Source organism: Homo sapiens, chromosome 1 (assembly GCF_000001405.40).
Source record: "Homo sapiens chromosome 1, GRCh38.p14 Primary Assembly".
Taxonomy (NCBI): Eukaryota; Metazoa; Chordata; class Mammalia; order Primates; family Hominidae; genus Homo; species Homo sapiens.
This window is the reverse complement of record NC_000001.11, coordinates 22,698,750-22,978,545: the sequence shown is the minus strand read 5'-3', so window position 1 is coordinate 22,978,545 and position 279,796 is coordinate 22,698,750. Positions and strand designations below refer to the sequence as shown.

General features: G+C 50.9%; 2 protein-coding genes, 1 long non-coding RNA gene and 2 other non-coding genes across 12 annotated transcripts, besides 31 other annotated features; 3 read left to right on the top strand and 2 right to left on the bottom strand.

The window, feature by feature from the left end:
- The first annotated feature begins 5,679 nt into the window (after window positions 1-5,679).
- On the top strand, window positions 5,680-25,503 carry LACTBL1 (lactamase beta like 1). Its single transcript, NM_001289974.2, has 8 exons — window positions 5,680-5,774; window positions 6,115-6,241; window positions 13,121-13,256; window positions 15,330-15,439; window positions 18,447-18,604; window positions 19,626-19,861; window positions 23,120-23,225; window positions 24,522-25,503. Exons 2-8 carry the CDS (start codon window positions 6,230-6,232, stop codon window positions 25,501-25,503), a joined length of 1,740 nt encoding a protein of 579 aa, NP_001276903.1. The 5' UTR covers window positions 5,680-5,774; window positions 6,115-6,229.
- Window positions 13,614-14,114: an enhancer, noted in NCBI's record as "H3K4me1 hESC enhancer chr1:23290925-23291425 (GRCh37/hg19 assembly coordinates)". NCBI's record gives its function as "activates a minimal SCP1, AML or CMV promoter by ChIP-STARR-seq in naive H9 embryonic stem cells {active_cell/tissue: H9 hESC(naive)}" and the evidence as "EXISTENCE:reporter gene assay evidence [ECO:0000049][PMID:30033119]".
- Window positions 17,054-17,229: a silencer, noted in NCBI's record as "fragment chr1:23287810-23287985 (GRCh37/hg19 assembly coordinates)". NCBI's record gives its function as "represses an EF-1alpha promoter that drives an FKBP-Casp9 reporter gene in an ReSE screen in K562 erythroleukemia cells {active_cell/tissue: K562}" and the evidence as "EXISTENCE:reporter gene assay evidence [ECO:0000049][PMID:32094911]".
- Window positions 47,984-48,168: a silencer, noted in NCBI's record as "fragment chr1:23256871-23257055 (GRCh37/hg19 assembly coordinates)". NCBI's record gives its function as "represses an EF-1alpha promoter that drives an FKBP-Casp9 reporter gene in an ReSE screen in K562 erythroleukemia cells {active_cell/tissue: K562}" and the evidence as "EXISTENCE:reporter gene assay evidence [ECO:0000049][PMID:32094911]".
- Window positions 53,306-53,806: an enhancer, noted in NCBI's record as "H3K4me1 hESC enhancer chr1:23251233-23251733 (GRCh37/hg19 assembly coordinates)". NCBI's record gives its function as "activates a minimal SCP1, AML or CMV promoter by ChIP-STARR-seq in naive H9 embryonic stem cells {active_cell/tissue: H9 hESC(naive)}" and the evidence as "EXISTENCE:reporter gene assay evidence [ECO:0000049][PMID:30033119]".
- EPHB2 (EPH receptor B2) lies at window positions 57,046-267,708 on the bottom strand. 7 transcript variants are annotated; one of them, NM_001309193.2, is made up of 17 exons: window positions 267,503-267,707; window positions 197,061-197,125; window positions 193,470-194,154; window positions 115,354-115,509; window positions 113,334-113,669; window positions 96,063-96,187; window positions 85,500-85,662; window positions 82,966-83,074; window positions 82,068-82,132; window positions 72,437-72,559; window positions 71,589-71,836; window positions 70,378-70,593; window positions 69,375-69,524; window positions 67,971-68,164; window positions 65,947-66,102; window positions 64,982-65,084; window positions 57,046-64,888 (listed from the first exon to the last, which is right to left on the bottom strand). In NM_001309193.2, exons 1-17 carry the CDS (start codon window positions 267,561-267,563, stop codon window positions 64,676-64,678), a joined length of 3,168 nt encoding a protein of 1,055 aa, NP_001296122.1. In that variant the 5' UTR covers window positions 267,564-267,707; the 3' UTR covers window positions 57,046-64,675.
- Window positions 88,829-89,034: a silencer, noted in NCBI's record as "fragment chr1:23216005-23216210 (GRCh37/hg19 assembly coordinates)". NCBI's record gives its function as "represses an EF-1alpha promoter that drives an FKBP-Casp9 reporter gene in an ReSE screen in HepG2 liver carcinoma cells {active_cell/tissue: HepG2}" and the evidence as "EXISTENCE:reporter gene assay evidence [ECO:0000049][PMID:32094911]".
- LOC124903874 (uncharacterized) lies at window positions 88,986-95,033 on the top strand. 2 transcript variants are annotated; one of them, XR_007065534.1, is made up of 3 exons: window positions 88,986-89,039; window positions 94,685-94,782; window positions 94,941-95,033. It is a non-coding gene; the product is annotated as an uncharacterized LOC124903874 (long non-coding RNA). The 2 variants fall into 2 exon arrangements; XR_007065533.1 differs by having other exon boundaries at window positions 94,685-94,805; window positions 94,941-95,007.
- Window positions 98,092-98,996: an enhancer, noted in NCBI's record as "H3K4me1 hESC enhancer chr1:23206043-23206947 (GRCh37/hg19 assembly coordinates)". NCBI's record gives its function as "activates a minimal SCP1, AML or CMV promoter by ChIP-STARR-seq in primed H9 embryonic stem cells {active_cell/tissue: H9 hESC(primed)}" and the evidence as "EXISTENCE:reporter gene assay evidence [ECO:0000049][PMID:30033119]".
- Window positions 101,245-101,844: an enhancer, noted in NCBI's record as "H3K27ac-H3K4me1 hESC enhancer chr1:23203195-23203794 (GRCh37/hg19 assembly coordinates)". NCBI's record gives its function as "activates a minimal SCP1, AML or CMV promoter by ChIP-STARR-seq in naive H9 embryonic stem cells {active_cell/tissue: H9 hESC(naive)}" and the evidence as "EXISTENCE:reporter gene assay evidence [ECO:0000049][PMID:30033119]".
- Window positions 113,176-113,521: a silencer, noted in NCBI's record as "fragment chr1:23191518-23191863 (GRCh37/hg19 assembly coordinates)". NCBI's record gives its function as "represses an EF-1alpha promoter that drives an FKBP-Casp9 reporter gene in an ReSE screen in phorbol 12-myristate 13-acetate-treated (for megakaryocytic differentiation) K562 erythroleukemia cells {active_cell/tissue: K562(+PMA)}" and the evidence as "EXISTENCE:reporter gene assay evidence [ECO:0000049][PMID:32094911]".
- Window positions 115,320-115,387, top strand: MIR4253 (microRNA 4253). Its single transcript, NR_036214.1, has one exon. It is a non-coding gene; the product is annotated as a microRNA 4253 (primary transcript).
- Window positions 123,594-123,653: a silencer, noted in NCBI's record as "silent region_403". NCBI's record gives its function as "represses an Ori minimal core promoter by ATAC-STARR-seq in GM12878 lymphoblastoid cells {active_cell/tissue: GM12878}" and the evidence as "EXISTENCE:reporter gene assay evidence [ECO:0000049][PMID:35858748]".
- Window positions 124,143-124,704: an enhancer, noted in NCBI's record as "H3K4me1 hESC enhancer chr1:23180335-23180896 (GRCh37/hg19 assembly coordinates)". NCBI's record gives its function as "activates a minimal SCP1, AML or CMV promoter by ChIP-STARR-seq in naive H9 embryonic stem cells {active_cell/tissue: H9 hESC(naive)}" and the evidence as "EXISTENCE:reporter gene assay evidence [ECO:0000049][PMID:30033119]".
- Window positions 124,705-125,268: an enhancer, noted in NCBI's record as "H3K4me1 hESC enhancer chr1:23179771-23180334 (GRCh37/hg19 assembly coordinates)". NCBI's record gives its function as "activates a minimal SCP1, AML or CMV promoter by ChIP-STARR-seq in naive H9 embryonic stem cells {active_cell/tissue: H9 hESC(naive)}" and the evidence as "EXISTENCE:reporter gene assay evidence [ECO:0000049][PMID:30033119]".
- Window positions 127,651-128,150: an enhancer, noted in NCBI's record as "H3K4me1 hESC enhancer chr1:23176889-23177388 (GRCh37/hg19 assembly coordinates)". NCBI's record gives its function as "activates a minimal SCP1, AML or CMV promoter by ChIP-STARR-seq in primed H9 embryonic stem cells {active_cell/tissue: H9 hESC(primed)}" and the evidence as "EXISTENCE:reporter gene assay evidence [ECO:0000049][PMID:30033119]".
- Window positions 128,151-128,652: an enhancer, noted in NCBI's record as "H3K4me1 hESC enhancer chr1:23176387-23176888 (GRCh37/hg19 assembly coordinates)". NCBI's record gives its function as "activates a minimal SCP1, AML or CMV promoter by ChIP-STARR-seq in primed H9 embryonic stem cells {active_cell/tissue: H9 hESC(primed)}" and the evidence as "EXISTENCE:reporter gene assay evidence [ECO:0000049][PMID:30033119]".
- Window positions 141,005-141,952: an enhancer, noted in NCBI's record as "H3K27ac-H3K4me1 hESC enhancer chr1:23163087-23164034 (GRCh37/hg19 assembly coordinates)". NCBI's record gives its function as "activates a minimal SCP1, AML or CMV promoter by ChIP-STARR-seq in primed H9 embryonic stem cells {active_cell/tissue: H9 hESC(primed)}" and the evidence as "EXISTENCE:reporter gene assay evidence [ECO:0000049][PMID:30033119]".
- Window positions 150,260-150,781: an enhancer, noted in NCBI's record as "H3K4me1 hESC enhancer chr1:23154258-23154779 (GRCh37/hg19 assembly coordinates)". NCBI's record gives its function as "activates a minimal SCP1, AML or CMV promoter by ChIP-STARR-seq in naive H9 embryonic stem cells {active_cell/tissue: H9 hESC(naive)}" and the evidence as "EXISTENCE:reporter gene assay evidence [ECO:0000049][PMID:30033119]".
- Window positions 150,964-151,503: an enhancer, noted in NCBI's record as "H3K4me1 hESC enhancer chr1:23153536-23154075 (GRCh37/hg19 assembly coordinates)". NCBI's record gives its function as "activates a minimal SCP1, AML or CMV promoter by ChIP-STARR-seq in primed H9 embryonic stem cells {active_cell/tissue: H9 hESC(primed)}" and the evidence as "EXISTENCE:reporter gene assay evidence [ECO:0000049][PMID:30033119]".
- Window positions 150,964-151,510: a biological region, named in NCBI's record as "Sharpr-MPRA regulatory region 697".
- Window positions 151,216-151,510: a silencer, noted in NCBI's record as "tiled region #697; HepG2 Repressive non-DNase unmatched - State 23:Low, and K562 Repressive non-DNase unmatched - State 20:ReprD". NCBI's record gives its function as "represses a minimal TATA promoter and a strong SV40 promoter by Sharpr-MPRA in HepG2 and K562 cells {active_cell/tissue: HepG2 | K562}" and the evidence as "EXISTENCE:reporter gene assay evidence [ECO:0000049][PMID:27701403]".
- Window positions 167,764-168,264: an enhancer, noted in NCBI's record as "H3K4me1 hESC enhancer chr1:23136775-23137275 (GRCh37/hg19 assembly coordinates)". NCBI's record gives its function as "activates a minimal SCP1, AML or CMV promoter by ChIP-STARR-seq in primed H9 embryonic stem cells {active_cell/tissue: H9 hESC(primed)}" and the evidence as "EXISTENCE:reporter gene assay evidence [ECO:0000049][PMID:30033119]".
- Window positions 168,265-168,765: an enhancer, noted in NCBI's record as "H3K4me1 hESC enhancer chr1:23136274-23136774 (GRCh37/hg19 assembly coordinates)". NCBI's record gives its function as "activates a minimal SCP1, AML or CMV promoter by ChIP-STARR-seq in primed H9 embryonic stem cells {active_cell/tissue: H9 hESC(primed)}" and the evidence as "EXISTENCE:reporter gene assay evidence [ECO:0000049][PMID:30033119]".
- Window positions 185,551-186,080: an enhancer, noted in NCBI's record as "H3K4me1 hESC enhancer chr1:23118959-23119488 (GRCh37/hg19 assembly coordinates)". NCBI's record gives its function as "activates a minimal SCP1, AML or CMV promoter by ChIP-STARR-seq in naive H9 embryonic stem cells {active_cell/tissue: H9 hESC(naive)}" and the evidence as "EXISTENCE:reporter gene assay evidence [ECO:0000049][PMID:30033119]".
- Window positions 187,266-187,766: an enhancer, noted in NCBI's record as "H3K4me1 hESC enhancer chr1:23117273-23117773 (GRCh37/hg19 assembly coordinates)". NCBI's record gives its function as "activates a minimal SCP1, AML or CMV promoter by ChIP-STARR-seq in primed H9 embryonic stem cells {active_cell/tissue: H9 hESC(primed)}" and the evidence as "EXISTENCE:reporter gene assay evidence [ECO:0000049][PMID:30033119]".
- Window positions 222,017-222,178: a silencer, noted in NCBI's record as "fragment chr1:23082861-23083022 (GRCh37/hg19 assembly coordinates)". NCBI's record gives its function as "represses an EF-1alpha promoter that drives an FKBP-Casp9 reporter gene in an ReSE screen in HepG2 liver carcinoma cells {active_cell/tissue: HepG2}" and the evidence as "EXISTENCE:reporter gene assay evidence [ECO:0000049][PMID:32094911]".
- Window positions 224,083-224,282: an enhancer, noted in NCBI's record as "active region_355". NCBI's record gives its function as "activates an Ori minimal core promoter by ATAC-STARR-seq in GM12878 lymphoblastoid cells {active_cell/tissue: GM12878}" and the evidence as "EXISTENCE:reporter gene assay evidence [ECO:0000049][PMID:35858748]".
- Window positions 227,983-228,032: an enhancer, noted in NCBI's record as "active region_354". NCBI's record gives its function as "activates an Ori minimal core promoter by ATAC-STARR-seq in GM12878 lymphoblastoid cells {active_cell/tissue: GM12878}" and the evidence as "EXISTENCE:reporter gene assay evidence [ECO:0000049][PMID:35858748]".
- Window positions 238,605-238,775: a silencer, noted in NCBI's record as "fragment chr1:23066264-23066434 (GRCh37/hg19 assembly coordinates)". NCBI's record gives its function as "represses an EF-1alpha promoter that drives an FKBP-Casp9 reporter gene in an ReSE screen in K562 erythroleukemia cells {active_cell/tissue: K562}" and the evidence as "EXISTENCE:reporter gene assay evidence [ECO:0000049][PMID:32094911]".
- Window positions 241,256-241,817: an enhancer, noted in NCBI's record as "H3K4me1 hESC enhancer chr1:23063222-23063783 (GRCh37/hg19 assembly coordinates)". NCBI's record gives its function as "activates a minimal SCP1, AML or CMV promoter by ChIP-STARR-seq in naive H9 embryonic stem cells {active_cell/tissue: H9 hESC(naive)}" and the evidence as "EXISTENCE:reporter gene assay evidence [ECO:0000049][PMID:30033119]".
- Window positions 254,742-255,256: an enhancer, noted in NCBI's record as "H3K4me1 hESC enhancer chr1:23049783-23050297 (GRCh37/hg19 assembly coordinates)". NCBI's record gives its function as "activates a minimal SCP1, AML or CMV promoter by ChIP-STARR-seq in naive H9 embryonic stem cells {active_cell/tissue: H9 hESC(naive)}" and the evidence as "EXISTENCE:reporter gene assay evidence [ECO:0000049][PMID:30033119]".
- MIR4684 (microRNA 4684) lies at window positions 258,948-259,029 on the bottom strand. Its single transcript, NR_039832.1, has one exon. It is a non-coding gene; the product is annotated as a microRNA 4684 (primary transcript).
- Window positions 260,693-261,382: an enhancer, noted in NCBI's record as "H3K4me1 hESC enhancer chr1:23043657-23044346 (GRCh37/hg19 assembly coordinates)". NCBI's record gives its function as "activates a minimal SCP1, AML or CMV promoter by ChIP-STARR-seq in naive and primed H9 embryonic stem cells {active_cell/tissue: H9 hESC(naive and primed)}" and the evidence as "EXISTENCE:reporter gene assay evidence [ECO:0000049][PMID:30033119]".
- Window positions 266,414-266,513: an enhancer, noted in NCBI's record as "active region_353". NCBI's record gives its function as "activates an Ori minimal core promoter by ATAC-STARR-seq in GM12878 lymphoblastoid cells {active_cell/tissue: GM12878}" and the evidence as "EXISTENCE:reporter gene assay evidence [ECO:0000049][PMID:35858748]".
- Window positions 268,735-269,020: a silencer, noted in NCBI's record as "fragment chr1:23036019-23036304 (GRCh37/hg19 assembly coordinates)". NCBI's record gives its function as "represses an EF-1alpha promoter that drives an FKBP-Casp9 reporter gene in an ReSE screen in phorbol 12-myristate 13-acetate-treated (for megakaryocytic differentiation) K562 erythroleukemia cells {active_cell/tissue: K562(+PMA)}" and the evidence as "EXISTENCE:reporter gene assay evidence [ECO:0000049][PMID:32094911]".

The following is a 279,796-nucleotide window of genomic DNA, read 5'->3' as shown; positions in this document are numbered from 1 at the left end:
AAGACCCAGGGAATGGCAGATGTTCAGTAAATGTCTGTTGCATGACTCAGTGGGTAAGTGAGTGAATGGATGAATCAATGAATCAATCAAAGCCTGACTGCTGAAAATGCTAAGTATCTTCATATATCCTTTAGGAGGAACATTTTCCTTTGTAAAGTTTTTTTTTTTTTTTTGAGATGGAGTATGTCTCTGTTGCCCAGGCTGGAGTGCAGTGGCGCAATCTTGGCTCGCTGCAACCTCTGCCTCCTGGGTTCAAGAGATTCTCCTGCCTCAGCCTCCTGAGTAGCTGGGACTACAGGCGCATGCCACTACACCTGGCTAATTTTTTATATTTTTAGTAGAGATGAGGTTTCACTGTGTTAGCCAGGATGGTCTCCATCTCCTGACCTCATGATCCCACCCACCTCGGCCTCCCAAAGTGCTGGGATTACAGGCATGAGCTACCACATCTGGCCCTTTTTAAAGTTTAATTTGCCTTTGATTTGATATCTTTTCAACCTCTTTCTTCCTTCCTTTCTCTTTCTTTTTCTTTCTTCCTTCCTTTCTTTCTTTCTTTCTTTCTTTCTTTCTTTCTTTCTTTCTTTCTTTCTTTCATCTTTCTTTCTCTTTTTCTTTCCTTCCTTCCTTCCTTCTTTCCTTCTTTCTTTCTTTTCTTTCTCTCCTTCCCTCTTTCTCTCTTTATTTCTCTTGCTCTGTCACCCAGGATGGAGTGAAGTGGTGTGATCTCGGCTTGCTGCAACTTCTGCCTCTCGAGTTCAAGGGATTCTTGTGCCTCAGCCTCCCAAGTAGCTGGGACTACAGGCACCCGCCACCATGCCAGGCTAATTTTTGTATTTTTAGTAGAGATGGGGTTTTGCCATGTTGGCCAGGCTGGTCTCGAACTCCTGACCTCAAGAGATCTGCCCACCTCTGGCTCCCAAAGTGCTGGGATTACAGGCTTGAGCCACTGTGCCTGGCCCACATTCTTCTTCCTTCCTTCCTTCCTTCCTTGCTTCCTTCCTTCTTTCCTTCCTTCCTTCCTTCCTTTTTTTTTTTTTCTCTCTCTTTCTCTCTTTCTTTCTTTCAACAGAGTCTTGCTGTCACCCAGCCTGGAGGGCAATGACGTGATCTCGGTTCACTGCAACCTCTGCCTTCTGGGTTCGCGATTTTCCAGCCTTAGCCTCCCAAGTAGCTGGGACTACAGGTGCCCACCACCACGCCTGGCTAATTTTTGTATTTTTAGTAGAGATGGGGTTTCGCCATATTGGCCAGGCTGGTCTCAAACTCCTGACCTCCAGTGATCCGCCTGCCTTGGCCTCCCAAAGTGCTGGGATTATAGGCATGAGCCATCATGCCCGGCCCACATTCTTCTTTCTTAAAGGTCCTGATGCAGAGGGTGAGGACAATTAGTTTCTCCCAGGAGGAGAGGCCAATGAGACTCATGGTAATAAGAGTGACTAACATTTGCTGAGCACTTGCTGCGTGCCAGCTACTGGATTGTACATTTTAGGTGTATTATTTCATGCAATCCTCACTCCTCCCTGCAAGGAGGTGGGTTCTACTTCATTACCCCATTTTATGGATGAGCACATTGAGGTCCAAGAGAAGCCAAGAAATCCAACCAAAGTCACACCGGTAATAAGTGGGGAAGCTGGAATTTGAACTCTTGCAGCCTGACCCATAGGGACATCTACTGGATAGGTTTAAACTACGCATGTAAGGTTTTTGGTTTTTCCCCAAAGAGTAGGAAGCGGCCATGAAGGGCAAAGGATGAACATGATCTTTCGTGTGTAAATGATGGTGAATAATTCCTCCCTATGGGGATATTGTGGGGAATATCTTGGTTCATGGATGGAAAGCCCCTGGACAAGGGCCTGGAGGAAGAGACACATGCAAGTAAATTACCCTTTAAAGGAGGCTCAGGCTGGGCCAGAGATCTTACACATGGGCATCTACTGCCATCCTGGGGCCACTGTGCTGTATGACACGCTGTGGGTTCCCGTCTAGTTAAATTCGGGAGGGGCAGGGCTGGTCTCTGCAGTGAAAAATGGCTGCCTTCAGAACTGGGCTAGGAGCAAGGGAGTGGTTCTCAGGGAGGGGGTGGTGTCCTGGGGGCAAGGACTGCAGAACCCAGGAGTGCTAGGTCTGGGGACATAGACCTGAATAAGACACAGTCTTTGCCCATAGACTGATTAGTGTTAGGTAGTGTTAGTGAGACCTTGTCTCAAAAACAAACAAACAAACAAACAAACAAAAAAACCCGAGTCATTGTAGGAAGCCGAACTTCATGGAGCCCTTAGTAGGTGCCAGGCTCTCTCTGGGCTGCTTGCTTCATGAGCACATTCCATTTAATCCTCACAGCAACCGAGGAGTCTTGTCAGTGTCTGGGGAACGACAGGACTCCTGGGTCCAAACCCAGTTCTGCCATTTCTTGGGGACCTCCCTTTCCGGAGCATCAGTTTCCTCGGATGTAAAATGGAGACAGAATAGAAGCTGCCTCCTGGGATTGTGGAGACCAGAGGACATAGCACAGGGGGCTCTAAAGACCGTATGTGGTACATTGTCAACAGGCAGTCTGTGTCCAAGAAGCGGGCTGCCAGTTCTGAGCCACAGAGAAGATTAACCAAACAGCCAAGTGCAATGAAAAAGACCTGGGTCCCAGATCAATTGTTGTCAGTAAACTTGCTATGTGACCTTGGTGAGTCATTTCCCCTCTGTGAGCCTCTTTTGCCAGCCATACAATGTGAAGTTTGGACAAAATCACTCAGATTTTTGGCTATGGGGGCTACAGAAGAAGATCTAGAAGGCTTGCCTCCATCCATCCCCAATCCTGAGCATTAGTAGAAGGAGATAGCAATTCAAGGCTCCGTTGAAATAATGAGGTGGAGGCTGGTGTGATCCGTGAGTTGCAGAGGAGCCTCGCTCCTCAAAGTGTGGTCTTTACACCAGCCTCAGCATCACCTAGGAGCTTGTTAGAAATGTAGGCTCTCAGATACCACCCCGACTCACTGGCTCAGAACCTACCATGTAACACAATCGCTAGGATGCTCCTACCCACAAGTAAGTGGGACACACACTGATCTGGGGCACTGATTCTCAACCTTGGCCACACAGTCGAATCACCAAGGAGTCTTCAAAGGCTGCGGCATCCAAGCTGCGCCTCTGGGGATCTCTGCAGTGGGACCCAGACACCAGTGGTTTTTAAGAGCTCTCCAAGTAACCCCAATGTGCAACCTCATCTAATGTTGAGAAGGAATATATGTTTTATCTTTTGTATCAACTAAAATCAATAGAAAATCTTCTAGAATGTTCACAGAGAGAGATCTGATATCTGCCATAGGGGCCAGGTAGAAGTTTGACATAAAAGCCAGGTCATGGCTGGGAGTGGTGGCTCACACCTATGTCGACAAAAAGAGTCAAACTCTATAAAATACTTGAAGAGAAATATTAGGTAAATATGAGTGACCATGGCCCATGACACAGCCCTCAGGAGGTCCTGAGATTATGTGCCCAAGGTGGTTGGGGTGCAGCTTTTTTTTTGTTTTGTCTTGTTTTTGAGACAGTCTTGCTCTGTTGCCCAGGCTGGACAGCACTGGCATGATCTCAGCTCGCTGCAACCTCCGCTTCCCAGGTTCAAGTGATTCTCCTGCCTTAGCCTCCCAAGTAGCTGGGATTACAGGTGCACACTACCACGCCTGGGTAATGTTTTGTATTTTCAGTAGAGACAGGGTTTTGTTATGTTGCTCTGGCTGATCTTGAACTCCTGAGCTCAGGCAATCTGCCCGCCTCGGCCTCCCAAAGTGCTAGGATTACAGACGTGAGCCACCGCGCCTGGCTGATTTTATACATTTTAGGGAGGCATGAGACATCAGTCAAATACATTTAAGATGTACATTGGTTTGGTTTAGAAAGGTGGGACAACTCGATATGGGGGCTTCCAGGCTATAGGTAAATTTTAAAATGTTCTAGTTGACAATTGGTTGAGTTTGAGGACCTGAGATCAATAGAAAGGAAATGTTTGGGTTAAGATAAAAGACTGGGGAGGCCAAAGTTTTATTGTGCAGAAGAAGTTTATAGCTAGCAGGCTTCAGAGAGAATAGGTTATAAAATGTTTTCTTATGGGACTTAAAAGGGTTCCTGACTGTTGATTATCTCCTGGGTCTGCAAATGGAAGAGGAAAAGGAGGATTCTCTACAGAATGTAGATTTTTCCCACAAGAGTCAAACTTTGCAGGGCAATTTCAAGATATAACAAGGAAATATATTTGGGGTTAAACTATTTTGATTTCTTTCCTTATTTGTTATGTGATGTTATGCTGGAGAAGTATGATGAGGCACGTTTGACCCCTACTCCCCGTCAAGGCCTAAACCAGTCTTTCGGTCTTTCAGGTTAAATTTTAAGAATGTGCTGGCTGAGGAGGAAGTCCATTCAGACGGTTGGGGGCCTTAGAATTTTATTTTTGGTTTACACTTATAATCCCAGCACTTTGGGAGGCAGAGATGGGAGGATCACTTGAGGCCAAGAGTTTAAGACTAGCCTGGGCAAAAAAGGGAGACCCCCATCTGTACCAAAAGCAATTAAAAAATAATAATTAGCTGGGCATAGTAGTGCATGCTTGTAGTCTCAGATACTCAGGAGGCTGAGGCAGGAGGGTCGCTTGAGCCCAGGAGTTGGAGGCTGCAGTGAGTTTTGATTGCACCGCTGCACTCCAGCCTAGGTGACAGAGCACAACTTTGTCTTTTTTTTTTTTTTTTTTTTTTAGACAGAGTCTCACTCTGTCATCCAGGATGGAGCACACTGGCATAATCTTATCTCGGCTCACTGCAGCCTTCACCTCCCAGGCTCAAACAATGCTTCAGCTTCAACCTCCAGAGTAGCTGGGACTACAGGGCAACACCACCACACTTGGCCATTTTTAAATTTTTTGTAGAGACGAGGTCTCAGCCCAGGCTGATGTCGAACGCCTAGGTTCAAGCCATCCTCCTGCCTTGGCCTCCCAAAGTGCTGGGATTACAGGCATAAGCCACCATGCTCAGCTGTTCTTGTCTTTAAAAAAAAAAAAGCCAAGTCCATGACAAGAAGCCAAAATTTATGGAGCACTTACTAGGTGCCGGGTTCTGGGCTGCCTGCTTCAAGAGCGCATTCCATTTAACTTGCACGCTAACCAAGCTAGTATTATTGTCCCCATTTTATAGATGTGAGGCAAAGAGGTTATGATCCCTGGTCACACAGGCTCACACTGGCAGTGACAGACTAAGATTTGGACCCAGGTTACCTGAATATTTCACAACTAGGCTGACCCCAGTGGTCCTTAAACTGGGTTCCTTTGTGCTCCAGTTTCCTCAGAGGTGCCTGAGGAGCTTGTGTGGGGTCAGACCAAGCCTGGAAATCTCTCTCCTTTCCCTTCCCAGCTGGAAATGACCCTGGTGGCCTCCTGACATCCCTTTTCCACACTGGGTTTGGCAGACACTCCTTTTGGAGAGAGTGTTCCTTTCTTCACCAGCCTGGAGCACTCGGGTCACATGATGTTACCCAATGCTCCCTGACAGATCTCCCCCGCTTCCCCGCTGCTTGGGGACCCCAGAAGCTAATCCCCATGGCAGCAGGCACTCTGAGGGATTAGCACCGGGGAAATTAGGCGCCACATCTGCCAGCCCCTGGAGAGCTTGGTAAAGCCTGTGCCTCAGAGCCCAGGAAGCCATTCCTGTCCTCTGGAACACAGGGGACTCCCAGAGGCACTGTCAGCCAAACTGGGGCCCTAACTGCCCTGTTCTTGCTGGTACCTTCTGGAGAGGGTAAGTTGTGGCCAAGAGCCTGAGGGCCTGACCAGATTGTTCTCTGCAGGCTGGGGGTGGGGAAGAGGAGCTGGAATTCAATGCGGGGCACACAGGGTAACCAATGGTCCCATTTGCCTAGGACTGAGGGGTTTCTGGGAATGCAGGACTTTCAGTGCTAAAATCAAGACAGTCCTGGACAAACTGGGATGCCGGGTCACCTGGCAGGGGTTTCTGAGCTTGCTGTTTCTCTCACCTGGGAGGGGGAGCCATGGGAAGAGGAGGGCTGCTTTGATCCCCCGCATCCTCGTCTACCCTCCTTGTTTTCTAGCTTTTCTCTGTCCCCCTCCTCTTTTTCCAGCCCCTCAGGACCTCTTTTTGCCTTCACTCCTCTGACTCAGTTTCCTGCTTACGGGATCTCCTGTGGTGTAGACCTGAATCCTCAAAGAGCCAGAATCTTCCATGCCTTGGAGAGAATGAAGACCCAGGTGAGGCACAGCCTCAAGAAGCTGTCACCATGTGTCAGCTTCTGACACATGTCTGACCATGCCACCGTCCTTCTGGCTTCAAATATTGGGCTAAATCCCCCCCACGTTACCTTCATCATCATCATCATCATCATCATCATCATCATCATCATCATCATCATCATCTCTAGAGCTTGCACCTGCAGGCCAGGAACAGTTTCAAATGTTTTACATAAACTCACTGAATTATCAAAACAAACCAGAAACTAACTCCTCTTCCTTTTTACATCCCCAGAGGCCTCTGCCTGGAGTGACCCAAGCTCATTCCTAACTACCTGTTCAATGACTCTCTCCTCCTCCTCCCTCCCCCTAGGCTGAGCTCATCTGTATCTGTGAGCCCTGAAGCCCTTTATTACACCTCTAGCTACCAACTGGTGAACAGCTCTCTATGGGCTTTGCATGCACTATCTTATTTATTCTCAACTAAACCCTATAAGATGTAGGAACAATTGTTATCTGCATTATGCAGATGAGAAATCTGAGACTCAAAAGGGTGAGGTCATTTGTCCAGAACTAGTAACGGCAGAGCCAGAGTCAAGTCCTACTTCCCTGGCCCCAGGCCCTTGTGTCTGATTATGCCACTGTCCTTCTGGCTCCTTGGGGGCAGATGTGGCCCAGAGCACAGCAAGCCCTCGGGGATTGTTTTCTGAATGAATAACTGGACAAAGAGTAGTTGTCCCAGAGTGGGCCGTGAGCATGAGGAAGGAGGTGAGGGTGATTGGGGCACAGAACACCTGAGAAGGAGCAGGGGTTGGGGGGTGGTGGAGCCGTGTTATAGGTGGGGTTTGGGAGAGCCTGGTTCTTCCTGGGCCCTCCCCTACTGCCAGCAATTTCCAGCTGGGAAGGGAAAGGAAAGAGATTTCTAGTGGCTACTGCAAGTCAAACTGTGAGCAGCTGGCAAGCAGCTTAGAGATTAAATACTGACCCATCTTCGGGTCTGCTGGAATAAATCCTGAGATTGGAGACAGACGAGATGAGGCTAGGCCCCAGAGGAGGGCTACAAATTGGGGGTGTAGAGATCCCAGCTGCATTTTGAGGAGGAGGGGGGTGGTGCATCTTACAGAGCTTGAATCTCAGCTCTGCCATTCACTGCCCATGGACTCAGCAAGTCAATTAATGCCTCTGAATTTTATTCTTCACCTAAAAATAAGCTAAGGATCTGCTGGTTACACCTTAGGTGCCAGTTAGGGGATAGCAGGCTGCCTTCCCACCAAGGGGTCCTCACTGCCCCTGCAGCTCTGTGTTCATGCCAGGAGGGGAGTATCTTCCATATGATCCAGTGGCAATATCTGAGAGCCTTCCATTCACTCCTTTGTATCTGGGGTTACTCCTCCAACAGGTAGAGAATCCCAATGCTTTTGGGATCTTTAATTGCTTTATTTTATAACAATTGAGGTATCATTTACATGAAATAAAATCTGTGCAGTTCTAAGAGTTGTTTTTTTTTTTTTTTTTTGAGACAGGGTCTTGCGCTGTTGCCCAGGCTGGAGTGCAGTGGCATGATCATAGCTCACTACGGCCTCTAATTCCTGGGCTCAAGCAATCCTCACACCTCAGCCTTCCAAGTAGCTGGGACTACAGGTGCATGCCAGCATGCCTGGCAATTTTTTTCTATTTTTTTGTACAGGCAGAGTCTTGCTATGTTGCCCAGCCTGGTCTTGAACTCCTGGACTCAAGTGATCCTCCTGCCTCGGCCTCCCAGAGTTCTATGACTTTCAACAAATGTATAAAATCCCATAACCACCACCACGATAAACATATAGCACAGTTCCATGACCTCCCCAAAGTCCCTTCTGCTCTTTTGTAGTCTACCTCATCCCTACCTCCAGACAACCATTGAGTTGTTTTCTGTTCCTATCATTTTGCTTTTTCCAGAATGTTCTATGAGTTGTATTCTATAGTCTGTAACCATTTAGTCTGGCTTATTTCACTTAGCATCATGCTTTGAGGTTCATCCACATTATTGCATGTATCAGTAGCTCGTTCCTTTACATTGCTGAGTAGTATTCCCTTGTACAGACGTACTATAGTTTGTCTATTTACTCACCAATTGAGGAGCATTTGGGTTGTTTCCAGTCTTTGAATATTATGACCAAAGATGATTTCAGTGAGAACCCTAGATTCTACAGCTGAAAGACACTTTTGAAATCACACAAGATTTCCAGATGTAAAAGTAAACTCTTTACAAGTAGCCAACCCTCTTCAACACCTGGAGAAGTAGAGGCTCAGAGAGGGGAAGAGACTTGTCCAGAGTTACAACTGACTCAGGAGTGGAGTTAAGATTTGAACCCAAGTCTTTCAACTTGCAGAACCATGTAAAGTTCAAAAGAATTTCCTGAGAACCTGCTAGTGCCAGGTGGGGTACTAGGTGTCCAAGGCATAAGAGCCAGGAGGGAATTCTCTGCTGGTGCTGGAGAGAATCCTTACCTTGTAGGGACCCAGACAAAGAAGCCAGTAGTAGCCAGTTACCATGAGCGGCTCTGCCTGGGGAAGAATGAGAAGGCTTCACAGATGCCTATGGGTGTTAAGGGAAGAACACAGTTTTTCTGATGGAAAAGGATAAAAGGAAACCACAGCCCCAAGGAATGGCAGGTGCAAAAGTACAGAGAGGGGCAATGATGCGGGAGGTGGGGGCATAAAGACACAGGGGGCAGGGGAGGGGCAGGGAATGGGCTGGCGGAGTTCGCTGGAGTCGGATCATAGAAAGTCTCTCTTGCCAGATTGTTTCCTGTAGAACAGCGTCTGGCACACTGTGCTCAACATGTGAGAGATCTTTGTTGTGGAAGAGAGTGCAGGGTTGGACAGGGAGGGATGGAACATAAACTCAGCAAGACTCTCCTGGAACAGAGCCCAGAAGGCAGATGTCAGTATGTACAGACTGTTGATATACTTCAGAGTTGGCATATGAGTCAGTGGGGGACAGGTTGGTGTATTTAATAAATAGTGCTGGACTATTGATTATCCAAATGGAAAAATAAAATTGGATCCCTACTTTATTCTATAACCAAAAATTCTTTTGTGTGTAAAAGTACAAAAACCTCTATTTCTGACCTCTGTGAAAAGAAAGATTTCTTAAGCACACACACGCACCATATACACAATGCAAACCAAAAAGACAATACTGATAAATTTGGCAACAACCAAAATCAAAACCAAAAGCCCTCCTATTCAAAAATACTGTAATAGTTGGCCAGGCACAGTGATTCATGCCTGTAATCCCAGCACTTTCAGAAGTCAAGGTGGGAGGATTGCTTGAGCCCAGGAGTTTGAGACCAGCCTGAGCAACATAGTGAGACCCTGTCTCTACAAAAAATGCAAAAACTGATCACATCACTGCGCTCCAGCCTGGGTGACAGAGTGAGACTGTCTCAAAACAATCCCCAAATACCGTAATAGCTAACAGGGCTTACAATGTGTCAGACAATGTTATTTTTATACATCAACTCATCTAATCCTTACAAATTTATGAGTTAGGCACTATTATCGTCCCCATTTTACAGGTGAGGAAACAGAAGCACAGGGAGGTTAAGTGATTTTCTTAAGGTCACGCAGTGGTAAGTGGCTGAGCTAAGATTGCAAATCAGGCAATCTGGCCATGGATTCACCACTACACTATTCTGTCTCTCCACAAAAGTTATCAACACAGAGTGAAAATCAAGCCACAAACAAGAGTATATGAAGAACTCTAATAAGTAAAGAAAAGAGAATAGAAAAAGACCAGGCAAGGGAGAACAGTCCAACTGCAGAAAATCAAACCCAAATACATACAATAAATACATGAAAAGGTATTCAACATTATTAGTCACCAAGAAGATGCAGATTAGAAATATTAATAGCAATGAGAATCAAAGGTGGGACGAGCATAAATTGGAATGACAACTTTAGAGAGGAACAGAATAGTATGTGGCTAAGTTGAAGATGGCTGTACCTTGCTACCCAGAAATTTCACTTCTAGCACAGGATTCCCAACTGGACTGTGAAATAGTCACGTTTTTAAGGTAGTCTGGCCCCGGGCTCTAACTACTACACTACCCAGTATGTTTATACAACAACACACTCCACAGAAGTCAAAATGAATAACCCAGAATTGTAGTTAGCTAACTGAATAAAAAGCAAGTTGCAGGAGGATTATACAGTATGAAATCATTTATTTACGTTCAAAAAAAACAATACTACATGCTGTTTATGGAAACATAAACACATAGTAAAAGAATAAACACGTGCATAATTATGATAAACACCAAGATCAAGCATGGGTGTTACATTTGGGGAGAGCAGGAAGGGACTGAGATCCATGAAAGGTACACAGAGGACTTCAACTCCACCTAGGATGTTTTATTTTCATCCAGTCAGGCATTTAACAAATATTTATTAGGGTCTGCTATGTTCCAGGAACTGCTTTGGGTACTGGGAATACCTCAGTAAACAAAACAAACAACAATCCTTATGGGATGGGGAAACTGAACAGACAAAGTAAATAAGCAAGGACATAGCATATTTGAAAAATGTAAATATATGAGAAAATATGATAAAATGTTGAGATTCAACAAAGTCGAGTGTTGAGTGCCCAAGGATTCATTACATTATAAGTCTGTCTGTCTGTCTCTCTCTCTCTCTCTCTATATATATATGTATGGAACCATTATATATATGTGTATATGTGTGTGTATATCTATGTATGTGTGTGTGTGTGTGTGTATATATATGGAGAGAGAGAGAGAAACAGGGTCTTGCTCTGTCATCCAGGCTGGCATGTAGTGGTGCAATCATGGCTCACTGCAGCCTCGACGACCTCCCAGGTTCAAGCAATCCTCCCACCTCAGACTCCCGAGTAGCTGGGACCACAGGTATATACCACCACACCTGGCTAATTTTTATTTTTATATTTATTTATTTTGAGACAGGGTCTCACTCTGTCATCTAGGCTGGAGTGCAGTGGTGTGATCTTGGCTCACAGCAACCTCCACCTCCCAGGCTCAAGTGATTTTCCCACCTCAGCCTCTTGAGTAGCTGGGATTACAGGCACACACCACTATACCTGGCTAATTTTTGTATTTTTTGTAGAGGCGAAGATTTGCCATGTTGCCCAGGCTGGTTTTGAACTCCTGGGCTCAAGTGATCCACCCGCCTTGGCCTCTCAAAGTGCTAGGATTACAGGTGTGAGCCACTTCACCCAGCCAATGTTTAATTTTTTTGTAGAGAAAGGGTCTTACTATGTTGCCCAGGCTGGCCTCAAACTCCTGGGCTCAAGTGATCCTCCCATCTTGGCCTCCCAAAGTGCTAGGATAATAGGAGTGAGCCACTGGGCCCAGTGTATTTTTTTCAGTAAGCTTGAAATATTTTCTAATTGTAACAGGCCAGGAGGGCTTGATGACTGGCTGGAGGTAGGGATTGAAGGAGATAGAGGGGCCCAGGCAGACCCTGAAGCATGACTAAGTGGAGGCAGGTGCCATGAGGTGATGTTGAAAATAAGAGAGAAGGAGGAGGGGGTGAAACAAGTGAGTTTTCTGTTTTGGATGTTGAGTTCCAGGTGCTTGAGGACTTCCAGGTGGAAATGCTCGGAAGGCAGTTGAAATGGGAGTCTGAAGTAGAGGGGAGAGAGCTGGGCAGAAGAGAATCGGAAACCATGAGCATGTGGCTGGTGTCCTTGTGCATGAGATCACCTGGGGATTGTGTCTTTCAGGGAATTTGTCCACATTTAAACTGTCAAATGGATTGGTACAAAGTTGTTCATAATATTTCTCTGTAAGATCTGTAGTGATGTCTCCTTTCATTTCTCATTTGGTAACTCACCACTGAGGGATTGCGTGTGTACTGAGGACAGAGGAGGGAAGGGGGAGAAATACCACGTTTGTAGGACAGAAGTGGAAGATGTGCCTTTGAGAAAGGGAGGTAGGCAAGGAGGAGTTAATGCAATGTATTTGGTTAACACCCATCTCCTCGTAAAACTGTAAACCTCCAAAAGGCAGGAAAGAGTCCCTTTCTGTTCATCAGTATATCCTCAATATCTGGCTCAGTGCCTAGCACATAGGAGGCAATCAATAATAGCTAACACATATGTAGTGTTACCGTGTGCCAGCTACTGTTCTAATTTATTAACTCATTTAATCCTTGCAACTGAATACAAGTAGGTACTATTATTTTCAAGGAATTGTATTGAGATATAATTCATATGACATAAAATTCACCATTGTTAAGTGTACAATTCAGTGGTTATAGCATATTTACAAGATTGTGCCATTAGCACCATAATCAATTTTAGAACATTTTCATCACCCCCACAAAAACTCATAGCCATTAGCAGTGACTCTTCATTCCTTGCTACCCCCATCCCCTGGCAACCTGTAATGTACTTTCTGTCTCTATGGGTTGTCTATCTAGACATTTTATATAAGTAGAAGAATGAAATATGTGCCATACTTGCAAGTTTTCTGAGGCCTCCCCAACCATGTTGAACTGTGAGTCAACTAAACCTCTTTCCTTTATAAATTACTCAGTCTTGGGTATGCCTTTATTAGCAGCGTGAGAACAGACTAATACAGGAGAGTTGAGGAAAGCTTCCTGGAGGAGGTGGCATTTCAGCTGGTCTTACGATATTTCACTAAGTCCATAGGGGAACAAGGTACAGCAAGCAAAGGGGTGGGTGCTCTTGGAGGGCAGAACTATTGAAAGAGTCACACTGGGAAGGGCATTGGTTTCACAACTGTGAAATTTATCCAAAGCTGTGGGCTCTTGTGATGTCTGGCTAACTTGAGGCCTAGGAGGGGCCAGGGTTAGGGTCCCTCTCTTCCCTCTGACTGACCCCCAAGGGGACTGTACCTTATGTCCTTGCTCTCCCAGGATGGCTGGTGGCCCAACTTGCTGAAAGTGAAGAAGAAGTGGCTCCTCCCGGCCATCTGCAGCTTCTTCTGCCTGCTCTCAGTGGTCATGACTGGCTGCTTCCTGTGGCAGTATCACCTCCCCAAGCTGAAGACCGGTGAGTGCAGAGACAGCCTTGAGTTCCTCCCCATAGCCCCCTGGGTCCTCCTGGGCTTTGAGCTGCCACCCCTGATTCTAGTGTGTAGGGGAGGACCATAAGATTTAGACTCAGAAGCTCTGGACTCCATTCTGAGTCCAGCTCTCACTAGCTGTGCATCTTTGGGACAGTCTTGTTGCCTCTCTGTGCCTCGATGTCCTCGTGTATAAAATGAGGATCCTGATGCCACTGGGGTTTCTTCAAGACACCCAGTTTGGGGGTAAAATTCAAGGACACCAAAGGAAGAGCAAACGGTGTTTCCCTTCCTCTGCCTTTGGCCACCATGATGGAATCTCCAGGCTCCAGCCCCCTTTCAAGACCTTCCTGCAGCTGTATCTAAGACCTCAATAGGAACAACTCACAGGTGTTCAGGGGCAGCAGCTGCCAAGCCTTGGAGCCTCTCCTTCCTGAACGGGTCAAGGCCCAATAAAGGAGCCACCACTGACAGTGATAACTACCAGGCCCTTTGTTTGCCAATTAAAGCAGGAGGAGCACCACTGTGGACACTAGCCCCTACCTGGGTCCCAGGCTGAGCAAAGCCTAGGCTCTAGCTGGGACCACCCTATTCTGTGAAACCCATGTCATGGGGTTGTTGAGAAATCCTCCCTAAGGTTTGTAATTTTCCTGTTTGGGTCTGCGTCAGTTATCTATTGTTAAGTAACAAACCACCCCAAAGCCTACTGGCTTCAGACAAAGCAAGTGATTATTTCCCATGATTCTGTGGGCTGGCTGGCAGCTCTGCTGCTGGTCTAGCTTGGGCTCTCTCTGGTGCACTGGGCAAGTCGGCTTGGGGGTCGGGTTGAGGGGGGCGGTGTCTCCCTCAGCGTGGACTCCTGCTCTCAAGACCGCTATCCCAGACCTGTCCACAAGGTGGCAGTGTTCGCAGGGAGTAAGCCCCTTAAGGTTTAGCCTAGAAAGGTCGCAATTTGTTCCGCCTCATTCTTTTGGCCAAAGCAAGTCACAAAGCCAGCCAGCTTCGAAGGTGGAAGGAGCTGACAGAATTTATGGTCTTATGGCTGAGCACGGTGGCTCATGCCTGTAATCTCAGCACTTTGGGAGGCCGAGGCAGGTGGATCACCTGAGGTCAGGAGTTCAAGACTAGCCTGACCAACATAGTGAAACCTTGGCTTTACTAAAAATACAAAAATGAGCCGGGCGTGGTGGTGGACGCCTGTAGTCCCAGCTACTCGGGAGGCTGAGGCAGGAGAATCGCTTGAACCCGGGAGGCAGAGGTTGAAGTGAGCTGAGATCGCAGTGAGCTGAGATCGCACCATTGTACTCCAGCCTGGGCAACAGGGTGAGACTCTGTCTCAAGAATTTATGGTCATATGAAACCTACCGCAGGGACCTTGTCTCAGTTTTGGGGTGGAGTCTCAGGGCACAGTGGAAGACGAGGAGGATGTATTAATAGTCCTGGAGGATGCTCATCCCCCTTCACACCCCACTCCAGCCTTAGAGGAAGAGGCTTGGGTGCTGCTGTGATGATATCACAGCCTGAATCCTGTCCTGCCAGCACTTCACCTTCTCGCCTGAGGTGCCGAGGAAGCCACACACCCGGACAAAGGCAGAACAGACTCAGGCCCCCAAAGCCCTGATGCTCAGCTCTGGTGAGAGAATGAGTTGTCGCTGTGGTTTAGGCCTGGGTCCTAAGTGGGGCTCGAAGTCCACCCAAACACATAATCAGGACGACAGCAGGTCAGACAGACAGATGTGGCTGAGCCTGCCCCACGCAGCCAGAATGGTCTAAGTCCACTGACCACAGGAGATGGGAAGCTGGTTAAGCAAGAGAGAGGGGAGTACAGTGACCACCAACCAGGAGCTGTGGCCTGCAGGGCTGTGCCTCCTCCCCAAGGGCACACTTTGCTCCCTAGGCCCCTCAGGGGCTAGGGCTGGTCTCTGGACCCTGATATCCCCCGGCTCGGCTCGGCTGGGGAGGGCTGTCCTTGAGGCACTGCTCTGGCCTTTGCTGCCACTTTCCCCCTAGATTCCTATCCTGATCTCTGTCCCCTCCTCACCATGTGATGTTCCCTCCAGGTTCCCTGGGACCAGAGGAGACCTCTGCCCCTGTGAGGATGTGTCCCCGGCACCCTGAGCCCGTGCCCCTGGCTCACCCACTCCCCGTGTTGAAGGAGGCCCTGGAAAAGGTCAGTGATGACCCAGGAGGAAACTGGGCATATGGGCTGGGCCTGGGTGATGAAGGGGAGGGCAGTCCCTCTGTGCTGGCAGTGGCATTCATTCATTCATCCGTCCAACATGTATTTCTTGAGCATCTACTCTGTGCGAGGCACTATGGATATGGCAGGAAGAAGACACTGACCTGCTCTCAAGAAATTACTAATCTGGAAGCGAGAGGAACGGTGAAGATACCAAACATTTATAATCCTGGGGCAAGAGTGAGGGTAAGAAAAGTTTAGGGGACTTTGGGGGCACAAAGGAACAGGCCTTAGGGTCAGTTCCTCCTTCTGGAGGAAGTGGTGTCTAGGCTGAGATGTGAATAAGTAGCAGACACCCAGATGACATGTGTGTGGTGAGGGACCCTGGGGATGGAGAGGTGTGCTCCAGACAGATGGAACAGCACGTGGAAGGGCCTGGAGGCTGCAGAAAGTATATGACACATACAGAGAACTGAGAGGCCATAGGTGGGAAGTAGGGAAGCTGAGACAGGAGAGGATGACAGAGCCCACATTGCAGAGGCCACCGCGATATGATTAAACACTCCATGCTCCCCAACACAAAATTTACCATTGCAGGATGGCCAAACCCTAGAGGCAGGTGTCAGTCAGCTCTAGTCTGTGCCAGTCAGAGCCCAGCCACTTGGGTCACCCACCATGGGAGACATGGAGATGAGTGAAACATGATCAGAAGAATATGAGCCGCAGCATGGTGGGGGAGACTCAAAACTATCATCCGAGGAATAGTTAAAGGGAAAGGGCTGTTGAGTGCTGAGAAGGGAACGTGTGGGCCAATGCAGAGACAAAAATCACTGCTTGCAAATACCTGAAAGGTTTTTGTGAAGGGGAGAGAGCAGAAGGGTGCTATGTGGCTTTCAGGAGTTATAGCAAATTTTCATAAAAGCAACAATAATAACCATGCTGCCTTCTGTTGAGCACCTGGAATGCGCCATTGCCATGTAACCACTTACATGCATTCCTCATGAGTCCCTATCTATAGAGAAGGAGACAGAGGCTCAGAAAGGCAAAGTTAGAGCCAGGCGCGGTGGCTCACACCTGTAACCCCAGCACTTTGGGAGGCCGAGATGGGTGGATCATGAGGTCAGGAGTTCAAGAGCAGCCTGACCAACATGGTGAAAGCCTGTCTCTACTAAAAATATAAAACATCAGCCGGGCATGGTGGCATATGCCTGTAATCCCAGCTCCTCAGGAGGCTGAGGCAGAAGAATCGCTTGAACCCAGGAGGCGGAGGTTGCAGTGAGCCGAGATCGTGCCACTGCACTCCAGCCAGGGTGACAAAGCGAGGAAAAGAAAGGCAAAGTTAGTGCAGGGATGGGAAGTGGAGGTGGACCGAGCTCAGCCAAGGATATGTAAAATCACGTGGCAAGGTGGTCCAGCAGTTAATTAAGACGTAGGGGCCAGGTGCGGTGGCTCGTGCCTATAATCCCAGCACTTTGGGAGGCTGAGGCAGCCGGATCACCTGAGGTCAGGAGTTCAAGACCAGCCTGGTCAATATGGTGAAACCCTGTCTCTACTAAAAATACAAAAATTAGCCACACGTGGTGGCATATGACTGTAATCCCAGCTACTCGGGGGGCTGAGGCAGGAGAATCGCTTGAACCCGGGAGGTGGAGTTTACGGTGAGTGGAAATGATGTCACTAAACTCCAGCCTGGGTGACAGAGCGAGACTCTGGTCTCAAAAAACAAAAAACCAAAACAACAAAAAAAGAAGTGGGGCTGGACTTAGCACAGGGTTCCAATCTTGATTCCATCAGCCAGTAGCCACTTGGGCAAGTCACCTCATATCTCATAGGCTCTCATTTCTCATCTGTAAAATGGGCAGAAATTAGCACTGACTCACGAGGATGAAAGGAGACAATGTATGAAAATCACTTTATGCCATGCCTGGCACATTCTAAATGTCCAATAAATGTCAGCTGTTATCGTCATCATTGCACTTCATCATTGAAAATGATGAGGTATTTTCAATAAATGTTCAGGCTAGGTGAGGCGGCTCACACCTGTAATCACAGCATGTTGGGAGGCTGAGGTGGGAAGACTGCTTGAGGTCAGGAGTTGGAGACCACCCTGGTCTACACGGTGAGACGCCGTCTCTACAAAAAATTAAAAAATTAACTGGGTGTGGTAGCATGTGCCTGTACTTCTAGCTACTCCACAGGTTGAGGCGGGAGGATCACTTGAGCCTGGAAGGTTGAGGCTGCAGTGAGCTGTGCTTGAGCCACTGCACTCTAGCCTGGGTGACATGGTGAGACTTCATCTAAAAACAAATAAAATAAATAAATAACCAAACAAACGTGCAAAGAGGGCCTACAGGCACTGTATTAATAGTGAATTCCCCAACACTAGGGGTTCAGGCTAGGCCTATTGGAGGTTTTTTAGGGCGTCAGACATGGGTTTGACTAAAGCAGTAGCTGGTTTTTTTTTTTTTTTTTTTTTTTTTGAGACGGAGTTTCGCTCTTGCTGCCTGGGCTGGAGTACAGTGGCGAGATCTTGGCTCACTGCAACCTCCGCCTCCTGGGTTCAAGTGATTCTCCTGCCTCAGCCTCCCAAGTAGCTGGGATTACAGGCGCCCGCCACCATGCCCAGCTAATTTTTTGTATTTTTAGTAGAGACAGGGTTTCACCATGTTGGCCAGGCTGGCCTTGAACTCCTGACCTCAGGTGATCTGCCCGCCTTGGCTTCCCAAAGTGCTAAGATTACAGGCATGAGCCACCATGCCCAGCCTTAAAGCAGTCGTTTTAACCCCCTCTCCTTTTTTATTTTGCTAAGAAACTGTTTCTTTGAGAAAACATCTTATGAAGAAGCCCAACAGTGGGGGCCCCAGCCCATGGGGCATAGCTGGGAGGCTCACTGGGGTGCTGCATGCAGGGTGTGACTATGGACGAGGGTGGCTTTGCAGATGATTACTGAGGGTGAGGGCAGGGGGGCCTGTCACTGCACCCGTTCTTTTCCCTCAAGGTGGACCAGATCCTGCGCCAGGCAATGTCTGCCCCAGGCGTGGCTGCCATGTCTGCAGTTGTCATCCACAATGATACTGTGCTCTGGACAGGGAACTTTGGGAAGAAGAATGGCTCAGACCCGGCTTCTGGGGCCCCCAATGAGTACACCATGTACAGGTCAGCTGGGTGATCTCTAGGGTCCTGTGGAGGGGTAAGGGATGGGAGGGCAAGGGAGACCTAGGAGGTAAGGATACTGAAGAGAATCATGGCTGGGGTCTAATCTGCCAGGGCCTATTATGAAGTCTTGACAGTTTTATAGAAGAGGAGACCGAAGTCCAGAGAGGACTGAAGTCCAGTGAGTTCCCAATGTTACATCACAGGGGTAAAAGGTCAGGAAGGAATCCCTTCTGGAAAGAACCTTAGCCCTAAACCTCCCAAACTAGAAAAGGCTACCTTGTGCCCATCCCCCCAACCCTGACCATGTGCCACAAAGGAACCATAACCAGTTCCTAGGTCCTTGCCCCAGGTCCCTGTCAAGTGGCAGCAGTGGCCCAGATGCAAACAGATGGGGACATTCTGTTGCATATCTGGAGTCTCCCCTTCTGCATGCTGCCTGCAGGATCCTCAAAGTTCATGATGCAGAGTGAACACATTTGTTCCTGGGGACACTGTGGGTTTTACAGGAGTCCTGAGGGAATTGCATTTAAATTGCACCTGCTTTGTGCCAGGCATGGGGCCAACAGTTATATGTGCTAACATGTACTGAGCACTTACCACCTCCTAGGAACGTAGACAGGCACTTTGCATGCACAACCTCGTTCCATTCTTTTATTAATACAACCGGTGAAGCAGACAATGAAACTGAATCTTAGATGGGTCTAGAAACTTGCCTAAGGCCACATGGCCAGTGAGAGGCAGAGACACCATCCAAACTCAGGTCTGTCCCTGAATGGGAAATGGCTGGAAAAGAGCCTGGCCCAGGATATCCATCCCACCTCAGCCCCTCGGCTTCTGGTTACGTTCTCAAGCATCCCAAAGGCAGCTCCACAGAGGCTGGTTAATTTCTGTTGGAGATGTTGACTTAAGCAGGGATGCAGTGCTTTTCTAGAACACTAAAAAGTTGCAGGATGGGGGCAGGAGGTGGGTTGTGGGGCCAACAGGATGCCCTTTGACTGCTTGTATTCCCAACATTATCTAGGATCTCCAGCATCTCCAAGATCTTTCCTGTCCTCATGCTGTACCGTCTGTGGGAGGAGGGCATCGTGGCCTCCCTAGATGACCCTCTGGAGCGGTATGCCAGCACCTTCACCATTAACAACCCGCTGGGCCTGGCATCAGCCGAACAGCAGGGCCTGATGGACGGGCTGGAGCAGGTGGGCCCCGCCCCAAGGCCTTCACCTGTCACCCTTCGAAGGATGGCCAGCCAGCTCTCAGGTGAGTCTCAGAACTGACTCAGGCTGACCCAAACCATTTCAGGTGGGGAAGCTGAGGAACAGGTTCTCATCCAGCCAGGCTGGGCTCACTCTTGGCTCTGCTTCCTGAACTGGCCCTACGTCCCTCTCATGGGATGTGGGTGGTGGGCCAGGGAAAGAAACATCTCTCGAGGTAAAAGCTGAACTGAAGCCTGGAAATTTAGACCAAGTAGAAACATCAAGATGAGTTGGCAGGTCTTACCCATCAGTGCAGGTCAAAATGAAGTTGATAAGGCAAGAGCAAGTCAACGAGTCAATATGTGGCCAGGCTCAGTGGCTCATGCCTGTCACCCCAGTGCTTTGGGAGGCCGAGGTGGGAGGATCACTCGAGCCCAGTAATTCTAAGCCAGTCTGGGCAACATAGTAAGACCCCGTCTCTAAAAATTTTAAAAAATAGCCCAGGCATGGTGGTACACACTTGTAGTCTTAGCTACTCGGGAGGCTGAGGTGGGAGGATCACTTGAGCCCAGGAGTTGAAGGCTGCACCGAGCTATGATTAATGACATAGTAAGATCCAGTCTCTAAAAAGAAAAAAAGTTTATATTTGTAAACAATTCTACACAGAAGACCTAATTTCCCTTAATATATAAAAGTCACCTACAAATTATTACAAAGACCAACAGCCCAGCAGAAAAATGGGTAAAGGAGAGGAACAGAATTGAGAGCTCACAGAAAATACTCTTAAGAATATTAAGGGCTGGGCGTGGTGGCTCACGCCTTTAATCCCAGCACTTTGGAAGGTTGAGGCGGGCGGACCACCTGAGCTCAGGAATTCCAGACCAGCCTGGCCAACATGGTGAAACGCTGTCTCTACTAAAAATACAAAAAATTATCTGGGTGTGGTGGCTTGCGCCTGTAATCCCAGCTACTCCAGAGGCTGAGGCAGGAGAATCTCTTGAACCTGGAAGGCGGAGGTTGCAGTGAGCTGAGATCGCGTCATTGCACTCCAGCCTGGGTGACTAGAGAGAAACTCTGTCTCAAAAAAAAAAAAAAAAAAAAAAAAAAAGAATATTAAGAAATATTAAAAGGTGCTCAACTTCATTCATAACAACATAAATGTAAATTAAAACTACACTGAGACATGTTTTCCCCCATCAGATTGGCAAAGATGAACATGATGACGCCCTGAGTTGCTGAGGTTGTGGTAAAACAGACCTTCTTACCCATCAATGCTGGGAATTTAAATTGGTGCAGCCGTATGGAGGGCAATTGGTAATATCACAATTTAAAACGTATGTCCCCCTTGACTCAGCAATTTCATTTCTAGGAAATTCTCTTACAGATGTACTCACCTATGTCTGGCATGGGGGATGTATAATACACAGTTGATCACTACAGCACTGTTTGTAATAGCAAAAGGCTGAAACAACCTAAATGTCCATCAATAGGGGAGTGGCTAAATGAACTATGACACAGCTGTACAATCAAACACTGTATAGACCTAAAAAAAGGATAATCATGTTCTGCGTGTACTGAGATGGAATAAGATAGAATACTAAGTAGGAAAAAAGCATGTAACAGCATATTTTGTATGCTACCATATAAATAATTAAAATAATATATACATATATAATGGATATGTGTATATGAATATGTGTAATGTACATATTATATAACACAAGTATGTAGTATATATTAGCTTATATATGCATCAAATATCTTTGGAAGGGAGCTAAAGAGATTGAAACATTAGGTTGCCTCTAGGGAGGGGAAATGGGTAGCTAGGGAGAAGGGTAAGACGAAAATTTTCCATTGTATACTCTTTGATTTCCTTTGAATCTTAAATCATGTAAATTAATTACTTATTATAATAAATTATTTTATAATCATAAAGCTATGATAACAAGTCAAGATGAAGTCGACAAGGTTGGGGGCAGGAGCAGGCTGGCACTGGAAGATGAAGCTGGGGCACGGGAATTGGGCAGGGCGGGATCAGGAACAGAGCAAGGCAGGTGCGGAGGGATTGCTCTGAAAGCTTCTGAAGGACCCTCTGTTGGTCTTTAGAGGGAGGGGTGCTGGGTTTTGCTGTGATTGACACAGGTAAGGGGGTGAAGACAGGTACTATCTGCCCTGCCCCAGACGCCTTTGGTCATATCTGCAGTCATAAACCCATCAACTCCAAAAGGTAGGAATCCCTCAAGTGCCCACCATGTCATCATTTTACAAAGTGTGTTCAGGCCTGAGTCTCAGTCAATGGATGTGGTTGGTGTCACTCCCACACACAGAACTGGGGCTCCTTCCTCCTCCTCCTCTTTCTCCTTCTCCTTCTCCTTTTTTTGGCAGGGTCTCACTCTGTTTCCCATGCTGGAGTGCAGTGGCATGAATATGGCCCACTGCAACCTGGCTTCCTGGGCTCAAGCAATCCTCCTGCCTCAGCCTCCCAAGAAGCTAGGACTATAGGCACGTGCCACTGAGTCCAGCTAATTATTTATTTTTTGTAGACATAGGGTCTTGCTATGGTGCCAAGGCTGGTCTCAAACTCCAGGCCTCAAGTGATCCTCCCGCCTCAGCCTCCCAGAGTGCTGGGATTACAGGTGTGAGCCACCACACCTGGACCAAACTCTTTTTTTTTTTTTTTTTTTTGAGATGGAGTTTCACTCTGTCACCCAGGCTGGAGTGCAGTGGTGCGATCTCAGCTCACTGCAACCTCCACCTCTCAGGTTCAAGCAATTCCCCTGCCTCAACCTCCTGAGTAGCTGGGATTACAGGCGCATGCCAAGACGTCCAGCTAATTTTTTTGTATTTTTAGAAGAGATGGGGTTTCACCATGTTGGCCAGCGTGGTCTTGAACTCCGACCTCAGGCAATCCGCCCACCTTGGCCTCCCAAAGTGCTGGGATTACAGGTGTGAGCCACCGCGCCCGGCCCCAAACTTTCTATAGTTGATGATAGCAATTATTTTTTGAGCAGTTAGTATGTGCCAGGCACCATACTAAACATTTTATCCAATCTAATCTAATCAGCCCTTGGGTACAAGGATTATTTCCCTTATATTACAGATGAAGGACTGGGACTCAGAGAGGCCCAGTGACCTGCCCAGTGACACACAGGCAGGAAGAGAAGGCAGGACTGGAGTCCACGCTAGGCTGATTTTCTTTTTTAAAAAACTGATTTGTTGTTGTTATCTCTCAACTCACGGAAGGTGGGGAGGGAGTGCACCCAGGGGCCCACCATCCCACCCTCAGCCGGGCCCGGTAAGTCTGACCACTGCTCCTCCCTAGGGCTGCCCAGAAGGCTGCGCTCCACTTCACTGCTGTGGAAGGGCAGCACCCAGGAGGCCCTGAACCTGCTCAAGGACGATGTGCTGGTAGTGGACCCGGGAACCAGGTGAGGAGCATACCCTGATGCCCAGCCTCATGTTAGGAGCCTCCTGGGGAGACACACCTGCCTGGCAAAGAGCCCACATCACCTCATCCTAGGTTGGCAGAGCCGGGAGAGACCTGCTCCCCAGCTGCAAAGGGCAAGACCTAGAGAGGGGAGGCCAGCAAGACAGGGGAGAGCTGGGCCCAGAATCCTGTTCTGTTTGAATGGAATGTTTTTTCCATTTACCCACTTAACATTTATTGAGCACCTACTTTGCCCAGAAGGTGATAAACACCCGGTTTGCTCCTCGTGGAGTTTGCACTCTTGTGAGGGAGACACCGTGAGCAAATAAGCAAGGTGAATACAGATTTTGCCAGGTTGGAAATAAACGGGTTGCTGACCAGATGGGGAGTGGATAGCTGGGTGGCCACTGAACAGAGAAGCCCCACTCTGGGAGCAGTGGGGCTGTGGGGCTGGACAGAGGACAGCTGGCACTCCCCAGCTTCAGGGGCCCCCTTCTGAGCCGCTGGTCAGTGACCCTTTTCCAAATTTGTCCCTCTGCTTCTCCAAATGCTGAACCTCAGGCCCCACTTCCCTTAAGGAAGAAATGATCCAGGAGATGCAGAGAGAGGAGATGCTTGGACATCTTCAGGCTGGAGTCCTCCTCTCAGCTCTGCAAATAACTATGGCAATGTGACCTTGGGTGGTGCACTTTATCTCTGTGAAACTCATCTAACTAATCTTCCTCATCTGCAAAAATAAGGAAGTTGGCCCAGAGTTCAGGAATGCCTAGGAGAATTTGTGAATTTTCACACATCCTTGCACCTTTCTGTTTTAGAGATTCTGAAACTGTATTTGCTCTGGGAAAGAAAAGAGGCCTCTTGCTGGTTACTGGTGTCTGCTACAGCCTGGAAGAAGGGAGGGGTGAGACCTTGCCTCATACATGGTCACTATCATTTTTGTTTCCCCAGAGCAGTGTAAGCCTTTAATTTTCCATTAGATAAGGTAAATCATACTAAAGTGTGAAGGACCAATAAGATTTGTGTGACAGCTTTCCCAGGTGCACCGCTGAGCTCAGCTCTCCTCCATCCTGCTGTATGACCCTGGGCAATTCCCCGCCCCTCTCTGGGCCTTGGTCTTCCCAGATGTAGAAGAGAGTCAGAGTCAGTGCTCCAAAGTCTCTTCCAGGTCTGACCACCTGGGATGCAGGGGAGCAGGTTCCTTCCCAGCCCCGCCCAGTCCCATGAAACTGGTGGCATTTCAGACAGCGCGGGCGGGTGAGGAAGGGCCCCGTCCCACTTGCCACTGCTCTCCTTCCAGATGCCATTACAGCACGCTGGCCTTCTCGCTCCTGGCCCACGTCCTGGCAGCTCACACCGCCCAGGGCGACTACCAGCGCTGGGTCTCGGAGAACGTGCTGGAGCCGCTGGGGATGGCAGACACGGGCTTTGACCTCACGCCCGACGTGCGCGCGCGCCTGGCCGCGGGCTTCTACGGCAGCGGGCGGCCGGCGCCACTCTATGACCTGGGCTGGTACCGGCCGTCGGGCCAGATGTACTCTACCGCCGCCGACCTGGCCAAGCTGGCCGTGGCGCTCCTGGGCGGCGGGCCCCGGCGGCTCCTGCGGCCCGACGCGGCCAAGACGCTGCTGGCGCCGCTGCTGGCCTGCCCGGGCGCCTACTTCGCCAACGAGACGGGCACGCCGTGGGAGTTCCACGCGCAGCGGGGCTACCGCGTGGTGCGCAAGGACGGCGATCTGGACGGCTACGCCGCCACCTTCTCGCTGGTGCCCCCGCTGCGTCTGGGCCTGGTGCTGCTGCTGGCAGGGCCACGGCCGCCCGGGCCCGACCTGGTGGCGCGGGCCTACGATGAGCTCCTGCCCGCCCTGGAGCGCGCCCTCCGGGAGGCCGAGCCCGGCCCGGCTCCGCCGCCCACCGCGCACCCCTTCGCCGGCTACTTCACCTTCGCCAACCTGACCTTCTACGAGGTGCGCGCCGGGCCGGCGGGCGAGCTGCGCCTGCGCCAGTTCGGGCCGCGCGTGGAGGCGCTGGTGCCTCCAGCGTTCCGCACCCTGGCGCTGCGCCACCTGCACGGCCGCGTCTTCCAGCTGCACGTGGCCCACGAGTTCCCCTGCGCACTGCCACTCGGCGACGCGTGGCTCTCGCTCGAGGCCCAGCACGGGCAGCTGGTCAACTTCTACCCCTTGGATCACCACGGGCTGTCACCCGGCTTCGACGTGCCCGGCCTCAACACGTACAGAGTGCTGCGGCTGCGGGGCAAGCCGGTGTTCAAGACCCAGTGACCCCGGGCTCTGCCTGGACCCCCCTGTCCCTGGCCTCCCAGCTTTCTAGAGTAAGGTTTGGAAGGGGAGCCTGTGGGAATGCCTGTTGGAGAACCCGGGTAGTTGGCAAAGTGGAGTAGGGTGATGCTACTCAAAGTGTGGTCTTGGACCACAGCCAGAAATTCAAATTTCTCCACATCTATAGGGGAGGAAGGATTAAGTACAGGCATTAAGAGTAAGCATTTAGAAACTAACAGGCAACCAAAAATTTAAGCATCGAAACAGTAGTTTTGTGCCTGTTGAATCTAAAACAAAATATGGGCTTGTATTTTGTCTTTTAAAAATAAACCTAAGCAACTGGGCGCGGTGGCTCACGCCTGTAATCCCAGCACTTTGGGAGGCCTTGGCGGGCGGATCACTTGAGGTCAGGAGTTCGAGACCAGCCAGGCCAACATGGTGAAACCCCGGCTGTACTAAAAATACAAAAATTAGCCAGGCATGGTGGAGGGTGCCTGTAATCCCAGCTAATGGGGAGGCTGAGACAGGAGAAACGCTTGAACCTGGAAGGCGGAGGTTGCAGTGAGCCAAGATTGCGCCATTGCCTCCAGCCTGGGCAACAGAGTGGGACTCCATCTCAAAAAAAAAAAAAATCAACCTAAGCCTGGGCAACATGGTGAGACCCCCATCTCTACAGAAATAAAATAAAAATTAGCTGGGTGTGGTGTCCTGTAGTCCCAGCTACTCAGGAGGCTGAGGCAGGAGGATCACTTGAGTCTAGGAGTTGGAAGCTGCAGTGACTCGTGTTCGTGCCACTGCACTCCAGCATGAGTGACAGAGCAATACCCTGTCAAAAAAATAAAAATGAAAATCAACCTTATTGAATTATAACTTACATAAAATGAAATACACATGTCTGGAGTACCATTGGGTGATTTTGACAAATATTTATACCCACCACCACAATCAAGATATAGAAAATTTCATCACCCCCAAGATTTCCCCCTACTCCTTTGGAGTCAGTTCTCTTTCTCCCCTAGCCTCAGGCAACTACCGATCTGCTTCCTGTCACTATAGATTAGCTTTGCCTGTTCTAGAATTTCATACAAATGGAACCATATGGTGGAGTCTTTTGTGTCTGTCTTCTTTTGCTCACCACGCTGGTTTTGAGGTTCATTCATGTCTGTGTGTGTATCAATAGTTTATTGCTTTTGTTTTTGTTTTTGTTTTTTTTTTGAGGGAGTCTCACTCTGTCGCCCAGGCTGGAGTGCAGTGGCGCGATCTCGGCTCACTGCAACCTCCGCCACCCTGGTTCAAGCAATTCCCCTGCCTCAGCCCCGAGAGTAGCTGGGACTACAGGCGCGCACCACCACGCCCAGCTAGTTTTTGTATTTTTAGTAGAGACGGGGTTTCACCATGTTAGCCAGGCTGGTCTCGATCTCTTGGCCTTGTGATCTGCCTGCCTTGGCCTCCCACACTGCTGGGATTACAGGTGTGAGCCACCACGCCCAGCCAATAGTTTATTGTTTTTATTCTATTGCTCATATATGCCACAATTTGTTTATCCATTTCTCTGTTGGTGAACATTTGGGTTGTCTCCAGATTAGGGCCATTATGAAAAAGCATTCCTATACAAGTCTGTGTGTCAATACATGCTTTCATTTCTCTCGGGTAGCTATCTAGGTGTGACTGCTACACAGTTTTCCAAAATATGTGTATCATTTTATATTCTTTTTTTGTTTTTTTTTTAGACGGAGTCTCACTCTGTTACCCAGGCTGGATTGCAGTGGTGTGATCTCAGCTCACTGCAAGCTCCGCCTCCCAGGTTCATGCCATTGTCCTGCCTCAGCTTCCCAAGTAGCTGGGACTACAGGTGCCCACCACCATGCCTGGCTAATTTTTTTTGGATTTTTTTTAGTAGAGACGGGGTTTCAACGTGTTAGCCAGGATGGTTTCGATCTCCTGACCTTGTGATCCACCTGCCTCGGCCTCCCAAAGTGCTGGGATTTACAGGCATGAGCCACTGCACCCAGCCACCATTTTATATTCTTAACAGTCATATGTGGCAGTTCGCTTGCCCTACATTTTTGCTAACACTTGTTATTGTCAGACTTTTGCATTTTAGCCATTTTCATGGTTGTGAAGTCATATCTCACTGTGGTTTTAATTGCATTTATTGAATTGTGAAAGCTCTTTATATAGTACGGATACTAGTCCTTTGTTAGATATATGCATTGCAAGTATTTTCCCCCAGTGTCTGGCTTAATTTTTCATTTTCTTAACGGTGTCTTTTGAAGAAGAGAATTTTAAAGTTTTGATGAATTTCATGCCTATGAAATCTAGTATAAAATTTGGGCATGCATTTTGTATATCTTTTTAAACAATTAAACTTTTGACTTTGAGATAATTGTAAATTTGACATAATTGTAGATAGTTTCCTCCAATGGGAACATCTTGCAAAACTCTAATACAATAGCACCAGCAAAATATTGATATTAATACAGTCAAGGCTGGGCAAGGTGGCTCATGCCTGTGATCCCAGCACTTTGAGAGGCCAAGGCAGGTGGGTCATCTGAGCCCAGGAGTTCAAGTGCAGTGGTGCAATCACAGCTCACTGCACTCTACTCTACTCTGGATGGCAGAGTGAGACCCTGTCTCAAAATAATAATAATAATAATAATAATAATAATAATAAAATACAGCCAAGGTCCAGAACATTTTCACCAGCACAGGAATCCCTCTTTCTCCTTTCCTAACCACACCCATTTGCTCCCCAACCACGCCCTCCCCTTAACCTCTGGCAACCACCAATCTGTTCTCCATTTCTGTAATTTTGTCATTCAAGAACGTTATGTAAATAGAGTCATATAATATGTAAGCTTTAAGGATTCTTTTTACCACTTGGTGTAATTCTCTGCAGAGTCATCCAAATATCAATAGTTTGTTTCTTTTTGTTACAGAATAGTGGTTCCGTGTATGGATATAGCACAATTTGTTTAACCATCCACTTGTTGAAGGACATCTGGGTTGTTTACGATTTGGGGCTATTATGAATAAAGCTGCTATGAACATTTGTTTATAGGTGTTTGTATGAACATAAGTTTTTATTTCTCTGGGATAAATGCCCAGAAGTGCAACTGATGGTTCCAATGGTAGTTGCGTGTTTAGTTTTTACAGAAACTGCCAAACTGTTCCCCAGTGGCTATGCCCTTTTACATTCTAGCCAGCAGTGTATGCATGATTGAGTTTCCCTGTATTTTCTGGCTAACATTTGGTATTGTCACTATTTTTTTTTATTTTAGTAATTCTAATAGGTGTGTACTGATGTATCATTATGGTTTTAATTTGCACTTTCCTCATAGCTAATGATGTTGAACATTTTTATATGCTTTTTTGCCATCTGTATATCCTCTTCAGTGAAATATCTCTTTATGTCTTTTGCCCATTTTCTAATTGGATTTTTTAAAAACTTGTTGAGTTTTGAGGGTTCTTTATACATTCCAGAAACCAGTCCTTTGTCAGGTACCTAAGTTTGAAAATCTTTTCTATTCTGTAGCTTGTCTTTTCATCCTCTTGGGTCTTCTGCAGAGCAAAAATTTAAAATTTTGATCAAGTCCAATTGTGGTAGGCTGAATAGTGGCCCCTCAAAATATGTATACATCCTAATCCCTGGAACATGTAAAGGCTACATTTTATGGCAGATAAAGGAACTTTGCAGATGTGATCGCAGATGTGATTACGTTAAAGTTTTTTTTTTTTTTTTTGATAGGGTTTTACTCTGTCACTCGGGCTGGAGTGCAATGGTGCAGCTGCAGCTCACTGCAGCCTCAACCTCAGGCTTATGCGTTCCTCTCACGCCAGCCTCCTGAGTAGTTGGGACTACAGGTGGGCACCACCATGCCTGGCTAAAATTTTAAAATTTTTTTGTAGAGACTGGGTCTTGCTATGTTGCCCAGGCTGGTCTCGAACTCCTGGGCTCAAGTGATCCTCCTGCCTCAGCCTCCCAAAGTACTGCGATTACAGGCATGAACCACCATGCCCAGCAGGTTAAAGATCTTGAATTGAAAAGGTTATCTTGGATTATTGGGATGGGCCCTAAGTGCAATCACAAGTATCCTTATAAGAGAGAGGTAGAGGATGATTCAGTCCCGATGGAAGAGGGAAAGGCAATGTGACTGTGGAGGCAGAGATTGGAATGATATAACCACAAGCTATAGAACTCTGGTAGCCACCAGAAACTGGAAGAAGCAAGGAATGCATCCTTTCTTATAACCGACAAGGGCAGTATAGACCTACTGACATTTTGATTTGGGCCCAGTAATATTGATTTCAGACTCCTGGCTTCTGGAACTGTGAGAGAATATATTTCTGTTGTTTTAAACCACTAATTTTGTAGTAATTATTATAGTTCCCACAGGAAATTAATATATCACTTTGTCAACTTTTTCTCTTATGGATCATGCTTTTGGTCTTAAGTCTGCAAACTCTTTGCCTAGCCCTAGATCCCAGAGATTTTCTTCTATGGTGTTTTTTAAAAGTCTATCATTATGTGTTTTAGATTTAAGTTTGTGATCTATTTTGAGTTAATTTTGTATTAAGGTGTGAGGTTTAAGTTGGGGTTCATGTTTTTGCCCATGGGTGTCCTGTTATTCCAGCATCATTTATTGAAATGGCTATCTTTCCTCCTGTTTTAGTCAATTTGTGATGCTATAACAAAAATACTGGAGACTAGGTAATTTATAAAGAATGGAACTTTATTTCTCATAAGCTAAATTTTATTTAGTTCTGGAGGCTGAGAAGTCCAAGATCAAGGTGTTGGCAGGTTTAGTTGTCTGGTGAGGGCTGCCATCTGCTTCCAAGATGGTGCTATGTTGCTGCATCCTCCGGAGGGGAGGAACACTGTATCCTCACATGGTGGAAGGCAGAAGGGCAAGCAAGCTGAATGCTGCATGAAGAGAAGATTCTTTTATACAGGCCTTAATCCCATTCACCAGAGGAGCCCTCATGAACTAATCACCTCTTAAAGGCCCCACCTATTAATACAACCACTTTGGCCATAAAATGTTAATACCTGGATTTTGGAAGGAACACATTCAAACCACAGCACCTCTGTTGAATTGCTTTTGCACCTTTGACAAAAATCAGTTGGGCCAGGCATGGTGGCTCACGCCTGTAATCCCAGCACTTTGGGAGGTCAAGGCAAGCAGGTCTCTTGAGCCCAGGAGTTCAAGACCAGCCTGAGCAACATGGCAAAACCCCGTCTCTACAAAAACCAAAACCAAAACCAAAACAAAAAACAAAAACAAAAAAACCATAAAAATTAGCTGGGCACAGTGGCACGTGCCTGTAGTCCCAGCTACTTGGGAGACTGAGAGATGGGAGGAACACTTGAGCCCAGGAAGAGGAGACTGCAGTGAGCCATGATTACACCACTGCAACTCCAGTCTGGGCAACAGAGCAAGACCCTGTCTCAAAAATAAAAAAGAAAATCAGTTGGGCATATTTGTGTGGGACTATTCCTGGGTTCTTTATCCTATTTTACTGAACTATGTGTCTATCCCTCAACCAGGTGCTGTGGTTTGAATGCGTTCCTTCCAATACAGCATAGTCTTGATCACTATAGCTGTATATAAATCTTGAAGTTATAAACTGGGTAGACTGATTTCTCCCACTTTATCCTTCTTTTTCAAAATTGTTTTAGCTATTATAGGTCCTTTGCTTTCCATACAAATGTTATAGAAATCTTGTCTACATCTACTACAAAATAGCATGCTGGGATTTTGATAGAAATTTTATTAAATCTGAATATCAATTTGAGAAGACTCGCATCTTTTGAGTCTTCTAATTCATGAACACAATATATCTCTCTTTTGACATCTTCTTTGGTTTCTTTTATAAGTTTATAATTTTCAGCATATTATTTCAGTATATGTTTTGTTAGATTTAAACCTAAGCATTTCATTATTTTGGAGTGTTTATAAATGGTCTTATATTTTTAATTTTACTGGTCACTTGTTTATTGCTAGTATACAGAAATATAATTGTTTTTTGTATGTTAATCCTGTATTCTGTGACCTTACTGTACCCACTTATTCATTCTAGGAGTCTTTTGGTTTTGGTTTTGTTTTTTGGTAGATTCCTTGGTATTTTCTACGTAGATAATCATGTTATCTGTAAATATGAATAGTTTTATTTCTTTCTTGCTAGTCTGTATACTTTTTACTTACTTTTCTTGCCTTATTTCATTGGCTGGAATTCCCAATATTATGTTGAATAAGAATGGTGAGAGTGGACATCTTTTCTTTTTTTTTTTTTTTTTTTTTTGAGACGGTGTCTTGCTCTGTCGCCCAGGCTGGAGTGCAGTGGCGTGATCTCGGCTTACTGCAAGCTCTGCCTCCCGGGCTCATGCCATTCTCCTGCCTCAGCCTCCCGAGTAGCTGGGACTACAGGCGCCTGCCGCCACGCCCGGCTAATTTTTTGTATTTTTAGTAGAGACGGAGTTTCACCCTGTTAGCCAGGATGGTCTCGATCTCCTGACCTCATGATCCGCCCGCCTCAGCCTCCCAGAGCGCTGGGATTATAGGCGTGAGCCACCACGCCCGACCCTGAGAGTGGACATCTTTGCCTTGTTCCTGATGTTAGAGGAAAACATTCGGTCTTTTTCCACTAAGTGTAATGTTAGCTGTAGGTTTGTTTTTTGTTTGTTTGTTTTTTGAGATGGAGTCTTGCTCTGTCACCCAGGCTATAGTGCAGTGGCACGATCTCAGCTCACTGCAACCTCTGCCTCCCGTGTTCAAGTGATTCTCCAGCCGCAGGCTCCTGAGTAGCTGGGATTACAGGTGTGTGCCACCACGCCCGGCTAATTTTTGTATTTTTAGTAGAGACGGGGTTTCACCATGTTGGTCAGGCTGGTCTCAAACTCCTGACCTCGTGATCTGCTCGCCTCGGCCTCCCAAAGTGCTGGGATTACAGGCGTGAGCCACTGTGCCCGGCCTTTAGCTGTAAGCTTTTTGCAGGTTTTAAAAAATCAAATTGAGGAAATTATTCTCTTATTCCTAGTTTTCTGAGAGTATTTTTTAAAAATCATAACTGGATTTTGAATTTTGTAAATTTTTTTCTGTATAAATTGACATAATCATGTAATTTTTCTTCTTTAGCCTATTAATCTGGTAGATTACATTGGTTGATTTAAAAATATCGAACCAGCCTTGAATCCCTAGAAAAAAATCCCACTGGTCATGGCAGGGCAAGGGGCAAGACCTTTTCCCAGGTAAGATTTGTCTCGTGGCGAACTTTAGAAAGCAACTCCTCGATGTCTTATGTATTCTTTCAGTCTTTCCAGAAGATTGGGGTCTCCAAGACAAATGCAGTTTCTAATTGACACTCAGAAGCTGCCATACTTCCTGGGTTATTTGGGCTATAAAAGCGGCTTCATGGCCGGGCGCAGTGGCTCACGCCTGTAATCCCAGCACTTTGGGAGGCCGAGGCGGGTGATCATGAGGTCAGGAGTTTGAGACAAGCCTGGCCAACCTAGTAAAACCCTGTCTCTGCTAAAAATACAAAAATTAGCCAGGTGTGGTGTCACGCACCTGTAGTCCCAGCTACTTGGGAGGCTGAGGTGGGAGAATCGCTTGAACCCAGGAGGTGGAAGTTGCAGTGAGCCAAGACTGCGCCATTGCACTCCAGCCTGGGTGACAGAGTGAGACTCCGTCTCAAAACAACAACAACAAGAAAAGTGGCTTCATGCTGGGTGTGGTGGCTCACACCTGTAATCCCAGCACTTTTGGTGGCCAAGGCGGGTGGATTGTTTGAGCTCAGGAGTTTGAGACCAGTCTGGGCAACATGGCAAGACCCTGTCTCTACAAAAAATACAAAAATTATCCAGGTGTGGTGGTGCGTGACTGTAGTTCCAGCAACTAGGGAGGTTGAGGTGGAAGGGTCCCCTGAGCCGGGGAGGTTGAGGTTGTAGTGAGCTGTGATTGCAGCACTGCAGTGCAGCCTGGATGACAGAGTGAAACTCTGTTAAAAAAAAAAAAAAGTGGCTTCATTGTCACTATGGAGAGTTTGTGGGAATCCATATGGAGGAATTATTTCCTTCATTAGAGCCTTTACAACTTCGGCAGGTTTTTCAGTTCTGCTGAGTTAAACCTCAACCCAGCTGGCCCTCCCGACTCCTTGTTCCATGAAATTGCTTCCCTCGGTGAAGAATTCTTGGTTGGGTTCTGTTAATGGCAAATCTGTGGGGCCCAGTCTGCTGGAGTAAACTTGATCAATTATTTGAATGCAATCCTCAACAGGAGGCTGGAGGTTCCTTGGTAGCCGGGTGGCAGGATTAGGAGTAGAAATAACTTTAAGAGTTATATTTGGTTTATCTAGAAGCATGGTTTGGTGCTTTTCCAGCCCTGGCAGTCCACAATAGCCCCCTTCTGCTTGGGCAGGGGAAACACATAATGCATAGTATGTACCTTCATGGGCTGCTGAAAGGTGAACTTCTCAGCTTCCTGCAATATATCACAGGTGGCAGCCACTGCCCTTAGGCAGGTAGGCCAGCCCTTAGTTACCTTGTCAAGCTGTTTTATAAAGTAGGCCATGGGACATTTTAAGGTCCCAAGGTCTTGAGTTAATTCTCCAAGTCCAATTCCCTGTTTTTCTTGAACAAATAAATCAAAAGGTTGGTGTAGGTCAGGGAGACTCAGGGCAGGGGCTGTCATCAATTTCTCTTTAATGGTTAGAAAGGCATTTTGGCATTCTCTACTCCAAGAAAGGGGTTCCCTTTCTTCTTCTTTTAAAGTCTCCTAGAGAGGTTTGGCTATTAACCTGAAGTTAGGGATCTAAATTTGACAAAATCCAGGCATCCCTAAAGGACCACGTAGTTGTTTAAGGATACTGGAGACTGCCACCTGATTTATTGCCTCTGTGATCTGGGAGAAGATTGTGAGTCCCTTGAATCCCAGGTACTGAATGGTGGGATGAGAGATCTATGCCTCTTTCTTAGAAACCTTGTACCCTTTATCTGCCAGGAAATTTAAGACTTTGATGGCATGGAGGATGGAGTTACCCTCCATTTCACTGGCTATCAAGATATCATCTGCGTATTACAAAATAGTTCACATTAATTAACATGGAATTCTTAGGACTGTCGGATCTACATCTGTATATTTGTTTTCTTTTCTTTCTTTCTTTTCTTTTTCTTTTTCTTTTTTTTTTTTTTTGAGACAGAGTCTCGTTCTGTCACCCAGGCTGGAGTGCAGTGGTGCGATCTCGGCTCACTGCAACCTCTGCCTTCTGGGTTCAAGAGATTCTCCTGCCACAGCCTCCTGAGTAGCTAGGACTGCAGGCGTGCACCACCATGCCCAGCTAATTTTTTGTATTTTTAGTAGAGACGGGGTTTCACCATGCTGGCCAGGTTTGTCTCGAACTCCTGACCTCAAGCAATCCACCTGCCTTGACCTCCCTAAGTGCTGGGATTACAGGTGTGAGCCTCTGTGCCCGGCCTACATCTGTATATTTCTGATAAGCCTCCAAAATTCTTTCCAAAATGCTAATGGGTTCTCATCCACTTCTTGTCTAGATATAGTCATGGGAAATCAAAATTTGACCTCCCCCCAAAAAATAATAATAAAACAAAATTCAACCCCAGAATGCAGCCTGCTTGAGTAAATTATTCAAAATTGATAAATTATATCTTACAACTAGTTTCATTTTGCTATCAAATGGGAAAGTAGGATGAAATCCCTGATGTCTAAGCTTTTATACTCCTTTATCAGAACAAACCAATCAAGTTAAATGTAAAATTCTGATGCAATGGATGGAGGCTTTTAAGAAGGGTGGTGAGTCTGCACTTTTCCCTATGATCCCCATGTCACCAGCAAAGAAGAATTCTCCTTAGAGCCTACTACAACTTCTATAACCCCAGCCCAGCCATCTCAGCACTCTCCACCAGCTGCCTTGGGGTCAGCTTCAGCCTCTTTGATGGCCCCAACCCCTGAGACTTCCAAACCCTGCAAAACCCTTTCCTGACTCCTGCTAGCCCTCTCACTTATGGACCCAGGACCCGTACCTGAGTTCTGCCAGGTCTTCCCCCATATTTTCCTTTGCTCTCTCCTTTCACCAAGGAGACATCTGGGAACTCCAGAGAAATGGTCTCATCCTCTTGGACCCATCAGGGGACACAATTTGGCTGGGTTCTGCTACCCTTCTCTACAGGGCAGTTCCCTCTGAGACAGGTCCCTGTTGGGGGTTTAGCTGAAGAAGGACAGCCCGCTGGAATGATGCAAACTTACATAATTGTAAGCAGACCAAACCTGCTTATAGGGATGACCTGAAATGTATAACTAACCTCTTTGAGTCTATTTTCATGACTCATGGCCCTACATGGGCTGATGTTCAGAGCCTCCTTAAAGTCTTGCTGACATCTGAAGAGTGTCATACAGTGCTAGAAAAGGCTCAGGAAAAGGCTGATCGGTTACACACAGAAGATCCTAATAATGGGGTGAGGACTGGTTACAGTCTGGCAGTGCCCCTCCATGACCCCAGCTGGAAGCTGATCAACAGGGGTTCTGGACTGTTTTCTGGTGGGGCTCAGGAAGGGAGTCCCTCAAACCAAAAGTTTAAAGAAGGTGCAGGAAATAGACACACACGTACACACATGCGCACGTGCGCGCACACACACACACACACACACACACACACAAACACTTATCAAAATACAATCTAGGCCGGGTGTGGTGGCTCATGCCTATAATCTCAGCACTTTGGGAGGCCAAGGCAGGTGGATTACTTGAGGTCAGGAGTTCGAGACCAGTCTGGCCAACATGGCGAAACCCTGTCTCTATTAAAAATACAAAAATTAGCTGGGTATGGTGGTGCATGCCTGTGGTCCAAACTACTTGAGAGGCTGAGGCAGGAGAATCACTTGAACCCAGGAGGTGGAGGTTGCAGTGAGCCAAGATCACGCCACTGCACTCAAGCCTGGGTGACAGACTGAAACTCAGTCTCAAACCAAAACAGAACAAAAATCAATCTAACTGCAGTAGTGATTAACAAGCCCCCAAAGTGTCTGAACTGAAATAGAGTGCTTTCCACTCTCACATTAGTGGGTTGGGCTTGTTTAACCTGCAACAAATGGAAATTCTTCAGAATTTCCCAATTTGACAGGAGCAGCTCCTACTGTCTAGTACCCACAAAGGACACTCACCTGTCCAGATGCAGATGTCAAATTTCAAAGAATATTCTTCCTAGGCAATCAGGACTGCAGTTGGGGCCAAAGAGAGAGAGACTGAAACCTCTGGCCAAATATGGCTGGGCATCTGCTAGAAGGGTTTTCAAAACTCTCCCAGCCTGTGGCTGCCAAGTCACAAGCAATGCAATCCAAGTCAGGACACCAGAATTTTGTTGCTGAATGCCAGGGGTTTGACCTAGGTCCAGTTCTCACCCACAGAAAGCCAATCACTGAGACAACGAGTATTGCCAAGGAAGAAAGGCTTTATTGTGGGTGATGTCAGCCAGGAGATGAGAGACAAGTCTCAAATCTCTCTCCCCAACCAACTAAAGTTAGGGGTTTATATAGGAGTTGGTCAACAGGCATCAGGGAGTCAGATAAGGGGTCTGGCACCTCACCGTCCAGATGCAGTGATGTGGAAAGTTTCAGCTCCCTGATAGCCAATTTCCTGTGAAAGGAACTCAGATAAGAAAAATGTAAGTTTCTCAAGCTTCAAGACTGGAAGGGTCAATTTCTATCTTATTAAAAACACTTGTAAACATCAGTTCTGAGAAAATTGGGTCTGTTCAATGGTATATAATTGTTTTGATATGTTGCTGACTTCTATTTGCTAATATTTTGTTAAGAATTTTTGCATCTATACTCATGAGGAATATTGGTCTGTAGTTTTCTTTCTTTTTTTGTATATTATCTTTGTTTGGTTTTGGTATCAGGATAATATTAGCTTCATAAAATGAATTGGGAAGTGTTTCTGCCTCTTCTATTTTCTGGAAGAGATTGTGTAGATGGTATTAATTCTTCTCTAAACACTTGGTAGTATTCTCCAGTGAAACTACCTGGCTCTGGAGATTTTCTTTTTTGGTAATTAAAAAACATTGTTAATTCAATTTCCTAAATGGTTATGGGGCTATTCAATATGAGCAAGTTGTGGTAGTTTTGGCTTTTCCCAGAATTGGTCTATTTCATCAAAATTGTTGAATTTATGTCTGTAGAGTTATACATAGTGTTCTCTTATTATTTTTTTGATATCTGCAGGGCCTAAAGTGACATCCCGTTTCATTCTTCATATTGATAATTTATATCTTCTCTCTTTTTTCCTGTTAGTCTTTCTAGAAGTTTGTCAATTTTGAAACAGTGAAGCAAACCAGTTTTTTGTTTCATTGGTTTTCTTTCTTGCTTTTCTGTTTTTAATGTTATGCTGTTATTTTATTATTTCAATCTTCTGCTTGCTTTGAGTTTATTGTGTTCCTTTTTTCCTAGATTTTTTTTTCTGGATTCTTGACATGGGAACTTAGATTATTGATTTGATAATGCAATTACTGTTTGTTTTAGGCCAGTAAATATTGAAGTTCTTTATTACACGACAAGAGAAAGCTGGAACAGTTATGAGGTACCCAACCGAAATTGAGTCATGAACAGCACTGATGTAAACTGCACTGAGCCTTTGCATTTATGAGTGTGGAGCAGGATAATATATCAAGAATTAGGCCAGACACAATGGCATATGTCTGTAATCCCAGCACTTTGACAGGCCAAGGCCCAGGAGTTTGAGACCAGCCTAGGCCACATAGTGAGACCCTGTGTCTAGAAAATTAAAAAAAAATTTAGCTGGGTGTGGTGATGCACACCTGTGGTCCCAGCTATTAGGAAGTCTAAGGTGGGAGGACTGCTTCCTCTTTTCTGATGTAAGCATTTATTGCTATCAATTTCCCTCTTACCACTGCTTTAGCTATGCCCCACATGTGTTAATATGGAGTATTCTTATTCTCATTAAAGTAAATATATTGTTAAATTTCTTTTGAGATCTATTCTTTGACCACATGAATTATTTATAAGTGTATAGCTTTGTTTCAAAGGGTTCAGAGATTTTCATGTTATCTCTATACTGTTGATTTCTAGTTTGATTCCACTGTGGTCAGAGAACACATTTTGTATGATTTCAGTTGTTTTTTTAGTTTGTTGAGGTTTGTTTTGTGGCTCAGGGTGTGGTCTATCTTGGTATATATTTCATTGGTGCTTGAAAACAATGTGTGTTCTGCTATTGTTGGGTGGATTGTTGGATGCCGATTAGATCCTGTTGGTTGTAGGTATTGAATTCTGTATCCTTCATGATTTTCCATCTGTTGTTCTATGAATTGTTAAGAGGGAAATGATATCGTGAAAATGGTGATACTACCCAAGGTAATTTATAGATTCAATGCCATCCCCATCAAGCTACCAATGACTTTCTTCACAGACTTGGAAAAAACTACTTTAAAGTTCATATGGAACCAAAAAAGAGCCCGCATTGCCAAGTCAATCCTAAGCCAAAAGAACAAAGCTGGAGGCATCACGCTACCTGACTTCAAACTATACTACAAGGCTACAGTAACCAAAACAGCATGGTACTGGTACCAAAACAGAGATATAGACCAATGGAACAGAACAGAGCCCTCAGAATTAATGCCGCATATCTACAACTATCTGATCTTTGACAAACCTGACAAAAACAAGCAATGGGGAAAGGATTCTCTATTTAATAAATGGTGCTGGGAAAACTGGCTAGCCATATGTAGAAAGCTGAAACTGGATCCCTTCCTTACACCTTATACAAAAATTAATTCAAGATGGATTAAAGAGTTACATGTTAGACCTAAAACCATAAAATCCCTAGAAGAAAACCTAGGCAATACCATTCAGGACATAGGCATGGGCAAGGACTTCATGTCTAAAACACCAAAAGCAATGGCAACAAAAGCCAAAATTGACAAATGGGATCTAATTAAACTAAAGAGCTTCTGCACAGCAAAAGAAACCACCATCAGAGTGAACAGGCAACCTACAGAATGGGAGAAAATTTTTGCAACCTACTCATCTGACAAAGGACTAATATCCAGAATCTACAATGAACTGAAACAAATTTACAAGAAAAAAACAAACAACCCCATCAAAAAGTGGGCGAAGGATATGAACAGACACTTCTCAAAAGAAGCCATTTATGCAGCCAAAAAACACATGAAAAAATGCTCATCATCACTGGCCATCAGAGAAATGCAAATCAAAACCACAGTGAGATACCATCTCAAACCAGTTAGAATGGCGATCATTAAAAAGTCAGGAAACAACAGGTGCTGGAGAGGATGTGGAGAAATAGGAACACTTTTACACTGTTGGTGGGACTGTAAACTAGTTCAACCATTGTGGAAGTCGGTGTGGCGATTCCTCAGGGATCTAGAACTAGAAATGCCATTTGACCCAGCAATCCCATTACTGAGTATATACCCAAAGGATTATAAATCTGGCTGCTATAAAGACACATGCACACATATGTTTATTGCGGCACTATTCACAATAGCAAAGACTTGGAACCAACCCAAATGTCCAACAATGATAGACTGGATTAAGAAAATGTGGCACATATACACCATGGAATACTATGCAGCCATAAAAAATGATGAGTTCATGTCCTTTGTAGGGACATGGATGAAGCTGGAAACTATCATTCTCAGCAAACTATCGCAAGGACAAAAAACCAAACACCGCCTTGTCTCACTCATAGGTGGGAATTGAACAATGAGAACACATGGACACAGGAAGGGGAACATCACACACTGGGGACTGTTGTGGGGTGGGGGAAGGGGGAGGGATAGCATTAGGAGATATACCTAATGCTAAATGATGAGTTAATGGGTGCAGCACACCAACATGGCACACATGTATACATATGTAACAAACCTGCACGTTGTGCACATGTACCCTAAAACTTAAAGTATAATAAGAAAAAATAAAATAATTAATATGAATAATAATGCAATGAATGAATTACAATAACAACATTCAACTAGTTGATAATTAATAATGCAATTACTGTTTGTTTTAAGTCACTAAGTATTGAAGTTCTTTATTACACGACAAGAGAAAACTGGAACAGTTATGAGGTACCCAACCAAAATTGAGTCATGAACAGCACTGATGTAAACTGCACTGAGCCTTTGCGTTTATGAGTGTGGAGCAGGATAATATATCAAGAATTAGGCCAGGCATAATGGCACATGTCTGTAATCCCAGCACTTTGAGAGGCCAAGGTCCAGGAGTTTGAGACTAGCCTAGGCCATATAGTGAGACCTTGTGTCTAGAAAATTTTTTTAAAAAATTAGCTGGGTGTGGTGATGCACACCTGTGGTCCCAGCTATTAGGGAGGCTAAGGTAGGGGGATTACTTGAGCCTGGAAGATTAAGGCTGCAGTGAGCATTGATCTCACCACGACACTCCAGCCTGGGCAACAGAAGGAGACCCTGTCTCAAAAAGAAAAAAAGTTAATTTGTGTTTGTTCTCACTATATTTTTTTCTTTTTGAAAATTATTTTATTTTGTTTTTATGTTTTTGAGACAGGATATCGCTTTGTTTTGTTTTTATTTTTTTGAGACAGGCACGATTATGGCTCACTGCAGCCTCAAGCTGCTGGGCTCAAGCAATCCTACCCTAGTCTCCCATGTAGCTGGCATCACAGGCTCATGCCATGCTTGGCTAATTTAGAAAATTTTTTTTTGTTGAGACAAAGTGTCACTTTGTTGCCTAAGCTGGTCTCGAACTCCTGGGCTTAAGCAGTCCTCCTGCCTTGGCCTCCCAGAGTGCTGGGATCACAGGTGTGAGCCACTGCGCCAGGCCATCTTTCTCTTTTTTAAAGGAAACTGCCAGGGCTTTAGTATTTTTTCTTCTCACTCTGGGAATCTTGCTGGGTGGAAGAGAAGCTACTTACAGGCAGTTGCTCTACTCTTTTGGTCAGAGCCTAAACTTGCAAAAAGAGCTCTGCAAGGTAGGCAGGGAGGGGAGCACCTTTGGAAGGCACTGAGGGAGAGAAGGAGATATCCTCAGACTGGAGTGAGGTGGAGGCAGGCAGCTTCCAGAGCAGCACCCAGGGTGCCCAGTGGGAATGCAGGGGCTGAATTCCAGCCCATATGCCACTTGGCATGTGTCCTGGTGCAAATCCAGGTCCTCCCAGAGCAGGCATCCATATGGGCCAATGGTGGCTCTGCAAAAGGCCCCTGGACCTTTGCACAAGTCTGAGGAGGAGTCCAGTAATTACAAAGGTCAAGTTTTCTACCAGCCCGGTAGGATGGGGGCTCGCTGGATTTAATTGCATCAAAGGACATACAAATGTGTCTTTTGTTTCATACCTGCACTTGTGCACTGAGACTGGTCATCTCAGCTGCATGTGGAGGGCAGATGTCTTCTTCTTCTTGGACCTTGCAAAGGTTAGGTGTGGCTCAGAAAGTGGGGCAGCTCCAGGTACCCCTTGTTGGTGGGGTGGGCCGTCCACTGCCTCATGCGTGGAGTATGTGTGTGGGAGGGAGGGGTCCAAGGCTGGGGCTGGGCCTGGGGGGCCTGAGACCCACTCTCTGGTGGTCCTGGGGTTGTGTTCTCCCTGCTGAACATTGCTCCATTATTCTTGGACCTTCAGTAAGGCCTTGTCAAAAATGCCAGTCTGGTTGGTGATCTGGGTTGTGGGGAATTAAGAATCTGTTTACAGAGGGACAAAGGTTCCTCGGGCCTGTGTTGGGCAGGACAGTGTATTGTCAGTCCTGGCTCCACCACTTAGTGGTTCTCTGGTAGACTACTTAACCTCTCTGAGCTTCAGTTTCCTCACCTATAAAATGAGAATAGCACTAATACTGCTCCCTTCGTTGGCTGTGAGGATTAAATGAGATCATGTATTTAAAACCCATAGCACAATGTCTAGCACAAGTCAGAGTTAAATAGCTACTGTGGCTACCTGAGGCAGCTGAAGGAGACCTGGACTTTGTAGGAATAATTACAGGTTGTGGTTGGAGAGGGGAGCGGGGACAGAAAGATGGGGGCATGTGCGGAATGACACTATCCCGGGCCCTTCCCTAGAGATACTGGTGTTTGCAGGGGCCTCCCCAGGGGGATCAAAGTGTTACCAGATGGAAGGTCTTGACTGTGAGTTGTCCAGGTTCTTGGCATGTTGAATGAAGAATTGAACAGGATACACAAAGCAACAAAAGAACAGAGTAACGGAAGCACAGATTTCTTGAAGCAAAAGTACATTCCGCAGAGTAAGTGCAGGCCGGAGCAAGTGGCTCAAGAGGCACTCCCCCACCATTAGGGTTTTTATTAAGCTAAAAGAATTTGGTAACACCCCTAGGTGCCATTTAGAGGCCTCCAATTGGCTACAGCCTATGAAGGATTGGCCAGAGACCAATCAGAGATTGAAGTGGAGGCTTGGCCCTCAGTCAATCAGAGGCTGACATGGAAACTTCTGTCTTGTTACCACCTGAGTGAGGATGTGGCCTGTCTGTTGGCTAATCTTGCCTAGAACTGGCTGCACCTGCTCTTCTTTTGCTTATGCCTTAACCCCTGGTTACCCTATTTCCCTATTTTCCTGACTCAAAAGGAGGCTCTGTTATTGAGCAGGTTGGAGAGTGCTCTGATATCATGGGAAAGTAACCCCGTGTGGTGGGCAGAATAATGGTGCCTCAAAGATGTCCATGTCCTTATCTCCAGATTCTGAATATGTTAGGGTTCATGCAAAGGGAAATATAGGTAGAATTCAGTTGCTAACCAGCTGACTTTTATTTTTATTTATTTATTTATTTATCTTTCAGACAGGGTCTTGCTTTGTTGTTCAGGTTAGGGTGCAGTGGTAAGATCCATGGCTCACTGCAACTTTGACCTCTTGGGCTCAAGTGATCCTCCTGCCTCAGCCTCCTGAGTAGCTGGGACCACAGGCGTGCACCACTACACTCAGCTAATTTTTTATTTTTGCAGAGATGGGGGATCTCACTTTGTTGTCCAGGCTGGTCTTGAGCTCCTGGCCTCAAGTGATCCTCCTACCTCAGCCTCTCAAAGTGCTGGGAGTACAGGAGTGCCACTGTGCCCATCCCTTAGCTGACTTTTAAAATAGGGAGATTATCCTGGATTATCGGGATGGGCTCAATGTAATCATAAAGGTCCTTAAAAGTGGAAGATGCAGGCAGAAGGAAATACGAGATACAGAACAGTTAGAGAGAAATGCAACATTGCTGGTTTTGAAGGAAGAAGGGGCCATGAGCCAAGGAATGCAGGAAGCCTCTAGATGCTGGAAAAGGCAAGGGAATAGATTCTCCCCTACAGCCCCTAGAACCTCAAGCTCCGCTGACACCTTGAGGTTAGCCTGTCGGGTCTTGCACTGGACTTCTAACCCATAGAACTATAAGATAATACATTTGTGTAGTTCGAGCCACCGTATTTGTGGTGATTTGTGATAGCAGCAGTAGGGAATATACACCCATGTGTCAAGGGAGAGGAAACTGAGATCCAGGAAGGTTCAGCAATTTGTTCGAGGTCACACAGCTGGAAGCTCTTTGATTCTTCCAGAATCTACTACTCAAGTAGCCATGGACAAGAGGTTCACCTGCCCTGCCCCATCCTTCCAAGAGCATCTGCAATATTCTCCCTCCCTTTCCTGTGACCTGACAGTCTTTCTTTTATGAATGCAGATTTTTTTTTTTTTTTTTTTTGAGATGGAGTTTTACTCTTGTTGCCCAGGCTGGAATGCAATAGCATGATCTCGGCTCACTGCAACCTCTGCCTCCCAGGTTTAAGTTCAACCTCCTGCCGCAGCCTCTCGAGTAGCTGGGATTACAGGTGCATGCCACCACGCACAGCTAATTTTTTGTATTTTTAGTAGAGACAGGGTTTCACCATGTTGGCCAGGCTTGACTTGAACTCCTGACCTCAGGTGATCCACCTGCCTCGGCCTCCCAAAGTGCTGAGATTACAGGCATGAGCCACCACTCCCAGTCTGAATGCAGAAATTCTAAGACTTAGAGCTGGAAGTGTCCTTAGCAAACATCTCATCACTAGTGAAACGGATTCTAGTGGTTTTTGAATATTTTTTTCTTTTTCCTGCCAAGACATAGATGTGGTAGGTTTTTGAATATTTTTAAGCTATGTAATTTTTGTTTCAAACAACATGTAAATCTGATTTTTTGTTTCTGCTTTTTTTTGAGACAAGGCCTTACTCTGTTGCTGAGGTTGGAGTGCACTGGTGCACAGCTCACTGCAGCCTCATGACCTCCTGGGCTCAAACAGTCCTCCCGCCTCAGCCTCCCAAGTAGCTGGGACCATAGACATGTGCCACCACACCCTGCTATTTTTTCTTTTCTTTTCTTTTCTTTTTTTTTGTAGAGACAGTCTCACTATGTTGCCCAGCTGGTCTCAGACTCCTGAGCTTAAGCGATCCTCCCACTGGGCGTATCCCAGCTACTTGAGAGGCTGAGGCAGGAGAATTGCTTGAACCTGGGAGGTGGCAGTTGTAGTGAGTCGAGATCGCGCCACTGCTTCAACCTGGGTGACAGAGTGAGACTCCGTCTCAAAAAAAAAAACAAAAAAAAAAAAAAGAAGAAAAAAAAAAGACAGAAAAGAAAAGGAGCCCTTCAGAAAACCTGGGGGCCCTGCAGGGGAAGAGGAAAAGCAAGGGGTTAGGATTCCTTTCCCCACCTGGGGAGATTAAGACTCCGTGGAGGGAAGACCCAAGCCAAGGACTCTGGCTGTGGCCTCCAGCTGGGAGGTCAGGCTTCAGCCCCTTCCCACCTGGGGGAGGAAGAGAGATGGTGAAGGGGAAGACCCCAGGGCCTCGGGCAGGGAGGAAGCCTGGATCAACTCACTCCTAAGGGTGCGCAGGATTTATCAGCTATTTCTCCAGGAGTGGTAGGATTGAAAAAGAACAGATGAAAGAAGGCAGTGCTAAAAACCCAAGATATGACCCTTTAATGGTGCAATTCCAGACATTGGGGATAAGTGAGGGGCCCCTGGCACCCAGTGAATCACACCATTTAAGGACACTGGGGAAAGAAGGAAGGCAGCTGTTAGATAATTGTCATAGCAATCCCGAGGGTGGGGATTAGAAACCCCATTTTGCTCAGAGAAGTGAGCTGACTTGCCAAGGTCACAAGTTTATCAGTGGGATCCCAACACAGGTCTCTAGGTCTCTATAACTCTCTGTACCAATCCTTGTGGGATTTAGGAGTGTGAACTGAAGATGGGTTTATTGGGTCACCTGAGTGTGTGCTGGCTGGGCTGGGCACCTGTCATTCTCCCTTGGGCCCAGGGGCTCCTTCATGGCCCCTGAGGCTCACTCCAGAGTTAGTGACCCTGTAAAGCTGCGAAGAAGGATTCAGCCTCAGGCTGCGTTTGCCAGAAATTTGGTTTCTAAGAGGGAGGAGGAGGAAGAAGAAATTCTGTGTATCGCACTGAAGAGCTCTAGGGATGCAGAGAAGACATGGGGAGAGAAGATGCTGGAATTTTCTGAGAAGGGAGTTTGAAAATCTAGGAAACAGTTGAAAGAACTCAGCGTAAGAGCAAAATGTACCTGGGTGTTGCCCCAACCAGGCCACATTCAGCTTGACCTTCAGCGCTTGAGATACCCCATCTCTGTGAGCCTCAGTTTCCACCATTGTGAAATGGGAGAACAGCCCGGTGTTGCATGAGAGATAGTTCACACTGGATATTGAGAGCCAACTGGTACATTTCCAGGAATTTTGGGAGCCAGTTGTTAATGTCATCTTTAAAAATTAAATTCTAGGCCGGGTGCGGTGGCTCATGCCTGTAATCCCAGCACTTTGGGAGGCCGAGGGGGGTGGATCACGAGGTCAGGAGTTCAAGACCAGCCTGGCCAACATGGTGAAACCCCGTCTCTACTAAAAATACAAAAATTAGCTGGGAAGGTGACACGTGCCTGTAATCCCAGCTACTAGGGAGGCTGAGGCAGGAGAATTGCTTGAACGGGGCCCCGGGAGGCGGAGGTAGCAGTGAGCGAGATTGCACCACTGTACTCCAGCCTGGGCTACAGGTGAGACTCTGTCTCAAAATAAATAAATAAGTAAATAAAAATTAAATTCTGTAATAGAAATCACTTATGTCACTGAGGAATGAATGAAGTTCCAACATAATCTTTATTGTTTCACTTTTTTTTTGAGACAGGGTCTTAGCCTGTCGCCCAGGCTGGAGTGCAGTGGCACGATCATGGCTCCTTGCAGCCTTGACCTGGGCTCACATGATCCTCCCACCTCAGTCTCCTGAGTAGCTGGGATTACAGGCACATGTCACCATGCCCAGTTAATTAAAAAAAATGTTTTTTTTTTTTTTTTTTTTTTTTTTGGTAGAGATAGGGTCCCACTATGTTTCCCAGGCTGGTCTCAAACTCCTGGGCTCAAGCTATCCTCCTGCTTTGGCCTCCCGAAATATTGAGACTACAGGCATGAGCCATTGCACCTGGCCTATTTCACTTTTTATGTTTTTTTTTTTTTTTTTTTGAGACAGAGTCTTGCTCTGTTGCCAGGCTATAGTGCAGTGACACGATCTCAGCTCACTGCAACCTCCGCTTCCTGGGTTCAAGCAATTCTTCTGCCTCAGCCTCTCGAGTAGCTGGGACTACAGGCGCGCGCCATCATGCCCGGCTAATTTTTGTATTTTCAGTAGAGACAGGGTTTCACCATGTTGGCCAGGATGGTCTCGATCTCTTGATCTCGTGATCTGTCTGCCTTGGCCTCCCAAAGTGCTGGGATTACAGGCGTGAGCCACCACACCCGGCCTCACTTTTTATCTTACCTTCTTAACTTAAACAGGAATGTCAACCAGCATCCAGTAACTACAGTCGGAAGTTGGTTATTAAACCTGAAATAGTCCACCCTGGTAGTAACCATCTAGGTGGTCATAACATTCAGTGATGAAATATGATGGAGGTGTCATGGTTGGCGGGGTCCATTGGCTGACCCTCCCCAGACTGCCTCCAACAAACTCGCCATCTGAAGACAAACAGCACCCTGGCTAGGTAACTCCAACTGCAAGACCAGTCTCCTAGTTCTTCACCCCAGTGACTGGCTGCTCCCGAGTTCTTCATGTAGAGAAATTCTGAGGCCAGTAGCCTGGAGCTGGCATACATTATTATTACTATTATTTCTCATTTTTAAAAATTTCTGTAGAGACAGGGTTTCACCACATTGCCCAGGCCGGTCTTGAACTCCTGGCCTCAAGTGATGCTCCTGCCTTGGCCTCCCGAAGTGCTGGGATTACAGGTGTAAGCCACCGGGCCCAACCAGTATTATTAATTAATAAGTCAGAAGTGGGGCCTTTGAAAGGGGTACCCAGGGCAGCTGATAGGGGAATAATCTTTGATTCGACCTTCTCTGCTTCCTGCCCCATCACTGTATCTCTAGCTCCTCACACATTGGCCTGGCTCCCAGTCAGGGTAGGGGCGGGGGCAGGGAGTCAAATACCCACCGCTCCCCACCTACCCCAGGATATTATAAAATACTTCTCTCTGGGGCTCAGCTCCGGCCATTGCCTGCCCCATCCCCCAGGGGGCAGAACGGCTCCATGGAAAAAAGGCCAAACTCAGCCTCCATCCCTGCCCCGCCTCCCATCCCCCACTGTCAGTGCAGGGCTGCTTCTAGGGGGTCACAGGGAGTAGCGCTTACAGAGCCTTTACTATGTGCCAGGCTGTCTGCTGGGCACTGTGGCCACCCATTAGCCCTATTTAGCCCTCCCTACATAGTGTGGGCCTATTTAGCCCTCACGAAGGCCTTGCAAGGTGGAGGGTTAGCACTCCCAGCTTGACTCTCAGGCCATCAGGGAGACTTTCCACCCCCCTGCCCTTCCTGCCTCCTCCTCCTACCTGAGCCTCCCGAGTAGCTGGGACTACAGGTGCACACCACCACACCTGGCTAATTTTTTGTCTTGGTGTTTTTTTTTTTTGTTTGTTTTTTTGGTAGAGATGAGGTTTTGCCATGTTGCCCAGGCTGGTCTTGAACTCCTGGGCTCAAATGATCTGCCCCCCTCGGTCTCCCAAAGTGCTGAGATTACAGGTGTGAGTCACCACGCCTGGCTGGGTCTGAATTCTTGGTGCTTTTAATAACCATCTAGGATGATGCTGCTGACACCCTGCCCCTGGGTTCCTTGAGCTCCTTGCTTGCCATCTATCCTACCTCCTGTGTCCTGTGGTCATTCCCTTGACTTAACAACAGCAGCCTCTCAATCATCTTAATTTTAAGGACCCCGATTTCCAACTACTACCTCTCATATTCCTAAGTCACTTCCTCCAGCTTCCTCTTTCCAACAATCTCCCCCTGCACCCCAATAACAAATGCACTGGTCCCACACCTTTGCCTTGTCCTCATCCGTCATGCTGCCTTGCGCTCTGTACCTACCTTTGGCCCCAAGGTGTATTGCTATTGTCACTCATTTTTTTTTTTTTTTGAGACAGAGTTTCACTCTGTAACCCAGGCTGGAGTGTAGTGGCATGATCTTGGCTCACTGCAACCTCCGCCTCCCAGGTTCAAGCGATTCTCCTGCCTCAGCCTCCCAAGTAGCTGGGATTACAGGTGCACGCCACCACGCCTGGCTAATTTTTGTATTTTTAGTAGAGATGGGGTTTCGCCGTGTTGGCCAGGCCGGTCTTGAACTCCTGACCTCAGGTGATCCGCCTGCCTCGGCCTCCTAAAGGGCAGGGATTACAGCGTGAGCCCGCGCCCGGCCGCTATTGTCACCCTCGCATTTACTCTTATCTCCTTGGTTCCGCTCTGGCTTTGCCAGACTCATCTGGCTAAATCCCAGACTCCAGATTTACTCCTCTGCCTCCAGACTCATATATTCAATTGCCTGCTTGATGTTTAAGAGGCATCTCTAACTTATGTCTAAAATGGAATTCTCCATCTTCCCCTAAACCGGCTCCTCCTGCAGTCTGCCTCATTTTAGTTAGTGGCAGCTCCATGTTTCCTGTTGCTCAGGTCAGACACTTTGGAGGACTTTTTGGTCCCGTTTCTCTCACACCCACATCCAATCCATCAGCAAATCCTGCTGGCTTGACCTTCATACTGTGCCTGGAACCCATCGCTTTTCACCACTTCTGCTCCTGCTGCCCTGTTCCAAGCCACTCTCCTCTCCCTCTAGGGTTATTACCGTTATATCCTAACTGTCTCCCTGCTTCTCCCCTGGCTCCCCGTGATGGTTGGTTTTCTGTGTCATCTTGGCTAAGCTGTAGAACCCAATAATTCAAACACTAATCCAGGTGTTGCTGTGAAGGTATTTGTAGATGTAGCTCACATCTACAGTCAGTGGACTTTAAGTAAAGGAGATTATCCTCAGTAATTTGGGTGGGCCTCATCCAATCAGCAAAAGGCGCCTTAAGAACAAAATTGAGGTTTCCCTAAGGAAGGAGAAATTCTGCCTCTGTACTGCAGCATCAGCTCCTGCCTGAGAGATTCCAGCCTGCTGGTCCACCCAACGGATTCTGGATGTGCTAGCTGATTTGGGTAAGTCAATTCCTTGAAATAAATCTTTTAATGTATATCGTACCGGTTTTGTTTCTCTGGAGAATCCTGACTGATACATCCCCCCACCATCATTCTGCAAGGCAATCAGAGCAATCCTTTTAAAAGTCAGATCACGGCACTGGTGCTCTCAGACACTCCACAAGCTTTCATCTCATGCGGAGAAAAGTGCAAGTTCCCCTCATGGTCCACAGAGGACCCCAGCTCTCCATACTCTCCCCCTTATTCTTTCTGCTCCAGGCATCCTGGCCTCTTTGCGGATCCTTGAGCACTCCAGGCATCCTCTGGCCTCAGGGCCTTTGCTCCTGCTGTCCCCTCTGTCTGGAAAGCACTTCCCCGGTGAGCCACTCGCTTGCTCCCTCACCCTTTCAGCCATTTCTTTTTTTTTTTTTTTTTTTTTGAGACAGAGTCTTGCTCTGTTGCCCAGGCTGGAGTGCAGTGGTGCTATCTCAGCTCACTGCAACCTCCACCTCCCGGGTTCAGGTGATTCTCCTGCCTCAGTCTCCTCAGTAGCTGGGATCACAGGCATGCCTACCACATCCAGCTAATTTTTCTACTTTTAATAGAGATGGGATTTCGTCAAGTTGGCTAGGCTGGTCTCAAACACTTGGCCTCAAGTGATCCACCCGCCTTGGCCGCCCAAAGTGCTAGGATTACAGGTGCAAGCCACCATACCTGGCCCCCTTCAGTCATTTCTTTGTTCATATGTCATCTTCTCAATGAGACCTTCCCTGACCATCCTGTTTTTGTAAACTGAGGGATAATGTACAAAAATGTGTCTGGTGCACTAATCTTTGTGCCTGTTTTTTTTTTCTTTTTTACGTATGCCTGTACCTGTGCAACCACCAACTAGGTCAAGAAGTAGAACATTTCCAGCCCCTCTGTAAGGTTCCACTCCACACTTCCCAGAAGTAACTATTCTTATGAATTCTATCACCATTGATGAACTCTTCTTGATCTTCATACAAACGGGATCTTAGATTATGTGCTCTTCTGTGTCCATTCTGTCTATTTTAAAATTGCAATCCCGCTCAAGAACTCCCCAAAGCCTTTCCTGCTAATTTTTTCGTGGCCTCCTCCCCACCTAATATATTGTGTTTGATTGTTTAAGTGCCTATCTGCCCCTAGTAGGACATGAGCTCTGTGTGTGCAAGCGTTTTTGTCTGTTTTGCTCACTGCTCTATTTCCAGTACCTGGTGAACTGACCATCGCTTATGGGCAGCCAATAAATATTTGCTCAGAAAATAATGAATTAGGCTGGGTGTGGTGGCTCATGCTTGTAATCCCAGCACTTTGGGGGGCCGAGGTAGGCAGATCACTTGGGGTCAGGAGTTCAAGACCAGCCTGGCCAACACGGTGAAACCCCATCTTTACTAAAAAACAAAAAAACAAAGATTAGCCGGGTGTGGTGGTGTGTGCCTGTAATCCTAGCTACTTGGGAGGTTAAGGCATGAGAATCGTTTGAACCTGAGAAGCAGAAGTTGTAGTGAGCCGAGATTGCACCACTGCACTCCAGCCTTGGCAACAGAGGAGACTCCGTCTAAAAAATTAAAAAAATGAATTAATCTCCATTTTCTAGATGATGACATTGAGGCTTAGAGAAGTGAAGTGACTTCCCTGTGTCACACAGCATTAATGATGGAGACAGGATTTGAACTGTCATATACCTGAACCCAAAGACTGCTCTTAACCCGCTGTTTAGTCCATGGAACCCTCCCTGAATGTCTCCATGCATGAGAGTCTGTGCACATGTGTTCATGTGTCATCGTGGGTAGGAAGGTGAATGAGCACAAGGGTATTGATTTATTTGGAAATATTTTCTAAGTGCCTACTGTGTGTCAGCCACTGTGCCGGCACTGGGGAACTTCTTGGTTAGCAAAACAGACACATCTGTTTACTTGTGGCTGTATGTCTTTGTGTGTACGTGTGTTTACTGCAGTGGATGGATACATGCTTGTATGTGTGTGCTTATGTTGGGAGTGCTTGCCCCTCTCTGTTTGCAGGTGTCTTCTGTTGTGTGTGTGAGTGGAACTCTGTGTCCAAGTGTGGAGGGACCTGAGATAGCGGAGTTTTAGAGCAGACCACTGGGTTCGAATCCTGGCTCCTGCCCTTGCTAGCTGTGTAACTGTGGGCAAGTTTCTTCAAAATGCTACACCTCAGCTGGGCGCAGTGGCTCATGATTGTAATCCCAGCACTTTGGGAGGCCGAGGCGGGTGGATCACGAGGTCAGGAGTTCGAGACCAGCCTGGCCAACATGGTGAAACCCCATCTCTACTAAAATTACAAAAAATTAGCCGTGCATGATGGCGCGCACCTGTAGTCCCAGCTACTCGGGAGGCTGAGGCAGGAGAATTGCTTGAATCCGGGAGGCGGAGGTTGTGGTGAGCCAAGATCGTGCCGCTGGACTCCAGCCTGGGCAACAGAGTGAGACTCCGTCTCAAAAAAAAACCCCAAAAAACAAAAAACAAAACGCTGCACCTCAGTTTTCCCATCTGTGAGATGGGGATGATAACAGTTGTTTACTTTCTTGGGTGCTTTAGGGCAGTGCCACTTAAAATATAGGCAGGAATGTTGCCTGTCCTAGAACTATTTGTTACCCGTGTACGACACAAGATAGGTACAGACATTTTAGAACCTAGTGTGACATCCTGACATTGCCAGGGCATCCAAACATGTGACTGGTGGACTCTGGCCTTGTGGAACAGGGTTTGGGTGTTGGACAAGTTTGGGTGTTGATTTCACAGTCATACCACCTAGTGGATCCTCAACAGGTTGGGGGAAAAAAAAGCTGGGCATGGTGGGGTACACCTGTAGTCCCAGCTCCTCGAGAGGCTGAGGTGGTGAGGATCACTTGAGCCTGGATCTCGAGGCTACAGTGAGCTATGATGATGCCACTGCACACCATCCTGGGCGACAGTGTGAGATGTCATCTCTAAAAATAATAAAAAATGTTAAATAAAAAAGGAAAAACAAATCTAGTCTTCCACCACAAATAATTTGAAAAGCACGAGTTTAGAGGATTAAGCAGGATGATACAGGGAAAACACTCAGAACGGTGCCTGATGTGGAGTAGTGTTGGAGAATGTTCTCTGTTGTGATGACAGAGGCTGAGTATGTGTACATGTGATGCGAGCAGAGTGCGGGGCTGAGTTTGAGCATGAGCCTGCATCTGTGTGCCTGTGTGTACACGCGGATGTGGGGCGGGAGGGATGTCACGGCTTTGTGTGTGAATGTGTGTCTGTGTGCAGCTGACAACATGACTGTGTGCACCGTAGGAGTTGCTTACAAATGAGTGTGTGTAAATGTGCAGTGCCTCTGGCTGAAAGTGGGTGTTTATGGATGTGTGTGAGTGTGTAGGGCTGGGGGGCTGAGGGAAGGAGATGGGGTCAACTCCAGCACGGTTTCTGCTGCCTGGGGACTCACCATCACCAGGGACAGTGCTGTAGCAATAGAGTCTTTTTTTTTTTTTTTTTTTTTTTTTTTTTTTTTTGAGATGGAGTGTCTCTCTGTTGCCCAGGCTGGAGTGCAGTGGTGTGATCTCGGCTCACTGCAACCTCTGCCTCCCGGGTTCAAGCGATTCTCCTGCCTCAGCCTCTCAAGTAGCTGGGATTACAGGCGCCCACCACCACACCTGGCTAATTTTTGTATTTTTAGTAGAGACAGCGTTTTACCATGTTGGCCACGCAGGTCTCAAACTCCTGACCTCAAGATATCCACCCGCCTCAACCTCCCAAAGCGCTGGGATTACAGGCGTGAGCCACCGTGCCTGGCTTGTAGCAATAGAGTCTTGGTTTTACCTTTGTGCCATCCACAGGGGCAGCAAGGAAGGAGGTGCTCGCAGCAAGTGTGATTGGTAGAGGGTAGGGGGTGCTGGTGGCTCCAGGGTCCCCTGCACTGTGTCATCAGGGTTTCTGGGGCAGGGCTGATCCAGGCAGACACTTTGATCTGATGGGTTTGGTGGAGGAGTGGAGGGGGGCGGGGCGGTGGGGAGGGGCAGAGCATTTCTATAGTCCCATGGGGGTGGGGGTGGGGTCTCCATAGCCATGACTCCAAACCCAGTGAGACACTATGGGAAACAGCCCCTCCCTTGTTTCTCTTTTTCTCCTTGATGACATTTTGTTGTGGCAGCCATGATGCCCCTGTGTCTGAGAAATGACTGAACTTGTGGATGCCCATTTGGAGCCTGGAGGGGCAAAGATTGGTCTCAGCTGTCCCAGGGGTGAGAGAGAAGGGTGAGAAGAAGGTTGAGAGGAGCCAATAAGGGTTAGATGAGAGAGCTGGGAGTTGGGGACCTGGGTCAGGGTCCCTGAGCAGGGAGTAGACCCCTGTGAGATTGTACTGGATCTCAGAATGGGAAGGAGAGTCTAAGGAAAGCCCAGTTTGGTCCAGGAACTGGGGCAGGTGGAAATAGAAAGGGGATCCAGGCTTCTCAGAGGAACCAGGCTGGGAGACAGAAGTCATCTTGGGTGATGGGTCAGAGGCCCCAGGACACCTAAGGAAGGCCTGGAATTTGCAAGCTGAGCCACCCGTGCTGTGTGCCTGTGTGTGGTGCCTGAACCAGCTGACCTCACCATGAGCTGTCACAGACTGTCCTCCTTAAGGGATCTGGTGGCATTGCCAGCCTGCTTTATGAACAGCCATAAGGGGTCATATATTACGTTTGATCTAGCAATCACTTCTGTGCCAGTGTTACTTACATAGTGTCTTAGTCTGTTTCTGCTGCTATGACAAAATACCCAAGACCGGGTAACTTGTAAACAGCAGAAATTGATTTCTCACAGTTCTGGAGGCTGGGAAGTCCAAGATCAAGGCACCAACAGGCTCAGTGTCTGATGAGGGCCTGCTCCTTATAGACGGTGCCTTCTCTGTGTCTTCACTTGGTGGAAGGGATGGAAGGGCCAAAGGGGACAAACTCTGTGTCCTCATGTGGCAGAAGAGCAGAACAAGCAAGCTGACCAAGATGTGAAGCCTCTTTTCAGAGGGCCTCAATCCCCTTCACCAGGGCTCTGCCCTCATGGTTCAATCACCTCCTAAAGGTCCCCACTAAATACTATTGCATTTGTGATTATGTCTCAACACAGGAATTTTTGCGGACATTCAGACCATAGCACGTAGAAATTCACAAAAGATATTACGTCAGTGTTTGACTTCATACCTTTGCATCTGCCATTCCCTCGACCTGGAATACTCATCTCCATCCTCTCTCAGCTTCCTGGAGAGCTCCCAGTCATGCTCTGGAACCCTGCTCAGCTCCTCAAAGGGGTGTCCTTCAGGGTTAGTTGCTCCCTTCCCGGAAGCTGTCGACACCTTGAATGCCATGCACATCACCTGCGTTGTAGTGACCCATGTACCTGCTGGTCTCTTCCACTGACTGAGCACTTCCACGAGGGCAGGCATGGGTCTCATTCACTGCAGCGCTCCCAGCACCAGCCTAGTGCTTGGCTTTCCATGGGTGCCTGATTCATGGGCAGTGAAGTGGCCCAAATGCCCTGATAAGCTCTTGGGGGCAGGAGTCATTTGTTTCCCCCACGGCATCTAATGCAGTACTTTTGTGCAGTAGGAATTCAGTAAGTACTTCTTGAATGAATGAATGAATGAATGAGTGAGTTATGATTCACTCATAGCTCACAATTCTGCAAGGCTGTACAGGAAGCATGGTTCTGGCATCTGCTTGGCCCCTGGGAAGGCCTCAGGAAACTTACAATTATGGTGAATCAGAGGACAGCCTCCTGGTTCCCATCCCTTTCTGGGCTCTATGCCATGGTGTTTTCCAGGCCTAACTTTAACCCCTAGCTCCAGATCAACCTGCAACTCCCAGAGCATTACCCAAGTGTGTTCCCAGGGACACTGGTCCCATGAGATGCTCTCCCAGAGGGAAAGCCTGCAAATGGTAACACCTTCTTAGAGATTCACATTGCACTTTTACCATATTTAAGACTCTGCAATATCCTGGGACAAAGAAATCTGATTAACTTGCCTTACCCCAGAATTTGCCAAATGTATTTGACCATGGAACCCTCACTGAATGTCTCTGATATCTACTTGACAAATATGTATTGAGTGTCTAGCATGAGGCAAGTGATATGGTTTGGATCTGTGTCCCCACCAAATCTCATGGCGAATTGTAATTCCCATTGTTGGAGGTGAGGCCTGGTAGGAGGTGATTGGGTCATGGGGGCAGAGTTCTCATGAATGGGTTAGCACCATCCCCACCATGCTGTTATCGTGATGGTGAGTGAGTTATGGTGAGATCTGGTTGTTTAAAAGAGTGTGGCACCTCCTCCCTCTCTCTCTTGCCCCTGCTTCCACCAGGTGACATGTGTGCTCCCCCTTTGCCTTCCATCATGATTGTAAGTTTCCTGAGGCCTTCCCAGGAGCCCAGCAGACGCGAGAATCATGCTTCCCGTACAGCCTTGCAGAACCGTGAGCCAATTAAGCCTCTTTTCTTTATAAATTACCTAGTTTTGGGTATTTCTTTATAGCAATGTGAGAATGAACTAGTTCAGCAGGCATCGTCTTGGTTGCAAAGAACACAGCAAAAGTGTATGATAGACATTGGCCCTGCCGTCGCGGGCCTCCTGCTCAGCACAATAATAATAGCTCATGTCTGTGAGTGCCAAGGCTTTCCATGCTCTATCTCACTGACTCCTCACCCACACTCTAGGAGTTAGAAACAATTGCCCTTGTTTTACAGACATGAAAATGAAGCTCAGCACAGTTATGTGACCTCTGCAAGGCAGCTAACAAATGGCAGAGTTGGGATATGAACTCTAAGCCCCTGACAGCAGAGCTGAAACTGTTAAAACACAACGGAGTGTTCTTAGAACACTTAAAAGCTGCTTTATGTCAACACTCCACCCTAGCCCAGGCCAAATCCGCACCCCAACTCCAGCTCCAGGCCCAGCCCTAGCCTAGCTCCATTCTTAGCCCTGGAAAACTCCTAGTCATACTTCAGAACCCTGCCCAGGGCCTCTGAGAGCTCCTACTTGTTCTCTGGGGAACCTCAGAGGAAAAATAAATACTGAGTCCAAGTGATAATTTTTACAATTCACATTTATTTTGGGAAAAAAACGGTTCTGCTAAAAATACTCCTACAAAGGCATTGGAGTAACAGGGTCAGGGTTGATCTTGGACACAGCTGGTGAGATTTCCTTGGTCACAGCAGTGGGGTCCGGAGGAGCCAGGTCTGACCCACGGCGGTTGGAACCCCAGCTGTATCAGTCCCTGACCTCCCAACATTGTCAGGAAAACCCATATTTATGACCACAGGAAACAGGGTTCTGGGAAACCCTGCCAGACAGCCCCATACCCTGGTTGAGAGCTCCGGTCTGCATAGCTCAGGCTGGGGCAGACACTTCAGGAGAAGGAGTGTGCACACTCACTCCCACAGCCCATGGCTCTGACAGCAGCTCCAGGGAGGCCACGCTCAAAGAGGGTGCCACAGTGCCCCCCCGGGGATCTGGGATTTGACTGGCAAAGGATCTGACAGTGGAGAGGGGCTGAGTGTGTACCACTGGTAGCAGCATAGCATGGTGATTAAGTGGGGGGTACTGGGGTCAGAGGCCACTTACTGGCTGTGTGACCTGGGAGAGCCACCATGTCACGTCTCTGAGTTTGCTAGTCTGTGGAATGGGAGTAATAATTGTACCTGTCTCACAGAGGTGTGAGGATTAGGCAAGACATTGTGTATAAAAAGTTGGGCACGGTGCCTGGCACATTGCTGGCACTCAAGAAATAGCAGCTATGATTATGATTTGGGGGCTGGGCATGACCAAGTGGTAATTACTCTTCTCTAGAGTCCAAAAAGGCTGGTTGTGAGTGAATGTCCCTGCCTGGCCTATGCTGGGCCAGCCTCAGAGGCTCAACTTGGTGCCCCCTGCCCATCAGAGTCCCTCTCCACAGAGGGGAAAGCGGCCAGGCTGATGACGGAGTGATTCACAGGCACCTCTGCCGTGTGGCCTCCCAGCTCTGGAAGGCAGTGACTAAGATTAGAAAGGTCAAGGGGGGTCTTGGAAGGGGGCGAAGGCTGTGTGGCCATGGAAGCTATGTCCCAAATGTCAGAGGGAAGGCACCTGGCTCTGGAGTTTGCAGCAACACCCTGTGGTTGTCCAGTGTTAAGACTCTGGCTCTGAATAGGAAGGGGTTCTGCTTCGGAAATATTCCTCAGTGGGGGTCTCCCAAGGCAAATTCCTGGCCCTGCAGCTTCCTTGCTGCAGGGAGGGAAATTCCACCCCAGATGAGTCCCTCCCCAGACTGAGCCAGTGGGGCCCTGCTTGGTTCCTAGGTCCACCAGCCAGTGGGCACTGTGGCCTGTGTGGGGCTTTACTCAGCTGTAGCCTGGAACAGCCAGCCCCTTTTACCCCCAGGAAGGCCTGATGCATGCAATTCTGCCACTCTACCAGGGAAAGACGTTCTGCACCCCACTCAAAAGGAGGGTCTTTGGCCCTTGCCAAGGTGCATCTGTAACTCAGATCCAAGGGATGGAGCTTTTCTTAGTATCTGTTTTCAGCTGTCTCCCTCCCCATCTCTTTCTCTCTTTCTTGCTCTTTTTTTTTTGTGCTTTTAAAAAAATGCTAGGGCCCACAGGTCTGGGGAACAGCAACGAACAATGAGACTCGAAATTTCAAGAATTAGCAGCATAGAATCATAGTGTGATGGAATCTTAGAAACATGGAATCATTCCATTGGAATCTTAGAATGATGGGGTTTTGCAATCCTAGAATCTTGGAATCTTTCACCTGTGGAACGTTAGAATTCATGACTCTTGCAGTCTCAGCAGGGCCCCCAAGAGTGTATGTGGTCCTGGCTGTGACCTCCTCCCTCCTCCCTCTCCTGCTCCCTCTCCTTCAACAGGGGCCGTTAGGTCTTGGGTAGAGACAGGGCCTTTGCTCTCTCTCTCCTCCAGGAAAAGCCGTGTCTTGGTCTGGGTAGCCGGGCTTGGTAGTGGTGGTGGGGCATCTGTAGCTCTAGGTCCAGCTGGAGGCCCCGCCTGGCCAGGTGTTGAGTGAACAGGTCTGGACCATAGCCTTGGGGTCTGTGGGGTCTCCCAGGGTGGCCCTGAGTGGGTTGCTGGGCCCCTCCAAAGTATTAAATTTCTGCTGCTTCTTGTTATATCAGCTTTCTCAAGGCAGCCTTCATGCTGCGAAGCTAAACTCAGACAGACTCTGGGTCTGAGGGTCTTTCTAATTTTCCTGAAAGCTTAGCTCTGTCTGGGCACATTCCTGAGGGTCAGCTCTACCCCCTACTTCATGGGTCCTAATCTGCGTCTGGGTTTGGGCATCCTATCTGAAAATGTCCTGCTTTTTCTTAATCCCTGTCTACAGCAGACCCTCTCTCTGCAGACATCAGGGCAGTTTGTTATGGGGGAAGAGTCAAGTGAGGATTTCCATGTCTGGAGGAATCTCCTGGAGGAGCTTGTCAAAAAATGGAGACTCTTGGGCCCAACCCCAGGGATTCTGATTTAGGGGGTTGGGGTGGCGCCCAGGAGTCTGCAAGTTAAACAATAAATAGCCCAGGAGATTCTGATACAGGTGGGCGATGGCAAACATTTTGAGAAATCCCAGGAGGTGGGAAGGAAGGACTACAGACAGATGGCCTGGTTGGAATCTTCTGGGAATCACCTCTGGGAATCAGTTTCCTCACTCATAAAGTGGAGAGGATAATGCTTTGGCACCTGGCATATGGTAAGTATTCAGCGATTATTGCAATCCCTGTGGTTCCAACCTCCTGAGATTAGCCTCCGAGGGGGTGTGCCCGGAGTTGACTCTCTTTCCTGTTATGTGACAAAGGCCAAGTCCTTTTCTGCAGCCAACACTCTGACCTTAGTTTCTCTGAAGGAAAAACTGGCAGCTGCAAGACCATTCTCCACCTTAAGTTTGATGGCAGAAGCCATTTTGCAGAAGGCTGGGTCAAGGCCACCCGGTGGTGTATTCGCATGCGTATGTAGCATCACACAGCACAGTGGGGCTCCCTCAACTTCCCTCTGGGTTTCCCCAGGATAACACATTATTGGAAAAGACAGGACCCCAGACTCATTCCAACATGTCTGGGTGATCTCTCCAGGACTAGGGTGACCAGGGCAGGGATGGGTTTCCTGAGCAATTTCTCATGCCCACCCGCACGCCCGCCCCCGCCAGGCTCAGCTCCTTTGGTGTCTGGCAGCTTTCTCCCCACCCCACCCCTGCCACCTCTAGAGAAGCCTGGAGGAAATGGGGTAGACATCAGCCAAATTAAGAATCAGGTAGCACAAGACCCAACCCTGCTGTTCCAAGCAGCTGAAGTGACTCTTTGGATTATCTGCGTCAGTGAGGATGGAAACTGAAGCAGCAGGGCCTGGCTTCTCCTGGAATAAATGAGGGCCGCTCCGGGGGCAATTCCTTCTCGGGGAGAGGAGTAGCTGGGAGGCATCCTGCCCCATCTGATGGCTGAACTGGTGCTTCTTCCTAGAACCTGATGCTCACTATGCTACCCTCCTGCTCAAGAACCTGCTGTGGCTGGACTGTACATCACGCCTAAACTGCCTCAACCTCCACTTATATCAACCTTCACTTCCCCCGTTCCACTGGCCCATCCAGACACAACTCCTCACTGTGTTGGACCATTCTGGCAGCTGCGTCTTGGAGTGACCTTTCTTTTGACCTCTGTCATTTTCAAGACAGCCTCTCCATGAAGCCCTCCCTGACAGCCCCAGCCCACTTGAGCTTTCTTTTCTCTTATTGGCCAGCATCAGACACCAACTGTTTCTCATCATCTAATTGAGCACGGTAGAGGAGACATTGGAAACAGAAAAATCCAAAGCTCATGGCCTTGCTCTGCTCCTTCCTGGCTGTGTTACCCTGAGCAAAGTACTTCATCCCCCTGAGCCTCAGTTTCCCCCCAAAATATGCAGGGGGAATACTCCTTCCTCATGGGACTAAGGTGTATAAGTGTTTTGCACAGCCTGCCTCACCCAGTCCAATGCTCTCATTTTACAGATGGCTCAGTGAGGGGAAGTGTCTCCCCAGATTCACATCCCTAGTGACAGGAGCAGGCTGCTACCCTGCGGTCATGACGCACTTTCCCTAGCATCATGTGGTACCCTGTCTTTTGAATGCATTTACGTTATCTTCCCTAGCAAGAGTCTTCCAGCCTTTGGTACCATCTTCAAACAACAGGGGCCCTGGAGTGAGCCAGGAGTGGCCCAGGGCCCAGCCCTGGGGTGGGTGATGGTCTGGGGCCTGGGTCCTTCCTGTGCTTCAGTGAGGCAGGAGGATTAACTGGGCAGGGCGGGAGCTCCCAGCCTTTTGGAGATGAGCCCCTGATGGGAGAGGAGTGTGAGGCTAGCAACTGCTCACAAGGTGGTGGCAGAGAAGCCCCTAGATGGTGGCAGGGTGGGGACCAACTAGAAATGATGGGGAAAGTTCAGCTGATGCCATCTGAGTAAGAGGCACTGCTGGTTAGTAAACAGCCATAGCCCTGAGTCCCTTAAGTGTCTCCTACTGCCCCGCCACCCGGGTCCCTGCTCTGAGGCCTCTGGTCCAGCACTCAGGCCATCATCTATTCTGATTGGTCTGCCCGAGTCTTCGCAGTTGATATTTTGGATATCATCCCCGAGGGAGAGGACTGCTGAGCACCAACAATGACCCATTCTGGGGGCTTCGTAGCAGTAGGGGTGCGGGTGGGTAGCATGGCTCTCTCCTACCCAGCCTGGCGCTGCACAGCTCTGCTAGCTGCACCCTCCCAGAGCAGCTGGTCCCCATTTCCACGGTGCCCTGGCCTGTGTTTACAAGGCAGCTTTCTTTCCTGCAGTACCAACTGTGTGCAGAGCAGCCGGAAACTCCCCTAACACTGCTGGGCAGGCGGGGGCTGGCACTTGGGGAGGTTGAGCCAGGAAAGGATTAGTAACCAGGCAGCGGGTGGCTCAGAGCTGTGTGCCTGGGTGAGCGGGTGGTGTAAGTGGAAGGCGCTTGGCAACATGGCCTGCCACTCCCCGCTGAGCAGCAAGCAAGAGGTTGGGGCGGGGCGACTGCCCCGGTAGCGGGTGGGGTGGGTGGGTGGGGGTGGAAGAGATGTGAGCAGCGCCTGTACCCCTGGGACAGTCACAGTGACATCTGTTTGTTACCCTGAAGTGGAGACACAGAGGTCTGGTAGCACCTGTGCTCTGGGAAGCAGGTTTGCAGGGGGCCATGGCCACTGAGGACCTCGGCCCTGGAGGGTGGAGGGGCAGACATGCTGGCTAGTGGTCACCAGCTCAGCGGCTTAGGACAGGAAGCCATCTGACGGGAAGCACCGACTGCCAGCCCCATGTGGGGCCCCAGAACAGTTGGGGGGTGGGCTGGGGAGACAGAACTAATCTAAAGAGCATCAGGGCAGCTCCCACCAGAAGGTGACCTTGTGTGCCGAGACAGCTGCCACCCGCGCAGGGCACCTTTGGGGCACAAAGTGAAGGCCAGTGGGCCACTGCCGGCCAGTTTGTGGGAAACCTGCCAATGCTTTCCCTGTGGCTTGCCCTGCTGTCCCCATGGGGGGCCCACACTTCTCTCTAATCCCTTCCTTCCCTTTGCAGCTCAGGCTCCCGGAACAGGTGAGTGACAGACGATGGGCTGTGCTGTGCTGGATGTTCACTCTGACCGTGGCGCTTCTAGCTGGCTGCCTGTGGCCCGAATCTTTCTCACTGGCCATCTCCTCGGATCTGGGAAAGGTCCCGAGAGGTAGTCTCCTTGGCTCCCCTTCCTCAGCCAGACCCGATATCCATGGCACATCCATCTCCCTGCCTCCTCCTGCCACGTGGACAATTCTGATTTTAATGTGAGCAAGAGCTCATTTGCACAGAGAAAACCAGAGTTGGCTGTGCCTGGGGGTACATGAGCACTCTAAGACCCTCACGTTCCCACTATGACAGCTCACCTGACACTCAGACCCTCTTCCGAGTGCACTCTCGTCAATTCTCTGCTACTTATGTACCTGCAGGGGCTCACCCTGATTCCCAGGGCATCGAAGGCTGAGTTCTGAGCCACTTCCAACTCACTTCCTTTGTTGCCTGTGCTTTTGACAAGCCAGGGCCAGAAAGGCCACGTGGAGCTGTCGTTCTCCATGTGTTTTCTCTGCCCTGGGCTTTCTGGAAGCCTGAGGGAGGAAGGGCTGCTTAGAAGAGCAACCCTTAGCACCTGGGTCACGTGCATCCCAAGGGTACCAAGGTCTCCCTTGGAACTTACAGAGAACAGGGGTCATATTATAACTAAAGCGTTTATTTCCATTCAATTCACTAACTGATTGCTCTGCTTGGGTGTCTGTGTTGGTTCACAGGAGGGAGTCTGTGGCCAGATCCCTAGACTGAGGGCGTCCCCATGGCCAAGACCTTTAGGCCCAGCAAAGGTCTGGTGGGGGGAAGGAGGTGGGAGAGAAATCACACACTTTCTCTCCAGGGAAGGGAAGAGGCATGCTTGCCCGTGTCTCTGAGCGCACCCTCTGGAGGGCAGGGTATCACAGTGAATGATCCGGGTCCTGGCCTCCGATGCAGCCTGGTTTAGGCTCCCAGAGGGAAAACTGGGTTTTGACCATCTGAGGGCACTCAGGAGCCTCAAAGGGGCCTATTTGCCTGGGAAGTACTAGATAGATTGGGGCAGGAGAGTGGGAAGTGGGCAAGGACTTCCAGCCCTGCAGCCTCAGAGCCCACTTCCTCCTCAATCTGTCCCTTTCATCAACAGTCCTGGAGTGGGAAGCTCCTCCACCTTGGCGCCTCCCCCTCCACACCCAAATCTCACTCCAGTCTCTGAATGGCCCAGATGGCCCCATGGCAGTGGGCTTTGGTGAGGCCTGGTGGCAGGTGGGAGGAGGGAAGAGTGTCAATGAAAACCGTATAAAAAAATCCAGAAATGTGCATATAAAATCTCGCCCTTGGTGTATTGCCTAAGTCAGTAAGCAGAAAGCACCTTCTTCCTGGAGAAGGATCAAGTCCTCAAAAGGTAGGAAATGTCAAAGTGTCACTTCATTGTCATTAAAAAAAACCAAAAAACAAAAAACAACCCAACAAACAAACCCCCTAAACCAAAACCACCCTGTGACCAAAATACCCCCGAGTCCAGGAATTGCTGTAAACAAACCCAGATGCAGGATCAACCCTTCTCAGCGGCAGTCGGAGCTGACGGCAGTCACTGCAGTATCAGTCCTCGAGGCAGGGGCTGGCGGGAGTGGGCACCAGGAGGGCCAGGCTGCCAGGCTGTGCGCGTGATATGTACCTGGAGCTGCAGACCTGGGGGTTGCCCATCCTCAGGAAGGCTGACCTTTCTGGGGTCCCCGCGTTCTCCCTGACCCAGGAGGACAAAAGCCCCTTTCAGCCCTGTGAGCCAACAGGAGAAACAGTGTCTTTCATTGGAGTTTCTAAAATACTCTCCAAAGACAGAAAAATTCTTCTGTTTGCCCAGTGGTGGCAGGAATAGATTTTCCCAGAGGGGTTCTCAGGGTGGCTGTCTGTCCATCTGTCCCGTCCTCCAGGCGCTTGGTTGTTGAGTGAGGCCTAGAGGAGCAGCAGGGACAGGAGCCAAGGGCGGCCCCTGTCTCTCCCCTTCACATTTGTTTTTCTGAAAGTGTTTCTTGGCTCTGGCCAGGTCACCTTCCCAGAGGGAGTTGGAGAGAAACTGCTTTTGTCTCCGATTGGACACATCGCATGAATCTCCCAAGCCCTTTTTTATCCCCCGCAAGAACAGTCATTGCTTTCCTTATGAGAATCCTCTTTAAAAAATATTCCTTGTATTTCCCGCCCCCTCCCAGGATCTGTTTTCTTTTTTCCCATTCCCTTTTTTTTTCCGTCGTTTGAGTTGCATGTTTTCTTGGTGACGTCTCGTGGCTGGCACCGCTTGGTTCTTCCCGTGGCCCGTGGCCTCCTGGCGAGTGGCTGGCCCTGCAGTGGATAGAGCACCAGGAGGGCCGGCACGTGGGGCAGAGGGGGCGGGGCTTGGAGGAAGAGGTGAGCCGAGGCAGGTGAATGTCAAACCTCCACAGACTGAATCTGGTTCATCTGCGCCCGCATCACCTGGATACTGTTCAGGATTTTTTTCTGGTGGCCAGCCAAAGTGACCCCAACCCGGAGAATGTCCCTTTGGGAGAGAAGCACGTGTGTTAGGGAAATATGCGGGTGAAGGGGTCCTGTGCCTGGTAGAGAGCTGCCTGGGCTTCCCCGGGAGGAAGATGGCAAAGCAAGGAGTACTGGGGAGTGGGGAGTGGGGAGTGGGCAGGCAGCCACAGCTGGAGGGAGCGACTATGGTGTGAGGTGGAAGAGCACTTGAGTCGGAATCAGGGTCCCTAGGGGGCCTTCTCTCCCCTGCTATTGGGAGGGGGAAGCCAGCTTACATTTTCTTTCTTTTTCGAGACAGAGTCTCGCTCTGTCACCCAGGCTGGTGTGCAGTGGCGTGATCTCAGCTCACTGCAACCTCTACCTCCTTGGTTCAAGCAATTCCCCTGCCTCAGCCTCCCGAGTAGCTGGCATTACAGGTGCATGCCACCTTGCGTGGCTAATTTTTTGCATTTTAGTAGAGACGGGGTTTCACCATGTTGGTCAGGCTGGTCTTGAACTCCTGACCTTGTGATCTGCCCGCCTCGGCCTCCCAATGTACTAAGATTACAGGCATGAGCCACTGTGCCCGGCTGCCAGCTTGCATTTTCTAAGCACCCGCTTCCTTTATATCTCCCTCAACCTTCCTACCAACCCCCAGTTTGTAGGTGAGAAAACGGAGGCTGAGGGAGGTGCTATGATTTGACCAAGGTCACAGAGCTTGTAGGTGGCAGGCAGACCTGGGTATCAGTCCACAGGTGACTCCAAAGTTGGCCATCTTGCCCCTTGGTCCCTGCTTCCCTATTGGGACATGATCTATTCCTCACCCTCCAGATCACCCCACTTGGCTGGTGGGGCCGGTGGAGAGGGGGTGCTAAGGTGACAAGCAGAAGTGGCTGGGCACTTACTCCATCATCATCTGAGACACGACGTCAAAGGAGGTGAAGCCGGCATTGGCGAAGCTCTCCTTGTACTGCCCCATCTTGATGGCCTCCAGCCACTCGTCCACCGTGTTAAAGCTGGTGTAGTCGGGGATCGTGCGGTCCAGCAGCGGCAGGTTGATGCTGGGGTTGGGGGTGGGCGACAGAGATGGTCAGGGCACCTGTTTGCAGGGAGCGTGCAGGGACATGCCTGTAGGCTGCGTATGCGTGAATGTGCACGTGTGCATCCATTTATGTGAACACAGGTGAAGGGGTATGTACGTGAGTATTTCTGCATGATTGCGGGCATGGGTTTGAACCTGTGGAAACATGCACGCATATATATGTGAGCATGCGAGAGTGAGTGTGTGTGCAGAACTCAAAGCTGGGGCCAACTGGGAAGTCTAGGGAAGGCACTGCAGGGATGGCCAAGAGGCTGGACCTCGGAAGTGAGGAGGGGAAGACGCAGCTCCATGCTTATTTTCAGGAGGAGGGATTTCAGCTAGACTAACTATTCTGGTTATTCACAGTTTCCTCTCCCAGTGCCATTCTCCATCCTTCTCCACCCTGGTTTGTGCTATAGGAAGCTCACCTTCTGGACTGTCCAGAGACTGTATCTCCAAAGCCCAGCTAAGGCTGGTGGCGCTAATGGGAATGACTTCTTGGCTGGCAAGGAGTGAAATGGCTCTCATGAGGTTTAAAGCTCAGAGGGATTTGATCTGGAGAGTTAGGGGTGGCTGACACAGGGTCATGGTGAGGAGAGACAGGCAGAGGGAAGCATGATGATCTCCCACTCATAAGAACATGCTGGAAGAAGGACTTTGGCCCAAGTCCTTCCTAAGGACTTGGCTACAGCCAGCCCTAGATCCTAAGTATACCTGGCCAGATGCCCCTCTGAAACCCTGTGGGGTTGTGGGTCCTGAGGAGTAAGTGTGTGCAGGGGCAGCAGTGTGACCTGTGACAGCCACCCAAGGAAGGCAGAGGAGAGCTGCTGCCTCATGGAGCCTGCCCTGGGAGGCTTGAGCCTTGAGGAGAAGGGAGGCACCAGGTCCCCAAGTGAACACCCCTCAGGCTGAGCCCGTCTCTCAGGCATGGGGATGCTGACTCAGTGTGGGGGCACAGATGGGTGTATGGTGAGTACAAACTTCTGAATGGGTGTGTGTGTGCAGGTGCCTATGGATGTGTGTAGGTGTGAGAGCCTGAGACTGTGTGTGTGAAGAGGCATGAGTGTTTGTGCCTAATTGTGTGTTCATCTGTGCATGTAGGACTGGATTTGTGTTAGCATGTGTGTGATGAAGTTATAAATGGAAGTTAGAGGGTCCAGGTTTGAGCGTGAGGGTAGCTAGGAAGGAAACTTAGTGACAGGCATATCTATTCACGAACTAAGATTCTGGATCCTTTGGTAATTATTTATTTATTTATTTATTTATTTATTTATTTATTTTTTTAGATGGAGTTTCACTCTTGCCACTCAGGTTGGAGTGCAGTGGCACGATCTCAGCTCACTGCAACCTCTGCCTCCTGGGTTCAAGCGATTCTCCTGCCTCAGCCTCCTGAGTAGCTGGGATTACAGGTGCACACCACCAGGGGCTGGCTAATTTTTATAAATTTTAGTAGAGAAGGGGTTTCACCATGTTGGCCAGGCTAGTCTTGAACTCCTGTCCTCAGGCGATCCACCCACTTCAGCCTCCCAAAGTGCTGGGATTACAGGCGTGAGCCATCTCTCCCGGCCTTCCTTTGGTAATTTTTCTTCATTGTCCTCTCTGACCATGCTTTAAAAGATGCCTCCTCTGCACCCACAGGGTATATGTCCTTTTCTTCCTCTGGGCAGTCTGCGTCCTCTGCTCTCCTGCACCCCTAAGGCAGGGCAGGTACCCAATAAACACTAGTCCTGTCCTTCCCCATCCCAAGCTGCAGTAAGGAAGAGCATTTGCCTGAAGTGGGGGCAGAAGGGATGGGAGACGGGAAGAGGGGCAGGGCCTGGCTGGGGCAGGGCCAGGGTGGGGCCTTACCCAGAGGAGAGGGGCGCCATGGCTTTGAGGCTGTTGGGATTGCGGATCATCTTGTCTAGCGTGTTGACAATTTGGCCGAACTTGGGCCGGTGGTTGCGGTCCTTCTGCCAACAGTCCAGCATGAGTTGGTGCAGGGCGCTCGGGCAGTCCATGGGCGGTGGCAGCCGATAGTCCTGCTCAATGGCATTGATTACCTGGGACAATGCAGGAGTGCAGTGGGGTTGGGTGGATGGGCTGAGGGCGTCTACCCTCTGCCAGGCCCATCTTACCCCCAGTACATTGCACGTCTGACCTATTTAGTTGCTGTGGCAACCACTTTCACCTCCTGGAGGCAGCCCCAGGGATGGGATGACCTGGGTTTCCACCATCTAGACCCTCAATCTGACATGGCAGCTGGGTTCCTGCCCCACCCTTTGCCAATCTTGGGAAATCCAGTGCCCTGAGATAGCTTCTCCCCAGGGTCCACCAAGATGATCCTCCTGTGCCTGGTTCCACCAGCTCCTCCCATCCTGTGAGCCCCCTCTTGGCTTGGATGACCCCAAGGCCTCCCCAGTCTGCCTCCTTGCTTGACCCCACATGGCCACATGCTTGATTTTAGTGCCATTTACAGCTCCAGGTGTGAGATACCTCCCTCTATCAGGCCCACACCATGGCCTCAAGCCTGGCTGGGGCTCCCTCCCACCATCTCCACCTGCTTCTCTGTCAAGGAAATGCATCCAAACACCCCTCTCAGCCTGTCCTGCCACCATGGCCAGATTCACCTTCCACAGCTCAACTGTGGGTCACCCTCCCTGTGTAAGAAGTTTCTTCGAGTCCTTCCTGTCTTCATTTTTGCTAATGGAGATCCCTTGGTTTGGCTTCAACCCCGCATTAGCCAACCCCAGCCTTTGCACACACTGTTCTTTCCCACTGGAAGCCCTCAAGTCTCCATGTCCTGCGACCTTTCGAACCCCACTTGTCCTGCGATCACTTCCTGGCTGATCTTGCCCATGCTGCCGGTGCCTCAGTGCCTCCAGGCTACTCTGATTTAGCACCTGATCGTAAAAGCTCCTGATCATAACATCTGGTTCCCTGAATAATCGTCTTGTCCCCCAGTTAGGTGGTGAACACCTGAAGGGCAGATGTGGTCTCATTTGGGGCTGGCCACAGGTGCATGCGTCCTGAAGACGTGCTGATGTGTGGATGGGTGGCCTTTCCTACTTCCTACCCCCTGGAGAGTCCAGAGTCCTGTGCAGACATTCGAATCAGCCACCATTGGGCTGGCAGCTGCCCTGGGAGCCAGGCCCATGATCTCAGAAGCCTATGTCCCACACTCTGGGAGACTGGCACAAGGCCAGGAGCCCCGATCTTCCCTCTCCCATCTGGTGGGCCAGAGAGGCCTTGCCTATCCCCTTGGAGACTTACATCCTGGTTGGTCATGTCCCAGTAGGGCCGCTCCCCATAGGACATCACCTCCCACATGACAATGCCGTAGCTCCACACATCACTGGCCGAGGTGAACTTCCGGTACTGGATGGCTTCCGGGGCTGTCCAGCGGATGGGGATCTTTCCGCCCTGGGAGACAGAAAGAGGAGGGTTTGTGGGTGGGAGGCTGGCCTGTCTGACCTCTTCTCTTAATCCTCCCACCCTGTGCCCTGTGATGCCCCAATCTCATGAGGCACCTCATTGTGCCCCAAACTTACCATGCAGCTTCAGACCACTGGGCATTTGCGCCCTCTGCATGAAGTGCCTTTTCCCACTCTGCCATCTGGAAACCTCCTTCTCATCCTCAAGTCCCTCCAAAAGCCTTTCTGAGCTCCCAAAGAATTGTCAGCTGCCCTCAATCCCACAGCTGTGCCTTATGTCTCCCCATCAAGGAGGCATGTCTCACATGGCACAGTACTCAAGTGACTTGCCTACTTGCACCCATCTCTGGGCTCTTTGTCCTTTCAGTTTAAACCTTCAACAACCCTTGCTGCTTTCAGGAGAGAGTCCTGAACCTGGGCATTCCAGGAGCTCCAAGGTCCAGCCCTGTCTACCTCTCCAGCGTGACTGCTCACTACCACTGCCCCTACAGCCTGTATTCCTGTCACAGGACTTTGCCATGAGAACATGGCATCTGACAAACGTTTCCGGGCCCTTCTGCTCTCAGCTCAGATATCAACCTCTCTAGCAAGCCTTCCTCTGCCTCCAAGGCTGGCTGTCCTGGCTTACAGCCCTGTCACTCCACATGGCTCTGCACATTTGTTCCCCACCAGTGTGGGAATTGCAAGAGGGCAGGAGCTGTGGTTCCTGTCTTCCTGTCTCCAGGGCCCAGGACAGTGCTTGGCCCAATTGGGCGTTAGTGAAAGTGTCTTGCAGGGAGAGATGGACACTCATGCCCTCTTCTCTGGCTCTGTGACTCCGGTGTTCCCTGCCTCCATCTTACCAGGGCACTGGTGTAGGTGGGGTCTGAGGTATCGTCCTCTAGAAAGCGTGAGAGCCCAAAGTCCGACACCTTGCAGACCAGGTTGCTGTTGACGAGGATGTTGCGGGCAGCCAGGTCACGGTGAACATAGTTCATGTCTGCCAGGTACTTCATGCCAGCTGCGATGCCCCGAAGCATGCCCACCAGCTGGATGACTGTGAACTGCCCATCGTTTTGCTTTGGGAGAAGTGGGGAAAACACAGAGTAAACAGAAGAGCAGGCATCAGAGCTCTGCATCATCCTCATAATGGGAAACCAGAGCAGGGCCCTGCCAGCCTGGCTCTGGGCTCCCCTGGGGAAGGACTCAGATGCTTTGGGACCCCAGAGAGGCCCGTCAGAGGCCAACTTCAGAGTGGTGGTGAGAACACAGGCTTTGAAGCAGACACGCTTGGTTTGACTCTGGCTTTGTTCCTTCTCGGCTGTGCAACCTTGGACATGTGACCTAATACCTCTGAGTCTCAGTTTCCTCATCTGTGTGTTAAATGGGCCTAAATCACACCCATCCCCCAGGGCTATTCTGGGTTATACAAGAAGGTGTATGGAAGGTGCCTGGCACATGTTAGGTGCTTCACAAATATTTACTGAATGGCAGCTGGTCCACTGGCCTGCTTCTGATGTCCAGTCTGGTGCTTTGTCTGGTTGGTTGACTTGGTCTCCTGGGAGGCCTATACACTTTCCTCTGTTGGCCTTGTGCTCTGAACTCCTCCCACCAGCCTATAGAGCTTTGGAGAACTCCAAAATCTGGTGAAAACCTGGATGAGAGGTCAAGACACTTGGTTCCAGTCCAGGCCTCATCTTGACCCTCTGGGTGACTCTGGGCAAATCCTACCTCTCTTTGAGCCCGTTTTCTCCTGTGCATAATGAGAAGGCTGGCTAAGAGCAGGAATGGAAACAGATTTCAGATGTGTGCCAACTCTGATCAACTGATTGTGGCTTCCTGGGGAACCATACTGAGAAGAATTCTGGGACTGCCTCTGGGCTTAGTGGATGAGAGTGCTGGGATTGATTAGCAGTGCCTGCCATGGATAAGGGAATGGAAAGTGACAGCCTGCAAGCCATTCCTGACCTAGAGCTTTTCCAAGACCCCTTCAGGCTCTGACAGTATGAAGCTATGTCCATCGTTCCTTTTCCTGCCCCATTCATGGGCCCCTGGCCCTCTTGGCTTCCCCTACCCGGAGAAAGGAGTCCAGGGAGCCATTCTCCATGAACTCGGTGATGATCATCACAGGTGTGCTCTTGGTCACGACACCCTCCAGGTGGATGACGTTGGGATGGTCGAACTGGCCCATGATGGAGGCTTCGCTCAGGAAGTCCCGGCGCTGCTTCTCCGTGTAGCCCGACTTGAGCGTCTTGATGGCCACAAAGATCTCTCTCTTGCCTGGCAGCTTCAGGTGGCCACTGCAGACCTCGCCAAACTCCCCTGAGAGAGAAACACCAAGACAGACAGGATGTCACTTGCCAGGTGGAAGGGCCACCTTCCTGTTCCCTGTCATGTCCACTCACGGGGCCTGCAGGTACATTTTCTTCTCAATGGCCCACTCATCCTTGCAGACACAGAACCCCTTCAAGAATGTCAGGGGTCCAGAAAAGTTCCAGTCACCTCTGGGAGAGGACAGTAAATTCCTCATGGTTGTTCTCTGGTTATCCCTGGCTGGGCATGGGGGTGAGGGTGCAGGGGAACCTGGGAGATGGGAAAAGGCACTGGGATACATGGGGGGAGGAAGGAAAAGCACTGGACCAAGAGTCCAGAGAACTGGGCTCCAGACCCAGCTCAATCTCTGACTCACTGTGCATGTCCCCTCCCAGCCCTGTGCCTCAGTTTCCTCTTTTGTCAGTGAGGTGGTTTTACTGGATGACCTTTGAGGGCCCTTCTTTCATGGTCATTCTGAACCTTCAGGCCTTGGGGGGTCCTTTGAGGCGCCTGTCCCACATCCTACCTTCTGCCCCAAGGGTATACATTGGGGTGGTCTCACCAGCCATGGCTAAGGTCATAGTACATGTGAGAGTACCAGCCACCTACCTGCTCCGATCACCTGCTCAATTTTGACACAGGAGATGTCAATTTCCTTGGCAAACTCCCGCACTGCCTCGTTGGGGTCCTCGTAGGTGAAAGGATCGATGTAGATCTTCATGCCTGGGGTCACTGGGGGACAAGACCAGGCTCTGTCATATGGACTGACTCAAGATGCACACAAAAAGGAAAAGCGGGAGCCAGTCCCTCCGTGGAGGGAAATCCACTCCCATGTGGCCCCCATAAGAACTGGGCAACTCCCTGCAGGTCACTTGACCTCTCTGGGGCTTACTGAGCAGATGGGCGTGAACTGAGTAGGAGGTGAGGGGAACAGAGACCAGCAGGGGTGGCAGATAGGTCTTAGCTCTTGTTCCAACTCTCACTGATCAACAGTGGTTTTCTGGAGCAGCTGAGACTGTCAGGACTGATAAGCAATGTCTGGTATGGGCATGGGCACAGATGGATAAACGGATCGATAGGTGATACAGAATCAAGGGGTGCAACGTAAACGAAGAAGGGGGCAAAAAGGAAGGGAGCGAATTGGAACTAAAATACAGAAACAGCAGGCAATAGACCGTGTTGTCTTTGGGGTTCTGCTAAGGAGAGCTCCTCCTTGTCTCTCCAGGCCTAATTCAAGCCTCCTCTTCCCCCAGGGTCCCTTTCTAGCTGCCCAGCCTTCCCAAATGGGCCCCCAGAGCCTTGAGGGGCCGCCCCACTCACCAGGGACTGAGTGTCCACAGCTGCTGGGCCACCTCCCAGGTCCCCCTCTAGCCAAGTCTTAACCCCTTCTGGATCCCTGATTTTCTGGTAATCAGCATGAAGCTAGACATGGGGCATTTGATTCCTGATCTGATGCATATTTTAGTTTTATTATTATTATTATTTTTTGTTCTCCCTCTCTTCTGTCCAACACTTATTTTTTTATGCACTAAGAGAAGAAGGTAACCTGGATGTCAAAGACCCAATTCTGAACAGCCAGCACTGAGTCGGCAAAATGCTTTGAAAGAAGGGAAAGATGACCCATCCATCTTCCGCCTCCCAGATAGGCAGCTGGTCTTCCAACATCCAGACCTCCCAGTCCTCCCTGAGCCCAGGCTTTCCTCTGGCTCTTCCAGCATCCTGCTCACATTCTCCTGCCACTCCGGGAGCTGCAAATTTGGAGGCAGAAGTTCTAGGAGTTGGCAGTTGAAATCCTTGGGTCACCATAAGGCTTGGCTGGTTGGTGCGTGAGGCCATCAACCCTGCTCAGCTGTGTGACCTTGGACATATGAGTTGACCACTCTTGGCCTCTATTTTAGACATTCCAGGAATCTAGGCATTAGAGCATGTAATATAGGGGTTGGCGAATTGGCTTATAGCCTATTTTGTAAATAAAGTATTATTGGAACACAACCATGCTCATTCCTTTGCCTGTGGCTGTTATTAAGCTATGACAGCAGAGTTGGGTAGTTACAAGAGAGACCCATAAGGCCTAAAATATTTACTATCTGTTCCCTTACAGAAAAATTTGTCAACCGCTGCTCTAACACGTTAGCTTTATTTGGGATTATTTGTGTGGGTATTTGTTTAACCCTTGAGGTCAGGGTTTCTTAATTTGGGTCTGTGAGCTACTTAGCAGTCCTAAGTATGAGCAGTAGGAGATCTGGTAACCTCCTGAGATGGGATGCATTTATTATGATTGTCCTTTTCTATTCAAAAAGTAATTCATGCTGCTTCTAAAGTCCAAAAGTTATGGAAATAAATATTGTCAAAAATAAAAGTTCTCAAAAAATCCAACCTTGAGTATAGACCTCTGGATTTTTTTTAATTAATTTTTTTTTTTTTTTGAGACAGGTTCTTGCTCTGTCACCCAGGCTGGAGTGCAGTGGCACAATCTCAGCTCACTGCAACCTCCGCCTCCAGGGTTCAAGTGATTCTCCCACCTTAGCCTTCCAAGTAGTTGGGATTACAGCCATGTGCCACAACACTCAGCTTATTTTTTGTATTTTTCATAGAGTTTTAATAGGTTTTGCCATGTTGGCCAGGCTGGTCTCTAACTCCTGACCTCAAATGATCCACTTGCCTCGGCCTCCCGAAGTGCTGGGATTACAGGCATGAGCCACCGCGCCTGGCCTGACCTCTGGACTTTTAATAATTTTATACATGTATATGTTTTTCTGGCCATAGGCTCCAAAACTTTCAGCAGAGTCTCCCAGGAGTCTGAGGCCCCCAAAGAGGTTAAGAACCACCATCCAAGACTGTGAGTGCCTGGGAGGAGGAAATGGACACATGTTTTTTTTCTGATTTCTCCCTCCCCTGGCACACGCATAAAGCTCTGCACACAGCAGACACTCAATGTCTATAGGGCTGAGCAGAATCCAAATGACACAGACAGAATCATAATAGCAGCTGTCACTTACTGAGCCCTTTGTGCCCAACACCATGCCAGGCTCTTTATATGCCTTAGCTTCTCCACTCAAAAACTCTTGGAGGAAAGGACCATTATTCCCATTTCACACATAAGGAAATTGTGGCTCTGAGAAGCTAAGTCATCTGGCCAAGGCCACACAGCTAGCAAATGGCACAGCCAGGATTTGAAGCCAGGTCTGTTAGACTTGAGCCTGGGGCCAGTACTCCTAATCACCATGTTCACTGCCTCCTGGATGAAATACAACCAGAATCTGGTCCATGCTGCCTGCTGGAGTATTCCGCCATGATCACCTCTTTCCCCATCAGCCTTCTCAGAGCCAGGGCATCGGCTTCCTGGGGATGCTCTCTTGCTTGCTCAGACTCAATGCATGCCCTGTGGTTCTTGACAACTGGCTTTCAGCCTCCCTCCCAACATGACTCAGGGAGGCCCTTTCTGATGGGGATAGAGGACAGGAATGGGTTGACTCAGGGAGGTAAGAGGAAGTACAGCAGCTCAAACCCTCCTTGGTCACCTCCACTGCCAAGCAACTGGATGCCATCGTCATGCTGTGGCCAGCAGCACTGGTCAAGAGGGCCTCTGTTGCTTGCAGGACAAAGCTGCATGCCCCTGCCTGGCATTCCCAGCTCTCCGTGGATTGGCCTCACTTCCAGCTCCCTGCTCCCTAGATGCCTGCTCACAGGACTTATTGACCCAGGGGTTTCAGACACACTTCATTATTTCCTGCCTCCATGCTTTTGTTCATGTTGTGCTCTCTACCTGGAACACTCTCTCTTTCTTTTTGTGACCAGATCAAATGCCATCCCCTCTGTGAAGACTGCCTGGATTGCTCCAGTGGAGACCTGTACCCTCTCCTCAGGCTCCCACAGTCCTGAGTCCACACCCACTCTTATGATCTTGATGTCTGTGTGGCTTTTCTACCTTGTACCGGGGTTCCCAGATACTCATGCCCACAGCCCCCTGACACTCCTTTCTGGAAGACTCTGCTGCCCGTGAGGGCTTAGTTTACCCTTTTCCCCAGGAAGACCGAGGCTGTGTCTGTCTTGTTCATGCTGAATCCCAGGGCCTGGCACACAGTGGGTGCCCAATAAGTAAAAAGTGCTTATTGAACACATAATAGCATTACTACGTGTCTTGAATGTCTTTGAGAATTTGATGAAAATTATGAATCTGCTCCTTGGAAAAGTATTCCTGTGTGTGTATGCTCCCATATTTCACATATAATTTTGGGGTATTGGAAGCTCTAGGGGTCTTTAGACCCAAAGCTATAAGCCCTTGCTTTAGAATGTTGGCTCTGGAGTACTTATGTGAAGGTGGTATACAGTAGATGCTTAGTAAACACTTATTGAATATACATTCAGCGTAGATTTACTGGGTGCCAGGCCTTGTTCTAGGCACTTTATAGTTTTTAATCCAATTAATCCTCCTAACAACCCTACCAGGTAAGTGCCATTATTAGGCTGATACCTTATGAAACTGTCAATATTTAACTGTTTCTGACCTACAAAAATAGCAATTTCATTTGGTACAATCACATGTGATGCCTGTTTTTCAGACGAGGAAATTGGCATAAGAAAGGTTAAATGAGTTGGACACTGTGGCTCAAGCCCATAATCCCAGCCCTTTGGGAGGCTGAGGCAGGAGGATTGCCTGAACCCAGAAGTTCAAGACCAGCCTGGGTAACATGGCAGAAACCCATCTCTACAAAAAATAAATAAGTTAGCCAGGCATGGCAGTGCAGGCTTGTGATCCCAGCTACCTGGGAGGCTGAGGCAGGAGGATTGCTTGAGTCCAGGAGGTAGAGGCTGCAGTAAGCCGTGTTTGTGCCACTGCACTCCAGTGTGGTGACAAAGTGAGACCCTGTTACACACACACACACACACACACACACTCACACACACACACACGAAGTTAAATGACATCAAAACAGCTAATAAATGGCAGAAGTGGGGTTTGAACCCAGGCCGGCTACAGAGTCTCCACTTGTAACCCTCAGGCTGCCAATTTCTCCCAGGTGCTTCCCCAGTCTGTCTCTTGGAATAGAAGGTGAGTGAGTGCCTGGTGGCCAGAGCCTCCAACAAGCCTGGCTCTCAGAAGGGGCACTTGCTGAACCGAGGTCGGGTGAGGACCTCTGCAGGCAAAGGCTACAGAAAATCCTGGGCTGTTGTTTGGATGATTTACGGGTGTCGGCCACTGGCTGTTGCTCTGCCCTCAAATGCGAAATTCACAAGGAGGGAAGAGGAACCAGTGTACAGAGTTCTGGGTCTGAATTCTGGCACCGCTGCTAATTCTGGTCACAAATCAGCTGCTTTGTGAGTTTGAAGCCAGGATCAACCACTGTGTTGATCCAGCAGTGTGCCCTTGGGCAAGTTACTTAACCTCTGTGTCTCACTTTTTTCACCTACCCGATGGGTATAATAAACAATACCTACCTCCTAAGGGGGTTGCAAGATTAAACGAGAGTATCTTTTTAAAGGGCTCAGTACAGTAGTTGGCAAAAGGAAAGTGCTGAATAATTGTAAACTGTTGCAAAGAAGAGCTGGCTATTATTAAATATTATTCCAAAGCACTTTAATGTCCCTTAATTCATTTAATCCTCACAATTCTGTGACAAAAGTATCATTCTTGCTACTTCCCATATAAAGATGTCAAGGCTCAGAGAGGTTTGATGGCTTCCCCGAGGTCACCCAGCTGGCCAGTGGCAGAATAGGGATGAAAACCAGGTCAGTCCCTCTGGCTCCATATCCAGGCATCACAGACCTTGGTACTCACTCAGCACCTGCTGAATGATGGAAACCATGGGGCCGTGTGGGTGATTACAGGCCAGTCACATGGATCTCTGGGCCTCAGCTTCCTCCTCTGTCCTGACCACGCAGGGTGGCTGGGTGGATATGGGATCACAGGGCTGGCAGTGCTTTGAACAGAACAAAGTTCTGCTTGGATCTAACGTTAGAGCTTAGGATGCAGGGAGGGGGATCTTAGGCCTTAAAATGTGCTGATCTAGGAACAAACCCTGGGGTCTCTCTTAAAAATAGACCCCACCTGTTTCCTTATTACTGACTCACAAACCACATAGCAATGCTCCCCAGTGGCTCCAGGAGACGGAGCATGGGAGCCTATCCCATTCCAGCTCAGCAGAATGGAGCCAGCACAGGATGCCAGCTCTTCAGCCAGACAGCTGGAGTTCATACCCCTGCTCCATCCCTGAGCAGCTGTGCAACCTCTGTGCCTCAGTTTCCCCCTATTCAAAGTGAGAAATTATAAGGATCAAATGAATAAATACATGTAAAGCATTGAAACAATTCTTGGCACACAGAATGCACGCAGTACGTCTAGCCACATCTATGATCACGATTTCATTACTTGGGGCAATAAGAGGGGATGACATAATTTATAATCTTTCTTTTTCTTTTTTTTGTTTGAGGAGTCTTGCTCTGTTCCCCAGGCTGGAGTGCAGTGACGTGATCTCAGCTCACTGCAACCTTCGCCTCCCAGGTTCAAGCAATTCTCCTGCCTCAGCCTCCTGAGTAGCTGGGATTACAGGCGTGCACCACCACACCCAGCTAATTTTTGTATTTTTAGTAGAGACGGGGTTTTACCATGTTGGCCAGGCTGGTCTTGAATTCCTGACCTCAGGTAATCCACCCGCCTTGGCCTCCTAAAGTGCTGGGATTACAGGCGTGAGCTACCGCACCCGGCCTTATTTTTCATTTTTCTTGGGACAGGGTCTCACTCTGTCACCCAGGCTGGAGTGCAGTGGTGAGACCATGGTTCACTGCAGCCTTGACCTCCTGGGCTTGAATGATCCTCTCACCTCAGCCTCCTGAGTAGCTTGGGACTACAGGTGTGTGCCACCATGCCTGGCTAATTTTTACATTTTTTGTAGATATGGGGTTTTGCTATGTTGCCCAGGCTGGTCTCGAACTCCTGGACTCAAGTGATCCTCCCACCTCAGCCTCCCAAAGTGCTGGGAATACAGGCATGAACCATGGCACCTGGCCTATGACCTTTATTTTTAATGTACAGGTGACTTTTATTTCTGTGTAGTTAAATGTGTCCATCTTTTTCTTAGGAGTTATCAATTGCTTTCATGTTTAGAAGGTCCTTTTCTATTTCTGTATTGGTTAATAGTTGCCTAAATTATCTTCTGGAAATTTTAATGGCTTAACTAGTTTTACATATATGCCCCAAACTATTTTTCTTTTTTTTTGAGATGGAGTTTCACTCTTGTTGCCTAGGCTGGAGTGCAATGGCATGATCTCGGCTCACTGCAACCTTCACCTCCCGGGTTCAAGGGATTCTCCTGCCTCAGCCTCTGAAGTAGCTGGGATTACAGGCACACACCACCACGCCAGGCTAATTTTCTATTTTTAGTAGAGATGGGGTTTCACCATGTTGGTAGGGCTGGTCTTGAACTCCCGACCTCAGGTGATCCGCTCATCTTGGCCTCCCAAAGTTCTAGGATTATAGGGGTGAGCCACTGCGCCTGGCCCCAAACTATTTTTTTTTTTTTTTTTTGAGATGGCGTTTTGTACTTGCTGCCCAGGCTGGAGTGCAATGGCACAATCTCGGCTCACCACAATCTCTGCCTCCCGGGTTCAAGCAATTCTCCTGCCTCAGCCTCCCGAGTGGCTGGGATTACAGGCATGCACCACCACACCCGGCTAATTTTGTATTTTCAGTAGAGACGGGGTTTCTCTGTGTTGGTCAGGCTGGTCTTGAACTCCCGACCTTGGCCTCCTAAAGTGTTGGGATTACAGGCGTGAGCCACCGTGCCTGGCCAGCCCCAAACTATTTTTAAGCCCAGGAACTTTTACTTCAAACCATGTCTTACCCAGAGGCTTCGTACCTGGAGCTCCTAGACTCTGCTCATTCTTACGTATCCACATCCAGTCCTGCAGCAAATCTAGTGGCTCTGCTTTTGAAATATGTCAGAATCCAACCACTTCCCACTACCTTCTCCCTGCCACTCGGTCTGGCCACCATCATGTCTTCCCTGGATTCTTCCAACAGCCACCCCACTGGTCTCCTTGCATCAGCCCCGTTGGTCCATTCTCCAGACAGCAGCCAGAGAAGTCCCGCCAAGGCCGTAACTTGGAGCATGTCATCCCTCTGCTCAGAACCTTCCAGCAGCTCCCCATTTCACTCAGGGAAAAGCCAAGGCTTTGCTGAGCCTGATGAGCATCTGCACGTTGGACTCCCTCAAAGCTTCCATTTCTCTCTTTGCTCTGCTCCAGTCACACTGGCCTCTGCTGTTCCCGAAACCTGCCAGGAAGCTCCAGCCTCAAGACCTTTGTATTGGCTGTTCCCTCTTCCTGGAATGCTTTTCCCTCAGATACCTCTGAGCAGCTCACTCTCTCAGCTCCTCTGTATCTTTGTGCAAGTCAAACCCTGTCAGTGAGGCCAACCCAAGCTGTCCTATTTAAAAACGCCACCCTGATCCCCACAACTCTCGGTCCGTTACTGTTCCACTTTGTCTTTTTCCTATAGCACTTTCATCTTCAAATATACCACACGCTTCTGCATTTATGACATGTATTTCTCTTTTCTTTCTTTCTTTTCTTCTTTTTTCTTTTGTTTTTTTTTTTTTTTTGAGACTGGGTCTTGCTCTGTCACCCAGGCTGGACTGCAGTGGTGCGATCTGGGCTCACTGCAACCTCGGCTCACTGCAACCTCCGCCTCCTGGGCTTAAGCTATTCTCCCACCTCAACCTCCCAAGTAGCTGGAACTACAGACGTACATGACCACACCCAGCTAATTTTTGAACTTTTTTTGGTAGAGACAGGGTTTCATCATGTTTCCCAGGCTGGTCTTGAACTTCTGTGTTCAAGTGATCCACCTGCCTTGGCATCCCAAAGTGGTGGGATTACAGGCGTGAGCCACTGTGCCTGGCCTTATATGTTTATTTATTTATTTTTTTATTTTGAGACAGAGTCTTGCTCTGTCACCCAGGCTGGAGTGCAGTGGCACGATCTCTGCTCACTGCAACCTCTGCTTCCCGGGTTCAAGCAATTTACCTGCCTCAGCCTCCTGAGTAGCTGGGATTACAGGCACACACCACCATGCCTGGCTAAATTTTGTATTTTTAGTAGAGACAGCATTTCTCCATGTTGGCAAGGCTGGTCTCAACTCCTGGCCTCAAGTGATCTGCCTGCCTCAGCCTCCCAAAGTGCTGGGATTACAGGTGTGAGCTACTGTGCCTGGCCTTATGACCAGGTGCTGGGATCCCCAGCACCTAGAACAGTGCCTGGCATATGTGGTAGGCCCACGACAGTTGTGTGACAAGGGCAGGGATATGATGATGGGCCTCTGTACCCAGAGGCAGGCACCTGAGGAACCTCAGGGCGTCACACTGAGTACAGTTTGAGAATGAATGTTGGACCCATTTAGAACTCCTTTTTGCTGAGTGAGCTGAAGTAAGGACTAAGGTTCTTGCTCTCCCCCGACTCCCTGATTACTGGTTCTGCCCAGGTCAAGTGGAGAGAGGAATCTATGATCTACTTTTCTCTCTGGCCCTTCAGGAGGGGACATCTCTGTGTGTGTGGCACATACATCCCCAGCCCTGGCCTGATATAGGATGGGACGGTGGGAGAAATGAGGGCACTGGGTAAGGGGAAGAGGCCACCAGAGGAGTCACTGGGGAAGAACAGGGGTCTGGAGCCACAGAGTGAGAGGAAGAGAAGGAAGGAGGGACTCCTGCTGCTTTTCTCACCTCCTGGGCCAGAGCCCAGAGTCCTCATCATCTTATTTATTCAGTTTGATTCATTTATTTATTCTGCAAATATGTCTAGTGCCTACTATGTGCTGGGCACCACGCTGGTGCTGGGGAGACACGGTAAATATCAGACACAATTCCAGGTCTCCAGCGGCCACCACTATCACGGTGGTGAGACAAGAAACAGCCACCTCAATGCAGCCTGCGAGCACAGATGCAGCCCCTAAACCCAGGATGGGGTGGGGTCGGGGAAGGCTGCTTGGAGGAGTGTGTGTATGGTGAGGCCTGAGGGATGAGTAAGAGCTACATGGGTAAAGGGAAAGGGGGAGAGCGCTTGAGGCAGAGGGAACCGCACTTGCAAAGGCCTAGAGGTGAGAGTGAGCTTAGTGCAACCAGGCAACCACTTGACATTGTCTGCCTGCAGCATGGCAGAAGGAGGTCAAAGATGGCTTAAGAGGTCACTGGGGAACCGACAGTGAAGGGCCCAAGGGTTCCAGCCCGCTTGGGTGTGTACATACTGTGGCCACTGGTGTAGTGTTGCAGCTTGTCCGTGTACTCCGAGTCAGCACGCTCAAACCCCCGTCTTCTGGAACAAGAGCAAAGGGCTGGAGCCACCTGAAGGCGCCCAGGGAGCTGGGAGCCACAGTAGGTGATAGGGAGAGGGTGGGCAGGCCCTAGAAGCCACACCCCTGCCAGAGGGCTCCCTGCCTGCCCCTTTTGGCCCCACTTGTCCCTTCCCACTCCTCCCACCTCAAGTCCAGGTTCTCATCTTCCCCAGTTCCTCCCCCTCCAGCCAAGCCCCCTTCAAAAAGTAAAGTCATCTTCCAGCCACGGCTTCTGGCCCCAGAAACCCCAGGGGCTTCTGTCCACCTGAACTTATGGTTCAGTCTATTCTGAAATGGGGAACTCTTTAAAGAAGAAGAGAATCTTTCTTTGCATTATACCCAGCAGAAGTCAAGGAACTGGCCCCACCCTCTTGCCTTTGCTTGTACCGTCCTAGCCACTTGGGAGGTCCCTCCCCCCTCCTCCTCCTAAGTCCTCCCTGTCTTTCCAGCACCTCAGCCAGGGGGCCTGAACTCATGCAGAAAGCAGGACAATCTGTATACCCCTTCCACCACCCACTAAACTCCTAGCATCCTGCAATCTTTCTTGCCCACTGCATTAGTGTCTCAATGTGCCACCTCTTTCAATAGTGGGCTTGTCAGGGGCGATGCCTATCCCAAAGGGATGGATTGCACATGGTGGCCGCTTAGGTAGTGGGAAGCCACTTGAAGCCTTCCACTTCCTACCCACATCTCTCCCTGCAATTGTGAGAATGCCTCCTCGGTTCACCAGCACTGTAGAGGGATGACTGAATAGAGAGAGAGAAGCCATCTGGGACAGCCAGGCCTGGCCAAGCCTGGAGACCCCACCCACCTGTTACACACGATGGCGATGACAACCACAGCAATGAGGAAGACCAGGCCAGCGGCCGAGGAGCCGATGATGAGTGGCAACTTCTCCTGGATGCTTGTCTGGTACTCGGCTGGGGAGAAAGCATGGTAGGGCATTCTCAGCCTGGCTGTGGGAGTCGTAATACCCTTGTCCCCTACCCCCTGCCATGCTGCTGGGTCTCCTGGGATCCCTAGACTCTGTTCCTGCCCCTGACAGAGCACCTGTTACATGCCCATGCAGAAAAGGGGCTGTCACTGTCTCACAAGTAACCCTGGACAAGTCCATGAACTGCTCCAATCCTCAACTTCTCATCCATAAAATGGGCATAATTCCTGCATCTCAATGTTGATGTGAAAACCAACAATAATAACAGCTGACACACACACAGGCAGTTAAAAGCGCAGACTCTGGAGACAGACTCTCCGGGTTTGACTCCCGATGGTGCCACTTACTATCTGTGTGATAGTAAGGCAAAGTGACTTAGTAAGGCAAAGTGACTGTGTGATAAGGCAAAGTGACTTACCTCTTTGTGCCTCAGTTGCCTTATCTGTAAAATGGGGAGAATAATATTTCCTATCTCAGGATTGTTGGGTAAAGCACTTAGAACAACACCTGGCACCTAAGCAAGCATTCAATCAATATTAACTATTCTTGTCCCTGAGTGTTTTATGTGTCACTCACTGTGCTAAGTATGTTACGTATCTCGGAACAGTCCTATGATTACCCCATTTTACAGATGAAGAAACTGGGCTTAGTGAGGTCATGATGTGCCTGAGGTCACAAAGAAAGTAGCACCCCAGCCAGGCATTTGAACCCAGGTCTGCTTGATCCAAGGGTGGGAGTTGAATTGGAAGAATGCAGAAGATACACTTGGCATTAGCCTGGCTCTTGGAAACCACCACTCAATGCCATTAACACTATCATTGATTTACATTTTATTATTTTTACTTCTTTTTTTTTTTTTTGGAGTGGGAGTTTCACTCTTGTCACTAGGCTGGAGTGAAATGGCACGATCTCGGCTCACTGCAACCTCTGCTTCCCGGGTTCAAGCGATTCTCCTGTCTCAGTCTCTCCAGCAGCTGTGACTACAGGTGCCTGCCATCACGCCCAGCTGATTTTGTAGTTTTAGTAGAGATGAGGTTTCACCATGTTGGCCAGGCTGGTCTCGAACTCCTGACCTCAGGTGATCCACCCGCCTTGGCTTCCCATAGTGCTGGGATTACAGGTGTGAGCCACCGCGCCTAGCTATTTTTACTTCTCAACTGTCTCACTGACCAGAACAGGAACTTGCTGAGATCAGGGACGCGCTCTGGGACCTTAGTGCCCACACTTGGCCTGGTAAGTGGCAAGGCCTCAGCCACATTTGTTGAATTAATAAAAGGATCTTGGGACAGTCTCCTAGTTCCCAGTCAATGACACTCACCCAACATGGAAAAAGGCTTAGAGAGGTGAAAAAAGCTGCCACGAGGAACAGAAAGATTACAGAGGAGGTGAGTGCTGGAAGAGATGGTAGAGCCATAGGGAGGATTTTTGTGATAAGGCAAGAATTTAGGAGTCCAGGAGCCTCTGAAATGTTCAACCAGGCAAAGGCCAAGGCACGCCTAGTGGTTAGAACAGATACTAAGAGAGGATGCTGGAATCTGGTCAGACAGAGTCACCCTGGAGTTTGACTGGCTGGTAAAAGGGATTCCAGACACACAGCAATGACAAACTATGACTTATCTACAATCTGGTGAGTGCTGAAATGCTTGGGACTTAGTGCCAACCCTGTGCTAGGTCTCTTATTCTTACACTAGTTTGATAATGATAGTGATAATGAGATCATTGTTATCACCCCCATTTATAAATGAGAAAGCTGAGGGTTGGAGAGGTAAGGTGACTTGTTCAGGCACATACAGTTAGGGCTAAATCAGAAATGGAATCCTCATTTCTTTGGCTTCAGAGCCCACATTCTTTAAACTGTGCTGCTTCTAAAGATTATTAGAGCAGGAATGGTGCTTAGAGACCATGTAGTTCCAGAGTGGGAAACGTAGCACACAGGTTACGATCTCCCATTCCCTTGCCTGGAGCAGACAGTACTAATCTATCCCAGAACTTCTTCCTGCTGAACTCGGATGCAGCTTCAGAATCCTTCTCAGTCCAGTTGTAAGTCACTGGAGTTGTGTATGGATAAAATATGCTTACTTTCTCAGATTGAATGTGATGCTTTCATTTTATAGATGAGAAAAAATTGGACCAAGGAATGCATGACTTGCTCAGAGTGGCTCTGGAAGTTAGGGCTGAGCTCCCCAGAGTCCTGGGAAAGGAAGTGGCCTGGCTGACACAACGGGAACAGAAACAGGGCTTTTATATATGGTTGTGCACAAAGGTTCGAAATTAGGAGGGAGGGAGGGCTGACATCTAGAAGGGAGTGCCTTTTCTAATCTGCACAAAGGTGCTTCATGAGAATGGTGACCCTTGAGTTTGTTCTGTTTGTGGAGTCTGTGCCCTCCTCTTGCCCGCTGGACTCTGCTCACCTTCTGTCATGGTCTGGAAGTACATCTTGCCGCTGTAGCGCCCGTAACCTGCCACGGTGCGTGCCCGCACCTGGAAGACATAGATGGCGCCGGCTTTGAGGCCCTGCACGGTGACCGTGTTGGTGGGGCTTTTTATGGCTGTGGCGTTGTACTCACTGAGCTCCTGCCGAGGAACAGAGAAGAAAATTAGTGAGGTTGTGGCTCATAGTGGGTCCAGAGCCCACTGCCTGCTCCTGCCACATTGGGGGCAGGTCTGGCCATTGGATAAACATCTATGGTTCCCAATTCTTCATCCCCTCCCTTTAATAGAATTATGCCTTTTGCCATGTTACTTTTCAACACTGCCCACAAAGGTAGGCAGAGTATATGTCTCTGTCTTATGGATGTTGAATTTGTCCACATGACTTGTGTTGGCCACTGGAACATTCTAGTGGACATGATGCAAGCAGAGGCTTTACAGATCCCTGCCAATTTGTCTTGGCCTCTTGTGCTTCTGCCATGAGAGGAACTTGCACTGGGTAACCACTGGCTCCAGCATGAGAAACAGGAGGAGACCATGACCCAACTCTTAGGATGAAACAGGGCCACCCCTATTGACCCACAGACATAAACCCATGGTCAAGAAAAATAGCCACTTGTTGGAAGGTGTTGGATTTTTGGAATTGTTTGTTTTGCAGTGTTATCTCAGGAAAAGCTGACTAATATGCATGTATTGAGTGGTTCCTATGTGCAGATCCTGAGGACTATACTGTGAGTTCTTGGAGACCGAAGGGAGAAGGCCCACCTCATTCACTTCTGTATCCCCTTCCCTGCCCTATGCCTTGATGAGTTAAGCGTAAGAGCCCTTGTTCAGCCTCAGCACACTTGGGTGAGTCAAGAACTAAGGTCCAGATGGGAAAATGATGCTCAGGGTCACTATCAGTTCAGGGTTGCTTTGAGATTCAAAACCAGGCTGGATACGGTGGCTCACACCTGTAATCCCAGAACTCTGGGAGACCAGGGTGGGAGGATCACTTGAGCCCAGTAGTTTGAGACCAGTCTGGGCAACATACCAAGACCCTTTCTCTAAAAAAAAAAAAAAAAAATTAGCTGGGCATGGAGATACATGCTTGTGGTCCCAGCTACTTGGGAGGCTGAGGTTAAAGGATCACTTGAGCTTGGGAGGTCAAGGCCACAGTAAGCCATGATTATGCCACTGCACTGTAGCCTGGGCAACAGAGCAAAACCCTATCTAAAAAAATACAACAACAACAAAAAAAAAAGAAACCAGACTCTTGCATGGAGCCACCTCTATCTAATGTCCATGCCTTTGGGTACCCCAAACCTAGTGTCTTCTCCTTTGAGAGATGAAGAACACCAATTTTGGCTTCCTGAATGTTACCCAGGGCGATCCAAGGAATCTAGGACAGGACAAAGATCCAGCTGCTGCAGTGGGAGTGGAGATGTGGTTGGATCAGATACAGATGATGCTCGTTTAGGCATCTGTCAGCCGCCCGGCAAAACTTCCCCAAATATCCTCTTTGCACTAGGCTGGGACTGGGGTTCTACAGGGAGCTAAGGCACAGGCCCTGGCCTTGGAGAGCTCAGTCCAGAAAAGTAAGCATGTGAGGATCCCAACCCTTTGAAGATCATGAAGCTCCTGAGACAATTTTTTTCTGACGAAAATCTGTGAATGCTTATCCAGAAAAACACACACCTAGTTGTACATGCCAGTCACACACACATCACAGAGTGCACGGAGCCCTTGAAAACCTTCCCAAAACAATGAAGATTCAGTGCGTGCAATGTTATTACAGGCTTTATAGCATGGAGGTTAAGATCACAAGCTGGAGCCAGACTTCTTGGGTTCAAATCCTGGCTCTAGTATATATGACCTCTGTGACCTTGGGCAAGTTCCTTAACTTCTCTGTGTCTTCATCTGTAAAAGGGGGATAGTAACAGTAGCTACCTCAGAGTTTGTTCAGATAATAAAATGAATCAATAGGTATAACAGGCTCACACTGATAGGGTAAGCACATACCGAGGGACATGTGACCTGGTCTGGGACGGGGGCTGCATTAGTCCCTTCTCATGCTGCTATACACACATACCCAAGACTAGGTAATTTATAAAGGAAAGAAGTGAAATTGACCCACAGTTCCTCATGCCTGGGGAGGCCTCAGGAAACTTACAACCATGGCAGAAGAAGAAGCAAACACATACTTCTTCACATGGTGGCAGGAGAGAGAAGTGCCGAGCAAAGGGGGAAAAGCCCCTTATAAAACCATCAGATCTTGTGCAAACTCACTCACTATCATGAGAAAAGCATGGGGGTAACCACCCCCGTGATTCAATTACCTCCTACTAGGTCCCTCTCACAACAGGTGGGGATTATGGGAACTTCAATTCAAGATGAGATTTGGGCGGGGACACAGCCAAACCATATCAGGGGCTACCAGGTGAAGTCAGGAAAGCTCCCTCGTGAGTGGGGGTCACTGGAATGGGATCTCAAAGAACAAACAGGAACCACCCAGACAAAGATGTGCATGCCTGGCAGAAGGGGCAGCAGGTTCAGAGGAAAGGAGAGGAGAAAAAGCTTGGGATGTAGGGGATATGAAGGGGGCTGACTTGAAGATGTGTCTCTACCACCCCCATAACAGGGGGAGGCAGGGATAGCTGGGTGGGGCAGCAGCAGAGAGGAAGTCTCTTTTGCCAAGCCAGATCATCTGCCTCCTCCTCCAGGAAGCCTCCTTGACATCCCAGCCAGATGCACCTCTTCCTTCTCAGTCCCAGAGCACTTGCTGTGGGTGCCACAGGAGGGGGTTTCTGCTATGCCCCCTCAACTTCCAGCTGAGGCTCCTCTCGCCCCCTTAACTCTAAGCCCATGAGGGAGGGCTTGTGTTTGTTCCCCTGTACCAAGTTTGGGGTCCCTCACACAAAGTCCTTCTCCAGTGCCCACAGGGTGAAGGCCGACTCCTTAGCCTGGCATTCCAGACCCTTCATGACCCACCATTTTGCAGTCTCTCCTGCAACATCCCTAATGTTTCCTAGGTTCCTGCCATCCCTAACTCTTTCCCCCTTCCTTGGTAGAGCTGCCAGATTTAGCAAACACAAATATAGGATGCTGCTCAGTCAAATTTAAATTTCAGATGAACAACAAATACATTTTGGTATAAGTACGCCCCGTGCAATATTTGGGACATATTTGTACTAAAACATTTATTTTTAAAAAATTCAAATGTAATCATGTGTCTTCTATTTTATCTAGCAACTCTACCTTCCATGGACACTCTTGAGTTTTTGCAAGCACTGTTGCCCCTGTCTGAAATACCCTTTCCTCACTTGTCTTGCAGTGTCCTACTCATCGTTCAAGACTCAGCGCAAGTGCCACCTCTGCTGGGGAGACTTCCCAGATGTCCCAGCCAGGGGTTGTGGGTCCAAATTGTCTCCCCTCCCACCTATTGTCCTAATATACCTGTCCATCTTCTTTAAGGATGTGGATTTCCTGAGGCCAGGGACCATGTCTTGCTCATCTCTGGATCCCCCCAGGTTTGCCACACAGTAAGTGTTCACTAATTATTGACATAATGAATGAACATTAAACTGGTATTCAAAAATCTACAAAACCTGGGATGCAGTACCAGACATGGACACTAAGTGCCACTGTACAACATGGGCTCTGCTCAGACTTGAAAACAGGTTAGATTCTGTAAACTGGGTGGGTGCCCACTTAGAGATGTTGGAGGTTTTAAGCCCCTGATTATGTGAGGGAGATGAGAGGCGGCTGCTGGTTCCATAGGTGCCTCATGAGAGTGAGGAACCAACCTGAGCAGCTCCCTTCATTAAAGCTGGGCAAGGGATTGGAAGCTGTTTCATTTTTCATTTTTGTCTCTCTCTGTCTGACTATATTTTTGAGACAGGGTGTTGCTCTGTGACCCAGGCTGGAGTGCAGTGGCGCGATTATGGCCCATTGCAGCCTCGACCTCCCAGACACAAGCGATCCTCCCACCTCAGCCTCCCTAGTAGCTAGGACTACAGGCACATACCATCACACCCGGCTAATTTTTGTATTTTTGGTAGAGACAGGGTTTCATCATGTTACCCAGGCTGGTCTGGAGCTCCTGGACTCAAATGATCCACCCGTCTCAGCTTCCCAAAGTGCTGGGATTACAGACATGAGTCACTGTACCCAGCTGGAAGCTGCTTCATATCCTTGTTTTTTCACTTGATTGCACTGTGACCTTGGGAAAGACCCTTCACTTCCCTGAGCCCCTGTTTTCTATTCCAAATAAATGGAACAATAAATGCCAAGCTCTCAGGGCTGTTGTGAAGATAAAATTTGATCAGGTAGTGCCTGGCACATTGGAGATGCCCGAGAGACGCCAATTCCCTTCGGTCTCTCCTCTCCCTGGGGTACCTTTATCTGAACAGTGATTAAGCACCAAGGGACGATGGGAAGAGATTCAGTATGAAATCCACTAGTCCTTAGTCTGAGCACTTACCTGGTAGCTTAGGGCCAGTGAGGCATTGGGTGCATGTCTTAAGCCTTCCAGGCCTCAGTTTTCTCATCTCTAAAGTGGGTTAATGCAAGTAGGTACCATAAAAGGTGGTTTTGGAGATTTAAAAGGAAAATACAGGTAAAGCTTTTTAGCACAGTCTCTAGCACATAAAAAGACTTAATAAATGTTGGCTCCCACCATCACTGTTATCATCAAAACCATTATAGAGGCCAGGCGCAGTGGCTCATGCCTGTAATCCCAGCACTTTGTGAGGCCGAGGGCTGGATCACCTGAGGTCAGGAGTTCGAGAACAGCCTGACCAACATGGTGAAACCCCATCTCTACTAAAAATACAAAAAATTAGCCGAGCGTGGTGGCACATGCCTGTAATCCCAGCTACTTGGGAGACTGAGGCTGGAGAATCACTTGAACCCGGGAGACGGAGGTTGCAGTGAGCTTGCGTCATGACACTCCAGCCTGGGCAACAAGAGCAAAACTCTGTTGTCACACACACAAAAAAAACCCCCAAAAAACAAACAAACAAAAAAACCATTATAGAGTAAGCCCTTTCCCATGTTCATTAAATGGATGGATGAATGCAAAAGTGAATGAATGAGTGGACAAACCTCTCCAGGTAGATCCTACTCCAGGTACTGGGCAACAAGCTGAATATGGCCTGAACTTTCATAGTTTCACCCCCCATCCTCCAACCTTTGCTCCTTCTGCCTGGAATGTCCTTCCTCTTCATTTTCTGTTAAATAAATTCTAAAATTGATGTGGGCTACCAGGGGCCATCGACCACAGGTGGCCTCATGAATGGCTCTTCTCCTTGAGTTCTTGGGGGACCAGTGGGATCCTGAACCTGTGTGCTTTGGGGTAGCTGCCAAAGGAGGCCACCTCCCCTGGGGCGTTGGAACTGACGGAAGCAGCCAGGCCTGGGTCTGCACAAGGCCACCGCCATTCATCAGTGGCCTCCAGAAGCCATCTAGCAACGCAGTTGTCAGCTCTGGACTCCAGGCAGGCTGGGAAATCCCAGTGGGGCTTGGGGAAGGCCAAACGGAGGGCCCGCTCCTAGAGAGCCCTTTCTGAAGAAGGAAAGGAGTGGGAAAGAGGTGGAGGTGGGGGCCACACAGGCCTGCAGGGCTCAGTATCTGACTTCCCTTCCTAGGAAGACTGGAGCATTCAGGAAAGAATCTAATAGCAGACACAAGGAGGATTCCTGTGTTAGGTAACAGCCGGCTGTGGACTTGCTGGAATAAATCCTACCACCTGCAGCCTAGCTGTCCCTTCCTGGTGGTGGTGGCTGGCATATCACAGACTTGTCTGAGAGGTCAGGGAGAGACATGACTCTTGGTTCTGCTCCTACCCCTCTGCCAGCACCTCCTCTAATATTTTCATCAACTCCGCTTTCTTCCCCTCCTTAAACCCTGGCATTCTCCAGGATCCTATCTTCTGGTTCTTCCTCTGCACACTCTCCTGGCTGCTGTTCTCTATCCTCCCTGAACCCCAACCCCTTTGCCCCAGTAAGCACCACACCTACAAATCACAAACCTGCATCTGCCCCAGGAAAAGGCACCTCCATCTCCTAGGAGTCACCCTTCACATTTCCTGGGTCCTCCGGGCTTTAAAATATAGACTTTGCTGGCCGGGCGCGGTGGCTCACCCCTGTAATCCCAGCACTTTGGGTGGCTGAGGTGGGCGGATCACCTGAGGTCAGAAGTTTGAGACCAGCCTGATCAACATGGAGAAACCCCGTCTCTACTTAAAATACAAAATTAGCCGGGCATGGTGGTGCATGCCTGTAATTCCAGCTACTTGCAAGGCTGAGGCAGGAGAATCGCTTGAATCCGGGAGGCAGAGGTTGTGGTGAGCCGAGATTGTGCCACTGCACTCCAGCCTGGGCAACAAGTGCGAAACTCTGTCTCAAAAAAAAAAAAAAAAAAAAAAAGACTCTGCTGGCATTTGCCATCTCCACTGCCAACTCCCCCAGCCCATGCTACCTACCATCATTTCTCACTTAGCGTCCCCTGGGAGCCCTGTACAGGCGCTCCCTGTGTCTCCATGTCTCCCTGGAATGCATTCTCCACACAGCAAGCTACAGGGATCTTTAAAGGAATCTGAGTCAGATTGCATAATTCCAGAGCCATCCGATCATACTTTAAATCGAATCCAGACTCCCAAGGCTGGAAGGCCCTTGACAATTAGCCCAGCCTCCCTCCCAACCTCCTCCCCTGATGCTCCCGCTTCTGCTTCTGCCACACTTGCCTTGTCTGTTTCCTGAATGCAGCCCACACATCCCTGCCCTAGGGCCTTTGCACCTGCGATTCCTGATGCCTAGAACAACTGTGTTCCCACCTGCGCGTTTGGTGAACTCCTAGCATCTTTCAAGACTCAGCTTAAGTGTCACTGAATGAAGGCTTTCCCTCACTCATGCCAGGACTGTGGGCCCCTATTGGTGCCCTCCTGGGACCTTTGCTGACCCTTCTGTGGCTAGTGTCAAACCTTGTCTCATGGCTCTCAGTGTCTGACTCTTTCTCCCTGGACTGTGAAGTCCCTGAGGCCTCCGAGCCACCTGGCACCCTCAGGATTCCTGGTACCCAGCTTAGTGCCTGACCCAAAGCTGGTGAGAGTGAAAGTTGACTGAACCAGTGTCCATCTCCCCACTGGCAGATGCCAAGCTGTCCCTCTCTGTACCCCAGGCCCTGGGGGAGGGACTGAAAGAAGTAGGGCCACGTCTCATCACAGGTGTACCTCAGGCTGTCACACCTTCAGCCTCTTACCACCTGACCCCCCTCACCATTTATGCCTAAACGTTCTCCATGGCAGGGACTGGTCCTGTCTACCTCTTAAAGGTCATCCCAGAAGCATCCCTGGGGAAAAAAATCTGGGAGGCAGGAGAGCCAAGTAAAGAGTGAGACCATAGGTACAAATCCTTGCTGGATCCTCTTGGGCAAGTTATGGAACTTCTCCGTGCCTCAGTTTCCCCTTCCATCCAATGGGGTGAAGAACCATGTGGTGAGGATAAATGAGATGCTAGAGGTGACGTGCTTAGCACATAGCAAGTGCTCATGAAATGTGAGCAGATGGTAACCTTGGCTGCTGCAGATCCTGCAGGTCCTGCCAACCCCAGCAGCGGCCTGGGGATGCTCGGGCAGCGGCGGAAAGTAGGGCAGAGCTGCCTCCCGGTTCACACCTCCAGCAGCCTCCCCAGGCCTGCCCGCTGTGGTAGGAAATGGGTCGCAGGCAGGACCTGCCCTGGGATTCCTCATTTCCGTTGCCCGTCTTTGGGGACTAACACTTTCAGTTTCATTTAATCACAAAGCTTCTTAATTAGTTTTTTTTTTGCCTTTTGGGGTTCTGAGTTGCTAAGCTATTCCTGCTGCGGGGAGCAGAGATGCTGGCTCCTGCAGAGCCTGGGAGCGGCTGGTTTGGTGACCCAGGACTCCTGCTCCTTCGAGGCCCTCCAGGGCCCACTGAGGGGTGGGGCTGCTTCCCTCACACCACCCACAGCTCAGGCCCTCGTGTGTCCACTTCCTGAGTCATCCAACAAACAGCTCTTGAGTACCTACTGTGTGCCAGGCGCTGGGGACACAGCAGAGATCATGGCAAGATCTTCACCCTCAAGGAACTTACTTTCTAGCTCAATGTAGAGGTAGTAAATACCCAATTACTCCATAACACTTAAAAAATGATAATTGTGATAAATGCTATGCAGAAGGGCAAGACACAAGGAGAAGATGAAATGGGGCGCTGGATGGCATCTGGGCAGTGATGGAGGGCTTCTCTGAGGAGGTGATGTTAGGCTGAGATCTGGAAGGTTGAGTCAGACCTGGCCAGGTGGAGAATGTAGGGATAGGAGCAGTTTAGACAGAAGGAATTCATCCATTTATCTACCCATCCATATCCAGCCACCCATTGGTTCCCTCTTTTTTTTTTTTTTTTTTTTTTTGAGACAGCATCTCACTCTGTCACCCAGGCTGGAGTGCAGTGGTGCGATCTTGGCTCACTGCAACCTCCGTCTCCTGGGTTCAAGTGATTCTCCTGCTTCAGCTTCCTGAGTAGCTGGGATTACAGGTGTGCACCACCACGCCGGGCTAATTTTTGTATTTTCAGTAGAGATGGGGTTTCACCATGTTGGTCAGGCCCGTGATCCACCCACCTTGGCCTCCCAAAGTGCTGGGATTACAGGTGTGCGCCACCATGCCCAGATAATTTTTGTATTTTTAGTAGAGATGGGGTTTTGCTATGTTGGCCAGGCTGGTCTCGAACTCCTGACCTCAGGTGATCCGCCTGTCTCAGCCTCCCAAAGTGCTGGGATTACAGGCGTGAGCCACCGCGCCCAGCCAGTTCCCTTTTTCATTCACAGGCTCCATCACTCATGTCTCTCATTCATTCACACAATTCATTCCTTCAGTGTCCATGGTCCCCTGCGGGAGACACAGGCACCCTCCGCCCGCATGCGGTGCTCTAAGAGAGGGGCAGAGTCCATGTTCACTTGTGGCGGAGGTGACATTTGGGAGGGACCCTGAAGATTCCAACAGGCAGAGATGAGGGGAGGATGAGGGAAAAGGGTGGGCAGTGAGGTGGGTGGGTGGGGGGACGGCAGGCATGAAGTCCCAGGAGGTGTTTGGGGGCCAGGGCACAAGGGAAAGGATTCATTCACTTGTTCATTCAACTGATATTGATCAAGTGTCTCCTTGGTGCCAGGCCTGGATGCCGGGGAGAAGGTGGTGAATGGAGACGTAGCCCCTGACCTCTTGGAATGCACTGCCTAGGGGACGGGATGAACACGCACGCAAGCAATGGTAAGACGGCCGGCAAAGGCTGGGTAAGTGTTTGAAAGGCCCTGGAGACCGGCCTGGTTAGCCGATCCAGCAGTTAACAGAGTGGGAAGGCCGGGCTGGGCTCTAGAAAGTTGGGCTCCAGCAGGACTGGCTGCAATTGACTGCACTCTTCCTCTCAGCCTTCAGGGAGAGCCCTTCCATCCATCTGCAGTTCCCCGTGGGCTTGCCCTCAACCAAAGGCCTCCCTGTCAGTCATTGACACCTAGTCTGAATGGAAGCCCCGCGATGCCTTTCCCAGGTGCCCTTGCAGCCTCTGTGGCTGTTTGTTGCCTCCTGGAGCAGGTAAGAGAAGTGATCATTCAAAGGAGAGGCTTCCTGGGGCCTCTGATGTCCAGCCATGTGGGTGGGCAATTGTGCTGTCTACCTCCTGGCCCCTGTACTGTGCAGACCCCACATCCACTTGGCCTCCCATCCTGTCACCATTGCCCACTGTGCAGCAGGCAGGGCAGAGGAGGAAGGCCAGGGACACACATGGCCTCTGCTGAGGGCCAGGTCCCATTCTGGGTGCTGTGCTGCCTTTTCTCCGTAACCTGCATAGCTCCCCGCGAGGGGTCTCACCCACACTCGACACAGGTGGAAACTGAGGTTCAGAGGGAGAAAGACGCCTGCCCAAGGTCACATAGCTGGTGAAGGACGGAGCTGGGATTTGAACCTACGGCTTCTCACTCTTAGTCCAGTGATCCTTCTACCATCCCAGGGGCTTCCACCCAAAGGGAGTAATTAAGGTCTGATTTAAAAGCTCAAAGTGAAATCACCTCTCCCCATGCAAAGGGCATGCAGGCGAGTGAAAGTGGGTGTTTTAGCAGGACTCAGAGCAGGGCAGGCGGAAGCTCTCTTGAGCTGTTTCAAATCTCTGTCGAAGAAGAGGTGAGTGACTAATTATCACTTCATAAGTGCAGCTTTTTGGAAACCCAGTTTTTCCCAACATCAAGCCACTGAGGTCAAGATGAAAGGGTCGTGGTAGGGAAAGGGATGTGACTGTTGCATTTCACTGAGATTGCTGGGTGTATCCTCCAGACCAGAAAAGTGAGATCCAGAGAGGTCAAGGCACCTGCCTGAGGTCTCACAGTGGGAAGGAGCGGAGCTGGATTGGGAGCCAGGCAGCCTGACTCCAAGGCCAGTGCTCTTTCTGCTGCACCAGTGCGTCTCATCTTGCGGTGGGGCAGAACTCCCAGGCCTCAGCCTGGGAGAGGGGCCCTCAGGGAGGTGGGTGATGGGGACAGCACCCAGCCAATAGGTACCTTCTCATAGTACTGCAGCTCATAGTCCAGGATCACGCCATTGGGCTGGTCCGGCTGGGACCACGACAGGGTAATGCTGTCCACGGTGCGGCTCACCTGATGCATGATGGACACTGCCGATGGAGCTGGAAGAGAGGCCAGAGGTCAGGGATCAGGGAGGCATGAGAAGGTGCAGCTTCTGGCCCACCCTCAGAGGTACTCGGACAGGTGGGGCACTGTGGGATCAGAGAGGGAAGGGCATCTGGCTGAGGCCACAGAGCCAGTCTCGGGGAGCCGACAGGGGGCAGAGGGGCTCATGCAGGGCTATGGGTGCTGCTGCTGAGCTCTCATGGGGCACCTTCAGGTCAGACACTGACGACTTCACCAGCCCTGGGGAAGCTCAGGCCACATCAAGTTGAGAGACAGTAGAGATAGAAATGGTTAATTGTATGTCATGTGAATTTCATCTCAATAAAATCAATCAGTTATTTCCGCCTCCCATTCCTCCCACCAGTGCTGTGAGTGCTCTCACAGAGGTGGTTAGATGAAGAGACAAGCAGTCAGGGGGCTGTGTGCAGTGCTAGAAGGATGCTTAGAAATACCTTAGTACATGGCTGGGTGCAGCGGCTCACATCTGTAATCCCAGCACTTTGGGAGGCTGAGGTGGGCAGATCACCTGAGGTCAGGAGTTCAAGACCAGCCTTGCCAACATGGTGAAACCCCGTGTCTACTAAAAATACAAAATTAGCCAGGCATGGTGGTGCATGCTTGTAATCCCAGCACTCAGGAGGCTGAGGCAGGAGAATCGCTTCAGTGCGGGAGGCAGAAGTTTCTGTGAGCCGAGATCATGCCATTGCACTCCAGCCTGGGCAACAAGAGTGAAACTCTGTCGCAAAGAGTGGGGAGAAGAAATACCTTAGTACAATTCCCTCATTTGATTTTATGATTGTTATTTTTTGAGACTCTGTTGCCCAGGCTGGAGTGCAGTGGCATGAACACAGCTCACTGTAGCCTCAACTTCCTGGGCTCAAGTGACCCTCCCACCTCAGCCTCCCAGGTAGCTGGGACCACAGGTGTGCGCCACCATGCCTGGCTAATTTTTTTTTTGAGATGGAGTCTCGCTCTGCCACCCTAGCTAGAGTGCAGTGGCATGATCTTGGCTCACTGCAACCTCTGCCTCCTGGGTTCAAGCGATTCTCCTACCTCAGTCTCCTGAGTAGCTGGGATTACAGGTGTGCACCACCACACCTGGTTAATTTTGTATTTTTAGTAGACAGAGTTTCACCATGTTGGCCAGGCTGGTCTCAAACTCCTGACCTCAGGTGATCTGCCTGCCTCAGTCTCCCAGAGTGCTGGGGTTATAGGCATGAGACACTGTGCCTGGTGTAATTTTTGTAGAGGCGGGGTTTCGCCATGTTGCCCAGGTTGGTCTCGAACTCCTGGGCTTAAGTGATCCCCTCCTGCATCAGCCTCTCAAAGTGCTGGGATTACAGGCGTGAGCCACCATGCCTGCCATGCCTGGCCCAGTTCCCTTATTTTGCAGTCGTGGAAACTGAGGTCAAGAGAGGGGGTGTGAGCTGCCTGAGGTGCCGAGGTAGGTCCATGGCACACAGCCTGTTCTTGAGTCCTTATTTCATAATGCATCCGGCCTGCTGTCTTTTGCCTCCTTCTCACATGGAGCAAACCTCCAGAAAGCATCACCTCTGTGTAGACATGGCCCTGGGCCCTTTACACACGCTTCCTGAGTTGACTGTTGATGAGAGGGTGTATCACCCCTGCTGACAGGTGAAGACATTGAAGTTCCGAGGTGCACACGGCTTCCTGAGATCACACAGTCAGTGGGGGAGCCGGGATTTGGACCCAGGTCTGCATCTTGCCAGAGCAGTTGTTTGCTCCAGAGTGGGACTGGCCAGAGAGGGACTCTCAATGTGGTCCCCACACCCGTGGTGTGACGCTGGCAAGCCTCCTTGCTTCTCTGGGCCCGAGATTTTTGTGGTCCCAGGAGGGGCTGAGGACTCACCAGGGTGAAGGGAGCACCTCCTGCATTCTTTCCTCATTCCTGGGCGGGTCTGTGACAAGCAGACGTCCTGTCTCAGCCAATACAAGGACACTGGAAAGTGGAGGCTGACACTTCTCCTAGCCCCAAGTCCTGCTCTGCAGGGGCTCTGACCATATGGGATGTGAGTGTGGAGCAGGCCTGGTAGGAGTTCAGGGGAACCTGAACATCAGCTGTGGGGTTTGAAGGCTGGAGCTGACTCACCCATTTCCTGCTCTGTGTCTGTCCCTAGACTGCCTCTCTGCCTTGCTGCTAACTGGCTGTGTGACCTAGGCGATCTGCCTCCCCTCTGGACCTGGCTTCCTCCTGGGCACCCCTGGCCAGGCTAGAAGATCTCTGAGGCCTCGAGGCTCCAATGTTCCCTGCCAGTCCTTCCTCTGCAGCCCTTGACACCGAGAATGAGCCTGGGGACCAGCGTGGGCCTGGGCAGGTCCAGACTCCCCTCCCGCACCCCAAGGAGCTATGGAAAATTGTCCCGAGACACTCCAGATGAGGTGGCAGCACCTGCAAGAAGGACTTAGACCCTGGTCCATGCGGCCCTGATGAGCCTCTGTTCCTTTTACACCCAGGGGAGGCTGCCTGACCCTCAGCTCGGCTCCTTGCCCTGCCAGGGGCATTGGCCTCTTGGGATCAGGGGTCTGGTTGTGTGCTCAGTGTAGCACCTGGCATGTTGTCAGTGCTGTGGGTGTTTGCAGGTGTCACCTGCCACAGTGCACTGAGCATGGACTTGCAGCATCTCATTTAACCCCCTCAACAATCATGTAGGATGAGGGTCAATATCTGCACTTTGCAGAAGAGGCTCAGAGAGGCACAGTGACTTCCCCAAGGTCACACAGCTGGCGAGGAGCTGAGGTGGGCTTGGAGCTGAGTCATCCTGCCCTAGCTATGACCCCCTCTGGGTCTCAAAGCAGTTCCTACTTCCCACCTGCCTTCAGCCCCAGCGCCATCCCTCCCCGTGGAACTGCCTTTGTGAGGAGTTGAGTGTTCTGCTCTCCTGGACTGCCGAGGATCCAGCTTCTTTATGAAGTCCAGGCTGTCTGCCCATCACGGGCTTGTCAGTGGTCGGTGTCCCAGTGAAACAACAAAATAAGGCCCTTCTGGAGTGTCACTGACCAGGGCCAATCTGGGGGCTCATCCCTTGTGCTGGCCCGGGAAGCACCCCAATCCCCATGCCTCCCCACAGCTTCTCTGCCCCTCTCATCCAACCCACAGGGGCTGACCACTGGGTCTGTGTGTGTGGTGGAGGTGGGGGTGCGACAGGGTGCTCTGAGAAGCTAAGGAGGATGCTTGAAACTCAGCTGCCAGAGATTCTGGGAGAGATGCCTCCCACCCCTGCCTCCAGGGGCCTGAGGACAGTTCTGGGGTGAGAGGCTGGGTAAGGCAGCCTCCAGGGCTCCTTGAAATACTGGGTCTGTCTCCCAGAGGGCCGGCCAAGCAGGTGGGGAGGGATGTGTGAAGGGTGGAGTCAGAGGCGTGCTGCTGTCTTACAGCACGTTGATATGTGTTACATTAATGGAGCATCAGACACACAGAGCCCGCAAGGGCAAGGACGGGTGAGGAGTATTTGGATTGCGCTGCTGCCAGGTGTGCTCGCTCACCTACTGCTTCATGCCTAGACCCGCACAGTGCCCAGGTCAAGACGCTCCCATCCAGTCCCTGGCAAGGCCGTCTAGCCTAGCGGTGGGGAGCCCTGAGGGTGGAGTCCAACAGACCCGTATGCAGCTCCCTGCTCCTCCACTCACTCACGTGTGGCCTTAAGCAGGTACTTTTAGCCTTGCTGAGCCTCAGTTTTCACACCTATCAAGTAGGAACCCTCACCTGGCCAGGACGCTGTGAGAAGGCAGTGGAAATGCATGTGAAGGTCTGAGTGGGGTGCTGGGCGCCCCTCAGGAGGGAGACATTGTGAAGAATTCTTCAGTTTGTGGAGTTGCTATGATGCCAACCACATGATACGGGGTGCTGGGGCTCCGGAGAGGAACCTCACAGCATCCCAGCCTTCCAGGGACTTGCAGCTTAATGGGAGGAAGCATACTGTTTTTCAACTAAATGAGTGCCTGTCCCAGGATGGGCACCATGCTAGGCACTGGGGAAGCTGTAAGACTCAGAAGTGGCATGGAGCTCTGGGGTCCAAGCTCCCATTTTAGGACTTGGTCAAAGTGATTCAGCCTTGAACAAGAGCAGGGGCTGCTCCATTCACACTTCTCCCTGGGAGTTCAGCAGAGGCTGCTCCGTTCACACCACCTTCAGGGATTTCAGCAGGGGCTGCTCTGTTCACACCTCTCCCTGGGAATTCATCAGGATCTGCTCCATTCACACCACCTTCAGGGAGTTCAGCAGAGCTGCTCTGTTCACATCACCCTCTGGGATTTCAGCAGAGGCTGTTCTGTTCACACCTCTCTCTGGAGTTTCACCTCCCAACAAAGGACAATTGTAGAATGTATCTCTCTAGATTGCAGCACTTTTAAAACTTGAATGGGCATAAGGATAACCAGGAGAGTTTATTAAAATTCACATTGCTGGCCTCCCCACAACACCCCCCACTGAGATTCTACTTCAGCAGGTCTGGAGTGGGGCCTGAGAATGTGCATTTCTAGCAAACTCCCAGGTGATGTTGATACTGCTGGTCTGTGGACCACATTTTGAGGACTAGTGGATTCAGGGCCAGAGAAAGAAAGTGACTTGTCCAAGGCTACACAGCTGGTAGTGGTAAAGCTGGACTAGAGCCAGGAGCAGCTGAGTCCTGGTCTAGTATATGATCCACCTGCCACGCGGCTGCTTGCAGCCTGGCTTCTGCTGAGCCTGCCCCCCTCACCTGCCTGGGCTACACTCTTTATATACGGCCCTGGAGCTCAGAGGGTCTTGGAGCAGCCATACAAAGAGTTCCATGAGAGGTGAAGAGACAAGGCTGCCGAGGAAGGTGGGGGCCAAACTTCCAGTCCTGAGGCACTGGGGAGCCACAGAAGGACTAGTAGGGGTGGCAACCTGCTCCTCAACTAAAACAAGCTTGTCATTCAGCTTGCCATTCTGATAACCCCCGTATGCCCCATGGTGCCCAGAAAAAGGGAAAGGCCGCGCAGCTAACAGCAAACCACATGCTTCACATCCGTTAACTCACTTCATGCTCCTATCAACCCTACAAGGCTGGTATTACTGTTATACCCATTTTACAGATGAGGACATGGACGCACGGAAGTGTGAAGTAACTTGCCCAAGGCCACACAGCAAGCAGTGGAGCTGGGATTCAAACCAGGCTCACCCAGGTCCAACACATCCTTTCCCCTCCACTGGCTGTGGCTGATGCCGGCTGACCAGGGAGTTCTGGAAACCAGCGGACCTCCGAGGGCCCCTGAGGACATCCTGGTCCAGCTCCCTTCCTGCTGCTGCAGAGCTAACCCCGCCTGGTTCCCGCTGACTCACCTACCACCCACCCGGCCCGCCCCAGCTCTGGGAACTCAGCTGCTGGTGGAGGCAGGTCCCACGCGGCCTTGGGGGTCTGGGCCTGGCAGGCGTAGCTGGCAGGCTTGGGTTACAGGCAGCTAACCTGGGCTCTGATCCCATAAGCCCTGTAACCCCAGGCGTGGCAAGGAGGCAGCATTTGCCAGGAAGATGATCAAGGCGGGCCAGTGGGGGCCAGCAGGGCTAGCCTTTCTCCTGGAATCCAGGGGGATTAACGGCGGAGAAAAGGGAACAGCTGGATGCTCTCCCACCCCTCCTGCTGCCCACCGCCCACCCTGGGGTGTCAGGTTTCCCTGTAAGTTGGTCATCAGGGAATTCTGGTATTTTCAATTACTAGCCGGGCACGCTGACAGGGGGATGGGGTCAGTGGTGCCCTGTGACCCCTGCAAGGAGATGGAGCCCCAGGGAGTAAGCACAAAAGAGGCTTGTGGCCGAGAGGGGCAGGGGGAGGCCGGCCAGGCGGGGCCTGCTTGTCTGGAGCAGGTGGTCAGGGGCCCTGCTGCCCTCAGTGAACCCCAGAGGGGAGTTCAGCCCCTTCCTTGGCTGAGACTTGGGGAAGGAGCCTTCCCTCTGTGTGCCTCCGTTTCCTTCTCAGGGCATGCAGGGGTTGTACGGGGTGGTCTCTCAGGGTCTTCTGGGACTAGGATCCCAGGACAGGACAGGAAGCCAGCAGCCTGTGCCCCTGGTTGCTGCAAGAGGTGGGTGGGCTTGGGGATTGGCTCAGCTTCCCCTCACAACCCGGAGCTACGACCCTTTCACTGGTCCGAAGATCCCTGAGCTCCAAGGGAGTGGGGGAGAGGTCGCTGGGCACAGGACAGCTGGAGACCCCATCCCAAGCCCCAGACTTGCAGATCCCAATGTCTCCCTGATGTCTTCACTCCCTGTTGATGACCCTCAGCGGCTTCCCACTGCACCCAGAATAAGACACAGACACACTACTGTGGCCCACAAGGCCCAGCTGCCTGGCGTCTGCCACCTCCCTCTGCCTGCCCCCTCTCTCCCAAGCTGTCCACACTGGCAGCCTTTCTGTTCTGCCTCAGGGCCTTGGCCCTATGGTGTTTCTGCTTGGAAACCTCTTCCCCCACATCTTCCATGGCCAAATCCTCCTCTTCATTGAAGTCTCAGCTCAAATGTCAACTCCTCCGAGATGCCCTCCTGAACTACCTCTCCCCTCCAGTAGCCCCTTCTCATACTCATTTTATTTTTGTCATAGCACCAACACTATCTGAGGTCAGGGACCTTGTCTCTCATTCAATCCTTTATCCCCAGAGCCTGAAACAGTGTGTGGCTTGGAGTAGGTGCATGACCAATATTTACTGGAGGAAGAAACGAAGACAGGAAGGAGGAAGGAAGGGAGAAAGTGAGGAAGGAAGGAGGAAGGAAGGGAGAAAGGGAAAAGCGGGGACCAGACAGATTCTCCCCTTTTCTGGCGCCCTCAGGAACCCGAGTCTACCGACCTTGTGGGCTGGCCACTAAAACAAAGGCCCCAGGCAGTACTTCCCAAGCAGCCAGCGGAAGGCAGTTTCCCTCTCCCCCAGGCCCTGTGCCCACCCACAGTTGGGAACTGCTGCAGTGACGTGGGGCCTCTTGCCACCAGCTAGCTAACAGTTCCATGACAATTGCTTGTCACTGCGCTAGTCCTCTCCAGGGTCTGTAGCAGGGACAGTTTACTTGGGACGGGACTCTTAGAATTCCCAGCTCATCATGGGACAGCTGCTTTTTGAGTGTTTGTCCCTTAAACCCGTAGCAACGCAGTTAACCCCCGATGATCTGGCTGCAATTCTGGATGACCTGACGATAATTCTCACAACCGAATTTCTGCAAATAAAACTTCCAGAAAGTGGGCCTTTGATTCTTTCTGATGGGCCTCTTAGAGAGTGGTATGGGACAGAAAAAAGGAAAAGCTGACAACTGGTGCTAGGGTGGCACTGCGTATTCTGTGGCTAAGAAAGTTTGAGGAACGCAGAGTTGTAGCCCGTCTGCTTGTGGAGACTCACACTGCACATGTGTTTAATTCAAGGCTCTGAGAAGTCCCGCAGGGGAGACATCCAGTTAACTCGGTTTAACCCAGTGGTCGCAGGCTCATTTGGCCTCAGAAACCTTTTCTCACATGATAGTTCTTAACGTTTTTGGGAACTACCAATCTGTGGAACATATGAAAAAAATAAAACAAAAAACTGGGTCCAGGAGACATTATTATTATTTTTTCCTTGAACTTGAGAAGAGCCCCTCTCTAGGGTGGCAATTGGCTGTTCATGTGCTCATTTGCTCTCCCCTTGATCCAGCATATGTTTAGCAGAGCCTGCCCAGTGCCAGGCCCCTTCGTCACAATCAGATGGAGTAGGGGTTAATCCCTCCCTTTTTACCAATGAGGAAAGGAAGAGACCGACAGGATGCCCCCACACCCCAGGCAGCAGGGCTGAGATGGGGACCCAGGTCTGTCTGACTGTAAGGCCCAGGTTGGTTTCTTCTACCCCTGGTTACCTGGCCCTACCCATAAGTAGCCTATGAGTGGGCTGAGGCGAGGCCCTGGGCTTTGTGCTGGGGAAACATCCAATCACCCATCTCCTAGTGGGTTGTGGAATCGTCTTGACCTCACCTTTGGCCTCCTGGTGGGACAGTCCTACCCCAGCACCTGGACTAGCAAGATGCTAAAAGCCTGGGCCTCAAAGCAGGTGGTCTGGGCAGCCTACCTCCACCTCCTGTGCGTCAGTTTCTCCTCTGTGAATGGGCAAGGAAGGTTAAATGAAGACCTGTTTGTAAAGTGATTAGCACAGGACTTGGCCCAGATTAAGGGGTCAGAGGATGATGTGAGCCAAATGCAGCTGTCTGGGCTGCTCAGATTCTCAAACAGCACCATGAGTAGCTGAGTGCTCTGGAATAGTGGTGGCGGTGAAGGTGAGAAAAGGTGGTGTTCAGGGTTCAGATGCCAGCTGTTCTACTAGGCCAATGTGTGACTGCAGGCAAGTTACCTCTCTCTGAGCCTGGGTTCCTTACCTGTAAAATGGGATGTGGCAGACGCTACAACTATCCATTCTCTCTTTTTCTCAACTTAACAAAATCCTGGTTCTTAGCTAGGTACATTGTGCCCAAATAGAAGACAACATTTTCTGAACCTCTCTGGCAGCTAGAAGTGGCCGTGAAATATAAACTGAAGCATGTGTGGGACTTCTAGGAAGTTTCCTTAAAAGGGAGGGCCCTACCCTTCTCACCCTCCTTCCACTGCAACCTGAGACATGGATGTGATAGCCAGAGACCTTGCAGCCATTTTGGTCCATGAGGACATGAAGCTGTGTGCTGAGGAGTGTGGATCTCTGATGGCTCCACGGAGTTGCTGTACTCCTATCTTCTGACACGCTTCACACATGAGAAAAAGAAACCTCCCTTTAGTCTAAGCCATGCTGTTAGACCAGTTGTATTAATCACCCCCCTGTATCTACACCCTTTGCCCTGTAACTTATGTAGTTCTCTCTCTCTCTCTGACTCTCGCTTGGCCACGTGTCTTGTGGTGGCCAATAGGATATAAGCCAACATGATATAAGCAGAGGCTTGCAAAAGCCCTTGCGAGTGTCTGCCTGCTGCCTTGGTTCCCTGTGATTGCCATGAGAAAACATGCACAGGTGGACTTGCTGGAGGCTGAGACATGTTGGAGCAGAGTTGTTGCTCCAGTTGTCCCCTCCAGGGCCACTCCAGACCAGTGGACAGCAGTCAACCCCCAAACGTGACAAAACCCAAAGAGCTGCCGAGTGACCCGGAGCAGATGAACTACAAACCTAAGAATGCACCTCGCCAAGACCAGCGTTGCTGTCCAGTCGACCCTGAGACTCCCCAGCTAGCTAAGTGCTTCTTGTTCCATGCTGTCGGCTTTGTGGTTAATGGTTGATTGTTAACCAGCACTACTGTGGCAGTGGCTATCTGTTATTTTTCTTCCTAGAATATGCAGCCAAAACCAATCTTAAATGATACTCTAGGTCAGCAATGCCTTCCCTGCAGAATGCTTGGGAGGATCAAAGAGGAAGATGCGCGGAGAGGGCTCGGCCCAGGGAGGGAAGTGCCCTCTCCCTCTATCTCCCTCTCGAACCTCGTGGTCTCAGGCATAAGCACACAGGGGGCTCTCTTGGCCCATTTCTCTCTGATCCTCTTGGTCCCCCAGGGAGAGAAGTAGGTGAGTACACGTTCATGCCAGTTCCAGAGGCTGAGCCATTGTGTGCCCGCCCCACAGCAGGGCAGGAGGATCAGAGAACACAAGTGGCAGAAAAGGCTTTGGAGAGTTGAAAGTCTTTCCACGAGAAAGCCATGTGGAGTGGTGTCACAGACACCCGGTCAGGATGCTGGGGACCTGCTGTGGGATCTTGGGTAGCCACTAAGGAACCTCTGTGGACCTCAGTTTTCTTCTAAAAGGAGGTGTTTGCCCTAGGTGAACTCCAAGGCCTCTACCAACACTGCTGAGTTGTAATTTGATGTAGGTTTAACTTCTGTGATAGGCAGAATAATGACCCCCCAAAGATGTTCACGTCTTAATTCCCGGGATCTGTGAATATGTTACCTTACATGACAAAAGGGACTTTGCAGGTGTGATGAAGGTTATGACCCTTGAGATGGAGAGATTTTCCTAGATTATCCAGGTAGCTTGAACTTCATCTCTTGAGTGCTTACATGAAGAGAACCTTTCCCAGCAGAGAGTCAAAGAACCAGTGAGTTGGAGAGTGGGAAGACTCAATGCCCTGCTGCTGCTTCTGAGATGTCAGGGTTCTGTGGAAGGACCCAAGAGAGGCCTTGAGGAGCTCAGGCAGCCCCCAGCTGATGGTCAGCAAGGGGAGAGAGGCCTCACTCCCACAGCCACGTGGAATTGAATTCTGCTAACAACCCCTCTAAGCAAGAAAACGGATTGTCCCTTAGCACCATCAGAAAGGACACATCCTGCCAACACTGCTTTTAGCTTGATGAGATCCATGCTAGATTTTTTTTTTTTTCTTTGAGATGGAGTCTCGCTCTGTTACCCAGGCTGGAGTGCAATGGCACGATCTCTGCTCACTGCAACCTCCGCCTCCTGGGTTCAAGCAATTCTCCTGCCTCAGCCTTCTGAGTAGCTGGGATGACAGGTGTGCGCCACCATGCCCAGCTAATTTTTGTAATTTTAGTAGAGATGGGGTTTCACCATGTTGGTCAGGCTGGTCTCGAACTCCTGACCTCGTGATCCACCCGCCTCAGCCTCCTAAAGTGCTGGGATTACAGGCATGAGCCACTGCACCCGGCCCACGCTAGGCTTCTGAACCTGCAGAACAATAAGATAATAAATGTGTATTGTGTTAAGTTGCTAGGTTTGAGGTATTTTGTTCTGGCAGCAATAGGGAACTAAGCCAAGCTGCCATGTACTGTCCATCTATGTTCCAGGTGCTGTTCACATTCTTGTTAATGTCCACAACCATCTAGCAAAGCTGTAATGATAGATAAATGCCCATTTTGTAGGTGATGGAACTGAGGCTCAGAGAAATGAGGTCTTCTCACATCCTGGCTACACAGCTTGGAAGGGGCCATGTGGGATGGGGGCTGAATTTGTCAGGCCCCGCTCTGATGCCCTTTCTGCAACATGAGCTCCTAGGATATGCTGATGGTAGAGCTTCCTAAGTGGCTGACCCTGTTAATTACAGGGGGCCTCAAAGGCTGGGGATACCCAGCCAGGCTGTGGTATGGATGGAGCATATGGACTGCCTGCCCCATCTCTGTAGAAGGCATGGGTCTGGTCAACATTGGGCCCTGAGGATGCAGAGATACAATTATTCAGGTTCTGTTACTTCCTGGCCTGGGATAGAGCAGAGTAAGTCACTTACCTCTCAATGCCTCGCTTTCCTTTCATCTATAAAACAGGATGACAACAGGACCTACCTCGTATCGTTGTGAGGATTCAGTGTTAAGGGCTTAGCACGGTGCCTGGCACACAGTTAGCACTTGACAAATGTGAGCCGTTTTGGGGATTAGAGTGAATAGAGAATGATCTCTGTGTTTTAGGCGCCTACCTGTGCCAGCAACCTGGGAGGCACCTTGCATAGCTTAGCTGAAATCCTCACAGCTAAATCCTCCTGTAAGGAGAGGGCGAAGCTATCCATGAGGAAGATGCAATCAGACATGAGCTGAGTGACTTGTCCAAGGTTGCATGCTGGTGAGCGGCCAGGCTTGACTCAAAGCCAGGTTCGGCTGCCTGATTCCAAAGCACAGACCCTTCCCACTACTTCCGGAAGCTGGCAGAGGTGGGGGTGTTCTGGGCTTGCTCAGGGTGAGATCCTTAAAGGGCTTAGGCTGTGTCCGGGGCAGCCCTGGAGAATGGCCAAGGGCGCTGGATAGAAGCCCGGGATCAGTGAAATGCTACACCTCCCAGCCCCCAGGTCTGCAGGGCTGTCTGCTTGTCATTCGGACCTCAGCTTAAACACCACCTCCTCAGAGAAGCTCTCCTCTGACTGCCCACCCTAAGGCTCAGCCTCTGTCCCTCCCTCCTGCCCCTCTCTGCTATGGTCTTGTCTGTGGGTGTGGAGAGGCAGGAGGGTAGCGTGGCTCACTCTGAACAGCCAGACTGACTCCTGGGTCTGCCACTGTCCAGCGGAGTACACCTGAGTATGTGGCATGACCTCTCCCAACCCGTTTCCTTATCCCTCAAGCCCAGCCCAGCCTCCTTCCTCGGGGCCATGAGCACGACTCATGAATATGAGGCAGAAAGGTGCTCTGGAAAGGCAGAGCGTGGTTCAAAGGCGGCATGATGGCTGGATGAAGTCAGAAGACAGTTCTGGCCCCGGTGAATGCCAAGGGATTGCGAGCAAGGCCCAGTCACTTGCCCAGAAGAAACACTTTTTCCTTTTAAGGCAATGAGCTAGATATTTATATATTGAATTTTAGGGTCTGTTTAAAACCGACCACTGAATGCATTTGTCTGGAAATTGAGTCCCCAGCCTTGTTTCCCAGCCCGATTGCACTTCTCCACACCCCACCTCACCCCACGCTTCTCCGAACCCTTCTGCAAATGTTCGCTGAATGTTCACTGTGGTGCAGCCCCCTCTAGGTGCCGGGAAAACCATGGTGAGGAAAAGCAGACCCATTGTGTGCTGCGAGTGCCGATGATGGGGGAGACGAACAAGAACTAAATGATCAATGACACAAGGTAAAATTTCAACCACGGGAACTAGAAGGCCATGGTGCTGGGGTTGGGGAGGGAGGTGTCCCACCAAGTCAGGAAGGTCAGTGAAATGAGCTGAGGCCTGAAGGAAGAATGGGATAAGAAAGCCTTTCCAGGCAGAGGGAACAGCATGTGCCAAGACTCTGCGTCAGGGGAACCTGATACTTAGGAGGAACAGAAAGAAGAATCCCTCCCTCCAGTTGCCTGCTGTACTTCCCTCCCCCAGGCCATCTTCCTTCCTGTATGATTCCATCTCTGCTTGCTAGAAGCCTCTCCATTCTTCAAAGTCAAGCTCAAATGCCTCCTCTTCCAGGAAGCCTTCCAGGACATACCCTTTGCTCATTCCCTAGGAGGATGATTTCTCCTGCCTGTGATCTCCCTCATCTCCCCCAGCACCTCTTGGGCCCTCATCCATGCCATCTTGTATGTAGGCTCTGTGTCTGTGTTTTATTTTTCCAACTAGGACATACATCCTCAAGGGCAGATACTGTGTCTACACTATACTGCAGAACAGTGTAGACTTGGAGTCACATGGTCCTGGGTTTAAATATTAGTAGAAGTCACTTAAGTAGTAGGACCTAGCATAAATGACTCTACCTCTCTGGGCTTCAGTTTCCTCACCTGGCAAAGGGGGATAATGGGGTGGGGGTGTGGTGAGGTTGCACAGCCCCCAGCTGGGCTCTGAGCAGCTGTAAGACAAGGGGCTTGGAATAAAGAGGAGGGGGAAAGACTTGTTATAATTTCAAAAGCCTCAGGGCTTTGAGGGCTTCAGGGGGTTTAGACTTACTCAGACCTGAGTTTCCCAAATTTGTCCGATGGTAAGAAACACCTGACTCACTTGTTAACAATGCATATTCCCAGGGTCTGCGGCTGGGGTTCTGATTCAGCAGGACTGGGGTAGAGAGAAATCTGTGTTCTGGAAGTCATGCTTACATATAGTTCTTATGTACAATTTGGTGGGGAAACTGAGGCCTCAGAGGAAGTGATTTTCACGTGCATGGTAGATTAGAACAATGACCCCAGTTCTTCCTTTTCTGTGATAGGATTAGGTACCCACATCCTTTACCAAGTAAATCTGCAGGGCCCACTCACTGTGGGCAGAGTATACTTCTCCATCCCACTGATGCTGGGCTTGGCCGTGGGACTTGTTTTGGCCAATGAGATATGGTTGGCTCCCTCCATGCTCCTACACTTCACCTTGAGAGAAACAAGCCTGGGGTGGCTGCCAGTCCAAGGAGAATGAGGAGACACATGAAATAGGCTGAACCCAAATCACATTCTGGAGACCTGCCCAGCACAGAGAGCATGGCCAAGATTAGTCAAACCCTAGCTGACCCACACACTAGTGAGTGAGAAAATAAATATTTATTGTTTAAACTACTGAGTTGTGGGGTGATTTTGTTATGCAGCATTATTGCAGGAGTAGCTGACTCATACACTGACTAAATGAATGCCGTTCATTTGCTAATGTCATGCAGCAAATGAACGGCAAAGCCAAGCCTCGGTCTCTGCTCCTAATCCAGTGCTTGTTTCTCATTGCTTCTCTGTCTTTCGATCCTGAGGGCTCTCCCTGTGTGCCTATTCCCCGGAAACCCCTCACGTCCATACTCCGCCCCATCTCTACTCCTGGGTACATCCAGCTCCAGACAGCAGGGTCCATCCCAGCAGCCCAGAACCACTCCTAGCTACAAATAAGCTGAGGCGTCTTGAGTAGGCAGTTCCACCTGCAGAGCTCCCAAATGGATGTAGGAGAGTTCCCCGCAACCAGGGAAAGGGCTCCAGGAGCTTCCTTCTGGCTTCTACCAGTTAGAAAGAGTTCCCTCTCCACCACCCCCTTTGGGGGCCTGGGTTTCTCCAGCTCAGAGCTTTGTCAAGCCAGAGAGACGCACAGCTGAGGTTTTCTAATCTGTTAGGGGTCTTTTCTATCACTTGTTGACTTTTTTTTTCTTCTTCTTCGAGATGGAATCTCGCTTTGTCATTCAGGCTGGAGTGCAGTGGCACGATCTCAGCTCATTGCAAGCTCTGCCTCCCAGGTTCAAGTGATTCTCCTGTCTCAGCCTCTCGAGTAGCTGGGATTGCAGGTGCTCACCACCACGCCTGGCTAATTTTTGTATTTTTAGTAGAGATGGGGTTTCACCATGTTTTCCAGGCTGGTCTTGAACTCCTAACCTCATGTGATCCACCCACCTTGGCCTCCCAAAGTGCTGGGATTACAGGCATGAGCCACTGTGACCGGCTGGTTTTTGAGGGTTTTCTCAGATTGCCTCCTTTGAGTCAGCTCCCTCTGGACCCCAATCTGAGCAGGGCTTAAATCCACCCAGGGCCCCAAAAGAACTATAGGCAGTCAGTCACAAACATACCCTCTCAGCCACAGCAACACCACCAACATTCCCAAACAAAACCACACTCCTCAGACACAAACACACAGACAGGCAGAGCCACATTTGGATGTACAAACTCATGCTCAAATACACAATATCCCCTACCCCTGTCCCCAAGGCCCTGCAGGTTGATACATCCATGCTCACAAATGCATGTATACAGAACCCACATGGCCACAGTCATATGCGTTGTAAACACATGTTCACCAAACACATATGACAGCACACTCACAAATACACAGACTTACATGCGCAATCAGACCCATAGTCAAGCTCAAGGTGCCGTGGACACATCAAGGACTTCGCCCAAGAACTGGAGTCTGTCAGACCTAGTCAATTCTTGCCTCTCACTCTTCCTGGTTTTGTGACTCAACTTGTCTGAGCATCATCTGTGAAATGGGGACATGGATGCTTCCTTCTCAGAGAGGCCACAAGGATGCAGTGAGGTCATGCATGGAAACACCCCTCAACCAGGTGGAGTCAGTTGCTCTCTCCTCTCTCTTGTTTTTACTTAGACAGAATTTTGCTCTTGTCACCCAGGCTGGAGTGCAATGGCATGATCTCGGCTCACTGCAACATTCACCTCCCGGGTTCAAGCGATTCTTCTGCCTCAGCCTCCTGAGTAGCTGGGATTACAGGTGCCCGCGACCATACCTGGCTAATTTTTGTATTTTTAATAGAGATGGGGCTTCACCATGTTGGCCAGGTTGGTCTTGAACTCTTGACCTCAGGTGATCCTCCCGCCTTGGCCTCCCAAAGTACTGGGATTACAGATGTGAGCCACTGTGCCCAGCCAGTTGCCCTCTCTCTTTCAATGTCCTTGGCATGCCCTTCCTCCCTTCTGAATTCCATTTTTTTCTATTGTTCCCTTCAACATTCTACTGGCTGGGTGAAGCAGCTCTTGTTTGTAATCCCAGCACTTTGGGAGGCTGAGGCAGGAGGATCACTTGAGGCCAGGAGTTCAAGATGAGCCTGGGCAACATACAAGACTCCATCTCTAAAGAAAAAATTTCGACTGGTCCTTCAAACTGCAAGTCAAATTCCACCTCCTCCAGGAAGACTTCCTGGGCCTGGACTTCCACAACTGGATCCCTGCATGCTTACCATGTGGGCCCCACCCTACATCAGAAAGATCAGCTCGGGAGCCCAGTCACTTTCCCTCTTGCAGCCTGGCCTCCCTTAGCTCTTCCATGGACATGGCCCTGACCATGCTTACTGTAGGGGTTTGGCAAAGGTTGCTGAGTGAATAACTGAGGGGCACACTCACAGTGCCAACCATGAGATCTTCTACCCACAGATAGCATAATGTCCTCGATAATCTCATGTGGCCCTCAGGTGGGGGGATGAGGCTGGGAAGCATCTCTAGGACTTAGCCTCCTATGACACTGAGGACAGTGGTCCTGGTAGAGAGGGGAGGCTAGGAGCCCAAGTGGAGTGGGGACTAGAGAGAGAACAGGGTGGAGGGGAGACTGTGGTGGCCGGCAACTTCCTTTTTTGCCGTGAAGGAAAGAAGGGTGGGGGGTGGAGGATGACGTGAGGCCACAGAAAAGGTTACTAAAGGTGAGCTTGAGGAGAGTTTTGCTGGAGTTAAGACTGGAGTGGGCTGAACTTCACAGAAAGCACTTGTGATGGAGGTACAAGTTAGGCTGCAAGAGATGACATCTCTGGGCTCTCCTGGGTCTCAGTGAGGCCACGTGACTGAGGCCCTGCCCGTGGAATGCATGCAAAAGAGAAAGATGCTGCCTCTACCTACCTTGCTTCAAACATCATTGCTGCCCTGTCTTCCCTCTCTTCGCACAGACATGCCTGAGACTCAGCTTGAATCATACAGACAAGGAGCAGGGGACGTGGGGAAATGACACGGAAATAACCTGGGTCCCTGAGTCTCTGAGTGGATCAGAGTCACCACGCTGACGTGGACTGCTCACCTCTGGATTCTCCCATGAGAGAGAAATACATTCCACTCCTTTAAGTCACCTAATGTTGGATCTTTTTGTTACAGCAGCTTAACTTTTACCTTCAATAATATGCACTCAACAAATGGGAGCAATTGTTATTAATACCACTACAATGAAGAGGTAGCACTTACTCTCCCAGGTGGACCGATCACATGAAAAGCCTTTGAAAAGAAGAAATCACTCCATAGATGTGAAGGAGTCTTTTGTGAGGACTGCAGGACCCTCCCTGGCACAGCGCGATGGGGCACTCCCCTGGCCCACGTCGGAAGCACTTACCTGCCTGGTTGGTGGTGATGTTCACAGAGGCGAACTGAGGCGAGAAGGGGCTCTGGTCAGTAACGCCGTTCACAGCCTGGATCTCGAAGGTGTACTGGGTGTGGGCCAGCAGGTCACTGATGTAAATGCGTGGCTCGGTCAGGCCTAGCTGGCGTGGTGCGTACTGTACATTGTCCCCGCAGCGGGTGCAGGCACCCCGGCCCGAGCCACAGCTCTTGCAGATGATGTTGTAGACGAGGTCCTCTCGGCCTCCGGAGTCGCGGGGAGGGGTCCACTCCAGCATGAGGGAGGTCTCATTGACACTGGAAATCACAGCCTGGGGCGCGGAGGGGATGGCTGGGGCGGGGGAGAGGTGTTGGTCAGTGGGGGGCTCAGGGGGTACTATTCCCCATGTGACCACTCTGTGCCCGCTGCTCTGGCTCAGCCCCTCTGAAAGGACTTCCTTAAATTCTTTGTCCTGTCTCCCCACCAGAGAAATGTTTCTAGAATACAAGTTAGCCTGCTGTACATCTGCCCAAACCTTTCTCTCCTCCCAGCTTACAAACTGCTCAGTGTTTGTTACTGAGGATAGTATTTTTGCGTTTGGAATTATACCTGCCCAGTATCTATTTTCTCCTTCTTCCTTAGAACAGCCCAGCTTTATTCATGGTGGCAATATGTCCAGCTAAAAGATGGCATTTCCCAGCCTCCTGTGTTTAAGTGCTTGCCACTGATATAGAGCAGAAGTTGTTGACTAGGGCTGTTTCTTTAAAAAGAGACAGACAGCTATGGCGTGTCCCTTTGTCCTTTCCCTGCTTCTGCTGCCTAAAATGTGGGTGATGGCTGGGACTTCAGCAGCTATGCTGGACTATGAAGTGACGTTAAGAACAGAAACAACAGTGGCTAACACCTGTAATCCCAGCACTTTGGGAGGCCGAGGCAGGCGGATCACCTGAGGTCAGGAGTTCAAGACCAGCCTGGCCAACATAGGAAACCCCGTCTCTACTAAAAATACAAAAAATTAGCCGGGCATGATGGCGGATGCCTGTAATCCCAGTTACTCGGGAGGCTGAGGTGGGAGAACCACTTGAACCCGGGAGGTGGAAGTTGCCATGAGCTGAGATCATGATGCCATTGCATTCCAGAGCCTGGGCGACAGAGTGAAACTCCATCTCAAAAAAAAAAAAAAAAAAAAAAAAGAACAGAAACTAGGTTGGGCGTGGTGGCTCATGCCTGTAATCCAGCACTTTGGGAGGATGCGGGAAGATTCCTTGAGCCCGGGAGTTCAAATCTAGCCTTGGCAACATAGCGAGACCCTGTCTCTACAAAAAATTAGAAAAATTAGCTGGGTGTGGTGGTGCACGCCTGTAATCCCAGGTATTCAGGAGGCTGAGGGCAGAAGGCTGAGGGCACCTGAGCCCAGGAGGTTGAGGCTGCAGTGAGCTAGGATTATGCCATTCTGAATGGCAGAAAGAGCCAGGCCCCAAAGGCCATCGTGGATTGCCCATACTGTCCCAGGACTGTCTACCTTGGGCTCCTTTTGGGTGAGAGAATAAATCCGTACAGTTTCAGCCATAGGGCTCAGCTCTGTTACTTACAGCTGAATGCCATCCCTGACAGATACAGGGGTTGTGACGCTGCGTTCTCAGGCAGTGCCTTCCTAGAGGACCTTGGGCTGTGATTCAGGCAGCTGCTGCCAGGTTAGAACACTGGGCAGCCTTTTCTGCCACATATACTACCTGTGTTGCTTCATCTCCTGCCAAGCCTCCCATCCCCTGTCCCTTTGTGAATCCAGACCTTGACTTTATCTTCCATGTGACTCAGCAGAAGGGGGTAAGGAGCCAGATGCCAGCACTGTGGTGTCTGCAAGGTGGGAGCATGGCCACCCCAGGATGCCCCTTTCTTGAGCACTTTTCCATTTCTCTTCCCACCAGGGAAAGACTGGCTGTAACCGGACGGCACCCAATCCTCACTCTGAGCTTTTCTGCAGGTAGACCTGGGACTCGGCCAGCCATCGCCCTTGAGGGGCCCTAGGACTTACTTGTGCAGGGCATGTCCAGGGGGTCCAGGTCTGCTCTGTAGTAGCCATTGCGGCAGACACAGTTGGTGGCCCCTTCAGAAGTGGTCCGGCTGTTGATGGGACAGTGGGTACAGGCCTCATCCCCTTGGTTGGCCTTGAAAGTCCCAGATGGACAACCTGAGAGAGAAGACAAGGAGAGTCACCAGGAAACTGGATGAAGACTCAGAGAGGTCACGAGCCACGCAGCCTCACGGAGGGGCCACACAGCCTCGCGGAGGGGCCATGCAGCACCACTGCTGGAAAATCTCATCTCTTGAAGGGTTTGAAGTCTCCAGGCCCCAACGTGGGAGTTCTAATTCTGTCAGGGCTCCCTAGTTTCTTGTCCGTGAGCTGTCTAGGGCTCCCAGCAATCTTCCCTCACCTATCCCAGCTTGGCTGTGTCATGGTCTCTAGAATCAATCCTGACCTAGTTAGGAGGCACATCTGAAGATGTCTGGGGCAGTGTGCATGGGTCCTGGTCTTGCTTAATAATGTCTGGCTGGGCCCTGATTCTTAGAACTAGATCCTTGGGTTACAGACAATTAAGATGATTATACGGCAGAAGAAAAGTCCTAGGGCAGTGTAGAGAGGTGATGTGGTAGAATAGAGGAGGACACTACTTTTGGAATAAGACCGACCTGGCTTTGAGTACTGGCTAGGCCTTTTACTAGCTGTGCAGCCCCAGACAAGCTGCTTAACTACTCAGACTCAGTTTTCTTATTTGTAAAATTAGGATTCTAAGGCCCATCTCTGCAGGGTCATTGTGAGTATTCTGCTTAAGCGTAAGGCCCATGGCACAAGGCCTTGCACAGTATAGGTGCCCAATGAATATGTGATCAATTTATTAAAATATTAATAAAAGGCGGGCCTGCAGTACCAGGGCCAGCCTAAGGAGGGCACTGCTTGCACTCGGCCCTCATTTGGCTTCTCCCATGGGCTGTGGCCATCATCCCTGATATGGAGTCCACCCCCACTGTAGCTCTGAGTATGAGGTTAGGGCCTATAAGAGGCAACTGCCTTGTGTGCACACATATTCAAATCCACCTTCCTCTTCTTGCTGGCCCTGGGCTGAGAATCAGGAGGCTGAGGGTCTAGGCCCTGCCCCTCTCCCAGCTTCAGCCTGCTGGGTTCATGAACCCAGCTCTGCTATGATACCTGGAAGAGATTGTGCAATGGGTAAGTGGGTGGACAGGAAACAGCTTTGCAACAAACATTTCATCTCCTTGGGATGAAATGCAGCTAAACCATCCACAGGCCCCCAGGCCCTCACCGGGAGTACATTTTATGCCTGGGTGCTGTGGGTTCTTCAGCAAGTGACTCAGCTTCTCTGGACATTAGTTTCTGTGTATGTAAACAATTAACATAAATTTCCCTAGTTCATTTTTTCCAGCTCTAGTCTTCAAGGCTTATCTTCCCAGTCCAAGTCTTAGCAAACCACCCTCCCTCAACCCTCAACCAGCTCTGGCCTCAGAGACCCTGCCTTTCTTGGGGCCCAGAACATTGCTTGGGTTCAGAGTGCTTTACTTACCCACCAAAATTATTTTTCTGGGGGTCTCCTGGCCATGCTCTCAACTCCCCCAGGATCAGAGCCATGTCTGACTCACAGCTGCTTGTCCTGTGCCTAGCTTAGAATCTGCACCCAGCAAGTGCTCTGTAAATACTTCTTTTGTTGTTGTTATTAATTTTATTTTTATTTTTGTAGAGATGGGGGGTCTCACTATGTTGCTCAGGCTGGTCTTGAACTCCTGGGCTCAAGCAGTCCTCCTGCCTCAGCCTCCCAGAGTGCTGGGATTACAAGCAAAAGCCACCACACCTGGCCCATAAATACATCTTGGAGCTGCCTCCTTAAGTGGAATGAGCATGGGCTTTGGAGGCCATGCAAGCAGGAGGGCAGTGAACATAGTGGTTAGTGTGCAGGCTGCTGGCAAACCCAGACCCACCTGTGTGAGCAGTGTGGCCTCGGGGAAGTCACTTAAACTGTTTCCTTATCTGTAAAATGGGACAACAGTATCTACCTCCTAGAGTTGTTGTCAGTTTATATTGCTTAACTTATGTAAAAACACTTGTAACAGTTCCTGGCAGTACTAAGCCATCTGGTTCAAAAGCAATTTGCTGAGAGACCTTAGACAAGTTATTTGACCTCTCTGAGCTACATTGTTCTCATTGGTAAGAGCATCTACCACATAAAGTAATCATGAGGATTACTGCACTGGGTCTGGGTCCCCTGAGTCGTCCTGCCCTCCCTCTCGCCTTCCTCTTGGGCACCGACCTTTCCCTGATGGCTGGATGAAGGGGCAGCCTCACCATCTTGGCACTGCCCAGAGCTTCTGGGCAGTCAGGACATGCAGGCTGCAGCCCCAGCTCTGGTCGAGCAGTCGGCCTCTCTGAACGGGTTTCCTCCTCTGCAGAATGGGGGCACAAGGCTTCCAGGAAGGTCTAGAACCATCCTTAGAGATGCCAAAGGGTTTTGGCCCCAAGATCAGGCTCCTCCTGCTCCCTCTCTGGAGACAGCCTGCCCAGCTCAGCATCCCTCCTCCATCTGCGGGGCATTCCCGGGGGGGCCGCCAGTGGGTGGCTGCTCTCTCTCCCCTCTGTGCGGTGCCAGCCTCTCCATCTGGACTGCCTTTCTGGCTGCCCTCTCCCCCTTGCAGTGTCCTGGCTCCCTCTCAGACTCCCCAGGCTGCCCCTGCCCTAAGCCGCCCTTCATTTGCTCTGTTGCCTGGCCAGGTTCGACCCCCACCACCGGGCACTGTATCATTTCTGTATCTATGGCACTGCTTCATGAAACTCACTCTTCTCTGCCCTGGGAAGTGGCATCACTCTCCACCCTGTCCCCCCACAGCCAATCAATTACTAGGTCTTCCCTCCTCAGCAGTCTCTGGTCTGGTCTTGGCCGCTCCCCCCGCTGCCAGCATCTAGAAAGCTCTTTCCACCCACTCCTCAGCCTCTCACGCCATCTGGCCTCCTCCCACCCACCCACTCTCCAAACTAGCTCTCTGGAGTGCAGACCTTTCCAAGTCTTAAAAATCCACAATGGCACATACGTTGGAATACTATTCGGCCATAAAAAGGAACGAAGCATTGACACATGCTACGGTACAGGTGAACCCTGGACACATCGTGCTCAGTGAAAGAAGCCAGCCATGAAAGCAGGATTCCATTTATATGAAACAGGCCCAGCACAGGCACATCGAAAGAGACAGAAAGTCGATGCGTGGTTGCCAATGGCTGGGGATAGGGGAGCAGGGGGAGGAGGTGCTAATGGGGAACAGGGCTTCTTTTTGGGGTGATGAGTATGTTCTAAAATTGATTGTGGTGATGGTTGCACAATTCTGTGAATACACTAGAAACCACTGATTTGTATAATTTGTTTTTCTTTTTTGAGATGGAGTCTCGCTCTGTCACCCAGGCTGGAGTGCAGTGGCACAATCTCGGCTCACTGCAGCCTCCATCTCCCGGGTTCAAGCGATTCTCCTGCCTCAGCCTCCCGAGTAGCTGGGACTACAGGCGCGTGCCACCATGCCTGGCTAATTTGTATTTTTAGTAGACACGGGGTTTCACCATGTTGGCCAGGCTGGTCACGAACTCCTGACCTCAAGTGATCCACCCGCCTTGGCTCCCAAAGTGCTGGGATTACAGACATGAGCCACTGAGCCCAGCCTTATTTGTACAATTTAAATAGGCAAATTGTCTGGTATGTGAATTTTATCTCAATGAAGCCACTATCTTAAAATGTCCACATCAGCTCCCCAAGCAGACATGGGAAGCCCAAACTCTGCAGGGCCCCTGGGCCCCAGGGGGCTGGTACTTGCCCACCACTCCTACCTCAGTGTCTGGTGCTCTCTCACACTCACCTAGGTACAATACCCCCCCCCCCACCAGGCCCACCCCACACCCCTGGCTTTTGTCCATCTGCCCTCATTGCTTAGAATGCCTTCCCTTCACCATCAGGCAAACTCCTAGACCCCTTTAAGACATCATCTCTTCTAGGAAGTCTTCCCTGAGCCCCCTGGCAGGGTCTATTTTATTTATTTATTGAGACGGAGTCTCGCTGTGTTGACCAGGCTGGAGTGCAGTGGCATGATCTTGGCTCATTGCAACCTCTGCCTCCCAGGTTCAAGTGATTCTCCTGCCTCCGCCTCCCAAGTAGCTGGGATTACAGGCATGCACCACCACGCCGGGCTAATTTTTTTGTATACAGTGCCTATTTTAATTACTTGCTTATGAATGTGTCTACCTGGCTGGACTGTAAACTCCCAGTATAATGCTGGGTTTCTAGTGGGTGATGGGTGGATGAATGAGGGGCTGGAAGGGGATCGAGCCCCACCCCCTTAGTTGACATTTGAGGAAACTGAGGCCCAGAGAGGAACAGACAGACATAGCTCTTCAGTAGCAGAGGCCAATTCTGATCCCAAGTCTACTGTGTGACTGTGGGGTGCACTGGGGCCTCAGCTCCCATCAGCTACCTCTGAGAGGTCTGGGTGGCCACTGCCCACAGTGCCCGGGGGGCCACACCACTCCCAACTTCTGGGTGGGAAGGGAACCTGTCCTGCTGGCACCTGCATGTCACGTGCAGAAGTGGGAAGAAGACAATGAGACCTGAAACACAGGAAGGCAGTTGTACCTCTGACGGGCGTGTGGGCTTGGGAAGGCCTCCTCCCCTTTGAAACTCAGTCTCCTCATCTGGAAAGGGGGCTGATGATCCCTGCATGGAATAATGACAGAGAGAGCCATCGAATGGGTCTCTGCTCCACTGTGGCCTCTCTGCCAATCTTCCACAGTCCCTGGAGTGATCTGTTTAAAATGAATCAGACCTGCGGCATCTTGTCTAAACTCCCTCGTGCACCATTTATCCCCACTGCACTTAGAATAGACCCACATGCCTAGCCTGGCTACAAGGCCTGTGAGGTTGGTCCTGATGGTCTCCTGGACGCTTCCCCCTCCTCCTCTCACTCACTGCGCTCCTGCCTGTGGTCATCGAATGCGCTCTCACCTCCAGGCCTTTGGCCAAGCTGTTCCCTCTGCCCGGAAGGCTTTCCCTGCTCTTCCCGTCGCTGGCTCCTTTTCCTCCTTCAGACCCCAGCTTAAATGCCACCTCCTCCGAGAGGCCCACCCTGACCACCCTGGCTAAAGCAATTGTCTCTTGCTGTGTTCTGTCTCAGTCTCAGTTTCCTTTACTGACCCTCATCACAATTTGTAATTATATTAGAAAACGGTTTGTAAACTTGTGTGTTGTGTTTTTTCATGCACTGAAAGTACCTGGAAAGGGGAGGAGGAGCCGGGTCTGTCTGGCTTTCATTGTTTCTCCAGCCCCTAGCAGAGCCGCGGGCCGGTCGTAGGCACTTGATGTGTACAGGTTGATTGAATCAATGTGCCTCTTACAAGGTACCATCACAATCAGATAAGAAGGTGGGTGAGAAAATATTTAGCTGAGTCTGTGCCTGTCTGGGTACCACCAGAGTCATCCCGATCTTGCCAGCCCATCATCAGGCTCACATTCCTCTCTGCCTCCCATTTGTTCTCCCCATGGTCTTCCCAGGGACCTGTTGAACAGGGTACTGACCAAAGCATCTCGGTTTTCAAACTGCAAGTCCTGTATCCCAGAAACTCCCTTAGTCTTGGGCAAACTGGGAGGATTGACCATCCTACTGTAAGCTCTCCAGCCCCATCTGTCACCTCTCTCATCTGCTTGCAGCTCCCTGGACATCGGGCCACATATGCTGGTCCCTTTGCCCGAATGCCCTTCTCCTTCATCTCCCTGGCCCCTTGGATTGGTGAGTCTGATGTGTGTGCCCACTTTTAGGCGGCCTGCCCTCCATTCTCCTACAGCGCCAGCTCACATCTCCGCTGTAGCACCCAAGACATGCTCCATATGCAGTGGTGTGCTATTAAACTGGCAGTTGAGGGGAAAAGAAGCCCTGATTGGTTGTGTTTGCCAATTTGTGTGGTGTAAATACTCCCACCAGAGCAAATGCCAAGGTACCAACTTGAGATCATTAAACCCTGACTTGGGAAAGAATGTGCACAGTCGGCTCTTGCAAGTCAAGCTCCAGACCACCACTGGACTTACATGGCACGTGATTTTGTTCTGCCCACTGGTTGGTGAACCTTGGTTGGGGTAGGGGCTGAGTCTTTCACTTCTGCATCCCCAGCACCTATCCCAGGACTTGGCACATGGTAGGTGTTCAGCCAATTTAGTTTTGCTGAATGAAGGCAGGTCTATCTCCCTGGTTGGACAGTGAGTGACTTGAGGGGAGGGGCTGTGGATTTGAATGGATTGATATACACAAAGCACTTAGAACACAAGGTAAGTGCCATGTAAATGGCTATTATTACTCATCCAGCATGGAATGACAAAAATAATTCCATTAGGTACTTTCCAGGTGGCAGGCCCAGTGCTGTGTCTTACATGGATTCTTTCACTTATTCCACAAAGCACCCACCCAACTAGGTACCATTATCATTCCCATTTTACAGATAAGGAAACTGAGGCTCAGGGAGAGTGAAGTGACCGCCCTAAGGTCACATAGCAAGTCAGTGGCACAGCTGGGGTTGACCTCAGATCTTCGTGATCCAGAACAGCTTGTGTCCAAATACTACTGGTCCCAGAAATTAGTGAGTGGTGAGTGTCACAGCTGGACACCATCTTGTCAGGCCTGCCGAGGGGACGGGATTTGCTGGAGCCTCTCAGAAGGGCAGAAGTAACGCCTGGTCCTCAAACTCAGGTCTCAGGGCTCGAAGCAGCCAGCCAGCGCCGGCCTTCTGCAATCGCCCAGAGCCCTTGGCCAGGCAACCCAGGGCAGGATGGCAGCAAGCCGAAGAAAGGAGGGAGGATTACAGGGAAACAGATTTTCTCCCCGCCTGCCCCTGGGCTCTGGGGATAGGTGATAATTGACCAAGTGAGCCCTGAGTCAGGCCGAGGCAGGACTCCATCTGGGCCTGGCACGGTGGGGCTGTTAATTGGCATCAGGTGATCCTCAAAACCTCAATGGCTGGCCTGCTGCCTCTGCTCCCCCCTCTCCTCCCAGGGACTCTGGCTTAATCCCAAAGACAACTGATGCCACCTCAGAGTCAATCGCTGGGTCAGGCCCAGTGTGTCAGGCTGCCGAGGCTTGGAAGGAGCATCTCTGTCTTCCTTGGGGTTCTGTAGACCAGAGGGCGCTGTCTGTGGCTCTGGGTAGAGGTGGCATCTGAAAAGGTCTGCACCCTGGGGTTGAGTTCCTACTCCCCAGACCTGAGCAGGAGGTCTGATGAAATTGAACCTGGGCATGGACTGTGGAGCTACGGCCAGGGCTTAATTCCAGTCCTGCCTCTCATTAACTGTGTGACCATGAGCAAGTTACCTAACCTCTCTGTGCCTAAGTTTCTTGTCTGTACAATGGGAATAATAATATTGATTATATTTGTTGGGAAGATTAAACAAGTTAATGAAAGTAAAGCACCCATAACAGTGTCTGTCTGGCTCATGTTAAGTGCTATGTAAGTGTTGGCTATTATTATATTCATTTATTCTTGGCCTCCATTTGCTATGTGCTAAGCACTGGAGATAATACTGAGATAAAGAAGACATAGTCCTTGTCTTCAGAAGTTCAGGTCTAGTTAGGGAGACAGTGAGTTGTAAATTTATTCTACAGGCATTTACTGAGTCCCCAGTAGGTGCCAGGTACTGGGACTTTGAAACAAAAAGCCTCAGCCCTGGAACATAAGAGACCATGACTAAGCAGGGGGCTGAGATGCCTTCCTTGAACCAGGCTTACCTGCTGGCTGCTGTGGGCAGAGGGGCCAGGGAGCGGGTTCTGGGGTCAGCAGTGGCAGGTTTGAAGTGCAGCCAGCTCGCTTTCCTGCCTTGGAATCTCTAGGAAGTCAGTTCTGGGTTTCAGTTGGGGAGAGGAGTTTGACTGGATGGAGAAAAGAGTCTTGGTCCCAGAGTAGGGGGGCTGGCGGCTTCACTGCCATTTGCTCTGTGAACCCAGGCTACTTCCTGCCCACTCTGGGCCTCAGCTCTACTGGATTTGAACGGATTGATACACACAATTCAATCCAATCATTCAATCCACAATCCAAGGAAGGCGCTGCCTGGCACCCCCTCTAGGGCTTCTTCCAGCTTGGGACTCCAGCTGTGGGTGGCTCAGACACCCAGTGCTGGGCTCTTACATTCTCTTTGAACTGTGGAAAGACTGATTTGCATATTTTCAGGGGTTTGTGCCATGTGTAGGGCAGGGCTGGGCTTGCTGGGTTGAGTGGGTGGGGTTTTGGGGTCTGCCTCATGCAAAGTGGCTTTTATATTTTGCCTGCTTCCTGCTTTTGCTGTAAGGTTAACCCAGCAGAGTCAGTCCCTCTGGGCTGGGCTGGGCTGGGCATGATGCCTGGTCCTCCTCCGTACTGTGGGCAAAGCTGCACTGAAAGTAGGCAGCTACCTCCTGAGATGGAGAGGAGGTGCTTCTAAGCACTGTGTGCCTAGGATGTGCCCAGTGCTGGGCCAGGAGCCTCCCTGGTCCATGGCCTCCTTGGACCACCCTGTGCAATGGGAGGTGTTATTCCCATTTTAGAGATGAGGAAACTGAGGCTCACAGAAAGGAAGCACTCTGTCCAAATCACATAGAGACTTAGGGTCAGAACATGTGCCTCCACAGTCCATGTTCTTAATTTTTTTTCTTTCTTTTGAGACAGGTTCTCACTCTATCACCCAGGCTGCAGTGCAGTGGTGCAATCACGGCTCACTGCAGCCTCGACTTCCTGGGCTCATGTGATCCTCCCACTTCAGCCTTCCAAGTAGCTGGGGCTACAGGTGCACACCACCATGCCTGGCTAATTTTTGGTATATTTTGTAGAGATGGGGTTTCATTATGTCGTCCAGGCTGGTCTTGAACTCTTGGGCTCAAGTGATCCTCCTACCCTGACCTCCCTAAGTGCTGGGATTACAGGTGTGAGCCACTATGCCCAGCCTTAGTCCATGTTCTTTCTAAAACCCCCATCCTTAAGGTCCCTGGAGCTCCTTCCCACTTGATGAAGGGTTTCCCTTCTTGCCCGTTTACTCCTTCCCTTCCTCCATCTTCCCCCTTCCTAGACAAGACAGCTTAAGTCCAGCAAGTGCCTCAGGGCCGGTAGCTCCCACTGGGACCACCCAGGGGCTGTCAGTCATCCTGCCCCAATGCCCAGGTTCCTCCTGTCTGCCCCTGCTGGGACCCGGCTTTGTGGAACCCAGCCAGCAGCTGACAGGACAAGGCTGAGGTGGGTAGCTGCATGAGCATGCCTCCCCTTTGCCCAAGGGGGCACCCAGGCCTCGCCAGCCAGGCCCCCACCCCTGCCATCTGTTGAGTCACTCCTCTGCTCAGGACCCTTCGGTGGCTCCCTCATGCCCAGGGAGAGTCCGGCCTGCTTCAGCCTCCCCTTCCACGGTCCACCTGGCCAGCTTCAGCTCCCTCATGCTCCCAGTCACACCTTGAGCTCCAGCCACCGCAGGCACTGCCAGTTCCTGGAACAAGCTGTGCTTGGTCTCGCCTCTGGGCCTTTGCTCAGGCAGTTCCCTCTGCCTCATATGCTGTCCCAGCTCCCACCCAGCTCCTTCTTGTCCTTCTTCAAATCTCACTCCAGCCCGAATCAACTGTTGGTCCTTTTCTAGGATGTCCCCTGCCAGGGCTGGGTCTGGGGGTGCTCTTCTGTGCTCCAGGAGTGCCTGGCACTGTACCTCTGCCACTGCATGAGTATACAGGATGGTGACTGTCTGCCTCTCCTAGGAGGCTGTGAGCACAGTGACAGTGATGGTGGGTAACCCCGAGGTCTGGCACCAGCCCCAGTGTCTGGCTGAGAGGTGATCGATAGAGGCTTCAGGAATTGTTTGTCGCCCAGGCTGGAGTGCAGCGGCGCGATCTTGGCTCACTGCAAGCTCCGCCTCCCAAGTTCACGCCATTCTCCTGGCTCAGCCTCCTGAGTAGCTGGGACTACAGGCGTCCGCCACCACACCCGGCTAATTTTTTATCATATTTTTAGTAGAGACGGGATTTCACTGTGTTAGCCAGGATGGTTTCGATCTCCTGACCTCGTGATCTGCCCGCCTTGGCCTCCCAAAGTGCTGGGATTACAGGCATGAGCCACCGTGCCCGGCCGAAAGGCGGAATCTTGTGCTTAAGCTCATTCAACTTGTGTGTGGACTGGAGATTTTGCTCGAGGCCTCTGGAATCCTCTGAGCTCCTCCTGGAGCCCCTGGTGACAGGCTCTCAAGGCATCCTACCTTTGTCCCTGGCATTTGATTAACATCTGTCTCTCCACCTCCCATCTCCCCTCCTCCTACCAGCTGTGAGCTCCATGAGGGCAGCCACTGCACCTGCCCTGCTGACTGCCTGGTACAGAGCTGGCACAGAGCAGATGCTCCATAACGGCTCTCTGAGTGACAGGCTGCAAGGTCCCCTGGCCCCAAGGCCGGAGCAACCGGGACTTTCATGACTGCTGTGTGTTCCCCAGTTGTAGGGGGAGCTCACAGTCTCCCAGGGGAGCCAGACACTGAACCCCACAGTCTGTAAAGGCTGGTGAGCTGGTGAGGGTGTTTCATGGCCTGGCTCTCCCAGCCCCTGGACCCCCGCATTGCCCCCAGCCCCAGGTCTGGCCTCCCTTCATGATATCCCAGCTTCCCCACAGTGGGGGCTGAGAGCTCCCGCCCTCCCAGCAGGCAGCCCCATTCCTCCAATTTCCTCCCAATTAATCAAGCTCTGAACTTTTTAATTATCTGCCTGCAGGGTGGCTCCCCACTCTGGTGAAGCAATTAAGGAAGGACATTTCCAAGTGTTGTGTGGCTGCCGGCAGGCAGCGTTGACCAAGCCCTGATATCAGGAGGAGCTGGTGACAGGAGGGGTGGGCAGGAACCCCCTCCCCAAAATGGGCTGCTGGGAGGTTGTCCTGGGGTCCGAGCTGGAACTCTTCTGGGAATCTGGGGCCACACTATACAGGGTAACCCTCTCCCATTCATTCAATGGCTCTTTCTCTGTAGCTAGAATCTGACTTCAAAAATCCTGGCTACCACGTGCTAGGCACTGGGGTAGGTGCTTAACAATGTTGCTGCATCTTCACCTTGACTCTGGGAGGAAGAATATGATGATCTCTGTTTCACAGACGAGGACATGGAGGCTCAAAAACATGAACAACTCCAGATAGGTAGCTGGAATTTGAGGCCAGCTCTGACTCCACAGCCTCTTCATTCTATTGTCTTCTGAAAATCAGTGTGTGGTCTGTAAAAGTGCTCAGGGCACTGAGAAAGGGGAGTGGGTCAACCTCTGGAGGAGATGCCCCCAAGCTGGAGACCTGCTGAAGAACACAGGCCATCTGTGTGCAGGGCTGCTGCTGGGACAGGGTGTTGCAGGGAGAGGGAGTGTGCAAAGGCACAGAGGCGTGAAACAGCATGGTGTGCGTGCAGAGAGCTACAAATAGTTCAGGGTTGCTAGCACGTGAGGTTCAAGGCCAGGAGAGGAAGGAGATGAGGCTGGAGAGTAAGGCAGGGTCTCAGACATTGGAAGTCAGCAGAATCTTCACGATCTTCTGGGCTAAGTTCCTTATTTTATGACTACAAAATACAAGACCCAGACAGGGACAGGGACTTGCCTAAGGTCACACAATAAATGAGTGGCCAGCAGAGCTGGGGTTGCAGCCCAGCTATGCTGATGCCCACATTGGAGGGAAGAGAAGGGGCAGAGGAGTGGGAGCATCCTCACATCACGGCAAAAGCCTAACTGGCTTCCTGGCTTTCTCCCTTGCTCTCCCATGTCCTTGCCCTCCTCCAGCTGCATTCAGCCTTCCACAGCAGCCAGGATCCTGCAGAACAGCCATCAGCTCATGTCGCCCAAAGGCCTCCAACAGTTTCCATCTCACTTGGAGTAAAAACCAATAGCCTGGGCACGGTGGCTCACACCTGTAATCCCAGCACTTTGGGAGGCCAAGGCGGGAGGATCGCTTGAGCTGAGGAGTTTGAGACCAGTCTGAGCAACATAGTGAGACCTTGACTCTACAAAAAAATTTTAAAAAATGAGCTGGGCGTGGTGGCACAAGCCTGTGGTCCCAGTTACTTGGGAGGCTGAGGTGGGAGGATCTCTTGAGCCTGGGAGGTTCAGGTTGCAGTGAGCTGAGAGCCCACCACTGCACTCCAATCTGGGCAACAGAGCAAGACCCTGTATCTAAACAAAGATGAATTTCCAAAAAGAAACAAAAACCCACAAAACAATAGCCTACAAAGCTTCCTTTTTCCTCTCTGAACTCCCCTCCACCCGCCTGGCCTCTTGCCCACTCCAGCTGAGCCACACTGACCTCTTGGCTGCCCTGAGAACACCAGCCTTCTGCTAGCCTCAGGGCCTGTGCATGCGCCGTTTCTCCTGCCTGGTTCAAGTCCTGGTTCCATCAGTTCTTCCCTGAGCCTCTCTCCGGGCCTCATCTCCTCATCTATATTTGGGGTTCATGCCACATCCCTCACCCTCCTGAGAAAATGGGGACCGATCGAGTATCCCCTTCTCCCCAGCTGGAGACTATCACTGCCAGTGGGCTCATCAGGCTGCAGCCTCCCAGCCTGTAATCCCTGGGACTCACAGATGCAGGAATAGCGAGTGTTAAACAATAATCACGATGTGCCCGAGGGGAAGTCGGATGTGTTTGCAAAGCTTGACACATCTGGCAGGGCCAGGCCCAGGCCCCTCCCGCACATCTGGCTGCTGTATTGACAGGTGGTGTAGTGGGCCACCGAGGTAAGGCCTGGCAGGCCCAGTCCTGGTACCGTGAGGGTGAGATGGACCTGGCGGAGCTGGGGAGCATCTCCCAAACCGCCCCACGTGCGGGTCCCCTGTTCAGGCCATCCACTGTACCTTGTTGGCTGTGTTCTCAGAGAAGAACTTAGGGCCCAGAACCCTGGCCCTCAGATTCCTAAATCCCTACATCATTCTGTCGGTGTCTGGTACTGGCCACCCCTGCTGGGATTTGGGGAGCCTGGGAAAGCCCCCTCCCCCTCCAGAAGGGAGGGTGCTTTTTCAGGGTCACCTCATGTAGCACTTCCCCTTCTATGGGATCCAGAAATGTGGTCATCAGCTGCACCTGAGGGAGCCCCTCCGGGCTGAGACTGGCCTCCTCCCTCCTCCCACCTGCCCCAAGAAAGCCATGGTCATTAATAAAGGACACAATTAGCTGTCAGCAGAGAACATGTCTGGAATTTTTTACCTGCTTGGTGAGCTCGGTTAAGGCAACAAACCCCCGGACCCCCCGGGGATGCAGCTGCCACACACCTTTCAGGGCCCCTTTACCCGGGCCCAGGGCAGGAGGGCACCTGTGAACTTTTTCAGTGTGGGTTCTGCAGGCCTGGGCCTGTGCAGGGCAGTTTTTTTTCCAGGCCAGTGGAGAAAGTGACAGAGCAAGAGAGATTCCTAGCAGAAGTTGTTTTTTTTCAATCCAAGAGGCAATACCATTCAATACAATTTTCTCCCACTTCCTGTGCCGACTTAGAGTCTTTTAGGGCTCGAAGGACTTTAGAGAAAAAGTTAGTCTCTTTATCATTTCATTTTACAGCTAGGGAAACTGAGGCCTTGCTCAGGGCAGAGAGGACTAAACATGCTTCTGTCTTTGGTTCTATATGGATCCCCTGGTCCGCTGGATCCCACAGTTAGAATTTGTTGCCAAAGTCTGAGAGAACATTCTGAAATCTGCAACGGTTGTTCCACATAGACTGCTCGGTTCTGGTTATGTGCTGGGGCTGGGGACCAGTGAGGACTGAGGAGACACAGGCCCTGACCTCAGGGAGCTGATAGTCTAGTGGGTGAGAGAAGGAGGGAAAGAAGCAATAGACAGATGGAAATGACACACACACCTCGCGATGGGTCACGAAGGAGACGGACAAGGGCTGAGATCGGTCCTCAGAGGGATCACTTTAGGGACTGTGGGCAGAAAAGGCCTTTCTGCAAAAGTGACCTTGAAGAGGCAACACCTGAGGAGAAGAGCATTCAGCTCAGCAGTAACAATATTTGCAAAGGTGGGAAAATCTCAGCACCACAGATCCTCATCAGTGCAGCAGCAGTGGGAGTGGGGTATTAACAGAGACTTAATACCCATTTGCTCTTAACCCCAGCTGCCCGTGATCCCAGACAGAAAGAAGTACTAAGCTCTGGGAGGGACGTCCTGCTTGGGCACCTTTGTTCTAACAGTGCTATGATGTTGGAGATTTGTCACCCCCATTGTACAGATGAGAAACGGAGGCTCCAAGCAATGAAGTGCCATCCCCAGCGCACATGGACACCAAGCTCAGAAGATTGAGCCTCCACCACCTGCCTCTCTCTCCCTGCCTTGTCTAAGTGTCTTCCAGAACCACTGTATCCCCCGGAAACCTGGAAGGTTGCTCTGCTTGTGCCCCAGTGGCCTGTGACTTGAATGCTAATGAAAATCCCACTCGAGGTCCCAGCATTTGGCATCTCTGGGAGAAGGGATTAGGAAATACAAACAACAAGGATCTTGATTGGGAGGCCTGGAATCACTCTCCCTCCTAGGGGTACAGAACCCGTCACCTTCCTCCTGTTGACTTCTGGGGAGCAGGAGAAGGCCTCAGCTAACCCAAGCCATAAATCAAATGCACAAGATGTGGCTTGGCAGCCACCCCAGTGAAAAAGACCTGGGGGTTTGAGTTGACCACAAGCCAAAAGCTGCTGAAAAAGCCAATGTGATTGTAGGCTGTAAGAGTAGAAGTAGAGTGACAGCCAGCATCCTCCTGGTAGCTCAGGCAGGGCTAGTTTTGGGCTCCACATTTTAAGGAGGTCCACCGAGCGATAGTGGACAGGCCATCTCAGGCCTCCAGCTTGTTTTCCACTATCTCTGAGTGGTGCTGGAGTGGATCGGGGTGAGGTCCCAGGTATGAATTCTCTCAGCAGCAGTCACGGGCACACAGCAGAGTTCTGGAGGCCTACTTGTCCTGGAAAATTCCCTAGTCTGGATCCCTAAGAAGTATGAGTTCTCTTCTTAATCTCACTTGGCTCCTACCTCCAAATCTAAGCCCTCCTGGACACTGAGGATTTGAGATCGTGTGTGTGGTTCCATGAGGGCCTGCCCTTGATTTGAGGATAGACTTACTCCATAAAAACTCAACAAGCTGTTTCTCAATGATCACTTTGTGCCCAGCTCTGTGTCAGGCACTAGGCACAGAGTTGAATAAGACATAGTCCCTGGCCTTGAGGCTCACCGTCTAGCAGGGGAGAGAGAGTATGATTAGCTAGGGGTACCCAGGAAGGCTCTCCAGAACAGGAGCCACTTGAATAGGGTATTAAAGGATGAGTAGGAGTCTGTCAGGGTCAGAAGAGACCAAGGACATTTCAGACAGGCAGAACAGCATGTGCTGGAGGCATGGAGGGACTGGAGCACAGGGTGTATGGGGGGAAGGGTTCAGACACGAGGTGAGACAGTTGATCTGGGATTATGTCACAAAGGGTTTTGTGTGCTTGGTGATGGAGTTTGGGGTTTTATTTTCCAAGAGCAGGGAAGCCAGGGGAGATCCTATTCCAGTGCCCAAATGGCCACATAGCCCTGGTGCCCTCAGCCCTTTCCTCCAGCAGCCTGCCTGGGCCCTGGGCCCCTCACACTCCAGCCCACCTGCCCTGGCCTCAGATGGCCCTCTCCCCCGTTTCAAAGCTTTCCTGTTTCCTTTTTGTTTCCTCCAGTTCTCTCCCTTCCCTAGGTCTTGAGCCCTTCCTCCCCTGTTGTGTCCAGCCCCACCTCTTTACCATTAAAAACGAACTGAGCACCTATTAACAACAGCAGCCACCATTTATTGAGCAGCTGCTGTGTTCCAGGCTTCATATAAGTTATCAGGGGGCTGTGCTTCCCAGTGGTTAGGGGCACAGGCTCTGCAACAGGGTCCTTCTGGCCTTGAACTCTGAGTCTGCCACTGACCTTGGGCAAGCTCCTCAAACTGTCTTTGCATCTCCGTTTCCTCATCTGAAAAATCGATTAATGAATAGGACTTACCTGCAGTGAAGACTTGGAGTTAATAAGCATAGAGTGTGTGCTTGCATCATCAATTCCTACAGCAACCCCATGAGTACTATTGATATTCCCACATCTAGAAGAGGTGATGGAGGTTCTGCGGGGCTGAGTAACCCACTCCAGCTAGTGTTGGAACTGGGAGGGGAGTGTGGGAGCATTACATCTGAGGCCAAAGGCAGGGTCTTAACTACTCTATCACATGGCCTCACCTCCTCAAGGCTGGTGCCTGGGCTGGGCTTAGGGATCCACAGCTCAAGGGGCTCCCAGCCTGGTGGGGAAGATGCCCCGGTCAGTAAGCAGTTTCCAAACAATGTCTGGGGAAGCCTGTGGGGAAGAGGCGCTGGGTCTGGAAGCCCAGAGGAGGGGTCTCTACCACTGTGGTTTCCTGGAGGTGCAAACACTTGAGCTGCGTTGGAAGACTAAGAATGACAAGACAAAAGCAAGAAAGGAGAAGCATGCGAGGCTGAGGGAGCAGCGTGGGCGGAGGGGTGGAGATGGGAAACTGCATGGCAAGGCTGAGGACCTGCTGCTCGTTTGAGGCAGCTGGAACCCAGAGTCTATGGTTGCAGAGATGCAGGACACGAGGCTGGAGAGGCAACAAGCCGCCTACCCAGCAACAGGTGCGTGCCAACCTCTCCATGCCCAAGGCCTGCAGATCGGGCAGTTCTGTCTTTGGCAGGGCGGTCTGTGAACCTCTGGAGAAATCAGGAAGAAGTCTGCCCGGTCCCTGACCTAGGACTTTCTTTTCTTTTTTTTTTTTTTTGAGACAGAGTCTCACTCTCACTCTGTGGCCCAGGCTGGAGTGCAGTGGCACAATCTCGGCTCACTGCAACCTCCACCTCCCGGGTTCAAGTGATTCTCCTGCCTCAGCCTCCCTAGTAGCTGGGATTACAGGCGCACGTCACTATGCCCGACTATTTTATATTTTTAGTCGAGATGGCGTTTCACCATGTTGGCCAGGCTGGTCTCGAACTCCTGACCCAAGAGATCCGCCTGCCACAGGCTCCCAAATTGCTAGGATTACAGGTGTGAACCACCGCACCTGGCCACGCCCTGGGACATTCTTGAATCATTAAGTCCTTTGCAGCAGAGCAGGTACCTGGGCATCCTGGGCTCCTCTGCAGGGATCCTTAGGGTCTAACTGATCCCAAACTTTCCCAGGGCCAAATGGCTTCTTAACAAGTTACTTTAAAATACTCCCATCCCCAAAACTCACCAAGATCCCACACCTTCTCAGTTTTAAAGGGTCAAAAGTTGAAAATTACAAGACAACAGCAAGATTTGCAGCAAAAGTGATCTCTGGCCAACAGCCGGGAGACTTTATGACAAATTGCCTAGACATGGCCATTTAGAGCAATCACCTTTAAATGGTGCTTCAGACTTCCCCTAAATGTCTCCTTTATTTGAACAATGTGTTTATAGGGCCTGGGGCTGCTGTGCTGTCTGTGTACGTGTGTGTGTGGGTGTGTGTGTGTAAAGAGAGAGAGAGAATCAAAGCAGAGGAAAATGACAAACCTCTAATCTTACAGACCATTCTTATCTCAGCCCTTATAAAAATGAGGAGTCCTGGTTGTTTCTAAAAATGGCTCTGAAAGTTCATAAACTTGACAAGCACTTAGCTCTAGCACCCACAGACAAGGACTAATCCTCGAGAAAACTGGAGATGAGGAGTCGGGAGGCAACTTGTGGTGAAGGGCAGCCTGCAAAGATAGCCCACACTGTCACCAAGTGAGGGCTTGAGACCACAACTTCCTAGCTTATTTTCTCTGACCTCATGGGAACTCTGCTTAGAAGGGTCTCTTTAGTTCCAAAAGCGGCCAGAACTAATGTTTTAACATTTATCTTCTATTAAATGACGGTTCACACTTAGTGCTTACCGTGGGGCAGATGCTGTTTTAAGTGCGTTATATGGATTAATCATGTAATCTCAAATTATACTATAATTATCCCCACTTACAAGGGATACAGGCACAGAGAGGTAAGTCGCTTGTCCAATGTCACTGATGCAGTGAGTGGTAGAGGAGGGATCTAAATTGAGCTGGACACCATGTGCTTTCAGCCACTGCTCGCTCACCACTCAGGAGGTGGGACTCCACGCTGGATGGAGCCTAACTCATCATCGTCACCTCCTCTGCTCTCATCGCAACATCCTGATGAACTCCTGGCCCTGTTTTATAGCTGAGGAAACTGAGGCTCTGAGCATTCAAGTGGCCTGGCCAGGAGCACACAAATCCGGGTGTGGGCAGAGCCAGGGTCTACTCCTGCTGCCTGGTTCCAGGGCCCGAGTACCTTGCAGGGTATGGAGCTGCCAAAGGCCTTCAGCTGCAGGCAGGACCTAATGCCCTCTTGATCTGACCAAGGACCCCAAAGGACTGGGATCAGTCAAGGTCCCAAGGATGCTGGCCCCAGGCTATAGGCTTCCTTCTTGGGGGCTTCCTGGGGGATCCGGTGCCTGGCCCAGCTTCGTCTCCTCAGAGAAACAGTGCTGTGCTGTGGTTAGCAGTGTGTGCTCTGGAGCCGGCATCACCACTTCCTAGCTGAGTGACCTTGGGTAAATAATATAACTTTTCTGTGCCTCAGTTTTTCCACCTGCAAAATGGGGATAATAACACTCTCCCTCCTAAGGTTGTTGAGAAGACAGCTAATACTCATGAAGCACTTAGACCCTGCTGTCAAACTGGACAGGCTCCTGCCTACCCCTAAGACCCCTCTCACTATAGACAGCTGCCTGGCTGGGCCAGCCTCTCAGCTGCCTGGGTCTCCTGCCAGCCCCTGCCCCTGCAGAGACAGCAGCAGCACTCTGGGTTCCAATCCCAGCCCTGCTCTTCCTGGCTGAGGCTTTTGGGCACATGAGCATATACCTCTCTGAGTCTCTGTCTTCTTATGTGTTAAACAAGGGCAATAAGCCTGTTTTAATAACAGTGTGGCAATGTACGTTAGCTCAGCCATTGTGGAAAGCAGTGTGGAAATTTCTCAAAGAGCTTAAAACAGATGTACCATTTGACCCAACAATCCGAATATTAGGTAGATGCTCAAAGGAATATAAATTGTTCTACCACAGAGACACATGCACATGTATGTTCACTGCAGCATTATTCACAACAGCAAAGCCATGGGATCAACCTAAATGTCCATGAACAGTAGAATGAATAAAGAAAAGGTGGTACATATACACCATGGAATACTACACAGCCATAAAAAAGCCTTTGCAACAGCGTGGATGGAGCTGGAGGCCATTATCCTAAGTGAACTAACATAGGAACACAAAACCAAATACCACATGTTCTCACTTATAAGCGGAAGCTAAACATTGAATACACATGGACACAAAGAAGGGAACAAGAGGCTGGGTACGGTGGCCCACGCCTGTAATCCCAGCACTTTGGGAAACTGAGGTGGGCAGATCACTTGAGGTCAGGAGTTCGAGAGCAGCCTGGCCAACATGGTAAAACCCTGTCTCTATTAAAAATACAAAAATTAGCCAGGCATAGCGGCAGGTGGCTGTAATCCCAGCTACTCGGGAGGCTGAGACAGAAGAATCACTTGAATCTGCGAGGTACAGGTTGCAGTGAGCTGAGATTGCACCACTGCACTCCAGCTTGGGCAACAGAGTGAGACTAAGTCTCCAGAAAAAAAGAAAAAGAAGAAGGGAACAAAAGACACTGGGGCCTACTTGAGGGTGGAGGGTGGGAGGAGAGAGAGGATCGAAAAACTACCTATTGGGTACTATGCTTATCACCGGGGTGATGAAATAATCTGTACACCAAATCCCCATGACATGCAATTTATCTATATGACAAATCTTCACATGTACTCCTAAAATAAAAGTTAGGAGAAAAAAAACACAGTGGCAAGAGCAAGGACTTAGAATTAGACAGACCTGGGTCTCTGCTTCTTGCTTTCTGCATGGTCTTGGGAAAGTTGCTTGAACCCCCAGAGCCTCAGTTTCCTCAGGTGTAAAATGGGGACACTCCCTTGCAAGGTTTTATACTGTGAGGACAAAATGAGGTTACAGTTGGATGGTGCCATGTACTTGCAGGGGCTCAGTAAGTGGCCATTAGTATTACCTATTTCTCCTTGCAGGGATCCTTCACTCAACAGATACGATACCCTACCATGTGTTCTAATTGCTCAGATTCAGCCACAAGCAAAACAGCTAGGTTCCTACTTGAGAATTTATCATCAAATGGGGAAAATGAAAAATAAACAGGTATTAGATAAATACAGGGGGATGTGCTAGAGAGTGCTGGGGGGCTGCTTTGGCTGGTGGTCAGAGGAGGCTTCTCTGAGGATGTGGCATCTGAGCTGAGACCTGAAGGACAAGAAGGTGCCAGTTAGGGGGAGTTAGAGGGGGAGTGCAGGGAAGGGTATTCCAGGCAGAGGGAACAGAATGTACAAAGGCTCTTCCTCAGAGGGAATGAATAAGCCTGGGGCTCAGTTTCAGGCTGTACAGAGGTCTGGCCGCTGAAGCAGGTGAATATGGGGGAACTGAGTGGGAAACAGGGCAGAGCAGGAGGAAGGAGCCAAAACTGTGGGCCCCATGGCCACAGAAAGGAGGCTGAGGGTGGCTCTAGGTGTGATGGCAAACCATGGGAGGGTTTTGGTGGGGCTGGGAAGTGGCTTGTGATGTGAACAGTTCCCTCTGTCTGCTGAGTGAGGAATGGGCTATGGGGGCACAGGGTGGCCAGGGAGGAGGCTGCACCATGGTTCAGGCACGGATGACTATGGATGGACAGGGTGGTGACAGTGAGGGGTGGAAAGGGGCGGTCAGATCTAACAGGGACCCATAAGTAAGTTCTTCAGCCTTCGGTAACACCCCACGCGAATGCGAGGTAGTGACGAGTGAGATGCTGTGTTATCCTTCTGCAAAGGAATAAACGTATTTCCTTTGGAATATTTCATGATTTCAGCACCGCCTCTCTGCAAGGACTCGCAATCAGTGAGCTGGCTGCCCATCGAGAGCTAGTAATTAGACTTCTGGGACAGGTGCCTGGGGGGCTGGCAGAGCCTCCTCTCTGGGCTATGCAGAGTCTGTAGCCACGCTGCTCCTTGGCAAAAAGTTGAAAGAGAAGAAAGTTACTCCCGACAGCTCTTTGCTCCATTTTTAGGGTTCTCCTGTTGCCCCTCACCCAACCCCAGGCATGTGGCTCCTCCAGCTGTCCCGAGGCCCCATGGGACCCCTGCTGGAAGTCTCAGATCTTGCCCGGCTCCTGGCATCGGCCCTCTGTCTCCAGCCCTGCCCCATTCTCTCTGATGTCAGCTCATGCTGAGAGAGGCCAGGGATGTGTCTTTGCCAGGGAATCAAAATGTTACACTGTCTGTACCCCGCATGCATTAAAACAGGATCCCTCCTGGAGACAGCAGGCCTTCATCCCAGATGTTCATCAAATGATGGACACTTCCGGCACTGTGACATATACAGCAGGAGTGACCATGGGGCCGACAGGGCATGGGGCTGCCATTCACATCTCGCCATGGCCTCCCCCTGCTCCCACCTTCAAGACTGAGTCACCCCCGAAACCAGCCTGACAATCGCCTCTTTCTAGAACAATCCTACCTTCTGCTTCTGTGTTTCCTAAATGTGGCCACGTGCATGCCTTCCACCCCCACAGCCTCGAGGGAGATGCCATCTCTATTCCCCTGTCCTGATGAGGGGAGTGAGGCTCAGAGAGGGAAGTCTCTGTCCAGGGATATATGGGGTGTTGGTGGCAGAAGTGGGCCAAGGTCCCCACTGGCTTGGAGTTGAGCATGGCCTCCTTTGCACTGAGCCCTCCCTGCAGTCCAGACTCCCTCCTGCCCTACAAGGACTTAAACGACAGCAAGAGGCCCTGGTTAAGATCACAGGAACAACAAGAGGCCATTTATGGGTAGTGACACACAGGAATGGACAGCAAAGCATGTGTCCTCCACAAGCTTTATAACTGACCATGACAACTACTTAGATAAGACACAGTAATCTTGGATCATTCAGGCACTAACCTGCTGCCATTCGTCTACTAATACCATGATTAGAGCCCGTCACACTGCTCTAGAGTTGGTGGTATGCAGATTCATTCATTTGTTTATTCATTCATTCATTCCACAGATACTGATTGAGAACCTGCTATGTGGTGGGCACCTTGCTGGGGACAGAGATGCAATCTCTGCTCCTAGTAATTGCTACTTAGTCTCCTCTGTCAGACAGTGAGCTCCTCAGGTGGCTAAAAGAGTGGCTTTGGGAGTCAGACCACTTCCTGGCTGTGAGACTTTGGGTATCTTTCTGTGCCTCAGTTTCCCTATATGATAAATGAGGGTAATAACAGTACCTAACACAGGGGGTTGTTGTGGGGATTAAATAAATTAACATGTGTAAAGTGCTAGGATAATGTGTCTGCACGGAATGGGTGGTTAGCTCCATTCTTCCATGTTCTAAAATGACTTGGGGAGCCGGGCATGGTGGCTTATGTGTGTAATCCCAGCACTTCGGGAGGCAAAGGTGGGCGGATTGCTTGAGGCCAGGAGTTCCAGACCAACCTGGGCAACATGGCAAGATCCCATCTCTGCTAAAAATACAAAAATTAGCCAGGCGTGGTTGTGTGTGCCTGTAATCACAGCTACTTGGGAGGCTGAGGCACGAGAATCGCTTGCGCCCAGGAAGTGGAGGTTACAGTGAGCCAAGGTCACATCGTTGCACTCCAGCCTGGGCGATAGAGCAAGACTCCACCAAATAAATAAAATAAAAAATAAAATGATTTGGGGCATTTTCCATCCAAGGTTTTACCACCCTGATGGTCACTACTAGGCTTGATTTCTAACAATTGTGTCCCAGACTTCCTCCTCTTTTAATCATCCTGGTAGAGTATGCAAAATTTATTCATCAGGAGCTTATCTATCAAGAGTATCTTTACACTTGTGCTTAAGTAGTCATCGTTATTCCTTCAATAAATATTATTTTTTGAATGCCACACACCACGCTAGAGGCTTTAGTGACATCATCTCATTTAATCCTTATAACATCCCTATGAGTTTGGCACTATTTCTCCCATTTTGCAAAGGAGAAAACAGGCTTAGAGAGAGGCTGCATGACATCTCTCTGTCCATCCATCCATCCATTCATCCATCCATCCATCCATCCACATATCCGTCCAAGATTTACTGAGTACTTACAATGAAGCAGCCAGGCACTGCGCCAGGGCTACGTTCAAGTCCCAGCTAGTAACAAATGAGATCCAGTCCCTGCCCTATCCGGGCTCCCAGCCTAGACCTATGTTAAATAATTAGCAGTATGATGAGGGCTACAAGTGAAGGAGTGTAGGGTACGATAGGTGAGTTCAGTAGGGGCTTGACCGTCTAGTTCACTGGGCTTCAGCTCAAAACAGCCTAGAAACTTCCCTTCCTACCTCCTGAGTTTCTCCTCCCAAGTCCCAACTTTGCCCATTCACCAGGGTTGGTGGCCCTGCTACGATGCCTTCTAATGTCAGTTCATAGATGTCCTTCATCCTCAGACACCTGAGGCATCTGGACCCTATCCAGGACCCCATGTTTGCCATGTATTTGCTGGCTGAGTGCTGATTTCAATGTCCTTTCCTTTGGGAAGCCTTCCTTAACCACCACCCTGCCCCCTAACCCTGTCCTTGAATAGCCAGGTTGTTCTCTTCTCCAAATTCCCACAGGGATTTGTGTATATCCCTGACTTTCTCCCCATATCACAATTACTTCCCCTTTGACTTTCTTCTCCCCCAGACTTTGAGCCTCTTGCTGACGGTCACCAGGCCTTACTCATCTTTGGTGGATACTCCATAAGAGTTGCTTTCAGGAGCAAATGGAGATGCAGAGTGAGTGAAAGACCCTGCGTCTGAGTGTCAGAACAGATCGTTCTGGCCAAATGGCCTTGGGCAAGTCCAGGGTTAGGATTTAGGGTTGGTATGCATAGTTTCAGATTGCCCTCCAACTCTGACCAATTGACTGGTGGTTGCCCAGAGTGTTGCGTTGAGATTCAGAAGATCCTGAAGTAGCATGTGGGTTGGCAGGAAGAGCATCGTGATTGATTGGTACTGTCTGCCTCGGATTCAGCAGAGAAGTGGCAACAGGTGTTCCTCATTTCTGATATCCTGGGAAAGCTGTTTTGCTTTTTAGGGCTTTGTTTTTCCTATCTGCAAAATGAGCAGACTAGACTCAATTATACCTGACCCTCTAGGATTCTGAACCCCACACCCTTCTCTAGTATGATTTTTCTTTTTTTCTTTTTTTCTTTTTTTGTTTTGTTTTTATTTTTGAGACAGAGTCTCACTCTGTCGCCCAGGCTGGAGAGCAGTGGTGCCATCTCGGCTCACTGCAAGCTCTGCCTCCCGGGTTCACACCATTTTCCTGCCTCAGCCTCCCAAGTAGCTGGGACTACAGGCACCTGCCACCACGCCCGGCTAATTTTTTGTATTTTTTTTAGTAGAGACGGGGTTTCACCATGTTAGCCAGGATGGGCTCGATCTCCTGACCTCGTGATCCATCCGCCTCGGCCTCCCAAAGTGCTGGGATTACAGGCGTGAGCCACGCACCTGGCCTCTAGTATCATTTTCCGAAAAATCATACTAGATTTTCGGGGACAGGAGCTACATGCTAGCTTACCCCAGGGCCTGGTGCATGGAAGGTCTTGAGTAAATGCTGGTTGGATGAATAATCTTACTTGGTCACCATAAGACTCTGTAGGGAGAACAGGGCTTATGATTCCATTTTAACGTAAGCGGAGCTAAAAGGGATAATGAAGCAAAAGCGCATGCCCAGGGCCACACAGTTAATGCCTATACTATTCCCTGGGTCTTCTGACTCCTGGCCTATGCCCCTTCCCCTGATTAGTTTAATGTGCCTTTCTGAACAGATATGTTCCCTTATGTCAATCTAATAATGACTGTAATCACCAACCTTATTGCATTTTGACTCTACAAAGCATTTTTACATTGGTTATTGCACTTGAGCTTCACTGGGATCGGGGGTGACCATTGCCCTGAGATGGCAGAGTGGAACATGGATGTCCAGAGAGGGCATGGGATCTGCTAGGGTCACACAGATCTGGGACTCAAACCCAGGTTTTTCAGTGCCAAACCCCGGGCTCTGTTTATCTGCCCCTTACTAACTAGCTCTTAAGTTTGATTCCATCTCTTTCCTCGTGGCCACCTCTGCTTTTTCAGGAAAGATGAAAGAACAGAGACATAAAGGGATGAAATAGGAGCCAAGCTCCCCTATTCCTTGAGGCCAAGCCCCACCTTGGGTCACCTCTTTGGGGGAGGCCTAGAAAGGGAGGGAAGGGGTCATTAGACCCAAGCAGTGGGGCACCAGCTGGACGACAGGCATCCTCGGTCTTCCTGGTGACCCCAGCCTGGGTTCACACCAGCTGGGTAAACAAGAGCCAGCCCTTCCAAGGAATGGGGGTGGGCTGGGGGATTCCAGCCCCTCTCAGGCTGCCGGTCTGTTGCTAAGAATTCTGGGAAGGAGTGGGGAAGGCCAAGGTGAGAAGCTGAATGGGAAGGACTGGTCTGGGACTGTCCTGAGGAAGACAGGGATGATCTGGAAACAGATGGGAAAATGGCTGAAACTTGGCGTTCACCTTCTCCCTCTCCTTGCTTCATACACGCCTAGTTTAATCTACTAAACAATGTGCAACTCTGGGTATGTTACTTGGTCTCCTGTGACTCAACTTTCTCATCTGTAAAATGGGCCCAAATTCTTCAGGACTAGAGAAACTCTTTTATCTCTCCCACCTACACTCATGTTAGAGAACCCCCATCCCTCTCATAAACTTGTGACTCTGTAAACATCACATCCTCCCCACCCCGCACAGCAGCTGGCCAGCACAAGGAAAGCAGGCATCTATGTGTGTGCAGGGAGTCATACTAGTAAGTCTCTCTCCCCGACTGTGGAAATGGCCCTAGAAAGGGGACTGGGGGTCCCAGGGGCCCCTGTGACAGTGGGAGAATGGCTTCCCCCCTTCAGGCCTGAGCTGCTTTCTTTATAACATTGGGAGCTGAAATAATTAGGACCCTCTGGTTGGGACGTCTTTTGAATGACTGACAGCTCTCCCATCCCTGACGTTGCTGATCCAGTGCCCAAGCCTGTCTGCAGACTTCTCCATCTCTGCACACTCAAATCCAGTTCAGGCCCCCCTCCCCCGCCGTGTAGGGCCTCTCCTGGTCTTGCTCCAGCCACTTGGAACCACAAAGGCCCTCTTCCCACCTCCTGTACCTCACAGGACTTTGTCTGCATCTTTGAGGAAACAAAAAGTTTTCTACCAGGGCCCTGGGCTGTCTACCTCCTGAGCCTGTGGGCTCTTTAAAGAAAGCTCTGTCTTCTCCTCCGTTTCCCCAGTGCCCAGCACAGGGCCCAGAGCACAGCAGGTGCCCACCACAGCTTTGTCCATTGGACAGAAGAAATGAACAAGAGGGCTGGCCTCATTTCTGCCCCCTTCCTGGCCCTGGTGCATGCTACAAAAGGCCAGGGGTCACTGCGGCTCTGAAATCTACTCATTTTCTTGAAACACACAGAAAAGGTGAGACAAAAGGTGGGAGAGGGCTAGGGATTTCAGCCATCTGGCGGGATCTGAGGCTGCAGGCCACGCACAGGCCCCCAGAAGGTCAAGTTCAATTACTGGCTGGCTGTTAAGACCTTACCTGGTTGATCCCTGACCTAGCAGTAGCCATTACGCACTCCCTCCTGCATGCAGGATAAAAATGTCCAACGCACAACATTCTACGGCTTCTACGGATCAATGTACCAAAATACATGCCCATTGAAGCAACTGCTCACAAAACCACAATAGCTGTCTTCCTCCAGTGTTTTCAAACAATGGGAAGATGGGGACAAGTGAAAGGGCCTCGGCGCACTCCTTGTCTGGTTCATCTTTGTGCCTCCGAGAGCCTGGTGTAGAGTTGGACTCAGCACAGTCTGAGGAATGAGCGGCTCTCCCCCACCCTGGTGCAAGCCGAGCTCTCTCTTGGACGCACATGCTCTGTGGAGTGTAGACGATCAGAAGGCTTTGGGGAAATCAAAAGCGGCTACGCTGGAAAGGCCGGGGCCCCTCTGGAGAGGCTGCTCTGTGGGGCCCCCGAGCCCCTGGGCCGGTGATTCATGTCTCGCTTGCTCCGGGTGGGAGCACAGGCCGAGTACGAGCTGAATTCATAAGACCTTTCTCTGTTTCATCTCACAGATGTTTCTGGGATGGATGTGTCAAGGAAAAAAAAAAAAGGCTGAAGTTGAGAATTCCAGCTCAGCACATGTCCTCCAGCCCTCACAGACATGACGAGGGATTAAAACGCCTTTTCTCCTCATTTGCCCAACATCTCAGGAGAAAGCCAAGTGGCGTCCCCATCAGGGCTGTCCTGGGCACCCGCTGGCTACGAAGACAACCTCCTCATTAGCCTGGCTTTCCTCTGAAAATGAGCTCACACAGACTGCATTGTGCGTGCCTGTGTGAACGTGTGTGGTGTCAGGTACCCCTTACCGTGCTCCAGACCCATTCCCATATGGAATAAAGCTGACTTCCGAGTACTTACAATGGGCTAGGCATTGCACGGAGCACCATGGACTCGTTCACTCACAACCCCATGAGGTCCATGTTCTTATCCCATTTTCTAGATGATTTGCCTACATGTATGAAAGCATGCCCACATGCATGCATGTCTACTCGTGCATAAAATGTGCTTACATGTGCAACCCAGTCTTTATATATCCATATGCAAACATATGTGCATGTCTGTGTGTCTCTGTACACATATGTGTGTATGTGTGTACACATCTTCCTGTTATGTCCTCTTTCAAAATGGGTACTCTTTTTTCTTTGAGATGGGGTCTTGCTCTGTCACCCAGGCTGGAGGGTAGTGGTGTGATCATGGCTCACTGTAGCATTGATCTCCCAGGCTCAAGCGACCCTCTGGCCTTAGCCTCCTGAGTAGCTGGGACTACAGGCACATGCCACCATGCCCAGCTAATTTTTGTATGTTTTGTAGAGATGAGGTTTCGCCATGTCACCCAGGCTGGTCTCAGAACTCCTGGACTCAAGCAATCTGCCTGCCTTGGCCTCCCAAAGTGCTGGGACTACAGGTGTGAGCCACTGTGCCCGGCCAATAGGTACCCCTTTTTTGAACTCCTGTGCTGTATACAATGCTTTCCTTTTCTTATCATTCTCTATGTCATCGCCAATCCTGGCAAGGCAAATGGTATTAGGTTGACAAACTATGCCCCCACAGGCCAATTTGGGCTTGCCTTTTTTTTATTTTTTATTTTTTTATTTTTTTGAGACAGAGTCTTGCTCTGTCGCTCAGGCTGGAGTGCAGTGGTGTGATCTCGGCTCACTGCAACCTCTGCCTCGCTGGTTCAAGTGATTCTCCCACCTCAGCCTCCCAAGTAGCTGGGTTACAGGTGCATGCCACCACACCTGGCTACTTTTTGTATTTTTTGGTAGAGACAGGCTTTCACCATGTTGGCCAGGCTGGTCTCAAACTCTTGCCCTCAAGTGATCCGCCCACCTCAGCCTCCCAAAGTGCTGGAATTACAGGCATGAGCCACCGTGCCTGGCCTTGCCATTTTTTTTTTTGAAAATAAAGTTTTATTGGCACACAGCCAGGCTCATTTGTTTACATGTTGCCTATGGCTGATTTTATGTCACAATGGCAGAGTTGAGTGGTTGCAACAGAGATTGTAAAACCCACAAAGGCTAAAATTTTAACTTTCTGGCCCTTTACAGTCTGCTGTCCCCAAATTGACATGTTTTACATAAGGAAACTAAGATTCAGACAAGGTATTTTAATCGTCCGAAGTCATGGAATTGTTTAGTTAGCTAAACACCTTGGCCACCATACAAGACCCCCTCTCATATCTGGATGTCTTTGGGAGAGTTAACTGTTCCTACACACTTGTCACTCTGTCCTCAGGTACTTACACACCTGGGGAAGGTTTGTGGTCCTGTATGAGACATTCTGTGTGGTAAATCTGAGGGGGAAAAAGTGTAATTTTTCTTTGTTGAGAGCAGGGCTCTTATTAGTTAGCTCATTTGAGTCTAATAATTTGTGTCTACTTACTCCATTGATTTTTGAGAAAGCTATGCTAAAATATCCCACCAATTGGATCTGATTTGACATTTTCTTCTTACAAGTGTATCTTTTTTTTTTAAAGTGTTTTGAGACTAAGTTCAGGATTATTATATCTTGTCATTACAAGATATAATGACCTTCTTTGTCCCTAATAATGCTGTTTTGTCTTAAAGTCTTTTTATCCTCTGAAATGTATCTTGCTACCTATTTTATTCTAGAGAATATTTGCTGATACATAATTTTCTCTCCTTTTACCCTTTGTGCCTCATTATCTCTTAGGCTTGTCTGCAGTAAACAGATAGAGCTGTACTGTTTTTCCTCATCCAAACTATGAATTTCTGTTTTTTAACAGTTTTGAACCCATTTTCATTTATTGTGAACACTAACACGTATTTGACTTTATACTCTTGTATGTTTTATTTATAATCCATTTAAAACTTTTTTCTCCTTTCTTAATTCTGTGGAATTGATTGTATTTGCTGTATGCCTTTTTATTCCCTCTGCTGCTTCAGAAGTTATATATTCTGTCTTTCATGGGTACCCTGTCATTTTTAACACTCACATTGGCCTCAACCAAGCCAAAAGTTAATTGCTATCCCTATCTACCTCCCAAACAATTTTAGTATGTTGTAATTCCAATCCTATTCCTCCCAGCTTCTATTTTATGGCTGTATTTTTGTTCCACCTACTATTTCAAAAATCTCTTAAATGAGGCCGGGCATGGTGGCTCACGCCTGTAATCCCAGCACTTTGGGAGGCCGAGGAGGCTAGATCATGGGGTCAGGAGTTCGAGACCAGCCTGGCCAATATGGTGAAACCCTGTCTCTACCAAAAAATACAAAAATTAGCCAGGCATGGTGGCGTGCACCTGTAGTCCTAGCTACTCAGGAGGCTGAAGGCAGGAGAATCGCTGGAACCTGGGAGGCAGAGGTTGCAGCGAGCCGAGACTGCGCCACTGAACTCCAGCCTGGGCAAAAGAGCGAGACTCTGTCTCAAAAAAAGAAAAAGAAAAAGAAAAAAAAATCCCTTAAATGAAAAACCAAGTCACCCAAGGATTTTCCTTTCTCTCTTACCAGGTTGTATCAATATCATCTCTAGTATTTTTATGTGTTTATATGGGGGTGGGGGGATGGGGCATCCACATGAGCACAATTCATGTTCCAGAACATTCTCCCTGTCTGTATACATGTGTATTCACTAAGCCACATGTGCATGGCTGTGCATGCATGACTGTTACTTATACATGTGAGTCTGTGGACACCTATCTGTCCCTTTGTACAGGTGCTGTAGTCATTAACAAAATATTTATTGTACCCCCTCTTCTTCTATTATAAAGTATTGGCTGAACCCTCAAAGTCTTAGGTGGGAGCACCTAACGGTTGTGATGACTGCTGATAAACACTCTGATAAATGTCTCAAAGGTTGTGGGAAAGCAGAGAGTTGTACTAACCAGGCTCTTGTGTGGTCAGGGAGGGATTCCTGGAGGAAGAGGCATCTGACGTGAATCATGGCAGAGGAATAGCAACCACCCAGACTGAAGAAGAGTGGCGTAGCCTGGCTGGGATGGCCCACTCCATGACAATCACTAGGGGTGCATCCCAGGCCAAGGGTTAGAAGCTGTGTGATTCTGAACAAGTCCCTTAACCTCTCTGGTAAGAATCCTGGACACCTTGCAGAAGTATTGTGAGGCTCCAAGGAGAAAAAGGATGAATGTGGCTTGCAAGCTGAGAAGGGATACATGGGGTCAAGATTGTAAAATTATAGCATTGGCAACAGCCACCATTTCTTGAGGCCCGGTATTGTGAATCAGCCCAGCAACACTGAGAGGTGGCATTGGTTTGCCCTTACTATTGAGGAAGAACCCACAGCTCAGAGAAGTGACATGACTCACCCAGGGCCATGCAGGGCTGGGCAGGCACAGAGTGACTCAGGACCCATTGTTCTGATGACGTGCACCCTGTTCCTGCTATTCCTGCTGTTGCACCCCAGCCTGGAGTCTCTTGTCCCTACTTTCTGGCTCTCCATCGCTCTCCCTATTCCCCGCTCAAACAGCCAGGGGCCTCGAAGGTCCTCCTGGACTGCAAGAGAGGAAACTAGCACCACTGGCTGCTCCATTTGGGGCCTGGGGAAGCCCAATTCTTCCTCTCCCCAGTACCCCTCCCTCCAGGGGCTCCCTTTGCAGGTTTATGTGGGGCAGAGAATCAGGTTAATGGAATCCTGGCTGCCTCTGGCTAGGTAGGGGGGTGGATAGCTCCCTCTGGAACCCATGATGGTCAGCCCTCTGTTTCCAGCCCAGCCTAACACAGCCCCTCTTGAGCCCTTGAAGAGCCCAAGGGGAGGGTGTCAACATTTCACACCTTTCTGAGGAAGCCCAGGTCAGCATCTCCCACCTACTGCCACGGGGATTGGATTCCCACGATCATTTTGGCCCTCCCCTTATAATCATCTCCAACAACTCTTGCTATCTCTGCCAGCACAGTGTGGCATGGTGTTAAGGCTCTGAATTTGGAAAGCCCTGGATTCCTGCCCTGCTCTGCTTGACCTTAGGCAAACCACTCAGGCTCCTTGAGCCTCAGTTTCTTCATCCATAAAATGGAAATAATAGTAGACTGACTTGTAAGGGTTCCTGGGTTGAAATGAGAGGATTCACGCAAAAGGCTTCACAGGCTGCCTGGCACACAGTAGGCACTCAATATTTTTGGATAGATCAATGCTATTACACAATGCCTACAGCTGAGTTTTTGTGCAAAATGCTTTCACTTTCTGCTAAGGGGGGAGGTAGCAAGGGGCAGCCACTCCCCATCCCAGTTCTGGGTTTGTATCTGGTGCTCACTTACCTCCCAGGACCTGAACACCTTCTATGTGCAAGACACTCTGTAAGTTGCCCTATATAAATCACCTCACTCAATGCCCATCACCATCCCTGCAGCCGCCCTTCATCCCCAGTGGACCTGCTGTTCTTCAAAGTGTACAGGCTGCCAGTGTGGACCTGCAAAGATGCAGTCAGTACTGCTGGGTTGATCTGGGGAGCCCCTGGGTTTACTGCCTGCCTGGCATCCCAGGTTCAGACTTTCAGACTCTGGTAGTCAACGTGGAGCATTACCCCTCTTCCTTCATCTAGCTTCCTCTTCCTGACACCCACACACTTGGCCATTCTACATTTGAAATGTCTGCTGTCGTTCTTGGAGCCTCTGTTTTCCTACCTGTAAAATGGGGTGATTGGACTAAATGCTTCTTGTTGATCTAAGACCGTTGGCATAAAGAAATGAATATGAGGCAGGGTGCGGTGGCTCATGCCTGTAATTCTAGGACTTTGGGAGGCCAAGGCGGGTGGATCATGAGGTCAGGAGTTCGAGATCAGCCTGGCCAAGATGGTGAAACCCCATCTCTACTAAAAATACAAAATGAGCCAGGCGTGGTGGTGGGCGCCTGTAATCCCAGCTACTCGAGAGGCTGAGGCAGGAGAATCACTTGCACCCGGGAGGTGGAGGTTGCAGTGAGCTGAGATTGCACCACTGCAATCTAGTCTGGGCAAGACTCCGTCTCAAACAAACAAACAAAAGAAATGAATATGAATTTTGAACACATTAAGGGCCAGGTATCCCTTGCCTCCTGGTGGCCCTGTGAGGGAGGTTCTGCTGTTAGTTCCTACATTACAGATTGAGAAACCAAGGCCTGGGGAGATAATATCACTTGCCCAGTGTACTCAGCAATATGAGGCCAGTCAGGGATTCAAGCACAGGCCTGTCTGGCCCTTTCCCTGGTGCGCATGGCCTCCTCCTCTGAGCAGGCTTCTACAGAGACTGCAAAGAACTTGAAGGAATCACGTGGGTCCCCTTCAGTGTCTGCGAACCGCCCCTCTCCTCAGAGCATGGCGTCTGATGCCAGCCTCTGGGGACAAAGGCTGGGCAGCCAGCACCCCTCAGTGCAGCCCTGGAATTCCCGCCAAAGCCCTTTCTCTGTATTTTTGGAGCCCAGCCCAGGGTTGGCCCACCAGTCCTGGGAAGGAATTTGCAGTTTCTTGTTTCTAAAGGAAGGAAAAGCAAATTGTCAGCCCTAGTCCCCCCTTCCCACCAGTCAAACTTGAGCATGATCATGAACTCGCACAGCCATTTATTGTTTACAAATCCTGACCTCCTTAGCCTGGCACTCAAAAGCCTCTGCTCGGTGCCTCGACTTACCTCTCCTGCCCCATTGCCATCACTTGGAGCCTTCATTGCTGCCCAAACAAAAGCTCCTAATGATTCCTGAACACATCACATGCGGCTGTCTCCTGGGCCTTTTGTCCTGTCACTTCCTCTGCCTGGAATGCCCCTGCCATCCGTCATCCCTACGGAGCCAAATTCTGCCTAGTCTGAGACCCAGCCTCACCTCCAGGAAGCCCTCCGTGATGCCCTGGCCATCCCCACCATCCCCAACCCCCACAGCACTTCCTCTGTGTCCCCAAATGGCCCTACCATTCCATTCCTTAGAGCAGGGGGCTGTCTTGATTCACGTCCACCTCCCCAGTGACCTCAGAAGGTGATCTGAAAATGACAACTGACAGAATGGATGAATGATGGATGGGGGAAGGGTGTTTGATGAAAATCAATGTGGCTATTTGTGCACTAGACAGGCAGGTGAGGGTCAAGGCCAGTTGTAGGGAGGCCTCTGGGGACCACGCACCCATGGTCTTACACCCTGGCTTGGAATCTGGGTGGGGCCTGTAGAGCCGACCCCATCAGGCTGCAGGCATCCTGCCCATAAGCTGGAAGCTGATCTGGTGGGCCCCTAAGACACACATTAACAAAAGGAGAGACGCTGACCGGGAGCCTCTCCCGGCTGGGTGTGTGCTAGGGGTGGGGAGGGGCCAACTGCAGGCCCAGGCAACTGCTCCCACCTTCCCTGCCAAGGCTCCAGGGCCTGGGGGCTGCATGTGGCTCCTACCTCCCAGCCCCATAGTGGATCCGCCCACTTCACCAGCGCTCTGAGGAGTAACGAGTCAGTCAGTGTCACGTGCTTTGCACAGGATCTGGCACAAGACACGTAAAATGTTCTTGCAGCACTCACAATCTCTAATTCTTGATGTGACACTACGGCACCTGAATATTGAATATTCCACAGTTCTTGACTATGACATTCTATTACTATAGCATTCTATAATTCCTGCCTGTAAGTCTACAAGTGAATATTCTATGCGTGTGTGTTTACTGTAACAGTCTACAGTTCTGTGACTGCACCGTTCTAAAATTCCTGCTTGTGAGGCTACAATTTTAATAGTCTATGGTGGTACAATTCTGTAATTCTATGATTTTAACCCTTTTATGCCTACAACATTCTAAAGCTCCTGCCTCTTGGCCTCTCTGTGCCTAGTCGTCTTAGTGCTTCAATGATTAAATGATTGCAACATTCTATAATTCTATGATTACAACCTTTCTAGGCCTGTAACATTCTAAAATTCTTGCTTGACTGTGATTTTAACACTGTGCATTTCTGTGGCCGTGACAGGCGGTGACTGTGATGTCACGTGAGCCTGTCATCTTGGGTTGTCTGACCTCGTCACCTTCCCCTACTGCTAGCCCCTGGCTGCTTGACCGTTCTATCAGTGTTCACAGTTCTCTCCGAAAGGTCTCCAGCTTTCTTTTACAGTCTGGACCCTCTGGCCTCTTCCTGCCAGAACAAGGATTGGGTCAACTCAATGCTCATCCGTGCAGATGTAGAAGAGGCTCCAGGAGCTGCTAGGTGGGGTGGGCACGGCTGGGCTGGGGAGCTGGAGGGGCCCGGATGCCTCGACTGCTTCCCAAGCCACAGTGTTGGGTGAGTCATGGACCAGTGTAGGCCCTGCTGCTACTTCTGCCAGGGTCCATGGAGAGGCATATGCACCCACTCATGAACCCCACACTGCAGTCCCTGAGGAGCTCAGCCCCTGGTGGTGTCCCTGCTCTAGTCACTGACACAAGATCTAAAACAGCCATGAGCCTGGGCAGCTGGCTCAACCCAGAGAGAACTGAGTGGGGGTGGCTATAGCCCATCAGTGGCCCAGGGCTGGGGAAGCAGAACAGAGATCCCCCATGGCCACCTCTGCTTTGAAATGTTTGTCTTTGCTTGGGCATCAAAAGTGGCCTCTTTCTCCTTATTCTGAGTGTGTGGCTGTGTGGACACACACATGACTGTGAGTGCTCACGTTTATAGCCCTGGCTCTGTCTCTGTATCACTGTGCATGTCCCTCACGTGCAGGTCTCTAAATGCATGTGGATGGTGAAGGCCCCTGGAGCAAGGCCAAGGGTCTGTCACCTTTTGGCTTGTTATCTCTGCAGTCGCCTGAGTCCTGGCGGAGCCATTTCCAGGCGTGAGTGAGACAGGGAACAGGAGGGTTAGCAGGTAGCACTCAGAATTAGGCTTCTTTTAACTCTTCTGACTCTGTGTAAAGCACTCTGGGCTCTAGCACTTCACCACCATCATCACTGGCATGGTTTGATTGAGGACTTACTATGACCCAGGCGCTTTACATGAGTCTCCTAAATTAAGTCTTCACAGTGACCTCACGAGGTAAGTGCCATCATTACCCATTTTCTAGATGAGAAAATTGAGATTTCAGGAGATGCATCCCAAAGTCACTGGCTGGTTAGCAGTCAGGTTGCATGCAGGCTTGACGGACAGCAAAGCCACTACTATGTATAACACTACCATGCTAAAGGCCAGGCTGGCGGCCACTGGACCCTTGCGGAGAATACACTGGGGACGAGGGGCACCTCTCTTCCACCTGCTCCTGCGGGCCCCTGCTGTGAGCCAGGTTGGGAGCAGAGCACACACAGATGGGAGCAATCCAGTTCCTGCCATGAATATATTCAATGCAAGACAAAAGAGAGGACCTGGGCCTGGGGGCGGCACATGTTCCAGGGGCTCCGAGGACAGACTGACACATTCATCTGGGGAAGCCAGGGAGGGCTCTCTGCAGGTGGCCTGGTCTGAGCTGGATCTGAAGAAATGTGAGGAGTTTCCATGAGCAAGGGAGGGGAATCGAGAAAGGTGAGGGGTTCTTCTCCTTTCATAGAAATCTTGTGCTCTGGTAGGGAGGAAGCGGGGCAGGAGCTCTGGATTCCATACTCATTTACTAAGAATTTCAGGAAAAACTGGTTTAGCTCAGACTGGACTGAAAGCAAAGATCAACTGGAGGTCAAAGGCAGGGGGAGGGGACTGTGGGACATCCAGAAAGAACCTGGCTCAATTTATAAACCCTCTCTAGGTTTGGACCTGTGTCAGGCCACGGGGACACAGTGAGCCAGACTGGCTCCAGCATTGCTGGAAGAGCTTGCTGTCCTGGGGGAGGCAGGCGTGACAGCATTTCTCAGGGCCAGACAAGGAGGGAGCTGTGGGACATCCAGAAAGAACCTGCCTCAATTCATAAACCCTCCCTGGGTCCGGACCTGTGTCAGGCTGCGGAGACACAGTGAGCCAGACCAGCTCCAGCACGGCTGGAAGAGCTCACTGTCCTGGGGGAGGCAGGCGTGACAGCATTTCTCAGGGCTGGACAAGAACAGACTCTTTAGAAACGGAAATGGTCTTTTGTGGCCCTTGGAGACTACCTCTCCAGTCCTCCGATGCCAGGAGCAAGGATGCCTTCCCCCTTGAGAGATCACTGGGAGAGAAGTGTTGCTTTAGAACTGGTCAAAACCAAATTGTCTGTTAGAATCAGCATCCAAATCTAAACATCAAAAGTTTAAATTCTCCTAGAATTCCTGGGCCCCTGAGAATATATTTGGGACCCTCTCCCCATTCTGGGGTTTGCAGACCCCAGTTGCAGAAAGTGTGAGCTATATTCTGGGAACTGGTACTACAAGGAAATGCCAAACATACTCCTTAAGCCCAAGGCCGTGGGGAGAGGCAGGTGCGCCCACCTTTTTCTAAAGAGTGCACTATCTATGCTTCTGGAGGTCACACTGAACGCACTTAGTAGACTCACTGCCTGAAGGAAGGCAGCCTCCCTGCCTCCTGCTTCCTCACTCCAATTCACTCCCGCACTGCCAGTGGCCAATCAGCTGATCTAGCTACTCTCCTGCTCAGAATCTGGCCGTGGCTCCCCAGTGCCCTCAGGGTTACAGCTTAAATCCCTGAGCTGGCATCCAGCCTCAGCAGGGGCCTCCTCACTCCTCAGGCCTCAGCCTTCAACCCACCCTGCACTCTTAGCTCCCAGCCACTCTGGGACAAGGGATCTGACTCAGATCCTGGACTCTCCCCTCCCCACCTCAGACACCAGCCAGCATCCCCCCAGACGATCCTCATTTGTCTAACTCTCTTGGCAGATGCTTCTCTGGCTCCTGCCAGGGGCAGACATGTTGATTTGGTTTCCCACCTGCAGCAGGGTCCTGGTGACCAAGGCAGCCACTGCCTCCTCAGCTAGTTCCTGCTTTGCCTTGCAAAAGGCAGAGGCCACACCTGGCCCCCAGGGTGGCCCTAGCCCCTGGCTCCCACTTAGTTCTCCTGCTCCAGATGTCAGGTTTTCTGAGCCAGCTGTACATCTATTCTCTAACTCTGGCCAACGCATGAGGGGGTTCAGAGAGCATCTTGTTCTCCCTCTTCCTGCCCCTTCCAACTTATGGATGGGAGTGAGGTGTAAGCCCAGAGAGGGTGAGAGACTTGAAGGTAGCAGCAAAGCTAGGCCTGAGACCTGGGTATCCTGAGTCCTGGACCAGTGCTCCGCTCACCCCCTGATCTAGGCTCCTTCCCAGCCCTCTCCACTCTTGACCCAAGGGTGGCTGTCATAGTGTGTGTTCCAACTGGATCATCCGAGGAGTTAGGTGTGTATGCAGATCACCCCTGAAAAACTGCATCTTTGGTGAAAGCGGGATGCCAGCATCTAGGTTATCAGCCCCATCTCATTAGCCCCATCCATGGATTAGATCTTCCTTCCTTCTGACCATCTATCCAACTGTATAACTAACGAATGGGGCTGATAACCTAGAATGGCTCAGAGAGGTCAAGTGCTTTTCCTAAGGTCACACAGGAATCCAGGTTTACCTGAATCGGAGCTTATGTCCAGAAAGTATGGTCAGTTTACGGGGTCTTCTTGAGATCAAGGTGCAGTCACAGACTATGCTCCTGACCTATGAATGTTCTAGGAGCTCCTGATGACTTGAGAATACTTCCTTGAGAAGATGAGGAAAGTGTCCCATCCCCAAGTCCCCTTCCCGCAGGGCTGCAGAGGAGCCAGGCTCTGTTACCAGCTCTGCCCATCGCTGGGCTGTCTGGCAATGCCCCTGGGAACCTGGCACTGGCCAACCCACCCTGCCCTGGCCACAGGTGCCCTGGGACGGAATGCTCACGGGGCTGCCATCCCAGGCTGGAGCTGAAAATTAAATTAAAACCACGACAGGGACAGTTAATTAAAGCAGATTAGCGCGAGACTAATTAGGGACACTGACACTGGAACCATCGCACTCCAAGATGTTAATTAGCTGTTCATTAATGTCAGCTCCCTGTTCAAGGTAGAAATATGAACAGCCCTTCTCCGGGGCTTCATTCTGGAGCTGAGTAAACAGGGGCGGCTGCCCAATGGCAGGCCCAGCCTCCACCCGTCTTCCCTCCCTCCTTCTGGCCCTGGTATCTGCCTACTCCCTTTGTCTCCATCCTATACCAGTTTCTGAATATTGGCACCGCCAGAGAGACCCTGGACCCATGGAAAGGAAGAGCGCAGCTGGGGCCCAATACACAACAGCTCTGGAAGGTGGCTTACCTGCTCTGTAAGCCAGCCTTGTTCACAGGAAACTCTCTGTCTCTGCCTTCCTACTCACTGGCCTGAGTTGGATGGAGGCCTTTCTTCTTCTTTTCTTCTTTCTTTCCTTCTTTCTTTCTTTCCTTCCTTCCTTCTTCCCTCCCTCCCTTCCTTCCCCCATCCATCAGTTAGACCTTCCTTCCTTCCATCCATCTATCCAATCATATATCTACACATGCATTCACAAATCCATCTATGATCCATGTATTCATCATTTTCTCCCATCCACTGATGATTTTATAAAAAACCTACCTACCTATCCAGCCCCTCCCAAATACTTAAGTTTCCCTTTGCTGAGCCATTCATCTAGCCATTTATTTAGCATGAATATGTCCACTCACTCTCTCCACCCATCCATCAACCTATCTTCCTAGGCACTGTTTTACCTGTCCAGCCAGTGAACCTACCAACACATCCACTGGGTCTTCTCTCCACATAGTGGATAGCAGCCACTCACTCGCTCACTGTCATTCATTCATCTAAACACTGATTCTTCCACCTGCCTACCAATCGCTCATCTTTCCATTCCTCTCATACATATCTATGAACACCTACTATGTGCCAGGCACTATGCTAGGTGCTGGGGTAGAGAAGGAAAACAGAGATGAGGAAAAGCTTAGATAGTGGAATCCTCACTTTTGTTCCCATTTTATAGATGAGAAAATCAAGATTGAAAGAGGTGAAGTTACTTGCCTAAGGTCACCCCGCAAATTATTCATCCAATGTTCATTTAATTAATATTTATTATATCACCTACTTCTATTATTATATATCACTTGAGGAGACAGTGACAGACACAGTTCCTAACTGTATGAGCATCACAGTCTAGAGTGGTAATTCTCAAAACAATCTGATGAAAGTTATTACTGCTGCCCACTCAAATGCACATATATACACACAGGAAGCATTTTGTGAACAATTTCACAAAGGAGGTTCACAAACCTCCTTAAAGGCCATCCACACATTAGTTCAAGATACAGGGCACTGGCTGAAGAGACACACAAGTAAAGAGAAAGCCAAACCCAGTGTTCTATACATTATAATACAGACTTGAAGAGGAGTCAGCGAAGGCTTCCTGGAGGAGGTGATACCCAAGTTGAGTTATGAAGGATGGGCCAGGTTAGCTACATAGGCCAGCTAACCGCCATTTGCACGTTGTGTTTCGTGTGCAAAACTTAGAGGAGCGAGGCAGTTGAGGGTGCTTTTTGGGAGCCGTGGTGGGTCCATCTGGGATGACTGGAGCCTGATGTGTGCAGGGGATGTGGCAGAGCTAACTTGGACCCAGGTCTCCTGTCTGGCTCTTCCTAAGAAACAATGAGGACCTGCCTCTGGCCCCACTGTTGCCCTTGCTCTGGGAATGGATAGGGTATATGTAGGTCTCAGTGGCTCCTAGCTTAGGGCTCAGCCGAACCACAGCCAAACTGTCTCCTGGAGGCCTCAGGCCTGCTGTTCTCTGCCACGCAGAGGGAACTACATTCCAGGCATGAACCTTAGCCATGTGGCTCTGTGGGACGGGTCCTCTATCATCTCAGCCTCTGCCTGAGACTAGGGATTGGAAGGCAGGGAGTGGAGACCCCTGTGGGCACTGGGCCTGAAACTGGACGGCAGGCCATAGCAGCACATGGCTGGCTCTCTGAGAGTTGGTCCAGGCTCTGGCCCAGATGCCAGTGCATGTCCTGACCCAGGACTGGTCCCTTTGGCCAACAGGGCCTTCCTTTCACTTTTGCCTGCTCCAGCCTGCTCTGTGATGGTGGCTCCAGACCCGTATCCCATCAGGGCAAGGTCACAATGCTGGCCAACTTCACTGGAGGCAACCAGACATTCCCAAGGAAGAAGGAATTTAAGAGACAGAAAGACCTGGCTTCAAATCACACCTCTGCCAGTTAGGGGCTAGATGACTTCAGGTGAGTTACTTTATCATTCTGAGCCTCAACTGTGAAATATGCATTATATTAACATTGCCACTTTTGTTTTCTTTTCTCATCTTCATTTTAAATTTATTTTTAGCATTGTTTGGTAGGTCTTTTCCATCACTTTCCTTTTTTTTTTAAATTAAAAAATAGAGATGGGGTTTCGCCATGTTGCCCAGGCTGGTCTCAAACTCCTGGCCTCAAGTGATCCTCCTGCCTTGGCCTCCCAAAGTGTTGGGATTACAGGTATAAGCCACTGAGCCCGGCTCATCCCTTCACCTTTGACCCTTCTCCATTTTGCTTTAGATGTGTCCTTTCAAAAGATCACATAGCTGGACTTACTCTATTTTTTAACCCTATCTAAGAGCCATTGTCTAGCAATAAGGAGATACTTACTTACATTTATTGTAGCACTGTAATTGGTACATAGTAGATGTCTAATAAAGATTATTCTTTCCTCCCAGCATCATCCAAGGACCTTAGTTTTTTTTCTCCCTTATCCATTGCCCCTTCCACAAGTACCACCACCGGAGCCTCATATGCTGAGGAATATATGGATCTATTGGTACCAGTAACCACATTCACTAAGCAAAAACCACCCCTAGCTTCAGAGTATCTCGTAAACTGACTGTCCGAGCAGGAAAGACCTTTAAGATCCTCAGACCAGAATGCTAAAGGCCAAGGTCAGACATCTTTTGTATCCATGTTGGGAACAGAATCAGATCCTCTGTTACTCAATCCAAAGGTTAACAGAAGCCCCAAAGGGCAACTACCCTAAGGCCCAGACAAGGGAGAGAGGAAAATGGGAAAGTGAGAGGAACAATCCAAGAACCAGAAGAAATGTCCCAGAATGTAGGAGGGACAGAGGGCATTTCTTGTGCCAATAACTCAGGTTTTGTGATTACTGAGACAGGCTTCCGAACATGATTCTGCCCCCATTTTTTGTTCAATTCTGGGTGAGTGCCTTCCTCTCTTTGGGCTTCAGGTTCCTTTTCTGGGATACCAGAAAGCTGGATTTGATGACTTACTAGACTGCACTGTAAATTTCCATCTAAACATCAGCATTAGAATAATGCTGATGGAAGTCACTGATGATTGTCCCAATATCTGACCTCTCCTTATTCCTTAACAATAGGCTCTACTTTTTAGCTGGGCACATGGCATTCCAGAATCAAGCTTATGCTTCCTGACTGTCTTGCATCTGGGTAGTATAGTCATGTGATTTCGTTCTGGCTGATGAGATGTTAGCAGAAATGGTAGCTGCAATTTCTGGGAATTGTCCTTAAAAGAAGCATGCGTGTCTATCTTTACCGCTTCCTCTTTCCTCCTGGCTGGAATGTGGATGCGATGGTTGGAGGGTTAGCAGCCAGCTTAGATCTTGGGACCAAGACAGGAACCTGAGTCCTTCACGATTATGGAGCTGTACCAGCTGCCTACTTCTGGATTTCATTTACTTGAGGGAAGAATAAACTCCAATCTTGTTTAAGCCACCATTATTTTTATTTTCTGTTACTCATAATCCAAACTGATGCAAATGGTTAAAAGTGCATGCCGTGGATTCAAACATACTTAGTTTGAGTCCTAGTTCTACTAGCACCAATAATCTGAGCGATCTTATGCAAGTCACTTAACCTCTAAGTCTTGGTTTCTCTATCTGTGAAATGGTTATAATAACAAATACTTCTTGGTGTAGTTCCAAGGAGAAAATAAAACATTTATGTAAACCCATTGGCATAGTCTGTGTTTCATAATTAAGGGCTCAGTAAATAATAGTTGCTAATTTTTTTTCTTTTTTTTGAGACAAGCTCTCACTCTGTCACCCCGGCTGGAGTGCATGGAGTGCAGTGGTGCAATCATGACTCACTGCAGCCTCAACCTCCTGGGCTCAAGTGATCCTCCCACCTCAGCCTCCTGAGTAGTTGGGACCATAGGCACACACCACCACACCCGGCTAATTTTTTTGTATTTTGTGTAGAGATGGGGTCTCACTATGTTGCCCAGGCTGGTCTCAAACTCCTGGGCTCAAGTGATCCTCCTGCCTCAGCCTCCCAAAGTGCTGGGATTACAGGCGTGAGCCACCGCGCTCAGCAATAGCTGCTATTGTTACAGCTATCATTATTATTATTCTCATCAGCTAATCTCTGCCCTAGGAGCCCCATGAAAGCTGTCACTCCTGTTGCTCTCTGGCTTTCAGGGGAACCATCTTCACTCTCTGTTATACGTGGGATGACACATGTAAGAATGGGAACACCGAGGCTTCAATGCCAGAAAGACCTGGGTTCAAATCTCAACTTTACCATTTATTAACCGTGTGATCTTAGCTAGGTCTCACCACCTTTCTGAGCCTGCCTCCCCTTTTCCTGGGGATGGTGAGATATATCTCAACAGGGTTGTTTTGCAGTTTCAACCTGATAACCTTGGGGAGGGTCTGGGGTGGGGTTACTGCTGGAGAAATGGGAGCTGTAGCTATGGCTTCAGGAAGTGCCTGTCTTCAGCATGGAGGATACATGAGTGGTGTGGGTATGACCAGGCTGGTCTCGGCTCTTCCAGAGAAGAAAGTCATGCCATCACTCATCTTTTGGTCTAACTGGCCCTGAGGGGGTGGTTAAGACACGGAGAGGAAAACCAAAGCTCCATTAAAAAAAAAAAAAATCATCAATTTGTAGTAATCCAAATAAAAGCCATTAGATGTGGCTTCCTCACTGGAGGTACCCAGGGGCCTCTTCCTCACCAGGCTCCCAGGAAATTGATTGGCAATTACTGACACTAATGGGGGCTGGGGAGGCCTGGTGATTTCCCCATCACTCTCCAGGGACAGTGACGACATGTCAAGATCTGTCAGGCTGAGTCTGTCCCGGGGTGGTCAGGACCCCAGATCTGGCCAGAGATAGGGCAGCCAGCTGGGGTTGAGTGCCCTTGGGGACCCTCACCCCTTTACTTATTTATAACTTGGTTTGACTCATGGTGACTTAATGGCCCTACTGGGGCTATGCAGATGGCAGGTCCCAAGACAGGAGGATGAATGGGGGTACCAGGAGGCTTCCAGGACTGCCCTTCGACCTGGATCCGGAATTCCATAAAGAAGACCTCAGTCTTCACAAGAAGTCTTGGGGCAGAAAGGGAAAGGAGGGGCTGCCAGAGAGACTGGAACAGAGGTTGTGAGAGGCGGTGGCCGGAGATGGAGTTTCAAGGCAGAATGAAAAGACACAAAGACCAGCAGAGAGAGAGAGAGAGAGAGAGAGAGAGAGAGAGAGAGAGAGAGACATCTGCTGGGCGACCAGGCTGTGGAACTGCAGAGCTGGCAAGGCCCTGAGAAGTCATCTAATTCAGGCTTGTCTTTTTATAGCTCCTCGGCAGCAAAGGCACAGAGAGGGGAAGACACTATCCTAAGGTCTCACAGCATGGCTCCGGGGGAGGTGGGACTAGGACTTCATTAGCTGCCCCCAGTGAGCCAGGAAGTAAGAATTCCCCTGGGAGGGGGGAGCCTAGGTTGGGGTTGGGGGGCATTCACTCTAACCTATGGGGGCCATCTCTGAGCCTGGGGGCGGGGACTCTGTGTAGTGGAGAGAAAGACACATAAACAGATGGTGACAATTCAGAGTGACAGGGGAGGCATGAAGCGTGGGAGCTCAGGGGATGGTCAACTACCCCAGTCTTGGGGGAGGGAGTGGTTAAGGGAAGATTCTTGGAGGTGACGTCAAAACTGAGACCTGACGGATAAACGGATGCTAAGATGAACGGTGCAGGGGAGGGAAGAGAAAGAGGGGAATTCTAGGCCTAGAGAACAGCATGTGCCAAGGCTCAGAGGTAGGACTCAGCACATCCCAGTTGCACAGCATGGCTGAAGGCAGAATGGGAAGGCTGGGCCGGAGGGTGTCAGGCTTTCCTTGTGGGATAGGAAGGAGTTTGACCTTTATCCTGTGTGTAATCAGGACATGTTTTAGGTAGATACACACCATGACCAGATTTCCATTTTAGAAAGATGGTTCTGGAGCTGCCAGAGGGGAATGGCTGGATGGGGAAGAGGGCAGGCAGGGGGCGCAGGGAGACCACTGCCCAAATCCAGAATGATGACAAGGTCTGCAGAGCCAGGGCGGTGGTTCATGGGGCCAGGAGGGAAGGTAACTACTCAGGGATATTTAGGAGAGAAAATGGGCAGGACTTGGTGTCTGTCCCCATAGCCAGCCTGAGGTGAGGGAGGGCTGGAGGATGACTCGGGGTGGGACTGGAAGAAGAGGTCGTGGGGGGCTGGCCAGGTACACTGAGCTTGAGACAGATGGATCGAGCACAAGGACCTGAAGGCAGGTGGACCACGTGGTCTGGCAGAGGGTGAAAGGGTCAGCTGTAGTAAGGGAAGCGACAGACTAAGGATCAGAGAGGTTAAGTGTCTAAGCCCAGATGACACAGAAGGCAGGGGCTTTGCTGGCTTGAATCCCAAAGCCCAGACATTTCCTATCACTCGGGCTGCCCTTCAGGGAAAAGATAAATGGGCTGGGCCCTTCCCATTCAGCAGTTCCACAGCTTATACGCTGACCTCTGTCCCACCTCCCAGTCTAACCCCAGGAAGCTCAGGGATGGAGTCCTCTTCCCGTCCCGCCCTTTAGGAAGGCCCATCTTTGGCTATGGCTATGCAGGCCCCTAGCCGATGGGCAGTGAGGCTGAGACCACTGCAGTCCAAGGGCTCGGATCCCTGAGAGTTCATGCCAAGCAGGGGGTCACTCATGCCCAGAGTGTCTATGGGGACCAGGCTCGCCTTTAGCCTGCCTGCTCTGAGCTCTAGAAGAATGAGGGAGCATGGGCATCTGCTAGGTACGTGTCTATACATGTCCAGGAGCTCTTGGCTAAAGCACAGTCCAAGCTCTGAAAACTCCAAGAAGCTCAGGCACTGAAGACCCCTGTGCCCAAAGCACACCGGGGGCTGGAGACAAGGCCCCTGATTTGCCATTTCTGAACAGGAAGGAGCCTGTGGGCATGTGTGGCCACAGGATGGTCCATATGACTAAAAAGGCAGCAGACTATCCCAGCAGCAGGCATGGGCTCTGACCCAGGCAACTGCGGGTTCTAATCTAGCTGTGTGACCTTCGGTGAGTCACAAGCCTTTCTGTGCCACATTTCATCTGTAAAATGGGAATAATATCAGGACCTGCTTCAGAGCGTGGTTATGAGGATTCAGTGAGTTTACACATGTCAGGAACAAACAAGTTTAGAAGAGTTTATGGTCTAATCATGTTGCTTGGGATGATGATGATAATGCCACAGGTGGTCCCATCAAAGCTACAGCATTTTCATCTGGCCTGGTCTGACCCTGTGGAGGGAGCAGGCCTGGTTATATTTATTCTTGGCCCATTCTCACCCTTGGGGGCTGGCTGTGGCATCCAGCGAGGCTGCCCATCCACCTTGGTATTGATCTTCCTGTCTACCAGGAAGGCACGATGCATTTAACACCTCAGCCAGCGGCCAGTGATTATCCCAGCTGGGAGCCAGCCTGCCTGCTTGCAGCTCTGCAAGTGGGTCAGGGAGTTGGAGAAAAGTAAAACTTCTCAGAGGGGCACCCATGATGGTCTGGGGCTCTAGTGGTCGACGTCCTGGCCAGGAGACCTGGACTGAGGTCCTGGCTTGGCCCCCATCTCCCCCAGGGTGACCTTAGGCAAATCACTCAGCCACCATTAGCCTCATCACTTTAGACTTTATACATCTCCTGCCTATCCATCATCTCATCTGACCTTCATGACCACCCTGGGAGTCAGGCCTATATCCTACAGTTGCTGTGAGGGGCTACCTGGTGGCAAGGAGGCAACGCAGACCTGGAGGGTAGACTGTGCCACTCTAATCAGCAACGTGAGACAGGGTGGAGGCTGGAGGAGAGGGAACCGCAAGGGGTCCAGGTGGGAGGGTGGCAGGGGGAACGGCAGAGATGGGACAGGCAGAGGGAACAGCGTGAGCCAAGGCCCAGAGGATGGCAAGGGCAAGTTTGAGACCTAAGGTACTGGTGGGTGGGGATGGGGGAGTTGGGCCAATGGGCTTGGAAGGAAGAGTGCTGGAGAAGGCAATGCGGTATGAAGAAGGCAGGAGGCAGGACTGGGATTGTGACCAGCCAGAAACTTCCACGGGGCATGGGTAGGAACAGACATCCTGGTCAACCAGGGCCTTTGGCACAGTGCATGGCTCCTCCCCAGTGACAGACACAGCAGGGCTGGGGCTCAGAGAGGTCTGGTTTTAGGAGGGCCGGCAGGGCTATTACAGAAGGCCAGGCTTCCACCCTGGATAGAGACACCAAGTCCACACCCAGGAACAGTGTTAACTAGTTCTGGATGGGGATGTTCTCTGACTAATCCGACAGATGCCTGAGATGAGATGGGTGGTGGACAGTTAGGCTTGCAGCACAGGTGGTCTAAGTCCCATTGTATAGATGGGGGAAAAGAAGGCCCAGAGAGGTTAAGTAATTGGCTCCAGGTGACACAGCACGTGAATGGTAAAGTTGGATTTTAAATCCTCTCCTGCTGCTGCCAACACCCACACACCTTCTGCCTCTCAGAACAGCAGATGCCCGATGGACATGGTGGCTTCATAGACTGAGCCCTTGGAGAGAAAACTGGGAGCTTAGACAGCCGTCAGTTCCACTTCCAGCACCGCCCCGGGCTCCCAGCCATGCTTCCAGCCCCAGACCCCCACACTGCCTCCGGACCTTCGCCCAGGGCCTGCAAACCACTCTGGAAACTATGAACAACAGCCCTTGCAAATATAACAGATTCTGGAATCTTTAAACAGTCTTTGGAGCCTCCAAGCAGCTTCCAGGACTGACAAATTGCTTCCAAAATGTTCACATGCCTTCGGAATCTTTGAACGGCCCCTGAGACTTGGACCAAAATTGAGAGCCAAGAAGGGCCTGGGGCCAATGCAGGGCTCAGGCCAGCCTCCAGCGTGGGCTGGCTGCACCCAACACGGCCTGATCCTGGGCCCAGCCCCACCTCAGGTTTCACTGAGAAGCTTCATGGTGGCCTGGAGGGAGCACTGAACTCGGAGCCAGGGTCCAGCCAGGCTTCCTCTGGCCTCTACCTTGATGGGTGGCCTTGGGCAACTCATTTCTTTTCTATGGGCCTTGGTTTCCCTATTTGGAAAATGGGATTTCGGTGTGAGGGTCTTAGGCTGTGTGGGGCTGCACTTTGGGACTCAAACCCAGCCTCCTGTACCCCCCACAACCACCCCCCACCTTCCATCTCTAGCCTGTCCTGATTCCAAGGGCGGCGGGCTAAGGGAAGGCTCACATTTACCCAGGAAGAGCAGGCACGTGGTGGGCCAGAGAGGTGGTCTTGGCCCACATGGCTCTGCCGTCAATGAAGCAGACTTGACCTTTTCACTTTTCCTGGGAACTGGATTTAAACCCTCACCCCTTGGCATCCACAAGCACCTCTCAGGAAAGGCCTCTATGGGTGCCCTGCCCAGCGTGGTGACGGCCCCAGCACCTGGCAGCCTTCACGCGTGGCCATAGAGGGCGACTGGTTCCAGCCACCCAGAGCTGTCTCCATGGTTACAGGCACAGAGCCGAGCTGGGCTTTTGAAGAACACTCATAAAGGCGCAAATGTACCCCAGATGAGCCGGCGTGCATTTGTGAAGCAAAGCAGTCAGGCCAGCCCCATGCCTTGTAAACCACGGCTGCCAGTGGCCTCGGCTGGCCTGGTGAGAACATAGCTCCTGGGCCACTGGGCTCGGAGCCCATGCTTCTTCCCCGCCTCCCTGGGCCCTACCTCAGGCCCACTCAACCAACCTCAGTGGCTTTGAGGGTAGATACACCTCAGCTGCGGTTGGCTTTGTGGCTGTGTGACCTTAAGCAGTGCATTCACCTTTCTGAGCCTCAGTGGCCTCATCTGTAAAGTGGGCATGAGGAGACTACCATGATGCAGTGCAAGGAGGCTTGACAGGGAAATGGATGGAAAGGGCAGAGCGTGGTACAGAGTAGGTGCTTAGTGGGTGTCTGTTTCCCTCCATTTGCACCCCCCCACTTTCCAGCATCACCCTGCATAGGTATATAAGCCCACCTCCTCCAGGCAGTGTTGGGGACACCGCCTCCTGCTCCCACTGCACCCTGAATGTCGACTTGCATTAGGGCAGTCATCACCCTGAGCTGCAATGGCCTCTTCGTTGTTTCTCAGATAAGCTTGAGCACCTGGACCCAGTGCCCTACTAGCCTCACTGAGCAATGTTCAAGTTCGGCACTCAATGGGTCCTCAGTAAATACATAAAGATAAGCCAACAAATCCATGTGGTGAGTATCATTTCTTTTTCCTTTATTTTTTTTTGAGATGGAGTTTCGCTCTCGTTGCCCAGGCTGGAGTGCAATGGCGCGATCTCGGCTCACTGCAACCTCTGCCTCCCAGGTTCAAGAGTCTCCTGCCTCAGCCTCCTGAGTAGCTGGGATTACAGGTGCCCGCCACCCTGTCCTACTAATTTTTGTATTTTCAGTAGAGAGGGTTTCACCATGTTGGCCGGCTGGTCTTGAACCCCTGACCTCAAGTGATCTGCTCACCTCAGCCTCCCAAAGCGATGGGATTACAGGCGTGAGTCACTGTGCCCAGCCATGTGACTATCATTTCTGAGCCTCAGATACAGGGGTGTGGTCTTTGGAGGGCCAGAGGGCATATTTCAGGGGGGATGAATAGAATACTGGCCAGCCAGGGTGCCCAGTGCTCTGGGCAAAGGGCTGTGAAGGCTCCCTAACTTCTCTCATTGTAGCCCCCATTTTGCAGAGGAAGAAACCAGCGTTCAGAGAGTGAAGTCACTTGCTGTGGTCACATGGCTGGTGGACAGTGATGCTTCATCTGGGACACTTCATTCAGGAAAATCCGGGCATGCCCACCCATCTCCCAATGCCTCGTGGTGCCTACTGCTGACCCTACCTCCCAGATGGCCCCTCCACAGCCTCTGCCAGCACCCACCTCAGCTGCTCATCTCGAGGTCAACCTCCTGTGGCACAGGCCCTTTGTGCTCCCACAAGGAGCCGGACTGCACCACAGATAAGGCCTTGAGCTTTTTTCCCCACCCTCAGCCTCTGATCTCAGATGCCCAACTTCACCCCATTCTTCTTGATCCCATGCCTAGTGGACCCCTCACCCTACTCTACACCTTCAAGTCAGGCTCCAGATCACCAGAAATATCCTAGCCCTGCCGGCAGTGCCCCAGGAAGACAAAATACCCAGAGTGTGAATTCTGGTCCTGCCACTCAGGAGCTGTGTGACCTGTGACAAGTTACTGAACCTCTCTGAGCTTGGGTTTCCTCACCTCAAAACAAGAGAACCTGCCTGACTGGCAAGTTGAAGGGTCTAGATATGCTTTGTAAACAGAAAAGTACTAGGTAGGTGCTAGACTTTATAGAATTATAACAGAGTATGATACTGAAGTATAACGCAAGTATATAATATGCCAAATTATAATAAATTACAAATCATCAATTAAAAGGGTACTAGATGTCAGCAGCCAGCTGGGGGCTTGTGGGTGACAGAAGAAAAATACAAGACACAGATTTAGGCTCCTGTGGCCAGTGAAGGTGGTTTGTAGTCATTCACTCATCCCTTTACCTGTCTGTCAGTCCATCCACCAAGTCGTCAATCTGGTCATTCTACCAACACTCATCAAACTCCTGCCAGCCTCAGATGGGTTGAAGACGGCAATGCTCGACTCCCACCCACGATGAACAGCAATGCCAGCTGCTGTTTATGGAGTCCCATCTAACCAGGCTTGCTCCAACTTCTTTCATCCCTATAGCTGTTACTATGCCCATTTTACAGATGAGGACGCCGAGGCTCAGAGAGCCTGAGGCCAGGACCCAGCTCAACATGAGTGGCCCTTCTGGCTGTGGGGCCACGTCCCTCTCCCTCTGGCTGCCCTGAAGTCCCCTCCCTCCTGCCTTCACAGGCAACGTCTCGCTCTCCACAGCCCCCGCCCCCAATTTCCTTCATTCTGAGGGTCCCCCCACTCAACCGGGTGGGTCTGGCACCTCTGAGTACCACACCCCTCCTGCTGTGGTTTCCAAGGGTTCATAATTTCCATCTTCATCCGTTTCTTATTAATTTTCTTACAAAATGTGTTCCATGATTTCACTGACATCATTGCTGCCCACTCCGAGTGGAAGCCTCATGGAAAATCCCCAGGTGGGCCCAAGGTGCGCCAGCCTCCAGCAGCTCAGGCCCCGCGGGCAGGGCCGCAGCTTCACTGCTCCCCTGGAAGCTCCCCTTCCCTCCCTGGCCAGGCAGGACAAGTGGGGTATGACTGGTGGTGCCTACATTCACTACAATTTCATCCTCCTAGTATCTGGAGAGGTAGATGTGGCGCCTCCATTTCACAACAAATATCTGGGGGCTCAGAGAAGTGAACTGACTTGCCCCGGGCCACACAGCTAAGCAGGGCTGTGGCTGGGGTTTTTATTTCGTTTTTTGAGACAAGCTCTTGCTCTGTTGCCTAGGGTAGAGTTTGGCAGTGTGATCATGGCTCACTGCAGCCTCGACCTCTTAGGCTCAAGTGATCCACCTACCTCAGCCTCCTGAGGAGCTGGGATTATAGGTGCATGCCATCATGTCTGTCTGGTTTTTAAATTTTGTGTAGAGATGGGGTCTCACTATGTTGCCCAGGCTGGTCTGGAACTCTGGGACTCACACGATCCTCCTGCCTTGGCCTCCCAAAGAGTTGGGATTCCAGGCATGAGCCACTGCCCCCGGCCAAGGGGCTGGGATTTTAAGCCCAGGCCTGACTCTGCAGGCTCCCTCCCCTCTGCCTCCTGTACATGGTCCGAAAGAACTACACTTCTTTCCCGGTCTTGGGGTGGGATGACAGGGACCAGGTGACATTTCAGGGGAAATTAGGTGACAAGGAATCATATGGGGCCTGGATGGGAGTGGGATGGGAAGGCAGAGAGACTGGAAGATAAACTTTCTGCCCTCCATCCCCAGTGCCCAGGCAATTATCTTTAGCCCCTTATCTCACCACCCATGAGGACAGACAAGCTTGGGGACAGCCATCCTGAGAGTGAAAGAGAAGGGAAAAGATGACTTTCTGCCTAAACCTGGCCTGGACATCGTAAGTATGGTGGGGACTGATGGAGTGGGCGCTGTCTTGCTCTGTGGTGCTTGCTGGTCATTAGGGTCCGAGGAATTAAACAGAGAAGCACAGAGAATCTGGACCTAATGCAGAGTTCACAAACGTTGGACCCGAACTTGGCCCTCAGGGATCTCCTACGCCAGTGGTACCCAAAGCACAGGATGGCTGGTCCCATTCTCAGACCAACAGCATCAGACATGGGATTGGGGGCCTCGGAGATTCTCATACACACATGGGCTACGGATCATTCATCTTTCCAACCCCTCTCATTTTACAAATGAAGAAAAAGAGGCTCAGGGAGGGCAAGGGACTTACCCAGGTCACGCAGCACATGGGTTGTCAAGCTGAGACAGGACCCTTTCTTCTGACTCCCTAGTTTAGGTCCTTGACACCTCACTCCAAGGGGCAGGGAACAGGGTGTTTTAATAAGAGCCTGTTTGGGAGCTGCCAGTGGGCTGGGTGGCACTGAGGAGGGGGACTTGGGGCTGCCAGGGCCTCTTGGGTGTGTTAGGGTGCCTGAAAGTCCCTCATTCGAACTATACTTCTTTCCCGGCCTTGGGGTGGGATGACAGGGACCAGGTGACATTTCAGGGGAAATTAAGTGACAAGGAATCAGATGGGGCCTGGATGGGAGTGGGATGGGAAGGCAGAGAGACTGGAAGATAAACTTCCTGCCCTGGCAGCTCTGCTGGGGTCGGTTGTGTCCCTGAATGTGCCCCTTGTCATGGGAAGTCCCTGCACCCCCTGCCCTGATCCCCACCCACTGGGAAACTCCCAAGAGGTGGGGATTTACCACTCATTCTCTCAGAGAACTCTAGGATGCAGAGGTGTAAGGACAACCTCTGGTTTAGTGCCTTCTTTGACTTTTGGGGAACCCAGGCCCAGAGAGAGGTGACTTGCCTCAGGTCACAGAGTGAGTTAGTAATGGCCCAATGTGGGGTGGTGCCAGACAGGTGGATGTGAAGCTCCTGGAGGGCAGCACGAAGGGGAGGCTCAATGGCCAAGCAATCCACCAGCTCCCTCCACCCCACCACTGTGGGGCACAGGAAACAGGAGAACAGTGGAGGGCTGGGGGACCCCTGGCCGAGCCCAGGGCCCCTGCTGCATGGTGTTGAGCAGGCCCTTCCTGCCGTAGGATCATGTTGGCAGTGGCAGGGTCCCGCTCCCATCTCCTGTGTCTCTTCTTGGCTGGTGCCCAGGTCTCCCGCACAAGAGCTGCCTAGTCCAACCCTCTAAGTCCCCCAACCCCACCGATCTTACCAAACACCCCATCAGGCTGAACTCCGGGTCACTTCCCTAGCACGCAAAGCACTATAATGTCCATGCTGAATTCTCCACCTGGAATGCCCTTTGACCCATCTCCACCAGGCAGACTCCTATTCAACCTTCAAAGCCCAGCACAAGGTTTGTTTCCTAAGTGAAGCCCTACCCTACCTTCAGAACCAGTCAAGCTGACCAGACCTTGGGCTCACATATTGGCCAACATATATCTTCAAAATGATACTTCTCAGAGCAGGGAAGGGGTCTCATGCTCTTATTCTTCTCTGTGCCTGCTGTGGAGCACCACATAAGTCCACAGCACACACTGGGTTTTCTCTTGCTCCTCGCGCAGTCTTGGTGCCTAATACAGTGCTACATACAATCAACCAGAGACCAAGAGGGAGGTCTGTTCTATGCAAGAAGCAGAAGCTTAGAGTTAGACAGTCCTGGGTTCAAATCCTGGCTCTCCTGTGTGACCTGGCAGATGCCTCCTAACCTTGCTGGGAGTCAGTTTCCTCATCTGTAAAATGGGGATAATGATGTCTACCTTGCAGAGAGATGGTGAGGATTCAACAAGGATCCTGGCACACAGTGAATGCTAAATAATTAAATGAGTATGTATATAACATATACGTTATGTATATTAATATATCAGATACTAATAAGGATGAATAAAGACTGTATTTCCCTGGAAACTTGTTCTTAGGCACTGATCTCTTGGAAAAACATCTTAGGAAGGTTTCTGTCTGATCTGTAGACATCTCTGCACCCCAACCTAAGCTCCACTTAATTGTCTTGCTCTGAGGGTGCCGAGTAAATACTCCAGGCCAGCTGGTGCCTGGAAACTGCCAATTGCCGGGGAGCAGCTCGTTAATTTTCCCTTCTCTGCACAGACCCTGCAGCTTCTGCAACTCATCTTGGGAAACTGAGCGGAGTGGGTCAGGCCAGGGCCAGGGGTCACAGGAAGTGGGGCTGAGGGTGCCAGGGGACTTAAAAGGGCCTGCAGAGGCACCGCCGGGAAGCTGTCTGGGCCCGAGGAAATGGGCCCAGAGGCTGCTGAAAGGCAGATGGATCCCAGGCCTGGCCCGGCCCCACCAGCTCTGACTCAGCTGTCTGTTCTCCACTGGAGTGGGAGAAGCCAAGGCCTTATAGCAAGGCAGGATGCCCAGCAGCCCGCAGGGTGGCCAGCTCTGGGGGCCACGAGGTCCCATGACGATGGAGGACAGGACATATGGCATAGTGGTTGAGAGCATGACTCTGGAGTGAGGTTCCTTGGGTTTGAATCTTGGCCCTGCACATCCCGTACTGATGTGTGGTGTTGGGTAAGTTACTTAACTGCTTTGTGCCTCAGCTTTTCTCGTTGTAAAATGAGAAGATGAAGATTAATACCCGTGTCATAAGGGTGTTACGGGAATTAAATATACATTAAGAGCTTAGAACTGTGCCTGGTATATAAATATCACTCAGTAAATGTTAAGCTATTAATCTTATTATCTCTTCCTCCCCATTCAGAAGCATACTATTTGGATGTTCTCATCTGCAAAATGTGAGCATTGGACTTGACTCTGCGGTGACACGTCAGTTTCACCACACTCACCAGCTCCCAGGAGTTGGCCTCGGGCCCCTTCTGGACTGGGTGGAAGAGGGCCGTGGTTAATTTGGTATGTCTGCCCTGTGCCCGGGAAGGGAGACAGGTAGCTTGTGGGCCTCTCACTTGCCATCATTGGGACATTTTATTTACTCAGCAGATATGTCCCCAACCCTTGCTCTGTGCCAGGCACTGGCTGAGGTCCTGGGATTCAAAGGAGAGTGAGCACAGTCATGGTTTCCTGCAGGAGCTGAGAAATGGGGTGGGTGCAGCACCGCATTCAGGTTTGGGGAACCTCAGTCCCCTCATCCACAATGGGCCCAGTGATACCCCTCCTGCCTGAACTGCTCACCTTTCCTGGAATTTGCTTTTCTTTTCTTTTTCTTTTTCTTTTTTTTTTGTGACAGTCTTGCTCTGCCGGCCAGGCTGGAGTGCAGTGGCACCATCTCGGCTCACTGCAACCTCCGTCTCCCAGGCTCAAGCAATTCTCCTGCCTCAGCCTCCCAAGTGGCTGGGACCACAGGCATACGCCACCATGCCCAGCTAATTTTTGCATTTTTAGTAGAGACAGGGTTTCACCATGTTGGCCAGGCTGGTATCAAACTCCTGACCTCAGCTAATCCGCCTGCCTCGGCCTCCTAAAGTGCTGGGATTACAGTCATGAGCCACTGTGCCTGGCCAGAATTTGCTTTTCTTTTATGCCCCTGGCCTTTGGCTAGAATACTTTTGCCCCACTGTCCTCTTTGAGAACCATTCACCTTTTGAGAACCAGCTCAAATGTTCCACCTCTCCCTGCAAAGTCACTCCCTCCTCTGTGCTGTCCGGGAATTCTGTAGAGCCCTCCACCATTGTAGGGCACTGCCACTGTGTAAGGGTCTGTTGGTGGCATCTTCCCTTTACTGGGAGCATCTGGAGGGCATGGATGTGGCTGTGACTTCCCTAGTACACATGGCACATGCTCAGACCATGGGGGTAGAGGCTGGGAGGGAGCTGGACCAGCTGACCTTTTGACTTCTAGGAGGCTGGGCTCCTCATATGCGTAGATCCAACCAGTATGCTCAGGCCAGAAAGCTTGACCTTAAATGCTGGTTCTGCTATGTCCTTGTCATGCCTGACCAAGTCACCAAGCCGTTCTGAGCGCCTTGGCAGCTCCATCTATAAAATGGGGATATTTCAGAATGATGGTGTGTAGAGCCAGAGTCTAGCAAGCGCCCTAACATACAGCAGGTGCTCAATAAAAGCCATTTCTCCCTTTTCCTTCCTTCCTAAGGTAGTACTCAGGGCCAGCATCTACACCCTACAGTGCCCAAGTCAGAGACAAGATTCTGGGAGAAAACATGTGGACAGCCCAAATTCCAGGAAGCAGGCCCAGAGGAGCAGAGGAGACAGAAGGGGAGAAGGGGAGGTGACAGGTCCCTCAGAGGTGCCCCAAGTGGCTGTTCCTCGAAGCGTGGGACCCATGGCCCACATGTGCCAGGCCACCCCAGGGTCCTCAACTATTCCTGCTCCCCCGCCTAGCTGGGAAGCGTTCCCATCCTTCCTTTAAGCAGAGGCGCCTGCCTCTTGGTGCTGCAGCCGGAGTGCTGATAATAAAGGCACCTCTGTGTGTCTCTGGGGAAGTAGGGCTGGGGGGTGGTGACGAGGGGGGGCCCACAAAGCTCCCGCAGCTGTGTGTTTGCAAACAGGGGAGCTGAGCTGTGCAGAGGGGCTGAAAGCACTAATTGTCTTTAATTAAAGGAGGTTGGAGGCAGTGCAGGCTTTGACAAAAGAGATTTCCAGCCTGTTAGCAGCTTCAGCCTATGCAGGCGCTGGGCCGCCCAGGCGCGCCCTCGGCTTTGTCCCTGTGGGGCCTGGCCCTGTGGAGGGCACAGCTAACACCTGCCTGGCGGGGGTGGGAATAGGGGCGGCAGGAGCCAAGCACACGCAGTAGGACCTTACTGTGCTGAGAAGCTGGGATCCTGGGGCCTGGGAAGCCATCCTCATGGTGAACTCCTTTCCCATCCATCCATCCATCCATCCATCCATCCGTCCGTCCGTCCGTCCGTCCGTCCGTCCATCCATCCATCCACTCATTGACTCAGCAAGCACTGTTGAGCATTTGCTATGTGCCTAGCCAGTGCTCAGAGCCGGGGGCACAGAAATGTGGCAATTCCTGCGGTTCAAGGACTTGGTATTCTAAGAGGTACAGTGAGCACAGACTCTGGAACCTGCTGGCTTGAATCCTGGCTCTGCCACTTATTAGCTGTATAAACTTGGGCAAGTTACATCACTTCTGTGCACCTCAGTTTTTCCACCTGTAAAAGGGGGGTGATTACTGAGTTATAAAGTGTTTGCCCTGTGCACTTTACAAACATCAATGGCTATTATTCATTCTTTCATTTATCCAACTTTGTACCTGGCTGGAGTCTCTAGCATTCCATTGATGGGAAGAACCGTGGTCTAGGAGGCTGGTTGGGTTCCAGTCCCAGCTCTGCCAGTCACTTGCTATGTGACTTCCCAGCCTCAGTTTCCCCACCTGCACAATTAGGGCTGGACAGGATGGAGTGTGAGGGAGGGCTCTGCGGGCATGGATGGTCTCAGCTCCCTCCAGAGTCCTGGGAATGGAGGCTCCCTTGCTGGGCTCCTGCCCCCTGCTGCATACAAATGGGCTCGGCCTCCCACCCCAGGCGGCTGCTTTAGCTCATTCCATTCTTTTGTCTTCTCTTTCACCAGGCTCACCCTCAGACACATCTGCAGCCCCCCTGGCAGGCACATATGCGCTAGTGAGCTCCCTCTCCCTCCCAATCTCTCTCTCTCTCTCATACACACATGTACATGCACCTGCCTGATTCTCACCCTCACCCCCATTCCCACCCAAAAGAATCACAGCCTTTGCACCCCCACCCGCTCCTTGCTGACCCTGGGTCCAGGATGGGTGGGAGGTGGCTGCTCACAGTCTCTGATCCCCTCCAGCCCAGCTGTCTGGACTGGGTGGTTGTAGAGAGGTGGGGAGAGGGGCAGAGGGTGAGAGCATCCTGTGCCAGAGTCCTCAGGCAGTGGGAGGGAGGTCAGCTCCTGAAAGGGAGGGCCTGAGTCAGGCCACAGGGGAGTGGCAGGTCTGGAATGTTCACCTTGGGGAGTACCACAGGAGGTCAGGAGACATTTATCTCAGCCCACTCTGGGCTGGCAGCCCCTCGTTTAATTTATTCAAGGGCCTGGGGGGGAAACTGAGGCTGAGAGAGACTGCGTACGGCTCAGAGACACACAAATGGGGTCACCTCGAACCAGGACACACTTCTGTCCCTTTAGAATCCATTTTCTGAAGTCCTTCAGAATCAACAGGCCAGGCCCCCTGTGGGACATGGATTTGACAGATGTCTGGTGTGGACTCCGGGTGCATGGCTCATCCCGTACCTGCAGGATGCCAGCCCTGGGAGGTGGTGGGGGCAAGGAGAGGGGGCAAGGTGTGGCCCTGGTATGTAGGTACCTGTGCCCCTTGCTAGAGGGGGAGGTTGGGGGGCATGTCCTGACCCCAATGTGTCTGGGTTGAGGAGGGAGGATTCACTCTCTAGCCCACAATTTGCCCAGGGTCCCTGGCATGTCCAGGCACAGGCAAGTGGTCCCCTTAGAGAAGGAAATGGGGAGGGAGCTAGAGAGACGGGGAGAGAGACAAGTGGGGAGGCAGGGGAGGGAGAGAGAGAAACAGAGAGGAGGGGAGATGGAGAGACTAAGACAAGGAAAAGGAAGACAAGAGGACACTGAAGGAGCAGGGGACAGAGGCGGGGGCAAAGAGACAAGGGGAGGAAGGAGAGAAGAGGCAGGTGGGAGGGAAGAGTCAAGTTCAGAGAGCTGGGAGGGGCGGGAAGGGTGTGGGATGGGAAAGAGCTGGGCCAGTGGTGGCCCAGAGAAGCCTGACCTGGAAGGGGCCCAACTGAGCAGGGCAGGGTGGGGCGGGGAGGTTCCTAGAGGGGCTAAGGAGGGTGGCTGAGGACTGTGAGTGAGTCTGCATGACTGTGAGAATGCACTTCCAAGTGTGAGTGGGTGTGAGCGTGCGCTTTCAGGCCCAGGCAGACTGGGGTGTCTCGTCTTGATCTCTTGGCTTCACACACCCTCTGCATTTTATATTCATGAGAACTGAGCTGAAAGATTAATTCATATTTAATACAGCCTTCGCTGGCAGGATGGGGGGTGGTGCAGATTTTTTCCTTAAAGGCACTAGGTAAGGAAGAATTGATTGATTGATTGATTGGTTTTCTCCATCCATGCATCCATCCCCCACCCACTAAGCACCTCCTGTGTGGCAGGCACAGTGCTGGGCAGGAGGACCAAACCAGCCAACCCAATAAGCTCATTCCTACACTGGCCGCGGCAGCCTGGGATGGTGGGAAAGGTCTAATGCGGTCCTGAGTGTAAAAGGCAGTTCCATTAATGTGCTCTGTGAGACCGCACAAGCCCTTCTGCCTCTTGGAACCTGTTTTCTCACTTGTAAGACGGGGTGGGCAACTCCTGCTCCCAGGGATTGGTGAAGATGTGTATGGAATGTGCCTAGCACCACCACAGAAATTCCAGATCTCTAAGGTTGGCTTGTGGCACTGTGGCCTCCTAACCACTATCTCTAAACACTTTTTTTTTTTCTCTTGAGACAGGGTCTCACTCTGTTGCCCAGGCTGGAGTGCACTGGTGCAATCACAGCTCACTGCAGCCTAGAACCCCTAGGCTCAAGTGATCTTCCCACCTCAGCCTCCCTAGTAGCTGGAACCACAAACATGCATCGTCACACCCCAGCTAATTTATATATATATATATATACACACACACACACATATACATATATATACACATATACATATATATACACACATATATATACATATATACACACATATATATACACATATATATATATACACATATATATACACATATATATATATATTATTTTTTTTTGAGACAGGGTCTCACTCTATTGCCCAGGTTAGAGTGCAGTGGTGAGATCATGGCTCACGGCAGCTTGGACCTCCTGGCCCAAGTGATCCTCCCACCTCAGCCTCCCTAGTAGCTGGGACTACAAGTGCGTACCACCACACCTGGCTAATTTTTAATTTTTTTGTAGAGATGGGGTTTCACCATGTTGCCCAGGCTAGTCTTGAACCCCTGGGCTCAAGTGATCCTCCAGCTTCAGCCTCCCAAAGTGCTGAGATTACAGGTGTGTGCCACTGTGCCCGGCCTAACCACGATTCTTACAGAAGATCCTGAACATCCAGTGGCTGCCAACTCCACAGCGGCTGCAGCTGTGCAGCCTCACTAGGGCAGCGGGTGGGAGGTGGGTCAGTCCTGCCCGGCCCAGGCAGCTATGGAATGAGCACAAAGATTTGAGGGACAGGAGATGCCCTTCCCCTAGAAGCCCCACAACTACCCTGCCTCTCAGGTTAGGATAGCCAGAGCCTCCTCAGGCTATTTCTTGCTTGTCCTCCAGGTCTCTGTGCTGGTGGCCCTTCCTCTAGAAAGGCCTCTGGGACTCCCAGGCTCAGGGTGGTCCCATCCCCACATCCTAGTCCTAGTCTCCCCAGTGGGTCCCCATAGTCCTTACTGCTCCATGCACACACTCCACCCTCTCTGTGCACCAGGGGCTCCTTGTCTCTGTCCACTGTGGGCTCCTGGGGGCAGAGGCCATGGCAGATCCCACTGTGTTCTGGCCCAGCACAAGGCCTGACACATTTCTAGAGGGGCAGGGGCATTTGCTGGTCCGTGAGCTGAGAGTCAGACCATATTCTACCTGATACTGCTTCCCCTGAGGGCCTGAAATCCACCTCCTCAGATGCCATATCCCTCTGTGGGGAAGGGCATCAGGGACTCTCATCACTCAGGAGGTCCAGGGAGTTGGGGGTGGGGCTGGGTGGTGCGGGTGGACAGGGGGATGAGACATCTCTGCTACGGACTACCCTTGTGTCCTCGAGCCAGACCTTTCTCCTCTCGGAGCCTCAGTTTCCACAGCTGTAAACCAGAAGGGTAACTTTCATGGTGCTGGCTGGGGAAGGGCATAGTCTTTGGCCTTAGACTGGTGGCCCTGCCAAGGGGTGGCTGGTGGTGGCAGATTCTCTAGACACATCTCTCAAAGCCTGCCACCTCCCCATTCTTAGGGTCCCCACCTCCATCATACATAAAGTGTTTTGCAAATGAAGAGTCAATACCCACCCCTGCAATCCAATCAATCCCCCAAAGCCCCTCCCAGGTGGAAATCCTTCTGGTGCCCACTCCACTGTAGACACAGCTGAGCTTGGCTGCCAGCTCTACCCTCCAACCCTCAAATGGGGAACCAAATAACCCAACTGGGCCATCATTTCCCCCATGGGCCTCCTATAGGCCAGGCTAGTCTGCCCCCTAGCCCCCTTCTCTTCTCTTCCCCAAGCTGGATTCAACACTGGGCGGGCCCCCTCCTCCACTCTCTGCCTGGACGTGACATTCACCAGCATCACTTCTGGTCCCATCTGCGAGCACCCCACCCCCCAGCAGCTAATCCCCACAAAGCCCTGCGCAGGGCCCAGCATGACAAGCAGGCCCCGCGCTGCTTGCAGCTTGGCTGAGCGTGCTCGGAGGGGCTGAGGCGGGATTCGGCGCGGCTGTCACTCTCCCTGTCCGCTCCTCTAATTGGATTCCCAACACGCAGAGGTCAGCAGAAACGCTGGGTAGAGGAGAATCAAAGGGAAGGGGCGTCTGGGAGATAAAGAGAGGCATTCTTCCTGGGCCACAAAGACTGCAGCACGAGGGGGCGGGAGGGGACCCCACGAGGGGCTGCCCATCTGGAGGGGGAAGGGGATGGGATGGGAGAGCCCAAGGCAAGTGACAGAGGCTGAGGGCCTATTTCCTCTAGGCTGGAGTTTCCCTATGCTGCACCTCTGCCCACATGGTGCCTTGGGCCTGTAGGCCATCCCCTCGTGTGGGGTCTGGGCATCCTCTAAGGCCTGGCCTCTCACTCCTGCTTGCTGGAGGAAGCGTTCTTGGAATGCGGTGGGAAGGTTCCGGAGTCCACTGGACCTGGGTCCCAATCCTGGCTTGCCACCTGCTCTCGGTGAAGTTCGACAAAGCCCTTGCAGTTCTCTGGGGCTCGGTTTCCCCTCTGTGGAAGGCGGATAACACCAGCTGCCACCCAGGGCGGTGGCTGGGATAAAAATGAAGGGATGTCAGCAAAATGCTTGGAGCAGAGGGCCCACAGGAAGGGGGGCATTCATGGGTGTCCCTTCCCAAAGCTCCTCTGCTGGCCTGGCGAGGACAGACACAAGCCTCTCTCCCCAGATGAAAGTGCTTCGTAAACGTAACAGCCGGGACAGATGAGAGAGAACCTCCAGCCTTGGCAGGGGCTTCACCACTCACATCTTCACCACCACCCTGTGCCTATCGGGCAGAGGAGGAACCCGAGGCTCAGGAAATGACGGGAAATGGCCAAGGCCATACAGCTAGAAAGCAGCAGAGTCTGGCCAGGGAGCCTGCCCCCTGTACCCCTGCAGGGCTGCTGTGCCCACCTGAGCACGACAAGCAGGTCCTGTGGGTATATGTGTGTGTGCAGGCACAACCGGTGGAGGAGATGGGCGGGCCAGGGATGGAGCGTTGCGCAAAACAGGCCTGGTTTGCTTTAAGAACACTGGAACCACTGATTTTGCTTCATGAAAGAGGCATGAATAGGACCTCAAAGGGAATTTCTAAGAGACAGAAAATCAATGGCCCTGACATATCTTGGTCCCCAGAAAGAGAGAGAGAGTGTGTGTGTGTGTGTGTGTGTGTGTCACATACACACGCACACACTCCACAAATTGATCCAGCCATGTGCGTGCACACACACACACACACACACATATACTCACACAGATAGGGCTCACATATGCTAACAAGTACCCATTTTCACGTACATCTGGCTTGATAAAATATACAGATGTACACATGAATCTGAATACTCTGGCTGATTTCCCTGTGAGTGGGTGGGCACCCATGCAAACACACACCTGCATGACCCAGTGAGCGTACTCAACAGCAGTGGCGTGTACACACAGATGGGGACCTCCCTCCACGGCTGCACCCACACATTCTTAGGTGTGTGCTTTGATCCAGCACACTCATGAGTGTGCTCCTCCCTGCACACATATGCTGGGGCAGGTCAGGCAGACACAGGAACACACCAATACAGGGAGAGGAATGGCTCCCAGCAGGCTCCAGTGTCACCCACACAGGCAAGCTCTGTGCGCAGCCCGCCCCTGAAATGTACGTACATGCCCATAGATCCGAGACGTTCCAACAGCATGTGCAGAGGCTGGCTCAGTGGGTACGCTAGTGCACGTATGGGCACACAAACAACTCCCAGCAGGCCCAGCGCACACGCATGCGTACAGGGACGCTCTGTGCTGACCCAGCACATGCGTGCACATCCCTCCCGGGTCTCCGGGGAGCTCCCACAGACAGACAGCTCTGACAGCAGGGTGTGGGGGAGGGCAGCTCAGGGCCAGGGTTGCCAGGGATACGGATGTGGGGCTCTCAAAGCTGCATGGCCTGCCCAGGCAGCACAGACACGCCAGTGACCACTCTTAGGTCTTTAAAATGTTGCTAATCAGATGGCAATGCCTTTAAGGGAGGGAACTGGGAACTTGAGGCTGGTTTCCTAGAAGGAGCCAGTATAACCCTGACAGGTCCCAGGTCAGGCCTGCAAAGACCCCAGGGCGGAATCTTTTCTCTCTAAGGCTGCCATGAGGCTCTGGGCCCAAAATTTGCTGGGGACACAGCGACAGACATAGCTCTGCATGGCCCCTAAGCCTCACCCAGGTCATACCTCCTGCTCCACCAAACGACCTGTGTTCAGTGACAACCACTTACTTGCTGTGTGGACTGGAGCAAGTCACTTGGCTTCTCTGAACCCCAGTTCCCTCATCTGCAAAAGGGGATGGTCATGACTTCGAGCATTTAGATCGCAGGGGCCAGGCTGTGTCAAACAGGGCAAACATTTACTGACCACACACCTCATGTCAGGTGCTGTGCAGACACTTTCTTTTCATTATCTCCTTGAGTCTTCACAACTTGCTCTGTCATATTCCATTTATTACTGAACCCATTTTAGAGATGAGGCGATCAAGGCTTGGGTAGGTGAGTCACCTGTCCAGGGCCACATAGGTAGCAGATGTCAGAGCCAGTATTTGAACCCAGGTGGCTGGCTCTTACCTATTTTGCTAAACCTTCCTGCTTGTGGGTGTCTGGAGTGGTGGGAGGCAACACAGGGTCCTTATCCTCATGTCACAGAAGGTCACAGCTGTCCTGATGGCTTCTCGAGGAGTGCCACAAGGACCAGGTAGAATGGAATCAGGGACTGTTAGGCACATTCTACAGACGGTGACACTGAGCTCCACAGGAGGGAGGAGCGAGGGGAAGTGCTCTGCTGGGGTCCCAGAACTCAAATTTGTACCCAGGGATTCTGACTTTGTGAGCTGCTCCTGCACTATTCAATCAATGCACCCTGGCTGGTTAAAACAGTGCCGTGACACACGCACATATTAGGTACCTGCTGTGTGCTCGGACTTGCTTAAAACTGAAGGCTCATCCATTACCATGTCCCCCCCACCTTAGACATGTAGATACTGCCTTGCTTTCTAGAAACTCTGCCAGCACTGGGCTGGTGTCCACCCTGAGAAACCATCCATCCTGCGGCCGGACAATGCCTCCCTTCTCATCCTGCTCCTGCCTTCTGAGCTCCTTTGACTCCTCGGAGCCTCTTCAAACCTTCAAACCTGTTGTTAAATGAGACTACTGGTCTCATTTAACAACAGGGAAACTGAGGCTCAGGAAAAGGACGTAACCAAGTCAGTCAGTCTCATGGGTGGCTAGTGGCAGGGCGGGGAGCTCTCTCTGTGCAAGGCTCCCCCTGGCAACTTCCAATTCCGGGTCTGCACAGACCCAGACACACGGTGGGCTCCCACCAGCTCCTTATGAGAGAATCGAGTCCCACAGCAGCCTCTGGTCTAGGACCACACTGCAGAGATTCAGAACATGGTCATGCCAGGGCAAAGAAGGGAGCAGGAGCTGAAACTATAGTGGTTTATGTTAAAAAAAAAAAAATGGGTAAGACTGAAAAATGCTCTCTAAGGCCTCTAGCTCCAAGAGGGATTTGAGATCTTAGGGAAACCCTGAGTATCAGGAATAAGGAGTCTCCATCCGTGCTTAGAAACATCTATCCCAGCCACAGACAGACCTGTGGGGCGCCCTGGCCATGTCAGTCCCTCAGGAGCCCTCCAGAGGTGGCAGGAAGAACCCCAGCCTCTCCATGGGCCTTGGTTAGTAGCGTTACTCCCAGCAGGATTGAAAGGGTCCATGTCTGAGACTGGGGTGGGTGGGACTCTGCAACAAGTATTTATTGAGAACCTTCTGTGAGCTCAGCACCATCCTAGAACCTGGAAATACAATGGTGAACAAAACAGATGAAATAGCTGCTCTGGTGGAGTCCACACTCCACCTGGGAAAGACAGGCAGTTGGGGAACACAGTGGGAAATACATAGTACGTCAGATGGTGATTAGGACGATGGTGATTAGGGAAGGGGACAGGCTGCGTGCCTGTATAAAAATTGGGTGATGCGGGATCTCAGTGAGCAGGTGACATTTGGGCAGAGACCTGAAGAAGACGATGGAGCAACCACTGTGGATATCTAGGGAAAGAACATTCCCGGCAGAAGGAGGTCAGAGTGCCTAGAGAGCGGGAGGGAAGGAGGAAACGGGAGGAGACCGGTCAGAAAGGTGAGAGAAGGGAAAGATGATGAAGGGCCTTGTGAGCCATTTTTAGGAGCTTGGCTTTTGCACTGTGCAGGATGGGGAGTCTTAAAGATTCTGGCCAGACCAAGCATCCTAGGGACCCCAGACTGGAGGAGGCAGGGTGGGAGCAGGGTGGAGGCGGCCAGGAGACAGTGGAGTGAGTCTGGACTTCAGAATAGAGGTCTGGGCTAGAGATCAGCCCAGAGAAGGCATTTGAAGCTGTGGGGCTGGGTGGAGTCATCAGGGAGAGAGAAGAGGAGGCCAAGGACACAGCACTGGGGCCCTCCAAGGTGGAGAGGTCGGGAGATGAACAGGAACTAGCCACAAAGGGCTCAGAGCGAGAGGTGGAGGGGGGTGGGACCCTGGGAGCCAGTGAGGTCCCAGAAGAGGGAGCAGTCACTTTGTCAGATGCTGCTGGCAGGTCGAAGAAGATGAGGTCTGGGACATTACGTCCATGTCTCCCACTGACTTGGCAACATGGACATCACTGGAGGCCTCGATGATGAGCTGTTTTAGTGGAATGAAGGGGACGAATGTCTGATATCAATGTGTTCATGAGCCCTAGGAACGGGAGTCAGCAGCAAGGGGGCTTCAGAATCAAACCAACCCGGTGACCCCCGTTCCAGTCCCAGCTCTGACCCTTTCTAGCAGTAAGCCTTGGGCAGGTCACTTCACCATGCTAAGATTTCCTCATCTGAAGAATGGGGACAATAGCCCTTTTACTTCCTAGAGTCCTTGAGAATCCAATGAGATAACAGTCATGAAAAAAATGTACTAATGATGAGACACTGCGAATATTCCAGCAGGACAAGTACAGGCTTTGGATTTCACTTCTGGCTCCTCTGTCCATTAGCTGTGTGACCTTGGCTTGGTTATTTAACCTCTCTGAACTTCTGCTTCCTGTTCTGCAATAGTTGTACCCAGCTTCTGGGGACTGTAAGGATTCAGCAGAGTGTTCACCAAGCTCAAGGCAGCAGCCTGGCACAGAGTGAGCACCCAATTGATAAGAGCCTGTGCCTGCCTCCTCCGGGTATTCTTATTCTGTTACTTACAAGTAGATTCCAGCAAGAGGCACAGAGTCAGGCGTCAGACCCTGAGTTTGAGTGCCGGTCCCCAGACAAGTCATTTCATCTAACTTCTTGGGCCTCAGTTTTTACAGCTGTGAAGCTGGCAAGCTGTGGCCTTGGCCCCCTTTGTTTGGGGGATGGGGGGGACAGAGAGGACAGGAGACAAAGCTCACGGATTGCAAGTGAGATGGAAATGGCCGTGCACTCACAGCCCTCTCCTTGGCCTGTTGTCTCATTGGGCAAGCAGGTTACTGTGACCAGAAAACAAAATCCTCGTTATGAAAACAGTAACTTAAACCAACCTCCACCAGGTCCCATGGGAAGAGACTGGGAAGGCCCGAGGAAGGAGCAGAAAGCCCAGGATACCAGCAAGAGCAGCAGTCCCAGGCCAGCCCACCCCGCAGGATAACCCCTGGCCCCCCAGCCATGGGGGCTACGCAGCCCATCCCCTTCCCTGATTTGTTTCTCCCCGTCGTCCTAATCACCGCCTGACATACTGTGTATTTCCCACTGTATTCCCCAACTGCCTGTCTTTCCCAGGTGGAGTGTGGGGTCCAAAAGAGCAGCTATTTTGTCTGTTTTGTTCACCACTGTATTTCCAGGTTCTAGGATGGTGCTGAGCTCACAGAAGGTGCTCAATAAATACTTGTTGCACCCACTTCCACCTTAGCAGGAGTGAGACCCCTGGGCTCCCCTGAGACCTTGGTCTCTGCCCTGGGTGGGAAGAGGCAGGCCAGCCTCAGTGTGAGCTCCTCACAGACCTGAGAACACGTGGCTCGTGTGAAGAGGAGTGTGTGGATGGGTTGGCGGGATGGTAACAGGTCCCGGAAAACCTCCCCCGGCGGGGGGAGCTGTCTGATTGGACATCTTAGAGATGACAAGGGGCTCCAGAAAGAGCCAGGTCTAGGAGCCTGCAGCACTGGGTTCTAGTCCCGGCTTCTGCCTGACAAAGTATATGGGACGCTGAGAAAGTCATGCCTCCTCGTGTCCTCAGTTTTCCTTGTCTCTAGAATGGTGCCAATAACCTTTGCCATGCTTCTCTCATGTGGGTATCATTTAGATCAAAATATCTCATGGAGTGAATCCGAATGTTACACAAAAGCAGCCTCCAATCTTTTCTGGAATAAAGCAGGGTGTAAGTAAATAAATACTGTACATATGTAAGACATTATCATTACAAATGGCATTTCTCCCACCAAGCTATGGGGGCAAAACAAAACAAAACAAAACAAAACAAAACGGAAACCAGTTCAGTATGGCGTGAAGAATTCTCATTAGGATTTCAGGAGGCCTGAGTTTTGATTTCAGCTCCGTATGTACCTGATAAGGTGAGTGAGCCTGGGCGAGCCACCTCCGACTCCCTGCCTTGGAGCCCTGGTAGGGAATCAAACAGATGTTGATTTTAGGGAGGCTCTGCAAGTTCTGCCAATAAAGAATTAACAATAGAATGTTCCCTCCTCTCCAGGGACTCAGGCAGGTCTTGGTTTAAGTCTCTCACTTGCCATGCAGCCTTGGGTAACTTTCTTCCCCTCTCTGGGCCTCGGTTCCTCTTGTGAGGTATGAGGTGTAGGGCTTAGGGTGGGGGGAGTGAGGATAACAGGCCCCAGGGACGGGGGTGCCCAAACAGGGTGGGGTGAGGCCAGAGTGGGCCAGTGGGGCCTGTGCCAGCTGCCGCAGAGCAATGAAAAGCTCTTAACCACACAGAATTGTTAACAGCTCCCAAATCCTGTTGTACCAGAGGCTTAGAAAGGCTTAAACTGTTAAATGCATAAACTTCCTCAATCAACGGGCCTCTCTTGCCAGATTCTAAAGCCCAGCCAGATGAAAAGGCAGTGGCTGGAGGGCGGGGAACTTCCCAGCTGTTTATGGTCCTGCTGGAGTGATCTGGAGGCAGCCTATGTGTTTTCAGGGTCCAGATGAGCCAGTCTGGGGCCGAGAGAGGACAGTGCAGGGCTCCAGGGTCAGATGCCCTGGGTTCTAACCCTACTTCTTCCTAGCTGGGTCATCTTGGACTTTTCCCCTCAATTTCCTCTTCTGTGAAATAGGGATGACCTTATCTAACCCTGTAGGGTGACTGAGGGCCAGTGGATACTGCTTGTATCAGAAGAAATCAGAAGTGGAAGGCACAAAGGCATAGACCTGTCCCTGCCACCTAAGAGGGGTGTGACATTGGCCAAGTCTCAGTTTCCTAGTCTGATGAGAGGATTCAAGGAGGTGACTGGGCAGGAACGGCCCATCCGGGTGAGCATTTGGTATGTGCGGTGTGGGACAGACTGGGGGCTTTTCTCTCTGGCCAGAGGTCAGCCAGGGTGGGGAAGCCTCCTTCCCTGAGGCTTCCTTATTCCCGAGCCTTCGTCCTGGGACTGTGTTCCATCCTGCCTTGCATCGCTTGATAGGAAAGCACCTCGTCATTCAAGGCCCAGACCCGGGTCTCCTCCTCTCCCAAGAAGCCCTCCTGGTTACCCCAGTAGGGTCAGCCCCCTCTTTCCTTTGAGGTCCCACAGTCCTAAACATGAGCCCCTTAGCCGGTTATCTGCCAAGCTCTTTTCACTTCCACCATCTCAGGGGATCCTCCGTCATCTGGAGGTAGGCAGGCCAGGGTGTAATGTTTCCATTTCCCAGGTAAGCAAACTGAGGTTCTTTCTATCACACCCTGCTGGTCACTCTCCATAGGGTCTACAGGATTGGGACTCAATGACCATGTGGATAAGACATGGGCCTCAGGTATAAAAGGTGAGTACATTCAGGTATAAAAGGTGAGTACATCTGGACAACTTATTAATCTCTTCAGGTTAATAAGTTGTCCCAGCAAGCTGCAGAAAGCCAGGTTCAAATTCTAGCTTGGCTACTTAGTGGCTGTGTGGCCTTGGGCAGCTTGATGACCCTCTCTGGGCCTCAGTCTCATCATTTGTAAAATAGAGCTAATAATACCAACAGAAGTTTCAATAAGATAATGGAAGCATAGCATATACCACAGTGCGGGACACACAGGTGGCACCTTTCACCTCCCTGTCTCGGGCCTCCTCCAGGCCTCTCAGGACTACCCTCAGCCTGCGAGGGCAGTAGAACTGAAACCCTGGCAGCACTTCCACCATCCTCCCTTGGCCAAGAACACCTTTCTTCTGCTCTTCCCTGGATGGCTGCACCTTGTCTGGGGATAAGCAAGAGGCTAGGGTTTAAAAAGAAAAAAACCACCACCATTTCCAACCATTTTTTTCCTGGACTAATTGCCCTTTCAGCCCTTGGTTCTTCTCATCCTCCAAAGCCCTGGGAAAATGGCTCCTCCTCCAGGAAGCCTTCTTGGCTCTCTCCCCATTCCCTCCTAAGCACCCCAAGTCTGTAGTTATGGATAGAGCTCTCTCCTGCGCCCTAGACTGGCAGCCCGAGGGACGGTACGGAGGGCCTTCAGCATCTGGGCAGCTCCCACACCTGGCCTAGGAACTGGTACACAGCAGGTGTCCTGGAAGTGGTATTTGAGTGAAAAATGAATGAGCTGTTCTGAAGCCCAAATTGTCCCATATTTCCTACCCAGATCACTAGGAATTTGAAGACCAGAGAGAAAGAATCATCTCATGTCCTGAGATCCAGAACCTTCCATTTAGCTGACTCAGAGAGGAGAGAGGACTGAGGTGACTGACCCCCACCCTTCCCAGGAGCATGCACTCTGGCTGCCTCCAGGCCTTTCCACCTCCTCCTCACCTGCCTAACTCTTGCTCCTCGCTCAGCTTCCACCGCAGTGGCCCCTCCTCCTGGAGGCCGTCCTCTGACCGCCTGTTCCTGGCTGACGCTCCCCTGGATGGGCTGGGTGCCTCCGTCAGCTTCCACAGACCCTCCCTGCCTGCTCTGCTTTCCTCAGCACAACCCCAGTCCCCCTGCACCTTCACTGTCTGTAGATGTATCTGTCACCATCTCTAGGCTGGGTGGGCCTTGGGGGCAGGGGTCATCATGGCCATTTCCAAGGCCCCCTAATGCCTGGCACATGACACTCAACAAGTGTTAGCTTCCTGGTCCTCAATGAAGACATCACTGAGCCCTCCAAGAAGAAGAAAAATCAAGAGCTGAATGATTTCAGTGGATGTCTGATGGATGGATGTATCATGGACAGATGGATGGATGGATGGATGGATGGATGGACCAATGGATGGATAGGAAAGGGGAAGTTGGGGAGGGTGTAGAATTTTTCCTATTTTTAAGAGCAAAGGCCTGAATCACTTGAGTACATTGGCCAGGGTCCCTATCTAATTCCCTTCACAAAAGGCTGGCCTGTGTGGTCTCAGCCCTGGCCTGAGCCTGGGGGTCTGCAGGAGTTGTCTGTCCCCCCTCCTTCTCCCTCAACTGGGTGTCTCCACCCTGTCCTTGAAGAGAAGCAGCAGAATTTCTATGTGGGGGTCTGGGCCTCCCCTCCCACCCAGCATTCCAACCCTCACACCCTTCCCCAGTCAGCATAGCACAGGCTGCCAGCTGGCGGCCTCCCTCCCAGAGCCCACCCCATTGACCGCACCCCACCCCCGCAGACTCCCCCAGACACTTCTGGGCCACTGGTCCAGCCTCTGTAAGAAGGGCTCGAGCTGAAAGCAGGGTGGGAAGGAGGATCCAACTCTGAAGGCCCAGAAAGGACCCCTGGCCCCTCCCTCCCTTGGCTGGGAAGCACAGGATTCTGGAGTGAAACAGAAAATAAAGCCACAGGCATAACATCCCATGCTGGAGAGCATGCCAGCAAACAGGCACTCTCAAAGGCAGCTGCTTGGAGGGTAACTTGGTCCAGCCTTTCTGGAGGGTAATTTGGCAATGTTTGTCAAAAGCTCTAAAAAAAGTACATGCCCTTTGACCCTACAATTCCACGCCTAGAAATGTATCCTACGCAAATATCAGCAGCAATGCAAAAAGACAGAGAAACAATGAGGCTCACCCCAGCATTTGTTTAAGATAGTGAAATACTGCAAGCAATCTATCTGTCAATCAACAGAGCAGTAGTAAATAAATTACGGTACATTTATTCTATGGGATCCTAAGAGCTTCTCCACAATGATGTTATAGCTCTGACATGATATGCAAAGATGTCCACAAAATATTATTATCAAAAATTCTCCTCCTGGGCATGGTGGTTCATGCCTATAATTCCAACACTTTGGGAGGCTGAGGTGGGAGGATCATTTGTGGCCACGAGTTCAAGACCAGCCTGGACAACATAGTGAGATCCTGTCTCTCTGAAAGGAAAAAAAAAAAAAAAAAAAGAAAGAAAGAAAGAAAGAAAGAAAGAAACCCATGTAATTTAAGCAGAAGTCCATTTTTTTCTTAAAACAAAAAATCAGTATGTGTAAATACACATAAATCCACCTGGAAGAACCTATACCAGTTTGTTTCACAGTGCTTATTTCTGGATGATAGGATTATGGGTGATTTTAATTTCTTCCTTTTTGCTTATCAGTAATTTCTAAAGATTCTACAAATAACCTGCATTGCTTTTGTGATAAGGAAAAGTTATTTTTTCCTCAAAATAAAAAGCTCACCAGGAAAAAAAAAAAGTTCACAGGCAAAGACAGTGTTCATAAAAGTCCTTAATCTTATTTTTATAACACTCTTCTGGGTATTTTCTCATTTACTCTGTATAACAGCCCTCTGTTTATTCTGTTTTGCAGATGAGAAAACAAAGGTTGGGAGAGGGTCAGTGGCTCACCCAAGGTCACACAGCTAGTGAGAGGTAGGGCTGGGGTTTGAAAGCAGGTCTCTGAAGCCAAGGTCAAGGAGAGGCCATGAGCTGGGGAGAGAGCAGGGGCTGCACAGCAGGGCAGGGCAGACAAGAGGGAGAGGCTGGGAGGAGAAACCCAGCAGCTGGGAACTGGGGAGTCTGAGCTGGAGCCAGCGAATCAACATGTGCGTGCAACCACCCCGAGCTGGCTAGCAGCCCCTCTCCCCATCCAAGCTAAATATTAAAAATCCCATTACGTCCGATAGCATCGCAGCAATCATGCTCACTGCGGAACTGCCTCCAGATCCCTCGCAGATGCGGGTTGGCCACTGGGAGAGAACAGAGCAAGGTCCCCAAAGAAGGCTAGGTTGGGGGTTCCTGCTGGGCAGGCAGAAGTGGGACTGAGGTGGGTAAGGAGAGACCAAGGAGAACAGGGATCTGGAGACAGGCAGGCTTGGAGAAACTGGGGCAGGGGAACATTCACAATCACACCTATCATACTCTAGAAAGAGTCAGAGAAACAGACTTGGGTGCGGGCAGCTGCTGCAAAGAAGGCATTCCAGGGACACCTTCTGCCACTCCCAGCAGACCTGCTGGCAGGAAGCCCCAGCGGGGACTGGGGTTGGGGAGGGAACAGGGCTCTTCTAAAGGAAGTCCCAGGAATCCTCACCTGGCAGCTGTATGCCCAGTGTAGACCCCGATTAGGCATGCGATAAAAAATGAACAGGTGAATAAATAGGGGAAAATTGTGTCCTAATCCCTATACACTGCAAAGCCCTTTCTACCCATCAAATATGCCTTGTACTGTCACACCTTGGGGCCTTTATTCGTATAGTTCTCTCTGCCTACAATTCCCTTCCTCCCTACCTTCACCCATCCAAATCCTACTCACTCTTCAAGGCCTAATTCAAATGCTACTCCCTCCTTGAAGCCTTCTGAGATACCCAGTCATACAAGATGGCTTTTTCCTCATATTCTCAAAGCACTTTGCCTGGATGGATCTCATTTGTGGCAGCACCATACTCTGCCTCGTTCCCTGGGTGTCTGAGTCCCCTGCTCACCCAGGAGCCACTTCAGACCAAGCCCTGAGTGTCAGGGTTTCTCAGGGACCCTCTGCCTGGAATGCTTTCCCCACAGCCTTCTCAGGCCCATCAGCTCAATGATACCTCTTCCAGGAAGCCCTTCCTGAAGCACGGCCACTTTTTGATCTCTATTGTTGCACAATTCTTTCCCCCTTCACTCATCACATTCTGCAACTAGTTTATTTATTTGCTCACTGACTTTTTCTTCTGTCTTCTCCTATCCACCCACTCAGACAAAAAACTCTGGGAGGGCACTGATGTGTCCGTCTTGTTCATTTCCGTATCTCCCTGCACCTGGAATGTGTCTGGCTCACAGCAGGTATGCAACGCATATTTGTTAGAGGGCTAAATGACCCACAGAGGTTACTCAAAACATGCATGTTGAATGGTTGGCTTCCCCAGGCCCCTCCCCTCTCCCGCTGTGCCCTGTACACAGTAGGCACCAGAGAAGTTGGTCAGATTGAATCAGTTTAGCCCACTCACTGCACTGGGAACTAGTAAGCCTTTGTTCACCATCACTGCCCACACCAGGAATGGTGGCCACTCCCTCTGAGGACTCCCCCACTCTCCATCTGCCAAGAAGACTTAATCCAGCCTTATTTTCTCTAATTTATATTAACAAAGCAATGGATGTTTTCCTATTAAATTATATCTCAATATTAAATGCATCTTTTCAAACCACATCCTCTTAGAGATTCTGCTAATGTTCCACTGCCCCAGGGAGGACAATCCCTGGGGTGGTGTTGGGGCTGGGCTAGTGTCCTTTCTTTGGCCTTAGGTCCCAGCTTGGTCCAGCCAAACATGTGTTATCACATCGTGCGTCTGAGCTCATGGTCCTGGTACAGAATCATCAGGACTGCTTGTTTAAAAATGCTGATTCCAGCTGGGCACGGTGGCTCATGCCTGTAATCCCAGCTTTAGGGAGGCTAAGGCAGGTGGATCACTTGAGTCCAGGAGTTCGAGACCAGCCTGGTCAACATGGTGAAACCCCATCTCTACTAAAAATACAAAAATTAGCTGGGCATGATGGTGCACGCCTGTAATCCCAGCTACTCAGGAGGCTGAGGCACAAGAATTGCTTGAACCCAGGAGGCAGAGCTTGCAGTGAGTTGAGACTGCACCACTACGCTCCAGCCTGAGTGATAAAGTGAGACCCTGTCACAAAAAAAAAAAAAAAAAAACAAAAACAAAAGACAAAAAAACAAAACAAAATAAACCCTGCTGATTCTTGGCCCCATCTCAGAGCCACATTCCCAGACCTGGGGGAGAGGTTTGAGTCAGACCCAGAAACCTGCACTTTAACCAACTAACCAGGTGACTCTGATCCACAATAAAGGTTGAGAAGCCCTAAGCTAGAGGACGAGAAAGCACTTGGCCAATGTTACTTGGATGTGAGCTGGAATCACCATTCCTGCACGTCCTGCTCCAGCAGGGCCAGTGCCTATGGGGCTTGGGCTGCAGCAGCCTCACATCTGGGTGACAGCAGCACAGGCCACAGCAACAGCTGGTGTCCTTCTGGGCTCCCTGAGCTCATTAATCACACCCTGACTGGACCCCACTCACACTCAGTGGATGGCTGGGCTGGGCTGAGGCCTTGGGGAGGCTTTCAGGTCCAGGGGAAGATGAGAGTGGAAGGGAGCCTGGAAGGGAGCCAGGGCTGGGCACACCTTAACCCTGCCCCACCTTGCACCCTCACCATCTGCAAGGAGTAGCTCTGACTCTGAGAACCTGCCTATGCCAGGCAGCCTCTAACATGGCCCCATGATCCCACCTCCTGGCATTCACACCCTGTGTAATTCCCTCCCCTGGGGTATGGGCTGAATTGGGTGACTTGCTTTTAATGCAGAGAATATGGCAGAAGTGGCAAGATGTCACTTCTGGATTAGGTTATAAAAGATTGTGGCTTCTGTCTTGGGTGTTTGCTGGTATTCTCTCTTGGCTCTCTCACTCTGGGGAATGTCACTGCACATGCAAGAGGCCCATGTGGTGAGGGACAGAGTCCTGCCAACAACCCCGTGAGTGACCTTAAAAGCAGACCCCTCCCTGGTCCAGCCTTCAGAAGAAACTGCAGCCCCAGGCCACACCTTGAGTGCAACCTCATGGGAAAATCTGAGCCAGAAGAACCCAGCTAAACCACACCTGGATTCCTGACCCTCAGAAACTATGAGATAATGCATGTTTGTTGTTGTTTAGAGACAGGGTCTTGCTCTGTCACCCAGGCTGGAGTGCAGTGGCATAATCATAGCCCACTACAGCCTCAAGCGATCCTCCCACCTCAGCCTCCTAAGTAGCTGGAACTACAGATGCACATCACCACACCTGGCTAATTTTTTTCTTTTTCTTTCTTTGTAGAGACAGGGTCTCACTATGTTGCCCAGGTTGGTCTGAAACTCCTGGGCTCAAGCAATCTTCCTGCCTCAGCCTCCCAAAGTGCTAGGATTACAGGCATGAGCCACCATACCTGATCTGTTGGTTGTTTTTTATGCAGCAATAGGTAATGAATATACCTTCTCATCTGAACACCCCGCCTGTCACAGTTCTTCCTACATCCCTCCTCCAGCCCTTAGCCATGGCCATACCAAAACTGCCTCCCTAATGGGCCAAGTTGATTCATGTTCCCAGGCCTTTATTCATGCAGCTCCATCCTCCAGCATTCCTGGGCCACCCACCCAAGACTCAGCTCCAATGTCACCTCCTCTGTGAAGCCTTCTGTCATTTTCTGCGCCCACTGTAGCCTGAGCAGTTCCTATTAAAACAAGTCTAACACATCACCACCTTTGTACATTTATTTGTCTGTCTCCCTTGCTAGACTCTGAGCTCCAGAAGGCAGAGCCACAGTCTGATTCTTCTCTGTACTGCCTGATGCTCAACATAAGGTCTAACACAGAGCAGGCTCAGTAAAAGTTTGATGACTGAACAAACCATCAACAGTGAGTGGCTGGTTTCCCATTCACTTGTTCTGCCACCCACACACTGTCTCACCACTGCCACCTTCCAAGGCTGTGCACTTTTATACCCAAGGACGTAAAACCAAATTTGTTATCTTCCCCAAGAAACCAGCCCTTTCTCCTAACTTGCCCATTTCTTTTCTAGAACCATCACCTTTCTGCAAGCTGGAATGCCCTGTTCCCTGTGACTCTTACCTCTCCTCCCTTTCCATCCTGTCTTCCTTCCCATCCTATCCCTTTCATTGGCAAAACATCCTTTGATCTCGCCTCTCCTCTTCCCCAGCACAGGTGGATGCCCCACTCCAGGCTGTCTCTTGAGATGAAAACAATGGTTCCCTTATAGGCCCCTTCCTCCTGTCTCTGGCACCCCCATCTGTCCTTCTAGGTATCTTGAAAAGCTGCCTTGCTTGTCTCCGAGGGAGGAAGCACAGAGCTGGTAGATTTAACAAGCATTTTATCACGTAAGGATCACTGCAACCACCCCCAGGCTAAAGTATCCCTGGCCTTCTCCAAGGCCACTGGATTAGGGTCCAAACCTTTAACCTGGCATCTGAGGCACCCCAGGATCTGGCCCCAACCTCTGAATCCAATGGGGAATGCAAGAGGACATGACACAAGTAGCTTCAAGTCCCCTATACCCCCAGCACCACCATTGCAGCTCACAGGCTGAGCATCTGGGCTTTGTACACATCATCTCATTTAGTTAACATCTATTAAGCACTTCCTGTGTACTGGAAACCATTACAAGTACTTTGCATGCCTCAAGTTCCTGACTCCTCACACCAGCCTAGGAAGGAGGGTTTTACACTTGGCCAAGGTGATACCGCTAGTGAGTGGAAGGGGTGATTTAACCCAGGTCCTTCAACCTTCACAGCCTTCTTAGCACCAGGGTGTACCTCTCACAAACTTCTCGTGTTTGCAAAGCTTGTTTGCAGACCACCTTCATGGTTCTTTACCATATTCAAACACCACTTATACTTACTTAATAGTTTTCCTTAAGCTAACAGTGTGGCATGGTGGTTAAGAGGGTGGGCTTTGGAATCCCAGATCCTCTACTTAGTCCCTGTTTAAGCTCTCTGAGCCTCAGCTTCTTCATATACAACAGTACTTTCTGTCACAGGGTCCTTGTGAGGATTAAATGAATTAAGTCATAGAAGTGCTCAGCACATAGTACAAGGGGGAGTCGTGGGCCTGGCTCACAGTAAAATTGCACTTCTCCATCTCTTTGAATAGGAAGTAACCTTGTGACTTGCTTTGGCCCGTGAAATGTGCACAGAGGTTATGGCGGGGGCGCATTCCAGGTGGAAGCTTTAAAGCCAGTATTCCAACTGCCACACTCCTTCCATCTGTCTGCCCTGCAGATGGCAACATCCCGAATGGTGGTGCTCCATCCATTTGGCTCTCAGAGGGAGGAGTCCCAAGCTGATCCACAATGGACATGGAGCATTAAGGGGAGAAATAAACTTTTATTGTTTGGTCACTTCAGCATTGTCTGGTCTATACTGACAGAGTAAAAGCTCAAAATATGTTAACTTATTAATATATAAATGTTACTTACTATAACATACGTTTTCTTAAAAGGGGAACCATATCACCTTTGTAAAGGAAGAAATTGACACCACTTGACATACTCATATGATGATGTAAACAAAAAACCTTTATCCTGTGCCAACCCAGATTATCTGGTATACCACCTGCGGCATGTGCGCGGATCGTTTTCAGAAAGTGCTATATTCAAGTGCCTCCCTCTAAGAAGCTGAACGATGGTTGCTGGTTTGGAAACCCTGGCCCTAGAGTGCCTCATGGTCAGCTCTAAGCTTCAGAGGCCAGGCCCAAGTCTGCAGCCCGAGTCTGCAGCCAAGACCAGTTCTATGCATTTGCAGGGGCACGTGCCCCACCCTGGCCCTTACCTCGGCAGACGGTGCCATTCTCAACGGCCTCGAAGCCTGCTTTGCACATGCAGCGCCCGATGGGCACCAGCCACTCGCCGTCCCCGTTACAGTAGAGCTTGATGGGTACATCCACCTCTTCCGCATTGGCGATGCAGCTGCCCCGGGCAGCCACCAGCGATGTGCTCTCAGCCCCCGACAGGGTTTCCTGGAAGATGGCGCCATTCTGGATGATGCGGGGGCACTTGCGGTAGAAGACACGCACGGCGATGAGGGACATGCAGCCGCCATAGTCCTGGAAGGCCAGGTAGAAGCCGCTGCGGGACACAGGTCCGAAGCTCCGCACCTCGGTGTTGATTTTCATGACGCGGCCACCCAGGTCCACCTGGGAGAAGCTCTCGTCGGCTGCAATGGTATCCACCTTCACCCATGGATTCTCCATCCAGTTGGGGAAGGTCTTGGTGGCCGAGTCAAAGTCAGCCTCATAGTAATAGAGGTTGAAGGTCTCCTTGCAGGAGCCAGGCACGCTGGGGATGCTGCTGCAGTCACGCACCGAAAACTTCATCTCCACGTGGATGCGGTGGGCGCCACGGCGCCGGATAAACTTGGTCCGTAGCCAGTTGTTCTGGCTTGACTCAAACACGTTGCACACCTGGTACGTGCGGATCGTGTTCATGTTCTCATCGTAGCCACTCACCTCTTCCCACTGTGGGTAAAATGCTCGTCAGGTGGGGAGGTAAGGGCTCAGCCCCAGCACACACTCAGTCTAAGGTGGAAGACACAGACTCTGCCTTAGGGAACCCTCCAGTCTAATGGTGAAGACATCAGAGAATTCCCAATCTGATGGGGGAGACATGCCAATCAGGTGGGAAAGGCACACATCCTGCTCTTGGTATTCTGCTAGCTGACAGGGGAGACATTGCCCTTACTGTCAGGGGTACACTAATCTGATAAAGGAGACAGGGACCCTGGCCAGGAAGTTCCCACCTGGAAGGGGAAAATAGGGAGAACCCTTCCCCACTTAGGGAGCTCCTTCTGATGAAAGTAGACATAGCTTTGTGGTTGTGGGGGCTACCAGTCTGATGGAGGAGACAGGACCTCTGCCCTCGGGGAGCTCCCTGTCTGACCAGGGAGAGACAGCCCTTGCCCTTGGGAACTCTCGGTCTGATGGAGGAAGACAGTCCTCATCCTCAATGAACGCCTAGGATGATGGGGAAGACAGGGTCCTTCCCCATGAGAACAGCTCTGCTCTGGGGCTTTCAGCTGCTAACATTTCCTCTTGGGTACCTGGAGGGAGGCCGCCCACCCTTCCTGCCTGGGGAGAGTACTCCTGTACCCTCACTGGGGCAGTCTGGGCTCTCACAAACCCAGCAGAGAGATGCTAAGCCTCACCGCTGCAAGGGGCTGGGCCAGGTGGTGGAAAGTTGGGGCAGGAAGGGCCTAGGGCCCGGGTTATCTCCTCACACTCACGGACCAGGCTCCTTCCCACTGCTGAGTCTTTTGCACACTTCTGTGCCCTCCTGGGGCATCGTCTCTGGTCTCCTCTGCAGCAGGCTCTCTGGCTGCCTGCTGTTTGCATTCACCAACTTTCCCGAGGGCCTTCGGGAACAATCTCCCTGCGTGAGTGCCCAGTACACTCAGCCCTCTTGGGCCAGTGTCAGTGGGACTGAGAGCTTGCTGAGGGAAACCACCCCTCCTGTCCTTCTCCCGTGCCCCCTTTGGTGTTGGCTGGCTTCACCTGGGGTAGACCCAAAGGAGCCCCAACAGCAGAGTCCCCTCTCCTATCCATGTCTGGGGATGGGCACCCTAACAGGATCTCATTTCTTTGGTGTGATTATCGCACATGGTCTGTATGGTTAGACCCCTTTTACAGAGGATGAGGGAGTAGAGACTAGAAGTGAGGTCATTTGACCCAGGTCACACAGACCCAGAGCTGTTCGTGTGGTTGCCTGTGCTGCCTGGAAACACAAGGACACCAAGTGTGCCCTAGGAGTCCTGGGTTCTAGTCCCAGCTCTACTAACTTGATGAGTGGCCTTGGGCAAGTCATTTCTCCCTCCTGGGCCTCCAGTTGCCAAATGTGACTGTGGGGGTGGCAGCTGATGGAAGAGGTGTCACCCTCAAGTGGGTGTCCTTTATCCTGTGCCACTCAGATTCCCTGGGCCAAGTCTGTGCGTGTGGAGCAGGGGCTGGCAGCCTGGGGAGGGTCAGGTGCGATGAAGGGTGAGTACACATGGGGAGGGCAGGTCTGGAGCTGACTGGCTCAGCCTCTTCTTCAATGGCGACTCTGAAGCTCCCTACATTGCATTAATTTTTTTTTTTCTTTTTGGTGGCACCATGTGACAAAGTCAGCCCCTTGTTACAACCGCTGCTCTTCTTCAGAACTTAATTAGAACACTTAATTAGAGCACTCTGCCTTTCTCCCCTCTCTCTAATTAACATGCGGAGGCCCTGCAGCCTAAACACCCCAAATAATTGCGTCCGGGGGCCCTGCAGCCCAGCCTGGCCTCATTACTGGCAAGGTGGGGCTGTGGGCCCAGCCGCCTTCGCAGATGGAAAATTGGTGACAAGAAAGAGCCACAGAAAGCGGCCTGACCCTGGGGCCCTGCCTATTGAGAGCACAGGCCTGGGGGGTGGGGGGAATGCAGTTCCCTGGGGCAGCAGCTGAGTCCCAGCGGAGGAACTGGGGTGGGGGGAAGGGAAGGGCTGGGTTATAGAGTCCAGAGACGGCGGGGATGAGGGATGAATATTCAACTTCATGACAATGACAATGATGATGATGATTATAGCTACTCTTGACTGGGAGCCCAATCTATGCCAGGCATTGTGTTAGACACTTTGCAGGAAAACCTCGCAACAGTCTTGTGAGGTCTAAAACATCATCACCATTTTATAGATGAAGAAACTGAAGCTCAGAGAGATTAAGGAAGTGCCCCAAATCACACAGCTGGTGAGTGGCAGAGCTAAGACACATTTTCAGGAGTATTTGACCCCACAGTCTGTAACTTATGCCAGATTTTGCTCTTGGAGAGCTCACAGCATAGACCCTAGGATGATAAGAACCAAAGGAGGGGGAGCTTTGTGTTATGGGGACCCAGAAAGCGGGCAGAGAGCTCAGTCATAGTCCTGAATACAAACCTTAGCCCTTTCACTTATTATCTATAGGGCCCTGGGCAGGTGGCTACACCTTTCTGAGCCTCGGTTTTCTCATCTGTAAAATGGAGATAATTCCTCTCCATGGGATCAGAGATGATGTGTATAAAGGTACTTAATACAGTATCTGACATAGAATGGGTACTCAGGAAACGACAGTTCACTTTCTTCATCTGTAAAACGGGGGTAGTGAGAGCACCTACTTCTCAGCCTTGCCCTAAGGATTCCACGGGATAAAGGCTGAAAGCATCCAGCCTGTTGTCATGGTAACTGGCTCCATCAATGGTAGGGGATCATGGCTCCATCAATGGTAGGGGATTGGGAGGGTGGGGCTGAGAGAGGCCTGGCTCTGGGTCCTGAAGAGGGGGAAAGGGGTTAGAATATGAGGGGGCATTCGGGCCCTGCAGCAGGGCTTGAGGGATCCTGGGGACCAATGCAAGGTTTGGGGACCACTGACTCACCCCTGATGGAGGATGCACCATCCAGCCCAGCTCAGCAGTCGCTGTAGTGGAGTCCATTAGCGTTTCTGTGGGGAGAGCAAAGAGTCACCACCCCGCCCCACCTACCAGGCGCTGTCAATCTTTCTGTTGGGCCCTCATCCTTCTTCTTCTTTTTTTTTTTTTTTTTTAGACGGAGTCTGGCTCTGTCGCCCAGGCTGGAGTGCAGTGGTGTGATCTCGGCTCACTGCAAGCTCCGCCTCCCACGTTCAGGCCATTCTCCTGCCTCAGCCTCCCGAGTAGCTGGGACTACAGGCGCCTCCAACCACGCCCGGCTAATTTTTTGTATTTTTAGTAGAGACAGGGTTTCACCGTGTTAGCCAGGACGGTCTCGATCTCCTGACCTCGTGATCCGCCCGCCTCGCCCTCCCAAAGTGCTGGGAGTACAGGCGTGAGCCACCGTGCCCGGCCAGACCCTCACGGCCGGGCCCTCATCCTTCTTTACTGAGAGCCCCGCCTACTTCCATTGCCCCAGTCATCTGACTCTAACTCTCCAGACTGCCCTCGGTTTAGACTCCGCCTCTCTACTCCATTATCCCGCCTACCCCCACAGCCTAGCCAATCATCTGATGCCACTCCTCTAGGCCCCGCCCCTCCAGGCCAAGTCCACCCTTACATCATGGTCAGGCTCTACCTCTAGGCCAGTCTAGTCTCACTAACCTAGGTACTGTCCTTCCCTTCCTTTTCTGGACGAGGAGGGTCTTACATCCACTAAACCTGGAGTCTACTGGATGGGTTTCCGAGGCTCTGCCACTAAACCCTTGATATTTTACATCAAACTCTGGGATCTGTTTGCTTTTCAGCTTGCATCAAACTCTCAAAAACGAACTTGGGCCTTAGAGGGGCTGTGCTTGTGTCCCAGCTGAGACCCCTCAGTTTCCCCTCGTTGCTCCTCTGGCGCACACATCTTGTCAGGACACTCTCCCTTTCTCTAGAAACCTGGAGCCTTCCATCATGTTCCTATCACTGGGGCCCCTCCCCCAGGGCTCAGGCAACTCTGCCCCCAGGACAGGGTCCCAGGAGTGGAGAAGTGTTGAGAGCAAGCACTGCACCCAGTAGGGGCCAACTGTCACATGGCCTGTGGGGGTTCAGGAGACATGTCAGCACCTGGACCATCCTGGGCCCCACTTGCCTCCCCCGATTCCAGCAGCTGCAGGGAGCCATGTGGCCTAGGGGGAAGAAGAGCCACATGGCCCTAGAGACCCCCATTCTCCCCAGGTCAGGTTCAGGACCCCTGTCCTCTACCCTTTCCTTGCCTCTCTGGCTTCCAAACACTTTCTGAATGGAATTGCAATACACCGAATGAATTTAAATGGACCCCTTTCAAGCGTTCATTCAACAAAATATCCTGATGCCCATTATGTACCAGGCGCTGCACTGGGTGCCCTGAGAGAGAAAACCGTGGCTAGCAAGACCCTACCATGGAGCAGTTCCTGGTCTGGTAGTGGAGATGAGGTGTGAATATAAATAGCTATGAGAGAGTAGGGGGAGAGACCTAGAAGGTCACAGTGACACCACCTTGCTCAGTGAGAGTGGGTGAGAGGTATGCTTGTTGCCATGCTCCAATTCTGTGCCCAGGGCAGGCATCACTCATCAGTCCCCATACTGTGGCCACATGATGCTTCTTGCCACAGTGTTCCAGGAAACAAATACGAACCATTTGAGATGCTATCCCTGGTCCAGCCCAACCGCCTCCTTTTGGAGACAGGGCAACTGAAGCACAGGGATGGGAAGGGGCTTCCAAAGATTGCATAGGAGTTGGTGACACAGTGGGAAGTGCAGGTGTCTTGCCTCCTAGCCTATAAACTTTCAGTCACTTGAAACAATTAGTTTGATGGTCTGGGCTAAATGACAAGGACCAGGAGACTGGGGCTGTGTGCCCAGTGTCTAGGCAGCTGAGAAGGTCCAAATGGCAGATAATTAGGGTTTGAACTATGGCAGGGGTGGAGGGGATAAAGGGTGGGGACAGGAGGAAGCATTTGGTCAGAGGTGACCCCAGTCAGACCCATGAGCTGACAAGAGAGGATGCAGAAGTGTCCCCACAACTGCCTGTGGCTTGTGTCCCTGTGCACTGGCATCCCCATGACTGCCTGTGGTCACTGTGTCCCTTTGCACTGGGGGCTGGCACAGGGAGGGGGTGTGGGGTAAGGGTGCCAGGGATGGTAGAGCCAGTGCCAAGGGCATCTTTTTGATGGCAAATTGGAGGGAAGTTCTATTATGCAGCTTTGGAGCTGAAAAAAGGGTTCCTTTTCACACTCCGAATGCTACAGATTTTTCTTCCTGGAGAGAACAAGGGCTGAACTTTTAACCTGTTTTCTCTCATCGGCCTCAGCCAGAGACGCGCCAAGCCGGGCTCTCTGCCTGGGCCCAGGGAACAGCTGCTGGGAGCTGTGTCGAACAAGGCAGAGGAGAGACTGTGCTTGGGACAAGAAGAGGGTCGGGCAGGGGAGGCAAGGCTGCCAAGCAGGTGGCCCCATCCCTTGGCTAGATTCCTGGGCTGACCCAGAGGCCAAACACTAGAGGATTCCATGGCCCAGAGAAGGAGGGGCCAGGAACTGACATCCTCATCGTACGGGTGGAAACTTGGGCTCAAGGAGGGCAAATGGCTTGCCAAAGTCACACACTAAAAGTTGGTGCTCATACTCTGGGCTCCCAAGAAGCTTAGGGTGGGGGGCCCCACTGTCCCCCTGTGTCTTCTACCTCTCCTGGCCCAAAGCAGTGGCCCAAAGCAGTGGGAGGATCTCAGAAGGACTGGAAGTAAATGGGCTGGCTGGTTTGCAGACACAAAGGGAACGCAAAGGACATGAAGTTTGCAGATCCCCTTGGGAGGAGGTAGAGGGCCGGCATCTCCTCTGCTCCCTTCTCCTGTGCCACTCCTGGCTTTGCCTGGAGGCCTGGCTCTGGGAAACCTGTCACCCCTCTGGGTTGTGGCAGGAGGCAGCACAAGCATGCTCTCTCCCCAACCTGGTCTTTTGCTTTTCAATTTTAACCCCTCCCTCTACCTCTGCACAAAAGGCAAATGAGCAGATGAGCAGAGCAGACAGACCTGGGCTCTGGAGGTAACAGAGATCTGGATTCTAACACCAGTTCTGTCCCTTCCTTGCTTGGTAACCAATATCACTTGCCATAAAAGGAAGGAAAATAAACACAGACTATTACAAATGGACCTTTTGAGGGGGGGAGATCACTTGAGGTCAGGAGTTCGAGACAAGCCTGGCCAACATGGTCAAACCCCGTCTCTACTAAAAATACAAAAATTAGTCAGGCATGGTGATGCACACCTGTAATCCCAGCTACCCTGGAGGCTGAGGCATGAAAATTGCTTGAACCCAGGAGGCAGAGGTTGCAGTGAGCTGAGATTGCACCATTGCACGCCAGCCTGGGCGACAGAGCAAGACTATGTCTAAGAAGACAAAACAAAACAAAACAAACAAACAAACAAACGGACCTTTATTTGTTCTACCTCTTGTTAAGCCTCAGTTTCCTCACCTGGAAAATGGCCAAAATACCTTCCGAGTCTGGAAGTATAGCAGCTTGGAGCCCAGCACAAAGTAGATCCTCACTTAGTAATAGCTGCTGTTTTTAGATGGTGTGCAGTGCTTTTTGGCCCACCCAGTGCCTGCACATACTGCTTCCTCCTTTGGGCTTACTAGGTGCCCCTGAAAGCAAAGGCAGGCCCAAGAGGCTCCAACTTAGTCTGCCTGGCCTCCCCCACCTCCCAGATATGCCTGCCAACATCTGACAAGCATCAGTCTCTTGCTCCGTGGCTACAGCCTCCATGGAGCCCGTCCCAGTCCATCTGATGCTGCTTTCCCTGGGGTGCCCTGAGTTTCCTCTTTGTTCCTCTCAAACTAAGCACAAAAGTCAAATTCTGTTCTCTGGGGAATCTGGAGTTAATAGTTATTGCCTCAAGAACTTAGTGGGTTCAGGAAACCAAGCTCTGTTTCCACCACCATCACATCCTTTTTCCACCCTGTAACACACCAGACGTCTCCCGTCCAATCCCAAAAATCTACAAAGGGAGAGAACTCACGTCTGCTGAGACCCTATTAGGAGCCAGAATCTCTCACCAACATTCTCACAACAATGCCAAGAGGTACTTGATACTGTCCCATTTCATAGATGAGAAAGTTGAGGCTTCCAAAGCCCCAGGAACTTGCCCAAGATCACACATCTATTCCACCCTCAAGCTGCACTCCAGTTAGCTATGAGTAGGTGGAGAGACTGGCCGTCTCACTCCGCACAGACAATGTGGTGTTTTCTCACCCTTGTACCTCACACATACTGTTCCTTCTGACCTTCTCACCTCTACATCTTCTTGGCCTGCCCTAATGTTCATCTGTGAAGTCTCGACTCAGGTCACCTCCTCTAGCAAGTCCTCTTAAATCCATTCTGCCCCAAAGCTCTGCAGCCACGGGTGCTTCGAGATATCCCGGCACTTGAAGATATTCTGGGTGGTAACTACCCCTATTTGCTATCATCTCCCAAAGCTCTGTGGTCCCCTGAGAGGTGGTGCTGGGTCCTGGTCCTGGGATCCCTAAGACCTAGCACAGGGCTTGGCACACGGGCCTCCTCTCCCCATCTGCCAGACTTGAGCATACGCCAGTGTTCTGCTCCACTAGGGTTGGCCAGGCTTGAGCCTTTCATACAGACAACATTAATGACTTTAGCCATTTCCAACTACAACCTGTACAATTATTTAGTTACTACTTTTTCTTCCACTTGACTCCTTTTCTTTCTTAAATGCATCTTAAAGAGGAAAAAGCGTAATCATGATTATAAATGGAAAACCAATATCTCTTGCCATGACAGGAAGGAAAATAAACACAGACTACTACAATTAAAAATGTTTGTCTGCAAAGTACGGAACATCATTTCACTTCCCATACTTTGGGAGCTGCTGGGCTCCCTCGAGCTGCCTCTGAAGCTCTGGAAATGTTTCTATCTCCATCCCCACTGTGACGGTGACAATCTCTCCTGCAGGGGAAGCTGTTGTCACTGTACACAGATAATTAATCACCACACTATGTGGCTAAGATCACAATGAGGATGTACATGGTTTATTGCAGGTTACAGGAAATGAATACGGAAGGAGGGGAAGAAAATGCCAAATTTAGGGATGGCTTCCAGGAGAACGTGACGCCTGCATGGAGGCTTAAAGACTGGGTGAGTGGGGAGTGACTGATGTGGAGTGGGAGGGGCACGCTAGGCAGAGGGGAAGCAGAGGCAAAGGCCAGGAGGTGAGCTGAGCCACAGCGGGGTTTGTGGGAATCAAGCGCTGGCTGAAGGGTGGGGCTGGAAGTGGTGGGAGCTAAGAGCTGAGCCTGGAGGGGTTAAGCAGGGGCTGCCCAGGTAGCACAGGACAGGGCCATGAACGGTTAGCAGCTCTCTGAGGCCCCTCTGCTGGATCATCCCTGTCTCCCCACATCCTTGCCAGCCTCGCTGGTACCACCCACCTCCCACTCTGCCAACTTTGCCGTTTCACCTGCCCTTAGGCCCTCCCACCCTGTTGAAATGTCCGGTTCCCAGACCTTGGCTGCTCTTAGTGCCCATTTAAAAGAATCCCAATGGATAGATGAAGAAAGAGGCTACACAGATTCTTAGCATCCAGGCAAAAGCTGGAACTAGGGCCACCAGCCCAGAGCATCTTCCTCAGTGTGAAAACAGGGGCCCAGCCATGGGAGTGACTTTGGCCCTATCCCTACCGTACCCACACCCCCTCTCCTTCCTGGAGGCTGCACAGAAGAAAGCAATCAGGAGGCCCTGACTGCCGGGCTGGGGAGGCCCGATGGCCCCTCTGGCTATGTGTGAATGAGCAGTGTACATTTCAGAAATATTTGAACTTAAAGGGGAGACACACTGAAGTCGTTAGCGTTGGGCTGAAAGGAGGTGGCTGCAGGGGGCCTGCCTGCTCTCAGGCTGGAGCGGGTGGTTGCTCCCTATTCTCCGATCCACCCCTAGCCAGCTCTGTCTGATCCCCTTGTGGGCTGTAATTCTCTAGGACCACAGATGCTGTTTGTCTGCACTAATGACAGTATGTGAGTGTTCCAAAGTCATGAAGAAGAAACTTTCATTAAGCACCTATACATGCCAAGCGCTGGCCAGGGCCCTCTAAATGCCATTTCAGGCGCAACCTCCAGAAGTATATACTATTATTAACCCCATTTCACAGACGAGGAAACTGAGGCCAGACAGGAGAACCAACCTGCATAAGTGCACACAGGCAGGGCTAGGACTGGAACCCACATCCATCTATTTTCACAACTGTGTTATTTTTAAGATGCCATGGCCATAGCCTTAAAAAACAGACAACACAAAACAACAAAGTCATCAGGGCTTGTGTGTGTGCATTTATCTTCTCTCTCTGCATGGGCCTGTGTGAGAATAGCAAGGGGCAGGAGGAGGGCAGCAGGGGAGTGGGACATAGACTGCCCAGGCCAGAATCTTGGCTCTGGCACTCTAGTGTACAATTGCAGGAATGCCAGTTCTGCTCTCTGGGCCTCAGTTTCCACATCTGTAAAATGGGTCATTGTGAGAATTAAATGACACCATGTAGGTGAATCCTGTTCTTCTGATGTCTCCCAGGGCCCACATGTAGGGGAGGTCTGCATCCACCTTGTTCACCGCTGTACCCTCAACACTGAGAACTAGGCCTGGCACTAGCACATGCATCCAACCTCCACACAGCAGCTGGGTGATGTTCCTAAAGTCCATGTGTGATCGCCCTTCAGAGCTCCTGCTGCCTGAAGGATCAAGTCCTAGCTCTTAACAAGGTACTCGAGGCCCCTGCCAAGCAGGCCAGCTAATTACCTTCCAGCCACCGTCTTCCGTGTCTCTCGTATCCAGCCATCCAAAATTTCCTCCTGCTTGCAGAAGTCACTTTACCTCCCTGAACACTGGTGACTTGACCTTTCTAGATTTTTCTGCCTGGAACGCCTGGCCCTTCTTGCTTTGTTAGCCTGGCTAACTTCTCTTCCAAAACTGAGCTCAAAGCCTCCTTCTTCCTTCTTCCTGGCAGCTGTCCTGACTCCTCCTGCTCTGGCTGGGTTAAGTAACAAAGTCATGGTCATTCAATGAACATCTCCTCCACCCGATGTGTGCCAGGCCCTGAGCCAGGCACTGGAGACACAGAGGCAGATCAGCAGGCCCTTCCCTCAAAAAGCTCCCAGACTAGTGCCCGACGTGTGAACTTACTGCAGGGAGAGGCGGAGTGAGACGGCTGGTCCCGGCCAGGAGCCAGGAAACCCAGAGGAAGAAGGGAGTAGCTTTGAGCAGGAAATTTGGAAAGGCATCTCAGAGGAGGTGGCATGTGAGCTGGGAGGAGAGGGAAGGGCACGCCACATACAGGGCCCAGCAGAATCAAAGGCACAGAAGTGTAAGACATCGGGGAAGGCTGGGCAATCGTAAAACTGATGACTGGCTCTCAGTGGTGGGCTCTAGGCCAAGCGCTTAGCACTCATTATCCCATTTCATCGTTAACTATTTGTGAAGTAAGTACTTTAGGATCTCCCTTTACAGATGGAGAAATCAAAGTTTGGAGAGGTTGTTCAAGGTTTCCATGGCCAGGAAGCGATGGAGCCGGGTCTGCCTCGCACCAAAGCCCATGTCCTTAGCCACTGCGCCATGCTGGAGTGTCCGTCCCATGTAGTGGGAGCAAAATGCTTCACAGAAGGAGATGGTAGCACAGGACAGGGCGCCAGAATGTGGAGGGCCTCTCAAATGTGGGGCTAAGGAGGTTGGGTCTTCTCCCATAAGCAGCAGGGAGCTATGGAAGATTCTTGAAGAGGGTAGTGATGTGGTCTGCTCTGAGAACCGCTGGGTCACAGAGTGGTCTTGGCAGAGGAAATTAGGCTAGAATTGGGGGCCAGCTGGGGGAAGGGTTGAAGCTGAAGATGAACAGACACCTCATAGCTACACCCACGGGTCTTCGCCTACAGACTGACCAGTGGCCTGTAGCCTAGGCAGCAAATCAGCCTGGTGTGAGACCCATGCAGCAGATGCCAGCCCAGGCTCTTCCCAGCGGTTCCTGTTGCACCCTGTCTGGGGCTGGTGGGGCTGAGGTGGCCTGAAGCTAGGCCTGGCTGGGATCTCGTGGCCTGGTAAGATGCCATTCACAGCCTGGAGGCCTGACCCGGACTGTCCATGGTCACAGCACTCTTTTCATGGTCCAAGTTAGAAATTCCAGGAGAAGACAAGGACACTGACAAGCTTGGAAGAGTCACTTCTCCTCTCTGAGCCTCTGTTTCCTCATCTGTAAAATGGAGATGACAAAATCCTTGCTCTGTATACTTCACTGCGTTGTTTTGAGGATCAAAGGAGGCATTGGGAGCCAAAGGTTTTTACAGTATGCAAAGGCTGGACCATACAGAACCATAGGGAAAGGTGGTGGAGGCCACCTAGGGGCAGGCACTTCATCGATATTGTCTCATTTACATCCCAGAGCAAACTTATGGGGAAACCAAGGCTCAGAGAGATCAAGGACTTCCAAAAGGCCACAAGGCCAGTAAGGGGCAGGGTAAAATTTGATCCCTTTGGTCTGATCCCAGAAGCCACTAGACTATGCTGCCTCAGGAAAGGGAAGGAAGAATCACTGCTTTCATCTACCAGTGCTATCGTTGCCAGGCTCTGAGCTAAACCCTCTGCACGCCCTGTAAAGCCCATACCTTTATCCCACTGTACAGATGAGGAAACTGAGACTGCAGAGGCTCAGAGATCTGCCCCAAGTCCTATAGCCAGAAAGAAGCCAAGCTGAGATTTGAACCCAGGCCAGCCTGACTGAGTTTCCTGAGCCCTCTCCTCTATAAACATCATGAGAATGGGAGCCCAGGATGGCCTTGGGTTCACTGGCCCAAAGCAAGGCAAGAGGTGGAGATGCCAGAGAAGCCCCCGACTAGCTCCTAGAAGAATGCAGATTTTCTAAAGTGAAATCTACCAACTAGCAGCACGTTGTTTTTCTACCTCGGCCCCCTGCTCAGCCCTCAGTCTCGAGGAAAGAGAACCCAGCTAATGTAAAATCCTTCTGCCCGAGGACTCTCATAGCACACACCCCTTCTCGTCCTCCCACCACTCAGAGGCCCTTCTCTGCCTCGGTTGCCTGCTTGGAGCCTGCTCTTGTTTTCTCAGGCCTAGGCGGAGGAGTCCCTGTGACGCCAGCTCCTCTGCTCTGTCCCCTGCCTGCCTGCCGCTGGCCTGGGCATCCGCCAGCACTGGCCGCCCCGGCTGAAACCCAATCCTCCGGGCCAGCCTGGCTGCTCACTAACAGCGGGCCACATTGTGCAGCCAGGGCTTTGGGAGAGTTTGGATTCGCTACTTGGGGACCCACTTAACCTCGGCAAAGGACAGGATGATGGATGGGGGTCTGGGACGGGGTTGCTGGGGGTGGGGTGGGTGGTAAATGAACACCAGGGCTTGCTGGGGAAGGGAAAGAAGGGAGGCAGGGACGGGAACAGCCCTGGACACATTAAGTGCTCCTTTAGTTCCCATGACAACCCTGAGGGACGCCTGCTACTGGTCCCATTTTAGGTGACTTGACCAAGGCCACATAGTAAATCAGAAACTGAACCCAGGCCAGTCGCCCTCAAGCCTTCCCGACATACCAGGCTGCATCTCACAGCCAGCATTTGCCCAGTGATTCTTTAATTTTTAAAGCCTTTTTACTTAAATGAACCCACAGTTTTCACATCTATTCAGCAGGTAAAGAAGTATCATCATGGCAGCTGGCATTACTGGGCAGCTACCGTGTGCATGGAACAATGCCTGCCACGTTAATACTCATCTCCTGAGATCCTAATGGGACCCACTGAGGGAGGACCAATTGTCAGGGCCATTTTACAGAAGAGGGGAGGAAAGCTCAGAGAGGCAGTCACTTGCAAGACGTGGCAGAGCTGAGATACCCTCAGGCTGGCTAATGAAGGCAGGGGGCCTGGGAACCCCAGTTGCTTATAGCTGCACCCCTTCTGAGTGGTTCTAAGTTGTGTGCATCTCCCCTCTGCCCACTGGACACAGCCTCACTCCACAGTTGGCACTCGAGGTGCTGTTCCTTCTCCCTGCCATGTCCCTCGCCCTCCTGGCCTGCCTAGGACACTCAGACATGTTCATTAAGACCCATCTCAAATGTCTTCTCCTCTGAGAAGGCTTCCCTGATGACCCTGGTGCTGGGGCTCCCAGAGTCCTATATGTGTCTCCCATCATTATACTTGTCACCTTGTCCTGCAACTTTCTTTTACTCATCTGTCCCTCAACTGGACTCTAAGTGCCTTGTAGGCAGGGCCAAGTCTGGTTCACTGTGGTAGCCACCAGCCTCTCTATTAAAACCACCTTACTCCTGATCACCCAGGCCCACCCAGACCTTAAATGCTCTTTCCTGCTGACATCATCATTCTGGGTGTCTGAGCTGTTCCTCCAGGAAATGCAGTCGCTGGTATCAAGATGGCTCCACATAGTAGATAATCCAAAGTACTTACTGCGCTGAGCTGTCACACATATTATCTGTTTTGATGCTCACAATGCCCCATGCGATAATTGATTATTGTCCCCACTTACCCACCCACCCATCTATCCATCCACCTACCCACCCTGTCACCCCATCCATCTGTCCCACTCCACTCACCCAGTATTCTACCACCTGTTCATCCACTAGTATCTCACATATGTATCCATTCATATTCCTACTGAACCAACCTCCCTTCATCCCTTCCTTCCTGCAGATGGGGGAAATAACCTTCAGAGAGGTTAAGTAACCTGCCCAACATCACACAGCGAGTACACAGCAGATCCAGGAGCTGAACCAGGTACTCTTTTAATCACTTTGCTATGTGGCCTCTTAGCTGTCTCACTTTATTTCTAACTGTCCTGTTGCATGCAGGTTTAATCTTATAAGTCACCTCAAATCCCTCTGCATGTGAATGGAGTGTAAATTACAAATCAATAAGACACAGGCCACTGTAAGTCCAAGCTGGGGTCTCTTGGGTTGGAGTCAATTAGCAAGCCTGCTGCAGGACCTGCTGGGACTTGATGTATTTGCCTAATTGGCACTGGTTTCCCCCAGTGAAGGACAATTAACTCAAATCCCAGAACCCAGACCACCCCTCTGCTTCTGGGCAGGGTGTCAGGCATTTAGCTACATGAAATTTACTGTTTATTCATTCACCCATTGACCCATACGCCCACTCATCCATCTATCTTTCCAACCATCCAATCCTTGCAATCATCCATAAACTATCTTGACATCTGCTCACTCACCCACCTACCTATTTACCCATCCGCACACATCTATACGCTTATCCATCTGCCCGCCCGTGTACCCATCCATTCACTTACCCAACATTCCACCCACCCACACACTCACCTATCCATCCATCCATCTATTCGTCAAATCACCCAATCCAAGCAGCTATTTATGAAGTCATTCTGCCATCTTGCCTTCCACTCACCCATCTATCTATTCATCTACTCATTTTCTCATTTACCACATTCATCTGTCTATCCTTACACCACCAATTTATCCACTCACCCCTATGCCCAGCATCCCACTTCGGTTTTTTCCCTTCCTCTGAAGCAACCTCCCTCCCTACCTCTCTTCTTTCCATTCATTTATCCACTCGCCCATTCATTTACCTGTCCATCCATTCACATCACTCATTTATACATCTATACATCTGCTATCCACTCCTCCCATCCAGCCAGCCTGCATGTGTTGAACACCTACTATGTGTCAGGCCCATGCTGAGTACTGGAGAATCAGGCTCTACGTGGTGGCTCACGCCTGTAATCCCAGCACTTTGGGAGGCTGAGGTGGGTGAATCGCTGGAGCTCAGGAGTTCCAGACCACCCTGAACAACATGACAAAACCCTGTCCCTACTAAAAATACAAAAATTAGCTGGGTGTGGTGGTGCATGTCTGTAATCCCAGCTACTTGGGAGATTGAGGCACGAGAATCAACTTGAACCCAGGAGGCAGAGGTTGCAGTGAGCTGAGATCTCACCACTGCATTCCAGCCTAGGTGACAGAGTGAATGAGACTCTGTCTCAAAAAAGAAAAAGAAAAAAGTATTGGAGAATCAAAAATAGATACTATCACTGACTTAAAGAAATTTACTGATTTGGAGCAAACCCTAAGCCCTGTCTGGCTCCTGCCACTAGTTCCCAAGCACTTTCCAAGCTCCACATTCTACCTGTGGATTGGGCCCTTGCTGAGTCTGGAATCCTGGGCTCTGTTCTGTGGCCCTGGAACCTGGCTTCCCTTTGCATTCAGATAGCCTGCTTCACGAGGACCCCATCTGGCCTGTGAATCTGTTGTCCATATCACATTATGGATATGGACATGGCTGGGGCCCATCCCACCCCAAAGAGGGGCCAGTGAATGGTAACTTAAACCAGGTTCAGCCTCACCCCTACCACGGTCCCCTGTCCTACAGTCTGTAAGGGGGATCCCAGACATAAGGGGTCCCAGTCTATAAGGGGGATCCCACAGCAAAGGAGGAATCCTAACCCTGCCTGGAGGTTAGAGGAGACTTCCCAAGTGAGTGGCAACTGGCTTGAACCCCAAATTGAGTAGGAGACAGCAAGGCAAAAGGAGGAGGGAAAGAGGAAGCACCAGGAGAAGGGGAAAAGGTGTCTCGGGCAGAAAGAACAGCTTGTACAAAGGCCGGGAGGAGAGAATGATCAGGGCCCCTTCAAGAACCTGCAGGAGGGAGAAGGAAGGCCTAGGGGAAAGAGAACTCCAGACACCACAAAGAGTCTTCTTTTTTTTTTTTTAATGGAGACAGGATCTCTCTCTGTTACCTAGGCCAGAGTGCAGTGGCAGCATGACTCACTGCAGCCTCAACCTCCAGGGCTCAACTGATCCTCCCACCTCAGCCTCCTGAGAAGCTGGGACTACACGTGTGATCACCATGCCCTGCTTGCTTGCTTATTTATTTATTTAGTAGAGACTGGGGTCTAGCTATGTTCCCCATGCTGGTCTTGAACTCTTGGTCTCATGTGATCCTCCCACCTCGGCCTCCCAAAGTGCTGGGATTACAGGTGTGAGCCACTGTGCCTGGCCTCACAAAGAGTCTTGAATACCAGGTTGAAGGACTAAGACTTCATCCCTAAGACAGCAGAGGACCACAGAAGAAGTGGCCTGACAGCTGTTGCTGTGTTCTCTTGTGTAAAGGATCCATGTTACAGATGAGGAAACTGTAGGATCAGAAAGGTATGGAGGGCTTCTCCAGGCCACACAGCTGGTCAGGAGCAGAGAAGAGATTCCACTTTAGGTCTGATGGCTCCAAAGCCCTCGCTCTTTCTGAGAGAGGCTGCTGCCTCGGAGGAGACGTTTCCAGAATGCCTGCATCCCTCCCACAGTAACGCTTGGCTCCAGGACCGCCTCCGCAGCCCTCAGCAGTGTGGATGCAGTGACAGAACACCCCAGGGTGCCATCTCTGCTCAGTGTGACTCCCTGGGCTCTCTTGCCAACCACACCTGGCATCTCAGGCAGTTAAGCAGTCACGGCTCTGCTGGGACATTTTCTCGCATGTCGATGTTTCTCAGGAGAGCTGCTCAGTGATTTCCCATCACCATCTTCACCAGAGACTCCATGTCTTCATCATTAGTGACCATTGCTTTCCCACCATTTCCCACTGGTACCCTGAGAGGCAATGCCAGCTAAAGAGCCAGCTTCTGGAATGGGGGCTGGTGGGGCCCTTGACATGGAGCAGGGCTCGAAATCAAGAGAGCCTTCGAGGTGGAGAAGACACAGGGGGAAGAGGGGCACCCTGGGCCAGTGGTGGGAAGGAGGACATGGACCAGGAGGTGAGGGAATGCTACTTCCACCCCTAGCATCTCTATCACCATAGCTACCATTTACTGAGCACCTACGACCTGCCAGGCACTGTCCCATGCAACGGACACCCAGCATAGCACCTGAGCTCCTCTAAGCTTTCCAAAACCCTTCAAGGGATGGATCATTGTCCCCATTTTGCAGATAAGTAAACCAAGGCACAGAGAGAACAAGTAAGCAGGCAAGATCCCTGCAAGTTGGCTGCAAGTTGGTGAGGGAGGCAGGCTTTGATTTCTGGGCTGTGTGACCCAAACTCCTTTCATGATCCCAAGGAGCCTTTTGGGAGTTGAAAGTCTCAGGTGAGAGCTGATGCAGGTAGTGGCGTCGGGAAGGGCTCAGGTGGCAGCATGGAATCAGACCACCCCCCACTTCCCCAGCTTGAGTTAGATGCCCCTTCTCTGGGCTCCAATTCACCCTCCAGAGTGTGTCTGATGCCCTTTCCTAGTCTGGTTTTGGACTGGGCCTGAGGCCCTGCAATGCTGGGCTGCTAAGTGGAGGATGAAGGCCATTGGTGCCCAGTGTGACCTGGAGACAGCTTCCCTGAGGCACAAGGAGAGGCTATGTCAGATGGCCTTGTGCTAAGCCCACAAACATGGCAGACCCGGCCTTGTTCCTGAGCCAAACAGAAGCCTCCCAAGCTGCTGGCTGTGCCACTCCGCTGGTTCACATGAGAGCCGGAGGCCACAGGACCACAGGCCACAGCTGGGCCCAGTGCCCTGCCCAGTCAGTTCATCAGCTCCCCAGCCCCACACTGGGGTTCCTTCTCACCAGGAATTCTGTATTGGTGGTGATAGCAGCAGCCTGGGGCAGCCCAGTCAGACCTACTGATGCTGGGAGCAGGCTCAGAAATTTTTTCCTATAAAGGGCAAATTGGACCCGGAACCTCAAGCATCTCACCACGCTGGCTCGCATCCCACTGGGACAGGATGCTTCTCTGATGGGGTGTGTGGTGGGTGGTCCCCTCAGGCTGATGGGCTCCCAACTCCTTCCCTGCTAGCCCTCTCCTCCCCCCAACCACCATAGGACTGCAGCCTCAGTGACCTCATCTGGGAAATGGGAATAGTAAATAACACCTACTCATAGGTATGGACACAACGCCCTTTGCACAAGGCCTGGCACAGTCAGCCTAGCTCAGGGGAGGCTAGTACCACAATCATCATTGCCCCTCATTCCCCTAGAGGCCAACACGACTGAGAACAGCTCCCAAAGAAACCTCTGGAGTGGGGTGGGATGAGCGGGACGCTGCATTTGAACAGGGATAATAATCATAATCCTCATTTCCAGCTATTGAGTACCTACTAGGTGCTCAATGTACCAGGCACTGTGCTAGCCACTTTTCCTAGGTGATGCCATGTGGTCCCCATTTCACAGATGAGGAAACTGAGGTTCAGAGAGGGGCTGTGACTTGCCTGGGGTCACCAGGGAGGCAGTGGTAGTGCTGGGACTCTGAGTGCCATTTGAGGCTTCCTCCCGGCTGCCTCCCTTCAAAGCTCAGAGAGTCCCCTGTGCTGGGCCTGGGAGGGAGTGTTCACTTGGCCTTATTTAAACTTGCAATTATCTGTCCCATTTCCCACTGGCTACAGCTGAGCTCTCCGGGGAGGCGGGAAGACCCTGATGGAGGAGGATGCCACAAACAGGGAATGTCTAAGGAATCCTCCCTGAGCCTCCAACTGAAGGAGCAGGGAAGACACATGCTCCTGCAGGAGGCCCTCTTCCTGTACCTGGCTTCTGTCCCCTCTGCCCCCACCCCAGGGAGCAGAACTGGCCAGTGGCGGGTTCCCAGGGTGGGGAGGTTCCTTGTCAGTCCCACAAAGGTTGTGAAGGGGTCACATCATGAGCTGAGGCCTTAGGGATTGCTGGCATGCAGCAATCTCTGCACCCAATGCAGAGACGGAAAGACTGAGGCAGCCTGGGGGTTGGTCCAAGATCCCATGGTGAGGTAGCAATGTGTGGGGCCTAAGACTCAGAGTGACGGAAAGCTCGTGGAGAGGTGGAAAGACAGAACTGGGGAAGGGCCCCAGGGTTCCAGCAAAGGAGAATGCCGGTGCTCACGGGATGAACTCAATGTTTTTTTTTTTTTTTTTGCGACAGGGTCTCTCTCTGTCACCCAGGCCGGAGTGCAGTGGCGCCATCTTGGCTTACTGCAACCTCCGCCTCCAGGGTTCAAGTGATTCTCCTGCCTTAGCCTCCTGAGTAGCTGGGATTACAGGTGCCCGCCACCATGCCTGGCTAATTTTTGTATTTTTGGTACAGATGGGGTTTCGCCATGTTGGCCAGGCTGGTCTCGAACTCCTGACCTCAAGTGATCCTTCCGTCTCAGCCCCCTAAAGTGTTGGGATTACAGGTGTCAACCACTGCACCCGGCTAGACTCAGGGTTTTCTACACACTGGTGCTCCCTAAAGGCTTTGCAAGGAGCAGAGTGCAGTGGGGGTCCTATGCTACAGACAGCCTCAGAGTTCTGGGCCAAGGCTCCCTGTCAAACACTCAGTGGTGTGGCCAGAATTGGTTCCCAGAATGTCCGGCTCCTCACCCTCACCCAGATACAGAATTAGACTCAGACAGACACCCACTCTGCTCTCCCACAAGCAGCCCTCAGCACCCCTGCCTGTCCTCCAGCCTCTGCCCTCCTCCCATTTTAACACTCCCTCTCTGAGCGCCTCCCGTGCATCTGCCCCAACCGCAGCCCCTGCTTGGAGGAACCCAAACTGGCGAGGGTGAAACCCCATCAAGCAGTTCTTGTATCTGCCACTGGAGCGAGTCGCAGGGGAGCGGGAACCTGGCAGCAGAACCCAGGTGTTAGGTCCAAACACCAGGGAAATGGCCTAATGGCCTATCCAGCGGCACATCCCAGGGTCTGAGAGAGTGGCCTCAGCAGTCATTTAGATTTTTTTTTTTTTTGAGAGTTGCCCAGGCTGGAGTGCGGTGGTGCAATCTCGGCTTTCTGCAAACTCCGCCTCCCTGGTTCAAGAGATTCTCCTGCCTCAGCCTCCTGAACAGCTGGGATTATAGGTGCGAGCCACCACACCCAGGTAATTTTCGTATTTTTAGTAGAGACGGGGTTTCACCATGTTGGCCAGGCTGGTTTCGAACTCCTGGCCTCAAATGATCCGCCTGGCTCGGCCTCCCAAAGTGCTGGGATTACAGGCATGAGCCACCAAGCCCGGCAGAGTCATTTACATTTGAACCCCACTTCCTAACCCACTACCCCAGGGCAAGTCTTGAGCTTCCCTTTCTGAGCTGTGGGATAGGAACAAGATTAGTACCTGCCTCGCAGGTGGCTGTGACAAGATCATGCATGTTAAGTTCTTAGCCCAGAGCCTGGCTATAGTAAGTACTCAGTAAAATATTGACCGTGGTCATTATCACTCAAATTATAACACAAAGCAATCACTCAATAAGCGGATGTTATGATATTGTTATTATCAACATCAGCCAGCACCCTCGGGCCAGGCTGAGCAGACTTGCTTTCTCATCTATGGGAGACAGAATAATGTCCCCCAAGAGATGGCCACATTCCTAATCCCCAGTATCTGGGAATGTTGCCTTACGTAGCAACAGGGACTTTGCAAATGAGATGAGATTAGGAATCGTGAGATGTGGGGATTATCCTGGATTAGCCAAGTGGGTCTAATGTAATCATGAGTGTCCTCGTAAGAGGGGGTGGGAGGGTTGGCGTTAGAGAGATGTGATGTCAGAAGCCAGGTGGGAATGACACACTTTGGGGATGAAGGAGCCACAAGCTCTGGGATGCAGGTAGCCTCTAGAAGTCTCTAGAAAGGGCAAGGACATGGATCCTCCTCCTGAGCTTCTGGAGGTAGTGTGCCCTTCACCCCCCGCTGGCCATTTCAGCCCAGTGAAACCCATTTCAGAAGTCTAACCTCCAGGGCTGTAAAACAATAAATGCGTCTTGTTTTAAACCACGAAGACTTTGGTAATTAGTCATAGCAGCAACAAGAAACTAACAGACCATCCTCAGTCGAGAAAGTGGCCATCTCTCACACCCCGTGATGGCTGGATCCATGAACCCCACACACTCACTCCTTGCCGCTGAGAAACCACCCAGACCCTCTGCTGAAGGGCATTTGAAGTGGGGGGGAGGGCCTGGCCACTTTAGTTGACATCTATGGTTGAGGGGAGCCACCCCACCTCCACCGTGTGCCTGTCCAGGAGAGGCTTGGAGCTGAGGCAGGGCAGGTGCTGGTCCTGTGTGACTGGGCCCTGGTGGGCCCAGCAAGTTTCTGTCCTGGAGGGATGGGATTGCAGGTGGGGGTGGGCTGGTGCTCTCAGGGGCACCATGGATTTAGTGTTTTCCACCTACCAAACCCTGCCCAGGACTCGTCTTCCCAAAGCCCAATGAGACAGGAACTATTATCAGCCCCATTTTATAGATGAAGAAATTGAGGCCCAGAGAAGTGAAGCAACCTGCCCAAGGCCATCCCGCAGGATGTAGCCCAGGTTCTGCTCGCACAGGCCCAGACCCAGGCAGCTCAGGTCCTCCATGGATGTCCTGTCCACTCTCAGACCACTCAGATCCTGGCAGGGAACCCCTGCGTGGGCCTAGCTGTGTGGATCCAGGGCTGCTCTCTGCCCAGCACTCTCTGGGCCTCGAGGTAGGAATCGTGCCCCCTTGTCTGCCTCACTGAGGGTCTGCGTGGTGGCTGGTCATAGGCACTAGATGCTGCTGTAGAGAGCTGGACCCACGAGGGAGGAAGAGATGCTGGGAATCACTGGGCACCAGCACTCCTGGGTGAATGCTAGCCTTCCTTATGATGAGCCACTGCAGCCAGCGCAGAGTTCACCCAGGCCTGCTACGGTGTGGGGCCATCACACTCCCATTTCACAGAAAATCATGATAATGAGATGGATTACAATAGTGGCCATTGGTCAAGTCCCTGCCCATGCCAGGCACCAAGCTAAGTGCTTGCTGATGTCTCCTTTTGTCCTCTGACACATCCCCTACAGGAAACTCCTAAATCATCCTCATTTCCAACTAGGTCACTGGGATTCAGTGAGGGGAAGGGGCTTCCCCAGGTCATGAAGCCAGGAAGGAGCCTTGCTGGAGACAGGAGTCTCAGAAGCCCACTCACACACCACCCCTTGGCCCCTACCAAGATCCTCACTGGACAGAGGAGGAAATGGGCCCAGAGGGGTTCCTGGCTTGCTCAAGGCACAGGGATTCAGTGAAAAGGTGGCCTGGGAACCTGGTTTCCAGGCCCCCAGAAGAGGCTACCTTCCTTTCTGCCACAGGGTGTCCCTGAGCCATTCTTAGTGGGTAGAGGTTCCAGCTGAGGGTCCTGCAGCCCTAAGGAGTGGAGGGTGTCTGGAGTCTGCCCAGCATATGGCCCCAATTCCATTTTCTCCTGTCTCTGGTGGGACACCAGCTGCTGGGAGCTGGGAAACTGGAATTGGGGGTCCCCAGCAGCCCCTGGTGCCATCAGGGACACTGCCTGCACCCTGGCCCCTTCCCATACGCCACCAGGAGACGTTCGCCTCAGATGACTCCGGGTGATGTCGGTGCCAGGCTGGGAGGAGGGGGAGGCAGGCTGGGCGTCTGCCACAGCAGGCCTCAGAGCCCCGCTCGGAATCCCAATTGAGCTATTTTTAATGTGCTTCAATTTTCATTTTCTTTTATTGGAAAACACAGATGGTGACTTGCTGCCCCCTCACACACACTGAGCAAGGCAACGACAGGCAGAGATGCGCAGCAGACACGTGGACGCCCCCCTCCCTCTGCTGGGGAGCCAGAGCTGGCAACCAAGTCCCTCGGCTGCCCTGGGCCTTGGTTTCCCCATCTGCAAAATGGGCTTTGCTGAGGCAGCCCTGAAAGCCCCTGGCAGACTGCACACACCATGAGGGTCTGGATGAGCCGGGGAGGAGGCTTCAACTGCTTCAACTGGGCATTGGCAGGGAAGGGCGTCCAGGGGAAGGGTTGCCAGGGAGAGAGAGGTCCAGGAGAGGGAAGGAGGAAGGAGAATTGTTAGCTCTAGGGAATTATCTTACTCAACACTCCCAGCTATACTTTGAGACTTTCCTATCCCCATTTTACAGACAAGGGAACGGAGGCTCAGTGCTCAGTGTCAAGTGCCCTGCCCAAGAGCGGGGTGGCTGACCCGGGTCTGTGTGGACATGGCTCCAATGCTTATTCTCACCCCTCTCCAAATAGTTCCCAGCCAGATGCTCTGTTATTTATTTTTTTCATTATAAAAGCAATACATGCTCATTAGAGACAATTTGGAAAACACAGAAAAGTCAGATGGAAGTATAAAGTACAAAATAATAATTATCTCCCCCCACGATCCCTCCCGCTCTCCGCGACCACTGCCAACATTTTGGTGTGTTCGTGCTACTCTTTGTTTTTTTGCTTCTCATAATCTGTCACACTTTGAACATCATTTGGTGGTGGCACAGGGTAGCAGCTGGCTGTGCATCACAATGGACTCAGGCACGTTTTAAAAACATCAGTCCTGGCATTCCCTGATCCCCATGAGATCAGAAGAGAATCATGGGGGCAGGCTCATAATTGGTGGCTGGGAATCTGTATTTTCCACAAGCCTCCCAGGTGATGCTGATGCTGCCAGCCTAGGAAGCCTACAGACCTGCACTTGGCAAGACCACTGGCTCTGGAGACAGCTGGCATCACCTGGCTCAACATTGGGATGGGCTGTGTGGCCTTGGTCACATGCATTCACCTCTCTGAGCTGCAGTTCCTTATCTGGAAAAATGGGATCTTCCTTTGCAGGCTCGTCGGGAGGATGAAAGAAAAAGGCCGAACAGGATCTTATACCTACCCGAGACACAGCCACCCTCCCAAGCCTGTCATCCTAAGTGATCTAAGGCCACTTTCCTGGGTGTACAGATGGGATGATGGGGAGGCCCCTGGAGCAGAGGAGAGAAATGGGTTACAGCAGCAGAGGAGTGACTCACACAGGCCTTGGGGTGTGCTCAGCTGGCCCAGCCTCTGCGGTCTCATCTCCCCGAGTTATATCACCCTCCCGGACAGGGGATCATGGCATGTGTCCTCCCTCCTGTGGCCAGGATGACATGAGGCAGACTCTGAGGAGCTCAGCTTTTCAGCTTTGGGAAGGTTGGAGAGCTGCTCCTTGAGGACAGAGGCAAGAACACCTGAAGCTGGGGAAGAGGGCACAGGTGGGGCAGGAGGTGCTTTTAGAAGCAAAACCAAAATAGATGTCATCAAGACTGCCTCTGCAGACAGGGGACAGAGTTGTCCCTGTCCTTAAAGAATCCAGGCCCCCACTACCATGCGTGGAATTGACCTTAGCCCACAGTCTTCCCCAGCCCACCCTATTTGCCAAAATTCTGCTCAGCTTTCAGGACCTGGCTACAAGGTCATTTTTGGGGTTCCCTCAGCCCCATTTTCTGTGAGCCTCCACCCCATCCTCCATGCGGGGAGATAATTATTTCTGAGTGCCCCACCTCCACCAAACTGTGGGGTCTTGGGGGGCAAGACTGAGTCAGGTTATGCTCTGTCTGAATAAGCCAAGCATGAACTTCTTTAAGTCTCAGTTTTCTCAGCTGTAAAATGGGTGACTTGTGTTATCCATCTGACGTGCCTCAGAGGTTTGGCCTCTATAGCAAATTAGAGGATGCAGGTGCCTCTTGAACCCATAGAGTGCACAAGCCTCAGGTTGACAGGCAGCGAGAATGTTGCATGGGTGGGATCCGGGGCAGGTTCTTGAGCCTCTCCACTCGCCTCCCCTGACACACATGCAGGCCTGCTGTTAGCCAGGCCCAAAATTTGGCTTTGAAGCAGTGGGTGTGGCTGTGGTGAGAGAATCCCTCCAGAGGGTGCTACAGTCATCAAGGAAGGTTAGCTGCTAATTGTCCCCCTTGTGAGGATGACACCTCCTCTAAAGTGTGTCACCGAACTCAAGGGGCTGGGGATGGGATGGTAGAAAGGGCTTTGAATTCCCTGGCCAAAGGCTCAGAGCCACCTGGTGAGGGAGGTGGCTGGGCAGAGGTGTTGGTATAGACCTAGGCACAGCTGAGCTTCCTGAAAGGCAACAGCGCAGTCCTAAACAGTTTGCAAGGCCCCTTCCCATCACTGTCAGGGACACTCAAGACACTCATCAGAGCCTCCCTGAGGGCCTACTGCAGGGTTGTACTGAGCTCAGCCGACTCCAAGAGGAATGAAATCCCACCATCCCTTGGGGCAAGACAGATAATGGGGGCAGGGTGGCAGGAATGGCCCGGGGCAAACAGACCACCATTAAGTGCAATAAAGAGTAACAGGTACTGTTGAGAAGTACCTGTTGAAGTACCTGAAGAATTGAGAAGTACACAGGGAGCACCTGAGCAGTATAAAGGAAACAGGTGAGCCTCAGTGTCCCCATTTTACAGATGAGATAACTAGGGTTCAGTGAGGCCAAGGGTTTTGCTCAAAGCCCTTGGTGATTAGTGGCTATGCTGGCCTCCAAGTCAAGCTTCATGGCAGGTGAGGAAGCGAGCTGGGAAAATAGCTGGGGAAAATGTTCCGAGAGGAAGGAGCAAGTGCAAAGACCTGAGGAGGGAGCAAATCATTATCTGATTCTGTCATTTTCTGGCGTGTTCATGAGTTAACTAGGTAACCAACCATCCATCCATCCACCCATCACCCATCATCCATCCATCCATCATTCATCTGTCCATCTATCCATCCATCCATCCATCCATCCATCATCCATCCATCCATTCATCCACCCACCCACCCACCCATCCGTCACCCATCATCCATCCAGCCAGCCATCCATTCATCCATCCATCATCCATCCACCAGGACCTGGCTGGGCCCCCAATAGGTACCAGGCTCTGTGCTGGGGAATGAGGATATGAACTGGTTCTGACAGCTAGCTCCAACCTCACTGACTATAAAATCTTGAGTGGCCCTCAGAGAGAGGTCCAGCTTGCCCCTCATACCACTGTGTCACCGAGAGGGAAACTGAGGCCTAGAAAGGTGACCTGATCATGCAGGGAAAGACCATGTGTGAGAGGTGGCACTGGGACTTGAGTCCCAGTCTCTGGGGGCAGCCAGAATCCCACCCTGGCTTTGGATCACAGCTCAGGCGTGGCACAAGGGCAGCATGGTGTCCTGCTTTGTGGCTGTCCTGGGAGCCCCAGGGAGGCAGTGCTCATGCAAATGAATGCCAGCTGCCACTGGATACCCAGACCAGGATGGACCTTGACTAAGGACTGCCTGGTGCCCTTACGACGGGCTGCCATATCATCCAACTGCCTAGGAAGCCCTCTCCTAGGAGAAGCTGTTCTCTCCTAGGAGGGACCCTCTGGGTCCCTCTACATGACCCTTCCTGACCCTATGCCTTTTCAGGCTGGGGTCCTGGACATCTGGCAGGGTGCTTTCAAATTCTCAGGGCCATCCCCCAGCTTTTGGGATCCCTACACCTAAAAGCATAACTTAGGCCGGGCGCGGTGGCTCACGCCTGTAATCCCAGCACTTTGGGAGGCCGAGGCGGGCGGATCACGAGGTCAGGAGATTGAGACCATCCTGGCTAACACGGTGAAACCCCGTCTCTACTAAAAATACAAAAAATTAGCCGGGTGTGGTAGCGGGCGCCTGTAGTCCCAGCTACTCGGGAGGCTGAGGCAGGAGAATGGCGTGAACCCGGGAGGCGGAGCTTGCAGTGAGCCGAGATCGCGCCACTGCACTCCAGCCTGGGCAACAGAGCGAGACTCCGTCTCAAAAAAAAAAAAAAAAAAAAAAAAAAAAGCATAGCTTACACATAGTGAGCATGGTCTGATTTTTTTTTGCTGGGGGGAAAGGGTCTCACTATGTCACTCAGGCTGGAGTGCAGTGGCACAATCATGGTTTGCTGCAGCCTCAACTCCCCAGGCATAAGCGATTCTCCCACTTCAGCTCCCAAGTAGCTGGGACTATAGGTGTGTGCCAGCATGCCTGGCTAATTTATTTTTATTTTTTGTAGAGACAGGGTCTTGCCATGTTACCCAGGCTGGTCTTGAACTCCCGGCTTCAAGCAATCCACCTGCCTCAGCCTCCCAAAGTGTTGAGATTATAGGCATGAGGCACCACGCCTGGTCGATTTTTAATATCTTTAGGGTAAACATTACACAGATGAGAAAATTGAGGCTCAGGATGACAAAATATGCTCAGAGTCCCATGACTGGTAAGTAAAAGAGCAAGGATTTGGATTCACACCTGTCTGACTCCAGAGTCTGCTCTTAGCTTCTCTTCTACAATGCCTGAGGCTGTCCTTCCCATCTAATCTAATTGTCTCACCTTTCAATGGCCGCCACCTTTGGGAAACCCTCCCTGACTGTCTCTACCCACCTCCCTGGAACCTGTCTGTGCCTGCCTTATCCTGGGAGCTCATCCATGTGGGGTCTCCCCAGTGAGGCTGGGGTCTCTCGGAGGGTAGGGCTCTCAGCAGAGAATGACTCAAGTATTCCAGAACCACCCAAACCCTGAGCACCCTCAGGACCCCACAAAAGCAACCCCCTATCACCCATAAACACAAAGGCCCTCTCCCACCCACCATCACCCCCTACCATTACTCTGTTTTTAAAAAAGTTTGTAAGTGAAAAAAGTATATGCTTACAAGATATTGAAACAATATAGACAGGTATAAAGTGAAAGTCAAAGCTCTTTCCCCAGAAGAAGTCACAAACTAAACATCATTTAGGCATTTTACTGCACATAAAATGTATTTATAGAGGCACAGATGCATATTTATTCCTTTCAAAGTTGCAAATGGAATCATACCCAGCATACTGTTAGTAAACTGCTTTCGTATCATAGACATCTTCTGACCCGGGTACAGAAGCTTCTAGCATGTTCTGTCTACAGCCTCCTCATATCTAAGGTTCTTGCCTGTAGCCTCTCTCTACTCACCCCTCAAGGTGTCTGTGAGGAGAAACTGAGGCAGCAGGTGCCGCCTTGTTCTGGGGCTGGCCCAGTGAGATGGGGTGGGGTTAGTTCGGGGTGGAAATGGGGTCAGCGCAGGTCCATGGGCTGGAGAGCATCCTCCAGCTCTCCCCTCTCCCACCAGGGCTGCCTCACACGCCCGCTGCCCCCGCCACTTCCCCCACACCTCATAAATCTGCAGGCGGCCAGGCCTGCTCAACCCAGACGGGACACCCTCCGGAGACTCCCAGATAAAGCCGCCCACGGGCGAAGGGAAGGACTGGGGCCCAGTCCACACCTCAGGCGGGACTCAGGGTCAGGGCCGGGTCAGGGCCCAGGACCATGAGGTCCTGGCGGTCAGTCTGACTGAAGGCTCCTTGTGCTTCTCCCAGGGGACCGTCCCAGGCCAGCCGCCCAGTGGAGCTTCCTGCCTCCCCTCCGGACCCTTCCGCTGCCCCCATCCATCCTGAAACCGCAGCCACACAGACCTTCCCCGAACACCCCCTTTATCATGTCACTCCCTACTCGTGGCCTGCCTGTCGCTCCCCAGGGCCTGTGGGAGAAAGTGCAAGCTTCTTCCCACGGAATTCCTGAGCTAGCCCCAGCCGCCCCTTCCAGCCTGATGGACCCCCAGCCCATCCCCGCCCCAGAAGCCCTCGGCTCAGCTATCGGCTCCTCTCCCTGCGTTTCCACCTCCCCACTTGTCCTGAGTCCATGTAGTGAACATCTGCGTGCCCAGGGTCAGAATGTGGCTGCATCCCCACAATGATGGGACCCTGGGTTCGTCAATGACAGTCTCAGACAAAGAACTATCTTTCTAGAGTGGTGAAATTACATAAGATGAGCCACACAAATTGCAGGCACAGTGCCTGGCCTTTCATAAGGACTAAATACATGTTAGTTTCCTTCCTTTCTTCCCTGTGACTAATAATAATAATAATAGTATGACTGGCAAACACAGTGTTTATGCCAGGCACAGTTGGAAGCATTTACATGTAGTAATTTATGAATATTTAATATCCTAAATGTTCCTTTGACATAGGCACCGTATTAGTCCCATTTTACAGATGAGGAAACCGAGGCACTTTGCAGTGAAGTAATTGCCCAAGGTCACGTGGCCATTTCAGGGCAGAGCGAGGATTCAAACCCAGTGCATCTAGCTCCCCCAGAAGCCCCTCCTAGTGAGATGGCTCCCCTCTCTGTCCTCACCATTTGTCTACTATCAAGAATTCCAAGCTCACCCTGGGAGCATGGGCCAGAAGGGCAGGGAGGAGGCAGGTAGGCCAGCAGGATGGATGGGACTTTCTGAGGCTTCTTTCTTCAGACCTCAGTGTGCCCATTTGATTTGGGGCATCCCCTCCCCTGCATCCATCTAAAAATGTTTTTTCGGTCTTTGTTTTTAAAAATAGTCAAAGTGAGCATAAACAGATTCAGGGACAGCAGGTCGGTGCAGTGACAGGAGAGGCCATCTTTCTGGCATGTCCACGCCCTCGCCAAGTCCCTTCCTGGCTCCGGACCTCAGTTTTCTCACCGGGGCCATCTGCAAGAGGATTTAGTGGCACCTGACACTGTATTCTAGGACGGCATAAACTGAGAACATTTTCCCTTTTTCAATTCTCTTCAATCCCCTGATCCCTCAAAGAGAAAGTCTCCACTGGGGCTGCTGAGACGTTAACACCTCTCCACCTCTCTGAAACACACTGGTCTTTTGCAACAAAGAGCAGGAGAGGGGGGCCTCGGGCTCAGGGCCTAGTATGGAGCTGTCTCTAGGGCACAGGCCCTTCGGCTCACCTCTCCTGCCCCTCGCCTCACCTCCCCTGCCCCTCACCTCACCTCCCCTGCCCCTCGCCTCACCTCCTCTGCCCCTCGCCTCACCTCACCTGCCCCTTGCCTCACCTCACCTGTCCCTCACCTCCCCTCCCCTGCCCCTCACCTCCCTTCCCCTGCCTCTCACCTCCCCTGTCGACCTCTCTTTTCTGCTCTGGGGCCACAAAGATGCCCAGTGCCTGCAAGAGCCTCTGCCTCCTGACACACGGCACACAGACACGTGTAGGGGAGGCAACTCCCCATGAACAGCCTTGACAAGAGAGGGCGGGTGGCAGTTCTGAGGTGTGCTCTCCATGGCCCCGTACCAGGCCTGGGGGATCGAGCCCCAGCTGCCCCAGCAGTGGTAAGCTCCACTGCACACCTCGCGCCACCTTTTCCTCCCTCCCTGGGCCCCTCTCTGGTCCCCTGAGCCCTGGTCTCAGGTGTCCTCCCTTCTGCAGAAGCCCAGCCAAAGAGTGAGCACCAGGCTGGAGCCGGACATGGTCACCCTGTCCTGCCTCTGTTGTATTTATAGTTACAGTTAACTTCTGTGGTGTCAAGAGATGCTGGTGTTTTATTTATGGCGGGATATGGACTTTCTGTCTTCATACATTTACCCAGGAAATAGAAAAGTGAGTCATTTGTAGAACAACAGTGAGAACATGGCTTGAGATGGTAGAAATTGAGACTGACAGCTGGGAACCACAAGACGGGAGGTTTCTGAGCACCTTTGAGCCACCATTTTGGTTTGGTTTGGGGACATTTCTGCTATCTCCATGGGCTGAAAGCTTCCTGGCTGCCTGTCTCACTCCTGGGGTGGCCACAGAGGGTCCAGTGTCTCTGGGGTGCCCCCTAAGGAGCCCACAGAACACTCAGGCCCAGGATTTGGGGTCCTTACAGCGGCCTGGAACCCCAGGGGATCACGAATCTAAGTGTCTTGGGCCTGTGTAAGGGTGAAGCTAAGGTTGAGTTGCAGGCTCTAAGGCCTTCCTGTCTTTTGGTGAACGAAGACTCATCCCTGCAATCCCAGCACCCTCCCGGCTTGAGGCAGAGGTTTGGGGAAGGCCCTTTCACCACATCTGGAGCTCATTACGCCGAGAAGCTGGAGAGGCGGAGGATATAAATGGGTCCAGCAAGGGTTTAGATAAATACTGGGATGATAGATCCACACCAGGTTATTGAGAGAAAGTGAAAGGATGTCCAAAGAAGATCCTTAACCTTGTCAAGCTCCCCGACAAACTGTCCCCAGGGGGCCCGTCCACTCAGCAGCCTCATCTCCTGCCTCTCCCCCACAGGCAGCCTGGGCACAGCCAAAGGAAAAGGCCCCTCCCACTCCGCACTCCACGCTTGTGCCTGTGCTGGTCTCTGCACCTAGCCAGCCCTTGCCTTCCCTTCCGACTCGGCTCATGGGAGCCTTCCCTGACCACCCAGACTGGGCTTGGTGCCTGCGCTTCCTCCATCAGGGCAGGGGACCGACTGACTTTGGATATCCACCAAAGCCACCTGACTGGACCATGACAGCCCAGTGCAGGACCCAGTGCCTCGTGATCATGTGACAAGAGGAGCCATCATTTAAGTGTCCAGCACGGGCCAGGATGTGTGCCGAGCATTTGATGTGCAGTGACTCATTTAATCCACATAACAATCTGGTAAGGGACCCCCATTTTACAGATGAGGCACCTGAAGGTCAGAGAGTGAAAGCAACTTGCCCAGGGTCACACAGCCAAGATTTGGGAAAACTGGCCTGTAAATCCAGGGTTGCCCAACTCTGGAGCTCACACTCTTTCTTCCATACCACAATGCCTAAACCAGTAGTGGGTGAAAAAGACTGTTGACTGGAAGAACAGATGGGAAACAAAATATCAGCCTGGGCCAGGTGTAGTGGTTCATGCCTGTAGTCCCAGCACTTTGGGAGGCCAAGACAGGAGGATCACTTGAGCCCAGGAGTTCAAGAGCAGCCTGGGCAACATAGTGAGATCCTGTCTCCAAAAAAAAAAAACATAGCCCAGCATGATGGCATGCACCTGTAGTCCTAGCTAATCAGGAGGCTGAGGCAGGAAGATTGCTTGAGCCCAGTAATCTGACGCTGCAGCAAGTCATGACTATACCACTGCACTCCAGCCGGGGCGACAGAGCAAGACTCCAATTCAAAACATATGTGTGTGTGCATGTGTGTGTGTGTACGTGTAAGTATAAATATATACTTTATAAATATTAAAATACATGAAAATAATATTAAAATATTAAAAATGTATTTACATGCACATATTTTTATATACAAATATATAGATCAGCCTGGATCCAACTCTGCTCAGGCCTTCTTCAGAGGCTCTTACTAAAAAGCAGGTTTTAATTCCCTTGTATGTCCTGACTACGTGGTAATTTTATATTTTATTTTATTATTTTATTTTATTTTTGTATTATTTTATTTTATTATTTTATTATTATATTTTATTATTATTCTTTCTTTGAGGCAGGGTCTCACTCTGTAACCCAGGCTGGAGTGCAATGGTGCAACCTCAACCTCCTGGGCTCAAGCCATCCTCCCACCTCAGCTTCCCAAGTAACTGGGATAACAGGTGCACACCACCATGCCCAGCTAATTTTTGTATTTTTGTAGAGATGGGTTTTCGCCGTGTTTCCCAGACTGGTCTTGAACTCCTGGGCTCAAGGAATCTGCTTGCCTTGGCCCCCCAAAGTGCTGGGATTATGGGCGTGAGCCCACCCCACCTAGTAATTTTAGAGTGTTGCACACTTTTCTGCCTACACAAGGAATAAAAACAATCATAAATAACACCTGTGAAGTAGGTCAGACATTTCCAAGAACACTCATCATGTTTAAGTTTCACAATAACCCTGCATGGTTTCACTGGACAGATGAAGAAACTGAGGCTGGGAGTGGAGAAATGACCAACCCAAGGCCACACGGAACTAGTGAACGCCCAAATCCAAAGCCTGTGACTGGTGTCACTGTGCACAGGGTGGAACTCCAGACCGAAGCCTGATTTTTAAAGAAGACAGCCCCCAACTTGGGGTATTCTCATCTCTATGATGGGGACAATGGCCCTAATTCATTCTCCGCTTCCCAGGACCCTCATGGAGAAAGCTGGTGGCCTTCATGACAAAGGAGGCAGCCCTGCAGCGAGGCAACTCCAGAAGGAGCTGACATCATTCCCGCCTTTCTGTGTGGCAGGTGATCCTCCCAGCCCACTGTCTTTGATCTTGTACATCCCCATTTCCTACCTGAGGATGGCACAGCTTGCAGGGGCTAAGCATCCTAAAGAAAGCCACATAGTGGGTATACGGCAGAACCAGGACTTGAACCCAGGGTCAGCTCGCATCTCTCAAGGCAGAGGCTGTGAAAGCTTCTGGAAAGGCGTAAAGGTAGGGAAGGTGAGCCCTGACCAGCAGGCTGAGGACAGAGCTCCCCACTCAGGCTCTGTTGAGACTTGGAAGACAAGGTAAAGACATACAACAGATGTCAGCTCAGCAGTGGCCAAAATGCTGACTTGGGCTTGGGCCTTGGGGCTCAGATCTGCCTGTTCCCAGAACAGCAGAGATAACAGGGATCCTGTTACAGCACCGGGACACTTCTGGGCAGGTGAGCACACCTCTGTGCTCCTGCCACCTGGCGCCCCATCAGTCCTGCGTGCAGGAAGCAGATGGGCGTGGGTGGCAGGTGAGCGCTCCCATCTGTCCTGGCAGCCTCCAGGCTCACTCGCTGTGTGACCTCTGCTAGGTCCCATCCCCTCTCTGTTCTTCAGAGCATCCCCCTCCACCAAATGAAGGGCTTGGACTGACCAGTGTTCTTCAAACTTCAGTAGCCCTTGAACTACTGTTAGGACTTTGGCTATTTCCACACAACCACTTGAACTCCACTTTACTTTTAAATTGGCTCACCTATTTTCATGGAAATAAATTCATCAGTAAAGGAAAAAATCAGGCTACTGCTGGAACTAGAAGAGAGCCAGCACCAATTCTGAGAATCAGAGGTAGTCTGGGGAGATGCTTAAGAGCATGGGCTCTGGGGCCTGCTGCCTGGATTCCTAGTCCTTGCTCTGACACTCTGGAGGTGTGACCCAGGCAGGTTACTCAACCTCTCTGTGTATCAGCTTACTCATCTGGAAGGTGGATAATAGCACCTGTCTCATAAAGTCGTAATGGGGATGAAATATTTGTAATATTTGCAAAGCACTTAGAAAGTGCCATTTGTATGTTTGTTAAATAAAAATATATAAGCTAAACTATTCATGATGAAAACAAGATGATGTCCTGGCATTCCAGCTCCCTAGCAGGTTCTGAGCTTGAAGTCTGCTTTTCCCAATTGAAAAGGGAGATTAGGGGCTGTCAGAGAGGTGTTAGAGACATGCTGGCAGGAAACAGAGACTTTCTCCATGAGTAATCAGCAGGCACGGAGGAGAAGGGAAGGGGAACTTTCTTACTGTGTGATTCAGCGTTATTTAATGCCATTTCCGTGTTCCCCTGGAGCCTGCTCCGTCTGACACTCATGTAAACACAGGACTAAAGCACATCAGAAGTCTGGCTCTGGTGACCCAGGACTCCAGAAAGAGAAGAGAGCAAAGCTCTGATGCCACAGAAGGGTCCGGGCCTCAGCACCCATCCCAGCCCATCTCTCCTGCTCCCCCTGCCCCTTGCCTGCTGAAAATCCTTCTACTGCCCCAGCCACTACCTTCCCTGGATTGTAGGGCTGCCCCAATATAAACTACCCCACTGCCTTTCTTTTCATAGAGAGGTGGCCCATGGGAGAAGTTGAGATAAGGATTCTGGACTTTAAATTCCACATCTGACACTTGCTTGCTGTGTGACCTTGGGCAAGTCACATCCCTGCTCTGGTCTGTTTCCTCATCTGCCAAGTAAGAATATAACTGCCTTCTTCAGGGGGCCTTGGGGGCTTATTAATGAGATAATGCAGGTTAAGGTCTTTGCACAGCTCTGAGTGCACAGCTGGCACTCAATGAATGACAGTTGTTACTATAAATAAATTCAAAATTTGAGAAGAAAGTCCTTTGTCAAACCACACGTCTTGATTAGGGTAACTTCATGTATCCCCTCCTCATCCCCATCCTTTTGTCCGTATGTCTTTCTAGGTGTTCCATGAGGGCAGGGACCAGCTGACTCATCTCAGTATCTTCAGCCCCCAGTATAGGGTCTGGAACCCAATGGAGGTCCAGCTGAGTGAGTGAATGAATGAACGAATGAATGAATGAATGGCTCCGGTAGACATAAGCCACCCTGTGGACGGGGAGGAGACAGCATCCTTCCCCTCTCCATCCTGGGCCCAATACCTTCACCTTCCTTTCCCCTTCCCTCAAAGAGGAGCCAGGAGGGACAGCTCCCCTGGCAATGGGAGCTGATGTCACATAGGATCTGTGACACAAGACAACCAAGAAACACCTGTTGTCACCCACAGAACCAAACACCTTGGTCTGAATCCTTCAATTCACTTCCAGGTTTCTGGTGGATCTTTATCATGTGCCCAGACCTGGGTGAGGCAGTGTTGGGGGTAGAGAGTTCTAGAAGAAATGCACATCCCAGTCCCTGCCCTGCATTCCTCTTTTTTTCCAGGGCACCAACATGCTGGCCAAAAGCAAAGCCAGAAAGTAAAAAGGAGGCTGGGTGTGGTGGCTCACACCCTAATCCCAGTACTTTGGGAAGCCAAGGTGGGCAGATCGCTTGAGGTCAGGAGTTCGAGACCAGCCTGGCCAACCTGGTGAAACCCTGCCTCTATTAAAAATACAAAAATGAGCTAGGCGTGGTGGCACCTGCCTGTAGTCCCAGCTACTAGGGAGGCTGAGGCATGAGGATCACTTGAACCCAGGAGGCGGAGGTTGCAGTGAGGCGAGATCCCACCACTGCACTCCAGCCTGGGCAACAGAGTGAAACTCCATCTCAAAAGAAAAAAAAAAAGCCACAAAGTAAAAAGGAAAGAATGGGACAGGCGCCGATGACCAGCAGCTCACAGACAAGAGGGCCCATGACGTGTAGCCTACCTTGTTGGTTTTCATAAAATGCGATACATTCTACTAGGTTGGTGCAAAAGTAATTCTGGTTTTTGCCATTACTTTCAAAGGCAAAAACCACAATTACTTTTGCACCAACCTAATATTATTTCTAGAAAGAATTGGAGGAAACTTTATAATTAAAATAAATTATATAATTTATTTTATTTTAATATCATATATGTGTGTGTTTATGTATGTACATATATCTCAGGACATTAGAATCAAATTTTTGTAAAAAGAGGACCCAGAGCTGGGCGCAGTGGCTCACGCCTGTAATCTCAGCACTTTGGGAGGCCGAGGTGGGCAGATCATGAGGTCAGGAGTTCGAGACCAGCCTGACCAACATGGTGAAACCCTGTCTCTACTAAAAATACAAAAATTAGCTGGGCATGATGGTGTGCACCTGTAATCCCAGCTACTCAGGAGGCTGAGGCAGGAGAATGGTGTGAACCTGGGAGGTGGAGCTTGCAGTGAGCTGAGATCACGCCACTGCACTCCAGCCTGGGCGACAGAGCAAGACTCCATCTCAAAAAAAAGAAAAAAAAAAAAAGGACCCAGAAAGCCCCCTTGAGGTAAGGGAAAGATCATTCTTCCATGAACCTAATTAGGAAACAACGTTTGCTCTGAGCTTCCCAGCAGCCAAAGTGAGACAGGAAGCAAGTTGGCAGGGTATGATGAAGGAATATTAAGAATAACAGCCAAACTTACTGAGTGCTTACTCTGTGGCAGGCATTAAGAGCTTCACGTGTGGAAACACATTGAATGTTCACAGTAACCCAGTGAAATTGATAAGATTACTTGCTCCATTTTACAGATGGGGAAACTAAGGCCAGAGAGGATTAAATAACTTGCACAAGTGGTAGCAGGAAGTTGAGCCAGGATGTGAACTAGGAAATTCAGTTCTAGAGTCATACTCGTTCTCAGCTACCATGCTATCCTGCCAGGCCCTTAAATGTGGTTCTTTACTGGCTTCACACAGCTCCACCACAGTGTGTTATTATCTTCAGGTGCTGAATGAAGTAACTGAGGCACAGAGAGGTGAAGTGACTTGCCCAAAGTCACACAGCTCATCAGTGGCTGAGTGGGGCCACCCAACTTCATTGTCCTTTTCCCCAGGCAGACCGGCTCCGCTCTACAGCACGATGGGTTCTAGAGCTCAAGCCACCAACAAATGGGTTCATTCCAGGTGAGGAGACAGGTCGCACCTGAGTCCCCAAACAGCAGAGGAACCCCGACGGCTCGCTTGCCTGCTCTCCTGCAGGCCGCCCCTGCTGGCAGAGGTCCCTGATGACTGGGGGTCTGGCAATGCCAGCTCACAGACCACATGCCACCCCAAGGTGTTTGCTTTGCTCAGCTGGGTGGGTGAGTCATCTCAGAGCCCCCCTCCCTTGCCTGTGGCTGTGCAAGGGCTTTGGCAGCTGGGATTTGAGGAATCTCAAGCCCCTCTCGATTTGCTCTACCAGGATGACAAAGAATCTCTGGAACAGCCTAGTTGGTCTGGCATCAACAGACCTTGATTTTGAGTCGGGCCTTGGGCAAGCCACTTCACCACCTGGGGGCAATGTCAAGGATTAAGTAATATAACTCCGTAAAAGCACTTATCAGAGTGCTTTGGCACAGAAAAAGGGCTTAATAAATTTCAGCCATTATTAATACAAGTAACCTTGCCTGGGCTATCTGTGGCCCACAGCTGCTGTGACCACAGTGAACAGAGGACGTGAGCCCGCCTTGCTTGGGCCCTCAGTCCGGTGACTGAACCCTGAGCAGAAGGCAGTTCTCCCTGTTTGCCTGGGTTTCTGGTAAGCAGCAGCTGATGCAGAACCCGAGTTTGGCTGTGTGATCTGGGGCCAGCCAATCTCCCTCTCTGGGCCTCAGTTTCCCCCTCTATAAAAGAAGAGGCTTGGACTGAGGGACTCTCCTGCTCTCACCACCTGTCACTTCTTCCTTTATTTCATCTGACTTTAAAACACTCCCTAGGAGGGAGGCAGGGCTGGTCCTAACCCCCTTCCAGGAATGGGGAAAGCAAGGCTAACCTAAGAGATTTGCACCCCCGGGGGGTCACAGGTCAGGAGGGTGCAGAGGGAAGTGTGTGGATGTGGCCTCAGAGCGGGGTCTGAATCCCAGCTCCCCTACACCCTCGTGGGAAGGTCATGAAGAAAACACACTTCACACCTTTGTGACCTGACTTCTGCATCCTGAAAGGTGGAGGTGAGGCCTCCCGTGCAGAAGGAGGTCAGGATTTAGAGATGTGTATTGGAGGGCCTAACATGGTCCATGGTCCACGGTCCACAGTAGGTGGTCGATCATGGAAGTTTTGTTATTCTTTGCAAAAGGCTAATTTCACCATCTCATCTCCCCCCTGCAGAACACACTGCAGTGACTTCCTGTTGCTCCAAGTGTGAAGACACACAGGGTGGGGCTCAAGGAGGAGCCCACAGGCCTCCCTGGCCTCACCCTGCCCCACTCTTCATGGAGCTCTCAGTTCCAGCCACTCTGGTTCCTTTTGACCACCAATAACTCACACTCCTACTGGATCTTTGCCCAAGATGTTCCCCAGCTTGGTGCACCCTCCCTTCCCTTTTAGCCAGGTCAACTCCCGCTCATCTTTCAGTCCATACTTATGTGTCACTTCCTCCAGGAAGCCTTCCCTGGCCTCCCTACCAGACCCAATCATTACAGCCTCTTTTGGCAGTTGTGAAAGATGCAGTTGCCCCATGTCTGTGGGCTCATTCTTTGATGACTGTCTGATCTGTTGCCAGAGGCTGCAAGGTCCATAGGGCAGGTGTCTGGTGCGATCTTTCCACGGCTGCACTCACCTCCTTCCCTGGCAAAATGCCTGGCCCAGGGCAGGGACTCAGTCATTACCAGATTTCGATCAGAGCAGTTGATCACTATGTATTTGGAGGTCTTTCTCACCAAACCTTGCTGGCATATAGAGAAGTTAAACATCCTGATCCTGCTGCGTCCCCACTGTGCAGGCTGACTGCTGAGGTGTAGAAATGGGTGGGGAGATAGGCTTTGAAAGATAAGCTGCAGATTGTCACAGAATCCAGAGCAGCGTCGGCTAGGCACACCAGCCACATCTGTGGGCAGACGCCAGGCCCCGCTGCGCTCACAGCTGCCGATCATCCAAGGCCCAGCCCGAGCCTTGCTGAATGACATCAACAAAGCCCCCCATTGCCAAGCGCCCACCGTGAGCTAGGCTGCTGCATGGATTATAATTATCTCAGCACATCCTCTCAACCCCTGTGACCACCCCCTTTCAGAGATAAAGGAAACTGAGGCTCAGACAGGTCACTTGCCCAAAGCCAAACCATTAGAAAGTGGGGAGGGATGTTTGAAGCTTTTTTTAATCGAGGTATAGCTCATATACAGTAAAGCATGCAGATCTTAAGTGTACAGCTTGATGAATGTCTCAAATGCATATACCCATGTAACTACCACTCAAAAAGTTCCTCGTGTCCTGTCCTCATCAATATCCTTCCTTCACCATAGGCAATCGCGATCCTGACTTAATTGCCATTGATTCGTTTTGCCTGGTTTTGAAGTTCCTATGAGTGAAACCAGTCGGGTATGTATTGTTTGGTGTCTGGCTTATTTTGCAAAGTGTAATGATCTTGAGATTTATCCATGATGCTGCGTGTTATCAGCAGCTTGTTGTTCTTTTTTATTCCTGCGTCATATTCCATCGTATGAATGAATACCCCACAATTTATTTGCTCATTCTTTGTTGATGGACATTTGGGTTGTTTCCAGTTTGGAGCTGTGACAGGCAAAGCTGCTGTGAACATTGTGCTCTAGTCCCTGTCTTTCAGTGAACATGTGCATTCATCTCATTTAGGTATATACAGCTGACCCTTGGATAACACCAGTTTGAACAGAGCAGGTCCACTTATGCTTGGACTTTCTTCTGCCTCTGCCACACTCGAGACAGCAAGACCAACCTCTCCTCCTCAGCCTGCTCAACGTGAAGACGAGGAGGATGACCTTTATGACAATCTACTTCCACTGAATGAATAGTGAATATGCTTTCTCTTCCTTGTGATTTTCTTTTTTTCTTTTTTTTTCTTTTTTTGAGACACAGTCTCACTCTGTCACCCAGTCTGTAGTGCTGTGGCATGATCATAGCTCACTGCAGCCTTGAACTGGCCTCAAGCGATCCTCCTGTCTCTGCCTCCCAAATAGCTGAGACTACAAGTGCATGCCACCATGCCTGGCCTATGCTTTCCTTTTTTTTTTTTTTTTTTTTTTTTTTTGAGACAATGTCTCACTCTGTCGCCCAGGCTCACTGGGCCATCATAACTCACTGCAGCCTCAAACTCCTGGGTTCAAGTGATCCTCCTGCCTGAGCCTCTCAAGTAGTTGGACTACAGGCACACACCACCATGCCCAGCTTAGAATTTTCATAATATTTTTTCTCTAGCTTACTTTATTGTAAGAATACAGTATATTATATATATATATATAACATACAAAATATATAACATATATATATATACAACATACAAAATATGTGTTAGTTGACTATGTTATCAGTAAGGCTTCTGGTCGACAGTAGGCTATTACTAGTTAAGTTTTTGGGGAGTCAAATGTTATATGTGGATTTTCAACAGTGTGAGGGGTCAGCACCCCTACCCCCACATTGTTCAAGGGTCAAATGTACTAAATAGGGAGTGGAATTACTGGGCTACGAGGTAGGCGTGTGCTCAATTTTATTAGAAACAGCTAAACTGTTTTCCACGGGGGTGGGGGGGTTATATGACTGATTTTATTCATACTCTTACCCCAATCTGTTTCTTAGGGAAATCATGATTTGGGGTGATTTTGTTATTTTGAGTATGGTGATTCATTGTGTTAATAATGAAATGTGATCTGATTCTTTTTAGTACTACTGGGTGAGTTCCATTAGAAACAAATTGGCACATCAATTATAAACTCTTTGTTAGAACTCCTACGTTGTAATTTGGGGGTTCAGATAAGAACAGCGTCATTACCTGCTGCCCCGGATGCCATATCAAGCTTCCTGACTTAGAGCTTGTGGGACCCAGTCCAGAAGCAGATGACATTACCATTTGTAGAGGTGGCCGAGGAGGCCTACTATGTGCCAGGCACTGTACTCAGAGCTTTGGGGCTATCATCTACTTTAATCCTCCCGGGCTGGGCACGGTGGCTCACACCTATAATCCCAGCACTTAGGGAGGCCAAGGTGAGGAGATCACTTGAGGCCAGGAGTTTGAGACCAGCCTGGCCAACGTGGTGAAACCCCATCTCTACAAAAGAACACAAAAATTAGTTGGGTGTGGTGGTGCGTGCCTATAATCCCAGCTACTTGGGGAGGCTGAGGCACGAGAATCACTTGAACTTGGGAGGTGGAGGTTGCAGTGAGCCAAGATCACCCCATTGCACTCCAGCCTGGGCAAGAGAGTGAGACCCTGTCTCAAAAACATAAAATTAAAAAATAAAATTAAATTTACAGAAATCCTCCCAAATGTATTATGAAGTAGTGATGACCATCCCATTTTAAAGAGGAGGAAACTGAAGCTCAGAGAGGTGAAGTGCCTCAGCCTGGGTCTCACAAGAAGTAAGCTGATCCTGGTAAGCTGTACTGGAGGTCAGCAGCCCTTCAGGTGTACGGGCGGCATCACCAAGCCCTGGGTTGCTGTGACCATTAATAGCCAATACATTCCGGAGAGCATGATGCCTAGTACAGAGTTGGCACTCAAAAAGGCTTGTTTAGGCCAGGTGTAGGGGCTCATGCTTGTACTCCCACTGTTTCAGGAGGCTGAGGTTGAAGGACCGTTTGAGCCCAGGAGTTCAAGACCAGCCTGGGCAACATAGTGAGACTCGATCTCTACTAAAAATTTAAAAATTAGCTGGGCGTGGTGGCACAAGCCTGTAGTCCCAGCTACTCAGGAGGCTGAAGTGGGAGGATCGCTTGAGCCAAGGAAGTTGAGGCTGCAGTGAGCCATGATAAGACCACTGCACTCCAACCTGAGTGACAGAGTATGAGACCCTGTCTCAGAAAAAAAAAAAAGTTCATAATAAATGAATGTCAAAGTAGAAACAGAACAAGGACCCTGAGCAAACCTGGGGGTTAAACTTCTCTGCTCAGAAAGACATCAAAGCACTTAGAAAAGAAAGTCAGTCAGGTGTCTGACTTTCCTTGGGAGGCTGAGGTGGGAGGATCACTTGAGGTCAGGAGTTTGAGACCAGCCTGGGCAACTTAGTGAGTCCCCTCTACAAAAAATAAAAAACTAGCTGGGCATGGTGGCATATACCTTTAGTCCTAGCTACTCAGGAGGCTGAGGTGGGGGGATCGCTTGAGCCCAGGAGGTCAAGGCTGCAGCAGTGAACTATGATTGCTTCTGCGAATAGCCATTGCACTCCACTCCAGCCTAAGCAACACAGTGAGACACTCGGAAGAAAGAGAGAAAGGAAGGAAGGAAGGAAGGAAGTCTGGCTGGAATGTCAGTTAGTCGATTCACCCCATTTTCCTTTTGATCTGAGTGAGGTCCAGGAGCTGGGAACCTGGACAGAGCTCCGGCTCTCAGCTTTGCCCCTGCCCCCACCCTTTCTACCAACTTTCCTCCATTATTCCTAACTGTTCCCAGCCCACCCTGAATGCAGAAGACAGGGCTCTCTATCTCCAACCTGTCTCACTCTGGGCATCCTTCTACATCAGCCAGGGCGGTCCTCATGTCAGGGACCCTATGGCTTGTCCATACCACGAGCCTGGAGCTTTGCAGACCAACACAGCCTCTGGGCTCATATGGGCCAGGAGGATGATGTGGATGGACCCTATGAGCAGGGGCCTGGGTCGGATGCTGGCTTGGACCCTGCCCACCCACCCACTCACCCAGGGGACCTCGGGCAAGCTGTTCTTTCCGAGCCTCAGATTTCCCATCTGTAGCAGGGTGAGTTCATGAGTAAAATAAAATGGTGCAGAAGAGGTGTGGGGTACCAATGAAGTACATGGGCACTGGAGACACAGAACTAGTTCAAGTCCCGACTCTACCACTTCCCCATTGGGGGCAGGTGTCTTAACCACACTGAGCTCCGGCCTTCTCATCTCTGAAACAGGGAGAAAAATAAAGCCCATCCCCGAGACAGGCATGTAAGACAACAGGCCCAGTGTGTGGGGATTTGCAGCTTCCACGCAGGTGAACTATTATTGCCCTTGTTTTCGTTATTGCACTGAGCCAGAGCCAACGTGAGAAACTGAGGTTTTTTGTTTTTTTGTTTTTTTTTGCTGGGAAGAAAACCAGGCTGTCAAGGCAAATATAACCCGCCTTCCCTGAGCTTTTAGACCTCATTCCAAACCTCCGAACAGGAGGAATAGATGGGCTACAGGGTCCTTTCACTCACTCGACACATATTTAAGTGCCTACTATGTGCCAGAGTTATTCTATGCATCAGGCAGTGAGCACCTAGGATGTAACTAAGGTAATCTGCAGGGAACCCTTATCTCCCAAAGAGAGACAGGAGGGCTTGGGATTTAGATAAGAGGGAGACTAGGGGGCGCAGGCTGGAGGAAGGCAGCCAGGTGTCGTCAGGGGAGGGAAAACAGACGGCTCCAGGAACGCGGTTTTAAGGAGTTTTACTTAGGGGGAGGATAAAGTAGAGGGGACAGACTTGTGAAGTGTCAGGTTGGGAAGACAGATCCCAGCAGCCCCATAGCGAGAGAGGAGATGTCTCCCAGGGCTGCCGCTGGGAAAGATTAGGCACTTAGATAGAATCAGAGGATAGGGGTCGGGGGGAGAGATTAAGCACTTAGATAGAATCAGAGAACAGGGGTCGGGGCAGGGGTGGTCTCCAAAGCCAGTGCCCCATAGGAAAACGGGACCTGCATCCCCCACCACAGGGGAGACCTGGGGACAGGGAGAAGGGGCAGGCAGAGGGGAGCAGGGCACATAAGCTGGATCGTCAATCCCCGCCGTCAGCAAGGAGAGGCTTGGCATCGCAGGGACGGCTCATGCTCACCACTGGACACCAAGAACTTCACACGGACCGCCCCCCAGCCAGGGGAGGAAGGTTCTGTTCTGCTCCCTATTTTACTGATGAGGAAAATGACACTCCGAAAGCTGAAGAAATGAGTACAAGGCCACCCACATCAGGAAGCAGGGAGGGGCCGGTATGATGGTGAGGGGTCTGGGGCTGAAGAAGGGTGGGGCTCTGGGAGGGATGAGACGGGCGGGGAAGGGCCGCCAGGCAGAGGGAAGAGTGGGAGTAAAGGCAGGGAGGTTTGAAAGGGTCAGGTGAGTTCCAGGAATGGCAAGACACTCAGGGTGGTGGGACACGAGGCCCTGGTGAGACCAGTGGGTCTTGCCTGGCATGGTGTCCCCCAGATGGCACTCAGAAATGCAGCTGTGGTTGTCGCAGTGATGATCAAGGCTTGAGGGCATGCTTACTCAATGCTGATGCCACAGAGGTACCATCCCAAGCCCGCCAGACCGCAGGACCCCAGGGCCACGGGTCTCACCTTTTAAGGATTGTGAGGGCACAATGACCATACTGGGTACCACTGGCATTTCATGGGCTGGAGCCAGGGGTGGAAAACACCCTGATTGGGTAGGACAGTCCCACAAAAGGAAGAATTGTCCCACCCAAAATGTGAATAGAAACCTTATTTAGAAAAAAACAGTAGATTAGACTGATCATGACACACTCCCCAAAAGAACAATATATCCCAGTGACCGCAGTTGAAGAGGGTTTCAGTGATGCCACGTGATGGGGACATCACCCAGGTGGAGAGGGCCTGGCTGCATTGGTGCCACTGAAAAAGATCTCAGGATCACCAGGGACCTCAGGTTGAGTACAAGGAAGCAACGAAGGGCTCAGGCAAATCGTTTGGACCCGAAGCTTCAAAACCGGTTTATTTGGATAATCCCTCACCAGGCCTCCCTGCCTCAGCGCCTGGTTTCTCTAAGGATTTATTTTGTGAAAATGTCTCTCTCAACAAGTAAGTTATCCTAGTCTGAGCCGACGAGGGAATTCTTCTCTGTGTTCAAAACCGCAAACCCCGGGCAGCCCTTCTGCAGCCCGGCACAACTTTCCGCAGCGTCAGGTTATGAATCACTCATCAAATCCGAGAACGATTCCAGGCCAGGCCGGGCATGTGGGGGAGGGCAGCTTCCTTCTACTCCCAGCTTCTGGGCTGCTGCGCAGGCTCAGACCAGCTTCTCCTCACCCTGACTCCCCAAGGGTCACCTGCCTGGGACCCCAGAAATGCTCAGACTGGGATGGGTCTGATCATCCATGACAGACCCTTTACACAGATGAATTCCTTGAGGCTGTGGACTGTCCAGGTGAGCTAGGTCTGGGTAGTTCACTTCAGAAATGTGCTCAGAGATGGGGTGATGTGGTGAAATGGAAAAGGTGGCAGAGCTAAGTCTAGAAGCCAAAACCCTAAACAGGCCAGGCACAGTGGCTCAGGTCTGTAATCCCAGCACTTTGGGAGGCCAAGGCAGGTGGATCACTTGAGGTCAGGAATTTGAGACCAGCCTGGCCAACAAGGTGAACCCCCATCTCTACTAAAAATACAAAAACTAGCCAGGCGTGCTGGCATGCGCCTGCGGTCCCTATTACTTGGGGGTCTAAGGCACGAGAATCGCTTGAACCTGGGAGGCGGAGGTTGCAGTGAGCCGAGATCATGCCACTGCACTCCAGCCTGGGTGACAGAGTGAGACTCTGTCTCAAAAAAAAGAAAAAAAACAAAAAGAATTAGTTGGACATGGTGGCAAATGCCTGTAATCCCATATACTTGGAGAGGCCAAGATAGGAGGATTGCTTAAGCCCAGGAGTTCGAGGCTGCAGTGAGCTATGATTGTGCCACTGTATTCCAGCCTGGGTGATAAAGCAAGACCCTGTTGCTAAAAAAAAGTACACAACATAATTTTTAAAAATAAAATAAAATATTAGATTTACAAAAGCAACCCTGAGCATGCTTCACTGTGCCAGGTGAGACTTGGGAGTGAGCATACTAGCTCACTGCTGGTATCCTCCCCAACCTGCTAGACTACAGGACCCAGGGCTGCAGGTCCAAACCGTTCAAGGACTGTGGGGGCACCTTGGTCTAGAGGTTCCCGCATCATGGCTTGAGAATGCCTCTCTTCCTCCTCTCTGCCAATGCCAACCTCAAGGTCTCACCTCCCCTAGAAGTTTCTGCAGCAGAGCCCAGGCACATAGTTGGTCCTCAGTAAACAATTGTTGAATGCAAGGAATGAGTAAATGGCTACAATGACTAATAACAGCACATGGGCTCCAAAAGTGGCTACTGAATGAATGGCTCGATAATGAATGATTGAATTGCAGTATGGCCCTAGAACAGGAAAGCACACGGAAGTTATCTGTAGATCTGAATCCTGGCTCTGCCATTTACTACCTGGATGACTTCTGGGAAATTACTTTGCTTCTGTGAACCTTGGTTTTCTCATCTGCAATGTGGGGTTTAATGACAGTACCTACCACAGGGGGTCATTAGGAAGCTCCTATGGGTACAGTACCAGCAGAGCTTGGCATAGGACCTGACACCCAGCCATGCTTGGAGATAGAAACTGTTATTCTCATGACTATCATCACTACATGCTTGAGGGTTTGGGGAGCTAGAACATTTGGGCACTCCTGGCTTTGGAAAGACCATCAACACAGATAAGCACAGAGCCAGGAATACAAAGGAACAAGAAAATGACAAAGGAAAAAGAGGAAGAGAAACTAAGACAAGGATCCCAAGTGAACAAAGCCATCTGTGCTTCTGTATAAATCATCCCCAAAGAGGGGGTTGGGCCAGGTAGCCTCTAAGAATCCATCCAGCCCCTAAGTGGAGAATTCTCAACTCTGCGATAAGTTAGTATTTTTTTTATCTTTAAATGGTTTGACCAGGTCTTGCCTCAAGGTAGAGCATGAACTCCAAGACCTCTGCGAGGCTAGGTTGATGTAAGAGCTGCCTTGTTCTGGCCTGAGACCCAGATCCAGTCTCATTCCAGGTTCTACCTAGTTTCAGAGGCATCTGAACAGCCTGTGCATCATGATAATTTCCTCCTACTTCCAAGGTCTTGTGGGAGTGTCATGCTGAGTTGTAAAAGCCTCTAGGATAGAGGGGGAAGTTATTTTCATGGGCAGACAATGTATTCATTCATTCTCTCATTCATAAAACATCAACCCAAGAGCCTGTTGGTAACAGACTCTGTGCTAGGCACTGGAGGCCCAACGATGAATAAGACAAGAAAGTCTCTACACTCCAGTTTAATGGGGGAGGGTGATGTAGACAAAATTAGCCATACCTTGGTGTTATAAGAATTGTTAATCAAGAGCTGAGGGTAAGTACAAAGAAGGATATACCAAGGAGGGGACATTTGAGTTGGGCCTTGAAGGATGAGTAGGAGTTCACTAGGCAGAAGCAAGAAGGGCATTCATTCTAGGCAGCAGCTGGGGCCTGAACAAAGATCTGGGGGCATGGGAGTTTATAACATGTATGTATGAAACCTATAGTTTATGGATGAGAATGACATCCACCTAGAGTTTGTGGGATGACAAGGACAGGCAGAGAAGGCCTCAGGGGCCAGGTCAACGAGCAGCTGTTTGACCTTGATTTTTTTAGATAAGGAGCCCAAGGTCTGAGCAGGAGGGTAATGTGGTCTCAGCTGCAGTTTAGAAGACTCAGTGGTGATGCTTTGTGGGGTTCAGAAGTCACTGAGATGGTCCAGGTGGGGCAGGGGGTAGACTTGAGGTCAGGTGGTAGCTGTAGGAACAGAAAGGCAGGCAGTAGCTGAATGGCCAGGGTGAGAGGGAGGCACAGCTAAAAAGGGCCGTGCTAGCTCTGGCCCTGGTGGTCTCTCCTGAGAACCACAAGGCAGCCAGATTAGAAACGGAAGCACTGGATGACTTGCCCAAGATTCCTCGTCACGCCGATGGCTGGATTCGCAGACACCTGGAGGCCTGGGGGAGTCCCAGGTTCTCCACTGTGTCTTCCCTTCTGACTCCACCCAGAGAGCCATGGCCAAGGTGGCGGCTGATCCGAGCCAATCGGTCTCCCCCAGTCTCCCCTCCTCCCCAGGTCTGACAGGGAGGGGGCCGGCTGAGTCCTGTGTCTCCATTGGCCCAAAGCTCCATTATCCTCCTAGGCAGGGTGACCCCCTGCGGCCGCCCCACAGTGCGCTGGGAAAAAAAGGCTCCTCTCTGACAAGAAAGCCCCATTGCAGGCTGGGCCCGGGGTCTGGGCAGCGCCTTTATCCACAGTGACCCTGCCAGAGTGTCAGCGGCGCAAACATGCCGCGCTGCGGAGGCTGCCCCCACCCTCAAAGGGCCTCGTGCTGAAGCTGTGAAGGGGCCCCCTCCAGGGCCTCTGGGAACCAGACCGCGGCCTGCAGGCCCCACCGAGGCTCCCAGGCTCCTTCCCACCCCCAGGGAACCATGCTTTGGCCAACACAGTGACTGAGGCGGGTCTGTGGGGTGGGGGCTGCTAAACAGAGCCTCGGCTCATGCATTGGGAAGGGGGGCCCCATGGAACTCTTTGTCCAGCCTCCAGAATTATTTGGGAGGAAAGTTGAAGGGGAGAGGCTTTTACGTCTCTGGGCCCAGCACCAGGCCTCATTCCCCACACCAACCAGGCAAGAGGGGCCGCCTTGTCCCCAAACGTTCCCCCATACCAGCCTTATCACTCCTCGCCCAATCCCCTTTCAGGTACAGTCTTGCCAAAGAGGAAAGGGAGGTCTCCTGAGCAGCCTCCTGTAGACCCCCGTGTGTACGATGAGCTCTCTTCCACAGCCCCCCGACTCTGCTTATGACAGCAACAACGATGACCACTACGATCATCTTTATTGAGCACTACCTTTGGGCCAGGGACAGGGCCACATGTCTCTTAGTGCTATTTATCATCCTCATTTTACTAATGGGGAACTGAGGCTCAGAGAGGGAAAAGAGCCTATCGAAAGTCACAGAGCGTGTAGGTGTAAGCCAGGATTTGAACCCAGGTCCCTCAGAGCCCACACTCTTATCCACTGTACAAGATACCTTAGGCTGCTCCGGTCCTGAGGGGTGCACAGGCAGGGGCTCTGCCCTAAGTCTAGTGACCCTACTGACCTCCCAGCCCTCTCCCTCAGTCCTGCTCTCTGGGCCGACTCACTGCCAAGGGCGTCCCAAGTGCCCTATAGGAATCATTAGGCTGTCCCAGGGTGGGAAGAGGATTTCAAGGAAGGCAAATTCCCATGAGTTAAGCCAAATGAGTCAAGCTTGAATTGCAGACTTTCCCATCATGTAGAGCTGAGACAGGCTCTACCCAGGGCCCTCAAATCAGACCCCTGGGAAGTGGGAGAAGGAGGCTCCCTGCTGGGAGTTCAGAGGTTGCTAGAAACCCTGTCCTCAGTAGCTGTTCCTGCTCTCAGGCCTGGGGTAAGCCAGCAGTCTTTTCCAAAGGCAGAAAGTATGGACTGTAAACTTCCTTAGAGGCCCTGGTTCTACTTCTGCTTCTTCTTCTTCTTCTTTTTTTTTTTTTGATACCGGGTCTCACTCTGTTGTTTAGGCTGCAGTGCAGTGGCATGACCATGACTCACTACAGCCTTGACCTCCTGGGCTCAAGCGATCCTCCCACCTCAGCCTCCCAAGTAGCTGGGACTATAGGCACATGCCACCATGCCTGACTAATTAAAAAAAAATTTAGTAGAGATGGGGTCACACTGTGTTGCCCAAGCTGGTCTCGAACTCCTGGCCTCAAGCAATCCTCCTGCCTCACCCTCCTGCCTCACCCTCCCAAAGTGTGCTGGGATTATAGGAGTGAGCCACCGTACCCAGCAAAGGTCCTTGTTCTTAACAGCAGCCTCAGGAAGATGCTCCCACACCATGCCCCACAGGCCACAGGAGTCGGTAGAGCAGGTTCATAGCCCTGCTGTGCAGCCTTAGTCAGTGTCACCCTCCCTTGAGCCTCAGTCTCCTACCCTGCAGGGGTGTTCTGAGATAATGTATGTAAACCATCAAACACCCTGCCCAGCACAAAGCAGAGGCTCAATAAAACAAAGTTGTATTCATTATCATCAGTACCATGGAGCAACACAACAGAGGCTTGTAATCTGTAAGTCCCCTGAATTTTTTCATAAAAGTATCTGTGTGTCTCCAACTTTCTAGGAGGGGGCAGTTCATAGCCTGTGGCAGCTTCTCAAGGATCTTCAGGACCCCAAAGAAATTAAGAACCACAGCAAAATAATACTGACATTCAGGCCGGGAGTGGTAGCTCATGCCTGTAAATCCCAGTGCTTTGGGAGGCTGAGGCAGGCAGATGCCTGAGGTCAGGAGTTAGAGACCAGCCTGGCCAACATGGTGAAACCCCATCTCTACTAAAAATACAAAAATTAGTCGGGCGCAGTGGTGCACACCTGTAATCCCAGCTATTCGGGAGGCTGAGGCACAAGAATCGCTTGAACCCAGGAGGCAGAGGTTGCAGTGAGCAGAGATTGCGCCACTGCACTTCAGCTTGGGCAATAGAGCGAAACTCAGTCTCAAAAAAAAAAAAAAAAAGAATATTGACATTCTGGTGGTACTTTATTGAGTGTATATATCTCTGGGCTTTGGTTTCTCTGCATGAAGACTGGGGAGCCCTACCCTAACTGTCTCACAAGGATGTTGTGAAGCTCAGGTGAGACTGTGGAGGGGAAAGGATGCTGTGAACCACACTGGGCTGTGCATGGGCTGTGCCGGGGGGTAAGATTTATCCTGCTCCTGCTAAAGAGGCAGCCAGGACCAGCTGCCTGCATGCAGGCTGGGCCACAGAGGCAGCTGCTCCAAAGCCCCCTCACAGTGAGGCCTGATAGAGACATGAGCCCCCTGCCCAAGCCCAGGCTGGCCCTGGGTGGGAGGCCCAGGGCAGAGCTCTGTCCTTGACTGAGAAGCTCCTGACAGGGCCACTCCTGCGGCCTCTGGGCTGGGGTTTTGTTTTTGGGGATCAGGAGGCCAAGAATCCAGTCCCAGGTTCAACTTCTAGCTCTGTCCCCACCAAATCACACCAGGCCAAGAATCCAGTCCCAGGTTCAACTTCTAGCTCCGTCCCCACCAAATCATACCAGGTCAAGAATCCAGTCCCGGGTTCAACTTCTAGCTCTGTCCCCACCAAATCATACCAGGCCAAGAATCCAGTCCCGGGTTCAACTTCTAGCTCTGTCCCCACCAAATCATACCAGCCTGATGTAGTAGCGTGTCATGAGCATGGGCTTTGGACTTAGAGAATCGCGGGTTCAAATCCCATTTCCGCCCCTTACTGGCTATGTGGCCTTGGGCAATTTACTGAACCTCTCAGAGATTCAGTTTTCCTCTAAAACAAAAATAATAATAATCCTGCCTCACAGTGGTGGATTCAGCATGGCAACATGGCACATAATAAGGCCATGGTATATGCTGATTTCCACCGTGCAAAACTACTCCGTAAAATCAATCCTTTAAAATGACTGTTAACATGAATGTTAAAATTGTATAACGCTAATATTTTCATCATTCATATCATCACTCATCACTGTGTGACTTTGCACAGGTCCTTATCCTCTTTGGGTCTTGGTTTCCCCATCTGAAAATAAAGAGGCTGGTTAGAAAGGCAGCCTGGGCCAGCCACAGTGGTTCACGCCTGCAATCCCAGCACTTTGGAAGGCTGAGGTGGGCAAATCACCTGAGGTCAGAAGTTTGAGACCAGCCTGGCCAACACGGTGAAACCCCGTCTCTACTAAAAATACAAAAATCAGCCAGGCGTGGTGGCAGGCACCTGTAATCCCAGCTACTCAGGAGGCTGAGGCAGGAGAATCGCTTGAACTGGGGAGGCAGAGGTTGCAGTGAGCCAAGACTACGCCATTGCATTCCAGTCTGGGCGACAAGAGCGAAACTCCAAAAAAAAAGAAAGAAAGAAAGAAAGAAAGGCAGCCTAGGAGGGGGAACATACAGAGAGTCTGGACAGTCCTGGATTAAAACTCAGGAAAAAATCCACTTGGGCAAATCCTTTCATCTCTTTGAGCCTCAATTTCTTCATCTGTGTTATGCGTCTCATTCTTCATCTGTATTCAACAGACACTAGCTGATTTTTTGTGTGTGATGTGCCAGGTCTGGACTAGATGCTGCTGGTAAAAAGATGGTCCTATCTCTAAGTGATGGGTCATGGTGACACCCCCGCCCAGGAACGCAGGAGGAGCAATGGAGATATCAATGTGAGCGCGCCTTGTAAGCTGCAGAGCCGCACAGTGTCAGCTGCTGTTAATGGACCTTAGAGGGCCTCCAATTGCAAATCAGAAAATAAAGCGGGGCCGGGGGGCAGTCCCTAAATATTTACCTGCTAGGCAAAAATAAGAACCCCTTCAGCAGAGGCACAAAAGGCAGCTTTAAAAATCTAGACATTCGTGTGCGTGTGTATATCTGTGTGCACACGCGCACTGAGGGTGTGGAATGAAATGAGGTCATATGGAAATGGACTATTTTTATTTCAACAAGGCATTTTAAAAATACTCTTAATTATATGAAGATGGGGTAAAGATTTTCTCAAAAATTAGAGAGAAGAGTTAGAGCCGCCCTCCGGCCCCCCACGCGCTTCCCCAAACCCTGCTGCCTCTGCCTCCAGGTTTCCACCCCCACCTTCTCTGGCCCCCTCACCTTTCCCAGGCCCCCGCAGCTCTTGGCTCCCACTCCTGGGAGCCAGTTGGCCCACACATCTGGGCAGAAGGGAGCCAGAATTCATAGAGCCCCACCCTCTAAGCCCTTTCCAAGTGGGTTCTTATGTCATCCTCACTCTGGGAGGCAGGCCCTCTAATTCCCACTGCACAGATAAGGGGAGCTCATCACCTCTGGAGCTCAGGAAGGTTGTGCTCCCAAGCTGAGGTCACACAGCCTGTAAATGGTCTGTATGGCCCAGAGCTGAATCTCCTCCGCTAGAGGGGGCTGCCTTCCAGGGCAGCTGCTGCTGAAGTTCTGCAAGTCCTGAGACCCAAGAGATCCTTCCAAAGACCAGGCAAATTCCTCTTGGGTGGGATGAAGACTGGGGCACAGGCCGCACAAAAGCATTCCGGCCCTGGCTTCTGTGCCCTGGCTTCTACACAGTGATGATTTTGTTGTTGTTGTTTTGTTTTGTTTGAGATGGAATCTTGCTCTGTTGCCCAGGCTGGGGTGCAGTGGCGTGATCTTGGCTCACTGCAACCTCCACTTCCCGGGTTCAAGCGATTCTCCTGCCTCAGCCTCCAGAGTAGCTGGGATTACAGATGCGCGCCACCACGCCTGGCTAATTTGTATAATTTTAGTAGAGATGGGGTTTGACAGGCTGTTGGCCAGGCTGGTCTTGAACTCCTGACCTCGTGATCTGCCTGCCTCGGCCTCCCAAAGTGCTGGGATTACAGGCATGAGCCACCGCGCCTAGCCGATGATGGTTATTTGTTGAGAACTTACTATGTCTCAGCCACCTACTAAGGTAAGGACTATTACCCTCTCCATTTGACAGATAAGGAAACTGAGGTTCCAAGAAGTGAAGCAACTTGTCCACAGTCACACCTAGTAAGAGCTGGTGCCAGGACATGAACCCAACTGGTGTGACTGCAGAGCCCCTCGGTGGTCCGCTAATCCCCCAGTGCAGCCCCCAGCTCAAAAGAGGGAAGGGGCCTTGTGCACAGTCGCTCAGCAAGTCCTGATGGGGGTGGATTTGGGCCCGGGCCAGGCTCTTCTCTGTCCCTCTGCCCTCCATTCCCCCCGCCAGAATGATCTAGCACATGCTAGAGTCACCAACCTGGCTGCCAGGAGATCGCATTGTCAATACATTATCAATTTACATTAGAAAGAAAGAGACATATGTTTCCATGCCAAAAATGCCAACAGAGCCTCCTGGGGTGAGTGGGGGCAGGCCAGAGGGAGAAGACATTTAAGGTCCATTTTCTCTCCGCCCCCTCTGGATCCCCCAAACTATGTGAGGCAGCCTGGGGAGCAAAACCAGGGCCACTTACTGACAACTCCCCACCACTGCCCGCTTGGTCCAGCCACCACCGTCTCGTGCCTGGACTCTGTGATGGTTCTTCCTGTCCCCTGCTCTGTCCCTCACTCTCTGGCCTCTTAAGACAGAGTGGTGCTTTCTGAACCCAGGTTAGATCCTGCCACCTCCTCAAAGCCCTGCACCGCTCCCATCTCACTCCAGGTAGAAGCCAAAGTCCTGCCATGGCTGGTCCCTCTGTGTCACCTGCTCCCATTCTCCCCTGGCCCTCCCGCTCCAGCCACGCTGGCTGCCTTGCACACCCCTGTCACAGGGCCTTTGCCCAGCTCTCCTCACTGCCTGAAACACCCTCCCCCAGATATCCCTGAACCCCCTCTCTTGCTTCCTTCTGGCCTCTGCTCAAACGTCACCTCCTCAGAAAGGCCTTCCTGATCCCTCCTCTCGCTGGCCCTCCCATCTCTGCAGCAGTTTTCTTCTTAGCACCATCCCTACTTAAGCTACTCACTAGATATCTGGCATCAGTCCTGTCCATTAGAATAAAACCTCCATAGGGCAGGACAATCCATGCTGCCCCCTGCAACTTGTCCACAGCCACATGGCTGGTAAGAGCTTGGGATGTCAAGACCCCCAAAGGCCAGGGATCCCTGACACCTCCCACCCAAGTGCCCACAAGAAGTGGGGGAAGGGCCACCTGGCTTGATATCCGTTGGATCTGAGTGCACGTCTGTCCCACTGACTAGCTGTGTGGCCTCATCAAGCCACCCCCGCCTCCGCCCCTGGCTCTGAGTATTAGAAGCCTCATCTGTCCATCCAGGAGAACAATACCAGTGGGACCTTCCTCCCAGGGGGCTGTGCACAGCCAGTGTGTGAGCTCCCCAAGGCCAGGCCCATGATGCCTAATTCACCTCGGATCCCACACCCCCACCCTGGGGCCTGGCCCTGTGCCAAGCCCCTGCAGACTTCAATCCCACTCCGTTCAATTAAAGGGAGATGATGGATGTCACAGCACTCTGCCAACTGTCACCCAAAAGAACAAACAGAAGCATATCCTCCTTTCAGTCATCTGAGAGCCGTGCATTCATTCATTCATTCTTCCAATCAATATATATCAGTTGAGCACTTACTAGGGGCTGGGCGCTATGCTAGGCCCAGGGAATCTAAGTGATGAAGCAATTGGATCATGGTCCCTGCCCTTGTAAAGTTGACGGTCTGGTAGGAGAGGTAGAGATGTTCAAAGAAACACATTAATTATTTTAAAATTATGATGTTGACAAATGCAGCAAAAGATTGGCCCATGGAGCTATGCTCTGGGAACACTTCCTTGAAAACATGGAGGATGGGTGAGAGTTATCCAAGGATAAGGGAACAGCATTCCAGCTAAAGGGACCAAGCAGTGCAAAGGCCCTGTGGTGGGAAGAGTCTAGGAATTGCAAGGAACTGAAAGGCCAGAGTGGCTAGAACCCCTAGACTGAGGTGGGTGATGGAAATTAGGCAGAGTAGGCAGGAAGCAGGCCGCACAGGGCCTATGGGCCAAGGAAGAGTGACCCAAAAGCAACAGGGAGTTGTGGAAATGCTCTGGAGCAACAACATGACTTGATTCATGATCCAATTCTGGGTCATGTTCTCCTAATATAGGTCTGTGTGTTTCTGTCTCCCAGTGTGGCTATGGGCCAGGGTGTCAGGCTTGAAATCCTAATTTGGAGATTTCAAGACAAAAGGTCATCTCCTTCCAGCATCTCATGCCCAGGTGAGAATGTCCACACCCCTCGGAATGGGGCATTCCAAAGCTGCTGGGTGCCCACTGGCTGAGGTCTACTTGCTGCCCAAGGTCTGCCCAACAGCACAGATGTCACAGAGAATTACAACCTGCCCAGAAGTTCAGGAACCTTGGTGTAGCTCCCCCTGTGATCCTAACTGGGAGGCATTACCCCGAGTGAGCAGATTATCAGGATGTGTAATTTCTGGAATAAACACAGCTGTGTTTGTTTCTCCACGCAGCGCTCCAGACAGAACGGCAGCCTGGCCCGCCGCGTGCAGCTGGAACCTCGCACCTTGGGACAGATGCCGTCAGGGAGCCGAGAAAACACTCCTCCCGCAGGCCACTGGGAGCTGTCATGCAGGCGGATTTGCAAGGAGGCCAATTCAGGGCCCCTAAGGAAGCAAGTGATGAGACCACAGAGGTGCTGAGGTCCCAGAGGGGAAGTGAGCATTGAGACACCTCCAGAGGCCTTTTCCCTTCGGGATTGGGGGTCATGATCAGGCAGGACAACGGGCCTTAGAGTTGTCGGCCATGGGAAGATCATCCCTAGTGTGATCAGTCCATGTGGGAGGACCGTGAAAAGGTCAGAGGCCAGCCCTGGAACCTTCCAGGTGGGAAAACTGAAGTCCAGAAAAGGGGAATGGGGGGATTAGGGTAAGAGACATGGTCTATCCAGCACCTACTTCATGCCAGGCCCCACAATAGTTCCCAGAAGCACTCACCTGGCTCTGCAGCAGCTGTGCAGCCCTGCAGGCTGTGGGGCCCCACAAAGCAGGGCTTCTATCCCAGTTCCATCACCCAGGAACTGTGTGACCACGAGTAAGTCATGTGTAATCTCTCTGAGGCTCAGTTTCCTCCTCTGCAAAGTGGAGATAATCATACCAATTCCACACCTCAGGATTGTTCTAAGGATTAAACAGGATTCTGCATGGAAAGCATTTTCTGCAGTGCCAGGCACATTGTGAGGAACCCGTAAATCATATGTATTCCTTATTCATTCATTCATTCATTCAGTAATTTTTTACTGAGCACCTGCTAAGTCCTAGGTGCCATGCTGAGCATTTGTAAACAAAAGAGATAAAAAAATCCCTGCCTTTGTGAAGTTTACATTCTTACAGGGAGGTGATAGGAAAAATGATGACTAAATAATGTTTTATTTATTATTATTATCCCCATTTTACAGCCGGGTAAACTGAGGTTCAGAGTGGTTAAGACATTTTTTAAAGGCTATTTATTTTTATTCCACCTTACTCTCAAGAGGGCTAGAGGCAGATGTTAAATACTATGTCTGAGTCTCAGCCAGGTACAGTGGCTCACACCTGTAATCCCAGCATTTTGGGAGGCTGGGGCAGGAGGATTGCTTGAGCCCAGGAGTTCAAGACCAGCCTGGGCAATACAGAGGAGACCCCATCTCCATTAAAAAAAAAAGTTTTTTTTTTTTTTGTTTTTTTTTTTTAAAGAAAAGAAAACATAGGCAAAGACAGGAGAGGAAAAAAGAAAAGAAAAGAAAATATGTTCAAGCCTCCACAGCTAGAAAAGGGAGACACCAACTTATCTCCCTTGGAAGGAGTTTTATGCTATAGATCTAGCCCCAAGTTCCAGCCGTGCCACTATCTCTGTGTGTCCTCAGGCAACTAGCTGTCCCCTTCTGGGCCTCAGCTTCCCCATATGTCCAGCTCTGACACTCTGCATATTCTGGGATGGTTCTCAGGGTGCTGCTTGGGTTGTCCAGGCTCGATGGAAGAGCTGAGGCCCAGCAAGGTACTGGCAACCATTCCCTGGCTCAAGGAGTGAAGTGGGCAGGGTGGGACAGGATGCGGAGGAGCCCCCTGGGAGCTGTGGGGCTTCAGTGAGGGGAGAAGGCAGGCAGGCAGCTGCTCTGCCCTAACTCGTTCACTCTGCCCTTGTCCCTGCCATTGTGGCCCATCCACCAAGGATGTGGGCTATGTCCTGGCCTCTCCCAACTGCTGGAGTAGCTGGCTGGGCAGAAATAGCCACACCCAGGGTCTGGCTTAATGGAGGCTAGGCCCATATAGCCCCTCCTGGCCTCCAGCTTGCCTCTCCCTGCTCTGGATCCTCCTCCCATGCCAGGCTTCATGGCCATCTTCCTGAACCTTTCCCTCCTTTTGATTTCTTTCAGTGGCTTCCTACTGCTTCCAATGTCAGCCATAGCTCATCACTCAAGGCTTCTCTTAACGGACTCAAACCTCTCCTGCCATTTCTTTCTCACACTTTGGTTCACCATGGCTCATACAAACCTACCCCTTTCCAGCCTCTAGGCCTTTGCCTAGGCTGTTCCCCCTGCTAAGAATGCCCTTCTTTCCATCTACTATGTATCAAAATCCTACCTACTAAATAATGCCATCCTGACGGCACAGGCTGGAGGACTTTCCCCTCCGCACTCAACACATTCCATCTCATACACAAGTATGTACTAAAAAGTGTGACCTTGGGTATATCACTAAACATCTCAGAGCCTGCTTTTTTACCTGCAAAATGAGCATTATTAACTATTACGGGCTGGGCATGGTAGCTCACACCTGTAATCCCAGCACTTTGGGAGGCTGAGGCGGGCAGATCACTTGAAGTCAGGAGTTCAAGACCAGCCTGGCCAACATGGTGAAACTCCATCTCTACTAAAAATATAAAAAATTAGCCGGGTGTGGTGGTGCACGCCTGAAATCCCAGCTACTCAGGAGACTGAGGCAGGAGAATCGCTTGAACCTGGGAGGTGGAGGTTGCAGTGAGCCAAGATCATGCCACTGCACTCCAGCCTGGGTGACAGAACGAGACTCCGTCTCATAAAAAAAAAAAAGAAAAAAAAAGAAAAAGAAACTATTATGCAGGGTTGTTGAGATAAATTAGAGTATGTCAGAATCTCACCTAGGATGGTGCCTGGCACTTAGTGGGGACTTAACGGTGGAGGCTGCTATGATCATGATATTGATGAGGGAAGAAGAAAAGAAGAAGAAAGAGCAGAAAAGAAAGAAGAGGTAGAGGAGGATGAAGAGGAAAAAGCAATGGAGTAGGAGAAGGAGAAAAAGGAGGAAGGAGGCCTTGCCTATCACCTCTACTGGGATATAATTCTTTGCCATCAGAACATTGATTCTCTTTAATTTCCCTCTATGTCCCCTAGCATCCTAGAGTCTTTCAAAAATGATTGCTGAATGGATGGACAGATGGATGGATGAAGGAGGGAGGGTGGGATTGTGAGAAGGAAGGATGTACGGACAGATGAACAGAAACAGATCAGTCTGGAGGAGACGGAGTGTGCTATCCCAGAAGCCTAGCAGCAGAGCATCCCACTGGCAGCAGAGGCTTCTGGGACCAGATGCCAAATCTCTTCCCCTGCTGTTGCATCTCCCCCTGGCTCTAAGCTCCTGTGCTCCTGGCCAGCATCAGTCTGCTCTCAAGGTGGAATGAGTAGAAGCTCGGGGCAGCTGACACCCAGGGGAGTTCCAGCTCTTCCCCCACCTGTCACCAGCCTTTGACAGCAGGAACATATCTCCAAAAGTGTGGGCCAAGTCAATGGGAAAATAGGATTTACTTTACAGAAATTCACTTTGGGGGCCAGCTTCTCCAGAACTCCCCAGTGCAAAAACCTTGGCAAATCCATAGTCAATGGCTCAGAAGGTTTCTCCAAACCTGGGGAGTGTGCTGTTTGCTAGCTCTTTCCAGGGCCAGAAACTGGAAAATGAGGAAATGTCACAGTCCAGATACAAAAGGGAGTCTCGGGGGGAGAAATGCACTCTGGTTTTTGGTGTTTGTTTATTTATCCATTGATTTCATCGATTTATCCAACCAACTATCCAAAACAGGCAATCATCCTGCCATTGTCCCTCTACTCATGAAACCAACCTGTTACCTATCTATCTACCTCTCCATCTATCCAGCCAGCCAGCCAACCATCAACCACTCAACAATCTACCTCACCATCAACCTGCCCGTCATTCACCCAACCATCCAATCCATGCACTTATCCTTTATCTATCCAGCCACTTATCCATCTAACCATCAATAACTCATCCACTCATCCAACAGCTGAGCTGCTCATCCAACCGTCTAACTGTACACTACCCAACCAGCATGGATGAGAATCTCCCAGTATGGTGGGGGAGAAACCTATACATGGTATGGCATAACCTAGGCAATATAAAAGGGCTGCGTGCAAGGTGACACCAAGGACACAGATGCCACCAAGAGCAGAAGGGGGAGGGGCCAGTGAGAGGGATCAGAGCAGGTTTCACACAGGAAGAGATGCTCAAGCTTCATCTTAACAGGTAGCAAGAACTGACCAGGGAGAGATGGTGAAAAGGGTACCCAGGCAAGGAGGAGAGGGAGGAGCAACATGAAACAGTATGGTGGATTCTAGGAGCCCAAAGCCTTGAGTCCTCAAAACTACTTGGTTAGCTGTGATCCCTGGGCCAGTCCCCAGTTTTTCCAAGTCCACCGGACTCTATAATTCCCCCTTGATTCCTAGAGAGAAAGGGCCATGTCCTGCGGCAGCTGGGTGGGAAGCTGCCATCTGCTGCTCTGGGCTGTGCTCTGATGGCTACAATAGGGTTAAACCCAGGAGGGGGAGAAAAGTGGGTGCCCTAAGATTTTGTGAAACAGGCTTTGCTGCCAAGCAAACCCAGGTATAAATCCCAACTTCTTATTTTGCAACGAGTTATTTAACTTCTGAGTCTTTCTTCCCTCCTCTGAAAATGAAGAAAACACCAAGAGCTCTATGCCAGGCCATTGTGAGGACAGAAGCAGCTAATATAGGGGGAGTACTTGGTAAGCTGCGGGTAAGACCAGTTACTCTTCCTGGTCGCTGCCAATACTCAAGTCCTACTGTGTGCCAGGCAAAGTGATCTAAAACAGGGGTTAGAGAGCTGGCCTTAGACAACACGAGTCAATTATCAGTAAATGTTAGTTCTCTGTCCATGTATGCAAATTATGTACAAATGGTTCAGAAAAAATATATATCTCTACATTACACACGCACACACACACACACATGCAAGGGGGAAAGGGGAGCAGAGGGAGTGAGAACACACAGGAGAGCAAATGTGGTAAACATGTTGATGATTGTTGAATCTAGGTGAAGGCTAGACAGGTGTTTTACTCTGCTTTCAACCTCTCTGTATGTTTGAAATGTGAAAAAGAAAAGAAATCAGCTCTTTCTCCATTTATCTTGGAGCCAGACGCCTAAGCTTGGATCCTAGCTCTACCATTACTGGCCAAATGGCCATGGGTACATGAATGCCTTCTCTAAGCCTTAATTTTTTCATCTGTAGGATTCAGCTAACAATAATACCTAAGCCCAGTGCCTGCTCCTTAGCAAGTCCTTAATACATGCTAGTTGCTGCTGGTATTATTACTACTATTATTATTGCCTTTGAGTGGCTGAGATACTGAGGATGAGAGAGGCTTGGTAAAACAACTGCTTTAAAAAAATACATTAGCTCTTTTAATTCCTCAAACAACACCATGGGGTAGGTGACAGTATCCTCACTTTACAGATGAGAAGCTAAAGCTGAAGAGGGTGAAATGGTTTGCCCCTGACACCGCCAGTGAGTGGAAAGACTAGGATTTGAACACAGTTCTGCAAGTCTACAAAGTTCAGGGTCTTTCCCCCGATATCTCCTCCCTCTCCTGGCCTCAGGCCAAGGGGCCCAGCCTCATCACCCTTTCAACTCCAGAAGGGGCTGGTCAGAGGGAGTCCTGAGCTTTGCTGGCATGGCTGTGCTTCCGGGCCAGCCAGGGGCACCCAGTGTCAGGGGCTCCTTGGCAGCTCAGGAGCCCTTTTCCACTGTTCTCCCGAGAGCTGCGGGAGCTGCCATCTGAGGCCGTGGGGAGTGACAGCTGACGCTGACGGAGACAGGCAAGAGGATGTACCGGCCAGAGCCCTGACTCGAACAGACTCCCTGGGCCATGGCCTTTCGTGGGTTCCAAAAAGGCCCTGCGGGCTCTGGACGAGGCTGTTCCCAGGCTCTGCCTCCCCGTGAGAGGCGGAGAAGCCCCATTCAGGCGGGACGCATCCCACTGTGCGCTAAGCCGCTTTCTCCCCACTTACACGTTTCAGATGCTTTTTGTCCTTCCGGCTTCCCATGGACTCAGGCCAAGTGACAAGTTGGTGCCGTGGACATATGTCGTCGCCATAATGGGAATGTTGACCCCACGCTCTCTCCCTGCTGGGGCCAGGCAGCTTGCACCCCGCCCCAGTGCTTGGCATGCCCCATTCTCAGTCACACAGGACTCCTTCCAGCTCCCCAAATACATCACACACTCACGGGCCTCCTATCCGGATCTTTGCAGATGCTGTTCCTGTTGCCTGGAATGGCTGCCTTGCTGCTTCTTCACCTGGCTCTTCCTTAAGAATCATCTTAGAAGTCGCCTCTTCCAGGACGCCTTGTCTAACCTCATTGTATAGTTCAAGAAGCTGAGGCTCAAAGAGCTAAGAGGGCCAAGGTAACACTGTTAAGTGTCAGAGCCAGAGGTCCAACGTAGCATGGTTCTAGTCTAAGACCACGCTGCTTTTCATTCATTCTGCCAACTCTACCTCCCTCAAGAAGAAACCTAGGGAAGACATGCTTTCTGCCTTCAAACATGGCAGATGCCTGCAAGATGGCTCTTACGTTCCTGGATTGTTCTGGAGCGTGGAAAACAGGGATCATGCAGGGAAGTTACAGGGAAAGAGACTCCCCATTTCAAGGTGAGGAGCCATGTTTTAACACCTCCCAGTGCCTAACAGCTATGTAACCTTGAGTAAGTCATTGAACCTCAACTTCCCCATTTGTACAATGGTGCTAACAATACCCTTGCTATTTCTTTACCCCAAATACCTAAGGTTGTAAACTGCCAGCCAGTGAGCCAAATCCAGCCAGCAAACATGGTTTGGTTTGGCCAGAACTGTATTTTAGAATAAAATGAGTAAACATTCAAAAACCAGTTTTCAGACCAGGCATGGTGGCTCACGTCTGTAATCCCAACAATTTGGGAAGCTGAGGCAGGTGGATCACTTGAGGCCAGGAGTTTGAGACCAGCCTGGCCAACATGGCAAGACTCCGTCTCTACCAAAAAGAAAAAAAAAATGCTGGGCATGGTGGTAGGTGCCTGTCTTTACTCAAAATACAAAAATTAGCCAGGCGTGGTGGCACATGATTGTAGTTCCAGCTACTCAGGAGGCTGAGGCCCAAGAATTGCTTGAACCTGGGAGGCAGAGGTTGCAGTGAGCCAAGATAGTGTCACCGCACTCCAGCTTAGGCAACAGAGCGAGACTCAAAACAAAACAAAACAAAAACCAGTTTTCCCATAAGCATCAGAACTTTGCAAATCAGGCTGGGCGCAATGGCTTATGTCTGTAATCCCAGCACTTTGGGAGGCTGAAGAAGGAGGACTGCTTGAGTTCACAAGTTCAAGACCAGCCTGGGCAACATGGTGAAAGACTCTGTCTCTACAAAAAAAAAAAAAATGCTGGATGCGGTGGCAGGTGCCTATGGATCCAGCTACTTGGGAGGCTGAGGTGAGAGAATTGCTTGAGCCCAGGAGGTCAAGGCTAAGTGAGCTGCGATTGCGTCACTGCACTCCAGCCTATGAGACAGAGTGAGACCCTGTCTAAGAAAAAAGAGAGAGGAAAAAAAAGAACTTTGCAAATCAGAAGATGTGGCAAAACCGGACACAGATTCCTGTGTGACAACATGGTCAGGAGTGGGTAGCACCTGCCTTTTTTAGACTGGACATGCGCTCTTACTGGGGGCACTATTATACTTCCAACAGTCAAGTCACCTCACTCATTCACAACGCAGGCCAGCTCACAAGTCTGGAGTCTCTGATCAAGACTCTTGTGATTTATTCCCGGTATTACGTTAGGCCAGATTTCCTGGTCTGCCAGCAAACAGAAGGCCAATTTCTTGCTCAATGGTTTAATGCGTCAACTTTGACTATGTGTTGCCCAGGTCCCCCTCAACTGTCTTTGGAAGCAACGCTCAGAGCTCAGTGGTCCCACCCACTCACTTCACTGTTTGTACACATTTCCATGTGCTCTGGGGCCAGCCTGTGGTCCAAACTTAATTTGACAATAACTGGCCCATGCCTTTAGAATTTTTTCTTTTCCTCTAATGCTTCCCCACTCCTGCGATGACCTCTGGCCAAGGTGGGAGTGACAACCAGTCACCCCCTTACCCGGTCTTTCATAGTAGAATGAAGAACACAGTTACTCCTCGGCACAGCCTTCTGTAGTGCCTGAAATTATGATGCCCAGTTCGCTGATAAGGAAAATGAGGCCTAGAGGGGTGAAGTGACCTGCCCCAGGCCACAGGAGCACCAGGGACCCATCTTTTCAGTTCAATCCCACCAGCCCAAGGCCCCTTTCTCTGGCCTCACACCTCATACTAGGTCTTGAATATCTACAACTCCAGGCTGCCATTTTTCATGAATTTTAGGTTCGTTTATTGCACAAACATCTATCTAATATCTATCATGAGCCAAGCCTTGTGCTGTACATAGTGAAGTGGAAAGTCCCTGCCTTCTCAGAAGAGGCAGATAACACTGAAGACAATTCGGGGGTAAGTGCTGGGGCGGGGGGGGGGGGGAATGAGATTTCTGGCTTCCTGTTGCCTCCCCACCGCCATCCCTGGACTGGACGATAAACTACCTGTGAGAGGCTGTCTCCAAATATGGCTGCCAACAATTCCTCCCCCTACTAAACACGAAGCCACTCCTCCCAGTAAGGGGGCGTCTAGATTCAAGTTTGGACCACAGGTTGGCCCAAGAAACATGGACAACAACAGGGTGCAGGGGCGGGCACTGAACTCTGAGTGTCACCTGATTCAGTGGGTCAGGACATGTTGAGTGGGACGCTGGATAACCCACCATTAAATTTTCCATGCTGAACAGCTGAGCAAGAAATGGGACTTCTCTTCAAGGATAAAACAAAAAAATCAAGCCCAGTATATTTTCCTTTTCCTTGAACCTGATGAGGAAGCCTGGGATGAATCTGAGCTGGTGTTGTGACTGGCTTTGACCACCACAGAAGGCTGCAGGGGTGACACTTTGTGACATTAGAGCCCAGCCCTTAAGAAGCCTTGCAGTTTCCATTTCACCATCTTGGGAGCTAATTGCCATGGATAGAGGCGCAGTCTAGACTAGCAAAGGATGGGAGATAGCGAGGAGCGTAGGGGGACCAGCCTTCCAGCCTTCTCTATGAGGGCCTCAAAGATGTATGTGAAGCCACGATGGAATTTCCAGCCCAACCTAGCTGAGTGCAGCCTCCTGAGTGATCCCAACTGACAACCCGGGGAACAGAATAAGCACCCAGCTGAGCCCAGCCAATCCACTGAATCAGGACAACTAAGAAATCATTATTGTTTTAAGCCAGTAGGTTTTGTGGTGGCTTGCTAAAGATAAGTGATATGCTTTTCAGGAGTGGAGTCCTGTACTTTTTGTAGCTCTCCCTTCCCTTGCCTGAACCCCTGAACCCTGGCAATGGGCACTGAATCCTGGAGCTGGAAGAGGCCTCCAAAATCACTGAGTCTCACCCCTGTCATTTTATAGAAGAGAGAGCTGAGGCTCGGGAAGCCATGCAATTGACTCCAGGTCACACAGGGTAACAGGGGCAGATCCAGGAGGCAAACTCAAGCCCTTACAGGGGTTGAGCACCAAGGGTACGTCTCCACCGACTTGCAACACACCAAGACAAATGTATGTTGCAAGTCAGTAGAGAGGTACCCCTGGTGCTCACACATTCTGTCTTAAGAGGCAGTCACTCCAGCCAACTGTGGCCATGTGGGAATGTGGGCCCTGTGAAACCAGATTGTCTGACTTTTCAGAAACGCCAGAAACAGGACTTTTCTGTAAAATCTCTTGATTTTCAAATGTTGGCTAAGAATTTGAACTGGATAGATGAGCTATTAAGATTGGCCCTGGGCTTCAAGCTTGGTCCCGCTGCTGGCTTTGGGCGAGTCATATTATCTCCCAGACCTCAGTTTCCTCATCTCTAAAGTGGGCCCCGTGGCTCCTGCCCCTTTCAGGATGGCTGTGAAGGCCTGATGAGCTATTGTATTTGGAAGTACAAGCTGCAAATGGCCCTGTGACTGTTTCGTAGTCTCCATTCTCTGTGGAGGCGCCCCTTACAACATAATGAGTTAACACCCGATTTGTCTAAGTTAGAACAACATTATTCTGACCATTATCACAGAGATTGCATTTTTATGGCAGGTTTGTGAGTTGTAGAACCCTCCCATTGCATTATCTCAGGATGTTGATGGAGCTGGAAGCTGGACAGCTGCCTTAGAGACCCTCATCAGAGCCAAGCCTTTCCTCTGAGCAGGGAGGCACATTCTAGAAGTGGAGAAGAGCATGAGCTCTGGAGTCACCAGACTTGGGTTTCAATCGCTGCCTCACCACTCCCTAGGTGTCCTTGGGCCAGTCACTCCTCTCAGAGCTTTGGTTTTCTCATCTGTAAAATGGGCACAATAATACAACGACCTGTGGGGCTCTTGGGGCAACTGCACAAGGCAACACACATAATGCTGTTAGTACAATGTCTGGCACAAGAATTGACAGCTGCTGGGCGCGGTGGCTCACACCTGTAATCCCAGCACTTTGGGAGGCCGAGGCAGGTGGATCGCCTGAGGTCAGAGTTCGAGACCAGCCTGACCAACATAGTGAAACCCCATCTCTACTAAAATATACAAAAAATTAGCCGGGCATGGTGGCAGGCATCTGTAATCCCAGCTACTCAGGGAGGCTGAGGCAGGAAAATCTCTTGAACCCGGGAGGCAGAGGTTGCAGTGAGCCGAGATTGCACCACTGCAGTCCAGCCTGGGCAACAAGAGCAATACTCTGTCTCAAAAAAAAAAAAAAAAAAAAAAAGAATTGACAGCCATTCCCATGATCATGGCAGGGAAGGTGGTGCCTGGCAGGCACTGGGCAAAGAAGGAGGGTACAGCCATGAAGGAGTCTACCCCTTTCCCAGATTAGGGAGGCTGAATTGGAGTGGGGAGGGGGCCTTTGAGAAAACCTGGATGGTACCCTGAGTGGGCAGGCTGGAGGGGCCTCTCAGCTACTTGGCAAGCCAGTCAGACCCTTGCCCTGTAAGGCTCAGAACACAGTGGGTGGGGGAGAGCTGGAGATGAAAAACCTGGTACACTGGCCCCCTGTTCCCCTACTGTGAATTGAGCTTCCCATTGGTAGAAAGCAAGGATAGCAACCGTTCACATTTATTGCAAGCTTAGCACACCTGAGGCACACACTCAGCTTAGTCTTCCTCAGATTAACACATCCATTGCTCACAACCATCTCAAGAGCTAGGAACAATGATTACCCCCATTTGAAAGATGAGGAAACCAAGGCTCAGAGAGGTGAAAACACAAGCCAGAGGACACACAGTACGGAGCAGTCTGACTCCACACACATTTCCTGTAACCCCCAGGCTCTGCTGTTTATAGAACAGGAGAGAAAGTGATCAGGGCTAAGCAAAGCCTCTGTAGGACTTCAGAGAAAGGGACAAGTCATTCTGGCCAGGGGCACGAGGGTGCTGCTGACATTTAATGGTTACGGAAACTAATAAAGAATGGACACAGCTGAGTGCCAGGCAGTTCTGCCAGTCATGGTACACAGCATCTCACTGAATCCTCGCCATGAGCCTCTGACACATGCGCGGTATTCTCCAGTTTCCAGATGAGGAAGCTGAGGCTCAGAGAGTGGATCACTTGGTCAAGGCCACACAGCAGGCAAGGTCCCCTCTTCTGAGGACACTCCCACCCCACAGGGGCTGCAGCAGGGGGGCAGATGGCTCCAGGAAGCTCACCTAGTGAGGGTGTCCTAGGCAAGCCCCCAGATGACACGGGGGTACTGGGGAGACAGGTGTCCCCCTCCTGCACCCTCCGGAAGGCAGCTGCTTTAAAAGGCCCTAAAATGCTTTCAAGGCAGCCTTATCAGAAGGCCTGAGCTGATCCCAATCAGGGAGCCTCCAGGTGCTGCCACAATCAACAACTGCCTGGCCTGCTGCCCCACCCCTGGGAGCTGTGCAAACATTCTTTCCTTCCCTGCCTTCCCCCAGCTAACCCTCTTTTTATGCACGAGCCAGCGGCAGCCAGGGCTGGTGGGCGCTAACTCTGATTGATTTCACTTCATTTCAGTCTTTTCCAGTTTCCTGCTGAGGTTTCTCTTCCTCTTTCCCAGGAGTCCTGTGTTTTATCATAGGCCGCTGGGGGGCAAATTTGCCTGCCTAATGGAAAGACCTGGAGAGTATGTTAAAAATACAGACTCCCCAACCTTGTTCCCCATCTCCCAGATCTCCAGCTAAGTCAGGCATGCAGGTGCCAGGTCAGGAGACGGGTCCTTGGTCGGAGGTGTGGAAGATCCTCCCGTCAGGAGGCCCACCGTGCTCTGCATCTCCGCCACCCTCAGTGGGAGCATGGGTCCCCTGCCTTGCCCAGCCCAGGCATCCTGTCACCAGCAGGCTCCATCTGCCCCTTCCTGTTAGGGGCCTTTCTATGTGCAGAGGTCCAGTCTCCAGTCTAAACTCACAGGTGAGCTCTGGGCAGGCAGAGTTGACCAGAGGCTACCACGGGCTGAATGCCCAGCAAACTGGCCCATAGAATCTGTCCCAGGCAGGGCACAGTGGCTCAGGCCTGTAATCCCAGCACTTTGGGAGGTCAAGGTGGGTGGGTCACTTGAGGTCAGGAGTTCGAGACCAGCCTGGTCAACATGGTGAACCCCCGCCCCGTCTCCACTAAAAATGCAAAAAAATTAGCCGGGTGTAGTGGCACATGCCTGTAGTCCCAGCTACTCCGGAGGCTGAGGTGGGAAGATGGCTTGAACCCGGGAGGCGGAGGTTACAGTGAACCGAGATGGCACCACTGTGCTCCAGCCTGGGTGACAAAGTGAGACTCCATCTCGAAAAAAAAAAAGAACCTGTCCCCACTTTGGCGCTGATGAAGAGCCTTGAGGAAGTAGGGCCTAGGACAATCCCACAGGAGGGAGGGGGCCCATCCAATGTTCTATGACAATTTCAGGGTGAACAAAGATCCCCAGGACTTAGGAGGCTTAGGGACCCCAGATGACAGTCCCTCTGGACTAGGAATCTGAGTATTTTCCCCTGATGGGGCTCTGGAGAAAGAGGCAGGGATGGAGTCTGAGTCTGTCCACACTTGGGGGGTTACCATCCCGAGTCTGGGGGAAGTTGGGAGCTTGTGGGGTGGGTTAGGGGAGACACTGAAGGCTGATCTGGTGCCTGGACAAATTAAATGCCAAAAAGGGGGCCACGTCGCCATCATTGAGGGAAGGACCTTAGAGGGGTTGAGACCAGCATTTAATGTCCACAGCATTTAATGAGTGTCTGACACAGGAACCCAGGGGGAAACTGAAGTGCAGGGAGTCTGCGCTCCTCGCCCCAGAGCACACAGCTGGGATTTGAACTCACGTCTGTTTGCGCCTGAAGGCTATGCATTTTCTCTACCACACACTGCCTGTGAAGTCAGCTGGCCCCGTTCCCCACCACAGGCAGAATCCCTTCTCCCAACCAGCCCCTGACATGAACTAGGTGCCTGGTGACTCTTTAAAAATATATGGATGGATGGAGAAATGAATGAGTGAATAAGTCAACTGGCTTTCTGATTCTACAACATTTAGGTTTTAAATCTAAGCCCTGATTTCCTGGCTAAGACAAATACATGAAAGCAGCCTCCTTTAAAAATGAGAAGCAAAAGAAACAGACATAAAAGGAAAACCAATTCCAAATTAATCCCATGGAAGGTCGCTGGGTCTTAGACAGGTAATGCCCCAGAGGTGGGCCCAGTAGGGTAGAGGTTGGGGTGGGAGAGTTGAGCTGGGGGAGGGAGGGAGGCAGGCTTCCCCCACCCCCCATCAGAAGTGGACTTGTCTACCTAGCACACAGTGGCTGCTGGCCCATCTGAATGCTCTGCTCCCTCTGAACTGGTCTATTCGTTATCCCCAGCACTTTCTTGCATCTCTACTCAAGCCATCCCCTTGGTATCTCCCTCCAGGAAGACCTCCTTGATTTCCTCTGCCAGATGGACTTCCCTCCATCTCCATATCATTCTCCCAATACTTATCACATAACACAGTATCATATATTCATCTGTTCATTCACTCAACATTCAATTCATTCCATGTTCCTCAGCTGACAATGTCATTCCGTTACTGAGCACCCGCATGGCTGGGCACAGTTCTAGGCACTGGAGATGTCACAGCAAACATGGCAGATGAAGTCCTGGAGTTTACAGTCTAGTGGGCAAGGCAGATGCCAAACAAGTCTTTGATGCTTCTTCAGGTGGCGATGGGTTTCATGAAGCACAACAAAGCAGGTGGGATGGAAAGAAGCAGAACTGGGTCTGTTTTAGAAGAGAGAATCAGGGAAGGCCTCTGGGGAGGTGGAATTTGAACAGAGCTCTTCAGACCAGAACTGTGGACACAAAGATGAGCCAGATGGGTCTCTGTCTTCAGGGAGCTCACAGTCTAGCCGGGAACCGACAAGCTGGCTTTACTGTGACTGTCCAGGACCAGATCTGGCTCATCTGAACGTCACCACACATTGCAAGTCAGTGATCTTTCCAAGCATGAATCTGGCCAGGTCCCTTGATAGCTCAAGAACCTTCAAGGGCTCCCTGCTGCCCTCAGCATTTGATCCAAACTCCCCAGCCTTCCATTCTAGCCCTTCAGGACCTGACCACCCCACTCCCATTCTCAGTCTCAACCCCCACTGCTGCCCTCAACACCCACCCTCCTCAGACACATCAAAGTAAGCACCTGATCATCCTGCCTCCATGTCTTTCTATGGACATATAGACATGCTATTTCCTTTTTTAGGTAAAATTCTCCACATCCTATAAGTTCTAAAGTCAACCTCTTTAACTCTTGAGAACACAGTTCGTTAGCATGACAGGTGGCTAAGAAAGTTTCATAGCAGGGAAAATGGGTGGTGAGAAAATGAGGCAATGCATAACAGCATAAAAGATGAAATAACCCTGTTCTGTCCTCAAGTGCACCTGCCGCCCCGGGGGGTTCACAGCCTCCTCTGGGAAGTACGTTGGACCCCGTATCATGCTCTGTCTCGCCCACTCTTTTCCCTGTCAGCTTGTCCCGTCTCCTTGCCTGCCCCGGAGTCCAGCACCCTGTCAGCCAGAGAGGAAACTCTATCGATATTTGGAGAGCAAAGGAGCAGATGTAAGGAGGCTGTTTTCTTGAGACCTTGACCTTTGGATTCCATCGGCCAGGGATGGACAGGGTCTGCCACCGGCCTCCTGTCCTGTTGGACGTTTCCCCAGTGCTCTTCCATCCTGCTCGCCGCCACTTCACATGCTCCATGCTTTCTTTCACTTGGTCGGGGGGCGGTCTCACAGTTTGGGGGAGATGCTAAGCTTACCGTCCTAACCTAGAAACCCCCCGTATACACACACACTCTCCTCTCCCCCATTCCGAAGGCTGGAGCTGGGGATTTCCTGGGGACTTAACCGGCAGGACAGCCCTTTACGGGCTGAGGAGACAAGGAAGGAGGAAGGGAAGGAAGTGGTAGCCATGTGGCTCTGGGTTCTGGGAGCCAGAGGGGCCACCCTCCTACTGCTCCACGGCCCAGTCCTGTCTCCACAGACTGTGTCACCCTCAGGAGGACCCTGGTGTCTCCCAAATGTGCACAGGCAGCACCGCCCCCCAAATGTGCACAGGCAGCACCGTCCATCCCTGGCTTTGAAGGGGGACTTCTCCCACCCATCATCTGGTCTGATCCTCACAAACACCCCAGGAGACAGGCAGGACAGGCGCTGTCATCACTCTCACTAGACGGGGGAGGAAAACGAGGCTCAAAGAGGGGAAGTAGGGCGTAGACGATGGACTCTACAAGATATTTAGCCAGGCCATTTTACACCCAGAGAAACTGAGGCCCCCACAGGGAAGGGACCTGGCCCAGGGTCCCATAGTAAATGAGAAGCAGGCCCTCTGACCTCCACCTCACACCATCTCCCCATCCATTCGGCCAGCTCCTTATTAACCACTGATGGACTAACTTCCTAGTGTCCAGGGGGCAAACGGAACAAGAGCCTGAGGCAAGCATTGGGGTGCCTGCTGCAGCCCTCCTCCCACCCTGCTGTGGCTTCCCTTCCCCACCCTGCCCCCAAGTGGCAGTCCAAGTAGCCATACCCTCCTGTGACGTCAGCGCCCACCAGCCCTGTGTCCAGGGCCAGGGTCCAGGCTGGCCACAGCCCACCAGATTCCAACCAGCCTCTGCCAGGGCGATGGCTGGACAGATGTGGCCCTTCCATCTACCCCAGAGTAATTAAAAACACACCCAGGCCTCTTCCAACGAGAGAGGGGCCAATTTTCTTCCCCTCCAGCACCGCTGACTGCAACCTAAATAGCAATATTTATGCCAAGCTCCCCATAATACTGTAAACATCCCAATGTATAGCGGGCCAACGCATGAGTCATTTCCCCAAAGCCAGAGTTAATAAGTGGTACCTCAGCCATATTCCACAGAGCTCCCGCCAGCAGCCAGGCCCCAGGGCTGCCCTCCACACCCAGGGCCCGTGGCACCCTAGGTGCCCCAGTGGCCCCACTCCGGGAAACCGCAGTCAGCCGCCAAATCCCCCAGGAGCCGAAGGACAGCTGCCTCAGTGCCAGAAACTGTGGCTGCCATCCAGGGACACCCCCCACCCCCTGACTGCGGTCACTAAAGTGCTCATTACCGAAAGAGAAACTGAAGTTGTAGCACAGGGTCCCCCACGACGCCTTTCCCAGAGGCCGCAGCCCCCACGTCTGGTCTGATATGCGTTTTTTCTTAGGCTGCAAGAAGGGAAGGGGCGCCCCACAACCCTAAAGTGGCCTGAGAGGTGCACACAGACATCATCCCTAAGCCCAAGGGAGCAGAACCCTGGAAGGGCTCACGCAGTTTAGGGGCAACAAAACCCAGCTAAGTGAGTGCTGGTTTCAAAGAAAGACCACAGACCTGGGTTCTATTTTTGTCACCCAACGGCCCTGGGTGAGACATCGGACTTTTCAGAACCTCGGTTTCCCTATCTGTTCAAGAGAAGTAGGAATCATACCTACCTGTCTTCCCCGGAAGGTGTATTTTGAGGGATCCAACACGCTGGTGGGCGGGAAAGCACTTTGTAAAGCTTAAAGTACCTTGTCAACTGTGCAGCACGTTGTAAACCACAGAGAGCTGCGTATAGTGCGAAGTACTTCATAAACTGTAAAGTGGTTTGAAAACTGTAAAGTGCAGTACACGTGAGAACCATTATTCACGTTCGCTTCTTGCCCTGCAAGCTCGGCCATTCCTGGTGGACACACCCAGACCGCACTAACTTTCCCTCCAGAGCAAGCTGGCTCGGGAGACCTAGCAACTACCCTTGCCCCCCTGGGGGTCGAGTGGTACCAATACACGAGGCCACGGGGAGAGGGCCCGCGACCCTGGCCAAGGCCAACACATGGCAAGAGCATCTGGTCCGGCCCCGGCGGCAGCTGGAGAGTTCCCGGGGCTCCAGCCGCCACGCTGAGCGCCGCGGCCGCGGGGCGGTGGCCGGCGGGGGTGCCCGGAGACCTTGCGCGGCGGAGAGATGCCCACAGACCCATCCCCCGCGCAGTCCTCTCGGGGAGGGGACCCCATTGTACGCCGCGGGCGATGGGCAGGCACCGACGCGGGGGCTGGCGCGCTCCCTTCCACTCTGCCAGTCCCTGCTCTCCGGGGCGCCGGGCCCCATCTCGGGGGCGCGGGCCGGGAGCCCCCACCCCGGCCGGCCGCGGTGCCTCCCTCCCTCTGCTCCCTGCCAAACTTTCCAGCCCCGACCGAGCGCCGGCGCCCCCCCCGCCCCCCGCCACGGCCGGGCCCGCGCCCCTCCACCCTGTGCGGAGCAAGACCAGGCCGGCGCGAGGCGGCTGCCCGAGCCGGGGGCGGCGAGCGCGCGTGGGCAGCCCCCAGCCCTGGGCGGCGCTCGCCGGGCTGGCTACAAAGCCTCGGCAAGATGGTCCCTTCGCCTCCTCCTGGCACAGTCAATCAGCGCCCGCCGCTCCCCGGGCGCCCGCGGGGCCCGCTCCTCCCGGCGCGGCCGGACACACCTCCCCGCGGCCACCTGCGCCCGGCGCCGGCCCCCGGGCAAACTTTGCGGGCCGCGGAGCGGAGGTGGGCGCCGGCGGCCGCCCGTGCCCGGCCGCTCCCCGCCCCCATCGCCCGCCCGCCCGCCCGCTCGCTCACCTTCCACGGCGGCGAGCAGCGGCAGCAGCAGCAGCGCGGCCCCCAGCCTCCGCAGAGCCATGGCTGCGCTTCCCGGGGCCTCGGGCCGCGGCGCCGCGGGGCCCGGACGGCCCGGGCGGGAGCGCGCGCCCCGGGCTCGGGGGGCCAGGGGGGGCGGCAAGGCGCGGCGCACACACAGCCGCCGCCACCGCGCAGCCAGCAGAATGAGCCATCCAGCCCGGGCAGAACGGGGACCCGGGCTCCGCCAGCGCTGGGCACGGCCCACCTGAGCCGCGGGCGCGGGGGGAGCCTCGCCAGGCCACCGCCCCCCGCGCGCGTCCCGGCCCCCGGCGGCCGCGCGCCGCCGCGAGCCCGGGTCCCCACACCGCGCCCGTAGGGTCACCCGGGGGCAGCGCGGGCGCTGGAGCGCGGCGACCCCGCGTGCCCGGGCCACTGAGACCCCGGGCTCCCCCCGCGCAGCAGTGGTCTCTCCCGGCGCTGTGGCTCCTCCAGATAAAGCAGCGATTTCAGCCCAAATGTTTCTCAATTTTTATTGAATGCTGCAAAGCCGGAGAGCGTCTGGCGCGGCTGACAGGGGCAGGGAGAGCGGACGGAGGGGAGGGCGGGGGAAGGGGCTTCCCAAAGCGGGGGCCGGCACTACCTGTCAGGGCAGGGAGTCCCACCCCCTCGCCTCAGCCCTGCCACCCGGGTCCCTGCGGCTTCGAAAGGGACCGAACTGCAATGAATGGAAAAAAAAAAAAAAGGGTGTGTGTGGGGGGGTGGCATCTGGGAACAAAACAGGCGGCTTTCCCAGGCACCGGGGCTGGGCCGGGGCCTCCGAGTGGGAGACTGGGCCTTGGCGCTACCCGAGGGCCTGGGGTGGGGCTGGGGGGAGGGTGGTCACTCGGCACTGGTGGGCTGGGCCCTTGCAGGCAGACCCCAGGCCTCCCCTCCCTGCCCCGTTGTTCTGAGCTGGCCCGCGAGCCCCTCACTGCAGACTCGTCTATGTCTGTATTAGATTTCTCCTTCTCTGTTGATCTTGCTCCCAGTGCAGTTTGGGGATGGGGTGAAGGAAGTCCATGGGTGAATCTGGGGAAAGCCCCAGCCACCCCCACGCTGTGGAATGGACCTGTCTGTGCAGCCGTGGTTTTGTGCATGGCCGTCCCTTCAGGGAGAACACAACCCTAGCCCCAACCCTGTGGGCCCTGCCCTGCTCTGACAGCCTTCATCACCATCATCATTAACAGACTTTACTGAAGTCTGGATGGTGGGCGGCTGCAGGGGGCCTGCGGCAATCACCCAGGCTGAACCCCTGGCAGTTGGGAGCCCACTCCTGACTGAGGAGACTTCATCAGGAGCTCGGAACTCTGTGGAGTGAGTGGAGGAGCCCAGTGCAGGAGCAGGTGGTTTAAGTCGAAGGCAGTTTAAGTCTATGCTACCCACATCTCCTGTGTCCCTTTGTCCCACATACTATCAAAATGTCCCAGCAATCCCTCCCCTTCAGTCCATACCAAGAAAATGGGGTACCACAGGCTTTGGGAATCCATCTAAGGTTTGGAAAGTTGGGTCGTCTCTTGAAGCTCCAAGAGTCCAGTTGAAATGGGTGTCATCCTGGAAGGCCACCAGGAGGAGGCAGCCTGGGAGGGAGACAGAACAGGAGTGAGCAGGGAGAGAAGAGAAACAGGAGATTTCCCCCTATTAAGCCTACAGACCCCTCACCAGGGTCAAGAGCCAGTGGGGTGGGGCTGGCAGAGCCACTACCGTTCCTATTTGAGTGAGCAGGGAGAGAGGAGAAACGAAGATTCCCCCTTTTAAGTCTACAGACCCCTCACCAGGGTCAAGATCCACTGGGGTGGGGCTAGCCTTTATTTTCAGTTCTTGCCTGTCAGACCTTCCAGGAGACCCAGGGTTTGAGGGACCCCAAGCTTGGCCCATCTTGAGGCAATCCTCCCTCTCCTGGACAGAGCAGCTCTAAGCTCTGGCCCCCTCCAGTGCATCCAGGTGCTAGACACTTCCAAATTCAAGAAGTCATTATTGAGCACCTATTATGTACTGTGCAGATTCAGCTTTTTTGCTTTGTTTCTATTTCCTGGGACCCTTGACTCCACCTACCCAGGGCCAGTGGTTACTTCCTTTTTGTCTCAAAATAGGAAGACCAGTGACTCTGCTTTATTGAGGACATGGTACCAGGCACTAGGCTGGGCTTTGTTTATTTCTTGTCCCCCTTAATCTTTCCTACTCTGTGCACCAGGTGCTGATCTTTTCACATGATGAAACTGAGGACCAGATAAGTAATTTGTCCAAAGTCACATGGCAAATTGGGCTAGGATTCAACCCCATGTCCGTCCGACCCCAGTGCTGACCTCCTTGTACCTTTCACAGAAGCACAGAGCTCAGGGCTCTTCCCACAGGCTATTTCACAGATAAGGAAACTGAGGCCTAAAAAGGAAAGTGACTCACCCAACGTTATCTGATGAAATAGACATCTATCCAGGGCCTTTACCTGGCAAAAATAGAAAATTACTGATCATAATTAAGTTCCCCTTCTCTCACATCCTCTTCTCTCTAAACAGTATTTTATTCCCCATTTGGGGTGGCTGGGTTCTGCAGTCTGGCCAGGCTCTCCTCCCTGATTTCTTGGCAACCGCCTTTAGCTGTGCTTTTGTCCCAGCTGTGCACTCCACCTGGTTGCCTTCTTGGCTCTAAAGACTTGGATTCAGCCTCACCCCAGCCCCCACCAAGAGCTTAATTGACATTCGCCTCACCCCTCTCTGACTGACCTATTTGCCTATTATCTGTTCCCTGAAAGATAATCAGCCCCACATGGTCCATTGCTGGTTTCTCTGATGGATTGTTTCTGATTTGCACGTTATCTCTACAACTCCAGCCGACTGTGAGCTCCATGAGGGCAGTGCCTGGATGCAAAACTATACTGTACACTGCCAGGGCAGGAGGCCCCAGGGAGCATCTGACCCAATCCCCTCCTCAGCAGAGGAGGAGGCGGTTTAAGCTTCATTTGTCTAATGACAACAGCTACTCGAATTTGCAATCACGCTTTAACAGTTTACAAAGCAGCGTTCACACCCATCAACTCGACTCATGCTAATTCAACCAGCCTATCCTGCGAGCCAGCCCGGCAGCCAGGGAACGCCATTTTTCAGACGGGGAAATTGGGGCCCAAAGAGGGGCCACTTGCCCAAAGACATGTGGAAGGTTTGGGGTTTTTTGTTTGTTTTTGGTGCAGCTGGAGTGAGGCTTCAGTGACCTGTCTTGTCTAGGTCTCTTTCAATCAGAGTTGATTGACAAACATTAGTTGGGCACCTCCTGCATACCAGGCACTGAGGAGGCAGGGACGCAGCTGTGGACCTGCCAGACAAGGCCCTGCTCTCTGGGAGCCTATATTCTGCTGCAGAGAGACCTATATAGGGACAAGCTAATAACGATAATGGTAAGTGCGAGAAAGATAATGACCAGGGTGATGGGGCAGTGATTGACGGAGGGCAGGGGGCTGCTCTGGCCAGGGGAATCAGGGAAGGCCTCTTAGGCAACATGGCAGCTAAAAGCTGGACAGCGAGGAGTCTACCATGCCAACATGTGGGAAGAGAGCTCCAGGTGGAAGAAACTGCAGAGGCAAAGGCCCTGAGGTGGGAACACACTGGGTACCCTCTGGGAATAGGAGCTGAAGTACGGCAATCAACTGGAGCGTGGAGGAGGTTACATCAGGGAGGGAGAATATGGATTGTAGTTTAACCTCAATGGGGGAGTCATGGAGGATTATAAGTTGAGACTGGATAGATTGGAGGTAGAGGAAATAGCATGAACTTGGCTGAGCAGGGCCTGGGGGACCCCATGTGTTAACCCATGCCACCATCCTCCCGGTCTGTGGGGCTGGGCTGGCCTCTAGAGCCCCTAGATGGAGACACCAGGGGCTCTCTTAACTTGCTTCCCTTAACTTGACTCCCTTAACTCCCTAGCCCTCCCTTAACTTACTGTGTGACCTTGGGCAGGGTACTCACCGTCTCTGGGCCCCACTTGCCACAAATGCCAAATGAGGGCATTGGCCAAGGTGGTTTCTCTGAGGCCACTTTCAGCCCTCTCTTTGTCGTGGATTCAGTGGGGGCAACAGGACCTTGGTGAGGATCTCAGCCATACCAGAGGATGCCAATGAGCTCTAGGCTCCCTTTGCTTTCCCTGAGGCTCCTTCTTCCTGAGGGGAAAGGTAGTGGGGCTCTTGAAGGGGGGAAACATGTTACACTGAGTGGCAGAGCCCAGAGAAAACATAGAATAGACATCCCCTCTCGGTGTACCCAAGTCTCTGACTCCCATCCCAGTGGCTTTGCTGACTGATGCAGGATTGATGGGGTCACATGGCCATTTGTGGGTCAAACCATCCCTACAGCCAGTGCCAGGCCAGGGGGAATTTCTTTTTTTTTACTATATATATTTTTTATTATGCTTTAAGTTCTAGGATACATGTGCACAACGTGCAGGTTTGTTACATATGTATACATGTGCCATGCTGGTGTGCTGCACCCATTAACTCGTCATTTACATTAGGTATTTCTCCTAATGCTATCCCTCCCCACTGCCCCCACCCCACAACAGGCCCTGACGTGTGATGTTCCCCACCTGTGTCCAAGTGTTCTCATTGTTCCATTCCCACCTATGAGTGAGAACATGCGGTGTTTGGTTTTCTGCCCTTGTGATAGTTTGCTCAGAATGATGGTTTCCAGCTTCATCCATGGCCCTATAAAGGACATGAACTCATCCTTTTTTAAGGCTGCATAGTATTCCATGGTGTTTATGTGCCACATTTTCTTAATCCAGTCTATCATTGATGGACATTTGGGTTGGTTCCAAGTCTTTGCTATTGTGAATAGGGCCTCAATAAACATATGTGTGCATGTGTCTTTATAGCAGCACGATTTATAATCCTTTGGGTATATACCCAGTAATGGGATCGCTGGGTCAAATGGTATTTCTAGTTCTAGATCCTTGAGGAATCGCCACACTGTCTTCCACAATGGTTGAACTAGTTTTCAGTCCCACCAACGGTGTAAAAGTGTTCCTATTTCTCCACATCCTCTCCAGCATCTGTTGTTTCCTGACTTTTTAATGATCACCATTCTAACTGGTATAGATGGTATCTCATTGTGGTTTTGATTTGCATTTCTCTGATGGCCAGTGATGATGAGCATTTTTTCCTGTGTCTATTGGCTGCATAAATGTACAGAGACATGGCTCAAATTCTAGTTCTGTCACCAGTTGGCTGTGTGACCTCAGACAGGGCTCTTCCCCTTTCTGGGCCTGAGTTGAGAGCCCCAGATCTACCCTCATGAAGCTCATGAACCAGCACTGTCCAATAGAAATATGATCTAAGCCCCACATATAATTAAACCATTTCTAGTAGGCATATTTAAAAAAAAGAAAAAGAAATAGATGGAGTTAATTTTAATATATTTATTAACCCAATATATCCAAAATATTATCATTTCAGCATGTAATGAATGAACCATTTTACATTCTTTTTTCACACGAAGCCTTTGCAATGTAGCATGCATTTTATATTTCAGCATAGCTCAACTTGCACTAGCTACATTTCAAGTATTCAATAGACACGTGTGGCTGGTGGCTAGTGGCTACCATTATTGGATAGCACAGATATAGACACTGACGGCAATAGTTATCCTAAGGAACTCAAAGTGCTGTTTAATAGAGGTTGTCCAAACCTTCTGCGGGCACAGAGGAGGGAGTCACTACTTCTGCTTAGAGAAGGGGAGAAAGCTTCCTGGAGGAGGTTACATTTAAAAGATAAAAAAATGCCTTGATAGCTAATCCTCTTTCTTCCCACTTTCAAGAAATCTTTTCTTTCTACCTTATGATAAAAGAAACACATACTTATTGTTAAAAATAAAGAAGATATAGAAGAGATAAGAAAGAAAACAAAAACCACCTCTAATCTCCACAGCCTGAGAGCCACTACTAATATTTTGATCTGTTTCCATCCAGGTACTTTTTTTTTAAGGCACAAGTATTTTGCATGTAACTATAATCTTGCTGTCTGTATGGTGCTGTGTCCTATTTTTTCCCACCCAGCACCATGGAGTGAGCATTCCCTTGGGTTGTTAAAAACCCTCTGGAAACATCATTGCTAACCACTGCATACTATTCCAGGGGGGTGATGGGCCGTGAAACCAGAAACTCTCCTGCTTTCCCACTTCTCCTGGAGGTACCTGCGAACCCAGCTCCACTTTGGATGCCCCTCTGAGCACAGAGGCTGCAGGGAGAATGGAGAGAAGCAACCAGGAGGGGAGAGTTCCCTGAAAGCCACCCTTTGCTTGACTCCTCACTGTCAGCCCTGGGTCTTTGTGACTCAGAGCTGGAGGAGGCTGGGCTGGGCTGCAGCTCCAATTAGCCAGTCTCTTGACTGCCACCTGGTGGTCCTGGAAGTGAATTCACCCTCTAGGAGAACCATCAGGGAGGTGGCCAGAGGCAAGAGGTGCAGGGGTCCTGGGTTTCCACTTTTGACCCCTGGCCCTGCACCCCACTTCATGACCAGCCTTCTGGGGAAGGGGTCATCTGAGTTTTCATTCTGGAGAAGGGCTTCCCTCCTGCTGTCATTCTAAAGGGTCGTAGCTTGGGGAGAGGACTGCCTGGGTGCAAATCCAGCACCACCTCTTATAAGCACGGAGTCCTCAGGCCAGTCTACTTTTCTGTCTCAGTCTCCTGATCTGTAACATGGACTAATAATAGTGCCTATCCCCTAGAGCTGTGAGGCTGAAATGAGATAATCCATGTGGACAAGCACGGGGCCTTGTCCACAGTACATGTTCAGTGTTTTAAATTATTTAATGTCAGAGGGAAATTAAGTGCAAAGTACAAGGATGAATCTTATTAAATCTCATCCTGTTTCTCTGGTTCTCTGCTCTTAACCCTTAAGCCCCTTTGTTGGAGCCACTTTCCTGCTCACAAGTCTTGAATGCCCCCCTACTCCCCCCTGCAATAAATATAAACTCCCTAGCCTGGCATTTGAGGCCCTTCAAGGACGGGACCCAGCCCACCTTCCCAGTCTTGTCTCACTGTTCACCTCCAGGTACCCTCTGCCCCAGCCAAACCATTGTCCTCAGGTCTCCAGGAACTCCTCCATTTTCTCACCTCCACTCTTTCCTCATGCTCAGCTTCACGCTAGACCACATTTCTCCCCATCCTGTCTTCCAGAATTCTGCTTATCCTCCAAAGACCTCATCACAGACCAGCTCCTCAGGAATCCTTCCATAGACCCATGCCCCTTCTGGAAACCTCCCCAGCCTGCTGATGACACACACCTCAATTTCCTTCATCCTATGTTCTTGCAAAGTAGCCTTGAGGAGCAGAAAGAGTGTGGCCTTTGGAGTTAGGGAAGGGATGTGTTAGAATCATGCATGATCTTGAGCAGGGAGAATACTCAACCTCGTTAAGCCTCAGTTTTTTTCTCTCTTTTTTTTTATTTTAGAGATAGGTCTCACTCTGTTGCATAAGCTGGAGTACAGAGGCGTGATCATAGCTCATTGCAGCCTCAAACTTCAGGGCTCAAGCGATCCTCCCACCTCAGCCTCCAAAAATGCTGGAATTACAGGCATGAGCCACTGCACCCAGCCCTCAAATTTCCTTATTTGTCAAGTGGACCAGATCCTTATAGGTTCGTGATGAGCATAGCATGCAACGACAAACAGAAAATACCTGGCATTAGAGAATACCTGTGAAATGTCAATTTCCTTTCCCTGCGAGTTCATGCCCCATCCATACGTGAAGCTGCCCTAGGGCAGACTACATTCTGTTCACCCCTGAATCCAAGTCCAGCAAAGGGCCTGACACATGGGCACTGACTAATTGCTTGCTAGAATGAATGGAAACTTCTCTCCCACCAGTACAAAGAACCTTCTTGGCATAGGAAATAAGTGGTAAAATGCTACCCAGTAGCTGTGAGCCATGTAGCTCCCAGTAGCTCCATTACCACGTGGAGCCAAAGACTCACTTCCTCCTGGGAGCTGGGAGGGCCTGGCTTGTCTAGCTTGTAGGTGAGGCTCCTGGTGGGTGGGTGGGTGTCTAGCTTCAGTGGGTAGCCTGTTTCCACAGTCTGTTCCCACCCATCATCTGCTTTAATCCTTGCAACAACCTTGTGAGCCTGGCAGCCCTTTCACTTTACAGTGGAGGAAACTGCAGGCAGGAGAGGAAGTGACTTAGCTAAGGTCGCTCAACAGACTCCTGAATGCTGGGCTGGGAGCCAGGTCTCCCAATTCCCCAGATTAAGGCCTTTCCGAAGCTTGTAGCTATGATATGGTTGCAAAGGCACTGGATTTAATGTCAGGAGAAACGAGTTGAAATCCCAACTCAGCCCTTTACTTTCTGTGTGGCTTTGGGTGGTTGTGTAACTTCTTGAACCTCAGTTTCCTTGTGGCCAGGGGCCCTGTTGGAAGATGAAAGAAGCCAGGAGATGGGAAACACCTCTGTCAACTGTGGAGTGCCGTATCCAGGTAAAAGGTTGTTATGTTGTTACGGTTGTATACTGAGACTGATATGGGATACTTTGATCTTTGCGCCCCACAGGAGCACACAGAATTTTATGGCTATTCCCCTGGCCGACCGTTTCCCAATCTGCGTCTCTCCTGGAGTTTGATAATGCTGTTTTGATGGGTTCCTGGTAACAGAGGTGCAGCAGGGTGGGGGAGCTGGGCGAGTGAGCTGGGTGTGGAGGCTCTGAAGGCCAGGACAGCTGTCCCCTATCCGGGTACAATCACAGAAAAGATCCAGACTAGGCTGGGCACTGGGGTTGGGGACACATACAGAAGGGTAAGGCACAGGTCCCATTTTTTAAGGACCCTGGACGTGAGAAGAAAAAAGTCATGGAACTGGGTGTGGGTGTAGCTAAGCTCTCTGGAAAGGTTTTAGCTGATTCACATTTAAAGAGGACCAGGCAAAGAAGACGTTCTGGAAGTGTTTGCCAAATGGACGCGTGGATGGATGGATGGATGGTTGGTTGGTTGGACAGACAGAGAGGAGAGGACATGATGATAAGCAGGCAGGCTTCTAGGAGGTAGTGACATGTGAGCCATGATGATTCTCTGGATTGCAAGAAATTGACTAAGGAGTTTTTGGAAGGACACATAAGGCAATCAAAACCCAGGAATCTCTACTTTGTGATCAGGACTTATTGGAACCCAGCAAAAGCCTTAGGGGGCCTGAATAGGACTTGTAGTTATTGAGAATCAAAGGCATCTGTAGCTACTGAGATAATGATAATAATAACAATTACTGGCTGGGCGTGGTGGCTCACACCTGTAATCCCAGCACTTTGGGAGGCCAAGGTGGGAGGATCACTTGAGGCCGGGAGTTCAAAATGAGCCTGGGCAACATAGCAAGATCCTGTCTCTACAAAAATAAAAATAAAAAAATTAGTGGGGCGTGGTAGTGCACACCTGTAGTTCTAGCTACTTGGGAGGGTGAGGTGAGAGAATCCCTTGAGCCCAGGAGGTTGAGGCTGCAGTGAGTTATGATTGCACCACTACACTCCAGCCTGAGCAACAGAGCAAGACCCTGTCTCAAAACAAACAAACAAACAAAAACAAAACAAAACGAGTTGGTGCCAGGGGCAGTGCTGAGCATTTTACAAACATCATCTTATTCACTGCCCCAAATTCTCTTAGGATGCTTGACAAAGACTCTGTACCTTCCTTCTCTTGGCAGGTTGCTCCCTCTCAGTACCCACCTCGTCTGCCTGACTCTTTCTGTGCCATTCAGGAGAGACTGGGATTGGCCCAGTCAGCACCTCAGCCCAGTGTGGGTGGAGTACCACCTGGGCCCCTGGCCAGTCCAAAGCCCTGCTGACTTTGGGTCTCCTAAGAGAGGGTAGAGCCCTGGCCAGGGTCTCATGGTGGGTTGGAGCAGTGTCAGGAGTAGAACTCAGATGTCCCAGTGCTTTTCTATCTCTGCATTCAGATGGGAACAGGCATTTGGGGTCCAGGAGGGGAACTGAGATAAAGGAAGGAGAAGGAGCTTTGAGGGTAGTGAGCCTAAACTTCTCAGCCTTCACAGATGTTCCTTGGATAGACTCTGTTCCCAGGAAATAGGCCTCAAAATGTTGAGGTGAACTGTGCCTATAGTCAGTTTTCAACCCATGTTCTTGATATTGATGATGACAGAATGCTATCATCTATTTTTTTTTTTTTAAAGGAGTTTCAGTCTTGTCACCTAGGCTGGAGTGCAGTGGCGTGATCTTGGCTCACTGCGACCTCTGCCTCCTGTGTTCAAGCGATTCTCCTGCCTCAGCCTCCCAAGTAGCTGGGATTACAGGTGCCTGCCACCATGCCCAGCTAAATTTGGTATTTTTAGTAGAGACAGGGTTTGACCATGTTGGCCAGGCTGGTCTTGAACTCCTGACCTCAGATGATCCACCCACCTGAGCCCCTCAAAGTGCTGGGATTACAGACATGAGCCACCATACACGGCCAGAACGCTAGAATCTTTAGATTTGGAAGAGCCAGCCTGGAATCAACTTCTCCATCCCTCTCATTTTATAAATGAAGAAACTAGGTCTCAGAGAAGGAAAGTAACCAACTCAAGGTCACACAGCAAGTTAGTGGGCAATGATGGTGAGATGTTCTCCAGCTCATGGAGTGGAATTGGCAGTTGGCCTAAGATTTCCAACTGGGAAGTCTGGGACAAGGAGCCCAAGGGGAGTCCAAGGAGATAAGGCGGGTGGTTTCCGTTTTTCTAGGACCATCTCAACAGCTGGGCCGAGCTGAGCACTGCAACTGTCTGAGGTGGAATTGGAATGCAGCCAGCTTGTCAATTCCGTTTATTAACTAATAGTCTATTATTTTCCTCTAGGGTTAATATTTAAATGCAAATGGCCTATTTTATCACACATTTGAGCATTCAGCACCCATCGGTCCATGGCCTCTGAGCAGGGGCAGGCCTTCTTCCATTGGCTTCAGGGGCCCAGGCAGCCCCTGGGGGACACAGGAATGGGGGGCACATGGGTAGCGGGTCAAACCTTTTGTTTCTGAATTCCGATTCTGCACCATACCCATGACACATTTGGGAGGGATGAAGCAGTGGGGAGTGGCATGAAGGGACAATGGTTGAAAAACGGGAGCCAGTTCTTGTCCAGGACATTTTCCTCCTCTTAATTAATATCACAAAGGGAAGCTGGGTCTGCATTGGATTGTGGGGATTATGCAAATGAGGCCGTGGATGGTGACGGGGGTGGGGGCGGAGGGGAGGCGAGAGATTTCTGAGCTCCTGGTTGTTCTCGCCATTTTAAAAACCTGTCCATTTCCAGAAAACCTCCACCAAGGCTACAGCTGGGACTGTGTCCTTTCTTGAGTCTAGGGTTATGGCGTGGCAGTTGGAAGAATCCTGACTTAACAGGGTGCAGCCTGGGACTAGAACTTCTTATTTATTAATTTATTATTTTACTTTAAGTTCTGGGATACATGTGCTGAACGTGCAGGTTTGTTACATAGTTATACATGTGCTATGGTGGTTTCCTGCATCTATCAACCCGTCATCTAGGTTTTAAGCTCCGCATGCATTAGGTATTTGTCCTAATGCTCTCCCTCCCCTTTCCCCGCACCCCCCAACAGGCCCTGGTGTGTGATGTTCCCCTCCTTGTGTCCATGTGTTCTCATTGTTCAGCTCCCATTTATGAGTGAGAAGATGCGGTGTTTGGTTTTCTCTTCCTGTGTTAGTTTGCTGAGAATGATGGTTTCCAGCTTCATCCACATCCCTACAAAGGACATGAACTCATTTTTTTATGGCTGCATAGTATTCCATGGTGTATATGTACCACATTTTCTTTATCTAGTCTATCATTGATAGGCATTTGGTTGGTTCCAAGTCTTTGTTATTGTAAATAGTGCTGCAATAAACATACGTGTGCATGTGTCTTTATAGGAGAATGATTTATAATCCTTTGGGTATATACCCGGTAATGGGATTGCTGGCTCAAATGGTATTTCTGGTTTTATATCCTTGACGAATTGCCACACTGTCTTCCACAATGGTTGAACTAATTTACACTCCTACCAACAGTGTAAAAGCAGCGTTCCTATTTCTCCACATCCTCCCCGGCATCTGTTGTTTGCCTGGGACTAGAACTTCTAGAGAGAGTCTAGGGGTAGGTTTTACTAACAGAGGGGAGATTAGACTGGTCACCCTGAAGGGAACCCAGCCACAGGATGCAGAGCTTAATAATTCTTCTCCAAGAAGCCAGTGAGGCACAGGAGAAAGGGCGGTGGTTTTGGAATCAGAACTGGGTTCAAATCCCTGCTCCAC

Excerpts from the sequence above, each read along its gene's own strand:
- LACTBL1 (NM_001289974.2), top strand. Across the intron at positions 18,605-19,625 it reads AATGAGTACACCATGTACAG|GATCTCCAGCATCTCCAAGA; the intron begins GTCAGCTGGGTG and ends AACATTATCTAG. Across the intron at positions 19,862-23,119 it reads GATGGCCAGCCAGCTCTCAG|GGCTGCCCAGAAGGCTGCGC; the intron begins GTGAGTCTCAGA and ends GCTCCTCCCTAG.
- EPHB2 (NM_001309193.2), bottom strand. The coding sequence starts at position 267,563 with ATGGCTCTGCGGAGGCTGGGGGCCGCGCTGCTGCTGCTGCCGCTGCTC. Across the intron at positions 197,126-267,502 it reads GCTGCTCGCCGCCGTGGAAG|AAACGCTAATGGACTCCACT; the intron begins GTGAGCGAGCGG and ends CTCTCCCCACAG. Across the intron at positions 69,525-70,377 it reads CCACCTACACCAGTGCCCTG|GGCGGAAAGATCCCCATCCG; the intron begins GTAAGATGGAGG and ends TCTGTCTCCCAG.